This window comes from Rhinoraja longicauda, chromosome 40 (assembly GCF_053455715.1).
Source record: "Rhinoraja longicauda isolate Sanriku21f chromosome 40, sRhiLon1.1, whole genome shotgun sequence".
Taxonomy (NCBI): domain Eukaryota; kingdom Metazoa; phylum Chordata; class Chondrichthyes; order Rajiformes; family Arhynchobatidae; genus Rhinoraja; species Rhinoraja longicauda.
In genome coordinates, this window is record NC_135992.1 from 408805 (window position 1) to 697162 (window position 288358).

Consider the following 288358-nt stretch of genomic DNA (forward strand, 5'->3'; position numbering starts at 1 on the left):
AACACGACGAATGCTGAACATTTGAAATGAAAATCAAACATTGTGATGCAAGCTGAAAAACATAAATTTTCAGAGAAAGAGTTCAGCAGTAATTGTTAACCTTTCTCCACTTCTGAACAATGTGGTGTGGTGCCCAAAAGTGGAAAAGTACTCAATTTATGACCAATCCTTTGTGTTATAAAGGTTCATCATGATTTCTTTGCTCATGCACTCTTTATATCTTTTTTTAACTCCGGATATGATATGTCTTTTAAACCATTTGAACCGTGATGTCAGGCAGTTTTGGTAACAACACATACCTCTGCTACGAGCTTGATGCTTGCTCTGAACAAAAGGTTGCTGGATTGACACCAACCCTCCCTGACAGCATTGGGTGCACCTGTGCCCACAGTCACCCTCACAGATTGGCATTCCTGTGAGTGATCTCACAGAAGCAACTGCCCTGGATGGAGTACCTGCTTAAATCCTCAAAACCTGTGCAGACCAACTGGCAGGAGTACTCGCAGACATCTTTAACCTCTCCCTACTCCATGACCACTATTACCCTAGAGCCAAAGAGAAGCAACATCGTATGCCTTAATGACTACTGTCCAGTGTCATTGAAATCCATTACCATAAAGTGCTTTGAGAGACTGGTAATAGCACACATTAACTCCAGCCTCCCAGACAGCCTTGATCCACTGCATCACGGTTCATGCAAATGTACTATCTCTGGCCCTGCACAACCCAGGAACCTAGATGACAAGGGCACCTATGTCCGACTTCATTCATTGACAATAGCTCTACCTTCAATGTCTTAATCTCAACCAAACTCATCTCCAAACTCCTGGTCCACAGACTCAGCACCCCCTCTGCAACTGGATCTGATCCACAGACCACAATCAGGAACGATATGTGATAAAACTTCCTCCATGATGATTCTCAACACCAGTGCCCCACAAGGATTCTCAGCCCCTTACTTTACTCTCTGTACAATCACAACTACGTGGCTATATTCTACTCAAACTCCATTTAGAAGTTTGCACCATAGAGGGTTGGATCACAAACAATGATGAAACAAAGTACATGAAGGAGACCTCTGGAGGCGAACTCAGCAACATATCGAAACAACAACCTCTCCCTTAATGTCACCAAAATAATGAAGCTGGTCATTGACTTCAAGAAACAGGGTGGTGGACATGGGGTTAATTTGCAGGTCAAGAATGCAGTCAGATTAATCTTGGTACTGACTCGTATCAGTAAAAGAGAAGATGGTAAGAAAAGAAAGGTTGATGAAAGCTGAGCTGGGACAGGTTTTACCGAAATATATGAAAAATAAGGAGAACTATGCCTTCAAACTAATTGTACATCTTCAATTATCTTTATAATTTGGTCATGTCTTGCTCTCAACAAAAATCATGCCCTCCACATTAGCAGGGCCAAGGAACTTCAAGAACGGAAAGCTGTGTATCTATTAACCTGTCTTCATCTCCAGGATGGAGGTGAAGGGAGTCAATAGCTTTGCATTTCTGAGCATGCATATCTCTGAAGATCTAATGCGTAGGAAGGAAATGCAGATGCTGGTGTAAACCAAAGATAGACACACAAGGTTGGAGTAACTTAGTGGGTCAGACATCAGAGAAAAGAAGTAGGTGATGTTTCGGGCCTGAAGATGGGTCTTGACCGGAAACGTCACCTATTCATTTTCTCCAGAGATGCTGTCTGCCTTGCTGAGTTACTCCATCTTTTTGTGTCTATCTCTGAAGATCTATCCTAGGACCAGCACATTAATGCATTCACAAAGATTGCTCATCAGTGCCTTATTTCCTCAGCAGGTTGAAGAGATTTGGCATGTCTATCAAACCTCTGCAGTGAAGAGCACACTGACTTGTTGCACCACAATCTGGTTCAGTAACTCGAACACTCAGGAATGAAGAAGGCTAGAGATTCATTGACTCTGCCCAGTCCATCCCAGGTACTGACCTCCCCACCATCGAAGGGATGTATAGGAGGCACTGCCTCAAAAAGGCAGCTGAATATCATCAAAGACCCAGTCCACCATTCTGGCTGCGCTCTCATCTTGCTGGCACAATTGGGAAGAAGCTACAGGAGTCTGAGAACCATGACAATTTCTGGGAATAATCCGGAAGAAGGAACTGAAAGAAATTTGTATTAGGTGAGAAATAGTATTGGGTAGACTGATGGAACTGAAGGTTGATAAATCCCCAAGGCCTGATGGTCTGCATCCCAGGGTACTCAGGGAGGTGGCTCTAGAAATAGTGGACGTATTGGTGATTATTTTCCAATGTTCAATAGATTCGGGATCAGTTCCTGTTGATTTGGAGGATAGCTAATGTTATCCCACTTTTCAAGAAAGGAGTGAGAGGGAAAACGGGGAATTACAGACCAGTTAGCCTGACATCGGTGGTGGGGAAGATGCTAGAGTCAATTATTAAAGAGGTGATAACAGTGCATTTGGATAGCAGTAAAAGGATAAGTCCAAGTCAGCATGGATTTATGAAAGGGGAATCATGCTTGACTAATCTGGAATTTTTTGAGGATGTGACAAGTAAAATGGATGAAGGGGAGCTAGTGGATGTCGTGTATCTAAACTTTCAGAAAGCCTTTGATAAGGTCCCACATGGGAGATTGGTGAGCAAAATTAGAGCACATGGTATTGGAGGTATTGTTAGAGAATTGGTTGGCAGACAGGAAGCAAAGAGTAGGAGTAAACGGGTTATTTTCAGAATGGCAGGCAGTGGCGAGTGGAGTGCCGCAAGGCTCGGTGCTGGTTCCACAACTATTTACCATATATATTAATGATTTGGGTGAAGGAATTAGAAGTAACAAGTTTGCAGATGACACAAAGCTGGATGGCAGTGTGAACTGCGAAGAGGATGTTAGGTCGCAGGGTGACCTGGACAGGTTGAGTGAGTGAGTGGGTAGATGCAGTATAATGTAGATAAATGTGAGGTTATCCACTTTGGCGGCAAAAACAAGGAGGCAGATTATTATCTCAATGGTCTTAGGTTAGGTAAGGGGAAGTGCAGCGAGACCTGAGTGTCCTTGTACACCAGTCACTGAAAGTTGGCGTGCAGGTACAACAGGCAGTGAAGAAAGCTAAGTTGGCCTTCATAACGAGAGGATTTGAGTATAGGAGTAAAGAGGTGAGGTTCTTCTGCAGTTATATAGGGTCCTGGTAAGACCACATCTGGAGTATTGTGTACAGTTTTAGTCTCCTAATTTGAGGAAGGACATCCTTGTAATTGAGGCAGTGGAGCGTAGGTTCACGAGATTGATGATCCCAGGGGGGATGGTGGGACTGTCATACGAGGAAAGATTGAAAAGGCTAGACTTGTATTCACTGGAGTTTAGAAGGATGAGAGGGATTTATAGAGACATATAAAATTATAAAAGGACTGGATAAGCTAGATGCAGGAAAAATGTTCCCAATGTTGGGGGAGTCCAGAACCAGGGACCAGTCTTAGAATAAAGGGGAGGCCATTTAAGACTGAGGTGAGAAGGAACTTTTTCACCCAGAATTTTTGCAATTCTCTGCCACAGAGGGCAGTGGAGCCCAAATCACTGGAATGAATTTAAGAAAGAGTTGGATAGAGCTCTGGGGGTTAGTGAAATCAAGAGATATGGGGAGAAGTTGGGCACAGGTTACTGATTGTGGATGATCAGGCATAATCACAATGAATGGTGGTGCTGGCCTCCTCCTGCACCTATTTTCTATGTTTCTATGACTCCAGGTTCATGAAGCTTCGTCCCATCAGCCATCTGGTTCTTGAACCAGCGCTCAAACCCAAACGTAACTTTATTTCAACACTGAACGACTATCGACTTTGCACTGCTAAAGTTGCTCTATTTTCTTCGGCTTGACTTGTATGGCCGGGTTTATCTGGAATAAATGATAATTTATTATGTTTATTTGCTGTGCTGTTGTATTAATGGGCCTATAAAGCCGCAGCAAGTAAGGATTTCATTGTCCGGTCCTGTGCATGTGACATTTAAGCACGCTTGGCTCTAATGTCTCCTGTACAGATGGAGTAACATATTTTCCATTTTATAAACACTCAAAATTCTTCCCCCAGTGAAATGACACACAATGGATCAGTGACGAGTGGCAGGTAGAACACCGTCTACGTTTTTTTGTGATAATCAAACAAAAACTGAAAATGCTTAAAATTGAAAATAAAATGTAAACAAAATGCTAGAAAAACTCAGCAGGTCAAGCAGTATCTACAGTAAAAGAGCAGCCAACGTGTCGGGCCTGGCAGCCAGCCGTATTGAGGAGGCAGCGCTGGCTGCGAGTCTCGCTGTCTGCGGCAGCGTCTGATGTTGATCCCACTGTGTGTACGCATGTTGCCAAGAGACCAGCTATCTCCTCTGTCACGTCAGGCGGCTGGACCATGAGGGGGAGATGAGCAGAACGGGACAGGCCAGAGCCTCAGTGGCTGATTCTGGAACCCGCGGCGTGCATCATTCAAACTCTCGGAATAAACAAGCCCAGAGCTGAAGGGAACAAACTCTGGTGTGGCTCCGCCGCTGCACAAGCAATGATGCTCCATCTGGCTGTACTGTTCTGCCTGCCTTTCGTCGTCACAGCCGCTCCCGCCGCCTTGGTAAGTGAGGGGGGAGCGGGAAACAGAGCATTTTCTGTTGGACATGGACAAAACTGCGGGGCAGAAGGTTAAAGTAGAGGTTTCAATCAAACTACCGTGATGGAGAACTAAATCTGTTACTGAATATGTAGATAGTGTGGCCTCAGTCAGGCCGCAGGTGTCAGTATGAACTAAGAACCAGCTTGATTACTGTCAACCCAAAAGCCACAAAAATTGGCCCAGAAGTGATAGTATTAATACAACGTAATTCAAAACCTTCAGTGTACAACAGAGTGACCAGGGTGGTGTTTGAGACTTACTCGTTCTGAGGCTTGATGAAGATATTCAACATTTACAAGAGTTCATATATTTAACATTTCAAAGAACTTACAACACCCAATGAACTGGCAATCTGTAGGTATCAATTTACTCCCAAACGATTGTTGTTGGTATAAAGCTCTCCTTTTATTGTTATTTTATTTGAACTGTAATCTAACTGGAGGACTGGTGACATCCACTTGACTTTGTTTTACAGGTGGAGGGAAGGAGGGCACCATTCCGACTGAGAAAGGCCTTCTTGTAGTTGGGTTGTCGGAATTCTACCTTACCTTGTCCCACCATATCCCTTCATTAGTCTCTGAGATCACTTTCAGTTAATCCAAACTGTCGACACAAAGTCCACTTTATGACCTCGCAAGAGCTGCCCAATGGCAGAATCGCTCTTGGCCACATCACAATGGAGCAGGGCCATCTGACCACAGCACCTCTACTGTCACAGCCATCGTTTTACACAAACTATTTCAGAAATCGGAATAACATTAACACAAACCATACATTGTGTCCACTCATTTATAATTCTTACCATCACGAACTAAAGGATACTTGAGAGGTAGCAAGTGAAATGGGCAATACAAGGGTTAAAGTATAGTGATGAATGTAGGAGCCAACAGCAAACTAGCTGAAGAACTGAAAATTGATGGCACTGACAGGGTGTCAGATTGGTAAAAAGTTGAGGGAAGTTTTAAGATAGATTTCAATGATCTGGAAATAGATGATTTTAATGTTTTTGCGTGCCACAATAAATGGAATATAGCCAGCAACAAATTGCAGGGATGTGGGACTTCAGTTCTGTTGAGGAAAGCAGGTGATTGGGATTCTTTCCATTGAGGCGAGATTGTGGAGATCCAATCGAGGTGTTCAGATTTCTGAAAGATTATTGCAGTGTAAATAAGGAGTAACAGATTTCTGATTGTGGATGATCAGCCATGATCACAATGAATGGCAGTGCTGGCTCGAAGGTCCGAATGGCCTCCTCCTGCACCTATTTTCTATGTTTCTATGTTTTAATGGCAGTGGGGCAATGACCAGATTTAAGACAATTGGTGTTAGATTTTATTGTGCAGTGAATTGTAATCTGGAAAGTGCTGTTATCTGGAAACAAATTCAACACTGAGATTCAAAAGGGAACTGCATGCATTGCATTTGAAAAGTTTGCAAAGAATGAGGGACAACCACTGAGCTTTCTGTGGTGCTGTGAGATTTCATGAAGTTACAACTGTTTTAATTTTCTAGTTATCTGAAACTATAGTCTCATCAAGAAACCATGTAAAACTATATTTTAGCATTTTGTGGCAAAAAGATCCATCCTGAAACATTGGTTTTATTAGGTGGTACAATGCTGTCAACTGAATTGAAACCATAAACCTCTAAATTAAAAGACCAATGACAAATGAAAGCTATGTAAAGAGTGTTTAAGGTTTAAGTGGAAACATTTACTGATGGGCCATGGAATAAAATCATAAAACATTTCTTCAGCAGCAGAGAAAACTGTCCTTTCTCTAAGCAAAGCTAAATAAAGTGTTGGCCACTTGGAACTCTGGCATAACTTTTAAATTTGAAGTCACAGCATGAAGTGACTCCCAGCCTGAAAGGCTTGATTGTTGACTTAACAGATGTGTGTTCAATATCTTATTGCACATAGAATTCCTCATGTTTCACTTTACAAAAGCATAACACTATGTTACAATTGAAATGGTACAAAATTGTAAATATTACAAACCCAAAATGTTCATCAAAGCAGCAGATGGTTTTTCACTTCCCTGTGTGAAAATTATATTTATAGGACAAGGTTTGTGGGGTAGGATAGTGTAGCAAAGATGTTCCGTGCCAGTCAAAGAAGTTGTTGAGGTTGTGGAGTGGTGTTGGATAGGGGATACTCGGTAGAAATGCCCTTAAAGGAGGAAACATAACTGGGATTCTATGCTTTGAATGTAAGTTTGTATCGTGAGTGATCATCAGTGTGATTCAATGACAGTCTGAAGCAACTGGGGACACAGAATATTTGCACATTAAATGTAATGCATTTTATGTTTACAAATCTTCAATACTTTTCTTGGGCAAATAAACTCTGCATTGAGTTTCAGCTTTTAAGGCTTCACTAAATAATCTATATTGATTAATAATGTTACTGTATTGGTGATATCACAAGCTATAAATATTATTCTGTTAATTGTGTGAATATTGTGTCACGTTTCAGGAGGCTAAAAGTGAGTCAGATGGTTTTGTGAAGGTGGTTGACTTTGACAGCCTTCCCTTGAATTATCATGATGAGGAGAATGAAGAAGAGTTGGTTGGAGACAAAATTTTCCACAAATATGAAAAAATTGATAAGGTAATCAAAGATCATATTGATGTGATTGGTGTCAAGTAAACAGCACAAGTAAAATCAGCACTGTTGTTTTCATCTAATTTCCTGGTACTGTACAGCCAAAACGTGATCAGGATAATATAGGAGACTTTGAAAGTTCTTTTACTTGTGATTATATTTACTAATATTGGTAAAAATGTTTGGTGAAAAAGTTGCCCTTCAGGTTCCTATTAAATCTTTCCCCTCTCATCATAAACCCATGTCCTCTAGTTCTTGATTCCCTTACTATGGGTAAAAGGTTGATTCATCCTATCTATTTCCCTCATGATTTCTACACCTCTATAAGATCTCCCCTCAGCCTCCTGCGTTTTTGGCCTCCCGGAATAAAGTCCTAACCTGCTCAACCTCTCCCTATTGCTCAGGCTCCAAATCCTAGCACCAGAATCAAGAATCCGAGAACATAGGTTTAAGGTGGGTGGGGAAAGATTTAATAGGAACCTGAGGGGCAACATTTTGATACAGAAGATGGTGGCTATATGGAATGAGTTGCCAGAGGAGTTAGTTAGGGCAGGTACAATAACAACTTGAAAATAATTGGACAGGGACATTTGCTAGGAAGGTTTATAGGGATATGAGCCAAACTATCAAATATGGGCATCTTGCTTGACATGGATGAGTTGGACCGAAGGGGCTATTTCTGTGCAACAACCATCAGACTATTGAACACAACACAACAAGCTTCAACTAAACAATGAACTGCACTGGAAACTTTGGGTGTTTTCGTTTGGTTTTGCACTATATTGGGTTTTTTACCTTTATTGAATGTTTTGTTATCATATCATCTATGAGTACTGTGTTTCCAAACCTGTTGTGCTGCTGCTGCAAGTGAGAATGCCATTGTTCCATTTCAGTACAAATGACAACAAAGCTTGCAGTTGTACAAGGTCCTGGTGAGACCACATCTGGAGTATTGTGTGCAGTTTTGGTCTCCTAATTTGAGGAAGGACATCCTTGCTATTGAGGCAGTGCAGCGTAGGTTCTCGAGGTTAATCCCTGGGATGGAGGGACTGTCATATGAGGAAAGATTGGAAAGACTACGCTGGAGTTTAGAAGGATGAGAGGGGATCTTATAAAGACGTATAAAATCATAAAAGGACTAGACAAGCTAGTTGGGGGAGTCCAAAACCAGGAGACACAGTCTGAGAATAAAGGGGAGGCCATTTAAAATTGAGATGAGAATAAACTTTTTCACCCAGAGAGTTGTGAATTTGTGGAATTCTCTGCCACAGAAGGCAGTAGAGGCCAATTCACTGGATGAATTTAAAGGAGAGTTAGATGCATCACTAGGGGCTAGCGGAATCAAAGGATATGGGGAGAAGGCAGGCACAGGTTACTATTGTGGATGATCAGCCATGATCATTTTGAATAGCGGTGCTGGCTCGAAGGGCCGAATGGCCTACTCCTGCACCTATTTTCTATGTTTCTATGTTTCTAATGCACAAACTAGCACCTGAAGCATCGTCTTTTTGCTACCAAATGTGCCATGAACATTCACTTTGGAGAATTGCTGATGCTCAGGGGTGCTTTGTAGCCATATGTAAATCCCTAATGCATTTTTTGCAGACAGACATTAAAGTCATAGAAACTGACAACCTTTAAATCTATGCTCTCCACCGGCAAGAAGAATCAGTTTTTCCCAGCATGGTCAAACTCTCCTGAAATATGAACATCTCTGCTTGGCATTTGCTTGGTAAACTTCTCTGTTATAAAGCTAACAAGAGAACATTTTCATTTTCTCCACATTAATAAAACCCATCATCACTGATATTATTTTATTACAGTCCTTACTTCCACTGTATGGTGTCCAGAATTGTACACAGAATTCCATGTATTCTGTGGAGAGACTTGTAAATATTTAGCATCACTTCCTTGCTTTTGTATTCAATAGAGTCAAGCAGTCATACAGCACAGAAACAGGCCTTTTGGTCCAACTCATCAAACAAAAGAAATAAGGTTATTTAGTTAAAGTTAAGGTTAATCTTATAGCTCAGGCCCGAGTCCTGGCAACATCCTTGTAATTCTTTTCAGATTTACTATACAGTATCATATTTACAATTTTACATATTTAGAAGAGATTAGCATTTCCATTATAACATTCACATCACTTCTAGAATGGGCAAAGCATTTTACAAACAAAGAGTTATAGTTGAAGTGTAAGCACTGTTATAATGTTTAGAGATGCAGTGCGGAAACAAGCCCTTCGGCCCACCTGGTCCACAGCAACACATTAACACTATCCTACGCCCACAAAGGATCATTTTTACATTTACCAAGCCAATTAACCTACAAACCTGTACGTCTTTGGAGTGTGGGAGGAAACCGAAGATTTCAGAGAAAACCCATGCAGGTCACGGGGAGAACATACAAACTCCATACAGACAGCACCCTTAGTCGGGATCGAACCCAGGTCTCCGGCGCTGCATTTGCCATAAGGCAGCAACTCTACCGATGCGCCACTGTGACAGCCCTAGCATCGGCTCCCTCAAAACTTCAAAATGACACTGGCTAAGACACTAATATGTCTTTAAAACTATTGGCTTAAGGATAAGGTCTTGGATATTGTGAATAATTTCCCTGTTTATTCCTATCCATATAAATTTACATCCAAGCTATTTACATATATATCACACACATCAGCGGTCCCAGCACAGATCCCTGCAATACTTAAGTGGTCGCAGACCTGCAGCCTAATTATTGTCTTTCAACCTCAATCTTTTATCTTCTATCAGTAAGCCAGTTCCAAATCCATACGATCAAGTCACCATTAATCCCGTGCATCTTAATCTTCTGGACTACCATGCATCTTAATCTTCTTAAGGGCCTGTCCCACTTAGGCGATTTTTTAGGCGACTGCTGGCGACTGTCAAAGTCGGAGCAGATCGCCAACTTTTTCTTTTACCCTACCACAATGACCACGACAATGCCGAGTCAGGTCGAGATTACACCGTCTTCGGAAACATCGCGAAATTCCCACGCTGTCAATGCTTCTCCGGCGACCTAATTTTCGCTGAAATCACTGATAAGCCGGTAATTACTTGAGAGTTTTGAAATATAACATCTTGCCCGGGTTACTTGAAAACCAAGCTTCACGGTAACAAGGCAAATACTGCTGTTTTGTTTTTATTTGGATATGATGTTAATACTAATTATATCGGACAATTAATCTGGTAACATTAATCACTCTTTAACATCAAAATCAGTTACCTGGTATTGAGGTATCTGGTACTGATATTTCTCATTCTGTCAGTAATCTTGTCAGCTTCATGTATTTTCTTGTAGGAAACTGATGATATCACCGGAGACACAATCCTTTCAGAGAGAGAGGTTATTGAGGAAGATGATGACGATTTTCCTGAAAAAAGGGTGTGTAAACCAACATTATTTACGATAAGCAGTAACCGATATTTAATGTTCCATGAATAATTTGCAACGTGTTTGCTCCAAGCTAGTGATTGCCTTGTTTAATGTGTTTATTAAGTTCTTTGGCATTGAGTTACCAATTTAATATAATGGAATGCCTATTTAAAGTGATGCACCATCTATTCCAGACCAGTGACAAAGGATAAAGCCTTCTTTACATTAATCATTGTTTTGTGAGAATAATTTAGGAATTCAAGGTTTATTTAAGATAAATATTAACAATTAATGTGAGATGCTGATATCAACCAGTTTTGCCTGTTAAATAATAATAGATCTGAACTTTTTTATGATTCAATCACCTCAGTGCTCAATGACCTACTGACACCTTGTGCACAGCATATTGACTTAAAACATTTTCTCATTTATTTTCAAATGTTTCATGGTCACATCCTTTCTTTTAATATCCCCAAAGACCATTGTGATCTTCTGTTTCTGGCCATGTGCAATCTCTAACTGCCATTGCAAGAATCACAAAGTTGTGGAACAGCACAGAAACAGGCCACTGTGGCACAACTCATCCATACCAACTGTGATGCCCATCTACGTTAACCCCATTAGCCCACAATAGTCCTGTATCTCTTTACGCCTTTACTGTCCAAGTTCTTACCTAACTACCTTTTAACAGTTGTTATTGTATTTGCCGCCACCATCTCCACTGGCAGTTCATTCCAGATAAAACTTTAGGCCTCAGTTCTCCTTTAACCTCACTTTTCATCTTAAACCTGTACCCTCTAGTTCTAGACTCCTCTGCTATGAGAAAAAGACCAACATCTATCCTATTCATTCTTCGCTTAATTTGATAAACTTGTAAAAGGTAATCTCAGCCTTCTACATTCCAGTGAGAATAAAACCAGCTTATGCAATTCTTATAACTATATGCCTCCATTCCCGGCAATATCCTGATGAATCTCTTCTGCACTCTATTGCTCCCACATCCTTCCTGCAGGTGGCAATCAGACTGTACCAATAGTTTGTACAGCTTGTTGTTTCCTTAGCATCCTGAACTGTTGGTTCCGAAGCTAAGTCTTTCTGCCTCTATCATTCTTTAGGATACTTCTTAAAACCAATCTCTTTTCTCCTTTTGTCATTTGCTTATATATGTCGAGGAGAGAGTTGGGGAACAGCCATTTTGAGGGGAGAGAAAGCCTTCTTGATAAATCGGTAGGAGAGTGGAGAGAAAGCTGTTTTTGATTGAAAAGAGGGATTTTTTCAAATGAAGGTGGGAAATGCAGGGTAGGTTTAGTGGAGCAGCCTATTGGGAGCGGCCATGTTGGGAGAGTGCTGTGTTGAGGGAAATTGCAGCACTGAGGCTTTAGCTAAAGAGGCTTCGGGGAGAGAGTTGAGGAAAGGGTACGAGCAGGTTAAGCTACGGTCTGTTTTTCTGGGTAATTCTTCCTAGATATTTGGTGTTGTAAAGATGGCAGGTGGGATAGTGGAATGCTCCGCCTGCAGGATGTTGGAAGTCAGGGACGTTTCCAGTGCCCCTGACGACTACACCTGGTTCGGCTGCAGCTCCTTAAGGACCATGTTAAGGAACTGGAGCTGCAGCTGGATGACCTCAAGATTATCCGGAGGTTGGGAGTGTCATAGATAAGAGTTACGGTGAGGCAGGGTGTAGAAAGAAGAAAGGTGCAAGCACTCTAATGGGATTGTACTATAGGCCCACCACTAGTAAGTATAAGATAGAGGAACAGATACGTAGAGATTACTGAAAGATGCCAAAGCAACAGGGTTGTCTTAGTAGGATATTTTAACTTTCCCAATATTGACTAGGACTTGCTTAGTGCCAAAGACCTCGACAGGGCAGAATTTGTGAGGTGTATCCAAGAGGGTTTCTTGAATTGCTAAATTGAAGTATGGCAAACAACAAGTTTCACCTCCAACGGGATCCCACTACTGGCCACATCTTCCCATGTCCTCCCCTTTCTGCGTTCCGCAGAGACCGTAACTCCCTGGTCCACTCGTCCCTTCCTACCAAACCACCCCCTCCGCAGGCACTTTCCCCAGCAACCGCAGGAGATGCAACTCGGCATATGCTTAGCCTCCCCCCTCGACTCCATCCAAGGACCCAAACAGTCTTTCCAGGTGAGACAGGTACACCTGCACCTCCTCCAACCTCATCTATTGTATCCGCTGTTCCAGATGTCAACTTCTCTACATCGGCGAGACCAATCGCAGGCTCGGCGATCGTTTCGCTCAACACCTTCGCTCAGTCCTCCTTAACCAGCCTGATCTCCCGGTGGCTGAGCACTTCAACTCCTCCTCCCACTCCCAGTCTGACCTTTCTGACATGGGCCTCCTCCAATGTCATAGTGAGGCCCACCGGAAATTGGAGGAACAGCACTTCATATTTCACTTGGCAGCTTACAGCCCAGCGGTATGAACATTGACTTCTCTAACTTTAGATAGTACCTCTGTCCCTCTCTTCCCATCCCCTTCCCAGTTCTCCCACTGTCTTCCTGTCTCCACCTATATCCTTTCTTTGTCCCGCCCCCCCTGACATCAGTCTGAAGAAGTGTCTCAACTGTATCTCTAAATCTAAATCTAAAAAATCTAAACCCGAAACGTCACCCATTCCTTCTCTCCTAGATGCTGCCTGACCTGCTGAGTTACTCCAGCATTTTGTGATACCTGTGGCAAACAACAATGTTATTAGGCTTGAGAGGGTACACTGGGAGCAAATGTTATTGGATAAGTCCACATCCGACATGTCAGAGTTCTTTAAAGGAAAGGTTAATTGATATTCAGAACTAGCATAGAACAGTACGGCATTGGAACAAGGCTAAGCATATGCCAAGTTAAACTGATCTCGTCTGCCTGTACATAGTCCATATCCCTCTATTCCCTGCACCTTCATGTGCCTGTCTGAAAGCCTCTAAAATGCCACTATCATAACTGACCCTTGGCAATGCATTTCAGGCCCCCATTAATCTCAATGTAAAAAAGACTTGCCCTGCACATCACCCATTAAACTTTCCCCCTCTCACCTTATAGCTATGCCCTGTTAGACATTTGTCCATGTTGGACATTTCCACCCTGGGAAAAAGGTTCTGGCTACCCTATCTGTGCCTCTCATAACTTTATATACTTGTATTAGGTCTCCCTTCAACCTTCGGCATTCCAGAGAAAATAGTCCAAGTCTATCCAACGCTCCCTGTAGCTGAAACCCCTTCCATGCAGGCAGCATTCTGGTAAACGTCATCTACACCCTCTCCAAAACCTCAACCTTTCCTGTAATGGGGCAACCAGAATTGTACACAATTCTCCAAATGTGGCCTAACTAAAGTTCTGGAGCCACTATCAGTGAAGGCAAGCATTCCATTCGCCTTCTTTACCACCCTATCTAATTGTGCTGCCATCTTTCGTGAGCTATCAACTTGGGCTTCAAGATTCCTCTGCACATCAATGCAGTTAAGGATCTTGCTGTATATTCTCTCTTTACATTCAATCATTGGATCATAATGTGCAACACCTCACACTTGCTTTGTTAAACTCCATCCAAATGGGAGTAAATCATGCTAATAATTGTATATTTTTCCTTTAAATTTGTCCACCTAATGTTCAACATGTCACACTTGCTTGGATTAAACTCTATCTGCCATTTCTCCACCTATTTCTGCAGCTGATCTATAATAATAATAATAATAATAATAATAATAATAATATATTCCTTTATTCATCCCACACCGGGGAAATTTACAGTGTTACAGCAGCAAAGTGGATAGCAAGAGATCATTCATTGTAAATAAAAGATACATAAATTGTCATCAGTTTCCGTGTGCCCTTAGCTGTTATTGTTGACTCGTCTACTGGAAGCAGTGCTGGTTGTGCAGTCTCACAGCAGCGGGAAGGAAGGACCTCCTATATCTCTCCTTCATGCACTTGGGGTGAAGGAGTCTGTAACTGAAGGAGCTACTCAGTGCAGTGACAGTGTCCTGCATGGGATGGGCGTCGTTGTCCAGCAGCGATGTTAACTTTGCCATCATCCTCCTCTCCCCAACCACCTGCACTGAGTCGAGGGGGCAACCCAGGACAGAGCTGGCCTTCCTGACCAGCTTGTCGAGTCTCTTCCCTTCCGCCGCTGAGATGCTGCTGCTCCAGCAGACCACTCCATTGAAAATGGCTGGATTCCTCGTTGACTGCAACATCTCCAATTTTGATCTAATCAGCAAACTTACTCATCAACCCATCTACATTTAAGTTTAGGTCATGTATATATATCTCAAGCAGCAGAGGTCTCAGCACAGATCTCTCGGAAACTCCACTGGTCACAGACCTCCAGCAGAATATCTTAGACAATATTCAGCCCGCAGGTCTGTGACCAGTGAAGTTCCGCAGGGATCTGTGCTAGTATCACTGCTATTTGTAATATGTATAAATGACTGAAGCTAATGTAGGTGGGTTAGTTAGTATGTTTGTAGATAACACCAAGATTGCTGGGGTCGTGGACTGTGAGGAAGGCTGTCAAGGGATGTACTTCATCTACAAAAATGGGCGGAGAAATGTCAGATGGACTTTAATCCGAATAAGTGTGAGGTGTTGCACTTTGGAGAGTCAAATGTAATGGGAAACTATACAATAAGCGAGTTCGGTATTTCGACTGAGCATGCGCAGGTCATAGGTCGCAGGGGCATAACATTCTCGCCGGCTGATCTGCGTGTAAACAAGCCTTTGTTTAATCCGTATTTTCCCGTTTTGCTTCATAGAGGTAAGAAAATACTGCTTTCAAAACTGTTCATTATAGGTGTATGAATGATTAATTTGTACAAAACTACGATGATTTTGTAGGTTTTATTGCTTTATGCTTCAGTGAGTGAGCAAGAGAATGACTGAATAACAAGCATTTCTTATTGTTCTTTGTTTTGGATGGGGGTGGAGAATGAAATGAAATGTATGATTTCTATAACTATCAAGAGACTTCTCAATGAGTCACGGTTCATCTCTGAGGCTAGAATATTTGTCATGGTTAAAGTTTGATGTAAGTTAAGGGCAGCGTTTTCAATTTCAACCTGTTTCAGTGTTCTCGTACCCGATCGCAGACATGCTCGCTGCTTTTTGTCTGAAATATTGACATTAATGAAAAAGTTGCCGTTAATTTGAATTTCAGAATTGAGTTGGGGAGCGGGGCAATCCCGTGATGTGGATATGTTTTCATTCTTCGCCGGGGCAGGCGGCTCAGAATGATGTCACTGAGTTTGTGGGTCCGAACACTTTGCTGGATTTCCTTGCCCCTCCGGCGAAAAATGAAAACATATCCGCGTCATCCGTCAAGAAGAAGAGGAAGACTATCTTCCTCACTCACTGAAGCAATAAAACCTACAAAACCATCGTAGTTTTGTTCAAATTAACCATATATACACTAATTAACAGTTTTGAAAGCAGTATTTTCTTACCTATACGAAGCAAAACTGGAAAATACGGATTATAGACAATAGACAATAGGTGCAGGAGTAGGCCATTTGGCCCTTCAAGCCAGCACCGCCATTCACCGTGATCATGGCTGATCATCCACAATCAGTACCCTGTTCATGCCTTCTCCCCATATCCCTTGACTCTGCTATCATTAAGAGCTCTATCTAACTCTCTCCTGAAAGCATCCAGAGAATTGGCCTCCACTGCCTTCAGAGGCAGAGAGTTCCACAGCTTCACAACTCTCCGAGTGAAAAAGATTTTCCTCATCTCCATTCTAAATGGCCTACCCCTTATTCTTAAACTGTGGCCCCTGGTTCGGGACTCCCCCAACATCGGGAACATGTTTCCTGCATCTAGCGTGTTCAATCCCTTAATAACCTTATATGTTTCAATAAGATCCCCTCTCATCCTTCTAAATTCCAGAGTATACAAGCCCAATCGCTCCAGTCTTTCAACGTACGACAGTTCTGGGAATTAGCCTCTTGAACCTAAGCTGTATTCCCTCAATTGTAAGAATGTCCTTCCTCAAATTTGGAGACCAAAACTGCACACAATACTCCAGGTGTGGTCTCACTAGGGCCCTGTAGAACTGCAAAAGGACCTTTTTGCTCCTATACTCAACTCCTCTTGTTATGAAGGCTAACATTCCATTAACTTTCTTCACTGCCTGCTGTACCTGCATGCTTACTTTCAGTGACTGATGAACTAGGACACCCAGATCTCGTTGTACTTCCCTTTTTCCTAACTTGACACCATTCAGATAATAATCTGCCTTCCTGTTCTTACCACTAAAGTGGATAACCTCACATTTATCCACATTAAACTGCATCTGCCATGCATCCTCCCACTCACAACCTGTCCAAGTCACCCTGCATCCTCATAGCATCCTCATCACACTTCACACTGCCACCCAGCTTTGTATCATCTGCAAATTTGCTAATGTTACTTTTAAAAACGGTTTGTTTACATGCAGCAGATCAGCCGGCGAGAAAGTTATGCCCCTGCGCATGCTCAGTCGAAATACCGAACTCGCTTATTAATGTAATGACCCTTAACAGCATTCATAAGTTCATAACTCCCTAAAAGTAGCAACATGAGGAGATAGAACAGTAAAGAAGGCAAATGTAAGATATGTAGGGCACAGGCATTGTTAGGGCATTGAGCACAGTCAGGAAGTCATGATGCAGCTTTATAGGCCACATTTGGAAGGCTGTGCGCAGTTCTAGTTGGACCCTTTACAAGAAGGATATAGAGACTTTGGAATGGATGCAGAGGAGGTTTACCAGAAGGATGCCTGGATAAGGGGGTATTAGCTACAGCAAGAGGTTAGACAGACTTGAATAGTTTTCTCTGGAACCCTAGAGGTTGCGGGAAGAACTGATAGAAGTATATAAAATTATGATGGGCATAGGTTGGGTAGACAGTCAGAATCTCATCCCTAGGATGGAAAAATCAAATACTAGCGGGCATAGCATTAAGCTGAGAGGTGCAAAGTTCAAAGGAGATATATGGGGCAAGTTTTTTACACAGAGGATGGAGAGTGCCTGGAACGAGCTGCTGGGGATGGTAATTGATACAGATACATTAGTGGCATTTAAAAGAGTTTTGGATAGGCATACGGATATGCAGGGAATGGATAATTGATGGTCTTTGCATCATGAAACATTGTGGGCTAAAGGGCTTGTTCATGCAGTGTACTGTTTGTTTGGTCTATGTTCTCTGTTTTATGACACCTAAATTATTGGTATAATGTACAGTGAAGAAGGTTATCTAAGATTACAACAGGTTCTAGATGAACTGGGAAAGTGGGCCAATGAATGGCGCATGGAACTTAACTTGGGTAAGTATGAAGTATTGCATTTTAGTAAGTTAAACCGTTGTAGAATTCATACAGTAAATCATAGGGTCCTGGAGTCTATTGTAGAACAGAGTGATCTAGGGATACAGGTATCTAGTTCCCTGAAAGTGGTGACAGAGCTAGTTAGTGGTGAAGAAGGCAAGCATGCCAAATGCCTTCTTTGGGCAGGGCATTGAGTAAAGAACATCTTTAAAGGTTGTTGGTAAGGCCATATTTGGATACTGTGTACTGGTTCCTCTGCTATAGAAAGATCTCATTCGGATGGGCGAAAAAAGGATTCCAGAGGATATTATCAGAACTGGCTTGAGTGATAAGGAGAAACTGGATAGGCAGGGGCATTTTTCTTTGGCGCATGGGAGGCTGAGGGGTGATCTTACTGAGATATACAAAATGAGGGGCATTGATAAAGTGAACGCTCACAGTCTTTTACACAAACTGGAAGCTTCAGATAAGAGGAGAGGGGTTTAAGAATGAATCCAGGGGCAACTTCATTCAGATGATAATCCATGTCTGGAATGAGCTGCCAGAGGAAGCAGGAGATACTTTTACGGTCATGAATTTTGAAAGACATTTGGACAGATGCAAGATAGGAAAGTTTAGGGGTTCTGGGGCCAAATGCAGTAAAGTAGGTTCAGATGAGCATGCCAACTTGGTCAGCATGGACAAGATGGGTCGAAGGGTCTGTTTCTGAGCTCTCTTGGCCTTTGATTCTATGACTCTCTGACTCTTTAAGACCACACATTCTTCTAAGCTTCCACGAATGCGAATCCAACGTGCAATAACCCTCATCCCTGGAATTACGAGGATCCCGTCTCAACTGTCCTCTGTCCATTCCCTCCACAGCTGCTGCCTGATTTGCTGACTTTCTCTAGCACTTTGCTTTTTGCTCATCCTTGGAATAAGCTCACTGAATGTTTTTTTGACTGCCTCCAACACCTTCTTAAATAAAGGGATGAATACTGTGCTCAGCATTCCGTGTACCTGTATAATTGTAACAATATTTCTCTATCTAAATTGTAACCATTTTGCAACAAGAGCCAATATGCCAACATTCCAAACTCTTTGTCACACCTGTCTGCTAACCTTTTGTAATTCATTTTAAGGAACACCAAGATCCCTCTCATTAGTAATTTATCTTCTTTTAGATATTAGTCTGCCCTTTGTTCCCTCTTTCCAAAATGCATGACCTCACATTAAACTCCATCCAACAAGTTTTCTTCTACTCAGTATTCCAGGATCCAAATATCTTCTTCACAACAGGCTTTCCCATCTATTTTGCGTTACAGGCAACCTTAGATACCTTAAACCCAGCTTCCTTCGCCAGGTCACTAGTATAAATACTGTAGTAAATAATTGAAGGTTAAGAACTGATCCTTGGGCCCTCCTTCCAGCATGAATGTCAGAAAAACTGAACTGGTTCACTCACAATTGTTTAGGGAAGGAAGACTGCGAGCCATATCTGAGCTAGTCCATGACTCCAGCCCACATAAATAATTGATTTTAACTGCCTCGCCCATAGACATGGGCAACAATAAATGCTGGTATTGCCATCAACATTCACATCCATAAATGATGGATGTGGATGTAGAAATGGTGGATGGTAATCCAAACAAGTATGAAGTGTTGCACTTTGGGAGGTTGAATGTAAGGGGAAAATATATAATGAATGGCAAGACTCTTAACACCATTGATGTGCCCAGAGATCTTGGGGTCCAAGCCCATAACTGCTGAAAGTGGCAAAAAAAAGTAGATAAAAGTTGTAAAGAAGTAATAGACAGACACAGAAAGTTGGAGTAACTCAGCAGGACAGGCAGCATCTCTGGAGAGAAGGAATGGATAATGTTTCGGGTCGAGACCCTTCTTCAGACTTAAAAAGACAATGATGATATACATGCCTTGAGCGGTTGGGACAATGAGTACAAGAATCGGGAAGTCATACAAAGCTGCGTGGTAGTGTGAACTGTAAGGAAGGTGCTATGAGTTTGCAGGGTAACTTGGACAGGTTGGGTGAGTAGGCAGATGCAGTTTAATGTGGATAAGTGTGAGATAACACTTTGGTGGTAAGAATAGGAAGGCAGAGTATTATCTGAATGGTGTCAAGTTAGGAAAAGGGGACGTACAAGGAAATCTGGGTGTCCTAGTGCATCAGTCACTGAGAGGAAGCAGGTCTGAAGAAGGGTCTCGACCCAAAATGTCACCCATTCCTTCTCTCCTGAGATGCTGCCTGACCTGCTGAGTTCCTCCAGCATTTTGTGAATAAATACCTTCGATTTGTACCAGCATCTGCAGGTATTTTGTTATACTACTGAAAGGAAGCATGCAGGTACAGCAGAGGAGTTGAGTATAGGAGCAAAGAGGTCCTTCTGCAGTTGTACAGGGCCCTAGTGAGACCACTCCTGGAGTACTGTGTTCAGTTTTGGTCTCCAAATTTGAGGAAGGATATTCTTGCTATTGAGGGCGTGCAGCGTAGGTTTACTAGGTTAATTCCCGGAATGGCGGGACTGTCATATGTTGGAAGACTGGAGCGACTAGAAGGATGAGAGGGGATCTTATCTAAACGAATAAGATTATTAAGGGGTTGGACACGTTAGAGGCAGGAAACATGTTCCCTATGTTGGGGAAGTCCAGAACAAGGGGCCACAGTTTAAGAATAAGGGGTAGGCCATTTAGAACGGAGATGAGGAAAACCTTTTTCAGTCAGAGTTGTGAATCTGTGGAATTCTGTGCCTCAGAAGGCAGTGGAGGCCAATTCTCTGAATGCATTCAAGAGAGAGCTAGATAGAGCTCTTAAGGATAGCGGAGTCAGGGGGTATGGGGAGAAGGCAGGAACAGGGTACTGATTGAGAATGATCAGCCATGATCACATTGAATGGTGGTGCTGGCTCGAAGGGCCGAATGGTCTACTCCTGCACCTATTGTCTATTGTCATGATGCAGCGTTATAGACTGTATTTTGAGAACTGCATGCAGTTCTGGTCGCCCCATTACAGGAAGGATTATAGACAATAGACAATAGGTGCAGGAGGAGGCCATTCGGCCCTTTGAGCCAGCACCGCCATTCAATGTGATCATGGCTGAACATTCTCAATCAGTACCTCGTTCCTGCCTTCTCCCCATACCCCCTGACTCCGCTATCTTTAAGAGCTCTATCCAGCTATGAGGCTATGGAAAGGGTGCAGAGGAGGTTTACCAGAATGATGCCAGGAATAGTGGGTATTAGCTATAGGGAGAGTGGACAGACTTAAGGGCCTGTCCCAGTTAGACGATTTTAAGGCGACTGCCGGCGACTAGTGTCCCAGTTAGACGATTTTAAGGCGACTGCCGGCGACTAGGCCGTCACCGAACGTTCGCCGGGGTGTCGTGGGCATGATCGTGAGGAGTCTTCAATGAATTGTAGCGGATCTCGGCGCGTCGTGGAAAAATTTACCCGCTAGAAATTTCTCGGCGACAGCTGGCTTGTCGCTAGGTGTCGTAGCTTATTGCGGGCGCTGTCGCATGCTGTCCCCAGGTTTGTTAGGTTGTTGCAGATGCATTTAGAAGCATGTAATATTAAATTAAGAAAAGGCATTTGAAAATACCAGAAGATAGTTTTGTTTAACCAATTTATTTACCGTCAGGACATTTGACAGGTAGATTGGAGGCGACAGTTTGACGGCCAGGTAAGCGTGGGAATTTTGCGATGTTTCCGAAGACGGTGTAATCTCTTAGCCAGGTGCTAGTTTCACCAAAAAAAATAACTTGTATCGACCTGACTCAGCATTGTCATGGTCATTGTCGTCGGGTAAAAGAAAATTTCGGTGATCTGCTACGACTTGGACAGTCGCAGGCAGTCGCCTTAAAAATCGCGTAACTGGGACAGGCCCTTTAGATTGCTTTCTCTGGAACTCCAAAGGGTGAGGTGGAGAACTGATAGAAGTATATAAAATTATGAGAGACATAAATAGAGTAGACAGTCAGAAACCTTTTCAAGGATGGAAGTACCAAATACTAGAGGGCATAGCTTTAAGGTGAAAGGGGTAGCGTTTAAAAGAGATGTGCAGGGCAAGTTCTTTTACACAGAGGGTGATGAGTGCCTAGAAGGAGCTGCCGGTAGTGGTGGAGGCAGATTCGATAGTGATGTTTAAGAGACTTTTGGATAGGCAGGGAATGGGGGGATTTAGATTCTATGCAGGCAGACAAGGGTTGGTCTTGGCATGTTCTGCACAGACGTTGTGGCTGAAGGCCCTATTCGTGTGCTGTATGTTCCATGTTGTATGGCATGGTATACTGTATAAATCATTTTACATTCCAGCATGCATTGAATTTCACATTATATAATTTGCACATCAAATTTCAGTTAAAAAGACATTACATTAAAAAAATAGAATTATGAAAAACAATATTTGACATAATTGTAGATGTTGGATAAAGAGAATCATTTTACACTGGTAACATTTTTAATTTTTAATCTTTTTCTTCCAGGTGGGAATGTAAAAATCGAGCAAACAGTAAGTTTTGCCTAATATCCTTTCAGATCAAATCAACTTACTTATGTAAAATGTTAGCTTCAAAATTTTGAAATTGTTAACTTTGCCAAGTATTCAACAGCAAAAAGCTATTACTACAGTCTCTTGATAATTCAATTAGAACATAGAACAGTATAGCACAGGAACAGACCATTCGGCCCACTTTGTCTGCGCCAAACGTGATGCCCAATCTTCTCTGCCTACATGTGATCCATATCCCTCCATTCCATAAATCTGCATGTGCCCATCTAAAACCCTCCTAAATGCAACTATTTTGTATCTGCTTCCATCACCATCCCCTGAAGGCATGTTCTTGGCACACATCACTGTGCAAAAACTTTTCCTGCACATCTCTTTTAACTTTCTCCCTCTCACTTTACAGCTATGCTCTCGATATTTCCACCAAGGAACACAGTTCTGTCTACTCTCTATGCCTTTCATACAAGAGAAAACAATCCAAGTTTGTCCAAACTCTCCTTGCAACAAATAATTTTGTTGCCCATCTCAGAGAGCTATGGACTTGGACCCCAAGATCCCTTTTAAATAAATACTGTTTTGGGGTAAATAAATACTGTATGTACTTTCCCTTACATACGACATCCCAAAGTGCAGCACCTGTTTGGATTAAACTCCACCTGCCATGACCTGCTGCAGATAAAGCCATGATGACTGTTCCTAATTATCCCATTCTCTTCCAAATATGAATAAATCCTATCCAGAAGTATCCTCCCCAGTAGCTTCCCTCCCATTGACATGAGGCTCTACAATTTCCTGGATTATCTCTATTTCACTTCCAAGGCAAAGGAACAACATTAGTTACTCTCATTGGTTTTAGATACATTGCCTACTAGATTGTACAGGTGCTCCTCAGCTTCCGATGGGGTTACGTTCCGAGAAACCCATCGTAAACCGAAAGTGTTGTAAGCCAAAATGCATTGTAATACACGCGATCAGGTGGCCGGAAGCGAGTGGCGGCTCGCTACCGTTTGCACCATCGCAAAGTCGAACTATCGCAAGTCGAAACATCATTATCCGGAAAGCACCTGTATATGCCAAGTTTATTTGTTCATATAATCTAACACTTAATATTTATCATTTCCATTTTAGGTACTTTGTGAAATCTAAAGTTCTGACAGAAAATGATTAATATTACAATTTTATTACATAAACCACATTGCTATCGTGAACATTCTCCAACACAGTATTATACAGCACGGGAACTCATCAAAGCCAACCAGATGCACCATCTAAGCTAGTCCCATATGCCTTTAAACCTTTCCTATACATGTACAAGCGTATTTTAAATGCTGTTATAGTATCTGCCTCAACTACTTCCTCTGGCAGCTTGTCCCATATACCCACCACCTGTGAGTGAAAAAGTTGACTCTCAAGGTTTTATTAAATCACATCCGCCTCATCAAGCATTTGTCCTCTTGTTTTTGATTTCCAAACGCTGGGTAAAAGACTCTGTAATTTAGTTTAGTTTAGTTGAAAGATACAGCGCGGAAACAGGCCTTTCAGCCCACCCAGTCCTTGCAGACCAGCGATCCCCGCACATTAACACTACCCTACACATCAGGGACAATTTACACTTCAAATAAGCCAATTAACCTACATACCTGTACGTCTTTGGAGTGTGGGAGGAAACCAAAGATCTTGGAGAAAACCCACGCAGGTCACGGGGAGAATGTACAAACTCTGTACAGACGGCACCCGTAGTCGGGATTGAACCCGGGTCTCCGGCGCTGCAAGTGCTGTAGGGCAGCAACTCTACCCACTGCGCCGCCTACATTCACTCTATTCCCCTCTTGATTTTATACACCTCTATAAGATCAGCCCTCAGCTTCTTATGCGCCAAGGAATAAAATCCTGACCTCCCCAATCTCTCCCTATGGCTCAGTCCTTCAAGTCCTGGCAACATCCTCGTAAATTCTCTCTGCACTCTTTCCAGCTTTAAGACTTCCTTCCTATATCAGGGTGATCAAAACTGAACGCAGTGCTCCAAATGTGGTCTCACTAATGTCTTGTACAACTGTAACATAACATCCCAACTTTTATACTCAGTATCCTGACCAATTAAGGTCAAAGAACTGAAAGCCTCTTGACCACCCTATCTACCTGCGACACCAATAACAGGGAACTATGTACCCGTACTTCTAGATCCCTCTGTTCTACAAGACTCCTCAGGGTCCTGTCATTCACTGTGAAAGTTGTGTCCTGCTTTGACTTCCCAAAATGTAATACCCCACTTTGCTCCATTAGCCATTCATCAGCCCACTTGCCCAGCTGATCGAGAGCCTTTTATAATTTTTGATACCTATCTTCACTATCTACAATATCACCTACATTATTAGTATTATCTGAAAACTTACTTATCATGCTTCTACATTCTCATCCAAAATCATTGATATAAACCACAAACTGCAATGCCCCAGAGCTACACCACTTGTCACAGGCCCCCAGTCTGAAAAAAACCCTTCCGCCATCACCCTCTGCTTCCTGCATGAAGCCAACTCTATCCATTCCCCTTACCTACTCTAACCTCACCTCCTCTGAACGTACAGCCCTCCGCACACACTGCAGCAACCCCAACATCAAATCTGCCGACAAGGGAGGTGCCGTGGTAGTTTGGTGTACTCACCTTTATTGGGCTAAGGCCAGGCGATAACTCTCAGACACCTCCTCTCACTTATTCATGGACCATGATCCCACAGACAAGCACCAGGCCTTAATCTCACACACCATTTCTTCTTTCATCACTTCTGGCTGTCTGCCTTCCACAGTCTTCAACCTTATCGTTTCCCAACCCTGCACAGCCCGGTTTTACCTTCTCCCCAAAATCCATAAACACAACTGACCCTAGCAGACCCATCGTTTCTGCCTGCTCCTGTTCCACTGAAATGATTTCCACGTACCTCGACTCCAATACTATGCCCCCAGGTCCAATCTCTCCAGACCTATGTCCAAGATACCTCACATGGCCTTTGTCTCTTTAATAACTTCTACTTTCCGAGCCCCCACTCCCTCATCTTTACTATGGATGTTCAGACACTCTACACCAACCCTCACCAGGAAGATCTTAAAGCCCTCCGTTCCTCGACCATAGAACCATCCAATTTCCCTCTACTGACACTCTACTCCACCTGGCGGAGTTGGTCCTCACCCTTAACAACTTATCCTTCGATTCCTCCCACTTCCTCCTAGTCCACGGCGTAGCTATGGGCCCCCACATGGACCCCAGTTATGCCTGCCTCTTTGTAGGGTACGTTGAACAATCCCTGTTCCAGGCGTATGCTGGCCCTATCCCTGAACTCTATCTCCATTACAATGACGACTGCATTTCAGTGCTACCCCCTGCACCTATGCAGAATTCATAGACTTCATCAACTTCACAACAATTTCCATCCTGCATTCAAATTTACTTGGACCATCTCCCCTCACCTTTCTTGATCTCACAGCCTCCATCACAGGAAATAGAGTATCGACTGACATCTATTATAAACCCACTGACTCCCACAATTATCTCGACTACACTTCTTCTCACCCTGCATCCCAATTCCTCTGTCTACACTGCATCTGCGCTCAAGATGGTGTTCCATACCAGGACATCCTTTAGGGAACAGGGGTTCCCTTCTCCCATCATAGATGAGGCTCTCACTCGTGTTTCTTCGGTACCCCGCAGCTCCGCCCTTGCTCCCCCTCCCAGAGTCCCCCTTGTCCTTCCCTTCCACCCCATCAGCCATCGCATACAACACATAATCCTCCGACAGTCCTTTCGGGTTAGGCAGAGGTTCACTTGCACCTCCTCCAACCTCATCTACTGTATCCGTTGTTCAAGATGTGGACTCTTTTTAATCGGCGAGACCAAACGCAGACTGGGTGATCGTTTCCTGAACACCTTCGCTGAGTTCTCCTGAACCTACCTGATATGTCGGTTGCTACACATTTTCATTCACCTTCCCATTCCCACACAGACCTTTCTGTCCTAGGTCCCCTCCATTGTCAGTGAGGCTAAACTCAAATTGGACGAACAGCATCTCATATTTCACTTGGGTAGCTTACAGCCCAGTGGTATGAATATTGATTTCTCTAATTTCAGGTCGCCCCGGCATTCCCTCTCCCTCTATCTCTCCCCCATCCATATCATATCATATCATATATATACAGCCGGAAACAGGCCTTTTCGGCCCACCAAGTCCGTGCCGCCCAGTGATCCCCGTACATTAACACTATCCTACACCCACTAGGGACAATTTTTACATTTTTACCCAGCCAATTAACCTACATACCTGTACGTCTTTGGAGTGTGGGAGGAAACCGAAGATCTCGGAGAAAACCCACGCAGGTCACGGGGAGAACGTACAAACTCCTTACAGTGCAGCACCCGTAGTCAGGATCGAACCTGAGTCTCCGGCGCTGCATTCGCTGTAAAGCAGCAACTCTACCGCTGCGCTACCGTGCCGCCCATGTTTCACTAGTTTCTCCTTTTTACTCATCAAACAATTAACAATGGCCTGTTTCCTTTATCATCGTTACTTTTTTAGATATCTTTCATTCATTGTTCTTCATCTCTCTACATCATCGTCTATATCTCTCGTTTCCCTTATCCCTAACCAGTCTGAAGAAGGGTCTTCACCCGAAACGTTATCCATTCCTTCTCTCCAGAAATCCAGCTTTTTGTTTCTATCTTTGTGTATCCAACTTGCTAGCTCTTCCTGGATCCTACATCTAATCATCCAGAGCAGCCTACCATGAAGAACATTATCAAAGGCCATGAAGTCCATAGAGACAACACCTCTACAGCCTTTCCCTCGTCAACCTTTTTCGCGACCTATTTAAAAAATTCAATAAAATTCGTAAGTCACACAATCTCCCATGTACAAAACCATACTGACTTTCCCCAATCGCCCCTGTCTATCCAAATGCACATTTTTTCTTTCCCTCAGCATCCTCTCCCATGAGTTTAACTTCCACAGATGTTAGGCTTACAGGTCTATTGTTCCCAGGTTTTTCCTTACGGCCTTTCTTAAATGCATAAGCCATCCTCCAATCATCCAGCATCTCACCCATGTCTAACAATGTCACAGCCAGGGCTCCCACAATTTCTCTAGCCTCCCAACGCGTCCTCGCATATATTTGATTGCGCCCGGGATATTGAGGCTTAGGTTTATTATTGTCATAAGTACCAGGGTACAGTGGAAAGCTTTGTTTTGCATGCTACCTAAACTGATCAGATATATCATGCATAGTTGGTGGTGCGTGCTTTCAAGCTGGTATTTTCTGCCAGATGCGAGCAGGAAGAAGCAACATCCAGGGTGGGACAATTCTTTGATTGTGTTTGCTACTTTTCCAAGGGAGCATGAAGTGTAGATGGAGGCAATGGTGATGGTCTGGTCTGTGCGATGGACTCAGCTATATCCACAACTCTGCAATTTCTTGCAGTCTTGGGCAGAACTATTCCCAAACCAAACTGTGGTTTCATGTAGCCTCCATGTTTTTCTCCACAGTAAAATAATTTGTGGGAAATGCATTTGCATGCGCAAATAACTTATTCTGAGTTCAAACAGATGCAATTATTAGAATGAAGCATGACCTTTGACAAGGTTGCACATGGCAGGCTTGTGTGGAAGGTTATATTTCATAAAATCCAAGATGAACCCGCTATTTCGGTTCAAAATTGGTTTGGAGGAATGTCAAAGGGTAGTTGTGAGGGTTGCTTTTCTGATTGGAGGTCTGTGACCAGTGGTCAGCACAGGGTTTAGTGCTGGGTCCCTTGCAGTATGTTATATACATTGATGGTTTGGAGGACAATGAGTTTGGTGGTAGACAGTGAGGAACGATATCTAAGTTTACAATAATCAGTTGGGAAGGTGGGCCAAGTAATGGCAAACGGAACTTAATTCTGATCAGGGATGAAGCATGGAATTTATCCTTGGAATCCGAGAGCGTAGGCAAGATACTAAACAGGCACTTTGCACCTGCATTTATAAAGGACCCTGGACATTGAGTTCAGTTTGGAGAATATTAATGTGCAAGAACAGTTTGAGATTAAGAAGGATGAGGTTGTGAGGCACTTGAATAGCATTAAGGTAGATAAATCCAAGTTATTGATGGAGGCAAGAGAGGAGATTGCAAGATCCTTGACAAAGATCTTTGCATCTTCTTGATACAGGAAAGAAGAGTAGCTAATATTGTTCCTTTGTTTAAGCAGGAAAGTAGAGTGAATACAGAGAATTATAAGCCGGTAAGCCTCACATCAGTGGTAAGTAAGCTATTGGAGAGCATTCAGGATGAGATTTACTCCCGTTTGAAAGGGAATAGACGACTTAGCCAACATGGCTTTGTACACGGCATGTGCTGGGACCTCTTGTTTGTGATATATATATATGTGAGTGACTTGGACGTAAATGTTTTTGGGTTGGTTGTTTGCAACAAGATTTCTGAAGTTGCAGACTGTGAGGAAATTGTCAAGGTATACAGCATGCTATAGATCAGCTATAGAAATGGGTGGAGAAATGATTGATGGAGTTTAATCCAAGCAAGTCTTTTACCCAGAGTAGGGAAATCAAAAACAAATGAACATATTCAGCATAGGTATTGTGGACCAAAGACCCTCTTGCTGTACAGTTTTATATTCTGTGATGTGGCGAGCGAGGTATGCCAAACCAGGGCATGACTTACACTGTGAAATAGTAACACCCTGGAGATTATTGAAGAATTGAGATCTGGAGTAATGGTTCCCTGAAAGTGGCGAATTAGGTGGTCAAAGGTGGTGATGAAGGTATTTGGCATGCTTGCCTTCATTGGGATGGGTATTGAGTACAAAAGATGGGACATCATGATGCATCTCTACAAATCGTGAAGTGCAAGTTCATGAGGAGCATGGATAAAGTAAACACAGTCTTTTTCCCAGGGTAAAGGATTCTAAACCTACAGGGTATAGACTTAAGGAAATAAGAGATAAATTTAGGAGGGACATCAGGAGCACATTTTTCACTTAAGAGGGCAGTCCGTATCTGAAATGAGCTGCCAGAGAAATAGATACAGTTATGACTTTAAAACACATTTGGACAGATTTCTGGATAGAGTGTGAGCCATACAAACTGTCCTCGAGACCTCCCCATTAAATGCCCCAAGCTCCCTAACCTTCATGTCTTTCTCCATTGTAAAAAAAAGAGTAGAAATACTGAGTTCCTTACCCATCTCTACACAGCTTTGGTTTCCGAGGAGCTGTAACCTCTCTCTCTCTCTCTCTCTCTAGTTATCGCCATTACCTTAATGTACTTAATTTCACTGCCAGAGCCATTACCTGCCCCATTACTTTGATAAGCAGAGTTAAGAAGGAAAGCAGAAGGTCAACCTCCTAAACTCCTCCTAGGACACATTTGATAGCAGCTGCCTATACCTGGGCCCTACTCCTACCTGACCAATTTCTCTCATGATCCCAGTTTCCTTACTCCTATGTGGTTTGCTCTTCGCTCTAACATGAACATGCATGCTTTGAACTCGCATCATCCATCAACTTTAGCAGGTTCCTGTCTAATATCATCAAAGTTAGCCTTGCCCAAATTAAGAACTTGTGAGATCACCCTGTCCTTTTCCATAACTCTTTTGAAGCTAATGGGACTAATGCTAGTCCCAAAAGGCTCGCCCACCGACACTTCAGTTACTTGCCCTACCCAATTTCCTAAAACATATAACATATAACAACTGCAGCATGGAAACAGGCCTGTCCGGCCCTACCAGTCCACGCCGACCATTCTCCCTGACCTAGTCTCATCTACCTGCACTCAGACCATAACCCTCCAATCCCCTCCTATCCATATACCTATCCAATTTACTCTTAAATAATAAAATCGAGCCAGCCTCCACCACTTCCACCGGAAGCCCATTCCATACAGCCACCACCCTCTGAGTAAAGAAGTTCCCCCTCATGTTACCCCTAAACCTTTGTCCCTCAATTCTGAAGCTATGTCCCCTTGTTGGAATCTTCCCCACTCTCAAGGGAAAAGCCTACCCACGTCAACTCTGTCCGTCCCTCTCAAAATTTTAAAAACCTCTATCAAGTCCCCCCTCAACCTTCTACGCTCCAAAGAATAAAGACCCAACCTGTTCAACCTCTCTCTGTAGCCTAAGTGCTGAAACCCAGGCAACATTCTAGTAAATCTCCTCTGTACCCTCTCCATTTTGTCAACATCCTTCCTATAATTTGGCGACCAGAACTGCACACCATACTCCAGATTCGGCCTCACCAATGCCCTGTACAATTTTAACATTACATCCCAACTTCTATACTCGATGCTCTGATTTATAAAGGCAAGCATACCAAACGCCTTCTTCACCACCCTATCCACATGAGATTCCACCTTCAGGGAACAATGCACAGTTATTCCCAGATCCCTCTGTTCCACTGCATTCCTCAATTCCCTACCATTTACCCTGTACGTCCTATTTTGATTTGTCCTACCAAAATGCAGCACCTCACACTTATCAGCATTAAACTCCATCTGCCATCTTTCAGCCCACCCTTCCAAAAGGCCCAAGTCTCTCTGTAGACTTTGAAAATCTACCTCACTATCAACTACTCCACCTATCTTAGTATCATCTGCATATTTACTAATCCAATTTGCCATACCATCATCCAGATCATTAATGTAAATGACAAACAACAGTGGACCCAACACAGATCCCTGGGGTACTCCACTAGACACTGGCCTCCAACCTGACATACAATTGTCAACCGTTACCCTCTGGTATCTCCCATTCAGCCATTGTTGAATCCATCTTGCAACCTCACTATTAATACCCAACGATTTAACCTTCTTAATCAACCTTCCATGTGGAACCTTGTCAAATGCCTTACTGAAGTCCATATAGACAATATCCACAGCCTTGCCCTTATCAATTTCCCTGGTAACCTCTTCAAAAAATTCAAGAAGATTAGTCAAACATGACCTTCCAGGCACAAATCCATGTTGACTGTTTCTAATCAGGCCTTGATTATCCAAATAATTATATATATTGTCCCTAAGTATCTTTTCCATTAATTTTCCCACCACAGACGTCAAACTAATAGGTCTATAATTGCTAGGTTTACTTTTAGAACCTTTTTTAAACAAGGGCACAACATGCGCAATGCGCCAATCTTCCGGCACCATCCCCGTTTCTAATGACGTTTGAAATATTTCCGTCATAGCCCCTGCTATTTCTGCACTAACTTCCCTCAATGTCCTAGGGAATATCCTATCAGGACCTGGAGACTTATCCACTTTTATATTTTTCAAAAGTGTCCGTACCTCCTCTTCTTTAATCCTCCTAATTTCCATCACTACTCTACTTGTTTCGTTTACCTCACATAATTCAATATCCTTCTCCTCGGTAAATACCGAAGAAAAGAAATTGTTTAATATCTCCCCCATTTCTTCCGGCTCAGCACATAGCTGACCACTCTGACTCTCTAATGGACCAATTTTATCCCTCACTATCCTTTTGCTATTGACATATCTGTAGAACCCCTTGGGGTTTACTTTTACATTACTTGCCAAAACAGCCTCATATCTCTTTTTCGCTTTTCTAATTTCCTTCTTAAGATTCCTTTTACATTCTTTATATTCCTCAAGAACCTCATTTACTCCCTGCCGCTTATATTTATTGTATATCTCCCTCTTTTTCCGAACCAAGTGTCCAATTTCCCTGGAAAACCACGGCTCTTTCAAATTATTATTCTTTCCTTTCCACCGAACAGGGACATAAAGACTCTGTACACTCAAAATTTCACCTTTAAATATCCTCCATTTCTCTATTATATCCTTTTCATAAAACAAAATGCCCCATTTCACTCCTTTTAAATCCTTTCTCATCTCCTCAAAATTAGCCTTTCTCCAATCCAAAATCTCAACCCTTGGTCCAGATTTGACCTTCTCCATAATGATATTAAAACTAATGGCATTGTGATCACTAGACCCAAAGTGCTCCTCAACACATACCTCCGTCACCTGACCCATCTCATTTCCTAACAGGAGGTCCAACACTGCCCCTTCTCTGGTAGGCACCTCTACGTATTGCTGCAAAAAACTATCCTGCACACATTTTACAAACTCCAAACCATCCAGCCCTTTAACAGAATGCGATTCCCAGTCTATATACGGAAAATTGAAATCACCCTCAATCACCACTCTGTGCTTACTACTAATATCTGCTATCTCCTTACATATTTGCTCTTCCAATTCTCGTTCCCTATTTGGCGGTCTATAATACACCCCTATAAGTGTTGCTAAACCTTTCTCATTTCTGAGTTCCACCCAAACAGCCTCCCTAATCGAGCCTTCTAGTCTGTCCTGCAAAGCACTGCTGTGATATCCTCCCTGACAAGCAATGCAACACCCCCACCTCTTGCCCCTCCGATTCTATCACATCTGAAACAATGAAATCCTGGAATATTTAATTGCCAATCGCAACCCTCCTGCAACCATGTTTCACTGATCGCCACAACATCATACTTCCAGATGTCAATCCAGGCTCTAAGCTCATCCACCTTTCTTACAAAGTAGGTCAATTTTTTCTCACTCCCTTGTAGTGCCCCCCACGTATTGCCAAAGGAATCTTTCCTGAAGACATTTGACAAATTCCACCCCATATACACCGATCAGCCAAAACATTATGACCACTGACAGGCAAAGTGAATAACATTGATTATCTTGTTACAATGGCACCTGTCAAGGGGAGGGGTATATTAGGCAGCAAGTGAACAGTCAGATCTTGAAGTTGATGTGTTGGATGCAGGAGAAATGGGCAGGAGTAAAGACCTGAGCGACTTTGACAAGGGCCAAATTGTTATGGCTAGATGACTGGGTCAGAGCATCTCTGAAACGGCAAGGCTTGTGGGATGCTCCCGGTCAGCAGTGGTGAGTACCTACCGACAGTGGTCCGAGGAGGGACAAACCACAAACCGGCGACAGGGTGTTGGGCGCCCAAGGCTCATCGATGTGCAAGGGCAACGAAGGCTATCCCGTGTGGTCCGCACTGACAGAAGGCACAGAAAATTGTGGCACAAGGCACAGAAAATTTTAATGGTGATCACGGGAGAAATGTGTCACAATATACAGTGCATCGCACCCTGCTGCGTATGGGGCAGCACATGGAGGACCAACAGCATATTAGGCAGGTTGTCATAATGTTTTGGCTGATCGGTGTATGCCCTTAGTACTATAGAGGTCCCAGTCTACATTGGGAAAGTTAAAATCCCTTATTATAACAATCCTATTAGTCTTGCAGCTGCCTGAAATCTCCTGGCATATTTGCTCTTCTAATTCACAACTCTATATTGCTCGGAAACCTGAAAGGTGGAACATTAAACTACCAGTCCTGTCCCTCCCTTAGCTAGGTTTCATTAAAGGTGGTAACATCCCAGTCGCATGTATCTGTCCATGCCCTAAGTTCATTCACTTTACCTGTTGAGCCTCTGGCATTGAAATAAATGCAATTTAATTTAATCCTAAAGTCCACATTCCCATCCACACTCTGTCTATCCTGTCTACTGAACTTGCTTTCATCGCTTTCCATATTGACTTCTAGCCTCTCGCAAGTCTAGTTTAAACCCTCCGGAGAAGCACTGGGAAACCTACCGGCCAGGATATTGGTTCCCCTCCAGTTTAGATCCAATCCATCCCTCTTGTGCAGGTCACCTCTGCCACAGAAGAGATACCAATGGTCCAAAAATCTGAACCCCTACCCCATCTCCTCAGCCATGCGTGCACTTGCCCTATCTTCCTAGATGGGTTCAGAGGGCTATGGGCCAAAAGCAGGCAAATGTAACTCGCCCAATATGCCAACATGGTCGCATGGACAAGGTGGACCGAAGGGCCTGGTTCCATGCAGTAGCTCCATGACTATATTGACACAACTAATAGGTACAGAAGGGAAAGTCAACTTGTATTGCAGCACAAGAAATGTAAATACCAATGGTAAAATAAAATAAAAGAGAAAATTATCTCAGTCACTGAATGAATGTTTAAATGTGTTCATCGCACTTCCATTTGTGATTAGTTGCATGGGAAGCATATGTCAAATTGGAAAATGTACGCACAAATAAATTGAATTTTCTCTCTTTCCAAAAATGCTAATCGAACACACACAGAATCTGGCCTGTTGAATAGAGGTCTGTACTCATCAAGGTTTTATGAAAAGCTCAATAAACCACCAGGGCAGTTTTACAGAATGCAACTGATCAAACTTTGGAAAGTCAGAGGAGGGCAAATACAGTGCAAGATTGGAATAAGAATAATTAAATCTCAGAACAGAAAATATGTAAAAGTATAATTATCTTTATTGGCAATTGATTCAGATTAAGATGAGAAATATATTTAAATTGTTTTTCCCACAGGTAATCGAACCTCTTCCTTGGCAGCAGTGAACAATAACATTAATAACGGCAGCTTCAAACAACAGCATAAGGACTGGTGAATTGACTAGTGCGAGTGATTTTTATACTTCCATTTATATTCAATATACTCAGGGTGAAAGATCCATCCATTGTTATTTTATAATAGGCAACATTTGAAATAAATAAATTTTACTCTGTAAAAATATATGGCATGTGAAAACATTTTAATGTCTGGGTCCCACAGGACCCAACTCCCAGACCCCAAAAAATGAAAAGAAAAGTCAAAGTTTGTTGGAGATGCTAAGGATCAAAATAGCACTGATACCAATAAAGATATATACAATAACACTTTCCCAGTGTAAGAGTACCTTATCTTCAATTTTATTATTTGATTTAAATTTTTAAATTTTATTTGATTTATTTTAATGTTGTGCATACTCCAGGGAAGGGTAGCTGTAGATTGTGCTACAATTTATTTACTGATAAATCGTATCAGTGCACAAAGAACTGGATGAGGTATTTTTCTTTAGTTCGTTTATAGCTGCATTTATGGATATGCGAGGGTGACGGAAATATTTCAGCTGCTGGCAAATGTTTTGATCTGCAGACATTAAGGAATAAAAACCTGAAACCATCTCACTGACAAACCATGTTTGTTTTTCTATTTTCTCCTGACACTCTCAAACATTACCACTTTGGTCATATGAAAATAACTCTATGGATTAATTGGTTTTATTATGATTAATATATTTTCTTTGGGAAACAGATTGTTTGAATGCAAAACTGACTTACCTTTAAATGTGTAACAAGGAACTGCAAATGCTGGTTTAGACCCATTCCTTCTCTCCAGAGATGCTGCCTGTTCTGCTGTGTTACTCCAGCTTTTGGTGTCTATCTTTGACTTACCTTTAAATATGTGTTCATGACATCCCAACTCCTGTACTCAATACAATGACCCAAGAAGGCAAGTGTGCCAAATGCCTTCTGCACCACTTAATAGTACTGATGCTGGAGTAACAGCGTCAGTATGGGAATGGGCAGGGGAGTTAAAGTTGTTAGCAAACCGGGAGATCCAGTCGGCCTTAGTGGACCGAGCGCAGGTGTTCAGCGAAACAGTCGCCGAGTCTATGTTTGGTCTCGCCAATGTACAGGAGCCCACATTGGGAACATCGGATGTATTAGATGACATTGGCAGGAGGTGCACGTGAACCTCTGTCTTACCGAGGAGGACTGCTGGGGTTCCTGAATGGAAGTGTGGGATGAGGCATAAGGGCAGGTGTTACATCTTCTGTGGTTGCAAAGAAAGGTACCTGGAGGAGGGGGAGGTTTGAGTGGAAAGGGATGAGTGAAGGGATGTGTTCCTGATGGGGATGGAGGTGTAGAGGAACTGGACGTCCATGGTAAAGATGTGAATGGGGGTCTAGAAACTAAAAGTTACGGAAGAGTTGAAGGGCATGTGAGGTGTCTTGGACAAAGGTGGGAGGGATTGGACAAGGGGGTATAGGATAGAATCTTTGTATGTGGAGATGAATTCAGTGGGACAAGACCTTCCTTGTCAGCAAGTTTAATGACATGTTGCAGTTGTACAATGTTGTAGTTGTATAAATCATGTTTATAGTTGTTTAAGACGTTGATGAAACCGCAAATCGAGTATTGTGTTCAGCTCTGGGCACCATGTTATAGGAAAGATATTGTCAAGCTTGAAAGGGGTCAGGGAAGATTTATGAGGATGTTGCCAGGTCACTATTGTTTGGAACGCAGGAGGCTGAGGGGTGATCTTATAGAGGTGTATAAAATCATGAGAGAACTAGATCGGGTAGATGCGCAATCTCTTGCCCAGAGCAGGGGAATTGAGGACCAGAGGACATAGGTTCAAGGTAAAGGGGAAAAGATTTAATAAGAATTTACCCGATCTATTCCTCTCATGATTTTATACATATTTATTTGAATTAAACTCCACCTGCCATTTCTTGACCCATTGGCCCAGTTGATCAAGATCCCACAGTAATCTTAGATAACCTTCATTGCCCACCATACCACCTATGTTCATGTCCAAATCATTAAGAACATATAACAGTACAGCATAGAAACAGTCTGGGCCCTAGCTCTGCCTGCCTCTTTGGGCAATCGCATGGGCCCTAGCTGTAAATGTGGCATCACGAACATCTGATACAACTGCAACATGACCTCCCCAATTCTATACTAAATATTCGGACTGATGAAGGCTAATGTGCCAAAAGCCTTTTTGACCGCCCTATCTGCAACTCCACCTTCAAGGAACCATGCACCTGCACTCCTAGATCCCTCTGCTCTACAACACACCCCAGTGCCCTACCATTCACCTTGTAGGTCCTGCCTATGTTATACTTCCCAAAATGCAACACATCACATTTCTCTGGGTTAAGTTCTATCAACCATTCCACAGCCCACCTGGCCAATCGATCAAGATCCTGCTGCAATTTTTCACATCCATCTTCACCTTCTGCAAAACCACCCACTTTTGTATCAGCAAACTTGCTAATCTTGCCATGTATGTTCTCATCCAAATCATTGATATAGATGATATTTGGCACATTTTTGCGGGCCGTTGGTAAAAATAAAAGTGTTGAGTTTTATAAATTTAATGAACACAAAAAAGTTTAGACTAGGTTACGTTAGAATAGATTAGGAAATATTAAACTAGGTTAGGTTAAATTAGGTTAGTTTACATTAGGTTTATATGGCAACAAATAAATAATATTCAATTTTTTAAAAGTGTTTGAAGTATTGGAATATATATATACCAGAGGTATACAATTATTTATAAAACAGAAAAAATATAGTGACCACCACTGGGGGAGAGGAGAGAGAGAGAGTGGGGAGAGAGTGGGGGGGGGGAGATAGAGTTGGAGGAGGGGAGATAGAATGGAGGGGAGAGAGAGTGGGGGGGAGAGAGAGTGGGGGGGAGAAGAGAGTGGGGGGGAGAAGAGAGTGGGGGGGAGAAGAGAGTGGGGGGGGGGAGGAGAGTGGGGGGGAGGAGAGAGTGGGGGGGAGGAGAGAGTGGGGGGAGGAGAGAGTGGGGGGAGGAGAGAGTGGGGGGGAGGAGAGAGTGGGGGGGAGGAGAGAGTGGGGGGGAGGAGAGAGTGGGGGGGAGGAGAGAGTGGGGGGGAGGAGAGAGTGGGGGGGAGGAGAGAGTGGGGGGGAGGAGAGAGTGGGGGGGGAGGAGAGAGTGGGGGGGAGGAGAGAGTGGGGGGGAGGAGAGTGGGGGGGGAGGAGAGACTGGGGGGGAGAGAGAGTGGGGGGGAGAGAGAGTGGGGGGGAGAGAGAGGAGGGAGAGAGAGGGGGGAGAGAGAGAGGGGGGGAGAGAGAGTGGGGGGGAGAGAGAGTGGGGGGGAGAGAGAGTGGGGGGGAGAGAGAGTGGGGGGGAGAGAGAGTGGGGGGGAGAGAGAGTGGGGGGGAGAGAGAGTGGGGGGGAGAGAGAGTGGGGGGGAGAGAGTGGGGGGAGAGAGAGTGGGGGGAGAGAGAGTGGGGGGAGAGAGAGTGGGGGGAGAGAGAGTGGGGGGAGAGAGAGTGGGGGGAGAGAGAGTGGGGGGAGAGAGAGTGGGGGGAGAGAGAGTGGGGGGAGAGAGAGTGGGGGGAGAGAGAGTGGGGGGAGAGAGTGGGGGGAGAGAGAGTGGGGGGAGAGAGAGTGGGGGGAGAGAGAGTGGGGGGAGAGAGAGTGGGGGGAGAGAGAGTGGGGGGAGAGAGAGTGGGGGGAGAGAGAGTGGGGGGAGAGAGAGTGGGGGGAGAGAGAGTGGGGGGAGAGAGTGGGGGGAGAGAGAGTGGGGGGAGAGAGAGTGGGGGGAGGGAGACTGGGGGGGAGAGAGATTGTGGGGGAGAGAGATTGTGGGGGAGAGAGTGGGGGGGTGAGAGAGTGGGGGGGTGAGAGAGTGGGGGGGGTGAGAGAGTGGGGGGGTGAGAGAGAGTGGGGGGGAGAGTCGGGGTAGAGGGAGCAGCGGGTGAGAGCGGGAGGCGGGGAGGGGGAGGGTGTCAGAGGGTCTGGTGAAGGAGTGCTGCTCCCTCCCTCTCTCTCCCTCCCAGCGCCAGCGAGATATGCGCCATTCCTCCACTTTCTTCCCCAGCCGCGTCTCCCTCTAACGCAGCAAAATAAGAACAAACACAAGTGTAGTTGTTGTTCAGAAGCCCTGCATCTCCGGGGTGATTGCGGCGGCGAGAAGGGAAGTTTCACTTGTGTTTGTTCTTATTTCGCTGCGTTAGAGGGAAACGGGGCAGGGGAAGAGAGTGGAGCAGCGGCGCAGATCTCGCTGGTGCTGGGAGAGAGAGGTAGAGAAAGGAGAGGGAGAGGGGAGGGAGCAGCATCTGCAAGTAGCGGCGCTCCTTCATCGGACCGTCTGACACCCTCCCCCTCCCCACGCTCCCGTTCTCACCCGCTGCTCCCTCTACCCGACTCTACCCCCTCCCGGATGAGCAGCGGCGGCGACGAGGAGGGAAGTTTCCTTGGGTTTGTTGTTTGCGAGGGGGCCCTGCAATCTCTCGCCTTGTCCCAGCTCTGGGTCGGTGGCGATCCGCTCTCCGGGAACCTTCGCCGGCAGCTTCTGCCTCCAGTCCCCGCCCCCTAAGAGCTTGCGGCGGGACGGAAAAAATTGCGTGGCGGGCCGGATGTGGCCCGCCGGCCATAGTTTGGAGATCCCTGCTCTAGAGATGATAAACAGTAATGGCCCCAGCACCGAACCCTGAGGCACACCACTTGTCACAGGCCTCCAGTCCAAGAAGTTACCTTCCACCATCACCCTCTGCTTCCTTCCATGAAGCCAATTTTCTATCTATCCCTTAGCTAGGTTTCATTAAAAGTGGTAACATCCCAGTCACATGTATCTGTCCATGCCCTAAGTTCATTCACTTTACCTGTTGAGCCTCTGGCATTGAAATAAATGCAATTTAATTTAATCCTAAAGTCCACATTCCCATCCACACTCTGTCTATCCTGTCTACTGAACTTGCTTTCATCGCTTTCCATATTGACTTCTAGCCTCTCGCAAGTCTAGTTTAAACCCTCCGGAGAAGCACTGGGAAACCTAGCGGCCAGGATATTGGTTCCCCTCCAGTTTAGATCCAATCCATCCCTCTTGTGCAGGTCACCTCTGCCACAGAAGAGATACCAATGGTCCAAAAATCTGAACCCCTACCCCATCTCCTCAGCCATGCGTGCACTTGCCCTATCTTCCTAGATGGGTTCAGAGGGCTATGGGCCAAAAGCAGGCAAATGTGACTCGCCCAATATGCCAACTTGGTCGCATGGACAAGGTGGACCGAAGGGCCTGGTTCCATGCAGTAGCTCCATGACTATATTGACACAACTACTAGGTACAGAAGGGAAAGTCAACTTGTATTGCAGCACAAGAAATGTAAATACCAATGGTAAAATAAAATAAAAGAGAAAATTATCTCGGTCACTGAATGAATGTTTAAATGTGTTCATCGCACTTCCATTTGTGACTAGTTGCATGGGAAGCATATGTCAAATTGGAAAATGTACGCACAAATAAATTGAATTTTCTCTCTCTTTCCAAAAATGCTAATCGAACACACACAGAATCTGGCCTGTTGAATAGAGGTCTATATGAATTGTACTCATAAAGGTTTTATGAAAAGCTCAATAAACCACCAGGGCAGTTTTACAGAATGCAACTGATCAAACTTTGGAAAGTCAGAGGAGGGCAAATACAGAGCAAGATTGGAATAAGAATAATTAAATCTCAGAACAGAAAATATGTAAAAGTATAATTATCTTTATTGGCAATTGATTCAGATTAAGATGAGAAATATATTTAAATTGTTTTTCCCACAGGTAATCGAACCTCTTCCTTGGCGGCAGTGAACAATAACATTAATAACGGCAGCTTCAAAATGACCCTCTGACACCCTCCCCCTCCCCACGCTCCCGCTCTCACCCGCTGCTCCCTCTACCCGACTCTTCCCCCCCCTGGATGAGCAGCGGCGGCGACGAGGAGGGAAGTTTCCTTGGGTTTGTTGTTTGCGAGGGGGCGCTGCAATCTCTCGCCTTGTCCCGGCTCTGGGTCGGTGGCGATCCGCTCTCCGGGAACCTTCGCCGGCAGCTTCTGCCTCCAGTCCCCGCCCCCTAAGAGCTTGCGGCGGGATGGATAAAATCGCGTGGCGGGCCGGATGTGGCCCGCGGGCCATAGTTTGGAGATCCCTGCTCTAGAGATGATAAACAGTAATGGCCCCAGCACCGAACCCTGAGGCACACCACTTGTCACAGGCCTCCAGTCCAAGAAGTTACCTTCCACCATCACCCTCTGCTTCCTTCCATGAAGCCAATTTTCTATCTATTCACCTACCTCTCCTTGGATCCAAGTGGAAGCTTGTCCAATGCTTTGCTGAAGTCCATATATACAACATCTACAGCTCTGCACTCATCGACTTTTGGTCACGTTTACAAAATACTCAATCAGATTTGTGAGACACCACCTCCCAGGTACAAAACTATGTTGACTATCCCTAATTAGCCCTTGAATATCTAAATGCCTGTGTATCCTATCCCTCAGGATACTCTAGTAAGTTTCCAACTACACTGGCCTATAGTTCTCAGCATTTCCCCTGCAGCCCTTAAATAGTAACGCAATGTTTGCCACCGTCCAGTCTTCTGGCACCTCTTGTGTATTTAAGGACGACCTGTAAATTTCAACCAGGGCTTCCGCAATTACCCATGTAATTTGTGCTAACCTGCATAACAACTTCTGGTGGCACCCCTTCCACCTTAAGAATGTTCTGCAAAGATATCCTGGATCCTGGCATCAGGGAGGCAACACATTATCCTGGAGTCTCGTTTGCTGCCACAGAATTTCCTGTCTCTGCCCCCAACTAATGAGACTCCTCTCACTATCGGTCTGACCTCGCCCTTCCCCGGTGCTCAAAGCCAGGCTCGATGCCACCAATCTAACGGCTGCTGCCAGACTTTCCCTCAACTGTAAGCAACTCCAAAACCCCTCTGCTCTAAACTACAGAACTGTTCTTAAATTATTGTGATCCAATGGCATTGAGCTGGAGGTAAATTTAAATCTGTTTCCATCTGCCCATGGATTCTGCTAGAAAAATGTATAGCTTCTGAGAGACTTTGAATTAATTCTGGCAAACCACCTGTAGCCCATAATTTTACCCACAGTGCCAGCCCTGAAGATCCATTTAGATTCATTTTAGATTTGTCGGTGGCAAAGATAATAGAGCAGAGCAAGATAGACCACTCGACCCTAAAAACTGTAGTATGTCATGGCGCCATTTTAGTAGGCAGAAACTTGCAGAAACATTTTAAAAGAAAAATAACAAAAAGCTGTGAATTGATAGATGAGATATTTGCTGCATTTTTATACTGTTCCCCCAAAACACTGATTACACCGTGAGAGGCATAGCGAATGGTGGGTTTTGCCTAATAAAATGGCGGACGTTATGCTCCTTTGCGTGCTACACTTCTTTGCGTGCTACACTTCAGTATAGGCGATTTCGACGGAGTGGTTCATCTTGCTCCTCTAATATCTTTGGTTGGCGGTTACTTGCCTGAAAGCAGATCGGTCGATGGGACTGGGAAGCTGCGCAAAGGCTTGTCGGTGAACTGGACTGAGAACGTGCCCAAGTCTTGTCGATCAACTGGACTTGGACCCTGACTGAAGGCTCATCGGTCAACGGGACCAGGAACCCACCCGAAGACTCGGTCAACAGAATCGGGAACTGGCTGAAGGCTCGTCGGGGCCTGCCGGAAGGCTCATCGGTCAGTGGGACTAGAATGGCGCCGGCGAGCCTTCGGCCAGTTCCCCCGATTCTGTTGACCGAGTCTTCGGGTGGGTTCCTGGTCCCGCTGACCGACAAGCCTTCAGTCAGGGTCCAAGTCCAGTTGATCGACAGGAGTTGGCTGGGGTAATGCTTCCTGCGCCTTCAAGGTTGGCTGCAGCAGGTGCCCCTGGGACACAAAGATGGTAGGCGAGGAGAGGGACGTCGGTTTGCAGGAACTGTTACAATACCTCGAGCGTGCAGGTCGACTGCACTTTGAACAATGGTGCCAAAAATGGTGGCGTCAGCATGTGTCAATAAATACAAAAAGAATTTCACTGTGCAGTTGGATATGTGATAAATAAAACACCCTTGAACCAGATAAACAGATTATGTGGCTCGTGGAGGGGACAATCAACATATCCATCCTTACCAGTTTTGAAATGGATGGTCCATGTTAGCTACTAGTTTATGAACCTTCCCCACAGCTACTAAAACAAATAATTCTGCATCTAGTTGCCTGTTTTGAATCTTTGCATGAAATTCACTTCATCGACAGTGTCGCTATTTACGACTTAATTCAGTTTAGAGATACAACTGACTATTGATCACCTGTTCACACTAAGGTAGACACATAATGCTGGAGTAACTCAGCGGGACAGGCAGCATCTCTGGAGAGAAGGAATGGGTGACTTTTCAGTCTGAAGAAGGGTCTCAACTCGATGCTGCCTGTCCCACTGAGTTACTCCAGCATTTTGTGTCTACCTTTGATTTAAACCAGCATCTGCAGTTCTTTCCTACAAATTTTACCCGTTCACACTAGTTCTATATCATCCAATTTTCACATCCACTCCCTACACGTTGGTGCCAATCTTTTTGGTGCATGGGCCAATTAACCTACAAACCCACACGTGTTTAGGATGTTGGAAGGAACCAGAGCACCTGGAGGGAACCTATATGGGCACAGGGAAAATGTGCAAACTCTATACTGACAGCACCCCAAGGTCAGGAGCTAACCCAGTTCTTTGGCACTGTGATGCACTTGCTGAATAAAGAACAAAAGCAGAAACCATAAACACAGAAACAGTAGGTGGATGAGAATTTAAATTATCACAATTTAAGATCACCTACCAATGCTGAAAGGTGGGATGAGATTGGACTGCACCCTTTTTCAAAGGGAACTATGTGATGGCCTTAAGTATGGTACCTTCTTTCTGAATGCTGTTGAAGGGCTGTTAAGTGGAGACCAATTTTCAATATCATCACTATAGATACCAAAGGAATATCATTGATTTACCAAGTTTAGAGGGGCAAATGGAAAAACATGAGACAAACCCAGAATGGCAACCCGATCAGTGTGGGGCATGGGGCCAGTATCCCATGGTCTCGACCCGAAACGTCACCCATTCCTTCTCTCCCGAGATGCTGCCTGACCTGCTGAGTTACTCCAGCATTTTGTGAATAAATCGGCCAGTATCCCATGTTGTACAACTCTGACTCTAAAGCTGACAAAGTTTGCCGAGAGTACCTTAACCACCAGAATCTCCTAATCATCTGGAGCCTTGGGTGGGCGGGCCATTCTCTGACCCCATTCCCTCTGAGCAGCCATGACCAGCGATCCCAGGAGGGAGGTGTAGATGCTTCATGAAGCCGCCCACACCCTGTCCTCACCACCTGCCAATGCATTGGGTGGCGGAGGCCTGCTTGTGCTCCGCGATAGAGATGCTCAATGGCCGGATCTCTACTAGTGCGTCCGCCACCCGCCAATGCATTTCCCTCCGGGTACCCGGTACCCACCCGGAACTTACCCCCCCCCCCCCCCCCCCCCCGTACTCGGTACCCACCCACCCAGTACCGCCCCGTACACACCCACCTGCACCCTGTAGCTACCCACCCCGCACCCGGTAGCTACACACCCCGCACCCGGTATCTACCCGCCTGGTACCCATCAGGGAGTGCCTACCTAGTGCTCAGCGGCGCATTGCCCACCTACCCAGTTCCCGGTCCCCACCTACCCAATTCCCACCTACCCAAAACCCAGTACCCACCAGCGCGGTGCCAATGTACCCGGTCCACATCAGTGCGGTGCCCACCTACCCGGTACACACCAGCGCAGTGCCCACCTACCCGGTACACACCAGTGCACCCGGTACACATCAGTGCAGTGCCCACCTACCTGGTAGTGCAGTCCCCACATACTCGGTACACACCAGCATGGTGCCCACCCAACAGGTACACACCAGTGCACCAGTACACATCAGTGCGGTGCCCACCTACCCGGTAGTGCAAGCCCACCTACCCTGTACACACCAGCGCGGTGCACACCTACCCATTACACACCAGCGCAGTGTCCACCTACCTGGTAGTGCAGTACCCACCTAGTTCAGTGCCTACCCACCAGGTACACACCGGCACATTAGTGCAGTGCCCATCCATCAGGTACACACAAGCAAGGTGCCCACGTGCCCATTAGTGCAGTGCCCACCTACCTGGTACACCCCAGCACGGTGCCCACCCACCATGAACACCCCAGCACGGTGTCCACCCAGAGCAGCATGGTGCCCACCCACCAGGTACAGAGCAGTAGGTGTCCACCCACCAGGTACAGAGCAGTAGGTGCCCACCCATCAGGTACAGAGCAGCACGGTGTCCACCCACGAGGTACAGAGCAGCATGGTGCCCACCCACCAGGTACAGAGCAGCACGGTGCCCACCCACCAGGTATAGAGCAGCATGGTGCCCACCCACCAGGTACAGAGCAGCATGGTGCCCACCCACCAGGTACACACCAGTAGGTGCCCACCCACCAGGTACACACCGGCACGGTGCCTGCCCACCAGGTACACACCAGTAGGAGGTGCCCACCCACCAGGTACACACCAGTAGGAGGTGCCCACCCACCAGGTACACACCAGCTCGTCGTCTGCGCCTCACAACCGAGTGCCGTCACGTGGCGCCACGTGCCACTTCCCGCCCGGTCGCGGCGCCGCTGATTGGTCGTCATTCAGGGCGCGGGGCGGGGCCGGGCGGGGAAGCTTCTGGAAAGGCGGCGCGCGGGCGGCGGCGACGGTTGGCGGCGGTGAGTTGTCCAATCGCCCGCAGATCGGACCGGACCGGACCGGCCTCAGCCCGGCTCTGGTGGTGGCGGCCCGGGGAGGGTGCAGGTCTGCCTTACATCGGCTTGCGGTAGGCGGGCGGGGCCGGGTGGCGGTGCGGTGTTGGCGTCCGTCGCGGGGGGGGGGTATGGTGTCACCCTGCGGTGTGGATGGTGGTGGTGGTGGGGTGGTATGTTATGGTGTCACCCTGCGGTGTGGATGGTGGTGTGGTGGGGGTGGGTGGCCCAGTGATGGGAGGGGTGATGCGTCCAGGCATGGAGTGGGGGAGAGAGGAGGGAGATGTTTCCTACAACTAACATATCTCAGCTTGTGTACGCAATGGACCCCTTACACGGCAGGCGAGATCAGGACCCCTGACCCGTACTGTTGTCCTCCTTCTGGAGGACAAGAGGTGCACTGGAGGCAAGCATTTACTATGGCTGCCAGTGCGGTCTTCGGTCCCAGCAGCTGTTGAATTGTCGCAGTTTTTTGCCAGAAATCTGCCAGAGACTCTGAAGCCAAAATCGCCACTAAACTTGCAACACCTCAGTCCCAACCAAAAATCTTTATGAATGGCACCACATAATTACAGTGCTGCTTCTCAGGCTGCTTCTCTTCATCCAAATAAACTTATAACAGCTGCAAACCTCATGCTACATACCACAACTTGCACACACTGCCTGTTGAACCATGTCAATCTCACCACCCCAGTATAATCCACAACGCTTCCTCATTCTTGTAGAAGACAAGTTTCTGCAATTAGAGGTAGTTAGAACTAATGAAAATGGGAGAGACTTTCCTGCCTGACCCCCATGGAGGATATAATGTTGGTCATTGTCAGAGAGACATTAGACAGTGCTGGATGAACATTTGAATTGCCAAGGGATAAAAGACTATAAATGAAGTACTGTAGATGAGATTAATATAACTAGGTTGTTGATGTTATCAGTCTGAAGAAGGGTCTCGACCCGAAACGTCGCCCATTCCTTCTCTCCTGAGATGCTGCTTGACTTGCTGAGTTACTCCAGCAGTTTGTGAATAAATACCTTTGACTAGGTTGTTGATGATTGGCACGACATGATGGGTTTGGTGCTATATTCCTCTACGATTCTATAAAATGCTACTTGACTGCTGAGTGTTCTCACTATTCTTTATTTTTTGTTTCAAATTCTGTTTTTCTTTTTCCTTTTGGAAATAAAGGCCAAAACACTGACAATACTGCATTTTAATTTTCAATGTTTTATACATCAGCACTCTTGTAACTCTTTACAGTGATATTTAGCAGAATGTTAACATTTTTCTAAATAAATCTGTTTTTGTTTTAATTTTTCGTATCAAAGTAAATAATTCATCTCATAGCTGAAAATAGACAGGATATATTCCTCAATATTTCTTTCCTTGTGAAGCAGACCTTTTTTTATTCAATTTTTCTATTTTATTTCCACCTTTCTGGAATATGGTTCTCTGCGCTCTGGTTCTGAGCTCTGGCTTTAGCTCTGAGCTCTGGTATTTTCTCCATAACCCCCAGCAACCTTTTTTCTACATTCTCCCTACCCTTACTCATTGATTGGGTGGACTAATTTGTCCTTGTGTTATTTTGTGCCATTTGTCGTAGCGTTCTTTGGGACCTCTTTCTATGGTGAAGATGATATTTAAGTTTAAGATGCTCTTTTGATGACGTTTGATAAGCCAGATACCAGCTGCAGTACTTACAAATCACTGTTCCTTGGGGCTTGTAATAACAAGGAACTGCAGCTGCTGGTTTATACCAGAGAAAGACATGTATGCCAGAATAATTCAGCAGGCCAGGTAGCATCCCTAAAGAACGTGGATAGACTACGTTTCGGGTTGGAACCCTTCTTCAGACTAATCTGAAGAAGGGTCCTGGCTCAAAACATCACCTGTCCATGTTGCTGCCTGACCTGCTGAGTTACTCCAGCGCTTTGTGTCTTTCCTTGGGACTTAATTTAAAAAAGCTTACTAATGTTTTACAGTTCATTTTTCTTGCTTTGGTGCACAGGAGACCAATTGCAGTGGCTCTGGTTAGATTTCAAAAGATATTCCTGCAAAGCCTTTAATGTTATGGATACCAGTGGTGGAGGGATTTAAATCAGCTCGCTTAAATGCTGGAATTGGAAGACAATGGAGACAGGGAAAAAAAGATGGCCAAGGGTTTGGCCTGACAAAATAACATAGCGGAATCACAGAGGGGGAGCAGTGAGAGAGGATGTTGCTGAACTCTCGTCGGAGAGAGGAGGAGAACTTCTTCAAAGTAGACATACCTTGAGGAGATTTTGCAGTGGAACGGCCAAAATGTGTAGGATAGAAACATAGAAGAAAATGCAGGAGGGGGCCATTTGGCCCTTCGAGCCAGCACCGCCATACATTGTGATCATGGCTGACCATCTACAATCAGTAACCTGTGCCTGCCTTCTCCCCATATCCCTTGATTCCACTAGCCCCTAGAGCTTTATCCAACTCTATCCACTAGTCTCCACTGCCTTCTGTGGCAGAAAATACCACAAATTCACAACTCTGGGTGAAAAAGTTTCTTCTCACCTCAGTTTTAAATGGCATCCCCTTTATTCTTAGAATGTGTCCCCTGGTTCTGGACTCCCCAATATTGGGAACATCTTTCCTGCATCTAGCTTGTCTAGTCCTTTTATGATTTTATAGGTCTCTATAAGATCCCCTCTCATCCTTCTAAACTCCAGCGTAGTCTTTCCAATCTTTCCTCATATGACAGTCCCTCCATCCCAGGGATTAACCTCGTGAACCTACGCTGCACTGCCTCAATAGCAAGGACGTCCCTCAAATTAGGAGACCAAAACTATACACAATACTCCAGATGTGGTCTCACCAAGGCCCTCTACAACTGCAGAAGGACTTCTTTGCTCCTGTACTCAAATTCTCCCGTTATGAAGGCTTTCTTCACTGCCTGCTGTACCTGCACGCTTACTTTCAGTGACTGGTGTACAAGGACACCAAGGTCTCGTTGCACTTCCCCTTTACCTAATCTGACACCATTGAGATAATAATCTGCCTCTTTATTTTTGCCGCCAAAGTGGATAACCTCACATTTATCTACATTATACTGCATCTGCCATGCATCTGCCCACTCACTCAACTCCAAGTCACCCTGCAACCTCCTAACATCCTCTTCGCAGTTCACACTGCCACCCAGCTTTGTGTCATCTGCAAACTTGCTGGTGTTACTCCTAATTCCATCATCCAAATCGTTAATACATATTGTAAATAGTTACAGCACCGAGCTTTGCAGCACTCCACTCTCCACTGCCTGCCATTCCGAAAAGGACCCGTTTATTCCTACTCTTTGCTTCCTGTCTGCCAAGCAATTCTCTATCCATATCAATACCCTACCCCCAATACCATGTGCTCTAATTTTGCTCACCAACCTCCCGTGTGGTACCTTATCAAAGGCTTGCTGAAAGTCTAGATACATTATATCCACTGGCTCTCCTTCATCCATTTTACTTGTCACATCCTCAAAAAATTCCAGATGATTCATCAAGCAGGATTTCCCCTTCATAAATCCATGCTGACTTGGACCAATCCTTTTACTGCTAACCAAATGCGCCGTTATTACCTCTTTAATAATTGACTCCAGCATCTTCCCCACTGATAGGCTAACTGGTCTATAATTCCCTGTTTTCTGTCTCACTCCTTTATTGAAAAGTGGGATAACATTAGCTACCCTCCAATCCACAGGAACTGATGCTGAATCTATTGAACATTGGAAAATCAAAGGTATCACACAATGCTGGAGTAACTTAGCAGGTCAGGCAGCATCTAGGAAGAAGGAATGGGTGACGTTTCGGGTCGAGAGCCTTCTTCAGACTTCAAAAAAATCCCACTTCCTCCAAACCAGAGGCGTAGCTATGGGCACTTGCATGGGCCCTACCTATCCCTGCCTCTTTGTTGGGTACGTCGAACAATCCCTGTTCCAGACGTACACTGGCCCTATCCCCGAACTCTACCTCTGCTACATTGACGACTGTATTGGTGCTACATGCAGAACTCACTGCTTCATACATTTCACCACCAATTTCCATCCTGCTCTTAAAAATTTCTCGGAACATTGGGAAATGATCACCAATGTATCAACGATTTCTTGAGCCACCTCCTTGAGTACCCTGGGGATTTATCAGCCTTCAGTCCCATCAGTCTATCCAATATTATTTCTCGCCTAATGCAAAATTGTTTGGGTTTTCCTGGGTTGTTACAATGACATGTGTTTATCGGTGTATAAAAATTATTTGCTATCTTTAACCGGGATAACTTCCGTACTCTAGTTTCACCTTCCACCCTGGTTCAAATGGGGGTGTGCACCATCCTTTAAACTTATCATACTTTGGTCCCCCTTATCTATAGGTCCCATTTACCCACGGCTTGATCATTCGGCAACTACTAGACGCTATAGTGTTATGAAAACAGAGTAGGGCCAGCCTTTCAGTTAGATTTAGGGGTATTGGTACTAGTGTTACGCCTCCCCTGCTGTTGTGGGGAATCTGAGTGCACACCCAACAGTTACTACCATCCCCCCTGCTAGCGAACTCATAACTCATAGACAAAAAGGTATTAGTCCTGGTCATCTGGGCCATTCCCAGGACCAACAACAGGATTGGCAGTGTTTGTGCCATGTCTTTTTTGTTTAAGTCCAATTTTCTTGCATTTGGTGAGACGTATCCAGCGAGGGTTGCTTTCGACTTTAACGTCGTTCGGTGTGGTGAGTAGTACTTGGTATGGCCCTTTCCAGCGTTCGAAACCATCTTTATTCCCAACTGCCCTGCCCTTCTTTCTAACAGGAACATGCATGCCTTCAACTCTCACCATCATTCTTTTAAAAGCATCCAATGTTCCAGATGCCCTTTTGCCTGCAAACATTCTACTCCAGTCAACTTTAGCAAGTTCCTTTCTAATACCATCAAATATGGTTGTGCCCCAATTCAGAATTTTAACGTGGGCCCACTGTATTCTTATCCATAACTATTTTAAAGCTAATAGAATTGTGGCCGCTTGCCCACTGACACTTCAGTCATTTGCCCGTCCCAATTTCCTAAGAGTAGATCAAGCTTTGTCGTGTAGCTTGTAGGGCCATCTGCATATTGACTAAGGAAACTCTCCTGAACATATTTGACAAATTCCACCCCATTTAAGCCCTTTGGCACTATGGCAGCCCAGTCTATATATTGGGAAATTTAAAATCCCTTATGATGATAACACAATTAATCTTGCCTCCATTCTCCTGGCATTCTCCCGAGATATCTTGAATCCTGGCTCCAGGGAGGCAACAACCATTCTGGAGACTCTTTTGTTGGCACAGAATCTCCTGTCTGTCCCCCTAATTAACATATCTCCTATCACTATGGCTCTGCCTGTCTTCACCTTTCCCTGATGTGCCTCAGAACCAGCCGATACCAGAGACTTGACAACTCTGCTGTACCCTGACCAGTCTCCCCCCAACAGTTGAAGAGGGGAATAGCTAATTTAAAACCAGTGGTTTGCATCTTGCAGTGTAGCCTCTGCATTTCTGTTCATGAAGTCTTCTGCGGACAGTGGTCATTGACAAATCCACACCTGACTCATGAAGAATGTTTCTGATCTGTCGGACAGGTGTTTGGGGTTTTTCTTTTGTATAGAGAGAATTCTTTTGTCATCAGCTGTGGAGGTCTTCCTTGGACTGCCAATCCCTTTGTGATTAGTAAGCTCACCAGTGCTCTCTTTCTTCTTAACAATGTTCCAATCAGTTGATTTTGGTTAGCCTAAGGTTTGGCTGATGTCTTTAACAGTTTTATTCTTGTTTATCAGTATCATAATGGCTTCTTTGACTTTCAATGGCACAACTTTGGTCCTCGTGTTGATAAACAGCAATAAAAGTTTCCAAAGGTGATGGAAAGACTGGAGGAAAGACTGGGTGCTGAGAGCTCTTATACCCGCATTAAGGAGGCAATTAAACACACCGGAGCAAATACAAACGCCTGTGAAGCCATGTGTCCCAAACATTATGGTGCCCTGAAATGGGGGGACTATGTATGAACACTGCTGTAATTTCTACATGGTGAAACCAAAATGTATAAAAATGGCCTTTATTAAAATCTGACAATGTGCACTTTAACCACAGGTGATTTTTTTCCATTACAAATCTCAAATTGTGGTGTACAGAGGCAAATAAATAAATGATGGGTCTTTGTCCCAAACATTATGTAGGGCACTGTATATCTGTAGCTTAAATCTGACTTTATGTAATTTAAATAAAAAATCTGCAGGTCCATAAATATAAATATTATTCATAGAAATTGATTTTTTTCCTATACTAAAGACAACAAAGTGAGCCATTTGGAATGTGCAAGAGTAGCAAACAGTTTCAGAATATCTTGTGCAGTGTTTGATGCTTATGAAGAATGCAGCATGCTGTGCCCCTGTGTTACTGTGACTTTAAAAAAAAACAAGATCCATTTTCTAAGGCCATATAATTACAGAACTCGCTAAAAACATTCAACAGGCCTGACAACAACTGTGTTTAGAAACAGTTTATGCTTAAGGCGAATGACCAATGAAATGGTAATTGTTTTCACCACAGAATTTGCAGCATTTTCAGTTTTATTTTAAGATTTTGAGTATCTAAAGTATTTTCCATTTGCTCCATTTTCCACATTACACTCCATTTTATCTCGGACACATGCGGAACTAAACATTTTAAATACAATACGCGTCAATGGAAGGTATTTTAAAAGTTGGGGTAAATGTTATGCTTTGGATATGCAGTAACATCCTTCACTGCCAGGTTTGGTGGTATTACTTGCATTTCCCACTAAGTTCTATTCCCCAGTCAATTACTTCACCTCTTTCTCCTTTGTGCAGAATTACTTCAGAGAAAAAATGAGGAAACAAACCATATTTTCAGATAGAAATTTTATTCATTTCTTAGCTTTCCTTTGTTCTCTTCCTTATATCTAACTTTATTCAGCTTTAAATCATAATCATAATAATACTTTATTAGCCAAGTATGTTTTGCAACATACGAAGAATTTGATTTGCCATACAATCATACCAATAAAGAACAACAAGGCACCCAAATAATTTTTTTACGTGATCATGAACATGAACACCCACGTGTGACTCCCCCACATTCCTCACTGTGATGGAAGGCAAAAAAAGTTCAATCTTCTTCCCTTCTTTGTTCTCCCGCGGTCGGAGCACTCGAACCTTCCGTTGACGGGGCGACCTTGGCTCCTGCGACCGGCGGTCGAGCCCTCCGCATCAGGGCGATCAAGCTCCCGCATCGGGAGGATCTCAGCTCCCCGCACCGGGCAATCGGACCTTGGGTCGGGGCTGATCGAACCTCCTGCGACTGTGGAGCTTCCCGACATCAGTCTACCCGAGACTGCGAGCTCCTCGATATTGGAATCCGCAGGTTGGAGCATCGATCCCAGGCAAGGGATCGCAGGCTCTGATGATAAGTCCACGGTCCCGCGGTGGGGCTCAAAGTCAGTCTCGAGCAAGGCCGCCAGATCCATGATGTTAGGCCGCAGAGAAAACTGAGGTACGATGCGGAAAACAATCACATCGCCGGCAAGGTAAGAGATTGAAAAAAGTTCCCCCCGACCCCCTCCCCAACCCCCACATAAAACAAACCAAAGAACATGAACACATACTTTTAAAACACGCTAAAAATAACAAAAAAGACAGACAGACTGTTGGCGAGGCTGCCATCGTTGACGGCGCCACCTGGTGTAATAAGGTTGTTGATGGAGCCAGGAAAAGAGAAACACAGTCATCTTAAGAGTTCTTTTGACGACTTTTTTCATTGCAGATGGACACAAGTCAAACAATGTAGTGGGTCAAAAGGGGAATGGTGTTGACATGTGCGACAGAGAGCAACATGCTGCAGTAAAGAGGACTTTACCATTCTCACCAAAGAGTAAGTTTTTGTAAGCAAGTAATTATATTATGAAATGCCATATGTATCAGCAGCCATCCTCATATTTGGCATTAATACAAAAAAATGTTGCAAACTCAGCCAGTGGGGAAATAAATAGACTAGGAGTTTCTGGCTAAGGACAGCACAGTGGCAGGCTCACAGCCCCCTAGACCCTGACCTCCACTGCTGTGTGGATTTGCACATTCTCTTGGAATTGTCAGGTTTCCACTGGCTGCTCTGGTTTCCTCTCCTTGATAGAATCTGGGGGGAATTGATGGGAATGTGTGGAGAATAAAATGGGATCAATGTAGGTTTCATATTGTATTACTATGATCCTTCCTGAAACGTCAACTCTTGTTTCTTACACTACTAATATTTTTGCCCTGTACATTGCTTATGGCTTTTTGTTTGAGGATTTTCAGCTTTTTTACCCCATTCTTAATCATTCTTAAATGCAACATAGAGAGCAGTATGTTACCACCTTTTTGGAGATAGCCAGTAGCTGCTCAATATGAAGATTGACAGACTGATGGTTCAAAACCCGGAAGCTTTTTTTCAGAGCTATTAGATGGTACTGTAGTGTGCCAAGTAGGCCGAAATAACGACAAGTAGTCAGGATTAACGAAAGTGTGTTTACTGTATCTCTGGAACTCCAAAAGGGAATGAGAGTCATGCGGTCCTTGACCTTTATACTCCCGGCCGAAGTCCGCCTCCTTGGATCGACCCATTCCCGTGCCGAGGGGTCGTGAGTGGTATGGCCCGACCCTCGGGAGCCGCCACAGGACCCCCCCCCCCAGAACCAGAGGCACGAAATGCACCGGTCGCACTAGTCGACCGAACCGTGTACGGTACCCGTCTGACGGGGGGTCTGGCGGGGGCACAGCTGGAGGGACGACCGGGGGGGCTGGCGGGGGCACAGCTGGAGGGACAAACGGGGGCGGAGAAGGGGGTACAAATACCGGTCGAGATGAGGGGATCGGCCCCGGTATCCACAAGAAAACGATTTCCCGAAACCCGATCCCAAGCAAAAAGGCGGTGAATCTGGCCGGCCGCCGCGGGGTCTACTGGCAGCCGGCCACAGCGTTTCCCGGATACGCGCACGGCAGGCGGCATCGTCGGGCTGCAGCACCCCAGCGCTGGTGGTAATAACACCAGTTCTTAACCCAGGTGTTGTCTGAAGCCTGCTGTCGTTGAAAAGCAGGTGCAGTACCTGCGGCTGCCGCCGGGGGAGCTCGTGCAGGCCTCCGGGGCGCAGGTTTGACTCCTTCCACAAACGCCCCTCCCGACCAGTCCAGCCCATGACACACGCCATCCATCAGGCGCTGAAATGCCTGCGCCGCGTTTTTGAGGCCGAATGGCATACGCACGAACTCATACAGGCCAAACGGTGTGATGATCGCCGTCTTTGGTACGTCGTCCGGATTGACGGGGATCTGGTTGTAACCCCGCACCAGATCCACTTTGGAGAATATAGTAGCCCCGGCGAGGTGGGCGTTGAAATCTTGAATGTGGGGTACGGGATATCGGTCCGCCGCAGTAGCGGCGTTCAGTCGCCGATAATCCCCGCAAGGCCGCCAGCCACCGTTTGCCTTGGGGACCATGTGAAGTGGGGACGCCCATGGACTGTTCGATGGTCGAACGATCCCCAAGGATTCCATGTCGCGGAATTCCTGCCGCGCCAGACGCAATTTATCCAGCGGAAGTCGGCGCGCTCGTGCGTGGCGGGGTGGGCCGGTCGTGACGATGAAATGCACCACCCCATGCTTGGGGTTTGACGTACGAAATTGTGGCGCCGTGATGTCCGGGAATTCCGCCAGGATTCGAGCATAGGTGGATTCGACCGATGACAGCGGCCGAGCAACAGGACAGACCAACCCTAATGTAATAGGCTGCATTGTTGCACTGTGGACCAATTGCTGCCTCCTGACATCCACCAGGAGGGAATGCGCCCGCAAAAAGTCCGCCCCGAGCAACGGTTGGGAGACGTCGGCCACGGTGAACTGCCAAGTAAAGTGGCAAGAGCCGAAGGTGATCTTCACCGTGCGCACACCATAGGTGCGAATGCTGGTTCCATTCGCAGCGGTGAGGGCGGAACCGCGCTTCCCAGAATGAATGTCCTGCATCGAAGGAGGCAGCACGCTCAACTCTGCCCCGGTATCCACAAGAAAACGATTTCCCGAAACCCGATCCCAAGCAAAAAGGCGGTGAATCTGGCCGGCCGCCGCGGGGTCTACTGGCAGCCGGCCACAGCGTTTCCCGGATACGCGCACGGCAGGCGGCATCGTCGGGCTGCAGCACCCCAGCGCTGGTGGTAATCACACCAGTTCTTAACCCAGGTGTTGTCTGAAGCCTGCTGTCGTTGAAAAGCAGGTGCAGTACCTGCGGCTGCCGCCGGGGGAGCTCGTGCAGGCCTCCGGGGCGCAGGTTTGACTCCTTCCACAAACGCCCCTCCCGACCAGGCTATTTCGGGCGCTGCCGGAGTGACGCGCAGCGTCATGACGTCATCACTGCGCGCCGCCCGAAGGGCGTCTGCACGCCTGCCGAGGGCCAGGAGATCATCAAAAGGCCCTTCACTGAGCTGCATGCGAATGTCGGACGGCAGTAAGTGGAGAAATACATAGTCAAAAAGGAGGCAAGGTTTGTGACCGTCCAGCAACGCGAGCATGTCATCCAGCAGCGCGGATGGGCGCCGGTCGCCCAGGGGAGGCATGTGGAGGATTCTTTTGGCCCGCTCCATTCTCGGGAGCCGGTAAGTTTCCAGCAATAGAACTTTTAGCGCATCGTATTTACCTTGGGTCGGTAGGTTGGCAAGGAACTCGGTTACCCGCTGGACCGTGTCCTGGTCCAGGGCTCCAACCAGGTAGAAAAACCGTGTATCATCCGACCGGATGGACTTAAGCTGGAAATATACCTCAGCTTGCTGGAACCAGACGTGGGGTCGGTGGGTCCAAAAGGTAGGGAGGGCTACGGAAATTGCCTCGATAGCCGGTGTAGCGCCCTCGGACAGCGAGGCGAAGGCTGAGCTCCATGACTTGTCCATTTTTCTATAATGGACCGTTCGGGGTCACCAATGTAGTGTGCCAAGTAGGCCGAAATAACGACAAGTAGTCAGGATTAACGAAAGTGTGTTTACTGTATCTCTGGAACTCCAAAAGGGAATGAGAGTCATGCGGTCCTTGACCTTTATACTCCCGGCCGAAGTCCGCCTCCTTGGATCGACCCATTCCCGTGCCGAGGGGTCGTGAGTGGTGTGGCCCGACCCTCGGGAGCCGCCACAGTACAATTATTGAATGAAAAGCTGAATATTGCTAGAAATCTGACATTAAAAATGGAAAGTTCAGTCATAAAAGGAAGACACAAAATTATCTAGAATTTCATAGGGAAAATATTTTTATTGCTAGAAATCTGAAATAAAGACAAAAATAGTGGCTTGTGTGTAATCTGTGTTGACCCTATTAACACCATAGGGTATCAACTGAAATGTTGACTGAAGACTCTAAACCAAGGTTTTATACAACTTAATTGTTATTAGCATTCAAAGTCTTGAGTATGCATGCAAACCATTGACTTTTAATAACTTCCTATTTACTTTACTATTTCAGCTTATCACTTCTTACGCTAAATCACAAGACTCATAACTTGGACTCATATATTACCCTTATGAATGAATTGGCCAAATTCACTCTGTTGATAGGGGTAGTCTTCATGAGATCATATGTGATAGGAGCAGAATTAGGCCATTCAGCCCATCAAGTCTATTCCGCCATTCAATCATGGCTGATCTATCTCTCCCTCCTAACCCCATTCTCCTGCCTTCTCCCCATAACCCAAGAATTTATCTACCTCTGCTTTAAAAATATTAATTGACTTGGCCTCCACAGCCTTCTGTGGCAAAGAATTCCACAGATTCACCACCCTCTGACTACAGAAATTAGACACTGCGAACACAAACCTACCGAATCCCACAGTTATCTTGACTACACTTCCTCCCACCCTGCATCTTGCAAAGACATTATTCCCTACTCTCAATCTCTCAATTTCTCCGACTCTACCGCCCCCTCTGCAACTCCTTGTTTTACTCATCCGTTCACCTGCAAACAAGCCCATTCCAGGTACTTTCCCCTGAAACTGCAGGAGATATAACATCTGTCCAGAGATCTCCTCCATTGACTCTATCTAAGGACCCCATCAGTCCTTCCATGTGTGACAATGGTTCACATGCACCTTCTCTAACCTCATCTATAGCATCTGGTGTTCCCGATGTGAGCCTCTGAGCATTGGAGAGACCAAGCGTAGACTCGGCAACCGTTTTGGTGAACACTTACTCTTGGTCTGCCAAGGCCTACTGGGTGTATAAGAAAATAACTGCAGATGCTGGTACAAATCGATTTATTCACAAAATGCTGGAGTAACTCAGCAGGTCAGGCAGCATCTCGGGAGAGAAGGAATGGGTGACGTTTCGGGTCGAGACCCTTCTTCAGACTGATGTCGGGGGTGGGACAAAGGAAGGATATAGGTGGAGACAGGAAGATAGAGGGAGATCTGGGAAGGAGGAGGGGAAGGGAGGGACAGAGGAGCTATCTGAAGTTGGAGAAGTCGACGTTCATACGTTCATACGTTCATACCACCGGGCCGCAGGTTGGAGGAGGTGCAGGTGAACCTCTGTCTCACCTCGTGCCCGGGCACTTTCCCTTGCAACCGCACGAGATGCAACACCTGTCCCTTTACCTCCCCCCTCAACTCCATCAAAGGACCCAAACATTCTTTCCAGGTGAGACAGAGGTTCACCTGCACCTCCTCCAACCTCATCTATTGCATCCGCTGCTCTAGATGTCAACTTATCTATATCGGCGAAACCAAGCGCAGGCTCGGCGATCGCTTCGCTGAACACCTGCGCTCGGTCCGCATTAATGCAACTGATCTCCCGGTGGCCCAGCACTTTAACTCCCCCTCCCATTCCCAGTCTGACCTCTCTGTCATGGGCCTCCTCCAGTGCCATAGTGAGGCCCGCCGGAAATTGGAGGAGCAGCACCTCATATTTCGCCTGGGCAGTTTGCGGCCCGGTGGTATGAACGTCGACTTCTCCAACTTCAGATAGCTCCTCTGTCCCTCCCTTCCCCTCCTCCTTCCCAGATCTCCCTCTATCTTCCTGTCTCCACCTATATCCTTCCTTTGTCCCACCCCCGACATCAGTCTGAAGAAGGGTCTCGACCCGAAACGTCACCCATTCCTTCTCTCCCGAGATGCTGCCTGACCTGCTGAGTTACTCCAGCATTTTGTGAATAAGGCCTACTGGGTGTCCTGGTTGCTTACCACTTTAACTCCCATTCCCATGGGGTCCCCAAAGATTCCCTTGACCTTTATGTCTTGGGTTTTGTCCATTGCCAGAGTGAGACCACACACAGACTGGAGGAACACCACCTCATATTTCGCTTGAACATTGAATTCTCCAATTTTAGATAACTTCTACAAACATCTGCCCCCCTCCTCCCCTCCCTCTTTCCTCTCACCCCTCCTCCCATACTCTTTCCTCTCACCCCCCTCCCCACCTTCTCCACTAAAAGTCCGTTAACCAGCAACTATGTAACCGTCTTGGGCTCACACCTGTCTCTACTCAACAATTAGCCTATAAGCACAAAAAAAAGGACAAATCAGGGCCTGCAACAGATGAGCTCAGGCAAGAAGATTCCCTTAAGCTCAAATGAAGAAATATTTTTTCATTCTTTTCAATTTTGTCAAGTTATCTGTGGAATGAAAAGCTTATCCTGAGTGGTTGCCTAAAGATTATTCTGACTAATTCATGGCATTTTGGTGTGACCTTGAAGGTTACTGGTGCATGTGGAGATCAATATCAGTGCTTCCAATGGTAAACATATCTGAGAGCATTTCAAAATTAAATGTAATAACATGCCCTGCCTTCTGACATGGTGGTTGACATTGGCCCACAAAGGCAATTGGGTTTGCCATGAGGAAGTTTTAAGTTTTCAAACTTGAGCCTCACCGCTTTCATTTCTATAAGAGGACCTTAATAAATAATTGATCAGTAAAATAGACTACCAACATATATTTCAATAAGGTCTGAAGGGCTGGATTGATAAAGTATGTTCCTTTATCTAAGTTTTTTGCTCCATTTCACCATACCAACGCTGTAATTTCTCAAGCTCCTGTCCCATCTGTAACTATTGTCTCTCGGGTATCCTTCATGACTGACACTTGCCTCCCTCAAAGATCCTGAGATTGCAGTTCTTTGCATCCCATCCTTAAAGAAACCTCTCGCTCTAATTGGATGATGTCCTGGTGGCTTTTCCACCTGTCAGGCAGCCCGATGTTATTTGGGCTCGCTGGCTGGCCACCCTGTATAAAAGCAAAATTAACTTTAGAATGTATTTAGTTAATGTAACATGATGGACAATTTAATCATCCTTCCTGTTCTTAAAATTTCCCTTCATAATTCCTCTCTCCTCAGCAACTAACTCGATGCTTGGTCTGTGAAATATCGGGGTTCACTTGTAATGGATATTATTTTGCTGATTGAGACAGCTTTATTTTGTTCACCCATTGATGTTGTCAGGACAGTTTCATTCTGATCAACCATATACCTTGTCCTTTCAGACTTGGACTGTGAGAACTTGACTGAAATGGCTATCTGCTCAGAGGAAGATGTCCTAAATTGTACATTTGAATCCTGTGATACAGAAGGGAAAGGTAACATTCTACTTGCATAAAATTTGGTGTACAGATGGATCTTGGTGACCAAGTCCATAGCTTTCTAAAAGCGGCAATGCAATTAGGTAAAGTGGTAAAGAAGGGTACGGTATGCTTGCCTTCATTGATTAGGGCAATGAGAATAAAAGTCAAGAAGGTAGACACAAAATGCTGGACCTCAAGAAAAAGAGTTTGTAGAGTGCCTCCAAGATGTAAGAAAATAACTGCAGATGCTGGTACAAATTGAAGGTATTCACAAAATGCTGGAGTAACTCAGCGGGTCAGACAGCATCTCAGGAGAGAAGGAATGGGTGACGTTTTGGTTCAAGACCCTTCTTCAGACTGATGTCAGGGGAGGGGGCGGAACAAAGATAGGATGTCGGAGAACTGGGAAGGGCGATAGAGAGGGGAAGCAGGAACAACCTGAAGTTAGAGAAGTCAATGTTCATACCGCTGGGGTGTAAACTGCCCAAGCGAAATATGAGGTGCTGTTCCTCCAATTTGCGCTGGGCCTCACTCTGACAATGGAGCTCTCACTAGGGTCTCCTCAATATCCCGCAGCTCCGCCCTTGCTCCCCCTCCCCCCATTCGTATCAAAGATTGAGTCCCCCTTCTCCTCACCTTCCACTCCATCAGCGTCGCATACAACAAATTATTCTCCAACATTTCCGGTGCCTCCAACGGGATCCCACTACTGTCCACATCTTGCCAGCTCAGCCCCTTTCTGCTTTCCGCAGAGACTGTTTTCTCTGGAACTCCCTGCTCCACTCGTCCATTCCCACCCAAATCACCCCCTCCCCAGGTACTTTCCTCTGCAGCCGCAGCAGATGCAACACCTGTCCCTTTACCTCCCCCCTTGACTCCATCCAAGGACCCAAACAGTCTTTCCAGATGAGGCAGAGGTTCACCTGCACCTCCTCCAACCTCATCTATTTTATCCGCTGTTCCAGATGTCAACCTCTCTACATCGGCGAGACCAAGTGCAGGCTTGACAATCGTTTCGCTGAACACCTCCGCTCAGTCCGTCTCAACCAACCTGATCTCCCGGTGGCTCAGCACTTCAACTCCCCCTCCCATTCCCAATCTGACCTATCTGTCCTGGGCCTCCTCCATTGTCAATAGACAATAGACAATAGACAATAGGTGCAGGAGTAGGCCATTCAGCCCTTCGAGCCAGCACCGCCATTCAATGCGATCATGGCTGATCACTCTCAATCAGTACCCCGTTCCTGCCTTCTCCCCATACCCCCTCACTCTGCTATCCTTAAGAGCTTTATCCAGCTTTCTCTTGAAAGCATCCAACGAACTGGCCTCCACTGCCTTCTGAGGCAGAGAATTCCACACCTTCACCACTCTCTGACTGAAAAAGTTCTTCCTCATCTCCGTTCTAAATGGCCTACCCCTTATTCTTAAACTGTGGCCCCTTGTTCTGGACTCCCCCAACATTGGGAACATGTTTCCTGCCTCTAATGTGTCCAATCCCCTAATTATCTTATATGCTTCAATAAGATCCCCCCTCATCCTTCTAAATTCCAGTGTATACAAGCCCAATCGCTCCAGCCTTTCAACATACGACTGTCCCGCCATTCCGGGAATCAACCTAGTGAACCTACGCTGCACGCCCTCAATAGCAAGAATATCCTTCCTCAAATTTGGAGACCAAAACTGCACACAGTACTCCAGGTGCGGTCTCACCAGGGCCCGGTACAACTGTAGAAGGACCTCTTTGCTCCTATACTCAACTCCTCTTGTTACGAAGGCCAACATTCCATTGGCTTTCTTCACTGCTTGCTGTACCTGCATGCTTCCTTTCAGTGGCTGATGCACTAGGACACCCAGATCTCGTTGACATCCCCTCTTCCTAACTTGACACCATTCAGATAAAAACCTGCCTATCTATTCTTACTTCCAAAGTGAATAACCTCACACTTATCTACATTAAACTGCATCTGCCATGTATCCGCCCACTCACACAACCTGTCCAACTCACCCTGCAGCCTTATTGCATCTTCCTCACAATTCACACTACCCCCCAGCTTAGTATCATCTGCAAATTTGCTAATGGTACTTTTAATCCCTTCATCTAAGTCATTAATGTATATCGTAAATAGCTGGGGTCCCAGCACCGAACCTTGTGGTACCCCACTGGTCACTGCCTGCCATTCCGAAAGGGACCCATTTATCCCCACTCTTTGCTTTCTGTCTGTCAACCAATTTTCTATCCATGTCAGTACCCTACCCCCAATACCATGTGCTCTAATTTTGCCCACTAATCTCCTATGTGGGACCTTGTCGAAGGCTTTCTGAAAGTCGAGGTACACCACATCCACTGACTCTCCCCTGTCAATTTTCCTAGTTACAACCTCAAAAAATTCCAGTAGATTTGTCAAGCATGATTTCTCCTTCGTAAATCCATGCTGACTCGGAATGATCCTGTTACTGCTATCCAAATGCTCAGCAATTTCGTCTTTTATAATTGACTCCAGCATCTTCCCCACCACTGATGTCAGACTAACTGGTCTATAATTACCTGTTTTCTCTCTCCCTCCTTTCTTAAAAAGTGGGATAACATTTGCTATCCTCCAATCCACAGGAACTGATCCTGAATCTATAGAACATTGAAAAATGATCTCCAATGCTTCCAGTATTCAGAGTGTCAGAGTGACGCCCAGCACAAATTGGAGGAACAGCACCTCATATTTCACTTGGGCAGTTTACACTACAGCAGTATGAACATTGACTTGTCCCCTACTCCCTCATCTTTACTATGGATGTCCAGTTACTCTACACCTCTATCTCCCCCCCCCCCCCCCCCCAGGAGGGTCTTAAAATCCTCAGTTTCTTCCTCAACCGCAGAACCAGCCAATTTCCATCTACCAATACTCTCCTCCGCCTAGCAGAGCTGGTCTTTACCCTCAACAACTTCTCCTTTGACTTCTCCCACTTCCTCCAAATCCAAGGAGTAGCTATGGGCACTTGGATGGGCCCTGGCTATGCCTGCCTCTTTATATGGTACGTCGAACAATCCCTGTTCCAGGCATATACTGGCCCTATCCCCGAACTCTACCTCCCCTACATTGACGACTGCATTGGTGCTACCTCTTGTACCCAAGCAGAACTCACTGACCATCAATTTCACCACTAATTTCCATCCTGCTCTTAAATATATTTGGACCATCTCCAACATCTCCCTACCTTTTTTGGATCTTACCATCTCCATCATAGGAGACAGACTAGTGACCGACATCTACTACAAACCCACTGACTCCCATAGCTACCCTGACTACCTTGACTACACTTCTTCCCACCCGGTTTCCTGTAAAAACTCTATCTCCTACTGCCAATTCCTCCGTCCACTCTGCATCTGCGCCCAGGTTGAGGTGTTCCATACTAGGGCATCGGAGATGTCCTCATTCTTTAGGAAATGGGGGTTCCCCTCATCCATTATAGGTGAGGCTCTCACTAGGGTTTCCTCAATATCATGCAGGGGGTGGTTTAGGTAGGAAGGGACGAGTCGTTCCCGGGGAGGGGGTGGTTTGGGTAGGTTTCCCGGGGAGGGGGTAGTTTGGGTAGGATTGACAACTAAACATAGCACAAAAAGTAAGGAAATTTGTGTTTGGTAGATTATTTCTTTGTTGTAACAATGCTTCTTGGCAATAAATCTTATACCGTTGGAAAGCCTGTTTATTTCCCTTTTAAATGGTGTCACATTTGTAAGGAACATGCATTTGTGGGATGAGCAGCAGAGCTGAGTATGTGGGTTGCGCCCATGAAAAATCTGCCAAATCTTCTCTGCCAATGCCAAATAGCTTATTCTGCCATTGACTCTTGTTCGGTGTTGTTTGGTGGATTGGATGATTGAAGTCTGAAGAAACAAGACATATTGGCAATTTAACAATTTATTCATTTAATAAACAGGAGCCACAGTAGCGTGTGGAAGAACCATACACAGCCATAACAGCCTGGCACCTCCTCCTCATGCTGGTCACCAGCCTGGTCACACACTGTTGTGGGATGGCATCCCATTCTTGTCAGCACCTGGGGGTACCAGAAGCTCAAAACAAGAGTCAATAGCAACAGCAGAATAAGCTGTTTGGCATTGGCAGAGAAGATTTGGCAGATTTTTCATGGGCGCAACCCACATACTCAGCTCTGCTGCTCATCCCACAAATGCATGTTCCTTACAAATGTGGCACCATTTAAAAGGGAAATAAACAGGCTTTCCAACGGTATAAGATTTATTGCCAAGAAGCATTGTTACAACAAAGAAATAATCTACCAAACACAAATTTCCTTACTTTTTGTGCTATGTTTACATTAACGACTGCATTGGTGCTACCTCTTGTACCGATGCAGAACTCACTGACCATACATTTCACCACCAATTTTCATCCTGCTCTTAAATATACTTGGACTATCTCCGACATCTCCCTAACATTTTGGATCTCACCATCTCCATCACAGGAGACAGACTAGTGACTGACATCTACTACAAACCCACTGACTCCCACAGCTCTCTGAAATCTATCCCCTACTCCCAATTCCTCCGTCTACGCCACAACTGGCCCGGGATGAGGTGTTTCACACTAGGGCATCAGAGAGGTCCTCATTCTTCAGGAAACGGGGCTTCCCCTCTTCCATTATAGATGAGGCTCTCACTAGGGCCTCCTCTATATCCCGCAGCTCCGCTCTTGCTCCCCCTCCCCCCCATTCGTAACAAGGACAGAATCCCCCTTGTCCTCACCTTCCACCCCATCAGCCAGTGTATCCAACAAATCATCCTCCAACATTTCCGTCACCTCCAACGGGACCCCACTGCTGGCCACATCTTCCCTTCTCCCCTTTCTGCGTTCTGCAGAGACCGTTCCCTCCGTAACTTCCTGGTCCACTCGTCCCTTCCGACCCAAACCACCCCCTCCCCGGGCACTTTCCCCTGCAACCGCTGGAGATGCAACACCTGTCCCTTTACCTTCCCCCTCAACTCCATCCAAGGACCCAAACAGTCTTTCCAGGTGAGACAGAGGTTCACCTGCACCTCCTCCAACCTCATCTATTGTATCCGTTGCTCTCGATGTCAACTTCTCTACATCGGCGAGACCAAACGCAGGCTCGGGCAATCGTTTCGCTCAACACCTTCGCTCCGCCTGCCTTAACCAACCTGATCTCCCGGTTGCTGAGCACTTCAGCTCCCCCTCCCACTCCCAGGCTGACCTTTCTGTTATGGGCCTCCTCCAGTGCCATAGTGAGGCCCACCGGAAATTGGAGGAACAGCACCTCATATTTCGCTTGGGCAGCTTGCAGCCCAGCGGTATGAGCATTGACCTCCAACTTTAGATAGTTCCTCTGTCCCTCTCTTTCCCTCCCCTTCCCAGTTCTCCCACTGTCTTCCTGTCTCCACCTATATCCTTCCTTTATCCCGCCCCCCTGACGGCCCCCTCAGTCTGAAGAAGGGTCACGACCCGAAATGTCACCCATTCCCTCTCTCCTGGATGCTGCCTGACCTGCTGAGTTACTCCAGCATTTTGTAATACCTTTGTTTTTGAGTATGTGTGTATATATATATATATACCTACACGTATATGTGTGTGTACTTGTGAGTATGTGTATATATACACATGGACCTTTTTTCTCTAGTTTATCATCTAGTTTACAGTGTACTATGTTTACATAGTACACTGTTGCAAGTAAGAATTTCATTGTTCTATCTGGGACATACGACAATAAAACACACTTATTTGACACAGATATTTTGGGCCGAACAATCTGTTCCCTGTGCTTCACTGGTTATGTTTGATGTTCTCAGTTGCAAACTATGCAAGGGTTTTAGATAATGTCAAAAGTTTGGTGTGAGTATTTGAACTAGAACTAATTATGGCTTTGTAATTTCATTAAATGAGATGCCCGAATCAAGGAAGAAATTGATGGGAGCAACATGAATTTCTTCATTTAAACGGATACTTCAACTGATAAGAAAGGTGTAGTCTGTTGGGATTATACTGTAAGAGAACAAAATGTAGCTTGGTTGGTTAGTAACTTTGCAGTCAGCATAAAACTTGGTGGAGTTAAAGCCAATGAAGACGGCTGTCAAAGGATACAGTAGGATACAGATTAGCTACAGAAATGGGAGGAAAATGGCAGATGGAATTTAATCTGAGCAACTGTGAGGTACTGCACTTTGGGAAGTCAAATGCAAGGGAAAGGGTGAGGAGGTGAGAAGGGGAAAGTTTAATGCAAAATGTGCAGGGCATTTTTTTTTTTAACAGAGTAGTGGGGGCCTGGAACGCATTGGTGGAGTCAGATACAATAGTGGTGGTTAAGAGATTTTTAGATAGGTCCATGGAAGTACAGGGAATAGAGGGATATGGATCATGTACAGGCAGATGAGATCAGTTTAACTTGGCATTTTGTTCGGTACAAACATTGTGGGCCAAAGACCCATTCCTGTGCTATACTGTTCTATATTTTATGAAAAGCATACAGTTAATGGCAGAAACCATAACAGCATGAAGTCCAGTGGGATCTTGTAGTCCAAGTCCACAGTTCACTGAAAGTAGCAACACAGGTACATAGAATGGTGTAGAAGGTGTACGGTATACCTGGCTTCATTGGTCAGGGCACTGAGTAGAACTTTGGTTGGCCACATTTGGAGTATTGAGTGACATGCTGGTCGCCCACCATTGAAAGGATGTGGAGATCTTGGGGAGGTTGTGAAAGAGGTTTACCTAGATTCTTCCTGGATTAGAGGGTATTAGCTATAAGGAGAGGTTGGACAAACTTAGATTGTTTTCTCTGAAGCGTTGGAGGCTGAGTGGAAAAGTTTATAAAATTGAGATACACAGATAGTGTAGACAGTCAGAATTTTGTTCCCAGGGTGGAAATGTCAAATACTAGAGGGCATGGCTTTGTTTAAGATGCGTGGGGGAACATTTAAAGTTTGTGGGGAAAGTTTATTTTACAGAGATTGGTAGGTGCCTGGAGCGCATTAGCAATGCTGAAAACATGACACTATAGCAGTGTTTTAAAGGCTTTGAGATAGGCATGTGGTCTTGCAGAGAATATGTGCAGGCAGAAGGGATTAGCTTAATTTGGCATCATGCTCTCCACAGATATCATGGGCCGAATGGTCTGAACCTGTACTGTACCATTCTATGCTCTATGATAACATACTGGAGGCAAAGATAAGCGGAGCCTTTAAAATGTTATTGGCTGAAGAGACGGAGTTCTGGTAAGTTGAGCGGTTGGAGAACGAGTAAATGGCCGTATTCTTTTATAGAGTTGGGATAGAGTAGGAGTAATCGGGTCCTTTTCAGAATGGCAGGCAGTGGCGAGTAGAGTGCCGCAAGGCTCGGTGTTGAGGCCGCAACTATTTACCATTTTGGTATTAATGATTTGGATGAAGGAATTAATGATTTGGATGAAGGAATTGGATGAAGCTGGGTGGCAGTGTGAACTGCGAAGAGGATGTTAGGAGGTTGCGGGGTGACCTGGACAGGTTGAGAGAGTGGGCAGATGCGTGGCAGATGCAGTATAATGTAGATAAATGTGAAGTTATCCACTTTGGCGTCAAAAACAAGGAGGCAGATTATTATCTCAATGGTGTCAGGTAAGGTAAGGGGGATGTGCAGCGAGACCATGGTGTACACCAGTCACTGAAAGTTAGCGTGCAGGTACAACAGGCAGTGAAGAAAGCTAATGGCATGTTGGCCTTCATAATGAAAGGATTTGAGTATAGGAGTAAAGAGGTTCTTCTGCAGTTGTATGGGGCCCTGGTAAGACTACATCTGGAGTATTGTGAACAGTTTTGGTCTCCTAATTTGAGGAAGGACATCCTTGTAATTGAGGCAGTGCAGTGAAGGTTCACGAGATTGATCCCTGGGATGGCGGGACTGTCATATGAGGAAAGATTGAAAAGACTAGGCTTGTATTCACTGGAGTATAGAAGGATGAGGGGGATCTTATAGAGACCTATACAATTATAAAAGGACTGGACAAGCTAGATGCAGGAAAAATGTTCCCAATGTTGGGGGAGTCCAGAACCAGGGGCCAGTCTTAGAATAAAGGGGAGGCCATTTAAAACTGAGGTGAGAAGGAACTTTTTCACCCAGAGTGTTGTGAATTTGTGGAACTCTCTGCCACAGAGGGCAGTGGAGGCCAAATCACTGGATGAGAGAGTTAGATAGAGCTTTGGGAGCTAGTGGAATCAAGGGATATGGGGAGAAGGCAGGCACAGGTTACTGATTGTGGATGATCAGCCATGATCACAATGAATGGCGGTGCTAGCTCGAAGGGCCGAATGGCCTCCTGCACCTATTTTCTATGTTCCTATGATACCTGAAGGAAGTGGGAAAATTAGGGCTAAGGAAAGGGCATTGGCAGATTTGTTGATGGTTGGGGCTATGATAAGCAGAGGGGCGGACGACTCAACGAGTGTTGGGATTCTTGTGGAAGGACATTCATAGGAGAGTTATATTGGAGGAAAATAGTTTGATGGACTTCAAGTAGAACACTTTTCTCCTTGTTGAACACCTGTGCACAATCTAAAGTAAGAATTAATTACATTTTAGACCTGGTTAATGAAATTTGCTCTTGATTATCCATTTTGTATTTGTAGGAGAAGTATATGTATCCAGAATCATTGCATATCTGGAAGATGTCACAGGTCAAAGCTGTGAGAAAGGACAATTAAGAATGCTGCACAAAATGCTAAATCCGGAAGAAAGGGATGTCGCAGTGAATTTAGGTACCTTTCACAATGTCATGAAGCAGTGGATAGCTGAATGCAGAGAGGAGGGGTAACTATCATAAGTTTGCTCAAAGGTTTGCACAATGTAAAAACAGGCATTAGAAGCCACAATAAATTTTTAAATAGAGTAATGACATTCAATATTTTTTATTTAGTGTGAATTAATTTCCTTAAATGAAAGAAGCATTTAATATATTTATAGACAAAAGGTACTGCAAATGCCGGTTTGCAAGAAAAGACACAAAGTGCTGGAGTAACTCACTGGGTCAAGCAGTATCTCTTAAATATATTTATTTTTGGCAGGCATATCTGGTTCTTTGATACGTGCAGTTTTTGTGAGATGCAATGTACTCATTAATTACCCATGAATATCATGTCATAGTCGTAGATGTACTGCAACGGGCCTTTGGCCCAACCTGTCCATGCCGACCAAGATGCCTGTCGAAGATAATCCTTTTTGCCCATATTTAACCTTTTCTATCTATGTACCTGTCCAATTTGTTCAGAATATAACATCTGGAAGATCTTGGGAATCATGTGACTGGGAAAGTAGACCCGATTTAATAATGGCAGATTATCAAGTATCATCTTTCAGTTGGAGTTCAAAAGATTGTGTGTTCAAGGAATGTCTCAAACATCAAGTAATATACCCCAGTGATCATTTTCTTTTTAGTTTTTAAGTAGATATAGAGAAAGATAGAATTGGTCCATCAGTTGAAATCCTCATATGGGGTATGGCCAATGTTGGAGATAAGCTGGAAAGAGTGCAAAGAAGATTTAGAGGATGTTGCCTGGAGTCGAGGGCCTGAGATAAAGGGAGAGATTGGGCAAGCTAGGACTTTATTCCTTGGAGTGCATGAGGCAAAGGGGTTATCTTATATATGTGTTTATGATCCTGAGGCTAATTGGTAGGGTGAATGCACGGTATCTTTTACGTGAGCTAGGAGAATCAAGAACCACAGTACATTGGTTTAAGGAGGGGCCTCCAAACTTTTCAGCATGAGGGCCACATTATATATTTGGCACATTTTTGTGGGCCGTAGGAAAAAAAAAAGAAATGTCAGTTTTATAAATTTAATGAGGTTTATATGGCAACAAATAATATTCAATTTTTAAAAAGAGCTTGAAATATTGGAATATATACCGTAGGTATACAATTATTTATAAAACAGAAAAAATACAGTGACCACCAGTGGGCAATGCAGACTGTATAGAAATATCATATATAATACCGGAGTGATCACATGTGTGTCATCATCACAGTGACTCACGGGTGGGCACTCCGCTAAGAAATCATTAAAATTATTATTAAGTCAGCAGCTGCATAAAAATCCTCAACTTGATAGCCTACCTGACGTGTAAGTTCAGAAACTTCCACCGAGATCGGCCCTGAAGACCGGAGAACCGAGGAGGAGGGAGCCGCTGGCGACGATGGACACGATGATTGGGCCAGCAGGAGAGGGGTAATGCCTCCAGTGCCTGCAAGGTCGGCTGCAGAAGGCGTTTTCTCCGGGACTCAGGCGGTCGGTCGGACGAGGAGAGGGACGTCGATCGACGGGCGATCCAGTCGAGGGCGACGGAGGAGGCCCTGCAGCAGCCTGGGGAACACCTGGATCGGGAACCGCTCCAGAACATCCAGCATGCGGACCCAACTTTGGACGTTTTGTAAACGGCTCCAAAATATGGTGGTGACTTGTGCACGTGTGATCTACGCTAAAATAATTCCACTGTGTAGTGCACACGTGACACAAAACCACCATTCATATAGGCCGCTAAATAAAGTTCCCACGCTACCACAGAACCCACAGAACGTGCTTGCTGCGGGCCGGATAAAATCTTGTGGCCCGCTGGCCACTTTTTGGAGACCACTGGTTTAAGGTAAGAGGGGAAATTTAATAGGAACCTGAGGGGCAACATTTTCATGCAGAGGGTGGTGGGTGTATGGAACAAGCTGCCAGAGCACATGAGACCAAAATACATAGGAGCAACATTAAGCCATTCAGCCCATGAAGTCTACTCCACTGGAAAAGATACTTAGGGACAATATATAAAATCACATGGATAAACAAGGCCTGATTAGAAACAGTCAACATGGATTTGTGCCTGGAAGGTCATGTTTGACTAATCTTCTTGAATTTTTTGAAGAGGTTACCAGGAAAATTGATAAGGGCAAGGCTGTGGATGTTGTCTATATGGACTACAGTAAGGCATTTGACAAGGTTCCACATGGAAGGTTGATTAAAAAGGTTAAATCGTTGGGTATTAATAGTGAGGTTGCAAGATGGATTCAACAATGGCCGAATGGGAGATACCAGAGGGTAATGGTTGACAACTGTATGTCAGGTTGGAGGCCAGTGTCTAGTGGAGTACCCCAAGGATCTGTGTTGGGTCCACTGTTGTTTGTCATTTACATTAATGATCTGGATGATGGTGTGGCAAATTGGATTAGTAAGTATGCAGATGATACTAAGATAGGTGGTGTAGTTAATAATGAAGTAGATTTTCAAAGTCTACAGAGAGACTTGGGCCTTTTGGAAGGGTGGGCTGAAAGATGGCAGATGGAGTTTAATGCTGATAAGTGTGAGGTGCTGCATTTTGGTAGGACAAATCAAAATAGGACGTACAGGGTAAATGGTAGGGAATTGAGGAATGCAGAGGGATCTGGGAATAACTGTGCATTGTTCCCTGAAGGTGGAATCTCATGTGGATAGGGTGGTGAAGAAGGCGTTTGGTATGCTTGCCTTTATAAATCAGAGCATCGAGTATAGAAGTTGGGATGTAATGTTAAAATTGTACAGGGCATTGGTGAGGCCGAATCTGGAGTATGGTGTGCAGTTCTGGTCGCCAAATTATAGGAAGGATGTTGACAAAATGGAGAGGGTACAGAGGAGATTTACTAGAATGTTGCCTGGGTTTCAGCACTTAAGCTACAGAGAGAGGTTGAACAGGTTGGGTCTTTATTCTTTGGAGCGTAGAAGGTTGAGGGGGGACTTGATAGAGGTTTTTAAATTTTTAAGAGGGACGGACAGAGTTGACGTGGGTAGGCTTTTCCCTTTGAGAGTGGGGAAGATTCCAACAAGGGGACATAACTTCAGAATTAAGGGACAAAAGTTTAGGGGTAACATGAGGGGTAAGTTCTTTACTCAGAGGGTGGTGGCTGTGTGGAATGAGCTTCCAGTGGAAGTGGTGGAGGCAGGCTCGATTTTATTATTTAAGAGTAAATTGGATAGGTATATGGATGGGAGGGGATTGGAGGGTTATGGTCTGAGAGTAGGTAGATGAGACTAGGTCAGAGAAAGTGGTCGGCGTGGACTGGTAGGGCCGAACGGGCCTGTTTCCGTGCTGTAATTGTTATATGGTTATTTACTCATGGCTAATCTAATTTTCCCACTCAACCCGATTGTCGTGCCTTCTAACTGTAACCTCTGACAGCCTTCCTAATCAAGAATCTATCAATCTCCACTTTAAAAATACCCAAAGCCTTGGCCTCCAGCAATGAATTCCACAGATTCACCACCTTCCGTTGAAAGAAATTCCTCCTGATCTCCATTCTAAATTGATGTCCTTTTATTGTCCTAAATTGATGTCCATTTCCAGTAATGGGAGAGTCTACACCCAGAGGACACAGCCTCAGGGCTGTGTCCTCTGTGTGTAGACTCTCCCATTACTGGAAACAACCTTTCCACATCCACTCTATCTAGGCCTTTCATTATCTGGTATTTCCCCTCTCATTCTTCAAAACTCCAGCGAGTATCGGCCCAAAGCTTTCAAAATTTCTTAAATACATTAACTCAATCATCCCTTGGATCATTTGTGTAAATTCTTCTGGTCCCTCTCCAAAACCAGCACATCCTTCCTCAGATATCGGGCCCAAAATAGCTCAGAATATTCCAAATATGTCCACACCAGCGCCTTATCAAGCCTCATCTTTACATTATTGCTTTTATACTTTAGTTCTATCAAAATGAATGCAAGCATTGCATTTGCTTTCCTTACAACTGACACAAACTGCAAATTAACCTTTTGAGAATCCTGACCAGCACTCCCAAGTCCCTTTGCGTCCCTTTGAATCCTCTCCCCATTCAGAATATGACTTTAGTCCTTCAACCAAAGTGCACAACCATACAATTTGTTTCACTGTATTCGATTTGCTACTTCCGTGCCACTGTCCTAACCTGTCAGCCTCCCCTCAATACTACCCGCCCCTCCACCTATCTTCATATAATCAGCAAACTTGGCAACAAAGCCATAAATTCCATCATCCAGATTATTAACATCGACCCCTGAGGAACACCACTGGCAGCCAACCACACTTTATTCCCACACTTTGCCTTCTGCCAGTCAATCAATCATACAGGAATACAGAGCTTTATTGTCATTCGATACCGAGATACCGAACAAAATTACATTTTCCAGCAGTCACAGAACACAAAAAAAAAAGAACACAAGACACACGACCCCAACACAAACATCCATCACTGTGACCCCAAACACCCTCTCACTGTGATGGAAGGCAACAAAACTTCCTCTCTCTTCCCCCATGCCCACGGACAGACAGCTCGACCCCTACCGAGGCGACCAACCCGCACAGCCCCCGCAAGTGGATGGAAGTCCCCGCGGCCGAGCCGCACCGAGCGCTGAAACGTCCCGTGGCCGTATCGGGCGATTGAAGGCCCCGCGGCCGAGCCGTAACGGGCGATGGAAGGCCACGCGGCTGAGCCGCATCGGCGATGTTAAGTCCCACGGCCAAGCCGCGCCAAGAGCTGTTAAGTCCCGCAGCCGAGCCGCACCGGGCGCTGTTAAGTCCCGCGGCCGAGCCGCGCCGGGCGATGGAAGGCCCCGCGGCCAAGCCGCACCGGGCGCTGTTAAGTCCCGCGGCCGAGCCGCGCCGGGCGATGGAAGGCCCCGCAGCCGAGCCGCACCGGGCGCTGTTAAGTCCTGCGGCCGAGCCGAGCCGCGCGCTGTTAAGTCCCGCGGCCGAGCCGCGCCGGTCGATGGAAGGCCCCGCGGCCGAGCCTCGGCCCGAGGAAGAGACCTAAAAAAAGAAAGGTTTCCACCACCCACCACCCCACCCCACACCCCCCACACATACACAGCCAAAAACAAAAACCACCCCAACACCAACACACAAACAAAAAGGGAAAAAAGACAAACAGATTGCCAGACTGCACTTGCATGTACAAATCCACAGAGGGGGAGCAACGAGAGAGCATGTTGTTAAACTCTCATCGAAGAGAGGAGGAGAACTTCTTCAAAGTAGACATACCTGAGGAGAAATCGCAGTGGAGCGACAAGTTGTGTTGGAAAATAACTGCAGATGCTGGTACAAATCCACAGAGGGGGAGCAGCGAGAGAGCATATGCCAGCATCTGCAGTGATTTTCCTACATGTAACCTTGCCTCTAATATTGTGGGCTTCTATCTTGTTTAGCAGCCTCACTGACTCTCCTTTGTCTATCGTGCTTGTTGTATCCTCAAAAACACCCAACAGATTTTTCAGACAAGACCTCCCCTTAACAAAACCATGCTGACTTTAACCTGTTTTTTCATGTGCTTCCAAGTACCCTGAAACCTCATCCTTAATAATAGACTTTAAATATGTACCACAATAGAAGTCAGACTAACTGACCTATAAATAAATGACCCAAATCCAAGGCGTAGCTATGGGCACTTGCGTGGGCTCCAGCTATGCATGCCTCTTTGTAGGGTATGTCGAACAATCACTGTTCCAGGCGTACACTGGCCCGATCCCCGAACTCTACATTGACGACTGCATCGGTGCTGCCTCCTGCACCCATGTAGAACTCACCAACTCTTCAACCTCACGACTAATTTCTATCCTGCACTCAAATTTACTTGGACCATCTCCGACATATCCCTACCGTTTCTGGATCTCACCGTCTCCATCACAGGAGACAGACCAACAAACCTACTGACTTCCATAGCTATTTAGACTACACTTCTTCCCACCCTGCTTCCTGTAAAGACTATATCCCCTACTCCCAATTCTTCCGTCTACGCTGCATCTGCACCCAGGATAAGGTTTTCCATACTATCTCATCGGAGATTACCTAATTCTTTAGGAAACGGGGGTTCCTCTCTTCCATTATAAATGAGGCGCTCACTAGGGTCTTCTCAATATCCCGCAGCTTCGCTCTTGCTCCCCCTCCCCCCATTCGCAACAAGGAGTAAGTCCTTGTCCTCACCTTCCACCCCATCAGCCGTCACATACTGCATTTAATCCTCCAACACTTTCGCCATCTCCAACAGGTTCCCACTACTGACCACATCTTCCCATCTCCACCCCTTTCTGCCTTCCGAAGAGACCGTTCCCTCCACAAATCCCTGGTCAACGCGTCTCTTCCCACCCAAATCACCCCCTCCCCAGGTACTCTCCCCTGCAACTGCAGGAGATGCAACACCTGTCCCTTTACCTCCCCCCTCGACTCCATCCAAGGACCCCAACAGTCTTTTCAGGTGAGGCAGAAGTTCACTTGCATCTCCAACCTCATCTACTGTTTCCGCTGTTCCAGGTGTCAAATTCTGTACATCGGCGAGACCAAGCGCAGGGTCGGCGATCGTTTCGCTGAACACCTCAGCTCAGCCTGCCTCCTGGTTGTTCAGTACTTTAACTCCTGCTCCCATTCCCAATCTGACCTTTCTGTCCTGGGCCTCCTCCATTGTCAGAGTGAGGTCCAGCACAAATTGGAGGAACAGCACCTCATATTTTGCTTGGGTAGTTTATACCCCAGCGGTATGAACATTGACTTCTCTAACTTCAAATAGCCCTTGCTTACCCTCTCCCTCCATCTCCTCCCTTCCCAGTTCTCCCACCAGTCTTACTGTCTCCTACATTCTATCTCTGTCCCGCCCACTCCCCTGACACCAGTCTGGACGCCGTGCAAAGATAGAGAATTAGACACAGGTGTGGTGCCTGAGAAATGGAAGTATAATAGCCTGGGAACTATAATAGCCTAACAATTAGTAGGCAAATTACTGGTGAGTATTGTGAAGGATAAGATATATATGCATTTGAATAGGCAGCGGCTCTTTGAGGATAGTCAGCATGGTTTTGTACATGGTAGATCATGCCTTACGAATCTGAGTTTTTTGAAGAAGTAACGAAAAAGGTTAACATGACATGGGCAAAGTTGTAGATCATAATCATAATAATAATAATCATACTTTATTAGCCAAGTATGTTTTGCAACATATGAGGAATACAAGAAGATGTTGTCTAATATGGACTCAGCAAGGCATTTTATTAGGTTCCTCATGGTAGGCTGCACTGGAAGGATCCATGGAAAGCTAGCTGACTGAATAGAGAATTAGCTTCATGAAAGGAAGCAGAAAGTGATGGTGGAAAGTAGTTTTTTAGATTGAAGGCCTGTGACTTGGGAGTGTGCCTCAGAGATCGGTGCTGGGCCCATTGCTATATGTGGTTTATATCAACGATTTGACTGAGAATGCACAAGGCATGATTAGTAAGTTTGCAGGTGACACTAAAGTGGTGTTATTGTAGATAGCAAAGATGGTAAAAATCACAACAGAATCCTGATCAGTTGGGCAAGTGGGCTGAGGAATGATTAATGAGGTTTAATGCAGTTAAATGTGAGGTGTTGCATTTTGGGAAGTCATACCTGGACAGGAACTACACAGTGAATGACAGGGCCCTAGGGAGTGTTGTAGAACAGAGGAATCAAGGATTGCAGGTAATAATTCCTTGAAAGTCGTGTGTCAGGTAGATAGGGCAGTCAAGAAGTCTTTCGGCACAATGGCCTTCATCTGTCAGGGTATTGAGTATAGAAGTTGGGATGTTATGTTACAGTTGTACAAGGCAATGGTGAGACCACATTTGGAGTATTGTGTTGAATTTTGGTTACTCAGCTATAGGAAGGCTGTTGTTAAGCTGGAAAGAGTACAGAGAAGATTTACAGGGATTTATCAGCATTTGAGGGGCTGAGCTATAAGGAAGGGGTTGGGCAAGCTAGGACTTTATTCCTTGGAGCACAGGAGGATATGGGGTGATCTTTTCAAAGTGTTTCAGATCATAAGGGGAATAGATAGATGCACATTTACCCAGAGAAGGGGAATCAAGAACTAGAGGACATAGGTTTAAGGTGAGAGGGGAATATTTTAATACAAACCTGAAGGGCAACTCTTTCACAAGGAGGGTGGTGAGTATGTGCAACAAGCTGCTAGAGAAGGTAGTTGAGGCAGATACTATAAACAATATTTAAAATACATTTGACAGGTACATGATAGGAAAAGTTTAGATGAATGTAGGCAAAACGGGCAGGTGGGACTATTGTAGAAGGGGCATCTTGGTTGGCACGGACAAGGTGGGCCAAAGTGCCTGTTTCCCTGCTGCACACCAATGGCTCTGGCTATGAAAGGGAACCCTCGGAAAACATCCAGTCCCAATGATGTTCCTGGCCACATTCTTAAAACCTGAGTATACCAATTGGTTGGAATTTTTGTGGACATCTGAAACCTCCCATTAGGTCCTCGCCTACTTTGGAAGAACTTAGAGTCATAGGCCCTTCGGCCCAACTCGCCCACACCGGCCACCAATGTCCCAGCTACCCTAGTCTCACTTACCTGTGCTTGGTCCATAACTCTTCAAACCTGTCCTATCCCTGCACTTGTCCAACTGTTTCTTAAACAATGAGATAGTCCCAGCCTCAACTACCTCCTCTGGCACCTTGTTCCACCTTGTGTGAAAAAGTTACCTCCTGGATTCCTATTAAATCTTTTCCCCTTCACCTTGAACTTGTGTCCTCTGGTCCTCGATTCCCCTACTCTGGGTAAAAGACTCTGTGCATCTACCCGATCTATTCCTTTCATGATTTTGTATACCTCGATAAGATCTCCCCTCATCCTCCAACGCTCCATGGAATAGAGACCCAGCCTACTCAACCTCCCCCTAAAGCTCACACCCTCTAGTCCTGGCAACATCCTCGTAAATCTTTTCTGAACCCTTTCAAGCATGACAATATCTTTCCTATAACATGATGCCCAGAATTGAACACAATATTCTAAATGCGGTCTCACCAACGTCTTATAGAACTGCAACATGACCTCCCAACTTCTATACTCAATACTCTGTCTGATGAAGGTCAAAGTGCCAAAAGCCTTTTTGACCACCTTCTCTACCTGCGACTCGACCTTCAAGGAACCATGCACTTGATCTACTCCTAGATCTCTCTGCCCTACAACATTACTCATAGGTCTACCATTTACTGTGTAGGTCCTGCCCTTGTTCGATGTCCCAAAATACAACATCTCACACTTTTCAGTATTAAATTCCATCAACCATTCCTCCGCCCACCAGGCCAATCGATCCAGATCCTGCTGCAATCGTTCACAACCATCTTCACTATCTGCAAAACCACTAACTTCTGTATCATCAGAAAACTTGCTAATCTTGCCCTCTATGTTCTCATCCAAATCATTGATGTCGATCAGTGGCCTCCAAACTTTTCAGCATTAGGGCCACATTATATATTTGGCACATTTTTGCGGACCGTAGGAAAAAATAAAGAAGTGTGAGTTTTATAAATTTAATGAACTCAAAAAAGTTTAGACTAGATTACGTTAAATTAGACTAGGAAAGGCTAAACTAGATTAGGTTAGATTAGGTTAGTTTACATATGGCAACAAATAAATAATATTCAATTTTTTAAAAGAGTTTGAAATATTGGGATATACATACACAATTATTTATAAAACAGAAAAAAATACAGTGACCACCACTGGGGGAGCGAGCGAGAGGGGAAGTGGGGGGGGGAGAGAGAGTGGGGGGGGGGGGGTGAGAGTTGGGGGGGTAGAGAGAGGGGGGAGAGAGTGAGAGGGGGAGAGAGTGAGGGGAGAGAGTTGGGGGTAGAGAGTGGGGGGGTAGAGAGGGAGTGAGAGTGGTGGGGTAGAGAGCGGGGGGGGAGAGAGTTGGGGTTAGAGAGAGAGTCGGGGTAGAGGGAGCAGTGCGTGAGAGCGGGATTGGGATGGTGTCAGAGGGTTCGGTGAAGGAGCGCCGGCACTTCCTCCCTCTCTCTCCCTCTCTCTCCCCCAGCACCAGCGAGATCTGCGCTGCTGCTCCACTCTCTTCCTCGGCCCCGTCTCCCTGCAGTGAGATAAGGACAAACACAAGTGTAGTTGTTGTTCAGAAGCCCCGCATCCCCGGGGTGAGCGGCGGTGGCGAGGAGGGAAGTTTCACTTGTGTTTGGTCTTATTTCGCTGCGTTAGAGGGAGACAAGGCCGGGAAGAGAGTGGAGCAGCGGCACAGATCTCGCTGGCGCTCGGAGAGAAGGAGAGAGAGAGGAGGGAGCAGCCCCCGCAAGTGGCGGCACTCCTTCACCAGACATTCTGACACCCTCCCCGCACTCCCGCTCTCACCCGCTGCTCCCTCTACCCGACTCTCTCTCTTCCCCCCCCCCCTCCTCTACCTCCCCCCCCACCCCCCCGCGTGATTGGCAGCGGCGGCAAGGAGGGAAGTTTCCTTGGGTTTGTTGTTTGCGAGGGGGCGCTACGATCTCTCGCCTTGTCCCGGCTCTGGGTCGGTGGCGATCCACTCTCCGGTGAACCTTCGCCGGCAGCTTCTGCCCCCAGTCCCCTCCGCCTAAGAGCTTGCTGCGGGCCGGATAAAATCTCGTGGCGGGCCCAATGTGGCCATAGTTTGGAGATCCCTGATGTAGATGACAAACAGTAACCAAACACTGGCACAGCACTAGTCACATGCCTCCATTCTGAGAAGCAACCTTCCACCATCACCCTCTGCTTCCTTCCATTGAGCCAATTTGCTATCCATTCAGCTATCTCTCCATGGATCCCATGAGATCTAACCTTCCAGAGCACCCTACCATGCGGCACCTTGTGCAAGGTCTTACTAAAGTCCATGTACACAACATCTACAGCTCTGCCCTCATCAACCTTTTTGTTCACGTCTTCAAAAAAATCAATCTCACGTACAAAACCATGCTGACTGTCCCTGATCAGCCCTTGCCCATCCAAATGCCTGTATATCCTATCCCTCAGAATACTCTCCAATAACTTACAAACTACAGATGTTAAGCTCACTGGCCTAAAGTTCCCAGCATTTTCCCTGCAGCCCTTGAAAAGAGTCATAACGTTTGCCACCCTCCAATCCTCTGGCACCTCTCCTGTATTTAAGGACAACTCATAAATTTCAACCAGGGCTCCTGCAATTTTCTCTCTAGTTTCCCACAATGTTCTTGGATATATCTGATCAGGCACCAGAGATTTGTCTACCTTCAAACATGACAGTATCTTCAGTACTTCCTCGACGGTAACCCTGACTGCTCCAATTTCCTCCGTCCTACTGTCTTTCTCCTCGGTAAATACAGAGGAGAAATACCCATTGAAGACCTTGCCCATCTCCTGTGGCTCCACACAGAGGTGACCGCTTTTGTTCCTGAGAGGTCCCACTCTCTCTCTAGTTACCCGTTTATCCCTTATATATATTTATAAAATCTTTTGGGATTGTTTTTATGCTACCTGCCAGAGCTATCCCTTGGCCCCTTTTTGCCCTACTGATCTTTTTTAGTTTGCTCCTTAGTTCCCGAAATTCCTCCAGGGATGCACTTTATCCCAGGTGAGGTGCCTATACCTCTCGTATGCATCCTTCTTGTTTTTGACTAATGTCTCAATTTTCCTCATCAACCAAGCTTCCTTACATTTGCCTGCTTTGCCTTTCACTCTAACGGGGATGTACACATCCTGAGCTTTCTTCAGTATACTTTTAAAAACATCCCACTTGGCCGATGTTCCTTTTTATCATTAATACCGATGCTCAAGAAGACTCAGATGACATGTCTCAATGACGACTGATGGCTAATGTCTGTGGTGATGAAATAGGAAAGAACTGCAGTTGCTAGTTTAAACCAAAAATAAACACAAAATGCTGGAGTAACTCTGGTCAGACACCATCTGTGGAGAAATTGGATAGGTGACGTTTTGATTCAGAACCCTTCTTCAGTCTGTGGGGGATGTGGAACCATGACAAATCAGGGCAGCAACAGATGACCTCAGGCAGGGTGGTTTCTTGAAAGGCCAATTGCTGGCTAGGGACGGTGTGATCTCAAATGGGATACATCGTTACGTACTGTGGAACAGGTTAACTGACTTTTTGTGAAGGAAGGGGAGGAAGAAAGCGAGGAGTGGAGTGTATGTAGAAGTTACTTAAAATTAGATAACTCACATTCAGGGTTGTAAGCTACCCAAGCAAAATATGAGGTGCTGTTTCTCCAATTTGCATACAGCCTCACTCAGGCAATGGAGGTGACCCAGGACGGAGAGGTCAGTATTGGAATGGACTGGGGAATTAAAATGGTTAGCAACTGGGAGATCCAGTAAGGCCTTGGCAGAAGGAGAGCAAGTGTTCAGCGAAACACTGAGTCTACGCTTGGTTTCACCGATGTACAGGAGCACACATCGGGAACATCAGCTGCAGTATGCGGATAGTTCAACTCGAGAAGGGAACTTGGGAAACGAGCCTGGCCAGGTGACTGGAGTTACTGTGGAAGAGTAATTTGGAGATAGCAATCACAGCTCTAAATTTTAAGATTGTTTTGAAGAGGGACAGATCTGGTGGGGGAAGATACTTAATTGGGGGCAAGACAGATTACAATGTCATTAAGCAGGAGCTAAGGATGGAGTTTGTGAGCAGTTATTGGGTAAGTTCACATTTTACATGTGGGAATCGTTTAAAGGCCAGCTGATCAAAGTGCAGGATCACCATGTTCCATTGAGGAGGAGGGAGAAGAATGGCAAGGTAAAGGAACCATAGATGACAAAGGAGGTTGTAAACTTGGTCAGGAAGAGAAATAAAGCGTATGTCACGTTTGAGACGGTGGCATCATGGAGGTCTTATGATGAATATAAAGCGATTAGGAAAGAAAAGGGTGATTAAAGGGGCCTTAAGCTTTAAAGCCAAAAGCTTTATAGGACTTTGGTTAGGCCTCAGTTGTAGTAGTCCGTGCAGTTCTGGTTTCCCCATTACAGGAAAGATGTGGAGGCTTTGGTGAGAGTGGAGGAGGTTTACTAGAATGCTGCCTGGATTAGAGGGTTTCACTTACAGGGTGACGTATTGATTGGATGGTTTCCTTTAGAACTTAAGAGGTTGAGGGGAGACTTGATAGTATAAAGTTACGAGAGGCAAGACAGGGTAGACCATTTGTCGAGGGTTGAAATGTCCATAACTAGAGGGCAAGTTCAGAGGGTGAAAGTTTAATGGAAATGTGCGGGCCAAGTTTTTTTTTACACAGAGAGCATTGCCAGGGGTGGTGGTAGAGCCAGATACGATGGTGGCGTTTAAGAGGCTATTAGATAGGCCGATAGACACAAAATGCTGGAGTAACTCAGCGGGACAGCAGCATCTCCGGAGAGAAGGAATAGGTGACGCTTCGGGTCGAGACCCTTCTTCAGACTGAAGGGTCTCGACCTGAAAAATCACCTATTCCTTCTCTCCAGCGATGCTGCCTGTTCCTCTGAGTTACTCCAGCATTTTGTGTCTACCTTTGATTTAAATCAGCATTTGCAGTTCTTTCCTACACTATTAGATAGGCACATGGAAGTCCAGGGAATTCTGGGATATGATTCATGTGCAGACAGATGAGGTCAGTTTAACTTGGTATTATGTTTGGCAGAAATATTGTGGGCCGAAGGGCCTAATCCTATGCTGTACAGTTCCTTGTTCTAAAATGGATGGTGCCTTACTGAGATTAAACACTGCTGGATATGAAGTAGCCCTATGGCAATGTTGCAACAGAAAAATGTATGAGATCAATGTGTTCTGATATTTTTGGAGTTAAGGCTTTCGACTTTCGACTTTGGAGATACAGTACTGAAACAGGACCTTTGGCCCACCGAGTCAGCACTGACCAGCAATCACCCTATACACTAGCACTATCCTGTACTCTTAAGGACAATTTTCAATTTTAACCAAAGCCAATTAACCTACAAACCCGTACGTCTTTTGAGTGTGGGAGGTAACCAGAGCACCCCGGGAAAACCCACGCGGTCACAGGGAGAATGTACAAAATCCATCCAGTGAGGATTGAACCTGGACCTGATGCTGTAAAGCAACAACTCTACCACTGTGTCATTGTGCTGCCCAGATATATTTTGTTTTTGTGTGATTCTTAGCCAACTAGCTATAGGAAGCGTCGGGATTTGAAATGTGGTCGGCGTTTAATGAAATGCTAAGCAAATACAATGTTCTGCAGACACTGATATAAATAATACACCACTGGAGTATTTCACCGGCGAGGCAGCATCTCTGGAGGACATTTAGAGGCAATGTTTTGGGTAGGAACACTTCAGTAAAAGGATCCCAACCCAAAACGTCACCAGTCCATGTCTTCCTGACCCTGGGGTGGCACGGTGGCGCAGCGGTAGAGTTGCTGCCTTAATGCGCCTGCAGCACCAGGGATTCGGGTTCGATCTCGTCTACGGGTGTTGCCTTTATGGAGTTTGTACGTTTTCCCCGTGACCATGTGGTTTTCTCTGAGGGATCATTAGTCGGTGCAGACTCGGTGGGCTGAAGGGCCTGTTTCTGTGCTGTATCTCTGAACTAAACTAAACTAGACCTGCTGAGTTAGTTTGAGTGAAATAATTAGGATAGTTTATATGATCTAGTGTTATGCTTTGAATGTAAATATAATTTTCCTAGGCTCTCCAGTGGAAAGAATGAAGAGGCCAAAGGCAAAGACAACATGTGTATTTTGCATACTGGTTAGTATGATGGTCAGTGAATCTTTACCTTATCTTTGGTGATTAACATTTAATTAAGCTGATGTTTTCCATTTTAGTAGTTTTTCTCCACTAGCCTGTGAAAACGACAACTTTTTATAATGTTGCAGCAAGGTGACAGATGCCTTTAATGATGTTTTTAATAACTAGATTTGTTGAATGTTCCGACATTAGTTCATAGCTAAAAAAAAATTTAGATTAAGAGATACAGCGCGGAAACAGGCCCTTCAGTCCACCGAGTCCGCGCCGCCCAGCGATCCCCGCACATTAAGACTATCCTACGCACACTAGGGACAGTTTTTTAAAAAACATTTTACCCAGTCAATTAACCTACATACCTGTACGTCTTTGGAGTGTGGGAGGAAACCGAAGATCTCGGAGAAAACCCATGCAGGTCACGGGGAGAACGTACAAACTCCATACAGACGGCAAATTTGCAATATATTCCAGCTCTGAAATGGAAAATCGGTGCCACCATTTTCCATTTCTTACCCATTGGCATGTGTGTGGTTTCACCAGTTAAATTGTGGATTTGCAGAATTGAAGATGTTTGGCATTTTTTTTAAACAATTTCTTTTCCAGATAAGAAATCTGATGCGTCATCAGGACAACTAGAAGGATATGGGGGTGATGTCAACAGAGGAAGCATGTGAGTATCTATTTAATTGTTGAGATGGTCTTTTGATCATTCCGGCATGTAATTGATTCACTATTAGCAGCCTTACCTTAAGATGATATTAGTATACTCTTCCTAATACTGTTTCCACATCTCTTTCCTTTAAAATACACCTCAAAACATACCTTTTGATTATCTGCCCCAATATCTTCACTGCTGACTTTATTCAAATTTAGTTTGATATTAAACCAGAGATCTGTGCTAACATGCAGATAGATTTGTTCAAATGAGTTGGGTGGGATTGCTCCCTTTTTTCCTCTGTATAATTACATATTTTGCGAATATAGAACACAGGATCAATTGGGAATTCTATGCTGCTCTCTCTGAATACACATATTCTATGGTGTATTTATTAATTAAAACAATTAACCTCAGAAAAGTGACCAAATTAGCACCGTATAAGTAGGCAAATATATTGCATTGACCATTGTCTTTAGAAATAGGCATGTTGAATAAATAATGAAAAAAATACTTTGTATTGACTAACAGTGGTATGGGAATTGGTATGGGAATGTAAGTCTTAAAGCATTTCCTTTGAATATGTCTCTTAAATGTAAACTTTTTTTAAAAAGGGAGGCAACTGAGCTGATCAATGACATTGAGTGTTTGGAGTACACCAACAGGAGGTTGATGGATCAAGGTGCTAAATTACAGAGAACGGTGGAAGGGTTTGAGGAAGCAAATGTACGGCTGACTGAGGAAATCTTTGAACTCAAAACCAAACTGAAAAGGTAGCTTGAAGTAGAGGTTTTTTTTAACAATCCTGTTTTGTGACAAGAGTTAAATACCCAACTATAAGAAGGTAAGTAATACAGCACATGAATAAACATCAGTATCACACTTTCTTGATTGTTTATCATACAGTGTATGTAGATGACCTGAACCAGTCTGAAGAAGGGTTTCGACTCAAAACTTCACCCATTCCTTCTCTCCAGAAATGCTGCCTGTCCTGCTGTGTTACTCCAGCTTTTTGTGTCTATCTTCTATATAGATTACCTTATTAATGATCTGAATGCAAGATTCAATTTTCCCACCCTCTCCAAAGGAAGTTCTGACTGTTCTAGACTTGACTTGAATAACAATAAGTGCAAAATAAGGCTAATTGAAATATAATCCATTGTAAAACAGAACTTGCATGTCACATGTATTCACTGCCCTATCAGATATCTTGCTATGTGCACGGCCACATCCAAAATCCAAAAAAAATCCAAAATCCAAAATAGCTTTATTTGTCATTCGTACAGAACGAGATTACTTTGCCAGCAGTACAAAAAAAACCACAAGACACAACCCCAACACAAACATCCATCACAGTGACTCCAAACACCCCCTCACTGTGATGGAGGCCAAAAACTTCCCCTCTCTCTTCCCCCATGCCCCTCCCACGTACAGACAACTCGACCCCTACCGAGGCGACCGACCCGCACAGCCCCCGCAAGGAGATGGAAAGTCCACGCGGCCGAGCCGCACCGGGCGCTGGAAAGTCCCGCGGTCTAGCCGCGCCGGGCGCTGTTCAGTCCCGTAGCCGCGCCGCACCAGGCGATGGAAGGCCCTACGGCCGAGTCGCACCGGGCGCTGTTCAGTCCCGCGGCCGAGCTGCGCCGGGCGATGGAAGGCCCCGCGGCCGCACCGGGCGCTGTTCAGTCCTGCGGCCGAGCCACGCCGGGCGATGGAAGGCCCCGCGGCCGCACCGGGCGCTGTTCAGTCCTGCGGCCGAGCCGCACCGGGCGATGGAAGGCCCTGCGGCCGAGCCGCACCGGGCGATGGAAGGCCCCGCGGCCGAGCCGCACCGGGCACTGTTCAGTCCCGTGGCCGAGCCGCACCGGGCGATGGAAGGCCCCGCGGCCAAGCCTCGCCCCGAGCATATAATGATGCACCAAACAAGGTGACCCTGGCTGGGAAGCATGGTAGATTTGGCATTGTACTAAAATAATCTTTAGCAGTTAATGTAAAATGCAGCCACAGATAGAACAGAAAGGCCAAAAGGACAAAAATGAGCAGATCGTGAACAAAAATGCTATCTCAGCACTGAAGTGCTGCTAGTAACAATAACCCTGAGAATTTGAAAATTAAAAACTCAATGATGGATAAAAGATCCAGATAGATGTTCTGCAAACTGTATTTTACCTGCAATGCATCACAATAAGTATCAGTAATATTTGATGAATTACTTCATAGTGTAAGATCCTCAAAAATAATCCAAAGAACGCAAAGTTGTCTGCTAGAAAAGGATGTTTACTCTGAATTTTAAAAATAATGCAGTGAGAAGGTGAGAAGGTTAGAGAGAATATTTGTGGCCCTCAGCTAACCATAATCTGTTCTACAGCACTGTACAGAAGAACAAGGATATCTCCTATCATATTGGATATCATCTTAATTAATGTAATCAATAGCAATATAAATTATATTACCTTTGAAGTAAATTAGTTGCTGGCTTTGCTTGAGTTTCAAATGTTAGTTCTCTTCAAAAGTATTTTGTCTAAGATATTCTGAGACAATAATGGTGCATTTGGATACCAGTAAAAGGATTGATCTAAATCAGCATGGATTTATGAAGGGGAAATCCTGCTTGACTAATCTTCTGGAATTTTTTGAGGATGTGACAAGTAAATTGGATGAGAAGAAAGCCAGTGGATGTAGTGTATTTAAACTTTCATAAAGCCTTTGATAAGGTCCCACATGGGAGGTTGATGAGCAAAATTAGAGTACATGGTATTGGGGGTAGGGTATTGACATGGATAGAGAATTGGTTGGCAGACATGAAGCACAGAGTAGGAATAACAGAGTAGGAATAAAAGGGTCCTTTTCAGAATGGCAGGCTGTGGCGAGTGGAGTGGGGCAGCAACTATTTACAATATATATTAATGATTTGGATGATGGAATTAGAAGTCACACTAGTAAGCGTGCAGATGACACAAAGCTGGGTGGCAGTGTGAACTGCGAAGAGGCTGTTAGGAGGTTGCAGGGTGACTTAGACAGGTTGAGTGAGAGGGCAGATGCAATATAATCCAGATAAATGTGAGATCCACTTTGGCGGCAAAAACAAAGAGGCAGATTATTATCTCAATGGTGTCAGATTAGATAAGGGGAAGTGCAACAAGACCTTGGTGTCCTTGTACACCAGTCACTGAAAGTAAACGAGCAGGTACAGCAGGCAGTGAAGAATGGCATGTTGGCCTTCATAATGAGAGGATTTGAGTATCGGAGCAAAGAGTTCCTTCTCCAGTTGTATAGGGTCCTGGAGTATTGTGTGCAGTTTAGGTCTCCTAATTTGAGGAAGGACATCCTTGCTATTGAGGCAGTGCGCCGTAGGTTCACGAGGTTAATCCCTGGGATGGCAGGACTGTCATATGAGGAAAGATTGGAAAGACTGGGCTTGTATTCACTGGAGTTTAGAAGGATGAGAGTGTATCTTATAGAGACGTATAAAATTATAAAGGGACTGGACAAGCTTGATGCAGGAAATTTTTTCCCAATGTTGGAGGAGTCCAGAACCAGGGGCCACAGTCTAAGAATAAAGGGGAGGCCATTTAAAACTGAGGTGAGAAGAAACTTGATCACACAGAGAGTTGTGAATTTGTGGAATTCTCTGCCACAGAGGGCAGTGGAGGCCAATTCACTGGATGAATTTGAAAGAGAGTTAGATAGAGCTCTAGGGGCTAGTGGAATCAAGGGATATGGGGAGAAGGCAGGCACAGGTTACTGATTGTAGATGATCAGCCATGATCACAATGAATGGTGGTGCTGGCTCGATGGGCCTAATAGCCTCCTCCTGCACCTATTTTCTAACTCTAACTCTAACTCTAAGGTTCTGAAAAATATACTGTGGTTGGGATTTTTAATCTTTTTCCATTCCAGTCTAATCCCCATTGGAATTTGATCAAAAACCCTTCTGGCTCAATATTTAGTCATGAATACCTTGGCCAATTATCTCTGACAGATCAGTAATCCAGAGTTGTGAATTTGGGTGTCTATTTTTCTTTCAAGCAACTGGCTAGAAGTTATCCTTTACATTTTTTTAAATGCACGTGCTTACTAAGCTGCTAACAGGTTATAGCGATGCAGGTAACTGAGGTGGTAAAGGTGGTTGCCTTTTTGATCAAAGAGGACTTAACTGCAGTACTGAGAAAGGATATTCTTGAGGATCTTCTGGTGAGGATATACATGTAGAACTTGGAAACAGGAAGGGAAAGGATTCATACAGCATGGAAATTGGCCCTCCAGCCCAACTTTCCCATGCTGACCAAGATGCTCCATCTATAATAGTCCCTCCTGCAGTGTTTGATGCATATTTTAAATTAACTGGCTCCACCAATCGACTGTCTAGCTTTTCAAATTTTCTACACCTGTCCAACTTTGAAATTAACTGGTTCCACCAATCCACAGATGAGCTTTTCAATTCTCCGGCTCCTGTGCTGACATTGAAATTAAATTTCAGTGTTACTTTGAGTGGGCCTCCTAGCACACTGGGTGAATTAGAGGAGCAGATGATAGGGAGATTGCAGATTGCTGTAAGAATAATATGGTAGTATTCTTGGGCGATTTCAACTTCCCTTATATTGACCCATAGCGTAAAGGGCTTGAATGCACTGGAAATTGTTAAACTTGGGAACACATTTCCATCTTTAGGGCGAGAAAGATTCTGACGGTCTACCATATCTATGCCTCATAATTTCATATACTTCTACCAGGTCTCTGCTCAACCTCCAGCGTTCCAGAGAAAACATTTGAAGTGGATCCAAACTCACCAGTAGCTAATACCCCCTAATCCAGGCATCATTCTGGTAAAGCTCCTCTGCACCCTTTCCAAAGCCTCTACATCCTTCCTGTAATAGGGCAAACAAAACTGCGTATAGTATTCCAGATGTGGCCTAACCAAAGTCATATAAACATGATTTAAAGTCAGATTCATGCAGCGTGGGAAACAGGCCCTTCACCCAACCAACATGTCCCATCTACACTAGTCCCACCAAGCTATCCCCTATCCATGTACCTGTCTAATTGTTTTTTAAACATTGCAATCATCCCTGCCTCAATTACCTCCTCTGGAAGCTCGTTCCATACACCCACCACCACTTGTGTGAAAAAGTTACCGCTCAGATTCCTATTAAATTTTTCCCCCTTCATTTTAAACCTGTGTCCTCAGGTTCTCGATTCCCTACTCTGGGCAAGAGTCAACGTGAGACTACCCAATTTATTCTTCTCATTATTTTATACACCTCTATATGATCACCCTTTATCCTCCTGTGCTACAAGGAATAGAGTCCCAGCATGCTCAACCTCTCTCTATAGCTAAGTTTCTCGATCTTCGCTGTACTCTTTCCAACTTGACAACATCTTTCCGATAGCATGGTGTCCAGAACTGAACACAATGCTCCCAATGCAGCCTCACTAATGTCTTATACAATTGCAATGTTACCACCCAACTTCTATACTTGATAGACACAAAAAGCTGGAGGAACTCAGCAGGACAAGCACATCTCTTGAGAGAAGGAATGGGTGACGTTTTGGGTTGAGACTCTTCTTCAGACTAGTTAGGAATAAGGGAAACGAGATGTAGACGATGAATGAAAGATATGCAAAAAAGTTACGATAATAAAGGAAACAGGCCATTGTTAACTGTTTGTTGGGTGAAAACGAGAAGCTGGTGTGACTTGAGTGGGGGAGAGATAGAAAGAGAGAGGGGGAGAATGCCGGGGTTACTCGAAGTTAAAGAAATCAATATTCATACCCCTGGGTTGTAAGCTGCCCAAGTGAAATATGAGATGCTGTTCCTCCAATTTGCTTTTAGCCTCACTCTGACAATAGAGGAGACCTAGGACAGAAAGGTCAGGTCTTATGATGAATATAAAGCGATTAGGAAAGAACTCAAGGGTAATTACAGCGGCCAAAAGCTTTGTAGGACTTTGTTTAGCCTCAGTTGTAGTAGTCCGTGTAGTTCTGGTTTCCCCATTACAGGAAAGATGTGGAGGCTTCGGTCAGAGCGTGGAGGTTTACCAGAATGCTGCCTGGATTAGAGGGTTTCACCTACAGGGTGACGTATAGATTGTATTGTTTCCTTTGGAACTTCAGAGGTTGAAGGGAGACTTGATAGGTATATGAATCTATGAGAGGCAAGATAGGGTAGACAGATCATTTGCCGAGGGTTGATGTCCATAACTAGAGCTATAAGTTGAGCGGGTGAAAGTTTAATGGAGATGTGCGGGCCAAGTTTTTTTTTACACAGAGCATTGCCAGGGGTGTTGGTGGAGCCAGATACGATGGTGGCGTTTGAGGCTATTAGATAGGCAGGTAGACACAAAATGTCGGAGTAACTCAGCGGGACAGCAGCATCTCTGGAGAGAAGGAATGGGTGACGTTTCGGGTCGAGACCCTTCTTCAGACCTGTGTGGGAATATGGGAATGGGAAGGAGAATTAAAGTGTTTAGCCACCGGGAGATCAGGTAGGTCCAGGCTCTCAATACTCTGACCAATTAAGGCCAATGTGCCAAAAGCCTTTTTAACCACTCTATCTAACTGTGACGCCACTCTCAAGGAACTATGTACCTGCACTCCTTGATCCCTTTGCTCTACGGCACTCCCCAGACCCCTATCATTCACTGTGTAGGTCCTGCCCATGTTAGACTTTCAAAAATGTAACACCACATTTCTCTGTATTAAATTCCATCAACTATCCCACCTGGCCAACCAATCAAGATTCTGCTGCTATTTTTGACATCTATCTTAACTATCTGTAACACTTTTGTATTATCGGCAAACTTGCTAATCTTGCTAATCTTGCCATGTACCTTCTCATCCAAATTGTTGATATGGTCACTGAATCCTGAGGCCCACCACTAGTCACAGGCTTCGTGTTAAAGAAACAATCTTACACCATTACCCACTGCTTCCTTCCATGAAGCCAATTCTCTATCCATTCAGCTATCTCTCTTTGGAACCCATGCGATCCAACCTTCCAGAGCAGCCTACCATGTGGAACCTTGTTGAATACTTTGCTGAAGTCAAAATATACAACATCTACAGTTTTGTCCTCATCAACCTTTTTGGTCACATCTTCAAAAAACTATAGGGAAGGGATATAGATTATGTATAAGCTGAAGTAATTAGTTTAAATTGGCATAGTGTTTGACATGGACATGCTGGGCCGAAGTGCCTGTTCCTGTGCTGTACTCTTTGTTGCCCCAGTTATGAAATTCATATGTTCTCAATCCCAACCTTCAATTGTCGATTGCTAAATAATTGTTATTTCCTGCAGCTCCCAACAAGCAACCCAACATGTAAAGTTACTAGAGAATGAAATGGAGGATTTGAAATCCATTATAAAAAATCTAGAGGACAAAAATTATACGCTGCAGACTCAAAACCGACAACTGGTATGTATATTTAGGTATAAATTGATCTAAAAAATTTAATGACTGAATGACAAATTTCTTCCGGGGTTGAATTTATTTTGATAGATTGAAAAGTCAGCATGGAAACAAGCCCTTTGGCCCACTGATTTAAGCCAATCACTGGTCACCCCTTCACACAAGTTCTGTGTTATCCCACTTTGGTATCCACGCCCTGCACACTGACGGCAATTTACAGAGACCAATTAACCTACAAACCCACATTTCTTTGGTATGTGGGACAAAACCCGAGCACCCAGAGAAACCAACACAGTCACAAGGGGAACATGAAAATTCCACACAGACAGCACCTGAGGTCAAGATCAAACTCAGATCTCTGGTGCTGTGAGGGAATAACTCTGCCGGCAGTGCCACTATGTCCATTTTTATAAACCACCTATCCCCACTGTTTCACATTTCCCTTTTGATTCAGGGTGATGAAGATACCATAGATAATAACTTTTTGTTTTTCATGAGCCTCAGTGGAGAATGTCAGCAAATTATTTGTAAGAAAGGTACAACTGAACTGATTCTGCCCTTCAACAGCACCTGTAGCTGTAGCTACTTGGTAATTATTGAATCAAATTCTTGCAAGCTCAAATGACGAAGGTCAATTTAGTTTAGAGCTACAGCGCGGAAACAGGCCCTTCGGCCCACCGAGTCTGCGCTGACCAGCTATTGCAGTATAATAGCACAATCCTTCACTCGCGGGATAATTTACCTAAGCCATTAACCTACAAACCTGTACATCTTTGGAGAGTGGGAGGAAACCATAGCATGCAGGGAAAATCTACGTAGTCACAGGGAGAATGTGCAAATTCCGTTCAGACAGCAGCTGTAGTCAGGATCATACTCGGGTCTCTGGCGCTGTAAGGCAGCAATTTTACCAACACGCCACCGTCAGTTGCAGATAAAGACAAAAGCCTCAAATAAGATAATGAACAAATTCCCCAAAGAAGATATAGGACCTTTGAACATTTGGGTACATTGTTATCTTGATCTTTAGTAGAAATATCGACCAAGATCGGTCCAGGCACTGCTGTCATCATACTGTAAGTGAATGTATCTTAACTCAGGTCTAAAGAAGGGTCTCGACCCAAAACGTCACCCATTCCTTCTCTCCAGAGATGCTGCCTGTCCCGCTGAGCCACTGCAGCATTTAGTGTCTTATCTTTGGTGTAAACTAGCATCTGCAGTTGCTTCCTACACATTAACTCAGAGCTTCTACATTGCATTGTATGTTTCCAAATACACAGGACAAGATGTTAGAAATCCAAAGTGCCAAATGTCAATTTGCTCCCGGAGGTAATGGGAGGCTTATGCACTCACCTATGCTCCTCTGATGTTGAGAAAGGCTAGGCAGACACGTCATTGGGGTTATCAAGTGGGCACCTACTTTCATCGACGTTTCGCTGATTGGACCCACGACGTCTCCAGTAGGCTCAGCAGTGCATTCTGGCATCCCAGAACCACCCCCCTCTGCATCTGCCTAGCCGGCTTATTTGGAGACCAGATGGGGTCTTTCCTTTTTCAGCCAGAGCCACTGGCTACTCTGCTCTGCCACCTGTGATGTTTCCTTGATAACCTGGCGTAGGGCTTGTCTGCTGATCCCCAGGTCCTTCATCAGTCTTACGATAGATGTTGCCACAAATCCTCGACATCCAACTTCTACCGGGCAGATCTTTGCTCTCCAGCCCCGCTGTTCTGCCTCCGCTGCAAGGTCTGTGTAGCGCAGTTTCTTTCTTTCAAAGGCTTCCTGCACAGCATCCTCCCAAGGGACTGTGAGCTCCACAAAATACACCATGCGCTGAGAGTTGGGCCAGAGGACAAGATCAGGCCTCAAGTTGGTGATGGCTATCTCTGGTGGAACTGTAAGCCGTTGGTCCACATCCACCAGCATCTGCCAGTCCCGGGCTGCCTCCAGCTGTCCAAACCTTGTCCTTGGTGGAATTTTCCGTTGCTTTTGTTCCCCCTCCCGAACAAAGGCAATTGGCATAACTGGGTTGGTTGTTCTGGGCGGCAGGGCATTGTTGGTTGTTCTCCTGCTTTCCAGAGTCGCTGCCAGGCATTTGAGCACTTGATTATGTCTCCAGGTGTACCGTCCTTGGGAGAGGCTTACTTTACACCCTGTGAGGATGTGCTTAAGCGTGGCTGGTGTTGAACACAGGGGGCATGATGGATCTTCGCCCAGCCATTGGTTGAGATTTTTTGGGCTAGGAAGGACATCATAGGTTGCCCGAATGAGGAAGCTTATCCTGCTCGCCTCCATCTCCCACATGTCCTTCCAGCTGATCTTCCGCTTTTCCACACTCTCCCATCTCATCCACTGGCCCTGTTTAGCATGCGACACAGCCTTGGCACACCTACTCGACTCCTCCTGTCGGCGGACTTTGGCCGTGACCAACTTCCGGCGCTCCAGTGAGGATGCCTTGTTCCAGCAAGGTCACTTTCCGCCAAGCCCCAAGCCACTTCGTCCGTGTTGGACTTGCCCAATCATGTCGCCTTGGTGGAGAGCAGATTTTGCCTGCTGTGTCGCATTCTTAGCCATCCACTTCCTTCCTGTTGCCAGGGTTGGGGCAGCAGCTCGGATGACAGTGTCCCTCGATTCTGCCAGGGTCATCTCTAGTCTGACTTTAGTGCACTTGAACTCCTCTGTGAGGCTAGAGAGAGGCAGCTGAAGTACCCCCTGACCGTACAGGCCTACGTTGCTCAGGCATCGAGGAACACCTAACCACTTTCTCACAAAAGAGCTGATTGTTCTTTCCATCTTCTCGACTCTTGTGAGGGTGATGTCATACATGGTTAGTGGCCACATAAGGCGAGGTAGTAACCCAAACTGCAGGCACCAGATTTTCAGCTTTCCAGGCAATATGGATCGGTCGATGTTCGCCAGACCTTTGATGATTTCTTGCCTAAGCTCGTTTGCCTGATCAGTGTCCTTCAGTTTAGTCATATCATCTCCCCAGACTTTTGATTGGCTTCTCTGACACAGTTGGGATTGGTTCTTGATCAATGAAAAACCTTTGATCCGTCAGTTTGCCTTTGATTATAGAAATGCTTCTTGATTTGGATGGCTTAAATTTCATTCTAACCCCAGTGATGTTCTCTTGAAGCTTCCCTAAAAGGCGCCTGGTGCAAGGTGCTGTTGTTGTTATGGTTGTCATGTCATCCATGTAGGCCCTGATGGGTGGTAGACGGACTCCAGACTTCAGCCGCTCGCCTCTCACCACCCACTTGGAGGCCCTTATGATGACTTCCATAGCCATTGTAAAAATCAATGGGGAGATGGTACACCTTGCCATTATGCCAATCTCCATGCAGTGCCTTGTGGCGGTAAAGTCTGGCGTGGTGAAACACAGCTGCAGATCCTGAAAATAAGTCTTGACAAGGCTTGCGATGGTCTCTGGTATCCTGAAGAAGTTAAAGGATGCCCACAGGAAACTGTGAGGGACAGTTCCGAACGCATTGGCAAGGTCAAGGAAAACGACATGCAGATCTCTGCATGTGCCAAATTATGCTGGTATGTTCGAGACATCCAGAGAACCCTGGGATGCCTGCTTTTTGGACTGTTGTATCCACAAGGTTGTTTCTCTCTAAATAGCTGGTCATCCTCTGAGCTATGATGCTGAAGAAGATTTTACCCTCTACATTGAGGAGACTGATAGGGCGGAATTGGCTGATATCTGTGGATTCCTTCTCTTTCGGAATCAGGACTCCACCTGCCCTGCGCCATGCTTTGGGTATAATTCTCTTCTCCCAAGCCACTCTCATTAGCCTCCACAGGAAGCGAAGAACATCAGGAGCACTCTTGTAGAGTCGATACGGAACCCCATTTGGCCCTGGGGCTGAAGATGCTCTTACCTGCTTTACTGTCTGTTCCACCTCCCTCCACTTTGGAGGACTAATGTCCATCTGGTGCTCTGGTTGTTCAATTGGTGGAATGTCCGATGGAATAGCTGTCTTCAGGTGTCTCTTGTCATCCGCATGTATTCTTTTCAGATGCTCGTCTAGCTCCTGCCTTGATGTTTTCAGGTTTCCTCCCTTTTCTCTGATGAAAAGTGATTTTACGAACTTATAGGGGTCCTTGAAGAAGCGTGATCTCGTTCGTTCTTTCTTTTTTCGTGACTTCCGCAGGTATTCTGCTCGTCTCAGGGTTGCTAAACGGCTTTTGATGTTTCCCTGGAGAATGTTGATGCCCTCCTTCTCACTATCAGAAGCCTTCCTCCACTGCTTCTTGAGCTGCCTTCTCTCCCGGATTAGGCATTCCATCTCCTTTTGCCGTCTGGACTTGCTTTCCAAAGCGGGTGCCCTTTCCTTTTCCTCCCTTACTCCATATCGCTCTGCTCCATAGCCATAGATAATGTCACCCATCTTATCAAGCTTTCTTTCGACTGTACCCCTTACACCCTGTAGGATATTGGTCAGGTCTGCATTTATGGTCTTCCATTCTTTCTTCTCCGAGGCTCCAGGCCATTTCACGCAGGGTTTTCTTCCGCTGATCTTTTTTTCCATTGCTGGTTTTCTTGGCTGGATGGGCTCCATATTTTCCTCTGCCTGCATAACTGTGCTTGAGTTTCCTTCATCAGGGGGGCTGATGTCCTGCGAACTTTGGTGAGACTCCAGTCGCTGGACTTCATTCGACTGACTTGATTGACTTCTCAGGAAGTACTTATCAATGCGAGGTCCCTGTTTTCCCTCCCTCAAGCACCCTTTCTTTCCTTGATGTATTTTCAAGCCCTTTAAAGATGTTATTTTCATCCAGCCGCAGGAGCAGACCTGAAGCCTCTTCTCGGATGCTGATTGTGCGCATGGTTCTTGGTGAGTGCATGTATTGCTCATGGTCTTTTCCGTTCCTAGGTCTATGGCCGTATTATCCTTCAATGAGTCTTAACTCTAGGGGTATTCTTTCTTTAATTCTGTTCGTAGCAATAGGCGGGTGAATCCAAAATACTGAATAGTATTGGATCCTGCTGACATGGGGAGCTAGCCCATGCCTGCCCCAGGTGGGGTTTATTTCCTCCTGTCAGCTGTCTTTCCAGCAGTCACAAGGTCTTTCCCTTGTCAGCCATTCTATTCACGGCAGTCACTGGATGATTCCAGGGTAAATGTTTCCAAATACACAGGACAAGATGTTAGAAATCCAAAGTGCCAAATGTCAATTTGCTCCCGGTGGTAATGGGAGGCTTATGCACTCACCTATGCTCCTCTAATGTTGAGAAAGAAGGGGGGTGAACTGAATTCATATGCAGATTTCAGCATCCTTTCTTACTTTAGACTTGGCTGAACTTCATCCATGCATGATGGGGGAAAGTGGGCAGGCCCTACCTCTTGGAAAAGCCACTATCCCCAACACTCAATTTCTCCTCTCCCCACTTCTGCTCTCAAGATGACACTTCCAAGAAGTCCTCTTTCTTACGTAAACGTGGCTTTTCCCCCTACTGTCTGTGGCATAGGGGTTGCCGCTGGGTTTGGCAGAGAACACACCAACAGTAGGAGGAACTTGTGTGATGTGTTTTATTTATAGTGGTAAGAAAGGGAATAGCTTGACAATTTTCAGGTGGCCAAACCAATATCAGGTAATTGGACCCAGTTGTTACCAATGATGCTAGGCATTGGCCTCTCCTGGCCTGTCGGATATTGATAGGGATTAGAGCAGCATCCAAGGGCAGGGGCAATGTCACATGTCATAGATGGATCCCTCACCTGCGTTGCCTCTGTGGCACATGGTTCGCTTCTTGCTTCCCCCGCACCCTCCCCCTGGATTGACCCTTGCCTTTCACCCCACCAGCCTCCGCACCTAACACATCATCCTCTGACATTTCCGCCACCTCCAATGTGATCCCATCAATACATCTTCCATCCCCACTCCTTTCTGCTTTCCGTAGAGCCCATTCCCTCTGCAACTCCTCAGTTCACTCATTCCTTCCCACCCAAACCGCCCCCTCTCCAGGTACTTTCCCTTGCAACTGCCAAAATGTAAACCCTCACACTTATTACATAGTTTGTAAGTTTGCAGATGACACTAAAATTGATAGTATAATAGAAAATGAAAAAAATCATCTGACATTATAACAACTGGTAATGTGGGTTTAGGATTAGCAGCTGGAATTTAGCCAAGATAAATGCAAAATATTGCATTTTGGTAAGTTAAACAAGGGCAGGAGCTACACTGCTAATGGCAGGGCCGCGGAGAGTGTGTGAACGGACAGAGAAACATAGAAAATAGGTGCAGGGAGTAGGCCATTTGGCCCTTCTAGCTAACACCGCCATTCATTATGATCATGGCTGATCATCCACAATCAGTAAATCCTTTGATCCCACTAAACCCGAGAGCTCAATCTAACTCTTTTAAATTCAACCTGTGAATTGGCCTCCACTGCCTTCTGTGGCAGAGAATTCCATAAATTCGCAACTCTCTGGGTGAAATTTTTTTTCTCACCCCAGTTTTAAATGGCCTCCCCCTTTATTCTTAGACTGTGGCCCCTGGTTCTGGACTCCTCCAACAATGGGAATATTTTTCCTGCATCTAGCTTGTCAAATCCTTTCATAATTTTATATGTCTCTATAAGATCCCCTCTCATCCTTCTAAACTCCAGATTAGTTTTAATCTGCAATTTCAGAGGGAGAAAGTTAAATCAGAAGTGTCAGTGTTGCAGTTGAACAAAAGGGACTATGAAGGCATGAGAGAGGAGCTGGCCAAGGTCGACTGGAAAAGGATCCTAGCAGGAATGACGGTGGAACAGCAATGGCAGGAATTTATGAACATAATCCAGAAGATGCAGGATCATTTCATTCCAAAGAGGAAGAAAGATTCTAAGAGGAGTAAGAGGCAACCATGGCTGACAATGGAAGATAGGGATGAAATTAAACTAAAAGAAAAGATATAACATAGCAAAGAGTAGAGGGAAGCCAGAGGATTGGGCAACTTTCAAAGGATAACAGAAGGTAACAAAACGGGCAATACGGGGTGAAGTATGAGGGAAAGCTGGCCAAGAATGTAAAGAAGGACAGTAAAAGCTTCTTTAGATATGTTAAGAGAAAAAGATTCGTAAAGAAAATGTGGGTCCCTTGAAAGCAGAAACGGGTGAAATTATTATGGGTAACAAGGAAATGGCAGAAGAGTTGAACAGGTACTTCGGATCTGTCTTCACTAAGGAAGACACAAACAACCTCTCAGATGTACAAGAGGATGGAGGATCTAGGGAGACAGAGGAACTGAAAGAAATCTGCATTAGGCGAGAAATAGTATTGGGTCGACTGAAGGCTGATAAATCCCAGGGCCTGATGGTCTGCATCCCAGGGTACTCAAGGAGGTGGCTCTGGAAATCGTGGATGCATTAGTGATCCTTTTCCAATGCTCAATAGATTCAGGTTCAGTTCCTGTGGATTGGAGGGTAGCTAATGTTATCCCACTTTTCAAGAAAGGAGCGAGAGGGAAAATGGGGAATTATAGACTAGTTAGCCTGACATTGGTGATGGGGAAGATCCTGGAGTCAATTATTAAAGAGGTAATAACGAAGCATTTGGATAGCAGTAAAAGGATTTGTCCAAGTCATCATGGATTTATGAAGGGGAAATCCTGCTTGATCAATCTTCTGGAATTTTTTGAGGATGTCACAAGTAAAATGGATGAAGGGGAGCCAGTGGATGTAGTTTATCTAGACTTTCAGAAAGTTTTTGATAAGGACCCACACGGGAGGTTGGTGAGCAAAATTAGAGCACATGGTATTGGGGGTAGGGTAGTGACATGGATAGAGAATTGGTTGCCAGACAGGAAGCAAAGAGAAGGAATAAACGGGTCCTTTTCAGAATGGCAGGCAGTAGTGAGTGGAGTGCCGCAAGGCTCGGTGCTGGGCATATGGTGGACGAGGTATATGAAAGGAAAAGGCTGAGATATTCCAACCTTGCAGTAGAGGCAGAGGAATGAGGTTGGAGTGTAAATGGAGGTGGGTTGTATGGGTTTTGTAGCCAGTTCCACCGCAAGGCTCTGAGGGTCGTAGGAGTCCGAGGGCAGGCCCAAAGGAGGGCAATCAAAGAACATGACAATGTCGCCGAACGGAGCAGTCACTGGCTGTGGATGAAAAGAAGAGATGCTGTCTGGGCTGCCACATGACCATCCAGAAGCTAACTTTAAGACACACACCCAGGTCTGATCACCCAGCGGTGGGCCTGCCCCGAATTAGAGTATCTTGTGAAAAAAGGCCAAAACACCCAGTGACGTTGAGGTACACAACTGATGATGTGCCTGAATGGTAGTACCTAGTGGTCATCCCCAAGAATAACACCAGTTAATTGTAGTGCAAACCCTAGGGATTGTAACATCCAGTCCTTCTAATCAATCAATGATTTGGATGAAGGAATTAGAAGTAACACTAGCAAGTTTGCAGATGACACAACACAAAGCTGTGTGGCAGTGTGAACTGCGAAGAGGATGTTAGGAGGTTGCAGGGTGACTTGGACAGGTTGAGTGAGTGGGCAGATGCATGGCAGATGCAGTATAATAATGTAGGTAAATGTGAGGGTATCCACTTTGACGGCAAGAATAAGAAGGCAGATTATTATCTCAATGGTGTCAGATTAGGTAAAGGGGAAGTGCAACGAGACCTTGGTGTCCTTGTACACCAGTCACTGAAAGTAAGCGTGCAGGTACAGCAGGCTGAAGAAAGCTAATAACGAGAGGATTGGAATATAGGAGTAAAGAGGTCCTTCAGTTGTATAGGGCCCTGGTGAGACACATCTGGAGTATTGTGTGCAGTTTTGGTCTCCTAATTTGAGGAAGGACATCCTTGCTATTGAGGCAGAGCAGCGTAGGTTCACGAGGTTACCTCCCGGGATGGCGGGATGGTCATATGAGGAAGGATTGGAAAGACTAGGCTTCTATTCACTGGAGATAGGGTATCGTTTTAAAGTGAAAGCGAAGAGTTTTAAAATGGATCCGAGGGGCAGCATTTTCACACAAGCATTGATGGTTATGTGAACGAGCTTCATGGGGAAGTGATGGAAGAGGCTACAATTAAAGTTTTAAGGACATTTGGATAAATACACAGATAGGAAAGGTTTAGAGGAATGTGGGCCAAACACAGGTAAATGGGACTAGCTTAGGTAGGCAACCTGGTCAGAATGGGCATTTTGGGTTAAAATTGGTTGCTTTGCTTGATTTACTCTATGCAAACATAGGCTTTCTCTAATCTGGTGTTTTCAAAAGGAAAAGGAGCATCAGAACCTGGGCACAAGCATCAGTCAGCTTCAGGAAGAGGTGAGTCTCTATAATAGAATGATGCATTTGCAGATGATGTGTTTATCAAATGTATTTCAAGAGTCAAGAGGGCTTTATTGTCATATCAATAAAACAGAGCAATGAAATTTCTTACTTGCAGAAGCGCAACAGATATGTAAACATAGTACTCTAGTGTCGTACACCTATGGTGATGGTGAGTTGAAGGATAGGATATTTATTAGTACTCTGGTTGGTAGGCCATGTAACAATATATTTTGATGCGAATTTAAACTGATTCATAAATCAAACTGGTAGTTTTGATTTTGTGGAAAACACAAATTAGAATGCAAGCATTTTAATGTAAAATGCCTATTTTAAGATTGCTTTAAATAGGGACCTTGTGGATAGGTACTAAAATAAAGTTATGCAAATTACAGTTATTAGGCAGCAGCTTGAGAGAGTACATTAGGTACAGTTGTTTTTGGGTAAGTCCACATATGACGTGGCTTTTTCATCCTACATTAAAAACAAGGGGTTAACCAGGGACAAGATAGGATCGATCAAGGATAAAGGGGGGAATTTGTGCTTGGAGTTGGGGCTTGTAGGTGAGGTAATAAACAGGCACTTTGCATCTGTATTCACCAAGAAGAAAGGCAAGAGGTAAAAAAGTATGGGAAATACTAATCTGCAAGGACAGTTTGAGATCTCTCCCAGTTTATTAAGCTACAGGCGAGGTATCCAAAGGCAGGAGAGTAGCTGATGTACAAGGGAGGTCTGGGAAGGACTAAAGTGGATGGTACATAGATAGCAAAGATGGTCATCAAAAATCACAGCAGGATTTTGATCAGTTGGGCAAGTGGGCTGAGGAATGGTTAATGAACTTTAATGCCAATACGTGCAAGATATTGCATTTTGGGAAGACAAATCACAGACCTTCACAGAATTTGTGGATCTGAGCTATAGGGAGAGATTGGGCAGCTTAGGACCTTATTTCTTGGATGATAGTGTATAGGATCATGAGGCGACTAGATAGGGTGAAAGCAGTGTCTTTCACACAGAGTAGGGGACTCAATAAGCAATAATCTTTTCACACAGAGGGGAGTGGGTATATGGAATGAGCTGTCAGAAGAGATAGTTGAGGCAGGTACTACAACAACACTTAAAGGACATTTGGGCAGGTTCATGGATGGAAAAGGTTTAGAGGGGGAAAGGCCAAACATGGACAGGTGAGACGAGTGTAGATGGGACATATTTGTCAGCATGAGCAAGTAAGGGCAAAAGGCCTATTTCCATGCTTTATGAATCTAATGTTATTCCTTTATTTAAGAAGGGTAGTAGATAAAATCCAGAAAATTATAGGTCGATGAGCCTCAAGTAAGTGGTAGGGAAGCTATTGGAGTGGATTATTCAGGATAGGATTTACTCCCATTTGGAAGAGAATGGGTTAACTAGGGACAGGGCTTTGTGCACGGCATGTCGTGTCTTACTAACATCCAGTTTTTTGAGGAGGTGGCGAAAGTGATTAATGTGGGTAGGGGGCTGGATGTTATCTACGTTCATTTTTGTACAGCATTTGATAAAGTTCAGATGTAGAAATAAGAAATTCCAGATGCTGCTTAAATATACAAACGGACATAAAGTGCTGGAGTAACTCAACCGGTCAGGCAGTATCTCTGGAGAAGGCTGAAGAAGTGTCTTGACCCGAAACATAACCTATCCATGTTTTCCAGAGATGCTGCCTGACCTGCTGAATTACTCCAGCACTTCGTGTCATATTCTCCTGCGTTCTTCCTATAAGATTTGACACCCTTACTTATCAAGAATCTGTCAATCTCCATTTTAAAAATTCCCATTGACGGCCTCCACATCATCTGTGGCAATGAATTCCACAGATTCACCACCCTCTGACTAAATAAATTCCTCCTCATCTCCTTTCTAAAGGTACGTCCTTTTATTCTGAGGATGTGTCCTCTGGTCCTAGACACTCCCAGTAGTGGAAACATTCTCTCCAAATCCACACTATCCAGGCTTTTCACAATTCGGTAGGTTTCAATGAGGTCCCCCATCATCCTTCTAAACTCCAGTGAGTACAGGCCCAGATCCGTCAAATGCTCATCATACGTTAACCCAATCATCCCCGTGATCATTCTCATGAACCTCCTCTGGACCCTCTCCAATGCCAGCACATCCCTCCTCAGACATGGGGCCCAAAACTGCGCACAGTACTCCAAATGTGGTCTGATCAGTACATTCTAAAGCCTCAGCATTACATCCCTGTTTTTATATTTGCCTTCTTCCGATTCGCCTTGCCCTTGCAAATTAACCTTTTGAGAATTTTGCACCAGCACTCCTGTCCCTTTGCACTCCCAGTTTCTCAAACATCTCCCTATTTAGAAAATAGTCTATGCTTTTATTCCAACTACCAAGGTGCATGACCACACATTTTGCTATGCTGTATTCCGTCTGCCACTTCTTTGTCCATGCTCCCAACCTGTCCAGGTCCAACTGCAGACTCCCTACTTCTTCTACACTAACTGCTCCTCCACCTACCTTCGTATTATCTGCAAACATGGCCACAAAGCCATCAATTGCCTCATCCGAATCATTAATATTCTCCGTGAAGAGTAGTGGATCAAACACCGACCCCTGTGGACCACCACTAGTCACTGGCAGCCAACCAGGAACTGACCCTTTTATTACCATTCTGTGCCTTCAGCCATTCAACCAACCTATCTCTGCTAGTATATTCCTTGGTTGCTCACTCCTTGATGTTTGCTTATTATGATAGGAGTGTTGTTATAGCAGAAGCAGCCTAACAGGTAAAATTAAAAGGGACCAATGTGAAATACATTAAAACTGATTTGCTGTCTGATTGTTCAGAAATCATGATGGTTTGGCGTATGGCTCACCAGGTGATGTTTGTACTTACCACGAGCCAGGGCTATGCTTCTTGCACTCCCAACCATTGATTGGTGCCATAGCTCCTGCAATCATTATAAACTCGCTGTGTTTACTGAAATAGTAGAGTAATCTCTTTTTTGATAAGTGAGTTAGAAATTGTGTTTGTATATTAATCAAATGACTGTATAATCTGGAATATCTGTTTGGCAAAATCCACAGTGATAGATTAATGAAGTTTTCCTGTAAAGATAATTAAAACAATATATATCTCTTGAACCTTAAGTTGAAATTTTGCACAAAGTGGACAAGTTAAAAATCCTAAGTTAACACTTTTCTTATATAATGCAGAATGGGAAACTGACAGTTGAGAAAGACAATATGTATTGCAGATACGATGAGCTGCTATTTGAGATGGCTGAGCTGAAGGTATGCCAAAATAATACAGAAAAAATGTTTCTTGTCACTTCTTGTATTATGCAATTTTGTGCTTTTAAATAAGTATTAGTTATGGTATAATGCTAACCAAGAAACTAATGATTGCATGTGGCTCACCAGTGTCCTTCAGAGGGTAAAGAATGCCCTTGTTCTGTCTGGTCTATAGATGATAACGACTGTGAGCTGCCCTCAGTAGGGTGGCCTATTATGTCACTCAGTTATATCAGTTGTAAATGCTATGCTAAATGGTGTTGGGAATGAAGTGGATTTAAATATTGCTGACAATTAGATGAAATCAAAGTAGAAGAAATTTTCTGATTATCATATATCATATCATATCATATATATACAGCCGGAAACAGGCCTTTTCGGCCCATCAAGTCCGTGCCGCCCAGCGATCCCCGCACATTAACGCTATCCTACACCCACTAGGGACAATTTTTACATTTACCCAGCCAATTAACCTACATACCTGTACGTCTTTGGATTGCATTTCAGATCTTTCTGAAGTAGTCTTTATTAAAGAAGGATGATTTTTCTAAAGTTCAGAATAAAATATAACATAGTGTAAGAACAGGCCCTTCTGTACACAATAAATATGTCAAACATGATCCAAAAACAAACACATATAGACCCAAACAATCCATATCCCTCCATTCCCTGCACGAGAACAGGCCATTCGGTCCACAATAACTGTGGAACATGATGCAAAGAGCAACTCGTATGCCAGCACTTAATCCATACCCCTTCATTTCCTGCTTATTCATAGGCATGTTCAAAAGTTTCTTAAATGCCACTGTCATATCTTCCTCAAACACCACCTCAGCTCAGTTTAGTTTCTTGTTACATGTACAGTGAAAAGCTTTTATTGCGTGTTAATCAGAGAGCGGAAAGACAATACATGATTTGAATCGAGCCATCCACAGTGTATAGGGAATGAGGAATAACATTTAGTGCAAGATAAAGTCAGTCAAATCTGATCAAAGATAGTCCGAGAGTCACCAATGAGGTAGATAATAGTTCAGGACTGCTCTTTAGTTGTGGGAGAATGGTTTAGTTGCCTGATAACAGCTGGGAAGGAACTGTCCCTGAATCTGGAGGTGTGCGTTTTCACACTTCTGTGCCTTTTACCTGATGGGAGAGGGGAAAAGAGGGAGCGGCCAGGGTGCAACACGTCCTTGAATATGCTGTTGGCCTTGCCGAGGCAGTGTGAGGTGTAGATGGAGTCAATGGAAGGGAGGTTGGTTTGTGTGGTGGTCTGGGCTGCGTCCACAATTCGCTGCAATTTCTTGCTGTGTTGGATGGAGCTGTTCCCAAACCAAGCTGTGATGCATCCTGATAAAATGTTTTCTACAGCACATCTGTAGAAGTTGTTGAGAGTTGTTGGGGATATGCTGAACTTCCTAGACCTTCGAAGGAAGTAGAGGTGTGCTCTCTTGGTCGTTGCTTCAATATGGGTGGCCCATTGGCGATATTTACTGCTAGGAATTTGAACATTCCAACCATCTCTACTTTGACGCCAACAATGCAAACAAGGGTATAGTTTTGCTTCCTGAATCACCATCTCCTTTGTCTTCCTGACATTGAGAGAATGGTTGTAGTCTCAACACCAGGACAAACTGTTCTCAATCTCCTTCCTGTACTCCGTCACATCATTAGAGTCAGAGAGTTATAGAGTAATGCAGTGTGGAAACAGGCCCTTCGGCCCAACTTCCCCACTCCGGCCAACAATGTCCCAGCTACACAAGTCCCACTTGCGCTTGGTCCATATCCCTTCAAACCTGTCCTATCCATGTATCTGTCTAACTGTTTCTTAAATGATGGGATAGTCCCAGCCTTAACTACCTCCTCTGACACCTTGTTCCATACACCCACCACCCTTTGTGAAAAAGTTACCCCTCGGATTCCTATTAAATCTTTTCCCCTTCACCTTGAACCTATGTCTTCTGGTCCTCGATTCCTCTACTCTGGGCAAGATACTCTGCATCTGCCCAATCTATTCCTCATGACTTTTTGCAACTCTATAAGATGAAGCTCTCATCAGAGACATGTTGTTCGCCGATGACGTAGCAGTTGTGTCCCACACCCAGCAGGAACTACAGTCATTGGGAGGGAGGGAGGGGGAGGGAGGAGGAAAGTGGATAAGGGGGGTTGAGGGGAAGTGGGGAGGGGAGGGGGGTAGGAGAGGGTGCTGCACCAATGCAGGAGAGGTTTGGGCCCAACGGGTCCACTTGGTCTAGTTTGTACATTAAAAACAAGAGGGTGACCAGGGAGAAGGTACCATCCCTGAAGGATAAAGGAGGAAATCTATGCTTGGAGTCAAAAGGTAGGTAGGTACTAAACAATTAGTTTGCATTTGTATTCAGCGAGGTAAAGACTTGGACGATAGGGAGATCAGTGTGGAGAATACAGATATGCTAGGGCAGTTTGAGATCAAGAAGGTTCTGAGGCTCTCGAAGAGCATTAAGATGGATAACTACAAAGGGCCTGATGGGATGCATCCCAGGTTGTTGAGGGAAGCAAGAGGGATTGTCGGGCTTTGATGAGGAGCTTCTCAAGAGGGTTAGATTTGGCTCTTAGGGCTAAAGGACTCAAGGTGATGTGGGGAAAAAATAGGAACGGGGTAGTGATTTTAGATGATCAGCCATGATCATATTGAATGGGGTGCTGGCTCGAAGGGCCGAATGGCCAACTCCTGCATCTATTTTTTTTCTAGCTGCAGGCGACGAATGGGAGGACAGGAGAGTGGCCAATTTTGTTACGAAGGGAAGTAGAGAGAATCCAGGGAATTATAGGCCGCTGAAACTCACATCAGTGGTTGGGAAACTATTGGAGTGAATTCTTTGAGATAGAATTTACTTCCATTTGGAAGAGAATGTGCTAAATAGGGATAGCCGGCATAGATTTGTACGCGATAGATCGTAACTTATTAACTGGATTTTATTTTTGAGGAGGTGACAAAGGAGAACGATGAAGGTAGGACAGGGGATGTTGTATGCCTGGATTTTAGTGAGGGTTTTGATGAGTCCCCTCATGATAAGGGGATCCAGAAGATTAAGATGTACGGGATTCATGATGACGTGGTTGTATGGATTCAGAACTGGCTTATTCATAGAACACAGTGTAATACTGGAAGGTAAATATTCTGGCTGGCGGTCTGTGACCAGTGGAGATCCGCAGAGATCTATGCTGGGATCTCTGCTGTTTGTGATATATATATATAAATGACCTAGATGCAAATGTGTTTGGGTTGATGAGTAAATCTGCTAATAACAACATTGGAGGAGTTGCAGACTGTGAGGAATGCTGTCAGAAAATATACCAGAATACAGAGACCGTTCCCTCCGAAACTCCCTGGTCCACTCGTCCCTTCCCACCCAAACCACCCCCTGCCCAGATACTTTCCCCTGCAACTGCAGGAGATGCAACACTGTCCCTTTACCTCCCCCCTCGACTCCATCCAAGGACCCAAACTTTATTTTCAGGTGAGGCAGAGGTTCACCTGCACCTCCTCCAACCTCATCTGTTGTATCTGCTGTTCCAGATGTCAACTTCTCTACATCGGCGAGACCAAGCGCAGGCTCGGCGATCATTTCGCTGAACTCCTCCGCTCAGTCCGTCTCAACCAACCTGATCTCCCAGTGGCTCAGCACTTCAACTCCCCCTCCCATTCCTAATCTGCTTTCTGTCCTGGGCCTCCTCCATTGTCAGAGTGAGGCCCAGCGCAAATTGGAGGAACAGCATCTCATATTTCGCTTGGGCAGTTTACACCCCAGCGGTATGAACATTGACTTCTCTAACTTCAGGTAGTCCCTGCCTCCACTCTCTATCCCCTCCCCCTTCCCAGTTCTCCCACTAGTCTTCCCGTCTCCACCTACATCCTATCTTTGTCCCGCCCCCACCCCTGACATCAGTCTGAAGATGAATCTCTTCCGAGATACTGCCTGACCCGCTGATTTACTCCAGCATTTTGTGTCTACGAGATCAGCAGCAGAAATGGGTGGAGAAATGACAGATAGAGATTAACCAGTGTGAGGTGTTGCACTTTGAGAGATTGAGTCTAAGGGGAAAGTATACAGTTAATGGCTTAACAGCATCGATGTGCAGAATGATCTTGGAATCCTAGTTCATTGCTCACTGAAGGTGGCAGCACAAGTGGACAGGGTGGTAAAGAAGGCATATAATATGCTTGCCTTCATTGCTAGCGGCATTGAATGTAAGAGTCGAGAAGTCATGATGCAGCTCTATAGGACTTTGTCTAGGCTGCATTTATAATATTGGGTGAAGTTCTGGTCATCCCATTACAGGAAAGATGTGCAGGAGAGGGTGCAGAGGCTTTCAGCTGCATGGAGAGGTTGGATAGAACTGGATTGTTTTCTCTGGAACTACGGAGGTTGAGGGGAGACTTGATAGAAGTATTTAAATTATTAGAGGCATAGATTGGTGGATGGTCAGAATGTTTCTCCCAGGGTGAAAATGTGCAGCACTAGATGGCATAGCTAAAAGGTGAGAGGGGGAAAGTTTAATGGAAATGTACAGCGCAAGTTTTTTGTACACATGGGGCTTGAACATTGCCAGGGGTTGTGATGGAAACAGATACGACAGTGGCGTTTAAGAGACTTGTAGATATGCACATGGAAGTGCATAGAATAAAGGGATACGGATCATGCAACTTGGCATCGTGTTTGACACAAACATTCCTGCTATTCTATGCTTTAATGGTTTGGTGATATCATTCCTGATCATGTTGGGCATGAAAGACATAACTGATAGATTAGACCTGTGGCATGTAATAGAAAGGGGAGGGGGAAGTAAGGTATTTGTAGAATTTGGAGAATTCAATGTTCATACCGTAATCGGAATATGAGGTGCTGCTCCTGCAGTTTGCATGCGGACTCACTCTAGCAATGGAGGAGGCCCAGGACAAAGAGGTATTGAAAGGGATGGAATGTTAAAGTGTTTAGCAAACAGGCGATCCAGTAGTCCTTCGCAGAACGAGCGCAAGTATTCAACGAAATGGGCATTGAATCTACGCTTTGCCTCACCAATGTAAAGGATACCGCATCAGGAACAGTAGGTAAGGTTAGAGAAGGTACATGTAAATCTCTGTCTCGCTTGGAAGGACTGCTGGGGTCCTTGGATGGAGTCGAGGGAGGAGGTATGACAGGTGTGATATCTCTTGCGGGGGAGGGGTGGTTTGTGTGGGAATGGATGAGGCATGGGATCCAGGGATAGCTACTTAACTGGATACAGAATTGGCTTTATGGAAGGTAGCGGAGACTGGAGGCAATAGACAATAGACAATAGACAATAGGTGCAGGAGTAGGCCATTCAGCCCTTCGAGCCAGCACCGCCATTCAATGCAATCATGGCTGATCACTCTCAATCAGTACCCCGTTCCTGCCTTCTCCCCATACCCCCTCACTCCGCTATCCTTAAGAGCTCTATCCAGCTCTCTCTTGAAAGCATCCAACGAACTGGCCTCCACTGCCTTCTGAGGCAGAGAATTCCACACCTTCACCACCTGAAAAAGTTCTTCCTCATCTCCGTTCTAAATGGCCTACCCCTTATTCTTAAACTGTGGCCCCTTGTTCTGGACTCCCCCAACATTGGGAACATGTTATCTGCCTCTAATGTGTCCAATCCTCTAATTATCTTATATGTTTCAATAAGATCCCCCCGCATCCTTCTAAATTCCAGTGTATACAAGCCCAATCGCTCCAGCCTTTCAACATACGACAGTCCCGCCATTCCGGGAATTAACCTAGTGAACCTACGCTGCACGCCCTCCATAGCAAGAATATCCTTCCTCAAATTTGGAGACCAAAACTGCACACAGTACTCCAAGTGCGGTCTCACCAGGGCCCGGTACAACTGTAGAAGGACCTCTTTGCTCCTATACTCAACTCCTCTTGTTACGAAGGCCAACATTCCATTGGCTTTCTTCACTGCCTGCTGTACCTGCATGCTTCCTTTCATTGACTGATGCACTAGGACACCCAGATCTCGTTGTACTCCCCCTCCTCCTAACTTGACACCATTCAGATAATAATCTGCCTTTCTATTCTTACTTCCAAAGTGAATAACCTCACACTTATCTACATTAAACTGCATCTGCCATGTATCCGCCCACTCACACAACCTGTCCAAGTCACCCTGCAGCCTTATTGCATCTTCCTCACAATTCACACTACCCCCCAACTTAGTATCATCTGCAAATTTGCTAATGGTACTTTTAATCCCTTCGTCTAAGTCATTAATGTATATCGTAAATAGCTGGGGTCCCAGCACCGAACCTTGCGGTACCCCACTGGTCACTGCCTGCCAGTGTCTCTCAGCCTTGGGGGCGTCCCCCTGAAGCTGGCAGAATTCCGAAACACTGGGCATAGCGGTATTTGCAGAAAACTGCTGTTGTTCACCTGAAGAAACTAAAATGGTAGGGGTCAGGGCCTCTGTGCGTGCCAATGTGTCAGCCAATGCATTCCTGAAAGAAATGGGATCCTTGACAGATGTATGCGAATTACATTTAATGACAGCCAAGGTTTTCGGGAGTGTTAAACTCGCTAGTAGACTTCGGACAAACAGGGCATTTTTAATAGGAGTGCCTGCTGCAGTCAAAAAGCCCCTGTGCTGCCACAGGTTACCAAAATCATGTGCAACCCCAAAGGCATATCGTGAGTCGGTGTAAATATTAGCACATTGGTCAACGCAAAGGTGGCAGGCCCGCGTGAGGGCAAATAATTCAGCTTGCTGGGCAGCATGAGGTGTACTGAAAAAGGCTAGGGTGGGCAGTATCCTCAATCTCTAGCGCCGATCGTGCGGATTCTTGTTCGTGGCGCAACTTAACCCTTTGTCTGGGACCTATCCATATTCCCTGATGCTGTCTCATTATCGGGGGGTAGTCCCCAATATTCTGGCGGGGAGGGTAGAACCGGGACTGGCACCACCGCAGCCGGTGGCTCTGCCTGTGGGGCTGTGGGGATCGGACGGGTTCCTCGTCACCCTCGGACTCCTGATTACCTAATAAAGCCGCTATAGACTCCAGTGGTTCGGATTCTGACTTTTGTTGTTGTTGGGCGAGATATATCCCTTTGGTACCGGTTTTAAATTCACCTCGAGCTCGGGTAGCACGGTCAAGTCTTAGATCATACACCTTACATTCCGCTTGCAAAATATCGCATGTTTTCGGTATTCCCAACCTATCACACACTGATATCCCTCTACTACTTGCATTTTCCCTCGAACTTCGCTCCCTTGACTCCTGATGGTGCTTCCCCCTCTTTCCATTTTTTTAATCCTCTTTTTCCATTTCTTCACTGCTTCTCGCTCCCACATTAATTATTACCAAACGATCAATTTACCCAGACCAAGACAATGTCAACAAGAGTGACCGCCCTTTACGTTAAAATACCGGGGCACCGCCATCACCTTATCCAAAGTCCGTCTCACATGTCTGACATCCAATTACCAAACGATCAATTTCTCTTATATCCATAGCCTGTCCCATTCCTGGCCTGACAACCAATCACTATATCACGTTATGAAATTACTCTTAAATTTACCCAGACCACAGACTCATGTGATAAAGACTCTTACCTCAATATCATCCTTATCCTTGCCCTTTGTCTGTGAATCTCAGTTGAACACAAAATCAACCCCAAACGAGGGACTTCAGTGTCTGAAAAACGTCAACGTCCGGGGTCTCGAACAACGGTCGAGAAGTGCACTCTGTCCCCTTCGGACGTGTTTCAGTCACTGCTGCCTCTTAGTCGTTCGTGGTTGACGGTGCCAAAGAGATCCTGCCGACTACGCCAAATGTAGTAGTCCGTGCCCTATGAACAGAATAGTCAGACAACCGAATTCGTATAACCTCTTTATTCTACTCACCCAGGTGGGAGAGAGTCTAGAAACCGGAGCGTTTAGAAACACTCAGGAAGCTAGTGTAGTCTCTCTCCCCGAATGCTAACAATTACACATATTTATACCCAAAATACATGTGCCAGTACATTTCCTGTTGCTACCTTATATGGCAAGTTTTACAATGTCCTATAAATCTTTATGTGCCATTCAGGACCCCTATGTCCTCCGTGTCCTGTGTGACCTACATGTCCTCGGTATTCCCAGGACCAAAGAACAGTCGATATGACCAAATGTTCCCCTTAACCATCAAAGGATGGTTAAGCATCAAAGCCTTAAAGCCAGTTGCCCATATCAAAGGATGGTCCACCATAAACCGTGCCTCCATGCTGAGCAACAGGATGTCCTGGCAACATAATCGAGCTGGAGCTTTTACACCTTTTTTACACCCCTGCAATAAAACCCATATGGCGAAATGTCGAATGTTTAACCCCTTACATTCCCCTCTTTGATTATATTATAATCACCGTTTGTGTTGTTTTCTTTTTAAATTGACCGATTAACAAGTAGTTGGCGTATACATGGACCGAAACAATAACAAATTAACAGGATCACTACAATTAACAGAAAGATACTGCCATAATGGAAAATCGGCCCCCACAAATATCCTAAACCAAACCAATCCCATCCTGAAGCATTAATTTGATTTTGGGCTAAATCTGCCCCTATTTTCCTAGTCAAGCCAAGTCAATTTTATTTGTATAGCACATTTAAAAACAACCCACATTGACCAAAGCGTTGTACATCAGTTCAGGTACTAAGAATATACATACAATGGCACACAAACATAACAGCATATACATAAACAGTTCACAGCGCCCCCTCAGAGGGTTCAAACACTAAATGCTCTTTCTATAACCTCCTTCACATGCCCCGCGATATTGGTGATATTAGAGGATACATCTGGTACAAATGTACAACATTCTTGCCCTATCATAGCACAGGTATCCCCTTTCTCGGCTAGCAGGAAATCTAGAGCCATACGATTCTGGAGAGCGACAAGACGCAGGGCCATCATTTCAGTTGTTAACTGGCCTATTTGTTCCTGAGTCTCGTACAGTCCATCAGCAGTACAATTTGCTAATTGTTCCAGGGCACTAGCTAAGTTTCAAATTTCAGTTCCTGCCCGAGCGGTTCCCCATCTCGGGAATATTATCCACCAAAACCTCTCAAACTCCGATACAACTCGTTTAGAGCGCCACTCTGGATGCTGTAGAGGATGATTTATGATTCGTAAATGTGGGATTACAAAAGCTAGATAACAGCACCCTGTCCAGGTCTCATAAGATCCCTGATCATACCGTGGCGAAAGTCCTGGTAACCAGACATATGCTCAGCTCCCACATATTAAGTAAGTCCCATTGAGAGGTCTTGGGGGAACTGTAGTACTGATATGGGTGCATGTGCTGAATCCCATTCTACAGAAACAGGTTGTATTTATTGGTGTTTCTGGAGAGTCATGAGGAGAATTAACTTGCATCCGGGGCCAATTCTCCCGTGTTTGATTAAGATAGGATCTCAAGAACCACCCATTAAAACATTGACATCCACAGTCATCTGATTGGTTGTCGTAATCCGTACACCAATTATTGGGGCCAGGGCTCTGTGAGTGATTCAAAAAGAACCGGGCAGACCTGACTTCACTCGGAGTGAAGGGGACCGGGTAAAGAGGCATCATGCTTTTTCCATGTGTTGAAACCTGGGGCGCACACCCAACCGGCAGACCGTTCCACCTGTGAAGCATATGTCTGACATAAACGATTGGTTCGCTTGGTTGGTTGGTCAAACGATTGGTTGAAGAAACGATTGGTTTGCCGGAGATCCGAGGTTCGTCCTTCTATCTGACTACCGAGGGTCAATATAATCCACAATCCCATCTCAGCCTCATGTTGTCCCGTGGTTTCTGGGCGTTTCGGACCTGAGAATGCTAGGCTGATAAAGATTGGGTTAATAATTTCATTTATTCAATTAAACGCTCATCCAGGTCGTACAGTTCATGGAGGTTGATGCACCCCTCTCCCTCCATCCCCCAAGGGGTTCGGAGTGGTTTCCCGTATAATACCTCAGCTGGGGCTAATCCTGTAGTAGAGTGGGGTTATACGCATAGAGGTTTTCTAAATGTGGTCCTCAGGCATTGAATAAATGAAAAGCAAAATACTTACTTTAAATATCTTATGTACCCACTGACCCAAGTAAATAGGCTTCAAAGGCTAATTTATCAACTAAGCTAGTACAAAAATGGGAAGGGTCCACAATTCCAGCACAATTGTAATCTTCAATTCATTCTCAAATATTCAATTCATCCAGTTAAAAAAAACAAATGTTGAAATGTGAAGCCAAAGATACAGATCCCAGTTCGTTTAGACCATCTACACTAGTCCAGCAGTCTTGTGCTCAAATTTCCTTCTTTGTTATATCCCTGTATGAAGGGGTACCCCAATGAGAAATGCTGAATTATTGCATGCACATCCTGAACACGTGGAACAGCCAGAATACTGGACGTGTGTAGAACAGCTGCTATCAACCGTTTTTGTTCCTGCAAAAACTGGCATTCATAATCCTTGGGTGACAACATCAGCTCTGTCACATGCTGACGTGGTGTTCTGAAACACCAGCTCACCCTCCGAGCAAATGGTTATCGCTCTCAATACTAGGCAATAAATAAGTCAATAGTAAAGCGTGCACGGAATAGGAGTAAGGAAAGGTGTTATCCATAAAATAGTTCACCATGAAGTTGCTATGCCTGATTAAAAGCTTTGTCAACTTGTAACATGAATTTAAAAATACCTGGACTGAAAGACAAAATTTAAATTCATCTGTCAGGCATTGGAAATTAAACTGGCACAAAGCATGTCCACAGGGTACAACCCAATAGGCTTGGTCTCTCAATTGTTTAGCTCTGGTCTTATTAAACCATCCTGAGCGGGGTCCTATTCTTTCTGCCTTCCAGGGTATTGTGCCATTGCCTCCTCTGCATATCATCTGAACGTCTTTACATAAATGTCATGGAGTAAATATAGATTAACCACAATCCCATATAGATCTTGAGTGCACTTCCCCTAATAGCAGGAGTAACAATAGCAAAATAGCAACATCAATAGCAAAATCAATCCATCAGCTAAACACATCAACAATAACTAAGCAATACTTATAACTATGTACACGTGGCAATTCAATAAAATCAATTTGTAAACCCCAATGTATTTTGGGGTGATACCATGTAGCATTTATTACATCCAACATTCCCCTCTTACCAGCATAGGTAAGAGAGTGCACATAATGCAACAAAACAGGTAAAAGCGCGTTAGGGACACAAACTTTGCCAGAGGCAGTAACCCAAAGCAAGTCAGATTCGCAAGGGGAACATCCATCCTGGCTCCACCGGTGTCTCTCAGCCTTGGGGGCGTCCCCCTGAAGCTGGCAGAATTCCGAAACACTGGGCATAGCGGTATTTGCAGAAAACTGCTGTTGTTCACCTGAAGAAACTAAAATGGTAGGGGTCAGGGCCTCTGTGCGTGCCAATGTGTCAGCCAATGCATTCCTGAAAGAAATGGGATCCTTGACAGATGTATGCGAATTACATTTAATGACAGCCAAGGTTTTCGGGAGTGTTAAACTCGCTAGTAGACTTCGGACAAACAGGGCATTTTTAATAGGAGTGCCTGCTGCAGTCAAAAAGCCCCTGTGCTGCCACAGGTTACCAAAATCATGTGCAACCCCAAAGGCATATCGTGAGTCGGTGTAAATATTAGCACATTGGTCAACGCAAAGGTGGCAGGCCCGCGTGAGGGCAAATAATTCAGCTTGCTGGGCAGCATGAGGTGTACTGAAAAAGGCTAGGGTAGGCAGTATCCTCAATCTCTAGCGCCGATCGTGCGGATTCTTGTTCGTGGCGCAACTTAACCCTTTGTCTGGGACCTATCCATATTCCCTGATGCTGTCTCATTATCGGGGGATAGTCCCCAATATTCTGGCGGGGAGGGTAGAACCGGGACTGGCACCACCGCAGCCGGTGGCTCTGCCTGTGGGGCTGTGGGGATCGGACGGGTTCCTCGTCACCCTCGGACTCCTGATTACCTAATAAAGCCGCTATGGACTCCAGTGGTTCGGATTCTGACTTTTGTTGTTGTTGGGCGAGATATATCCCTTTGGTACCGGTTTTAAATTCACCTCGAGCTCGGGTAGCACGGTCAAGTCTTAGATCATACACCTTACATTCCGCTTGCAAAATATCGCATGTTTTCGGTATTCCCAACCTATCACACACTGATATCCCTCTACTACTTGCATTTTCCCTCGAACTTCGCTCCCTTGACTCCTGATGGTGCTTCCCCCTCTTTCCATTTTTTTAATCCTCTTTTTCCATTTCTTCACTGCTTCTCGCTCCCACATTAATTATTACCAAACGATCAATTTACCCAGACCAAGACAATGTCAACAAGAGTGACCGCCCTTTACGTTAAAATACCGGGGCACCGCCATCACCTTATCCAAAGTCCGTCTCACATGTCTGACATCCAATTACCAAACGATCAATTTCTCTTATATCCATAGCCTGTCCCATTCCTGGCCTGACAACCAATCACTATATCACATTATGAAATTACTTTTAAATTTACCCAGACCACAGACTCATGCGATAAAGACTCTTACCTCAATATCATCCTTATCCTTGCCCTTTTCCTTATCGGTTCGTCTGTGAATCTCAGTTGAACACAAAATCAACCCCAAACGAGGGACTTCAGTGTCTGAAAAACGTCAACGTCCGGGGTCTCGAACAACGGTCGAGAAGTGCACTCTGTCCCCTTCGGACGTGTTTCAGTCACCGCTGCCTCTTAGTCGTTCGTGGTTGACAGTGCCAAAGAGATCCTGCCGACTACGCCAAATGTTGTAGTCCGTGCCCTATGAACAGAATAGTCAGACAACCGAATTCGTATAACCTCTTTATTCTACTCACCCAGGTGGGAGAGAGTCTAGAAACCGGAGCGTTTAGAAACACTCAGGAAGCTAGTGTAGTCTCTCTCCCCGAATGCTAACAATTACACATATTTATACCCAAAATACATGTGCCAGTACATTTCCTGTTGCTACCTTATATGGCAAGTTTTACAATGTCCTATAAATCTTTATGTGCCATTCAGGACCCCTATGTCCTCTGTGTCCTGTGTGACCTACATGTCCTCGGTATTCCCAGGACCAAAGAACAGTCGATATGACCAAATGTTCCCCTTAACCATCAAAGGATGGTTAAGCATCAAAGTCTTAAAGCCAGTTGCCCATATCAAAGGATGGTCAACCATAAACCGTGCCTCCATGCTGAGCAACAGGATGTCCTGGCAACATAATCGAGCTGGAGCTTTTACACCTTTTTTACACCCCTGCAATAAAACCCATATGGCGAAATGTCGAATGTTTAACCCCTTACAGCCCTCTCTTGAATGCATTCAGATGGGGCACATTGATCGGCTTGAGTGGGTTGGGCCAAAGTGCCTATTTCCATGCTGTATAACTCTATGACTATGACACAAACTAATGCTTTCCTTACAGCTCCAAGAGTAGGATCATGCAATATCAATGCTACAAAGTAGAAAATATAATTTTGCTCTTTATCCATTACAAATGGGGTGAACTTCCATTGATTTCTCCATCTCAACAACAATAGCTTCAGGAGAAAACCAGTGGAAATGTTGAAATAAAGCTAATAATTTCTTGTAGTTTTGCTCGATCATTTTTAAAGTAAAGATAGATGTGGCGAAATTCTATGGAAACTGAGCCTCATTGTTTTTAATCCCTTATCATAGAAAAAATAGAAAATTCAGAGGGCAAAAAAGGGACAGGAGATAGGTCTGGCAGTTGCCATTAAGCATACTCCCAAGAGTACATAATGGGAAAAGGGTAACGAGAGAGAGAATGGGACTCCTCGGGAATCAAAGTGGTCAACTCTGTGTGGAGCCACAGGAGATGGACAAGCTCCTCAACGAGTATTTCTCCTCTGTTTTTACCGTGGAGAAAGACATGAGGGCCGGGGAACTTGGGGAAGTCAATGGAAGTGTCTTGAGAGCAGTCAGTATTACGGCCAAGGAGGTGCTGAAGGTCCTGATGCATATGAAGGTAGACAAATTTCCCAGGCATGAGCAAATGTATTCAAGGACACAGTGGGAAGCTAGCGAGGAAATTGCAGGTGTCCTGGCTGAGATTTACAAGTCATCATTAAATATGGGTGAGGTGCCAGAAGACTGGAGGCTGGCAAATGTTGTGCCTCTATTTAAGAAGGGCTGCAGGGAAAATCTTGGGAAGGTTGTTTTTTGGATTGGAGGCCTGTGACTAGCAGTGTCCCTTAGTGTTCAGTGCTGGGTCCATTGCTGTTTGTCATCTACATCAATGGTTTGGATGAATCATGGCATGATTAGCAAGTTTGCAGATGACACATAAGTGGGTGGTATTGTAGTGAAGATGGTTGACAAATATTGCAGCAGGATCTTGATAGGTTGGGCATGTAGGCTGAGGAATGGTTGATGAAATTTAATACAGAGAAATGTGAGGTGTTGCATTTTGGAAAGATTAACAGGGACAGGACATACACAGTGAATGGTAGGACTCTGGGGCAGTGGTGAGGAGCAGAGGAATTTCACATTGGAGGTACATTGTTTCTTGAAAGTGGCGTCACGGTTATATAGGGTGGTCAAAAAGGCTATCAGCACATTGGCGTTCATCAGTCAGAATATTGAGGATAGAAGTTGGGAGGAAACGTTGCAGTTATATAAGATGCTATCAGGCAACTGAATCATCCCACCACAACTTGAGAGCAGTGATGAACTACTATCTACCTCTTTGGTGACCCTCGGACTATCCTTGACCGGACTTTACTGAGTTTACTTTGCACTAAACGTTATTCCCTTCTTGTGTATCGATCTATACACAGTAAATAGCTCGATTATAACATATAACATATAACAACTACAGCATGGAAACAGGCCTGTCCGGCCCTACCAGTCCACGCCGACCATTCTCCCTGACCTAGTCTCATCTACCTGCACTCAGACCATAACCCTCTAATCCCCTCCTATCCATATACCTATCCAATTTACTCTTAAATAATAAAATCGAGCCAGCTTCCACCGGAAGCTCATTCCATACAGCCACCACCCTCTGAGTAAAGAAGTTCCCCCTCATGTTACCCCTAAACCTTTGTCCCTCAATTCTGAAGCTATGTCCCCTTGTTGGAATCTTCCCCACTCTCAAAGGGAAAAGCCTACCCACGTCAACTCTGTCCGTCCCTCTCAAAATTTTAAAAACCTCTATCAAGTCCCCCCTCAACCTTCTACGCTCCAAAGAATAAAGACCCAACCTGTTCAACCTCTCTCTGTAGCCTAAGTGCTGAAACCCAGGCAACATTCTAGTAAATCTCCTCTGTACCCTCTCCATTTTGTCGACATCCTTCCTATAATTTGGCGACCAGAACTGCACACCATACTCCAGATTTGGCCTCACCAATGCCGTGTACAATTTTAACATTACATCCCAACTTCTATACTCGATGCTCTGATTTATAAAGGCAAGCATACCAAACGCCTTCTTCACCACCCTATCCACATGAGATTCCACCTTCAGGGAACAATGCACAGTTATTCCCAGATCCCTCTGTTCCACTGCATTCCTCAATTCCCTACCATTTACCCTGTATGTCCTATTTTGATTTGTCCTACCAAAATGCATTGTAATCATGCATTGTCTTTCTGCTTCTTCTTCTTTCGTGTCCATTATCCATGTTTCAAATGTTACATCACTGTCATCGTCCATCCTGAAAATGACGCAAGCTTCCGGCGACAATCAGTGGGAGCCATCACTTGTAGAATAGATGATGGTAGTAGCAGAATTAGTTCAGGACTCTTCCAGTTTCCAGCCTCGCGACGTGGATACTTCTGCTGACTGGATAGCACATGACAATAATCAGTACACATGACAATAATAAACTAAACTAAAATGGTGGTGAGGCCACATTTAGAGAATTGTGTGATAAGGAACTGCAGAAAGACACAAAATGCTGGGACAGGCAGCATCTCTGGAGAGAAGAAATGGGTGATGTTTTGGATCGAGGCCCTTCTTCAGAATTGTGTTATAGGAAAGATGTCAAGCTAGAAAGGGTGACTGAAAGGCCTATTTCCTTTCTGTCTAACGTATGACTCAAGTGGAAAATGTTGCAAGCTAATAACATGTTAATCCTATTGTTTTTCAGAATCAGATATATGAAGCCAAAGGATTGATTTCTGTTAAGGATGCATTACTTAGTGAGGTGGGTATAGAACATGAATTTCATGTGAATATCCCTTGCATGCTTGGCGCTAGTCTATCCTATTGGATTGTCTATAGAATATTCTCCCTGCCTTGCTTTGATTTGAGTTCGCCAATTTTCCATCCTTCCCAGAGGCGGGATGTCCATAATTTGCTAGAGGGATTTACATTGCCTAAGCAATAAACAAAGTGCTCAAGGAACTCAGCGGGTCATGCAGCATCTGTGGAGGGTAGGGACAGATGACATTTCTGGTCGCTGCATTGCCTTGCTTGAGTTGAATCTCAAGCTCCCATGCACCAGCACACAAAGTGATCCCTTTGCCAGCCAAACTTTGAAACCAGTTGAATTTCTCTCCCTTAGCAATACATTATTCGGGAATGGAAATGTATGGATGAATCTGTACTAATGAGTTTCAGACAAAGGTATGGTAAAATAATATTGTGTTCATTAGATTGCTATGATTGATGAAGAATGCAAGGATTGTAAGGAAAAGAATGAAAGATTTATTCTGGGGCAGGATTTGTACTTGGGAAGTTATCAGATGTTTTCATGTGGACATACTGTATTTAGATACATGTTCTTGGCATTAGTTTTAATAATTTCTGTTGCTGTTGTGTTTTATTTTGCAGAAAATAAATCAGTCAGAGGAAATGAAATCAACTGTGGAGGAATATAATGACATCATTCAGGTAAAATAGCCAAGACATAAAGTGACAATGCGCAGTCAGCACAAGTGAAATGAAAACATTTCTTTTACACAAACTATTTAAACATTTTTTGAGACATGTTCAAATGGATTAATATTTTTATTTAACCTGTGAATATTCCAAAACAATCTCCCTAGTCAGTGAAAATAATATAAACAAATATTGGAAATGCACAGCAGATCTCAACAAAAAGATTGAAATTGAGTCATTATAGAGAGAGTCTTTTGTTTACTGATAACCCTTTGGTGCTAGGAACCTTGCACAAACCCTATCCTTTCTGCTGCTGTGCATTATTAAAGCAGCCCTGATGGAACCCCTAACCCTCCCTCCCACTGCTATACAATTTTGTGCTGGGAACCTGATGTGGATTCCTGCCCTTTGCATTGCTAGGCTGGGAACATGGTACAAATGCCTTTGCACTTGTAAAGTTGTATTTAATGCAGATTGAAGTCATAGAGTGTGGAAAACAGGCCCTTCAGCCCAACTTGCCCAAACCGACTAATTCCATCTACACTAGTTCCACCTGCTTATATTTGGCCCATATCCCTCCAAACCAATCCTATCCATGTACTTCTTAAAGGTTTGGACAGGCTAAATGTTTCGTAAATGTTGCAATAATACCTGTCTCAACTACCTCCTCCGGCAGATCATTCAATACACCCACCATTGTGTAAAAAAACGTTATCCCTCAGGTCCTTATTAAATCATTCTCACTCCTATGTCCTCTGGTTCTCGATTCCCCTACTCGAAGGCACTTTGCCCAATCAAGATTTTGTACAGCTCAATAAGATCACCCCTCATCCTCCTGTACTTCAGGGAATAGTCCTAGCCTGCTCAACCTCTCCCTAGAGCTCAGGCCCTCGAGTCCTGGCAACATCCTCGTAGGTATTTTCTGCACTTTTTCCAGCTTGATACCTTTTTTACCATAACATGGTGTCCAAAACTGAACACAATACTCCAAATGTGGCCTCGCCAATGTCTTGTATAACTGCAACATAACCTCCTAACTGCTGTACTCAATACTCTGACTGGTGAAGGCCAATGTGCCAAAAGCCAATTTGACCACCTTATTTACCTGTGTCACCACTTTCAAAGTACTGTGTACCTGCACTCCTGGATCCTGCTACTCTACAACACTCCCCAGAGCCCTACCATTCACTGTGTAGGTCCTGCCCATGCTGGACTTCCCAAAATACAACACCCCACTTTTCTCTGTATTAAATTCCATCAACCATTCCCCACCCACCTGGCCAACCAAACAAGATCCTTCTGCAATATTTGACCACCATCTTCATTATCTACAAAACCACTTACTTTTGTGTCACCTGCAAACATGCTAATCATGCCACGTAGATTCTCATCCAAATCATTGATATAGAAAACTAACAGCAATGGGTCCAGTCCAAAAAACAACCTTCCACCGTCACCCTTTGCTTCCTTCCATAAAGCCAATTTTCCATCTATTCAGCTATCGCTCCTTGGATCCCATGCGATCTAACCTTCTAGAGCAACCTACCGTGCGGAACCTTGTTGAATGCCTTGCTGAAATCCATATCTAAATCCATGAGGGAGTGCAGCGAAGGTTCACCAGGTTAATTCCCGGGATGGCGGGACTGACATAGGATGAAAGAATGGATGGACTGGACTTATATTCACTGGAATTTAGGAGGATGAGAGGGAATCTTATAGAAACATGTAAAATTCTTAAAGGTTTGGACAGGCTAAATGCAGGAAAATGTTCCCCATGGGGGAGTCCAGAACCAGGGGTTACAATTTAAGAAATGGGGTATGGCCATTTAGGACTGAGATGAGGAAAATCGTTTTCAACCAGAGAGTTGTGAATCTGTGGAATTGTCTGCCACAGAAGGCAGTGGAGGCCAATTCACTCGTTGTATTCAAGAGAGAGTTAGATTTGGCTCTTAGGGCTAACGGAATCAAGATATATGCGGAGAAAGAAGGTACGGCGTACTGATTTTGGATGATCTGCCATGATCATATTGAAGATATCACGAAATGCTGGAGTAACTCAGCGGGTCAGGCAGCATCTCAAAAGAGAAGGAATGGGTGACGTTTCGGGTCGAGACCCTTCTTCAAACTGATGTCGGGAGGGGGCGTGACAAAGAAAGGATGTAGTTGGAGACAGGAAGACAGTGGGAGAACTGGGAAGGGGGAGGGGAAAGGGAGGGGCAGAGGAGCCAACTCAAGTTAGAGAAATCAATGTTTGTACTTGGAAGCTGTCGGGACAGAAGACGTTGCCACATTGAGCGGCAGACAGGTTTGCAAAGTAAAACGTGCTGTTGAACCAAAACCAAAGAGGCCGACGTCAGGCAGCGCCGTGGTAGTAGGAGACTCCATTGTGAGAGGTATGGACAGGGTTTCTGCGGCAACAGGCGGGATTCGAGGATGGTGTGCTGCCTCCCTGGTGCCAGGATCCAGGATGTCGTGGAGAGAGTGCAGAAAATCCTCAAGGGCGAAGGTGAACAGCCGGAAGTGGTAGTGCATGTCGGCACAAACGATGTCGGAAAGAAGGGGATAGATATTCTGCATCGTGACTTTAGAGAGCCCGGAAAAATGCTGAAACGCAGGACCTCCAGGGTGGTTATGTCCGGTTTGCTTCCAGTTCCTCGTGCTGGTGAGAGCAGGAACAGGGAGATACAGGACCTGAATGTGTGGCTGAGGAGCTGGTGCAGGGGGCAGGGATTTAGATTCTTAGACCACTGGGATCTGTTTTGGGGTAAGGGGGAATTGTACAAAAGGAACGGATTGCACCTTAACAGGTGGGGATAGTCAAAGATGGAGTTAAAGGGTGTCAAATGGGATAGTCAAAGATGGAGAGTAAAGGGATAGTTAAGGACCCCATCTCTCAGGAGGAGATGAGACAGCCTATAGGGATGAAATCCAAAGGCTGGCAGCATGGTGTTCAGTGAACAATCTGGTCCTGAACTCCTCCAAAACAAAGGAACTTATAATTGACTTTAGAAAAACCAGTGTAGAATACGACCCACTCTACATCAATGGGGTCTGTGTGGAAAGGGTACCCGCTTTCAGGTTCCTGGGTACGCACATCGCAGAGGATCTTACCTGGTCTACCAACACCATCACCACAGTAAAGAAGGCACAGCAGAGACTCCACTTCCTGAGGATCCTCAGGAAAACCAACCTGCAGGAGAAGCTCATGTTGTCCTTCTATCGCTGCTCCATCGAGAGTGTGCTGGCATACTGTATAACCACATGGTATGCCAGCTGCTCAGAAAAGGACAGGAAGGCCCTTCAGAGGGTCATCACGACGGCCCAGAAGATCATCGGCTGCTCACTGCCCTCCCTGGAGCACCTGTTCAGCCTACGCTGCCTCAGTAGAGCAGGCAAAATAATAAAAGATCCATCCCACCCTGGCCACCGTCTGTTTGTTCATCTGCCCTCTGGTCGACGTTTCAGGTCGATCAAATCCCGAACAAACAGACTTAAGAACAGTTTTTACCCCAGGGCCATACGAGAACTGAACACTACCTTTGCACTAGGCAACACCGTTAAAAAATCTTGTACTTAATATAATTGTATTTATGTATTTATTTGTTTTTGCATTTGTTGCATATATGTTTGTACGCACCGTCAGGATTGGCTATTTTTTAATTTCGTTGTACTCGTTGCAATGACAATAAATGAATATTATTATTATTATTATTATTATTATTAACGGGAAAGAAAGCTCACAAAGGGATAGGAGAGTATGGTCAAGTTTAATAGGGATCGGTGTGAAAGGTAAGATGAGTAAGGAATTTAAAGTATTTTATATGAATGCGCGAAGTATAAGAAGTAAAGTCGATGAGCTTGAGGCTCAGATGGGTGACGTTTCGGGTCAAGACCCTTCTTCAGACTGATGTCAGGGGAGGGACTGAAAGAAATTTTCATTAGCCGACAAATAGTTTTGGGTAGACTAATGGGACTGAAGGATGATAAATCCCCTGGGCCTGATGGTCTGCATCCCAGGGTCCTCAGGGAGGTGGCTCTAGAAATAGTGGACGCATTGGTGATCATTTTCCAATGTTCAATAGATTCAGGAGCAGTTACTGTGGATTGGAGGATAGCTAATGTTATCCCACTTTTCAAGAAAGGAGCGAGAGAGAAAACGGGGAATTACAGACCGGTTAGCCTGACATCGGTGGTGGGAAAGATACTGGAGTCAATTATTAAAGAGGTAATAACGGTGCGTTTGGATAACAGTAAAACGATACGTCCAATTCAGCATGGATTTATGAAAGGGGAATCATGCTTGAATAATCTTCTGGAATTTTTTGAGGATGTGATAAGTAAAATGGATGAAGGGGAGCCAGTGGATGTAGTGTATCTAGACTTTCAGAAAGCCTTTGATAAGGTCCCACACGGGAGATTGGTGAGCAAAATTAGAGCACATGGTATTGGGGGTAGGGTGTTGACATGGATGGAGAATTGGTTGGCAGACAGGAAGCAAAGAGTAGGAGTAAACGGGTCCTTTTCAGAATGCCAGGCAGTGGCGAGTGGAGTGCCACAAGGCTCGGTGTTGGGGCCGCAACTGTTTACCATATATATTAATGATTTGGATGAAGGAATGAGAAGTAGCACTAGCAAGTTTGCAGATGACACAAAGCTGTGTGGCAGCGTGAACTGTGAAGAGGATGTTCGGAGGTTGCAGGGTGACCTGGACAGGTTCAGTGAGTGGGCAGTTGCATGGCAGATGCAGTATAATATAGATAAATGTAGGTTATCCACTGGCTGCATAAACGAGGCAGATTATTATCTCAATGGAGTTAGATTAGGTAAGGGGGAGGTGCAGCGTGACCTGGGTGTCCTTGTACACCAGTCACTGAAAGTTGGCGTGCAGGTACAGCAGGCTGTGAGGAATCAAGGGATATGGGGAGAAGTATGGCACAGGTTACGGATTGTGGATGATCAGCAATGATCACAATGAATGGTGTTGCAGGCTCGAAGGACCGAATGACCTCCTCCTGCAACTATTTTCTATGTTTCTGTAAGGAAAAACTTTTTCACTCAGAGAATTGAAAATCTGTGGAATTCTCTGCCTCAGAAGGCAGTGGAGGCCGATTCTCTGGATGCTTTCAAGAGAGAGTTAGATAGAGCTCTGAATGATAGTGGAGTCAGGGGGTATGGGGAGTGGGCAGGAGCAAGTTACTGAGTGTGAATGATCAGCCATGTTCACATTGAATGGCAGTGCTGGCTCGAAGGCCCGAATGGCCTACCACCGAGCCCAAACGCAGATCATTTCGCTCAACACCTTCGCTCAATCCACCTTAACCAACCTGATCTCCCGGTGGCTAAGCACTTCAACTCCCACTCTCAGTCTGACCTTTCTGTCATGGGCCTCCTCCATTGTCATAGTGAGGCCCACCGCAAATTGGAGGACCAACATCTCATATTTCACTTGGGCAGCTTACACCCCAGCAGTATGAACATTGATTTCTCTAACTTTAGATTGCTCCTCTGTCCCTCTCTTTCCCCTCCCCGTCCCAGTTCTCCCACTGTCTTCCTTTCTCCAACAACATCCTTTCTCTGTCCCCTCCCCCCCCCTGACATCAGTCTGAAGAAGGATCTCGACCCGAAACGTCACCCATTCCTTCTCTCCTGAGATGCTGCCTGACCCGCTGAGTTACTCCAGCATTTTGTGACACCTTCGATTTGTACCAGCATTTGCAGTTATTTTCCTATGATCATATTGAATAGCGGTGGTGGCTCGAAGGGCCAAATGGCCTACTCCTGCACCTATTTTCTATGTTTCTATTTTTCCAAATCTACAGCTCTGCCCTCAATAACTTTTATGGTCACATCTTCAAAAAACCCAATCAGAACCATGTTGACTTTCCCTTGTCAGCCGTTGTTCATCTAAATGCATGTACAGTGCATTCAGAAAGTATGCAAACCCCTTCACGTTTTCCACATTTTGCTAAGTTACAGCCTTATTTTTAAATGGATTCAATTCTTTTTTTATCATCAATCTACACACAATATCCCATAATAAAAAAAGCAAAAACAGGTGTTTAGCAATTTTTGCAAAGTAATTAAAAAGAAATAACTGAAATATCACATTTTCATAAATATTCAGACCCTTTGCTATGACACTCACAATTGAGCTTATGTTCATCCTGTTTCCATTGATTATCCTTGAGATGTTTCTACAACTTGATTGGAGTCCATTAAGTTGATTGGACATGATTTGGAAAGGCACACACCTGTCTATATAAGGTCCCACAGTTGACAGTGCATGTCAGAACAAAAACCAAGCCATGAAGACGAAGGAATTGTCCGTAGATCTCTGAGACAGGATTGTGTTGAGACACAGATCTGGGGAAGGGTATAAAACAAATTCTGCAGCATTGCAGGTCCCGAAGAGCACAGTGGCCTCCGTCATTCTTAAATGGAAGAACTTTGGAACCACCAGGACTCTTCATAGAGCTGGCCACCCGGCCAAACTGAGCAATCGGGAGAAGGGCCTTGGTCAGGGAGGTGACCAAGAATCCGATGGTCATTCTGACAGAGCTCCAGTTCCTCTGTGAAGATGGGAGAACCTTCCAGAAGAACAACTATATCTGCAGCACTCCACCTTCATGGTAGAGTGGCCAGACGGAAGCCACTCACTCCTCAGTAAAAGGCACATGACAGCCCGCTTGGAGTTTGCCAAAAGGCACCTAAAGGACTCTCAGATCATGAGAAACATGATTCTCTGGTCTGATGAAACCAAGATTGAACTCTTTGGCCTGAATGCCAAGTGGCACCGCTCATCACCTGGCGAATACCGTACCTACGGTTAAGCATGGTGGTGGCAGCATCATGCTGTGGGGATGTTTTTCAGCGGCAGGAACTGGGAGATTAGTCAAGATCGAGGGAAAGATGAATGGAGCAAAGTACAGAGAGATCCTTGATGAAAACCTGCTCCAGAGCATTCTGGACCTCAGACTGGGGCAGAAGTTCACCTTCCAACAAGACAACGACCCTAAGCACGCAGCCAAGACAACGCAGGAGTGGCTTTGTGACATATCTGTGAATGTCCTTGAGTGGCCCAGCCCGAGGCCGGACTTGAACCCGATCGAGCATCTCTGGAGGGGCCTGAAAATAGCTGTGCATTGACGCTCTCCATCCAACCTGACAGAGCTTGAGAGGATCTGCAGAGAAGGATGGGAGAAATTACCCAAATACAGGTGTGGCAAGCTTGTAGCGTCATACCCAAGAAGACTTGAAGCTGTAATCGCTGCCAAAGGTGCCTCAACAAAGTACTAAAGGGTCTGAATACTTATGTAAATGTGATATTTCAGGTATGCCTTTTTAATTACTTTCCAAAAATTTCTAAACACCTGGTTTCACTTTTTTATTATGGGATATTGTGTATAGATTGATGATAAAAAAAGAATTTAATCCATTGTAACGTAGCAAAATGTGGAAAAAGTGAAGGGAAAAAGTGAATTGTTTCTGAATGCACTGTATATGTTATCCCTCAGAATACTCTCTAGTAATTTTCCGACCACAGACGTTAGGCTCACTGGCATGTAGTTCCAGGCTTTTCCCTGCACCCTCCAATCTTCCGGTAGCTGATTTAATGATGACTCGTAAATCCCTCCAAAGCACCTGCAATTTCCTCTCTGGCTTCCCAGTGTCTTCGGATAGATCTGATCAGGCCAGAGAGATTTGTCTACCTTCATACGCGTTAGAACCTTCAGCACCTCTTTGACTAATAGTGACTGTTCTCAAGACGGTAAAAGCAGATGGTTGAAATACTCGTTGAGGATCTTGCCCATATCCTGTGGCCCTCCGCAGAGTTGACTACTTTGATTCCTGAGGATCCCATTCTTTCTCTGGTTACCCTTTTTCCCTTTATGTACTTATAAAATTATACTTAATACTATCTGCCAGATCTATCTCCTGTCGCCTTTTTGCAATGTGGTTCAGTTATTTTTGAAAACTTGTTTGCCATTCATACCAAGTAGGATTTTTCGAATGAAAGGAATTCAGCACATCTCCCTTTGTAATGCTTATGGTTGCCCACTGCTGAAATTGTAGTAACTTTCAATAGGACAATTAGAAACAGTACATTACATCATGACTGTAATCTTCCTCTTTCAATCCTTCTGCTATACAACTGTCATTGTAATTATTGATTAGAAATTAATAAGTGTACCAAATATTGAATGCTCTTGATTCCCATTTCCATCACAGGGATTGAAAGAAGAAATAAACAAGTTACAGTATCATCTCACATGTGAAGATTTATCAGTGTAAGTTGGAATACCAGCGATATGGAAAGCAAATATTTGCACATGCTGAAAGGGTATAAGGTTAATTAGTGTATTTACACTGCACTGGATTGCAGAATAGACCTACTGCTGGGTCCTTATGTTTGGGACCTTGGAAAATATAGATGGGCTGATTAGTAAATTTGCAGACGACACAGAAAGATTACCAAAGGATACAGCAGTCATCTATGGTTACAGCACGAAAACTGGCCCTTTAACTTAACTCATCCATGCTGACTAAGTTGCTTTTAGCCTCACTATGGCACTGGAGGAGGCCCATGACAGAAAGGTCAGACTGGGAGTGGGAGGGGGAGTTGAAGCGCTCAGCCACCGGGAGATCGGGTTGGTTAAGGCGGACTGAGCGAAGGTGTTGAGCGAAATGATCGCCGAGCCCGCATTTGGTTTCGCCGATGTAAAGAAGTTGACATCTAGAGCAGCGGATGCAATAGATGAGGTTGGAGGAGGTGCAGGTGAACCTCTGTCTCACCTGGAAAGACTGTTTGGGTCCTTGGATGGAGTTGAGGGGGGAGGTAAAGGGACAGGTGTTGCATCTCCTGCGGTTGCAGGGGAAAGTTCCCGGGGATGGGGTGGTTTGGGTAGGAAGGGACGAGTGGACCAGGGAGTTATGGAGGGAGCGGTCTCTGCGGAATGCAGAAAGGGGAGGGGATGGGAAGATTTGGCCAGTGGTGGGGTACCGTTGTAGGTGACGGAAATGTTGACGGATGATTTGTTGGATACGCTGGCTGGTGGGGTGGAAGGTGAGAACGAGGGGGATTCTGTCCTTGAACGAGGGGGAGCAAGAGCGGAGCTGCGGGATGTAGAAGAGACCCTAGTGAGAGCCTCATCTATAATGGAAGAGGGGATGCCCCATTTCCTGAAGAATGAGGACATCTCTGATGCCCTAGTGTGAAACACCTCATCCCGGGCACAGTTTTTTTGGGAGTAGGGGATGGACTTTTTGCAGGAGACAGGGTGGGAAGAAGTGTAGTCCAGATAGCTGTGCGAGTCAGTGGGTTTATAGTAGATGTCAGTCACTAGTCTGTCTCCTGTGATGGTGATGGTGAGGTCCAGAAACGGGAGGGAGATGTCGGAGATAGTCCAAGTATATTTAAGGGCAGGATGGAAATTGGAAGTGGTGTATGAAGTCAGTGAGTTCTGCATGGGTACAAGAGGTAGCACCAATGCAGTCGTCGATGTAGCGGAGGTAGAGTTCGGGGATGGGGCCGGTGTACGTCCGGAACAGGGATTGTTCGACGTACCCGACAAAGAGGCAGGCATAGCTAGGGCCCATGCGAGTGCCTATAGATACGCCTCTGGTTTGGAGGAAGTGGGAGGAGTCAAAGGAGAAGTTGTTAAGGGTAAGAACCAGGTCAGCTTGGCGGAGGAGGGTGTCAGTAGATGGGGATTGGTTGGTTCTACGGTCGAGGAAGAAACGGAGGGCTTCGAGACCATCCTTGTGGGGGATGGAAATGTAGAGTGACTGGACATCCATGGTAAAGATACGGGAGTGGGGGCCTGGAAACCGGAAGTTATTGAGGAGATGGAGAGCATGTGAGGTGTCTTGGATGTAGGTGGGGAGGGATTTGACCAGGGGGGATAGGATGGAGTCGAGGTAGGTGGAAATAGGTTCGGTGGGACATGAGCAGGCAGAGACAATGGGTCTGCCGGGACAGTTCTGTTTATGAATTTTAGGTTGGAGGTAAAATCGGGCCGTGCGGGGCTGGGGAACTATAAGTTTGGAGGCATTAGAGGGTATTAAGGTGGATAAAACCCCAGGAACTGATGGAATTTATCCCAGGTTATTGAGAGGCAAAAGAGATAGTGAGAGGCAAAAGAGGAGATAACGGGAGCCTTGATGAAGCTCTTTACATCTCTAGCCATAGGCAAAGTCCTAAGGGACTGAAGAGTAGCTAATGTTGTTCACATATTTAAGAAGGGAAGTAGCGAGAATCCAGGAAATTATAGGCTAGTGAGCCTCACATCAGTGGTAGGGAAACTAGAGGATTCTTCAGGATAGGATTTACTCCCAATTGATAGAGAATGGGTTAATTAGGGACGTCCACCATGGCTTTATACACTGCAGGTTGTATCTTACTAACTTGAACAAGTTTTTTGAGGAGGTGACAAAGGTGATTGATGAGGGTAGGATGGTGGATGTTGTCATAGTCATAGAGAGATAGAGAAATACAGCATGGAAACAGGCCCTTCGGCCCAACTTGCCCACACCGACATGTCCCAGCTACACTAATACCACTTGCCTGCGTTTGGCCCATATCCCTCCAAACCAGTCCTATCCATGTACCTATCTAACAGTTTCTTAAATGTTGGGATAGTCCCTGACTCAACTACCTCCTCTGGCAACTAGTTCCATATTCCCACCCTTTGTGTCTGATTAAATATTTTCCCCTTCATCTTAAACCTATGTCCTCTGGTCCTCGATCCACCTACTCTGGGCAAGAGACTATGTGCATCTACCTGATCTATTCCTCTCATGATTTTATACACTTCTATAACATCACCCCTCATCCTCCTGCGCTCCAAGGAATAGAGTCCCAGCCTACTCAACCTCTCACTATAGTTCAGACCCTCTAGCTGGCAACATCCTCGTAAATCTTTTCTGCACCCTTTCCAGCTTGACAACATCTTTCCTATAACATAGTGCCCAGAACTGATCACAATACTCTAAATCCACCAACGTCTTATACAACTGCAACATGACCTCCCAACTTCTATACTCAATACTCTGACTGATGAAGGCCAATGTGTGAAAAAGCCTTTTTGCCCACCATGTCAACCTGCAACTCCACCATGTTGTCTGCATGGATTTTCGGAAGGTATTTGATAAAGTCCCCCGTGGTAGAGGTTAGAAGTTGTGGGGAGACCTAATTCCAGGGATGGAAAATTCAAATGCTAAAGGCCATGGCTTTAAGGTGAGAGGGATAAAGTTTAAAGATGTACAGGGCAATTTTTTCACACAGAGGGTGATGAGTGCGTGGAGTGCACTACAGTGGAAGGTGGCTAAAGCAGATATGTTAGCGGCATATAAGGAACTTTTGGATAGGCGATATGGCGATGCAGGGAATGTAGGAATATGGATTATATGCAGATGAATAAGTGATTGTCTTGGCATCATGTTCAGCATAGGCATTTGGGGCCGAAGGGCCTGTCCTTGTGCTGTACTGTTCTATGTTCTCAACTTTATATTGCCAGCAGATGATAAAGGAACAGCTATGTATACAGATTAAGGAAAGATGTAAAAGCAATAGGGTTGTCTTAATGGGAGATTTTAACTTCTCAAGTATTGATCAGGACCTTTGGTGTCTCCAAAAGGGTTTCATAAAATGGTATGTGAATAGTTCATCTGTAGGAGAGGCCATACTGGACCTTGCATTGTGATGCGAGCTTAACCAGATGACATGAAGGTGTGATCATTGTTCCCAAAATATCCTACCAATGAAACACCCAAATTTTAAGATAGTTATGAATATGGATAAGTCTGTACTTTGGGGGAATGTACTATATTGGAATTACAACTTTATTTGGCAGAAGCTGGGGAGAGTAAATTAGGGACACAAGGAACTGCAGATGCTGATTTACCAAAAAAGATACAAAGTGCTGAAGTAACTCAGCAGTAGGTCAGACAGTCTGATGAAGAGTCCCGACCCAAAACGTCGGATACCCAGGATCTCCAGAGATACTGCATTACCTTCTGATTTACTCCAGCCCTTTGCTTTTTTTAGAGTAAACTGGGACAGCTGTTATTGGGCAAGTCCACATCAGGCATGCGGGAGTCATTTAAATCCTGCTAAGAGATTTGTGATTAGTAATTAATAAATCAGTCAAGTGTCACTGATCACTATTCAAATCTTATGGTTCTTAGTTCAGTTTGAAAAACAACTTTTCCATACCAACAGACCCGATGGCATCCAAGATGTAGAATTGCAAACTCCCATTCCTCCTGTAAGAGTTACAGAATATTCTCTACAGTTGGAGATAGAAGAGATTCAACAGGTAAGAATGATCCATAGACCTTGATTAGAGTAATTCACCCAAAGAAGTATATTGGAAAATTCCAGAATACAAGGATGATTACCATACCCAAGCTGATCTGGAAGTGTAGGAACATAACTGCAGATGCTGGTACAAATCGAAGGACTGAAGGGTCTGAAGAAGAGTCTCGACCCAAAACGTCACCCATTCCCTCTCTCCTAGGTGCTGCCTGACCTGCTGAGTTACTCCAGCATTTTGTGATACCTTCAAGCTGTTCTGGAGCTTTAAATAAATTGTGTTGCATGTACTCTCTGATTAAGAAAGGGAGCATATGGTAATGCCAAGAAAATAATTCGGATCAGGTTAAAGTACTTAGTTTGGCTGCTCTGATATGTCAGTGCCTGTCTGGCCAGAAGCTGAGACCAAACATTTTACAAGAATAAACACCTGAGCCAATCTGATACTGGGACCCTGATGGACTGGGTTTTATAGCCAAGTTCTGCAAAGAGAAGTTAAAAGTAAAATGATTGATGTTGAAACAGGTAATTTTGCTTCAATACATAGTTGATCTATATATCATAAAGTTTATTGTTCATTTTGATGGTTAGATGCTTGAAAATACTTATGTGCCAAGTACTGATATTCAGTACAATACCGCCCATGGTCAATTACAATGGTGGTAAGTCAAATTAATGGAAATTCAAGGAAATTCATAAATTATAACATTCTTACATTCAATTTAAATAACCAGCACTACAGTTTTACACATGTTAGTCCAACTCAAGGAAGGACCATTCTGGACCTGGGATTGGGAAACGAGCCTGGCCAGGGACTGGTGATGAATTTGAGAATAGTGATCACAACTCCATAATTTTAAGATTGTTTTGAATAACCACATATCTGGATGTTGGGGAGGGATGTACTTAATTGGGGCAAGGCAGATTACAATGTCATTAGGCAGGAGCTAAGGAGGGTAGATTGGGAGCTGTTTTATTGGGTAAATCCACAGATAACATGTGGGAGCCATTTAAAGGCCAGCATATCAAAGTGCAGGTGAGGGGAACGTATGTATAATTCTTATATGTACGTTAAAATAAGAACGTGACCAGGGCTAAGGTAGGACCACTCAAAGATAGAGGGAATCTATGCCTGGAGTCGGAGGATGTAGGTGAAGTATTAAACATTTTTTTGCATCTGTATTCACCGAGAAGGACTTGGAGGGCTGCTAGATTAGTGTAGAGAATACAAATATGCTAGGGGAGTTTTGAGATGTAGAAGGAGGTGGTGCTGAGGCTGTTGATGCAGATTAAAGTGGAAATGTCCTCAGGGCCTGATGAGATCTATCCCAGGTTAATGTGGAAGGCAAGAGCGCGATTGTAGGGGCCTTGACGAGGATCTTTCTTATTTCTCTAGCCACAGACGAGGTCCCAGTGAACTGGAGTGGCCAATGGTGTTCCTTTGTTTAAGAAAGGAGGTAGAGAGAATCCAGGGAACTATGAGGCTCACATCAGTGGTAGGGAAAGTATTGAATTTGTGAGACACAACCTCCCACTCCCTTGTTTAAGAAGGGAGTAGAGAGAATCCAAGGAACTATAGACCAGTGAGCCTCACGTCAGTGGTAGAGAAACTATTGAAAATTCTTTGGGATAGGATTTACTCCCATTTGGAACAGAACGGGTTAATTAGGAATAGCCAGTACGCTTTGTACACGGCAGGTCATATCTCACTAATTTGATTGAGTTTTTGAGGAGGTGACAAAGGAGATTGTAGGGTGGAGGTTGTATACATGGATTTTAGTGTGGCCTTTGATTAGATCCCTTGTGGTAGGTAGACTGATCCAGAAGATTAAGAAATACAAGATTCACGATGACTTGGTCACATGGATTGAGAACTAGTTTATTCATAGAAGACAGAGGCTTGTGGTGGAAGGTAGATATTCTGGCTGGAGGTCTGTGACAGGGATCTGTGCTGGAATCTCTGCTTTTTGTGATATATATATAAATGACCTAGACGTAAATGTAGATGGGTGAGTACATTTGCTGATGACACCAAAATTGGAGGAGTTGCAGACAAGCGAGTAAGGATGTCAGAGGATACATGGGGATATAGATCAGCTACAGAAATGGACGAAGAAATGACAGATGGAATTTAACCCAAGCAAGTGCTAGGTGTTGCACTTTGGAGATTGAATATAAGGAGAGAGTATACAGTTAACCTGTTCAGTGCTACCCTCAAGTATACTCGGCTCATGGCCATTAGTGAAAAAACAAACTTGGCAGTGAACAGGTTAATGGCAAAACCCTTAACAGCATTGATGTGCAGAGGGATCTTAGAGTCTAAATTTATAGCTCATTTAAGTTGGCAGCACAAGTTCAAGGTTTCAAGGTCAGTTTATTGTCACGTGTACCAATTAAGGTGCAGTGAAATTTGAGTTGCCATAGAGCCATACTAAGTGAAAAGCGACAAGACACACAACCACATAGAAGTTAACATAAACATCCATCATGGTGGATTCCACATTCCTCACTGTGATGGAAGGCAATAAAGTTCAATCTTCTTCCTCGTTGTTCTATCGTAGCCCCAGTCTGGGTGATCGAAACTCCCGCGTTGGGGCATGGAGCTCCCGAGTTCCTTCCCTGAAACCGCGGGCTTCACAATGTTAAAGTTCACAGGCCCGGCAAAGGGGATCGCAAGCTCCGCGATGTTAAAGTCCCGGAGACTCCCATGGCTTGGAGCACCAGGTCAGTCTTCAGGAAAGCCGGCCAACTCCACGGTGTTAGGCTGCAGTGGGGACGGAGATATGATACGGGGAAAAAAATCATATCTCCGTCGAGGTAAGAGATTGAAAAAAAAGCAGATAGGTTGGTAAAGAAGGTGTATGGTATGCTTGCCTTCATTGCTAAGAGCATTGAATATAAGAGTCAGGAAGTCATGATGCAACTCTATATCATTTGGTTAGGCCGCATTTGGAGTATTGCATACAGTTTTGGTCTCCCATTACGGGAAAGATGTGGAAACTGGAAAGGTGCAAAGGAGATTTACCAGAATGCTGCCTGGATTAGAGGATTTCAGATACAGGGAGTAGTTGTATAGACTTTGATTATTTTCTCTGGAATGTCGGAGGTTGAGGGGACACGATAGAAGTATATGAAATTATGAGGTGTAGATAGGGTAGACAGAACCTTTTTCCCAGGGTGGAAATGTCCAACACCAGAGGGCATAACTATAAAGTGAGAGGGGGAATGTGGGAATGTTAAATGGAGATGTGCAGGGCAAGCATTTTACACAGAGTGTGGTGGAGGCCTGTGATGTACTGTCAGGGATGGTGGTGGAGGCCTGTGATGTACTGTCAGGGATGGTGGTGGAGGCCTGTGATGTACTGTCGGGGATGGTGGTGGAGGCCTGTGATGTACTGTCAGGGATGGTGGTGGAGGCCTGTGATGTACTGTCAGGGATGGTGGTGGAGGCCTGTGATGTACTGTCAGGGATGGTGGTGGAGGCCTGTGATGTACTGTCAGGGATGGTGGTGGAGGCCTGTGATGTACTGTCAGGGATGGTGGTGGAGGCCTGTGATGTACTGTCGGGGATGGTGGTGGAGGCCTGTGATGTACTGTCCGGGATGGTGGTGGAGGCCTGTGATGTACTGTCAGGGATGGTGGTGGAGGCCTGTGATGTACTGTCAGGGATGGTGGTGGAGGCCTGTGATGTACTGTCAGGGATGGTGGTGGAGGCCTGTGATGTACTGTCGGGGATGGTGGTGGAGGCCTGTGATGTACTGTCAGGGATGGTGGTGGAGGCCTGTGATGTACTGTCAGGGATGGTGGTGGAGGCCTGTGATGCACTGTCGGGGATGGTGGTGGAGGCGGAAACGATAGTGACATTTGTGAGGCTTTTAGATAAGCGTGTGGATAAGCACGTTTAGATAAGCAAGTGCAGGGCATAGAAGGATATGGATTATGTAATTGCAGATTAAATCAATTCGGCTAGGCCTCATGTTCAGCACGAACATTGGGCCAAAGGGCCTGTTCTGTGCTATACGGTTCTGTGTTGGAGTCATAATATCATACAACACAGAAACAGGATATTAGTCTTCGGGCTTATTAGTCTTCTAAGAACATAAGAAATAATAGCAGGAATCAAACATATGATCTTCGTACTCCCAACATTCAATAAAATCGCAGATATCATTCTTGGGCTTCAAGTCATTGTACATCTGATCACCAGATTTGTCGTACTGCAGGTCACACTTATTGATTTCCTCTTTAACTATAATGAGAATTTCTATCCGCATCTCCCTTTCTGGTGAGTTCCAGATTCCTACACTCTGAGTCGGGAGGAAATCCTCATCTCTCATATACCCATAATTTCATGCTCCTGATTTTGCCCTCGCTTGTAAGATAATCAGGTTCTTCCTATTTATCCAATCTTAGGCTGCAGTTATGTGCACCTCAAATCTTCTCTCAAACTTGTCTGCTCTAGGGAAGACAAACGACAAAATCAGTTCCTCACTGTTAAAATGTTACAGCTTGGACCCCTTGTTAAACCTCCTTGCACTTGTTCCAGTGTAATCAGATTTTGCCTGTAAGCAGATGACATTGGATTGTTGAGCTTCAAAATCACAGTTTTTAGACAGACTGGTCGTGGCATACAGGTTCTATATGACATCCTTGCTTTTGTATTCTCTGCCTGAACTAATAAAGAAAAACACACCACTGCCTTTTACAGACTTTTTGGATCTTTGACTTCACCAGTCTAAAGCTTTCCATGTCAGGGTGAAACCCATGGTCTGTTTTTGGTATCATTTGCAAACTTTCTTTTCATGTTACCAATTCTAAAACATTAAAGAGAAGAGATCAGTGCCGAGTCATGTGAAAACTGCTGGTAACAATCTTCCAGTGAAAGATTGGGTCTTTTCTGTGGTGCATAGGAAGTCATGGGGTGACCTGATTGAAATTTCAAAATTGTGAGGAGCATGGATAAGTGACTAGCCTTAGTATTTTTTCCACGTAGGACAATCAAAAACTAAAGAGCATAAGTTTAAGGTGAGTGGGAAAGATTTAAAAGAGACCTAAGGGACAACTTTTTCCACGCACGGTGGTGCATAAGTGGAATGAGCCACCAAAGGAAGTGGTAGAGACATAAAATCGCGACATTTAAAAGGCACCTGGACAGGTACATAGATTTGAGAGAGATGGGCCTGGTGCAGGCACGTGGGACTAACCCAGTTAAGCAACTTGGTAGCTGTGAGCAAATTGGGTTAAAGGGCTGGTTTCTGTGCTGTACAGCTCTATAACTCTGTAACTGCAGTGAATAGATCTGGCCAAAGATAGACACAAAAATTTGGAGTATCTCAGTGGGTCAGACAGCTTCTCTGGAGAAAAGGAATAGGTGACGTTTCGGGTCGACACCCTTCTTCATCTGGCCTCCTAAATTTAAAGATACAGGGGCTCACTTTTATCATGTGCATTTTCTAACTATTGCTTCTTCTCCTGCATTCACTGTAATATTCAGTGTAGTATATTAATCTAATTGTGAATTTTTCTGTTGTCTAACAATATAAGAAAATCACTTCATTGGTAGATGATTGGAGGTTTTCCGCGATTACTGGTTAGACAATATCACATCGAGGCCACAACTATTATTATGTTTTTTATTTCCTGGCAGAGATCAGACGTTGCTTCAAATAATTTACCCACACCCCTTTGTGGCACATTACCACTTCACAATTCTGCAAGACTAATCAAAGACATTATGTATAACAGCTGTTCTCAACTAAACTGGGTGGCTTTCCGGACAATCGCTGAGGAACTGGTAAGAAGTACTGTTGCCATTTCTTTTCACTGCGTAATAACTTCTGGATATTTTGTGCTCTAATTCACAAGCTGAAAGCTATTCATTCTCACTGCATGGATCTTCATTTGAGGCCAAAAGCCTGGATGAACTAGTATAGAGCTAATCGCATGTGTCACGTTGAGTGAGTCATCAAGTTGTCATCAAACGTTTTAGAACAATGACACAGCACATTGATGCAGCAGTAGAGTTGCTACCTTACAGCACCTGAGACCTGGGTTTGAACCTGACTACGGGTGCTGTCTGAACGGAGTTAGTACATTCTCCCTGTGACCATGTGAGTTTTTCCCGGGTTTTCCGCTCTCCTCTCACATCCCAAAGATGTACAGGTTTGTAGATGAATTGGCTTTGGTAAAGTTGTAACTTGTCCCTAGTGTGTAGGATAGTGCTGGTGTACGGGGTGATCACTGGTCAGCGTGGACGATGGGCCAAAGGATCAGCTTCCACACTGTATCTTAGAGCACATGGTATTGGGGGTAGAGACTTGACATGGATAGAGAATTGGTTGGCAGACAGGAAGCAAAGAGTAGGAGTAAACGGGTTCTTTTCAGAATGGCAGGCAGTGAGGAGTGGAGTGCCGCAAGGCTTCGGTGTTGGGGCAGCAACTATTCACCATATATATTAATGATTTGGAGGAAGGAATTAGAAGTAACACCAGCAAGTTTGCAGATGACACAAAGCCGGGTGGCAGTGTGAACTGTGAGGAGGATGCTGTGATGATGCAGGGTGACTTGGACAGGTTGTGTGAGTGGGCAGATGCAGTTTAATGTGGATAAATGTGAGGTTATCCACTTTGGTGGAAAGAACAGGAAGGCAGATTATTATCTGAATGATGTCAAGTTAGGAAATGGGGAAGTACAAAGCGATCTGGGTGTCTTTGTTCATCAGTCACTTAAAGTTAGCATGCAGGTACAGCAGGCAGTGAAGAAAGCTAATGGCATGTTGGCCTTTATGACAAGAGGAGTTGAGTATAGGAGCAAAGAGATCCTTCTGCAGTTGCGCAGGGCCCTAGTGATACCGCACCCGGAGTACTGTGTGCAGTTTTGGTCTCCAAATTTGAGGAAGGACATTCTTGCTATTGAGGGTGTGCAGCGTAGGTTCACTATGTTAATTCCTGGAATGGCGGGACTGTTGTATGTTGAAAGACTGGAGTGACTAGGCTTGTATACACTGGAATTTAGAAGGATGAGAGGGGATCTTATTGAAACGTATAAGATTATTAAGGGATTGGACACATTAGAGGCCGTAAACATGTTCCCAATGTTGGGGAGGTACAGAACCAGGGGTCACAGTTTAAGAATAAGGGGTAGGCCATTTGGAACGGAGATGAGGAAAAACATTTTCAGTCAGAGAGTTGTAAATCTGTGGAATTCTCTGCCTCAGAAGGCAGTGGAGGCCAATTCTCTGGATGCTTTCAAGAGAGAGCTAGATAGAGCTTTTAAAGATAGTGGTGTCAGGGGGTATGGGGAGAAGGCAGGAACGGGGTACTGATTGAGAATGATCAGCCATGATCACATTGAATGGTGGTGCTGATCGAAGGGCCGAATGGCCTATTCCTGCACCTATTGTCGTTTGTCTATAAAGTAAATAAAGCAGGGCTTTGATGGATTGATAAAGGTAAGGCTGTGGACGTTATCTACATGGACTTTAAGGGACAGGGACCCCGGCCCCTTTGATAAGGTCCCACATGGTAGGCTTGACTGGAAGGTTAAATTGCATGGAATCTGAGGCGAGCTAGCCAATTGGATTCAAAATTGGCTTGGAGGAAGGAGTCAGAGGGTAGTCATGGAAGGTTGTTTTTCTGAAGGGAAACCTGTGACCAGAGGTGTGTGGCAGGGGCCGGTGTGGCTGGGGCCGGTGTGGCAGGGGCCGGGGCTGGTGTGGCAGGGACCGGGGCCGGTGTGGCTGGGGCCGGGGCCGGTGTGGCAGGGGCCGGGGCCGGTGTGGCAGGGACCGGGGCCGGTGTGGCAGGGGCTGGGGCCGGTGTGGCAGGGACCGGGGCCGGTGTGGCTGGGGCCGGGGGCTGGGGTCGGAGTGGCAGGGGCTGGTGCCGGTTAAGTGATATGGAGAGTTTGGATAGGCTACAACTTTGGACGCAGCTCTTATTGAGGGGCATGGATAAAGATGCTCAGTCTTTTTTCAAGAGTAGAGGATTCTATAACTAGAGGAATACAAGCCCAGCAGACCCATTCTTTCATCATATGTCAGTCCCGCCATCCCGGGAATTAACCTGGTGAACCTCCGCTGCACTTCCTCAATAGTAAGAATGTCCTTCATCAAATTAGGAGACCAAAACTGCACACAATACTCCAGATGTGGTCTCACCAGGGCCCTATACAACTGCAGAAGAACCTCTTTGCTCCTATACTCAAATCCTCTCGTTATGAAGGCCAACATGCCATTAGCTTTCTTCACTGCCTGCTGTACCTGCATGTTTATTTTCAATGGCTGATGTGCAAGCACACACAGGTCTCGTTGCAACGCCCCTTCTCCTAATCTGACACCATTCAGATCATAATCTGCCTTCCTGTTCTTACCACCAAACTGGATAATCTCACATTGATCTACATTATACTGCATCTGCCATGCTTCTGCCCACTCACCCAACCTATCCAAGTCACCCTGCAGCCTCATAGCATCTTCCTCACAGCTCACACTGCCACCCAGCTTTGTGTCATCCGCAAACTTAGAGATGTTATATTTAATTTCCTCATCTAAGTCATTAATGTATATTGTAAACAACTGGGGTCCCAGCACCGAACCTTGCGGCACCCCACTAGTCACTGCCTGCCATTCTGAAACCTGCAACCGCCTAACATCCTCTTCACAGTTCACACTGCCACCCAGATTTGTGTCATCTGCAAACTTGCTAGTGTTGCTTCTAATTCCCTCTTCCAAATCATTAATATATATGGTAAACAATTGCGGCCCCAACACCGAGCCTTGTGGCACTCCACTCACCCCTGCCTGCCATTCTGAAAAGGACCCGTTAATTCCTACTCTTTGCTTCCTGTCTGCCAACAAGTTCTCTATCCATGTCAATACCCTACCCCCAAAACCATGTGCTCTAATTTTGCACACTAATCTTTTGTGTGGGACCTTGTCAAAGGCTTTTTGAAAGTCCAGATACAACACATCCACTGACTCTCCCTTATCCATTCTACTTGTTACATCCTCAAAAATTTCCAAAAGATTAGTCAAGCATGATTTCCCCTTCATAAATCCATGCTGACTTTGACTGATCCCATGATTGCTTTCCAAATGTGCTGCTGTAACATCTTTAATAATCGTCTCCAGCATCTTCCCCACTACCGATGTAAGGCTAACAGGTCTATAATTCCCTCCTTACCTCTCCCTCCTTTCTTAAAAAGTGGAATTATATTGGCTATCCTCCAGTCCACAAGAACTGATCCAGAGTCGAGAGAACATTGGAAATTGACCACCAATGCATCCACAATTTCTAGGGCCAACTCTGGGATGCAGACCATTTGGCCCTGGGGATTAATCTGCCTTCAGTCCCCACAGTTTACCTAACACCATTTTCAGACTAATGTGGATTCCCTTCATTTCCTCCCTCCCACTAGATCCTCGGTCCCCTAGTATTTCCAGGAGATTGTTTGTGGCTTCCTTAGTGAAGACAGAGCCAAAGTACTCGTTTAACTATTCTACCATTTCCATGTTTTCCATTATAAATTCACCTGTCTCTGACTGTAAGGGACCTACATCCGTCTTCACTAATCTATTCCTTTTTACATACCTACAAAAACTTTTACAGTCAGTTTTTATATTTCCCGCAAGCTTTCTTTCAAGCTTATTTTTCCCCCTCTCAATTAACCCCTTTGGTCTTGTATAGTACTCGACGGTACAGGACTGAGTCTATCGGCACACACTGTTTGTGCCGAACCTAATGCCAAGTGAGACTGATCTCATCTACTTGTACATAATCCATATCCCTCTATTCCCTGCACTTCCAGGTGCCTGTCTGAAAGTCTCTCAAACACCACTATCCTATCTGCCTCCACTATCTGGCAGTGTGTTCCAGGCCCCCACTATGCTCTGTGTTAAAAAAAACGCCCTGCACATCTCCGTTAAACTTTCCCCCTCATCTTATCACTATGCCCTCTAGTATTGGACATCTCCACCCTGGGTGAAAGGTTCTGACTGTCCACCCTATCTACGCCTTTCATCATTTTATATACTTCTATTCTTCTTTCGTATGTCAACTACAACAATCGAAAGTGGCAATTCTCCACTCAACCTCCGACATTCCAGAGAAAACAATCTAAGTCTAACCCTGTTGCTGAAACCTCTAATTCAGGCAGCATACTGGGTCACCTCTGCACCCTTTCCAAAGCCTCCACATCTTTCCTACAATGGGGCAACCAGAACTGCACGTGATACTCCAAATGCAGCCGAACCAAAGTCCTCTCGAACTGCATCACGACTTCCTGACTCTTATATTCACTGCCCCTAGAAATGAAGGCAAGCATATCATATGTTTTCTTTTCCACCCTATCTACTTGTGCTGCCACCTGCAGTGAACTATGAACTTGGACTCCAAGGTCCCTCTGCACAGAAGAAGCTACAAAAGTGCATACAATTAAGACCTCTTTAAAATACATTCAGACAGATATACGGATAGGAAGGGTTTTGTGGATTAGCCCAACATGCCATCTCAGTCAGCATGGACAAGGTGGGCTGAATGTTTCTTTGATGTACTGCCCAATGACACCATGATTCTTGTTGTTGTATCAGGTTATATTATATTATATTCCTTTATTCGTCCTACACCGGGGAAATTTACAGGTTAAGGTACTAGACTGCCATAAGGGATCTGTTTTTAAGCTGGAAGCATGATTTACATTTGAATTGGGGCATGAGAGTTCAGAAATTGAGTACAATAGTTACAACGTCATATTACAACTGTATAGGTTTAAGGAAGAAGGGAAAGATTCAATAGGAATTTGAGGCACAACTTGTTCACGCAGAGGATGGTGGATAAATGGAACAAGCTGCCAGACTAAGTGCTTGAGGCAGATGCATTTAAAAGACATTTGGACAGGTTCATGAATCGGAAATGCTTAGAGGTATAGGCGTGTGTAAATGGGACTTTACCTATCCATGTTATTGAAGGATGCTGTCTGACCCGATGAGTTACTCCAGCACTTTGTGTCTTTATTGTACACCAGCATCTGCAGGTCCTTATTTCTAGTAGCTACTGTACGTGAGTATTAGTAATGGATGATAGTAAATTTAAATAATTTTAAGAAGAAGTGAGCATGCTTGTAGCTGTGTCTAATCCTAATGTAGGTGCTGGCTGGTGCATCCAGACCTCATTGTACCAATTGTATTTAATTTACTGGGCCAACAAATGTACCCAGGAGCCAGATGTCTGCTGTGCACTTTGGTAACATCTTTGGCTGAGGCTAAATCCTTTAGCAGAGCTTTGCTGTGAACTATGCTGTTAATGTTGTATTCTCTATCAATACGAGAGTCAAGTGTATTTAATTGTCATAGATAGAAACATAGAAAATAGGTACAGGAGGAGGCCATTCAGCCCTTCAAGCCAGCATCGCCAGTCATTGTGATCATGGCTGATCGTCCACAATCAATAACCCGTACCTGCCTTCTCCCCATATCCCTTGATTCCACTAGCCCCTAGAGCTCTATCTAACTCTCTCTTAAATCTATCCATTGCTTTGGCTTCCACTGCCCTCTGTGGCAGAGAATTCCACAAATTCATAACTCTCTGGGTGATAAAGGTTTTTTCTCGCCTGTTTTAAATGGCCTCCCCTTTAATCTAAGACTGAGGCCACTGGTTCTGGACTCGCCCAACATTGGAACATTTTTCCTGCATCTAGCTTGTCCAGTCCTTTTATAATTTTATATGTTTCAATAAGATCCCCTCTCATCCTTCTAAACTCCAGTGAATACAAGCCTAGTCTTTTCAATCTTTCCTCATTTGACAGTCCCACCATCCCAAGGATCAATCTCGTGAACCTACACTGCACTGCCTCAATTACAAGGATGTTCTTCCTCAAATTAGGAAACCAAAACTGTACACAATACTCCAGATGTGGTCTTACCGGGGCCCTATACAACTGCAGAAGAACCTCTTTACTCCTATACTGAAATCCTCTTGTTATGAAGGCCAACATGCCATTAGCTTTCTTCACTGCCTGCTGTACCTGCACGCCAACTTTCAGTGACTGGTGTACAAGGACACCGAGGTCTCGCTGCACCTCCCCCCTTACCTAATCTAACTCCATTGTGATAATAATCTGCCTCCTTGTTTTTGCCGCCAAAGTGGATAACCTCACATTTATCTATATTATACTGCATCTGCCATGCATCTGCCCACTCACTCAACCTGTCCACTCACTCAACCTGCAACCGCCTAACATCCTCTTCACATTTCACACTGCCACCCAGCTTTGTGTCATCCGCAAACTTGCTAGTGTTGCTTCTAATTCCCTCTTCCAAATCATTAATATATATAGTAAAACAGTTGTGGCCCCAACACCGAGCCTTGCGGCACTCCACTCGTCACTGCCTGCCATTCTGAAAAGGACCCGTTTACTCCTACTCTTTGCTTCCTGTCTGCCAACCAATTTTCTATCCATGTCAACACCCTACCCCCAATACCATGTGCTCTAATTTTGCTCACCAATCTCCCGTGCGGGACCTTATCAAAGGCTTTCTGAAAGTCTAGATACACTACATCCACTGGCTCCCCTTCATCCATTTTACTTGTCATACCCTCAAAAAATTCCAGAAGATTAGTCAAGCATGATTTCTCTTTCATAAATCCATGCTGACTTGGACTTATCCTTTTACTGCTATCCAAATGCACCGTTATTACCTCTTTAATAATTGACTCCAGCATCTTTCCCACCACCAAAGTCAGGCTAACTGGACTGTAATTCCCCGTTTTCTCTCTCGCTCCTCTCTTGAAAAGTGGGATAACATTAGCTATCCTCCAATCCACTATCAACCGCCAGCAGAACCAATAAATTCTTGCTGAAGCTTTAAAGGTCCATCAGTGCAATAACACACAAATAAATAAACAATAATCAATAATACAATAAATTACTGATCAGTAATACGAGGTAACCAGACCATAACGGTGCAAAACCAAAGTCCGTAGTGCAACCAAAACAAAGCAAATTATAGTGGCTGAGGTAGGAACAACAAACTGCTGATGCTGGTTTACAAAAAAAAGATATGAAGTGCTGGAGTAACTCATCGAGTCGGAGTGCTTCCCTAGAGAACATGGATTTGAAGAAGGTCCAGTCTGAAGAAAGGTCCTAACTTGAAATGTTACCTATCCATGTTCTCCAAGGTTACTGTCTGACCCGCTGAATTACTCCGGCATTTTGTGACGTTTTTTTTGCTGAGGTAGGGTGTGGCTAGTGTGCAATGTTCAAGGGCCTGATATTTGCTGAGAAGACGCTATACTTGAATCTGGTCATGGTTTTCAGGCTCTTGTACTTTCTTCCTGTTGGTAATAGTGAGAGGAAAATGTGGCCAGGGTGGTGTAGGTCTTTGATGATATTAGCTGCCTTTTGAGGCACTGGTCCCTTCAGTGGAGGGAAGTTCAATATCTGTGATGAACTGGGCACTGTTTATCACTTTCTGCACCCTGCATTGCTAGTGTTTGAATCATTGAAGCAGGCTGGGCTGCAGACTCTCTGTCCTGCTGTTGTGTTGATGATGCTGGATCCCGGGCTTCCCTACCTGCCGTCTGTCTTTGTTCTGTAATTAGGGACCAATTGATTCTGTGCTATTTTTCTCAATATCAAGTTTTATGATGCACAAATACTATTGTGTTTCATGTTATCTTACAACATAGATAGCTCTGTTGTAACGCTGGAATTGTATTCTTAAGAAACATTTTGTAACAGAAAATAGCATTAGAAAAACAATAAGAACAACATAGATTTCAGATTCACAAAACTTTTTGGGGGGGATAGGAATGGGAAGGGAAGTTAAAATAACTAACAACTTGAAGATCCAAAAATCAAGTTATTTTCAAAAATTAAGGTCTATTTAATATCTTTGTTACTGCGAGCTAAAGAATACTGGCTATATATTGCATTGTTCAATAAAATATCATTGCACAAGTGAAAATAGAAGCAACCGTTATCAATTTCAATGGGCTGCCTTAGTGAAACTGACAGACGTAAGAGACAATGATGTCTGATTACTTAGGGAGGTTATAGTGGAACACATTTTTCCCCCTGAAATTGTTTCTTTTTTCAAGACATTATTTCTGCTTGCCAATTTCCCAGGTAGCTTTCAAGTATTTTCCGGTTCACAATCTAAATTGTATTATAACCTCGTCTATTGTATTTAGTGTTCCTGATGTGCTTTCTCTACATCGGCGTGATCAAGCATAGATTAGAGAACCATTTTGCCCCACATTTGCATTCTGTTGCCAAGGCCTGCTGGATCTTCAAGTTGTTAGCTATTTAACTATCCTTCCCATTCCTATCCCAACTTTTATGTCCTTGGCCTCCTCCACTGCCAAAGTGAGGCCACTTGCAAACTGAAAGAACAACACCTTGTATTCCGTTTGGATAGCTGACAACCCAACTGTATCATATCATATCATATATATATATACAGCCGGAAACAGGCCTTTTCGGCCCACCAAGTCCGTGCCGCCCAGCGATCCCCGCACATTAACACTATCCTACACCCACTAGGGACAATTTTTACATTTACCCAGCCAATTAACCTACATACCTGTACGTCTTTGGAGTGTGGGAGGAAACCGAAGATCTCGGAGAAAACCCACGCAGGTCACGGGGAGAACGTACAAACTCCTTACAGTGCAGCACCCGTAGTCAGGATCGAACCTGAGTCTCCGGCGCTGCATTCGCTGTAAAGCAGCAACTCTACCAATTAAACTAATACCCTCGACAAATCACTTCTTTTCCTCCACCATTTCTCCGCCCCTGTTTACCGTGTTTCCCCTCCTTGTTCCAATCAGCTCTATTTCCCTTTTATCCCCCTCTTCCCCCTTCCCTTTCCTTATCCCTTTTGTTTCTTTTTCACCTCAAGTCTGTTGCCTCACATTGCACTCATCTGTCAATCATCACCCCCCCCTCCTGCACTCATCTATCACTTGCTAGGCTTTGCCTCACTCCTTACTCCCTTTTCCATCTCTCTCCACTCTACTCTATCAATCTCAAGTAGAGTAGTCCGGACCTGGAACATTGTCTGAAGATAGACACAAAATGCTGTCAGCGGGACAGGCTGACGTTTGGGTGGGTTGGGTGACGTTTCGGGTCGAGACCCTTCTTCAGACTGAGAATCAGGGAAGAGGGAGACACAGAAATAAGGAAGGGTAAGTTGTGAAAACAAGACAACAAAGGAGATATGGATTAAGGAAAATGTTGAATTAGCTCGGAGAAGGTGACAACGAAGCATACAGATCAAATTTAATCGGGACAGTCAGACTGGTCGGAGAAGTAGGAAGGGGGAGGGATGGAGAGAGAGAGAAAGCAGGGGTTACTTTTCGTTAGAGAAGTCAATATTCATACCACTGCCCAAATGAAATATGAGGTGCTGTTCCTCCAATTTTCACTGGGCCTTACTCTGACAGTGGAGGAGGCCCAGGACAGAAAGGTCAGTATGGGAATGAGAGGGGGACTTAAAGTGGTTAGCAACCAGGAGATCAGGTAGATTTAGGTGGACTGAGCGTAGGTATTCAGCGAAAAGATCGCCGAGCCGGCACTTGGTCTCACCAATATTTAGGAGTCCATGCCTGGAATAGCGGATACAGTAGATGAGGTTGGAGGAAGTGAACCTCTGCCTAACCTGAAAAGACTGCTGGGATTCTTGGATGGAGTTGAAGGAGGAGATATAGGGACAGGTTTAGTTTAGTTTAGAGATACAGCACAGAAACAGGCGCTTCGGCCCACCGAGTCCACATTGACCAGCGATCCCCGAACATTAACACCATCCTACACACACTAAGGACAATTTATACCAAGCCAATTAACCTACAAAGCTGTACATCTCTGGAGTGTGGGAGGAAACCGAAGATCGCGGATAAAACCCACGCGGTCACGGAAAGAACGTACTAACCACGTACAGCCAGCACCCATAGTCAGGATCAAACCCTGGTCTCTGGTGCTGTAAGGCAGCAACTCTACCGCTGCGCCACCGTGCCGCCCTGTTGCACGTGCAGGTTGCAGGTGTTGCATCTCCTGCCGTTGCAAACATTGTCTGTCCATTCCCTCCACAGATGCTACCTGACCTGCTGAATTCCTCCAGCGCTTTGTATTTTACACACGGTTTTAGTTATAGAACGTAGAACAGTACTGCACAAGAACAGTGCCTTCAGCCCATAATGACTGTGCCAAACATGATGCCAAGACCAATTCTTATCTGCATGCACATAATCCAAATCCCTCCATTTCCTGAATATCCATACGCCATATTATCCAAAAGTTTCTTAAATATCGCAATCGTATCTGTCTCAACCACCAGCCCCAGCAGCACACCCGAGCCACTCACCATTCTTTGTGCAAAAAAAAACTTGCCTGCACTCCTTTAAACTTTGCCCCTCTCACCTTGAAGCTACCGTATGCCGTCCAATATTTGCTTTTTCCATCCTAGTAAAAGGTTTTGATTGTCTATCCTATCTGTGCCTCTCATAATTTTATATACTTCAATCCCGTCTCCATCGTTCTAAGGCAAGCAATCCAAGTCTGTCCAACCTCTCCCTGTAGCTAATACCTCCTAATCCAGATATCATTCTGGTGAACCTTTTCTGCACTCTTCAGCTAGCCTCCGCATCCCTCCTGTGATGGGGCAACCAGAAGTTGTCTTACCTTGAGGTGAAAAGATTCAGCAAGTTCTCCCTGATCTGTAAGCTGTACAGATCAATATCTTTAACATTTGTATCCACAATCCACATTTGCTTTCACAATCCACCAACTTATTTATTTGTTGTTATTTTAGAGCTATGTTATTTTATTGGATAATATTAGTTCATTGTCACATGTAGTAGGATACAGAGAGGAAACTTTTTTTGCCTGCTATCCAGGTAAACAAAAAACATACATACAACATTGCAATTTGCCAACTTTTTTTTGATTATCCATTCCTTTCTGTAACTCATTCTTTTTTTAATATCTGATTTGTTTTTTGCTTCATAATCGGTCTGCTTACTGATTTGCTTCTCTTTTACTTTCAGCTGATGCAGCAAGGTATTGAAGAGGAAACTAAAGAATTTCTGCAGAAATTCAGTCACCTGTTTTACGCTAAGGTTGTCTGGGACATGTGCAAGGGAAGTCTGGCTCCACAATTGACAGAAGTCATGCAGCGATACCAACCAGTGAGGCATTCATGCGCTAGGTACCAGGATTAGCAACTTGAGCTACAAACAAGAGCTATAACTCTTATTTGTTATAGGACATTATTCTTATTCCTTCAGTTAGCTAATCAGATCTCTGCTTTCTTTTGAAAGTATACTTTTGATGGTTGTTTTAAAGTATGAGGCTTTTCATCATTTCAGTTCCTCATATTGTGGGAACACAGTGGAGAATTAAATCAAATGTCTCAATATAACTTCAACATTTTTACTTCACTGACATTAGTGCTGCTTCCTGTGCACAAATGTGATAGTTGCACTTCTATGACTGAAACATGAATGTAGAGTTGGCTAAAGGAATGTTGGGCCTTGTAAATGTATAGAATATGTGAGAGTGATTGTTGCTCTTAAACTGTCACCATTAGGATTGTCATGTGGCAAAGTGCTCTCTGTGTTGAGACAATAATTGTATTTCCAGGAGAAAGTCTGAAGAGCCCTCGAATATGCTATACACGAGTTTCACATAGTTCGATACATTCGGGAGTGAAAATGGAGATTAAGAACAATGGGTAGCAAAACAATGTTTACACGCTCCTCACAAATTCTGTCCCTTTGGCCCTGAGCATATCCCCGTCAATATTGAGAAGGTTCAAGTCACCCACGAAGACAACCCTGTTGCTTTGTAGTGAACTCGCCAGAAACTAGAACTGAGAAACATGGCTGGGAAAAATCTAGAAAACCTGCAGGAAAGACCGCACCTGGAGTACTGCGTGCAGTTTTGGTCTCCAAATTTGAGGAAGGACATTTTTGCTGTTGAGGGCATGCAGCGTAGGTTCACTAGGTTAATTCCTGGAATGGCGGGACTGTCGTATGTTGAAAGACTGGAGCGACTAGGCTTGTGTACACTGGAATTTAGAAGGATGAGAGGGGATCTTATTGAAACATATAAGATTATTAAGGGATTGGACACGCTAAAGGCAGGAAACATGTTGGGGGAGTCCAGAACCAGGGGCCACAGGTTAAGAATAAGGGGTAAGCCATTTTGAACAGAGATGAGGAAAAACTTTTTCAGTCAGAGTTGTAAATCTGTGGAATTCTCTGCCTCAGAAGGCAGTGGAGGCCAATTCTCTGGATGCTTTCAAGAGAGAGCTAGATAGAGCTCTTAATGATAGCGGAGTCAGGGGGTATGGGGAGAGGGCAAGAACGGGGTACTGATTGTGAATGATCAGCCATGATCACATTGAATGGCTGGCTCGAAGGGCCGAATGGCGAACTCTTGCACCTATTGTCTATTATAAAGGAAAACAAAGGTATGAGCAAGGGGTAGCAAAGAATCACAGCCATTAAGGAAGAAGAAGTCAAAGGAGAAACTGACAACATGTTTGCTTTGGCAGATGTGACTATGAAGCTCATGATTAATTTTGGTCAATCTGAGGTTCAGACTTGACCGTGATGAAAATAAATTATAAAGATAGTGCATGCAAAATTGAACGCAGATCAAAAGAAATTAGCAACGTCATTTGTAAAATGTTGAAAATATCAGTGGTTATATAAAGTTTAATACCTCTTCATTTCATACATTGAAAGGACGGAAATGATTCTTCTTTGGGCAGTTAAGATTGAAATAGAGGGGAGAGTGATTTTTTTGTGATAAAGATCATATTGAATGCAAGAAGATGATTTTACTGAAGTTCTGTTAGATACATGAGGCTTCTGATTTGTATTCAGTTTTGCATGCACTGCCTTTATTATTTATTTTCTTCATGTTTACATTTACACCTCATGTTTGCACTGATGTACAGAGGGATATTAATGTCAAAGTCCATAGATTCCTGAGAGTGGCAAAATATGTGGATAGACTGGTTTAAAAAAAGCATGTGGTGAAGAAGGGTCTTGACCAGAAACATCAGCTAGTCCTTTTCCCCGAGATGCAGCCTGACCAGCTGAGTTACTCTAGCTTTTTGTGTCTATATGTGGTATGTTAGGCGACTAGTCAAGTCAAGTCAAGTCAATTTGTATAGCACATTTAAAAACAACCCACGTTGACCAAAGTGCTGTACATCTGATTAGGTACTAAGGAAAAAAATGAAACATACAGTAGCACGCAAACAGTTCACAGCGCCTCCTCAATGAACCTCAAACGCTAGGGAGTAGAAATAGGTTTTGAGCCTGGACTTAAAGGAGTCGATGGAGGGGGCAGTTCTGATGGGGAGAGGGATGCTGTTCCACAGTCTAGGAGCTGCAACCGTAAAAGCGCGGTCACCCCTGAGCTTGAGCCTAGACCGCGGGATAGTGAGTAGCCCGAGGGACCTGAGGGACCTGGAGTTAGAGAGGTGGGTTAGAAGATTTTTGATATAGGGGGGGGGAAATGTCCATTTAGGAGGGCTTTATACGTGAATAGGAGGAGCTTGAAGTTGATTCTGTACCGTACAGGGAGCCAGTGGAGAGAGGCCAGAATCGGGGTGATGTGGTCCCTTTTACGGGTACCCGTCAGGAGTCTCGCTGCAGCGTTTTGGACCAGTTGCAGGCGGGACAGGGAAGATTGGCTGATCCCAGTGTATAGGGAGTTGCAGTAGTCTAGGCGGGAGGAAATGAGCGTGAATGATTTTTTCTGTGTCGTCGAATTGGAGGAAAGGTTTGATTTTAGCTATGGTACGAAGTTGGAAGAAGCTGGCTTTTACCACAGCGTTGACTTGCTTATCAAATTTTAATGCAGAGTCAAATATCATGCCGAGGTTTTTGACATGCGGTTTGACTAGGCAGGATAGGCTTCCAAGACTGCCTGTTATCGATTTGATGGAGTCGGGGGGGGGGGGGGGGGGGGCGAATAGGATGACCTCAGACTTGCTCTCATTTAATTGGAGGAAGTTCTGTGCCAACATTTGACTAGGCTTGTATACACTGGAATTTAGAAGGAGGAGAGGAGATCTTATCGAAACGCATAAGATTATTAAGGGGTTGGACACGTTAGAGGCAGGAAACATGTTCCCAATGTTGGGGGAGTCCAGAACAAGGGGCCACAGTTTAAGAATAAGGGGTAGGCCATTTAGAACTGAGATGAGGAAAAACATTTTCAGTCAGAGAGTTGTGAATCTGTGGAATTCTCTGCCTCAGAAGGCATTGGAGGCCAATTCTCTGAATGCATTCAAGAGAGAGCTGGATAGAGCTCTTAAGGATAGCGGAGTCAGGCGGTATGGGGAGAAGGCAGGAACGGGGTACTGATTGAGAATGATCAGCCATGATCACATTGAATGGCGGTGCTGGCTCAAAGGGCCGAATGGCCTCCTCCTGCACCTATTGTCTATTGTTAGCCTTCATCAGTCTGGGCATTGAGTATAAGAATCAGGAGGTCATTTGGCAGCTATATAAAACTTTGGTTAGACTACATTTGGATTATTGTATGTATTTGTCCCATTACAGGAAGGATGTGGAGGCTTTGGGACGTAGTGCAGAAGAGATCTACCAGAATGCTGCCTGGTTCAGAGGATATTAGCTATAAGAAAAGACTGGACAAACTTTTATTGTCTCTTGTGGAACATTGAAGTCTGAGGGGAAACCCAATAGAAGTATATAAAATAATGAGGGGTCATAGAAAGAGTATAACCATATAACAATTACAGCACGGAAACAGGCCCGTTCGGCCCTACCAGTCCACGCCGACCACTTTCTCTGACCTAGTCTCATCTACCTGCTCTCAGACCTTAACCCTCCAATCCCCTCCCATCCATATACCTATCCAATTTACTCTTAAATAATAAAATCGAGCCTGCCTCCACCACTTCCACCGGAAGCTCATTCCACACAGCCACCACCCTCTGAGTAAAGAAGTTACCCCTCATGTTACCCCTAAACTTTTGTCCCTTAATTCTGAAGTTATGTCCCCTTGTTGGAATCTTCCCCACTCTCAAAGGGAAAAGCCTACCCACGTCAACTCTGTCCGTCCCTCTTAAAAATTTAAAAACCTCTATCAAGTCCCCCCTCAACCTTCTACGCTCCAAAGAATAAAGACCCAACCTGTTCAACCTCTCTCTGTAGCTTAAGTGCTGAAACCCAGGCAACATTCTAGTAAATCTCCTCTGTACCCTCTCCATTTTGTCGACATCCTTCCTATAATTTGGCGACCAGAACTGCACACCATACTCCAGATTCGGCCTCACCAATGCCCTGTACAATTTTAACATTACAACCCAGGATGGATATGTCAAAGACCTGAGGACATTGCTTTGAGGGGCGAGGAAAGTTGAATTCTCTGCCGCAGAGGGCAGTTTAGCCCAAATCACTGGATGGATTTAAGAGAGAGTTAGATAGAGCTCTAGGGGCTAGTGGAATCAAGGGATATGGGGAGAAGGCAGGCACGGGTTATTGATTGTGGATGATCAGCCATGACCACAATCAATGGCGGTGCTGGCTCGAAGGGCCGAATGGCCTCCTCCTGCACCTATTTCCTCCCATCTTACCTAATTTGTTTTTCACTGTCACTTTCAGACTCTTTAACACCTTTATCAAATCTATATTAACTGTTTCCCATTCCTTCCTTTCTCTTGCCATAGCCCATTTTGGTTTCTCTAGGTTTCAGCCCACTGCTCTTCTCCCTGACTGGCAGATTAACGTCACTGCCACCTACATCCCCCTCTACAATGCGTGTTCCCTCCTCCTTAGTGACAGGAGTAATGATATCCCACAAACGTACTGCTCAAGACGTACTGCTCAATGTGATTTCCCTGCACTCCCTCTAACAAGCACTTCCTTCCCTGATGTATTCTAAGGCCCTTTGCTGTTGTTACTTTCTGCCAACCACAAGAACAGACCTGGCGCTTCTTTCCCTTTACCAATGAGCCGCAGTCCTTCATTGATGCGTTAATCGTACTCATAATCTTTTCCATTCCGTAATCCACCTGTGAGTCTTCTTCTGCCCCAGCTCTCACAGACTAGGGGTATTTTTCTATTATTTGTCGTAGCTTTTTAGAGGTGCAGCAAAACAATGAAGTCAAACTCAAGAAAACAGAAAGAGCAAAGAGAAAGATATAAACTACAGAATATAATTTGCAGTATTGTAGTGCATCTGTTCCACAGACAAAGTCTAATGTCTGCAATGGGGTTTATGTGAATCGGACAGCACCCTAGCTTATGGAAGGACCATTCAGAAGCCTGATAACAGTGGGGCAGAAGCCATTCCTAAGACTGATGGTGCTTTCAAGCTTCTGTATCTTCTGCCAGACGGGAACAGGAAGAAAAAGAAGGATTTTTCTGATTATAGAGTTATTCAGTGTGGAAACAAGCTTGCCCAATTTGCCCACACCGATCAACATATCTCATTTACCCACCTGCCGGCATTTGGCCCATATCCCTCTAAACCTGTCCTATCCATATACCTGTTCAAAAGTTCCTTAAACGTTGCGATAGTATCTGCCTCAACTATCTCCTTCGGCAGCTCGTTTCATACACCCATCCCTTTTGTGTGAAAAAGGTACCCCTCAGATTCCAATTAAATCTTTCCCCCCCCTCACCTTAAACCTATGACCAAAAAGCAACCTTCCATCTCACTCTCTGCTTCCTTCCATGAAGCCAATTTTCTATCCATTCAGCTCACTCCTTGGATTCAATGGGATCTATCCTTCCAGAGCAACCTACTATGAAGAACATTGGCAAATGCCTTGCAGAAATCCATATATACATCTACAATCTTCATCAACCTTTTTAGTCATGTCATCAATAAACTCGATCAGAGTTAAGGGTTTTGGGTTAAGGGTTTTGCCATTAACTGTGTACTCTTCTCTTGTATTCAACCTCCCAAAGTGCAACACCTCATAATTGCTCCGATTAAACCCATCTGCATTTCTCCATCCATTTCAACAGCTGATCTATATCCTGCTTCTTTGACACTCTCCTTATCGTTGGGTATCATCCTAACAGTTTAGGAAACATCTGCAAATTTACTAAAGAACCCATCTACATTTCTGTCCATATCATTTACACAACATATATCACAACAGAGGCCCCAGCAATGATCCCTGTGGGACTCCACTGGTCACAGACAGACCTCCAGCCAGAATAATACCCATTTATATATATCACAGCACAGATCCTGCACAATCAGAATAATACCCTTCCATGAGTAAACTGGTTCTGAATCCAAATGACCAAGACAACTTGGATTGCATGCATTTTAATCTTCTGTATAGGCCTACCATGATGGATTTGATCAAATGCCTTACTAAATTTCAAATTTAATGTAGATTACATCCACTACCCTATACCCATCAATCATCATCGCGACCTTCTCAAAATCACTCAATCAAGTTCAAAAGATCAGACCTGCTGCGACATCAGCCAATTCAGTTCACGTAATATCAAGATGAGAGCATTGGATGCAGCCAATGAAACCATGTTCTCCAAAAATAATTGCCTCTACCAAGCTGATGCAATACAGTTACAATACTGACCTGTGGCAATTGCTTAGGTATGTCATGCTCACGGGGTCAGGCCAAATCCAGTCTGGCTAATTATTATCAAGCTAGATTACTCTAATCACAGAATTATATAGCACAGAAATGATCCCTTCAGCCTAACTTAGCCATGTCAACTGTGATGCCTATGCATACCACTACAATATGACTGCATAAAACCAATATACCTCTATTCTTTTCTTATCCATATACCTGTCCAATGTCTCTTAAATGTGATAATTGTATCTGTCTCCACCATCTCCTCTCACAACTTGTGTTCCACCACCCTCAGTTTGAAAAAAACTTTTCTATCTATGCTCATATAACTATGAGAGGAATAGATAAGGTAGGCAGTCGAAATGTCTAATGCTAGAGGCCATAGCTATAAGGTGAGAGGGGAAAGTTGTAATGGAGATGAGCAGGGCAAGTTATTTTACACGCATAGTAGTGATTGCTTGGAACATATTGCCAGGGGTAGTGGCGGAGGCAGATACAAGAGTGGTGTTCAAGAGGCTTTTGGATAGGCAGGGCAGAGAGGAATATTGATCATGTGCAGGCAGATGAGATTAGTTTAACATTGTTGGGCGAGGGGCTTGTTCCTGTGCTGTTCAGTTCTATTGATTTATCCAACTTTTCAACTGATCTATGTCTCTCTATATCTTTTCAAAACCTTCTTCACTGTATACTATGCTGCCATTTTCAGTGCTGTCAGCAAACTTGCTTATCAGTAATTATTGTAAATATATATACATATATCTCTATATATAAATAATCTCTGCAGTACACCGGTGAATCAGAACAACAACCCTTTGCCCACTACCTTCTGCCTCTTATCACCAAGCCTATTTTGCATCCAGTCTTTGAAGACATGTTGGATCCCATGTGCCTGTCAAACCGTCAGCAAACCAATGGATGATGTCAATAATAGTGCTATCATATCATATCATATCATATCATATATATACAGCCGGAAACAGGCCTTTTTTCGGCCCTCCAAGTCCGTGCCGCCCAGCGATCCCCGTACATTAACACTATCCTACACCCACTAGGGACAATTTTTACATTTACCCAGCCAATTAACCTACATCAGTTGGCACTTACTCAACATTAACCTGTTTGGCAAAGCCCAGGACCACTTTGGTCCAGACATTATCACAACCTTCGTCCAAACATGGAATATCAATGTCTGCGCCAATCAGTGATCACCCATTCGCACTAGCTCTATGTTATTCTGCTTTTTCAACCACTCCTTACACACTACAGTAATTGCCAGCGGCCAACCTATCCTACAAACCCGCACATCTTTGGGATGTGGGAAAAAACCCATGCAGTCACAGCGAGACATTCCAACTCCACATTGTCAGCACCCGAGACCAGGATCGAGCGCAGGTCCCTGGTGCTATAATGCTGCAGCTCTACCAGCTGTGTCACTGCCATCCTTAAAAGTCCATAAAATCAAATATAGATTATGGTTGCAGACACCCTATGCGCTGAAAATTCTGTGACAGATGTATCAGTCCATGACAGTATTGGCAGCAGTTAATACCTTACAGTTCTTGTTCAGACAGTCCTGGCTACACACTTCAGATCTTTTCATTTTTCTGTGTGGCAGTATGATCACGCTAAATGAGTTAAACTTGCAACAGATTGGGCCACATAGCTAGATATCCATAAGACACTGCGGATCTGCAGCAGCAGAAATACCACTGCAATTTGTAACTTTGTGGTCTGGCAAAGAAACCACTCTATTACAATCAATCCTAGTACACACGGAGACCAGTGAAATGGGGTGCCAATTTTATGAAGTTGCGCCCCTGGTGCACATGTGTGCTAAAGAACAAAAGCATCGTTGAGTAGATAGAATTATCTGATCTCATAACCAACGTTTCATTTCAAATAGTTATTGCAGTTCTGCAGTGTCTAATACTGAATGGTGATGGTCTGGTTGAAGTGGGGGAGAATATTTTACTGAGAATATTTTAGCCCTCGATGATAGCTGAGCCCAAGGCTGAAGGATTTGCAACAATGTTTGGAAGCCCCAAGTGCCATCTAAACATTCTCCTTAATCACCACCATCATAGATGCTGTCTTCACCCAAGGTGATTCATTACAAGATATCAAAACATGACTCAGAGCAATAGATACAGCTGATACGATCAGACAGCGCCACAGCACATTGTAGTCTCAGTCCAAGCATCTCCAAAAGAGCCATGGTCCTTGATAATCAATGCAGCATTTGACTGGCATCGCAAAGACCTGGTAAAATAACTCAGTGGGCAGCAAGATAAAAGCATTCCAATGGTTCTTGGAAGTTAGTTATTGTCCTAGGATATTGTTGCAGGAGTTCCTCAGGGAAGCATCAAATTCAGTTGCTTCTTTGCTGGTTCTCCTTCCATCCAAAAGTCTAAATAGGGTTGTTCCGTGTGATTGCACATTATTCAATTCTGTTCACTGAGCAGTTCTTGCCAGCCTTCAGCACTCGCTTAGCAGCGTTAAATTATTAACAAATAAGACTTGTGCTCCAAAAGTATCAGGGAATAGTTTTTACCAACAGAAGAGAGTTGCCACCCACTTTTGGCATTTACCTGCATTAGCATTCTCACATCAAAATTGTGGGAGGCACTCAAAAACTCGACTGGGATCAGTCATATAAATACAGAGACTCCAAGAGCAGGTCAAAGGCTGTGTTGAAGACTCACCTATACTTCATCTATAAGACATAAATTAGAATACCGGCCTCTTGCCAGGATGACAGTAGTTCCAACAGCAGGCTTGGCACCATTTGGGATTAAGCAGCCCAATTAATTGCTATCCCATCCACATTTCCATAAATTCCTTTCCTCATCCACCAGCACACACTGGCTGCAGGGTGTTCCATCTAAAACAATGCAGTAGTTATTCACCTTGGCTACTCGGACAACACCTCAAACCTGTAACCTTTACCATAAAAAGGACAAGGCAACAGATGCATGGCACACAACCACATACGGTACATGTTTCCCTCTGTTGCATACTATTCTTATTTGGAAATGTGTTTCCTTCATCGTCACTGGTTTCAAATTTTGAAAATCCCTATCTCATGACTTTGTTGGATCATCTCCAGAATGACCAAAGCAGTTCAAAAGATAACCCACCATCACCTTTTCAGGAACCTTTAGGCATAGGCAAGAAATGTTGGCCCAGCTAGCAGTGCACAGCTACCAAAATATGAAAAAATAAATAAAAGTGAAGATTGAACAGGAGATGCCATGCCTCAGACATTAGAGAAAGTCAGTTTGTTATAAAAAGCACAGATAAATACAGTACAGCAATATGCAATTCAGCTCATCATGCCAAGCATGATGCAAAGCTAAACTAATCTCATCTGCCTACACATGATCCATATTCCTCCATTCCCTGCAGATCCATGTGCCCATATAAAAGCCTCTTAAACGCTACTATTGTATCTGCCTCCATCACCCACCCCTGGCAATGAGTCCCAGGCACCCACCACACTCTGTAAAAAAAAAACATGTCTCCCCCCCCCCCCCCCATGTTTAAACTTTGCCTCTCTCACCCTTTCAGCTATGCACGCCAGCCTGACATTTCCACACTGGGTGGGATAGGTTGACTGGTTACCTATCCATGCCTCTCATCATTTTATGTACTTCTACTATAAGATCGGCCCTCAGCCTCCTATGCTGCAGAAAATTTGTCCAAACTCTTCTGACAGCTAATTCCCTCTAATCCAGGCAACAATCTGGTAAACCTCTTCTGCACTCTTTCCAAAGCCTCCACATCCTTCCTGCAATGGGGTGATCAGAACTGTATGCAATACACCTAAGCTTGCTGATAATAAACTGAAAAAAAAATTGTTCTTTTATATTATATTTTCTGTTTGACTTTCAGACGTTGTAGTATAAAAGATAATGAAGATTCCATGGCTGAGTGTGTGAAACCTAAACCACATCTTAGACATATTGGGGAAGAACTGATGGTTGTACCAGGGGCAACACACAGGGTGAGAAAATAATGTTTATATTTCCTTGTGTATCTGGAACTTCTATGTTTTGCATCTCCAGTTTGAACCATACCATTCCAGCATTGTTTTTACATTTTCCTTCCCCATCTTTGTCCTTTATTTATATCTCCTGTAGGTCGATCACCTTCTTTCCCACCGTTTCACCCAGCCTTGCAACCACTTCTGTCCTTCAATCTCCTTTGGTGTCCATAGGAACACCCTGATTTCCATTGGTCTCTCCACCCTTCCCTCTTCGCTGCAATTTAAAATGTGTTTGATCACCTTCTTTGTTCAGTCTGAGAAGAGGTTATAGCCCCAGAACATTGACACTACTCTGTCCACAGATACTACATGTCATGCTGAATATTTGCAGATGTTTTCAGTTTTTTTTCTTCTAAATCACCCCTCCCATTATTCAGCTGGGTGGGACTCAAGGTTCCATTTCCACAATCTGGTGATAACCAGATAATAGACACAAAATGCTGGAGTAGCTCCATGGGACAGGCAGCATCTTTGGAAAAAAGGAATGGGTAACGTTTTTATTCTTCAGTCTCATGGAAACATAGAAACATAGAAAATAGTTGCAGGAGGAGGCCATTCGGCCCTTCGGACCAGCACCGCCATTCATTGTGATCATGGCTGAGCATCCACAATCAGTAACCTGTGTCCAACTTCTCCCCATATCCCTTCATTCCACTAGCCCCCAGGGCTCTATCACACTCTCTCTTAAATTCCTCCAGTGATTTGGCCTCCACTGCCCTTTGGCAGAGAATTCACAAATTCCACAAAGTGGATAACCTCACATTTATCTACATTATACCGCATCTGCCGACTCACTCAACCTGTCCAGGTCACCCTGCAACTCCTAACATTCTTTTCGCAGTTCACACTGCCACACAGCTTTGTGTCATCTGCAAACTTGCTAGTGTTACTTCTAATTCCTTCATCCAAATCATTAATATATATGGTAAACAGTTGCGAGCCTTGCGGCACTCCACTCGCCACTGCCTGCCATTCTGAAAAGGACCCGTTTACTCCTACTCTTTGCTTCCTGTCTGCCAACCAATTCTCTGTCCATGTCAACACCCTACCCCCAATACCATGTGCTCTAATTTTGCTCATCAATCTCCTGTGCGGGACCTTATCAAAGGCTTTCTGAAAGTCTAGATACACTCCATCCACTGCTCCCCTTCATCCATTTTACTTGTCACATCCTCAAAAAATTCCAGAAGATTAGTCAAGCATGATTTCCCTTTCATAAATCCGCGCTGATTTGGACTTATCCTTTTACTGCTATCCAAATGCACCGTTATTACCTCTTTAATAATTGACTCCAGCATCTTCCCCACCACTGATGTCAGGCTAACTGGTCTGTAATTCCCCGTTTTCTCTCTCGCTCCTTTCTTGAAAAGTGGGATAACATTAGCTATCCTCCAATCCACAGGAACTGATCCTGAATCTCGACCCGAAACGTCACCCATTCCCTCTCTCCGGTGGTGTGACCAGTGATGTGCCTCATGGTTTGGTACTGGGCCCATTCTTATTTGTCATCTATATCAATGATTTGGATGAGAACGTACACGGAATGATTAGCAAGTTTGCAGACGACATAAAAGTGGGTGGTATTGTAGATAGTGAAGATAGTTGTCAAAAAATGCAGCTGGATCTTGATCGGTTGGGCAGGTGGGCTGAGGAATGGTTGATGGAATTAATATGGAGAAATGTGAGGCATGCATTTTGGGAAGTCTAACCAACATAGTGAATGATAGGGCTCTGGGGAGTGTTGTGGAGATGAGTCATCTTAGAGTGGAGGTAAATAGTTCCTTGAGAGTGGAATCACTGGTAGATCGGGTGGTCAAAAAAGCTTTTGGCACATTAACCTTCATCAATTAGAATATTAAGTATAAAAGTTGGGAGGTCATGTTGCAGTTATTATATAAGACGTTGGTGAGGCCACATTTACAGGCCAGTATTGTGATCAGTTTTGGGCACCATGTTATAGGAAAGATGTTGTCAAGTGGAAAGGGTACAGAAAAGATTTACGAGGATGTTGCCAGGACCTGAAAACCTGAGCTCTTGGGAGAGTTGAGCAGGCTAGGGCTCTATTCCTTGGAGCGCAGGAGGTGTACAAAATCATGAGAGGAATAGATCTGGTAGTGGAATCGACAACCAGAGGACATAGGATTAAAGTGAGGAGGGAAAAATTGAATAGGAACCTGAGGAGTAACTTTTTTACACAAATGGTGGTGGCTGTATGCAGAGCAGTCTGAGGAGGTAGTTGAGGCAAGTACTGTCGAAACATTTAGGAAACATTTAGATAGGTACATGGATAGGATAGGTTTAGTGGAATATGGGCCAAATGCAGGCAGGTGGGATTAATGTAGATAAATCGTGTTGGTTGGTATGGGCAACTCGTTCCAAGTCAGCATGGATTTACGAAGGGGAAATCGTGCTTGACTAATCCACTGGAATTTTTTGAGGATGTAACTAGGAAAATTGACAGGAGAGAGCCGGTGGATGTGGTGTACCTTGACTTTCAGAAAGCCTTCGACAAGGTCCCACATAGAAGATTGGTGGGCAAAATTAGAGCACATGGTATTGGAGGTAGGGTACTGACATAAAGTTGGTTGACAGACGGAAAGCAAAGAGTGGGGATAAAAGGGTCCCTTTCAGAATGGCAGGCAGTGACTAGTGGGGTACCGCAAGGCTCGGTGTTGGGACCGCAGTTATTTACAATATACATCAATGGCTTGAATGAAGGGATTAAAAGTACCATTAGCAAATTTGCAGATGATACAAAGCTGGGTGGCAGTGTGAACTGTGAGGAAGATGTTATGAGGTTGCAGGGTGACTTGAACAGGTTGTGTGAGTGGGCGGATGCTTGGCAAATGCAGTTTAATGTGGATAAGTGTGAGGTTATCCACTTTGGTGGTAAGAATAGGAAGGCAGATTATTATCTGAATGGTGTCAAGTTAGGAAAAGGGGACGTACAACGTGATCTGGGTGTCCTAGTGCATCAGTCACTGAAAGGAAGCATGCAGGTACAGCAGGCAGTGAAGAAAGCCAATGGAATGTTGGCCTTCATAACAAGAGGAGTTGAGTATAGGAGCAAAGAGGTCCTTCTGCAGTTGTACAGGGCCCTAGTGAGACCGCACCTGGAGTACTGTGCAGTTTTGGTCTCCAAATTTGAGGAAGGATATTCTTGCTATTGAGGGCGTGCAGCGTAGGTTTACTACGTTAATTCCTGGAATGGCGGGACTGTCATATGTTGAAAGACTGGAGCGACTAGGCTTGTATACACTGGAATTTAGAAGGACGAGAGGGGATCTTATCGAAACGTATAAGATTATTAAGGGGTTGGACACGTTAGAGGCAGGAAACATGTTCCCAATGTTGAGGGAGTCCAGAACCAGGGGCCACAGTTTAAGAGTAAGGGGTAAGCCATTTAGAACAGAGATGAGGAAAAACTTTTTCAGTCAGAGAGTTGTGAATCTGTGGAATTTTCTGTCTCAGAAGGCAGTGGAGGCCAATTCTCTGAATACATTCAAGAGAGAGCTAGATAGAGCTCTTAAGGATAGTGGAGTCAGGGGGTATGGGGAGAAAGCAGGAACGGGGTACTGATTGAGAATGATCAGCCATGATCACATTGAATGGCGTTGCTGGCTCGAAGGGCCGAATGGCCTACTCCTGCACCTATTGTCTATTGGCAGGTTGGGCCGAAGGCCCTTTTTCCTCGCTGCATGACAATGTTTGGTGTGAACAGGTCCGTTTGGACTCCATGGGGGTGCCTGTTTCCATGCGGTATCTTTCAATCAACTCAATCAATCATTCCAGTAATATGAATCTTTTGTCTGCCGCTGCTTTCAATAAGATTGATAAGATATCTTTCTCATCAATACGCTTCTTATCTCTTAACTGATCTCTTAACCTTTTGGTGATCTCTTAACCTCTATTTTTTTTCTCAAAAGTTCTTCTGCCTGAAGCCTAATTGAGCAAGTCATCTTTACCCATCATTCTGCTTGCACTACCTACATTTTAAAAAATTTAGTTTTTAACCAAAAGTAATTTAATCAATTATTAACAATATAACATAACAGTATAACAGAGCTTTATTTGTCGTTCGGTACCGAAGTACCGAACGAAACTACATAGCAGTCATAGAAAAAAAAGAACACAAGACACACAGCCCCAACACAAACGTCCATCACAGTGACTCCAAACACCCCCTCACTGTGATGGAGGCAACAAAACTTCCACTCTCTTCCCTACGCCCACGGACAGACAGCTCGTCCCCGACCGAATCGCACAGTCCCCGTAAGGGGATGGAAGTCCCCCCGGCCGAATCGCACCGGGCGCTGAAACGTCTTGCGGCCGAGCCGGGCGATGAAAGGCCCCGCGACCAAGCCTTGTGCAGCTAAGTCCCGTGGTCGAGCCGCACCAGCGATGTTAAGTCCCGCAGCCGAGCCGCACCGGGTGATGTTAAGTCCCGCAGCCGAGCCGCACCGGGCGATGTAAAGTCCCGTGGTCGAGCCGCACCGGGCGATGTAAAGTCCCGCAGCCGAGCCGCACCGGGCGATGTTAAGTCCTGCAGCCGAGCCGCACCAGCGATGAAAAGTCCCGTGGTCGAGCCGCACCAGCGATGTAAAGTCCCGCAGCCGAGCCGCATCGAGCGATGTTAAGTCCCGCGGCCGAGCTGCACCGGGCACTGTTAAGTCCAGCGGCCAAGCCGCACCGGGCGATGTAAAGTCCAGCGGCCAAGCCGCACCGGGCGATGTAAAGTCCAGCGGCCAAGCCGCACCGGGCGATGTAAAGTCCAGCGGCCGAGCCGCACCGGGCAATGTTAGGCCCCGCAGCCGAGCCGCACCCCGCGCCGTGAGGAAGAGAAAAGTTTCCCCCACCCCCCCCCCCCGCCACCCCCCACCCACACCACCACCCACACCACCACCCCCCACACATACACAACCAAAAAAAATACAAAAACCATCCCAACACCGACACAACAAACAAAAAAAAGGAAAAAAGACGAACAGACTGCTAGCGAGCCGCTGCCGTTAGGCGCCGCCACGCCGCCACTTCCTACTGTAAATAATATTTACAGTACAAAATAAAACAAAACAAAACCCACCACCATAATACAAGTCAAATAAATATACTAAATACCATCCTATACAATGATATCACCATCCTTATTGAGGATGACATACTACCTATATTAGCTGCTGGTCTAGTAATAGCTCAGCACCATAGTCTCAGAAAGCTATACAATATAAGCCCTTTGGCACACCTGGAAGTGCCTCAAGACATATTATTGTCCAAATTGTAGTCTAAAAATATTAATAATTATGAAAATCCAGTCGGAGCATCATTTGTAATCATTTTGTTGTTTGCTAGCACTAATTTACTAGTTTACTTTATGTTTGTTCGTGATGCAGCTTGAGTTTGGGATGTCTCCAGAGCTTTACAGTCAAAGAGAAGATAATACAAGATATGCAACTAGCGCAGAGACTCTGCAAGTTCTGAGAACTTGTCAGGGTTTGAATGACAACATAGGTCAGCAACAAAGTACGTAATCTGACATGCAGTGAAAATAGCTCATTAAGAATAATTGATATAGTTATTACGAAATCTCTGAAACTGAAGGGTTAACAAGGACCCCAACGTGATAATAACTTGTGCCTCCTTCAGCTGGAAAGTGACTTTCTGTACAGTTCTAACATTTTTTTACATTGGCACGTCTGAGACATAAATGGATGATGTGAATTTCCAAATCAGACCTTTTAATGTATTTTCTGGAGATGAGATGTTGTTAGAGGTCATGCTCCTGCCACTGAATCAGAAGGTTATGGGAAACATGCCATGCTCCTACTCAGTCCTATGATTTAAGCTAACAATATTTAGGGAAGGGTCCTGACCCAAAAGGTCACCTATTTATGTTCTCCAGACTTGCTGCTGAGTTACTCTAGCACTTGGTGTCTTTTGGTAAACCAGCACCTGCATTTCCTTGCATCCCAATATTTAGCTGTGTTGCCTTTGATGAAATATCAAACTTAACATAGAACGGGCCACTGGCCCCGCAATGTCTGTGCTACACATGATGCCAAATTAAACTGGTCTCATCTGCCAGCACATGATCCATATCCTTCTATTCGTTGCACTTCCATGTACCTATCCAAAAGCCTCTGAAACACCACTATCGTATTTGTCTCTACCACCATCTTTGGCAATGCGATCCAGGCCCCTACTACTCTTGTGTAAAAAAAAAAACTTACCCTGCACATCTCCATTAAATTTCCCCATCTAATATGGGGAGAAGGGACATACGGGGTACTGATTAGAAACATAGAAAATAGGTGCAGGAGGAGTCCATTCGGTCCTTCGAGCCAGCACCGCCATTCATTGTGATCATGGCTGATCATCCACAATCAATAACCCGTGCCTGCCTTCTCCCCATATCCCTTGATTCCTCTAGCCCCCAGAGCTCTATCAAACTCTCTCTTAAATTCATCCAGTGATTTGGCCTCCACTGCCCTCTGTGGCAGAGAATTCCACAAATTCACAAATCTGGGTGAAAAAGTTCCTTCTCACCTCAGTTTAAAATGGCCTCCCCTTTATTCTAAGATTGTGGCCCCTGGTTCTGGACCTCCCCAACATCGGGAACATTTTTTCTGCATCTAGCTTGTCCAGTCCTTTTATAATTTTATTTGTCTCTATAAGGTCCCCTCTCATCCTTCTAAACTCCAGTGAATACAAAGCTAGTTTTTTCGATCTTTCCTCACAATGACAGTCCCTCCATCCCAGGGATTAACCTTGTGAACCTACGCTGCACTGCCTCAACAGCAAGGATGTCCTTCCTCAAATTAGGAGACTAAATCTGCACAGAATACTCCAGATGTGGTCTCACCAGGGCCCAATGGTTGCAGGGTGACCTAGACAGGTTGAGTGAGTGAGCAGATGCATGGCAGATGCAGTATAATGTAGATAAATGTGAGGTTATCCACTTCGGCGGCAAAAACAAGGAGGCAGATTATTATCTCAATGGTATCAGGTTAGGTAAGGGGGAAGTGCAGCGAGACCTTTAGATTTATTTAGATTTTTTTAGATTTAGAGATACAGCGGGGAAACAGGCCCTTCAGCCCACCGGGTCCGCGCCGCCCAGCGATCACCGCACATTAACACTATCCTACACACACTAGGGACAATTTTTACATTTGCCCAGCCAATTAACCTACATACCTGTATGTCTTTGGAGTACGTACCTAGGTGTCCTTGTACACCAGTCACTGAAATTTGGCATGCAGGTACAGCAGGCAGTGAAGAAAGTTAATGGCATGTTGGCCTTCATAATGAGAGGATTTCAGTATAGGAGTAAAGAGGTTCTTCTGCAGTTGTATTGGGGCCTGGTAAGACCACATCTGGAGTATTGTGTACAGTTTTGGTCTCCTAATTTGAGGAAGGACATCCTTGTAATTGAGCAGTGCAGCGTAGGTTCACGAGGTTAATCCCTGGGATGGAGAGGCTGTCATACGAGGAATGATTGAAAAGTCTGGGCTTATATTCACTGGAGTTTAGAAGGATGAGAGGACCGGACAAGCTAGATGCAGGAAAAATGTTCCCAATGTTGGGGGAGTTCAGAACCAGGGGCCACAGTCTAAGAATAAAGGGGAGGCCATTTAAAACAGGTGAGAAAACACTTTTTCACCCAGTGAGTTCTGAATTTGTGGAATTCTCTGCCACAGAAGGCAGTGGAGGCCACTTCACTGGATGAATTTAAAAGAGAGGTAGATAGTGCTCTAGGGGCTAGTGGAATCACGGGATACGGGGAGAAGGCAGGCACAGGTTACTGATTGTGGATGATCAGCCATGATCACAATGAATGACGGTGCTGGCTCGAAGGACCGAATGGACTCCTCCTGCACCTATTTTCTATGTTTCTAATCAGTACCCCGTATGTCCCTTCTCCCCATATCCCTTGATTCCGCTATCTTCCAAGAGCTCTATCTAACTCTCTGTTGAAAGCATCCAGAGAATAAGCCTCCACTGCCTTCTGTGGCAGATAATTCCACAGATTCACAACTCTCTGGGTGAAAAGGTTTGTCCTCATCGTTCTAAATGGCCTACCCCTTATTCTTAAACTGTGGCCCCTGTTTCTAGACTCCCCCAACATCAGGGACATGTTTCCTGCCTCTAGCGTGCCAATACCTTAATAATCTTTTATGTTTCAATAAGATCCCCTCTCATCCTTCTAAATTCCAGAGTATAAAAGCCCAGTTGCTCCATTCTTTCAACATATGACAGTCTCGTCATCCCAGGAATTAACCTCATGAGCCTACGCTGCACGCCCTCAATAGCAAGAATGCCCTTCCTCAAATTTGGAGACCAAAACTGCACACAGTACTCTAGGTGTGGTCTCACCAGGGCCCTACACAACTGCAAAAGGTCCTCTTTGCACCTATACTCAACTCCTCTTGTTATGAAGACCAACATACCATTAGCTTTCTTCACTGCCTGCTGAACCTGCATGCTTATTTTCAGCGACTGATGTGCATGGACACCCAGATCTCATTGTACTTTCCCTTTTCCGAACTTTACACCATTCGCCTTCTTGTTCTTGCCACCAAAGTGGATAACCTCACATTGATCTACATTAAACTGCATCTGCCTTGCATCTGCCCACTCACCCAACCTGTCCAAGTCACCCTGCATCCTCATAGTATCCTCCTCACAGTTCACACTGCCACCCAGCTTTGTGTCACCTGCAAATTTGCTGTTACTTTTTATCCCTTCATCTAAATCATTAATACATATTGTAAATATGGTCCCAGTACCAAGCCTTGCGGTACCCCACAGGTCATGCCTGCCATTCTGAAAGGGACCCGTTATTCCCTACTCTGTGTTTCCTGTCTGCCAACCAATTTTCTATCCATGTCAGTACCCTACCCCCAATACCATGTGCTCTAATTTTGCCCACTAATCTCCTATGTGAGACCTTATCAAAGGCTTTCTGAAAGTCCAGGTACACTCTATCCACTGGCTCTCCCTTGTCCATTTTCCTAGTTACATCCTCAAAAATTCCAGAAGATTAGTCAAGCATGATTTCCCCTTCGTAAATCCATGCTGACTCGGACCAATCCTGTTACTGCCATCCAAATGTGCCACAATTTCATCTTTTATAATTGACTCCAGCATTTTCCCCACTACCGATGTCAGGCTAATTGGTCTATAATTCCGTTTTCTCTCTCCCTCCTTTCTTAAAAAGTGGTACAACATTAGCTACCCTCCAGTCCACAGGAACTGATCCTAAATCTATAGAACATTGGAAAATGACCACCAATGCATCCACGATTTCTAGCGCCACCTCCTTAAGTACTCTGGGATGCAGACCATCAGGCCCTGGGAATTTATCACCCTTCAGTCGCATCAGTCTACCCAACACCATTTCCTGCCAAATGTGAATTTCCTTCAGTTCCTCCGTCACCGTAGGTCCTCTGGCCACTAGTACTTTTGGAAAATTGTTTGTGCCTTCCTTAGTGAAGACAGATCCAATGTACCTGTTCAACCTGTCTGTCATTTCCTTGTTCCCCATAATAAATTCACCTGCTTCTTTCTTCAAGGGACCCACTTAACTAACTTTTTTTCTCTTCACATACCTAAAGAAGCTTTTACTATCCTCCTTTATGTTCTTGGCTAGCTTTTCTCATATATTGTTACCTCAACTTTTCTCCCCATCTTGTCTTTTTGGTTATCTTCTGTTGCTCTTTAAAGGTTTCCCAATCCTTTTGCTTCCCGCTCTTCTTTGCTATGTATACTTCTTCTCTTTTATTTTTATGCTGTCCTTAACTTCCCTTATCAGCCACGGTTGCCTCTTACTCTCCTTAGAATCTATCTTCCTCTTTGGAATGAACTGATCCTGAACCTTCCCAGAAATACCTGCCTTGTTGTTCCACTGTCATCCCTGCTCGGGTTTCTTTCCAGTCAACGTTGGCCAGCTCCTCCCTCATGCCTCCATAGTCCCCTTTGCTCAACTATGATACTGACACTTCCGATTTTCCCTTCTCCCTCTCAAATTGTAGATTAAATCGTATCATATTATGGTCACTACCTCCTAATGGCTCCTTTACCTTGAGTTCCCTTATCAAATCCAGTTCATTACACAGCACTAAATCCAGAATTGCCTTCTCCTTGGTAGACAATAAGCTGCTCTAAGAATCCATCTCGGAGGTACTCCACAAATTCCCTTTCTTGGGGTCCAGTACCAAACTGATTTTCTCAGTCTACCTGCATGTTGAAATCTCGCATAACCACTGTAGCATTACCTTGCTACATGCCAATTTTAACTCTTGATTCAACCTGCACACTATATCCAGGCTACTGCAGTTGGGGGCCTGTAGATAACTCCCATTGTGGTCTTTTTACCCTTACAATTCCTCAGTTCTATCTATACTGACTCGACATCTCCTGATTCTATGCCACTCCCTGCAAGGGACTGAATTTCATCCCTTACCAACAGAGCTACCCCACCCCCTCTGTCCACCTGTCTGTCTTTTCGATCGGACGTATACCCCTGAATTCCCTGTCTTGCAGTCCCGACAGTTCCAAAGAGGGTGTACCTGTTTTCATTAGGTACAGCCACTGGGGTCGCCTGCTCTCCACGTTTACTCCCCTTTCTCACAGTCATCCACCTTCGCTCTTCCTGTAACCTTGGCGCGATAACCTCATTGTAGGTCTTCTCCAGGAAACACTCGTTTTCCCATATGGCCCTGAGGTCATCCAGCTGCTTCTCCTATTCCTCAACACTTTCATTCAGGAGCTGCACCTGGACACAATTTCTGCAGGTGCAGTTTCCAGAAGCTCCAGCGATCCTCTTGCAGCCATATCTCTAATTCCCACAACATATTTGTGTCTCAATTTCTAACTGAGCCTCAAGCTCATCCACTTTATTTCTTTTACTTGGCGCATTCAAATACAACACTTTAACTTCAGTATTCACCTCCCCTGACTTTACTCTCTATTCCTTTCTCGAACATTCCTTCCCAATAATTCGGGAGTCTTTTGTAACTTTTTCTGTACTCACTTCCCTTTTATACTCCCAATTTGTCAACACCTCCCCCCCGCTATTTAGTTTAAACCCACACGTGTAGCACTAGCAAACCTGCCCGCCAGAACGTTGGTCCAGTTAAGGTGTAACCCGTCCCTTTTGTACAGGTCATTCCTACCCCAGAAGAGATCCCAGTGGTCTATAAATCTAAATCCCTGCTCCCTGCTCCCTGCACCAGGCCCCCAGCCACACATTCAGATCCCCTATTTCCCTGTTCCTGCCTTCTTGATTTTGCCTCTACTGCCTTCTACGGCAGAGAATTCCACAAATTCACAACTTTCTGGGTGGAAAAGGTTTTTTTCATCTCAGTTTTAAATGGCCTCCCCATTATTCTTAGACTGTGGCCCCTGGTTCTGGACTCCCCCAACATTGGGAACATTTTTCCTGCATCTAGTTTGTCCAGTCCTTTTATAATTTTATACGTTTCTATAAGATCCCCTTCTAAATTCCAGTGAATACAAGCCCAGTCTTTCCAATCTTTCTTCATATGACAGTCCCGTCATCCCGGGAATTAACTACTGCCTCAATAGCAAGGATGTCCTTCTTCAAATTAGGAGACCAAAACTGCACACAATACTCCAGATGTGGTCTCACCAGGGCCCTGTACAACTGCAGAAGGACCTCTTTACTCCTCTCGTTATGAAGGCCAACATGCCATTAGCTTTCTTCACTGCCTGCTGCACCTGCATGTTTACTTTCAGTGACTGATGTACAAGGACACCCAGGTCTCTTTGACCTTCCCTTTTTCCTAATCTGGCACCATTAAGTGTTAATTTCCTGTAATGAGGTGACCAGACTGCACACAATGCTCCAAATGTGGCCTAACCTAAATCCTGTAATAACTACCCTATCATAACTTCCTCATTCTTACATTCAAAGCCCCTAGCAATATAGGCAAACATACCATACTTCTTTACCACCCTATCTACCTGTGCTGCCACCTTTAGTGAGCTACGAACTTGGACTCCAAGATCCCTCTGTACATCATTGTTGTTAAGGGTCATGCTATTAATGTATACTCTCTCCTAACATTCAACCTCCCAAAGTGCAGCACATCATGCTTGCTCAGGTTAAACCCAATCTGCCATTTCTCTGTCCATTTCTGCAGCTGATCTGTATCATCTGACAGCATTCCTCACTATCTGCCACTCCTGTGTTAGTGTCATCAGCAAACCTACTCACCCAACCAGCTACATTTATGTCCATTTATATATATCAAAAACAGCAAAGGTCCCAGCAGAGAAACCCGTGGAACTCTACAGGTCACATACCTTCAGCCAGAATATCTACCTTCCACCACAAGCCTCTCTATCTTCTATGAATAAGTCAGTACTGAATCCATATACCCAAGTCATAGTGAATCCCGTACATCTTAATCTTCTGGATCAGCCGACCATAAAGGACCTTATCAAAAGCCTTGCTAAAATCCACGTATACAACATCCACACCCAACATTCATCAATTTCCTTCATAACCTTTGTTAAGGGCGGCAAGGTGGCGCAGCGGTAGAGTTGCTGCTTTACGGCGCTTACCGCGCCAGAGACCCGGGTTCGATCTCGACTACGGGTGCTGTCTGCACGAAGTTTGTATGTTCTCCCCGTGACTGCATGGGTTTTCTCCGAGATCTTCGGTTTCCTCCCACACTCCAAAGACGTATAGGTTTGTAGGTTAATTGGCTTGGTATAAATGTAAAATTACCCCTAATGTGCATAGGATAGTGTTAATGTGGGGATCGCTGGTCGGTGCGGACTCAGTGGACTGAAGGGCCTGTTTCCATACTGCGTCTTTAATCTAAACGCAGTGGAGGCCAGTTCGTTGGATGCTTTCAAGAGAGAGCTGGATAGAGCTCTTAAGGATAGCGGAGTGAGGGGGTATGGGGAAAAGGCAGGAACGGGGTACTGATTGAGAGTGATCAGCCATGATCGCATTGAATGGCGGTGCTGGCTCGAAGGGCTGAATGGCCTACTCCTGCACCTATTGTCTATTGTCTATTGTCTAAACGTCCTCAAAAAAATTCAGTCAAGTTAGTAAGGTACGACCTGCCATGAACAAAGCTGAGCAAGCTATCCCTAATTTGCCCATTCTCTTCCAAATGGAAGTAAATCTCGAAGAATTCTCTCCCGCAATATCCCAACTAGCCTATAGTTCCCTGGATTCTCTCCACTTCTCTGTGGCTGGAGAAGAAACAAAGATCTGGAGAAGAAACAAAGATCCTGCAATCTTCTCCTTGCTCAATAGGATAGATCCTATGAGACCCAGGGGACTTATCTACTTTAAATAGTCGATAGTCTCAGCACCACCACCTTCCCGATTTCATGTAGCGTAACCTTTTTAAGAAGGGAGGGAGTGGGAACCTTTTTAAGAAAGGTTAAAAAATATATTTTTAAGAAAATGGGGAATTATAGACCAGTCAGCCTTATGTCAGCAGTTGGGAAGAAGCTTGAGTCGATAATTAAAGGTGTAATAGCAGCGTATTTAGAAAGCAGTGACATGATCGATCAAAGTCAGCATGGATTTATGACGGGAAAATCATACTTGACTCATCTGGAATTTTTTGAGGAGGTAACAAGTAGAATGGAGAAGGGAGAGCCAGTGGATGTGGTGTATCTGGACTTTCAAAAAGCCTTTGACAAGTCAAGTCAATTTTATTTGTATAGCACATTTAAAAACAACCCACGTTGACCAAAGTGCTGTACATCTGTTTAGGTACTAAGGAAAAAAATGAAACATACAGTAGCACACAAACATAACAGCACATACAAAACAGTTCACAGCGCCTCCTCAATGGGCCTCAAACGCTAGGGAGTAGAAATAGGTTTTGAGCCTGGACTTAAAGGAGTCGATGGAGGGGGCAGTTCTGATGGGGAGAGGGATGCTGTTCCACAGTCTAGGAGCTGCAACCGCAAAAGCGCGGTCACCCCTGAGCTTAAGCCTAGACCGCGGGATAGTGAGTAGCCCCAAGTCGGCCGACCTGAGGGACCTGGAGTTAGAGAGGTGGGTTAGAAGATTTTTGATGTGGGGGGGGGGAATGTCCATTTAGGGCTTTATATGTGAATAGGAGGAGCTTGAAGTTGATTCTGTACCGTACAGGGAGCCAGTGGAGAGAGGCCAGAATCGGCGTGATGTGGTCCCTTTTACGGGTACCCGTCAGGAGTCTCGCTGCGGCGTTTTGGACCAGTTGCAGGCGGGACAGGGATGATTGGCTGATCCCAGTGTATAGGAAAGCTAAAATCAAACCTTTCCTCCAATTCGACGACACTGAAAATATCATTCACGCTTTCATTTCCTCTAGGCGGGAGGAAATGAAAGCGTGAATGATATTTTCAGTATCGTCGAATTGGAGGAAAGGTTTGATTTTAGCTATGGTATGAAGTTGGAAGAAGCTGGCTTTTACCACAGCGTTGACTTGCTTGTCAAACTTTAATGCAGAGTCAAATATCACGCCGAGGTTTTTGACGTGCGGTTTGACTAGGCAGGATAGGCTTCCAAGACTGCCTGTTATCGATTTGATGGAGTCGGGGGGGGGGGCGAATAGGATGACCTCAGACTTGCTCTCGTTTAATTGGACAAGGTCCCACACAAGAGATTAGTGTGCAAAATTAGAGCACATGGTATTGGGAGTAGGGTATTTACATGGATAGAGGACTGGTTGGCAGACAGGAAGCAAAGAGTAGGAATTAATGGATCCTTTTCAGAAGGGCAGGCAGTGACTAGTGGGGCACCGTAAGGCTCAGTGCTGGGACCTCAGTTATTTACAATATGGATTAACGATTTAGATGAGGGAATTAAATGTAACCATCTCCAAGTTAACGGATGATGCAAAGCTGGGTGGCAGTGTGAGCTGCGAGGAGGATGCTATGAGGCTGCAGGATGATTTGGATAGGTTGGGTGAGTGAGCAGATGCATGGCAGATGCAGTATGTGGATAAATGTGAGGTGGCAAGAACAAAAAGGCAGATTATTACGTGAATGGTGTCAGATTAGGAGAAGGGGAGGGGAACAAGTCCTTGTATAGTCACTGAAAGTAAGCATGCAGGTACAGCAAGCAGTGACGGAAGCAAATGGCATGTTGGCCTTAATAGCGAGAGGATTTGAGTATCGGAGCAAGGAGATCCTACTGCAGTTGTACAGGGAGAGACAGTTTTGGTCTCCTAATTTGAGGAAGGACATTCTTGGTATTGAGTGAGTGCAGCGTAAGTTTACCAGGTTAATCCCTGGGACTAACATGATGAACGAATGGGTCGACTGGGCTTGTATTCACTGGAATTTAGAAGGACAAGAGGGGATCTTATGGAAACATAAAATTCTCAAGGGATCAGAAAGGCTAGATGCAGGAAAAATGTTCACGATGTTGGGGGAGTCCAGAACTAGAGGTCACAGTTTAAGAATAAGCAGTAGGCCATTTAGGACTGAGATGAGGAAAAACGTTATCACCCAGAGAGTTGTGAATCTGTGGAATTCTCTGCCACAGAAGGCAGTGGAGGCCAATTCACTGGATGTTTTCAAGAGAGAGTTAGATATAGCTCTTCGGGCTAACGGAATCAAGGAATATGGGGAAAAAGCAGGAATGGGGTATTGATTTTGGATGATCAGCCATGATCATATCAAAGGGCCAAACGGTGTACTCCTGCAACTATTTTCTATGCCTATGTTTCAACTGCCCGAGCATATTTGTATTCTCCACACTGATCTCGCTATCCTCCATGTCCTACTCTTTGGTGGATACAGGTGCAAAGTACTTGTTTTGTACCACACCTACATCCCCCAACTCCAAGCATAGATTCCCTCCTTTAACCTTGAGCAATCCTAGCATTTACTATGGTCCCAAGGAACTGCAGATGCTGGTTTCCAAAATAAATAACACAAAGTGCTGGAGTAACTCAGCGGGTCATACAGCATCTCTGGAGGGTGAAGTTTCAAACAGAGAAGGGTCCCAACATGAAACGTCGTCTATCCATTGTCCTCCAGAGATACTGCCTGATCTCCAGCACTTTGTGTCTATCACTTATTGTATTTTTCCTGCCCCTATTTTCCTTCCCAAAATAAATTACTTTGCATTTGTCAGGATTAAATTTCAATTGATAACATTTCGCCCAACTTTCTATCGATCCATCCCCTTGACTGGGACACCTCCCACGTGTACTTTGGTAACGTAACTAAAATTAATCCCCCTTACTAAAGAATGTATTTATTATCTTCTGACCCATCTCTTTTAAAACCCAAGAAACTTGCTAATATGGTCTGAACTAATACAATTTCAGGAAATTCATAATTCTTCAAAGTCAGTAAATTACTGCTATTTCAAACCGAGCTGACATTTTTACATTGGATATCATGACAACTAAGGTGACATAGTGCACAAGTTGTGCAGATCTCTCAGAGCTTCATGTTTAGTTTAGAGATACAGCATGGAAACAGACCCTTTGGCCCACCGTCCATCCTGACCATCGAACACCCGTTCATACTAGTTTTATGATATCTCACTTTCTCATCCCCTACATATAAAAGGCAATTTTTTACAAAGGACAATACAAACCCGCAACTCTTTGCATTTTTATTGGACAAACCAGGCAAAACTAACACAGTAAATGTTGTAGATCAGGGAACTAGGGTCCCAAGTGCATAGTTTCAGGAAAATAACGACGTAGGTAGAAAGGGTGGTAAAGATGCCATTCAGCATGCCTACCTTTATTGGTACAGGATGTAGAAACAAAGAACTGCAAATGCTGCTTTAAACCAAAGATAGATAAGAAATGCTGGGCCTCACATGTGTCACCTCTATGTCCCGTAGATCAGCTCTCGCTTCCCCCTCCACCTAAAGGCAACAAGAACAGAGTTCCCCTAGTCCTCACCTTTCACCCCACCAGCCTCCGCATCCAACCCATTATCCTCCAACATTTCCGTCATCTACTACATGATCCCACCACTAATCACATCTCATCTCCACCCCTCTCTGCCTTCTGCAGAGACCGCTCCCTCCGCAACTCGTTGGTTCACTCATCTCTTCCCACCCAATGCACCGCCTCCTGGGTACTTTCCCTATGTAACACCTGCCCTTGTACCTCGACTCCATCCAGTGACCCTGATAGCTCTTGCAGGTTAGACGGAGGTTCACATGTACCTCCGCTAGCCTCAGGTATTGCCCCCGGTGTTCCTGATGCGGGCTTCTGTACATCATTGAGACCAAGCGTAGACTCGGCGATCGTTTCACTAAACACTTCGCTCGGTCTGGTAAGGCCTACGAGATCTCCCAGTTGCCAACCATTTCAATTCTCATTCCCATACTGACCATTCTGTCCTTTGCCAGAGTGAGGCCACACGGAGATTGAAGGAACAGCACCTCATATTTCGCTTGGGTAGCTTCTTAATTTTAAGTCACATTTCTAAAACTCCCTACCCACCCCACTTGAATGAATGAATGAATGAGTATATTGGCCAAGTATGTGCATAGACAAGGAATGTGCCTTGGTGCTTAGCTCACAAATGACAACACAAACATACAGTTAACAATTCAGAATAAAGCATAACCACATCAAAACAATAAGGATACAACATTACGGTCTAAATATGTGGGTGAAAATAAACCAGAGCAAAAAAAGAGACTACAGACTTTGGTTATTGAGTAGAACTATCACTCGTGGGGAAAAAAAGCTATTTTTATGTCTGGCTGTGGCTGCTTTGACAGTCCGGAGTCGCCTTCCAGAGGGAAGTGCTTCAAAGAGTTTGTGGCCAGGGTGAGAGGGATCAGAGATGATCTTGCCCGCTCGCTTCCTGGCCCTTGCAGTGTACAATTCGTCAATGGGGGACGGTTGCAGCCAACAACCTTCTCAGCTGATTCTCATTTCCATACTGACCATTCTGTCCATTGTTCCCTTCCTCCACCCTTGTCGTTTAACCAGTTCTACTGTTCACCACTTTGTATCCCTTTTGAGATCACATCGTCCCTAGCCAACAATTGGCCCATAAGGGCACCACCCCTTCTGAGGTTATTTGTTGTGGCCCTGATTTGTCCTGCACTTTTCCTCACCTCCAGCTCTCCCTCCCACCCACCCCTTTTAATCTGAAGAAGGGTCCTAACATAGAAACCCACCCACCCCTTTTAATCTGAAGAAGGGTCCTAACATAGAAAATAGGTGAAGGAGGAGGCCATTTGAGCCAGCACCTACATTCATTGTGATCATGGCTGATCATCCACACTCAGTAACTCGTGCCTGCCTTCTCCCCATATCCCTGATTCCGCTGGCCCCTCGAGCTCTATCTAACTCTCTTTTAAATTCATCCAGTGAATTTGCCTCCACTGCCTTATGTGGCAGAGAATTCCACAAATTCACAACTCTCTGGGTGAAAAAGTTCGGACCCGATATGTCACCTATCCTTTTTCCAGAGATCTGCTGAGTTACTCCAGCACTTTGTGCCTATCTTTGGTATTAAGTAGAGAAGTTGAAGCTTCATGCCATAGGTTTGAGATGAGAGGGGAAAGATTGGAAAGGGACCTGAGGGACAACTGTTTTGCACAGAGGGTGGTGGATATATGGAACAAGCTTCCAAATGAAATGGGAGAGGCAAGTACAATTACATTTAAAAGACACTTGAACAGGTACGTGGATAACTAATGTTTGGAGTGACATGAACCAGGAGCAGAGAAGTGGAACTGGCAATTTGGCCACCATGGAACAATTCTGCCATAGGCCCCACATTTCTGTGCTATCTAGCTGTATGATTCCTTGAGTCTGGAGGTCGGTGCTACTTCTATAGGGTGAGATTGGTGAGCTTTTTGCTGGGTGCTCTGAAATCCTTGGGTAGGAGGATCCACTCGGCACAGAACCTCATTCCCAGGTGACATGAATGGCATCTTTCCACACATGGATTGCTTTTTGAGCAGTGTTCATCCAATGGAGTGAGATGGTTTGATCTCTTTTATGGCATAAATGTTGCCAGATTTGTGCACTGTATTTTGTACTGTAAATATTCTGACTAAATGGCATAAAGTATTCACAACAAATGCAAATGACAATGAGTCTGACAGTTTTAGCATTGGTGAATTTAGGCAGATGTATCAACAATATGTGCACAGCAAGAAAGATTCTAAGACAGTAATGAAATGAACTACTTAATTTGTTTTAGTAGTATTAGTTCATAAAATCTACATTAAAAATGAAAATCTGATTAGAATGCCCATGAAGTTAATCAGATACTCATAAACCGATCTGTTCTTAGGGGAAGGAAACTACTCTGCATCTGCTTTGGACTGTGTGTGACTTCAGACATATACCAAAATGGGTGCCTTACAAATTATGATCTTGAGAATGAATTAACAAATGAATGGAATCTGCTATTTCACATAAAATATTTAACAGAACAATGCTTTCATTCAAATGAATAAAAGTTCAATTGTTGATATCAGTTGGCATTTACTGATAATGCAATAGTGTAAGTTTATTAAAAATGAAAGCTTTTCTTTAAGATTTTTCACTGAATGGTATATTGTGAGCAAAAAGTAGAAATATCTTATTTTGCTTATGCTTGATTTTCTGTCTTGCAGGCAATTTAGAACTACTTTATGATGAGCTAATTTCGAGTGAGCAGAAGCATGAAGGAAACATTGTAAGTAAATTCATGGATCATAGGGGTTTAAATCTCATTTAATTTCCTCTGCGGGTTACTTATCTTAATTCAGGACAGTGATATCACATTTGGATGTATTGCCTGCTGTAACATGAAAAATGATGATTCTTAAATAGGTACTAAAAGAAAATGAGCACGAAGCAGAAAGGAGGGATTAGAATGAGCATAATCGAAAGGGTCGCAGGGAGGTTCTCATATATAGACGAAGAGAGGTTTGTCGGATGTTTCTAAGAGTAAAACCAGGGGAATTTAATACAGTAAACCCTCGTTTTAACAGACCTCTTTATAACACATTTTGGTTATAGCGGACTGACCTACCATGCCACCCCCTGGCGCGCGCCAGCTCCCCTGCCACTTGCACTCCTTGCTGCCCCCAGCTCGCGCCACTTCCCCAGCTGCCCCCTACACCGCCCATGGCTCGCACCATTTCCAAGCCGGACTTTCTGCCGCGACCTTAGATCCACACAGCTTCCTTGGCCGCTTCCAGGCTGCTCCTGCACTGCCACAGCTACCACCAACCGTCACCTGCAGTCCAGCCGCCCAAGGGTCATGACCATTGACTTTGCTGATCTTTGCCTCTCCCCACCTGCCAGCAGGCCGGGGCTGTCGACAGCTGAATTCCAGGCCCAGTTCCGGACCGAGAGTCTGAAGAAGGGTCTCAACCTTATTTAGTGATTAGAGGGACAGAGTGTTAGAATAGGCGTAGTGGGAAGTTGAAGAGCTATTGTGGAGCAATATTTGAATATGAATTATGAGATTCACGAGGATGTTGCTGGGACTGGGGGAGGGGAGAATGACTAGGGGGCTGAACAGGCTGGGACTTGGGGGGGGGCGAGAATGACATGGGGGCTGAACGCTGGGGCTGGGGGGGGCGAGAATGACTAGGGTGCTGAACAGACTGGGGATGGGACTGGGGGGGGCAAGAATGACTAGGGGGCTGAACACACAGGCTGGGGCTGGGGGGGGGGCGAGAATGACTAGGGGGCTGAACACACGGGCTGGGGGGGGCGAGAATGACTAGGGGGCTGAACACACGGGCTGGGGCTGGGGGGGGGCGAGAATGACTAGGAGGCTGAACACATGGGCTGGGGCTGGGGGGGGGGGGCGAGAATGACTAGGGCTGAACACAAGGGCTGGGGCTGGGGGGGGCGAGAATGACTAGGGGGCTGAACAGACTAGGACTGGGGGGGGGCGAGAAGGACTAGGGGACTGAACAGACTGGGGCTGGGACTGGGGGTGGGGTGAGAATGACTAGGGGGCTGAACGGGCTGGGACTGGGTGAGAATGACTAGGGGGCTGAACAGACGGACTGGGGGGTGGGGTGAGAATGACTAGGGGGCTGAACGGACGGGCTGGGACTGGGGGGGGCGAGAATGACTAGGGGGCTGAACAGACAGGCTGGGGGGGGGGTGGCGAGAATGACTAGGGGCTGAACAGACTGGGGCTGTTTTTTCTGGAGTGCAGGAGGCTGATGGGTGAGAATATAGAGATTTATAATATCGTTGGGGTCATGGATAAAATGGATTATCTCAGTCTTTTTCACAGGGTCAGGTAGTCTAAAAGTAGAAGTCATAGTTTTAAGATAGGAAAGAAAAGATAGGAACCCAAGAGACATGTTTTCACATCTAAATGAAGGGTCTCAACCCCAAACATCGACTGTCCATTTGCTTCTACAGATGCTGAATTCTTCTCCTGGCGAGGAGCTGCTCTTCTCAGTATAGCAGGTTCAATACCCCTCCCCCAGCATGTTGGTGGTGTGGGATCCAGCTAGTTACCGCTGCTGAATGTCCAGGGAAAATAAATAGATTCTCATATGGACAATGGTCGTCACTTAGCACTGTTAATTGATACTTATCAACCCATACCTGATGTAATTCAGATTATGTTGCACTTGCTTAACTATCTGTGAAGTTGAGGATAGAATTCAATTATTATAGAAGTAAGGTAGTTAATGAAGCAATTGAAATAGTTTAGCCTAGTACACTGCTATGTAGAAATACTGAAGTAATATCCTGAGGCTGAAGAGATTCATTTCAACAACGGGCGGCACGGTGGGGCAGCGGTAGAGTTGCTGCCTTACAGCACCAGAGACCTGGGTACGATCCTGGCTATGGGTGCTGTCTGTGCAGACTTTGTACATTCTCCCTGTGACCACGTGGGTTTACTCTGGGTGCTCCAGTTTCCTCCTACATTCCAAAGATGTGCAGGCTTGTAGGTTAATTAGCTTCCTGAAATTGCCCCTTGTGTATAGGATACAAATGTGGGATAACTTATAAGTAGTGTACAGATGATCAATGGTTAGCTGAAGGGCCTCTTTCCATGATGTATCTCTGAGCTAAACTAACCAAAACTATCTTCTCATTGCTTTGCTTCATTCTCACACCAACCTGTCTGTCCTCAACCTCTCCCACTGCCAGGGTGAGGCCAGATGCAAACGAGAGAAATTCCACCTATGGCCACGGCAGTAACACAGCCGTCCTTTTCCCTCTCCTCATCGACCCAGTCCGCTCATACAGCCCCTTCTTTCCACAATGCCCCCAGCCAACTCCCTCTCTTGTTCCCAACTTCCACCTTCAGTCTTTTGACTCCTTCCTCTTTATCCAAATCAAAGGTGTAGCCATGGGCACTCATGGGCCCAAGCTATACCTGCCTTTTTGTCGGGTACATCAAACAGTCCTTATTCCAGAGGTACACTGCTCCTATCCCTCAACTCTTTCTCCGCAACATTGATAACTGCATTCATCCAGAACTCAAGGATTTTATTAATTTCACCCCTAACTTTCACACCCTGCCTTCAAATTCACCAAGACTATCTCAGACACCTCGCTCCCCTTTCACAATCTGTCTCCATCACAGGAAACAGACTATTGACGGACACCTATTACAAACCTACTGACTCCCACAGCTATCTGGACTAGACCTTTTCCCACCCTGACTCTTGCAAAGATGCTCTTCCCTACTCACAGTTCCTCCGTCTCCGCTGCATCTGCTCCCAAGATGAGGTGTTCCATACCAGGACATCCGAGATGTCCCCCCTTCGTTCATAGATGAGGCCCGCACACGTCTCTCCGCTGTGTCCCATAGTTCTACTCTCGCTCCACCTCCCTGCAGATGCAACATGGAGAGTTCCCCTGGTTGTCACCTTTCACACCACCAGCCTCCACATCCAACACATTATCCTCCCACATTCCTCACGTCCTAAGGAATCCCACCACCAATCACTTCTTCCCATCTCCATCCCTTGCCACCTTCCACAGGGACTGCTCCCTCGGTAATTCCTTAGTTCACTCGTCCCTTCCCAACCAAACCACTACATCCCTAGGTACTTTCCCCTGCAACCGTAGGAGATGCAACTCATGTTCTTACACTTCCTCCCTCGACTCCATCTAGGGACCCCGATAGCCTTCCAGGTTAGACAGAGGTTCACATGTACCTCCTCTAACCTCAGCTTGGACAGGTTGGGTGAGTGGGCAGATGCATGGCAGATGCAGTATAATGTGGACAAATGTGAGGTTATCCACCTTTGTGGCAAGAACAAGAAGGCAGATTATTATCTGAATGGTGTCAGATTAGGAAAAGGGGAGGTGCAACGACATCTGGGTGTCCTTGTACATCAGTCACTGAAAGTAAGCATTCAGGCAGTGAAGAAAACTAATGGCATGTTGGCCTTCATTGCAAGAGGATTTGAGTTTAGGAGCAAAGATGTCCTACTGCACTTGTACAGGACCCTGGTGAGACCACACCTGGAGTATTGTGTGCAGGTTTGGTCTCCTAAGGACATTATTGCTATTAAGGGAGTGCAGCATAGAAAGTTCACCAGGTTAATTCCCGGATGGTGGAGCTGACTGGGCTTGTATTGACTGGAATTTAGAAGGATGAGAGGGGATCTTATTGAAACATAACAGGTATAACAGAGCTTTATTTGTCGTTCGGTACCGAAGTACCGAACGAAACTACATAGCAGTCATAGAAAAAAAAAAGAACACAAGACACATAACCCCAACACAAACGTCCATCACAGTGACTCCAAACACCCCCTCACTGTGATGGAGGCAACAAAACTTCCACTCTCTTCCCCACGCCCACGGACAGACAGCTCGTCCCCGACCGACCCGCACAGTCCCCGTACCGGGCGCTGAAACGTCTCGCGGCCGAACCGGGCGATGAAAGGCACGTGACCAAACCTTGCGCAGCTAAGTCCCGTGGTCGAGCCGCACCGGGCGATGTCAAGTCCGCAGCCGAGCCGCACCAGCGATGAAAAGCCCCGCAGCCGAGTTGCACCGGGCGATGTTAAGCCCCGCGGCCGAGCCGCACCGGGCGATGTTAAGTCCCGCAGCCGAGCCGCACCAGCGGTGAAAAGTTCCGCAGCCGAGCTGCACCGGGCGATGTTAAGCACTGCAGCCGAGCTGCACCGGGTGTCTGTTAAGTCCAGCGGCCAAGCCGCACCGGGATGTAAAGTCCAGCGGCCAAGCCGCACCGGGATGTAAAGTCCAGCGGCCAAGCCGCACCGGGTGATGTAAAATCCAGCGGCCGAGCCGCAGCGGGCGATGTTAGGCCCCGCAGCCGAGCCGCACCCCGCGCCGTGAGGAAGAGAAAAGTTTCCCCCCCCCCCCCCCACCCACACCACCACCCCCTCCCACACATACACAACCAAAAAAAATATATATATAAAAACCATCCCAACACCGACACACAACAAAAAAAGGGAAAAAAAAAAGACGGACAGACTGCTAGTTTATTAAAGGATTGGACGGGCTAGATGCAGGAAAAATGTTCCTGATGTTGGAGGAGTCCAGAACCAGGGATCACAGTTTAAGAATAAGGGGTAGGCCATTTAGGACTGAGATGATGAAAAACTTTTTCACCCAGAGAGTTGTGAATTTGTGGAATTCTCTGCCACAGAAGGCAGTGGAGGCCAATTCTGTTTTCAAGAGAGTGTTAGATATAGCTCTTACAGTAAACAGAATCAAGGAACTTGGGGGAAAAGCAGGTATGGGGTAATGATTTTGGATGATGAGCCATGATCATATTAAATGGCGGTGCTGGTTTGAAGGGCCGAATGACCTACTACCTATTTTCTACGTTTCTATCCAATGTTCCCGATGTGGGCACTTGTACCCAAAACAAAACAAGTTGCTAAATGAAGTAGTTGTGGCAGGCACAATAACAACATTTAAAATATATTTAGGCAATTACATGGATAGGAAAGGTTTAGAGGGATAAAGGCTAGGAAATTAGGACTGGCTTAGATGAGGCATTTTGTCGACATGGACAAGTTCGGCCGAAGGATCTGTTTCCATGCAGTATGACCCCCGACTTTTATTTCTTAACAAATTCCAGATCCCTTCTGTCTTCTCTACTTATCACTTCCCAGCCTCTGTTGCTCCCTCTATTTTTCCCTCGCCTATCTGGTCGTTACATGCCAATTACCCCTTTCTGTGCTCCATCTATCTATTGTATGGATGGGTGACGTTTTGGGTCGGGACCCTTCTTCGGGGTCTGAAACGGCATCAATCCATTTCCTCCAGAGATGCTTTCAGATCCACTGAGTTACTCCATGACTTTGTGTGTTTTTTTGTGTAAACCACCATTCCTTGTGTCTCTACCTATTGCCTCTTAGCTCTTGTCTTACCACTTTATACTGGCTACTTCGCCTCATTCTTTTAGTTCAGCTGAAGGGTCTCTACCTGAAAAGTAACTGTCCATTTTCCTCCTATCCCAAGATGGCGCGGCCGAGCCCAGTCGCCGTCATGGTAGCTCCGCGGAGACTGCGTTCTTTTAACTTGTATGTTCATTTAAAATTTATTTTTAAGTACTAACACATTAGCACTAATAACATACGACTGGAAAACTCTCGTAAAGCTAAACTTTAGCGTAACCGAAGACTTATTAGACACTGTACTTACCGATCCAGCGTGGCCGACAGAGATCAAAAGAGCGCAACAAAAGAGCGGCAACAACAATGGGAGCGTGGCTCCGAGAAAAAGTCGGAGAAAACATCGAGGAAAGCGGGGGGGGGATTCGGAATAGGCTGAGAGCCCAAGCCTTCCGTCCACCTCTGCCCAGCATCCTTCTGGCCAACGTCCAGTCCCTGGAGTACAAGCTGGATGACCTCAGGGCGAGGATTGGATTCCAGCGGGACATAAAAGACTGCAACATCTTCTGTCTGACCGAGACATGGCTGACCCCGCTGGTGCCAGACCAGGTGATCTGCCCAACCGAGTCCTTCACTGTTTTCCGTGCGGACAGAACGGAAGAATCCGGGAAATCCAAGGGCGGAGGAGTCTGCTTCTTGACCAACAATAACTGGTGCAACCCTAGGAATATTAAGACGCTTTCTTGTTCCTGCTCACCGGACCTGGAGCATCTGATTATCTCATGCCATCCATTCTACCTTCCCTGGGAGTTCAGCTGGGTGATCATCACAGCCGTCTATATTCCACCGCATGCGGACACCGACATGGCACTGTCGGCCCTGCACGATGTGTTGTGTCGACACCAAAACAAGACCCTGATGCGGATGTGGTGGTGGCTGGAGATTTCAATAGGGGAAATCTCAAAAAGGTAATGCCTAACTTCTGCCAACACATCACGTGTGTCACCAGGGGGGATAGAACTTTGGACCACTGCTACACGCCGTTCAGGAAAGGCTACAAGGCCGTTTCTCTCCCTCCTTTTAGAAAATCTGACCACGCAGCCATTTTCCTGCTGCCGGAGTATAAACAACGGATAGTACGGGAAACGGCAGTGACGAGGGACGTAAAGCGGTGGTCTGACCATTCAGAGGCCATGCTGCAAGATGCACTGAACGATGTCGACTGGAACATGTTCCAAGCAAGTTCCAGAGACGTCAGTGAGTTTGCGGAAGCGGTTACGGACTTCATTGCCACAATAGCCGATAACATCGTCCCCACGGTAAGGGTCAGTATCTTTCCTAATCAAAAACCCTGGGTGGACAGATCTATTCACTCTGCCTTGAATGCTCGCACCGCTGCTTACAACTCTGGCCTGGCATCCGGCAATATGGACGACTACAAGGGAGAGTCCTACCGACTGCGAAGGGTGGCGAAGGACGCAAAAAGGAGGTACTGGGACAGGATGGAGTCGTAGATGGAGCAGCAGGACACCGGAAGCCTTTGGCAGGGGCTACAAACTATAACTAACTACCGGTGCAGCCCCCTTCAACCGGAAGTGCCGGCACCTCCCAAGCTGATGACTTGAACTCCTACGCACGATTCGAGACGGGCAACATTACCCCTAGCTTGCCGTCTAAGAACAACACCGCCAGCGCGCTGGCTAGCGAGGCTGGAGGGAGATCCATAGCTGGGGATGTGCACACATTCTCGGTGTCCGAGCACGACGTGAGGAAGGCTCTGACGCGTGTGAACACGAGGAAAGCTGGAGGCCCAGATGGTATAGCTGGGCGAGTACTAAAGTCTTGTGCTACTCAGCTTGCTCCAGTGCTCACCACAATATTCAACCTCTCCTTGGCCAAGTCCGTGGTCCCTGCATGCTTCAAAAGATCCATCATCGTACCAGTGCCAAAGAATGCCTCTCCAGCGTGTTTAAATGACTACCGACCGGTGGCCCTCACCTCGGTCATGAAATGCTTCGAGAGGCTGAAACCACATCTGTGCCTTCCTCCCTCGCAATATGGACCCACTGCAGTTCGCATACCGTCCGAACAGATCCACGGATGATGCGGTCTCCCAGGTTCTGTCATCTTGACAGCCAGAAGGGGGGCTATGTGAGGATGCTGTTCATTGATTTTAGTTCAGCTTTCAACACAATAGTCCCCACCAGACTTGCTGAGAAGCTGCTGAAACTGGGGCTTAACACTCCCCTGGGTCCTGGACTTTCTCACCGCCAGGCCCCAAGTGGTCAAGATGGGGAGACATACATCTAACCCCCTCACCCTGAACACAGGATCCCCCCAGGGTTGCGTCCTTAGCCCCCTACTGTACTCCCTGTGCACACATGACTGTGTGGCCAGGTTCAGCTCCAACTCCATCATCAAGTTTGCTGATGACACTGTGGTGGTGGGCCAGATCTCCGATAACGATGAGAAGGCCTACTGGGAGGAGGTGGCTGATCTAGCACTCTGGTGTCAGGACAACAGCCTCCTCTTGAATGTCACAAAAACTAAGGAGCTGATTGTGGACTTTAGAAGGGCTCAACATCCGAGGACGTACACAGCACTGGAGTTAAATGGGAATACTGTGGATAGGGTGAGCAGCTTTAAATACCTGGGAGTCCACATCACAGAGGATCTGACATGGACAACACACATTGCTGCACTGGTGAGTAAGACAAGGCAGCGTCTTTACCACCTCAGACAGTTGAGGAAATTCAGAGTCTCTGAGGATCCTTCAGTGCTTCTATTCTGGGGCTGTAGAAAGCATCTTGTCTGGCAACATCTCAATCTGGTTTGGGAACAGCTCTGCCCAGGACAGGAAGGCTCTGCGGAGAGTAGTGCTTTCGGCTGAACGCACTATGAGAACAACACTCACCCCCTGCAGGACCTATACATCAGGAGGTGCAGATCCAGAGCCAGCAACATTATGGGGGACCCCTTCCACCCCAGCAACAGACTGTTCCAGCTGCTACGGTCAGGCAAACGCCTCCGCTGTCACGCTGTGAAAACGGAGAGGATGAGACGGAGTTTCTTCCCACAGGCCATCAGGACTGTTAACTCTTATATCACCAAGGACTAATTTACTGTATTAATTTATTTTTTGTGTTGTGTCTTTTTTTTAAATTCTATTCTGTTTTGTATTTTTCGCACAATCCGCAGGCATTGCCACTTTTATTTCACTGCACGTCTTGTATGTGTATGTGACAAATAAAGTAGACTTGACTTGAGCATCTCTCCTTTTTCTGCTCCATTCTCCTTTGGGCGCGTGCACAGAACCAGGCCCACCAGCACCTCCTGTGGCAGCACATTAAGAGAAATCAAGCACAGCATAAGAGAACATATCTCTTTTAAAACTCCTCTCCCTCACTTTGAACCTATATCCTCTTATTTTGATACTCCTACTATGGGGAGAAAATAATTTTGACTAACTACCCTATTTATGTCTCATAATCCTACATGCTTCTATCAGGCCACCCCTCATTTTGCACCATGGAAAACAAGCCCAGCCTATCTAATCTGTCCCCATATTTAAAGTTCCCTAGTCCAGGAAACTTCTTGATGTATCTTCTTTATACTCTCTCCCACACAATCACATTCAGATAGAGTTGAATAACATGGAAACAGGCCTTTTGGCCCAAGTTGGCTATGCCGACCAAGGTGCCCTCTCAACGCTAGCCCCACCTGCCTGCGTTTGACCCTTATCCCTGTAAATCTATTCTGCACACAATACTGCAGCCAGAGGAAAGGTTCTTTCTTTTGTTTCTCATTTACTTTATTTTGACTGCAGTATTTTCTGTTTTAATTCACTGGAGAACATTTGGTCACAAATGTGGATACGGGCGGCATGGTGGCGCAGTGGTAGTGTTGCTGCCTTACAGCACTGGAAACCCGGGTGTGATCCTGACAAGGGGTGTTTGTCTGTACATTCTCCCTGTGACCTGCGTGGATTTTTTCCAGGAAGCTCTGGTTTCCTCCTACACTCCAATGACATACAGGTTTGTAGGCAAATTGGGTTGATATAAATGTAAATTGTGTGTGTGCGTAGGATAGTGTTAGTCAGTGTGCAGGGTTCGCTGGTCAGCATGGACTCAGTGAGCCGAAGGGCCTGTTTCTGCACTGTATCTCTAAACTAAACTAAAGCTGAGTCCCTGTTCTGTCACCTAGATTCTAAATCTAAGGCAGCCAGTGAATGCCTACAAACAATAAAACTTTGATTCCCATGTTTAAATTTGATATTGTGTTGTGTTACAAGACAAAAACTTTTAGGTGCAGATGCATGGATTGTGTAATAAATTGTGACGTACAGTGCAAGTGTGATGCTTTTTGTTCGCTGCAGTCATAATTACTCACACCCTGACTTTTAGTAGAAAATGATTGGATATGGATATTGAAAGTTGGCAGTATTATTAGCCTGGGTGTTTTTTGGAAACCTACCTGAAATGATCACTATCTCAAAGCAGATTAGTTTGTTGTCACATAGATCATGCAATGAGATTCCTTGTTCACGTGAAGCTCAGAGCAATCACTATATGCTGATGATAGGTACAATTATAAATTTAACAATGAATGTAAAACAGCAGAGTTTTGTAAAGATTATAGAAGTAGTGCAAAAACTAATTTAGACTGCCGAATAGTTTTCTTGATGAGCTGCTAAACGTATACTGAATAACGCTGAGGTTATGTCATGAAATTTAATTGACTGAAATGCTATTAGGTTTGAAATCTAGTAATTTTGTTAACTGTTGAAGTGGAGATTGTAAAATAATCTTCACTCTTCAATAAGAGCACTGTCCTGTAACTACTTGGACAGAATAATCTATTGTTAAAAGTTTCAAGGGCTATCTGATAATTTAATTCTTTCATTTTGATTTAACAGTGCATTGGATGGAATATAACACAGTCAGAGTTGGCAGCACCAGCAGCTGATGAGCAGTAAGTGTCATGCCCTTTTTAATTTAAACTTGTTTCTTCTTCTATGCCCATCTGTCAGATATAGTGGCAAATTTTAATTGATTGGTAGAGTTGTGGTAAGGAAACATTTTTTATTTCAACTATATAGATTTTGTGATAAATGTTGTGACGATTCAATATGCAATTGATTTGGCTCGAATCAATTCAGTTCAATGTATGAATGTGCCCAAAAAGCATACTTGCTCTTAATTTGATTGTTACAGGAACAGGCCCTTGAGTCCATGATTTCTGTACTGAACATAATGCTAAATTAAATTAGTGCCTCTGCCTGCATGTCATCCATATCTCACTATTCCCTATATATCCATTGCTTTGTCTAAAAGCCTATGTAAATACCACTATTGTATCTGCTTCCATCACCATCCCTGGCAACGTGTTTTATAGGTTGCAACATTACAAGCCCAAGCTTAGAAATGAAATTAGAACACAGAATAGTACAGCACAAGATCAGGCCCATCAGTCCACAATGTCTGCCAAACATGATGCCAAAACCATCCCTTATTTATCTGAACATAATCCATATCCCTCCACTCCCTGCATATCCATATGCTTATCCAAAAGTCTCTGAAATGCCACTATCGTATCTGCTTCAATTGTCAACCCCAGTGTGTTCCAGTCACTTACCACCCTCTGCATAAAAAAAGTTGCCCACACATCTCATTTAAATTTTGCTTCTTAAACCTATGCCCTCTAGTATTTGATTTTTTCATCCTAGGAGAAAGGATCTGACTGTCTATGCCTCACATAATTTAATATATTTCTATCAGGTCTCCCCACAACCTCTGGCGTTCCAGAGAAAGTAATCCAAGTGTGTCCAACCTCTCCCTGCAGCTAATCCCCCTATTCCAGGTGAACCTTCCCTGAACCCTTTTCAAAGCTTCTACATTCTTTCTTTAATGGGATAACCAGAACCAGGCTCCAAATATAGCCATATCAAAGTCCTACAAAGCTGCATCATGACTTCCTGACTCTGATACTCAATGCCCCGACCTATGAAACCAGAGAACCCAGCACAGATCCCTGCGGAACTCCACTGCAAACCTCCATCCTGAATATCATCCTTCCACCCCAATGCTCCGTCTTCAATCAGTTAGCCAGTTCTGGAATCTGGTATTCTGAATCCAAGTACTCCAAAGACGTACAGGTATGTAGGTTAATTGGCTGGGTAAATGTAAAAATTGTCCCTAGTGGGTGTAGGATAGTGTTAATGTACGGGGATCGCTGGGCGGCACGGACTTGGTGGGCCGAAAAGGCCTGTTTCCGGCTGTATATATATGATATGATATGATATGACCAAGTCACTGTACATCTTAATCATCCGGATCAGCCTAGCAAATGCCTAACTAAAATCCATGTAGACAGCATCCATATAATATAACCATATAACCATATAACAACTACAGCACGGAAACAGGCCCGTTCGGCCTTACCAGTCCACGCCGACCACTCTCCCTGACCTAGTCTCATCTACCTGCACTCAGACCATAACCCTCTAATCCCCTCTTATCCATATACCTATCCAATTTACTCTTAAATAATAAAATCGAGCCTGCCTCCACCACTTCCACCGGAAGCCCATTCCATACAGCCACCACCCTCTGAGTAAAGAAGTTACCCCTCATGTTACCCCTAAACTTTTGTCCCTCAATTCTGAAGCTATGTCCCCTTGTTGGAATCTTCCCCTCTCAAAGGGAAAAGCCTACCCACGTCAACTCTGTCCGTCCCTCTCAAAATTTAAAAAACCTCTATCAAGTCCCCCCTCAACCTTCTACGCTCCAAAGAATAAAGACCCAACCTGCTCAACCTCTCTCTGTAGCTTAAGTGCTGAAACCCAGGCAACATTCTAGTAAATCTCCTCTGTACCCTCTCCATTTTGTCGACATCCTTCCTATAATTTGGCGACCAGAACTGCACACCATACTCCAGATTCGGCCTCACCAATGCCCTGTACAATTTTAACATTACATCCCAACTTCTATACTCGATGCTCTGATTTATAAAGGCAAGCATACCAAACGCCTTCAAACCACCCTACCCTCATCGATCACCTACACCACTTCCTCACAAAACTCGATAAAGTTAGTAAGATATGACCTGCCGTATACAAAGCCATGCTGAATGTCCCTAATTAACCCATTCTCATCCAAATGGGAGTAAATCCTATTCTGAAAAATCCTCTCGAATAGCTTCCCTACCACTGATGTGAGGCTCACTGGCCTATATTTCCTTGGATTTTCTCTAGTTCCCTTCTTAAATAAAAGAACAACATTAGCTACTCTCCAGACCTCCAGGACCTCGCTCATACCTTGAGAAAGCCGCAAAGATCTTTATCAAGGCTCCCGCAATCTCTCTTGCCTCTCTCAATAATGTGATATATAAATCTCATCAGGTCCCTGGGGATTTACCCACGTTAATGCTCTTCAAGAGCTCAAGCACAATCACATTCTTAATCGCAAACTGCCCTTGCACTTTAGTATTCTCCACACTAATCTCACTGGCTTCCATGTCCTCCTTGGTGAAGACTGATGCAATTTACTCGTTGAGTATCACAACTATTTCCCCAGACTCCAAGCTTTATTCTGAAGTGGTCCTTGGTTACTCTCCTGTTTTTAATGTAGGTATAAATAGCTTTGGGGTTTTCCATAATCCAACATAATCCATAAAGCCATCTTGAAGCCCCTTTTGGCCCTTCTAATCACCTGCTTCTTTCCTCCTTCTCCATATTCCTCAAAGGTCCTGTCTGATTCCATCCTCAGAAATCTTACATGTGCTTCCTTTTTCTTTGTGACCAAGTTTACGTCTTTGGTATCCAAGGTTCCCTTACTTTGCATCTTTACATGCTGGTTCTTAACTTCGATCAGCTAGCTTTTAAACGACTCCCACATGTCACATGTGGATTTAGCCATTAACAACTACTTCAAGAATGCCAGCAAGAATGCCAAGACAATACCGGGACAATCCTGAGTCCCAGTATAATCATTCAGCCACACGCAGAATGTAGTGTGAATACTGTAACTAGCTGCAAAGCAAAGTCAGGCAATATCACTGGTGATTCTGAAGCTCTACCTGATGAACTTAATAGATTCTATGCTCGCTTTGAGCAGAAGGCCAACGTCCCATCAGACTCGAGTGTATCTCTTCCCAGGGTCACTATTGCAGAGGTTAGATCAGCCTTCCTGTGGGTGAACCCATGGAAAGCAACTGGCCCAGACAGAGTCCCTGGCCGCATCATTAGGAACTGCACAGACCAACTAGCGGCAGTATTCACAGACATCTTTAATCTCCCTACGCCGTTCTGAAGAACCCACCTGCTTCATGAAGACCACCATCATGGTGCCAAAGAAAAACAAGATCTCATTTCTCAACGACTACCATCCACCATCATGAAGCGCTTTGGGATGCTGTTTGTGGAACAAATTAAATCCAGTTCACCAAGCAACATTGACCCACTGCAATTCGCCTACCGCCACAGCAGTTCCATGGCTGATGCCATGTCTCTGGTCCTACACTTGTCACTGCAACACCTGAATAAGTGAGACGCCTACATCAGACTTATTTTCATAGACTAGCTCTGCTTGAAGCACCATTATGCCATCCAAACTCCACCAAACTCCTGCAACTCGGAGTCAGCACTCATCTCTGCAATTGAATCCTCGACTTCCTGACCAACACACCACAATCAGTGAGGAAACATAGAAACATAGAAAATAGGTGCAGGAGGAGGCCATTTGGCCCTTTGAGCCAGCACCGCCATTCATTTGTGATCATGGCTGATCATCTACAATCAGTAACCTGTGCCTGCCTTCTCCCATATCTCTTGATTCCACTAGCCCCTAGAGCTCTATCTAACTCTCTTTTAAATTCATCCAGTGCATTGGCCTCCACTGCCCTCTATGGCAGAGAATTCCACAAACTCACAACTCTCTGGGTGAAAAAGTTTCTTCTCACCTCAGTTTTAAATGGCCTCCCCTTTATTCTTAGACTGTGTCCCCTGGTTCTGGACTCCCCCAACATTGGGAACATTTTTCCTGCATCTAGCTTGTCTAGTCCTTTTATAATTTTATACGTCTCTATAAGATCCCCTCTCATCCCTTCTAAGCTCCAGTGAATACAAGCCTAATCTTTCCAATCTTTCCTCATATGACAGTCCCTCCATCCCAGGGATTAACCTTGTGAACCTACACTGCACTGCCTCAATAGCAAAGACATTCTTCTTCAAATTAGGAGACCAAAATTGCACACAATACTCCAGATGTGGTCTCACCAGGGCCCTATACAACTGCAGACTTTTTTGCTCCTGTACTCAAATCCTCTCGATATGAAGGCCAACGTGCCATTTGCTTTCTTCACTGCCTGCTGCACCTGCGCGTTTACTTTCAGTGACTGGTGTACAAGGACACCAAGGGGTCGTTGCACTTCCCCTTTACCTAATCTGACACCATTGAGATAATAATCTGCCTCCTTATTTTTGCGACAAAGTGGATAACCTCACATTTATCTACATTATACTGCATCTGCCCACTCACTCAACCTGTCCAGGTCACCCTGCAACCTCCTAACATCCTCTTCGCAGTTCACACTGCCACCCAGTTTTGCGTCATCCGCAAACTTGTTAGTGTTACTTCTAATACCATCAGCCAAATCATTTATATATATATATATTGTAAATAGTTGCGGCCCCAGCACCGAGCCTTGCAGCACTCCACTCTCCACTGTGCCATTCTGAAAATAACCCGTTTATTCCTACTCTTTGCTTCCTGTCTGCCAAGCAATTCTTTATCCATGTGAATACCCTACCACCAATACCATGTGCTCTAATTTTGCTCACCAACCTCCCGCGTGGTACCTTATCAAAAGCTTTCTTAAAGTCTAGATACACTGCATCCTCTGGCTCTCCGTTATCCATTTTACTTGTCACATCCTATTCCAGAAGATTAGTCAAGCAGGATTTCCTCTTCATAAATCCATGCTGACGTGGACCAATTCTTTTATCGCTATCCAAATGCACCATTATTACCTCTTTAATAATTGACTCCAGCATCTATTGAACATTGGAAAATGATCACCAATGCGTCCACGATTTCTTGAGCCACCTCCTTGAGTACCCTGGGATGCAGACCATCAGGCCCATCAGCCTTCAGTCCCATCGGTCTACCCAATACTATTTCTCGCCTAACGCTAATTTCTTTCAGTTCCTCTGTCACCCTGGAGTTTAGAAGTCTTCCTTAGTGAAGAAAGATCTGAAGTACCTGTTCAACTCTTCCGCCATTTCCTTGTTACCCATAATAATTTCACCCATTTCTGCCTTCAAGGGACCCACATTTATCTTTACTAATCTTTTTCTCTTAACATACCTAAAGAGGCTTTTACTGTCCTTCTTTATATTCTTAGCCAGCTTACCTCTTCTTACCTCTTCTTTTCAGCCCGTATTGCTCTTTTTGCTCTCTTCTGTTGTTCTTTGAAAGTTTCCCAATCCTCTGGCTTCCTGCTACTCTTTGCTATCTTATCCATCTTTTCTTTTAGTTTTATTCCATCTCTAACTTCCCTTGTCAGCCATGGTTGCCTCTTACTCCCCTTAGAATCTTTCTTCCTCTTTGGAATTATATGATCCTGCATCTTCTGGATTATGCCCAGAAATTCCTGCCATTGCTGTTCCACCGTCATTCCTGCTCGGATCCTTTTCCATTCGACCTTGGCCAGCTCCTCTCTCATGCCTTCATAGTTCCTTTTGTTCAACTGCAACACTGACATTCCTGGTTTAACCTTCTCCTTCTCAAATTGCAGATTAAAACTAATCATATTATGGTCACTACCTACAAGCGGTTCCTTTACCTTGAGTTCCCTTTTTAAATCTGGTTCATTGGACAACACTAAATCCAGAATTTCCTTCTCTCTGGTAGGCTCCAGTACAAGCTGCTCTAAGATTCCATCTCGGAGGCACTCTACAAACTCCCTTTCTTGGGGTCCAGAACCAACCTGATTTTCCCAGTCTACCTGCATATTGAAACCCCCCATAACCACAGTGGCTTTGTTGCATGCCAATTTTAACTCCTGCTGTAACTTACACCAGGCTACTGTTTGGGGGTCAGTAGATGACTCCCATTAGTGTCTTCTTACCTTTACAATTCCTCAACTCTATCCACAGTGACTCCACATCGTCAGTCCCAATGTCACCCCTCGCAAGGGACTGAATTCCATCCCTCTCCAACAGAGCTTGCCCACCTGCCTGTCCTTTCTCTCGGACGTATAACCCTGAATATTCAGTTCCCAGTCCTGATCCTTCTGCAGCCACGTCTCTAATCCCCACAATGTCATATCCACCAATCTCTTACTGAGCCTCAAGCTCATCCACTTTACTTCTTATACTTTGCACATTCATATATAGTACTTTTAATCCTTTGCTCATCTCAGCTTCCACATCTATTCCTATTACACTTGGCCATTCTCTCCTATTGAGGGAGGGGACAAATCATCTTCTATGAAAATCCTCAACACTGGTGCTCCACTGGACGAGATGGAGTAGAGAGGAGATTAAGAAACTCATAACCTGACGTCAAGACAACAGCCTTTCTCAATGTCAGCAAAACATAGAAGACAGTGATCGACTTCAGGAAGCAAAGCGGTACACATACCCCGGTATATATAGACAGCGCTGAAGTAGAGATGGTTGAAAGCTTTAAGTTCCGAGGAGTACATATCATCAGCAACTTGTCCTGGACTAGCTAGATTGAAGCAATGGCCAAGAAAGCATACCAATGCCTCTACTTCCTTAGAAGGCTGAGGAAGTTTGGCATGTCCCCAACAACTCTCACCAACTTCTACAGAGGTGCTGTAGAAAGCATTTTAACGGGATGCATCACAGCAGGGTTTGGGAACAGCTCCATCCAAGAACGTAAGAAATTGTAGCCCAGACAATCACGTAAACCAACCACCCTTCCTGTGACTCCATCTACACCATGCTGCCTCGGCAAGGCCACCCGCCTTGGTCTCACCCATCAGGCAGGTGGTGCAGAAGTGTGAAAACACAAACCTCCAGATTCAGGGACCATTTCTTCCCAGCTGTTAACAGGCAACTAAATCATCTACCAGAGAGCAGACCTGAGCTATCATCTAGTGTAAGAAAATAACTGCAGGTGCTGGTATAAATCAAAGGTATTTATTTCATAAAATGCTGGAGTAACTCAGGTCAGGCAGCATCGCAGAAGAGAAGGAATGGGTAATGTTTCGGGTCGAGAAGATGGGTTTCAGTCTGAAGAAGGGTTTCGACCCGAAACATCACCCATTCCTTCTCTTCTGAGATGCTACCTGACTTGCTGAGTTACTCCAGCATTTTGTGAAATGAGCTATCATCTACCTCATTGGAGATCATCGGTCCATCTTTAATTGGATTTACAGGACTTTATCTTGCACCAAATAATATTCCCTTTATCCTGTACCTGTACACTGGATGACTTGATTGTAATCACATAATCTGTCCTCTGACTGGATAGCACACAACAAAAAGCTTCTCACTGTACACGTGACAACAAACCAGACTAAACTACATCCAGTGCACCCTCCCGAGCTCAGCCTAATAAAGTAGATTGCCTTGCGCCAATTTAGTACTTTCCCGCAAGGTCCACGTATATCCCTATTCAGAACAATTTTGAAGCTTACAGAGTTGTGATTAATATACCCTTCTACTGAAACACCAGTTACCTGGCTAGGCTCATTTCTCAAGACAAGGATCAGTATGTTCCCTTCTTGGGTTGGACTATCCACATACTGTTCCATGAAACCCTGTTGAGAGACACCTCACAAATTCTGCACTGTCTAAACCTTTAGCAATGAGCAAGTCCTAGTCAATATTGGTAAAGTCGCCCATTAAGACAATCCTGTTGCTTTGGCATAATCTTGGTAATCTGTCTACATATCTGATCCTCTATTTCCCGCTTGCTATTGGAGGACCTATCTCATTAGTGCTTGCATCGTTCTTATTTTCAAGCTCCACCCATATTGCCTGTGTGAACGAACCCTCCAGTATGTCCTCTCTGGGAACCACCATGACAGTCTTCCTGATGGGTAGAGTAACTCCTCAACCTCTTATGTCTCCTCGATCAGGTCTGAAACATAGAAATCCTGGAACAATAGACAATAGACAGTAGGTGCAGGAGTAGGCCATTCAGCCCTTTGAGCCAGCACCGCCATTCAATGCGATCATGGCTGATCACTCTCAATCAGTACCCTGTTCCTGCCTTCTCCCCATACCCCCTCACTCCGCTATCCTTAAGAGCTCTATCCAGCTCTCTCTTGAAAGCATCCAACGAACTGGCCTCCACTGCCTTCTGAGGCAGAGAATTCCACACCTTCACCACTCTCTGACTGAAAAAGTTCTTCCTCATCTCCGTTCTAAATGGCCTTTAGCTGGCAGCCGTGTCCGTCTCACAACCATGTTTCACAATGGCAACATTATAGTCACAAGCATGATCCAGAGTTCACCTGCTTTCTCTGGCAGTGCTGGCTCGAAGGGCCAAATGGCCTCCTCCTGCACCTATTTTCTATGTTTAATTGGAATAATCACACTCAAGCCCATCAACGTCACCATATTCCTTCATCTGTTCCACCTATCTTACCTTTGAGACTTACTGGTCCTAACCTTTACCTTCCAACTTCTGTCCTACTACTCTGGTCCCCCCCCCACTCCCACTTTAGTTTAAACTCCAGAGTTTATTCGAATATCGAATGTATAGCCAAATGAAATTTAAACAATAGTTGTATAGATCTCTTCGGAAATATGCATTATGAATTGCGATCTTAATTTGGATTAATTATTTGAAAGGTTGCAAGTGACATCGACCAGTGACAGCACTGACCAAGTGACAGCATGTGATATTATTTCTTATGCTAATGAAAATGTCCCAATCTTAAGACATCTACAGTGATTAATGGAAGAAATGTGTGTATTTCTTATTTAGACAATGCCAGATCCTGTATCGTAAATTGTGATATTTTTCTCCCTTTCTCCAGACATGGAAACCATTCGGACCCATTCATTTGGTTTTATTCTCAGATTAAGAACGTATGTCTTCTGGGTTTTCTGCTCGTCTTTACAATGATGCTTGTGGCATTTTCCAGCTTTTTCTCTCTTTTCCCCTGGTCGTGTCAGAAATACTCTTTTGCAGAATGCACAGACAGCAGCCTCTGGTCATTGTTGAAAGCTTTCCTCTGCCCTCAAATCAGACTAAGGCATGCGGCTCCTCCACCTGTTTGACACACTCATCATTGTAATTTTCAAAATAAACAGCTCTTTTAAATTTTAAACACTTGTAACCAAATTTATTGATTGTAAATTGCTGTGAACTTATATTTCTCAGTTCTTCATTAACATTGCAATAATAGACTCCTGGATCTATTAACAATCCGCCCACCTCTAAAGATAAGCAATCAACATCAGCATTAATTTGTCTTTCTAGTTCTTCATCCCATTAACTTTGACTGTGCTTAGGAAGCGAGAATACCATTTCTTCCTTTGGACAATTATTAATTTCATCAGTTGGTGAATTTTCCGATTTTAACCACTGATGGAAGAGGAGAATTTGTAATATCTCTTCACTTAGGGAAAGTACTTTGTGTTCCTGAGTTTTCTGTTTTTTCTTTTGAAGACAGCTTGAAATGTTTCTGACTCAGTTAATGAAATACAAACACATATTTTCCTTGATTAATTGTAATAAAAATGTAAATTAAAAAACACAGGAAGAGCTCGGCTTGAGCAGCATCTGTAGAGTCACAGAGTATAGCAGCATTGAGACCGTACACCAAGACTGAGAGGGAAGGGTAAATATTAGTGAAGAGCTTGGCCTGAGCAGCATCTGTAGAGTCACAGAGTATAGCAGCATTGAGACCGTACACCAAGACTGAGAAGGAAGGGTAAATATTACAATGCAACATTACCTAAGGCTGCTAGGTAATGTGTAACCAGAATAGAGCAGACACGATGGGCAATGACACCACCTTACCATCATCATCCAGGGACCTAAACAACCCATCGAGGTGAGACAGAGGTCCACTGCACCTCTTCCAGCCTGCTCTACTGCATTCCATGCCCACAGTGTAATCTCTTCTCCTGTGGTCAAACCAAGCATAGTCTAAATAAGGGAAAAAATGGATAAGTGGATTGGGGAGCTTTGTAAAGTAGTGGTTGTGTTCAAGCATCTAAGTGGATCAAAGAGAAAGGGACAGAGGCCACCTGAAATTGGAAAATTCAATGTTCATGCTATTGAGCTGTAAACCATCCAGACAAAATACAAGCGGTTGACCTCACCCCGGCAATGGAGGTGGCTGAGGAGAGACAGGTCAGTGTCCTGCCTTCTCCCCATAACCCTCGACACCTGCACTAATCAAGAATCTATCTATCTCTGCCTTAAAAATGTCCATTGATGGTCTCCACAGCCTTCTGTGACAAAGAATTCCAGATCCTCTGACTAAAGAAATTCCTCATCTCCTTCCGAATAATTCTGAGGCTATGACCTCTAGTCCTGCTAGTGGAAACATCCTCTCCACATTCACTGTCGAAGCCTTTCATTATTCGCTAAGTTTCAATGAGGTCCCCCCTCATCCTGCTAAACTCCAGCGAGTACAGGCTGAGTGCCGTCAAACACTCATCATACGTTAACCCAATCATCCCTACCGATTTGCCTTGCAAATTAACTTTTAGACAATAGACAATAGGTGCAGGAGTAGGCCATTCAGCCCTTCGAGCCAGCACCGCCATTCAATGCGATCATGGCTGATCACTCTCAATCAGTACCCCGTTCCTGCCTTCTCCCCATACCCCCTCACTCCGCTATCCTTAAGAGCTCTATCCATCTCTCTCTTGAAAGCATCCAACGAACTGGCCTCCACTGCCTTCTGAGGCAGAGAATTCCACACCTTCACCACTCTCTGACTGAAAAAGTTCTTCCTCATCTCCGTTCTAAATGGCCTACCAATTATTCTTAAACTGTGGCCCCTTGTTCTGGACTCCCCCAACATTGGGAACATGTTTCCTGCCTCTAATGTGTCCAATCCCCTAATTATCTTATATGTTTCAATAAGATCCCCCCTCATCCTTCTTACCACAAATTAAATTAACACCAGCACTTCCAAGTCCTTTTGCACCTCCCGTTGGACAAAGGTCAGAGATGAAAAGGCCAGTGAGACAAAAGCACTGTGATAAGGTTATAACAGGTGCATATGAATCTGTCTCACATGGAAACCAGAAAAGGGGGAGGAGGGGATAATGTGACTGGTGGTGGGATCATGTTGTAGTTGGTAGAAACATCAAATAATTATCTGCTGGATGCAGAGGTGAGGTTAAAAGTAAGGACCAAGGGAACTCCATTCCATTTCTCTTTGTGGGGTGGTGAGATGAGATCAACAGGGTGAGAAATGGGAGTCCCTTAACCACAGTCTAGGGAAAGTCACCTTCCCAGAAAAGCAGGCATTTCTAATGCCCAGGACTGGTAAGCCTCAACTTGAGAACAAAATACCATGGAGGCAGAAAACAAAGGGATGGTGTCCATACAAGAACTAGGTTTAGAGTAGTCGAGATAACTGGGTTTATAGTAAAACTCCAGTGGATAGTTTTTCTCCTGAGTGGAGATGTTTCGAAGGATATGGACATGACCAAGTGGGATTACTGTTATGGTAATCATGGCCCACTTCTGTGCTGTACATGATCATGACATTTGGTGGCATATCTGAACTTTGTGATGGGAATTAATAGAAGCTTTCATTAGGACTCACCATTTTGAAAATACCGAAAACTCTTGAAAAGACTTGTAGAAGGAGAGAAATTAATGAGAGACTTCACCTTCAGACGTAATGATAAACTATGCAACTCAAAATGTGATACTAAGAATAACAATAGAATCACTTCCCATCTTATATTATGAAATATTAGCGAAAAAGACAGTATAGTGAGAGATGGTTTGTACTCGAGGTCTCCGAAAATTTGGCCATCTGAATATATCCAATATCTCTCGGTTTCCCCAAAAGCAAAATCCAGAATCTTTGTTTCGTTTTGTCTTACTAACCATCTGTACCATGCCTAATTACCAAATTTGAATCAGTTTTTGCCTGGAAATGGAAGAAACATAATGAGCTTTGAACAAAATGAACACAAAAAAACAAGAATTACAGGCTACACTTTATTCAAAATATAACAATGAATTAAAACAGCAGTGAATTACATTTTTAGAAAAAGTCACAAATTTGTCAATTTCCTGTCCAACTGTTGTTTGTACAGAGTCCAGCACAGAATGAATGTTGGCAGGCTTTCACACCCATGGTATCCCTCTAAATTACCAAATGCATTAAATATTACAACATTGACTGCAGAAGTCATTCATCTGAACAGTCAATGGTGACTTGCACCTGGTCAGGACTGCAGCCAGTGACAGAGCTGCCCATTTTGCAGTACTGCATTTGGAGGTACCACCTTTAAATGTAGTTGTAAGCAGACATCCTGTTCTAGCTATTCAGTTCGCTGAATACAGGATATCTTGTATTCAGACAGTTTCACAGGTCTGCAAACTACATTGCTGAAGCACACACGTCATCAGCTGGGCAAATTGGCAACTGAAGTGCCGCAAGAATAACTCTCATTCAAAATTAATTAATTAGCTATGAACTCTTTAAAATCTGATATAAAGCACGTTTGTTCTTGGCAAATTTGGGGAGCCAATTATACTACCGTGAAGGCAATTTAACTGCTGAGCTCCCGCTTAAGCAGTTTACTGAAGGAAGTGTGAACTAATGGTAGATAAATTCACAATTTCAAAATCGTCTGTTGGCACTTGTAATCTACTTGTTCAAGTGCAAAACAAAATAAGTCATTCAAACTAACATTAATGTCGCATTAAGTCCAAGCGATCCCTGGGTTCCTGAGAACTATTGGTAATCCAAACCTTTTGTAAGTCAAACACTGAGTGTGTGAGAGGATCACAGACAGCCGAGATGGAGGAGCAAGCAGCTGCAGGAAGAGCTACAAGCCAGCCTCACCGACTCAATGATTGAATGGGTCTATTCAGCGTTCCCAGCTCTGCTCCACCCAGCCTTCAATTGTTGGGACTTAGGGTGGGAAGGGAAGTGGCCCGTTCACAACCAGCCAAGAATGGTGGTGGAGGCAGATACAAGTGGCATTGAAAAGGCTTTTAGATAAAAAGCCATGGATATGCAGTGAAAGGGGGAGAGAGAGAAAAACCATGTTTTATCAGGTTGAAAATTCATAAGTCAGGGCTTTTGCAATCCAAGGACTGTCAGTATATCAAATATGAATAAATTAGCCAAACTGCTTTGTACCTGCCAAGTTATTGAAAGGTCTTGCAGAGTTATTACAGTCCATCTTTACCCATGTTCTCAGAGATTTAACATCATGCCTTCTAAATAACTTTGTATCAGTCATGATCAACATTGGCCTTCAAAGTGCTGCTACATCCAGTAACTTTAAGTTCAGCTATACTTTACTTTATGTCTAAACCTAAATCTGATTTTGAAACAAAGGCTGTACTGGAGGAAAGGAAATGTTAAGTGACAGAATAAATCCACGTTCACAGCTCACTGAAGGTGGCAGCACAAGTAAATAGGGTGGTAAAGAAGGCATACGGTATGCTTGACTTCATTGCTGGGGGCATTAAGTATAAGAGTCAGGAAGTCGTGATGCAGCTCAAAAGGACTTTGGTAAGGCTGCATTGGGACTATTGTGTGCAGTTCTGGTCACCCCATTATAGGAAAGATGGAGGCTTTGGAGAGGGTGCAGAGGAAGTTTACCAGAATGATGCCTGGATTAGAGGGGTTCAGCTACACAGAGAAGTTGAATAGACTTGGATTGTTTTTTTCTGGTGGTTGAGGGGAAAATTATGGGGCAGAGATAGGGTAGACAGAACCTTTTTCCCAGGGTGGAAATGTCCAATACTAGAGGGCACAGCTATACGGTGAGATGGGAAGTTTAATGCAAATGTGCAGGGCATGTTTTGACCGAGGTTAGTGGGGGCCTGGAACACATTGCCAGGAGGGGTAGTGGAGGCAGATAAGATAGTGGCATTTAAGAGGCTTTTAGATAGGCAAATGTTAGTGCAGGGAATAGAGGGATGTGGATCATGTACAGGCAGATGAGATCTGGCATCATGTTCAGCAAAACATTGTGGTCTATGGTCCAATACATTTAGTGACTGGCACAGGTCGTCTGCTGTCAAATAAATGGTGATTCTGCTATCATATTTGTATCACATAGATCAGTAAATTAGTTGAGTAACACATTTACTTTGTTGAAACAACTTCATACATCCTGAATCATACACGATATTGTGATTTCCACAGAGTAGCGCAGTACTTACGCAGTACACAACAGCAGTTCTCCAAAATTAACACCTTTCACAGTCGTCTGATGGAGTGTCAACTATGGAACCATTAGCCACCAATAACTGCATTTGCACAGGATGCAAATTAAATGTTTTAAAAGTCAAAGATAAACATTTGGGTTCAGCAAACTAGTGAATCCCCCCCCCCAATACTTTATTTTAGAAACAGAATACCAAATGATTTTTAAAGATTTCGTCACGATAGTTTCACAATACCACAGAACAAACCATTACTCTGCATTTGTCATGATAATGTATTCTTGGACTATTTGTAGAATGTTTTTATAACAAAGGATTTTATTCAAGTTGAGCCTTTCACCTTTTTTGTTTCAGTTTTAGAGGTGGAAACAGGTTCTTCCACCCACCAGCCAGCTATTGCTAGTTGCACACTAGTTCTATGTTCTCCCACTTTCTCACCCACCCTCTGCACACCAGGGGCAACTTCCAGAGACCAATTAGCCTAGAAACCTGCACATCTTTGGATGTGGGAGGAATTTCACATGGTAACAGGGAGAACGTGCAAACTCCTTATAGACAGCACCCGAGGTCAGGTTTGAAGTCTCAAGTCTCTGGCGCTATAGAGTATTGAACACAAAACTGCACAGCACGTCCCGCTGCGTCGATGGTAAACATGATGCCAATTTAAAGTAAGGGCTGTGAAACAGTAATTGGAAGTTGTTTTCCAGTTATTAAAAGGTCGATAGGTACTTTTATTTGAAGATGGCAATTACACTTGCATTTATTTTTCCATGTTTGCGGGGTAAGTGAATAATTTAGACCAAAGACTTAACAATAGTTACTATTATCAGCATTCAGGACAGTTTCCAGGGTCTATGGTTCCACATCATGAAGTGTGGGGAAATGGAATAGCCCCTGCGATGGATCTGTGGACATTGGAGCCCTGCGTGTAACACCGACCGATCGGTCCAAGGAGAAGTTTGATTCAACAGTTGCTTGATGACCATCTTTCAGACTGAGTGGGTTCAAAATGTAAACTAAGGCACAGCCTCAGATTTTATGTCTGCATCCAAACTACACTTGCTTTTGTTATTTCTTTCATAAATACTCAGCATCTTAGCTGTACTTATGAAAACAGGGTTCATGTTCAAATCTTCACCTTTTAGTCATTGCAAGAAGTATCACACCAGATAAGTCCTGTAACGTTAGGTGTTTCGCAGGGAGCAGGCTTTTAAAGGCTTATCAGTGTAGGAAGGTAAGTGAATGGCTGCGTAACCTTCTGCCATTAATGTTTTCTGCCATTAATGTTTTTTGCCATTACCTGATGGCAAGAAACATCCACTCCAACAATACAAATCTCTCTCTCTCCCCCTTCCTTCCTTCCTCATTTCCCTTTATTGATCTGCAGACCAATTAGGAAGTCATCTGGTATTTACTTGCATGGTGGAGAAAGTTTAAAAACCTGCATTCGAACAAGGGAAAACATTTTCTGTACATATGTTCAACTTTTCAAGAGCTTTGGAATCCAGTTAACTGCTGATATCTTCACGGATGTTCATCGATGCCTGACATCCCCACTAAACCCAACACTGTCTAGTCTATAAATTCTTTCGATCACATTTCAAAAGCTGTATGACTGTACATGGTCTGTACTGGGAAACTGCAGTTTTAATGCATTGCTGAGACCCTGAATGTTTGAAGCTGTGAAAACTGCAATTTTGCTTCCTCTGGTTGATTGGTTTCAGGTGTAAAGAGCTCGGTGGAGGTTGGAAGTCGAGGGCAGGGTTAGACAATGACGATTGTTAAGGAGAGATATCTTTCCATTTTTTGTTCACTTATGATAAACAATCCTTGCAGTTTGGGATCACAGGTCCAAGTTATTTTAAAGAATTATGCACCTTTTCTTCGAGTTCTTTTTCTTCCTTTTACCATTTTTGCTGATCTTCTCTTTGTATTTACGAATTTCACGCACTAGTGTGTAGAATGCATCTTCCACGCCCTGAAATTAGAAGAAAGAATTAAAACGACGAAAAGTACAGCATGTGAACAGCCCTTTGGCCCACAATGTCTGTGCTGAACATAATGCCAAGATCAACTAATCTCATCCAGCTACAAATTGTCTAAAAGTGTTTAAGAGGCTTTTCGATAGACACACCTAGCCCAACTTGCCCACACAGACCAACTAGTCCCACCTGCCCACGTTTGGTTCATCTCTCCAAACCTGTCCTATCCATGTACCTATCTAACTGTCCATATGCCTGGTCAGCACTTGTACCCTGATTGTGGGGTACAGTTGCTGGCCAAATGTTGCTTCAATCCAATTTTGAATTGGGAAAATAATGGGAAATTGTAATTTCTGTCATTCTGCCACAGTTCATCACATGGGCAAAGTTGTAAATGGTGGAATACAAATAAAATGTGGTTATAGCTCTGGCTCAGCCCCACTGATCCAGGTTCAATCCTGACTTCCTATCCTTTTTGGTTGGAGTTTGCAAGTTCTCCCCTGACTGGGGGGGTTTTGGCCCGTCTCTCCAGCTTCCTCCAGCATCCCAAAAACACTAGTTGGCAACATTGTTAGCAACCTCTGTGTGGATGTGAGAAAAGTCAGGGTGGAGCTAATAGGCACAAGAGAAGAGTTTAATTTAAGGAAATTGGGGAATAGGATTGTCCCAAAAACCAGCACCACCAACATCTGACCTCCTTCTCAGTAGCAAGGAAATACAAGGCATTGGTGCAATCATTTGGATATATGGATAGAGAAATGGCAGATGGTGTAATAATCCAGACAAGTGTGAGGTGGTGTGCTTTTGGACATAAAACACAAGAGTAAAATGTGCAGTAAACAGAAGAACACTGATGCCCAGCAGGATCGTTCATGCAAGTCCATTGTTCTCTAAAAGTAGCAAGTAGTAAAGGTGGCATACACCATGCTTGCCTTCAATTAGTCAAGATGCAGAGTACAAAAGTTCACTTGATTAGAACGGGTGTCAGGGGTTATGGGGAGAAGCAGGAGATTGGGGTTGAGAGGGAAAGATAGATCATCCATGATCGAATGGCGAGTGGACTCGTTGGGTTGAATGTGTAGGAAGGAACTGTAAATGCTGGTTTACACCCAAGATAGACACAAAATGCTGGGGTAACTCAGTGGGACAGGCAGCATCTCTGGAGGGAAGGAATGGGTGACGTTTTGGGTCTGAAGAAGGGACTCGACCCGAAACGTTGCCCATTCCCTCTATCCAGAGATGTTGCCTGTCCCGCTGAGTTACTCCAGCATTTTGTGTCTCTTTGTTGCTGTGAATGGTCTACTTCTGCTCCTATGACTTATGACAAGTTATGTTGCAGCTGTGTAGAACTTTGGTTAGGCTGCAATCAGTTGTGTGTACAGTTCTGCCATTACAGGAAGATATTGGAGAAGGTTTAGAAGAGGTTTACCAGAATGCTGCCTGCATTAGAGGGTGAGGTTGGACAAACTTGCCCATCCAGAACTACTCTTTCAACTGACTCTCAAAAAAACAAACATCAATTTACTTAAAATCAAAGCCCATACACAATGAAGAGTAAAAAAAACCCTGCCACTTCTAACAGTAAGAGCACAGTAAACATCTCCAGTTATGATGAGTGGAGGTCAGGTTTCGCATCTACAATTATGCCATTTCCCATCACCTAGTCCACTGCCTATATGCCAAGGTAATTCAAACAAAGCTTATTCAGATACTTTCCATGTTCTGAGAGTTCCTGCTGCATCACCTTTGCAGGTAATGTTACAGATTGCAATCACCTCAGTATAAAGGAGAAACAGCTCCTCAGCTGCCTGGCCACTTAGTTTAGTTTAGAGATATAGTGGAACAGGCCTTTGGTCCCACCGAGTCCTCGTCGACCACCGATCCCTGTACACTAGCAATTTTTACCAAAGCCAATTAACCGACAAATCTGCGTGCTTTAAGTGTGCGAGGAAACGAGCAACCGGGAAAAACCCATGCGGTCAAGGGGAAAACGTACAGGCTCCATACAGACAGCAACCATAGTCAGAATTGAACCCGGGTGTCTGCACTGCAAGGCAGCAACTTTACTGCTGCCTCTATTAACCTCTATTCCTCACCTTCAACCTGTGACCTTGGGTCCTTGCACCTCCAATGGTGGGGGACAGGTTTCTCATGACCCACACTATCAAGGGCCCAAAATGTACACCACCATCAGATTTTTACATTTCTCCCCTCACCTTAAACATGTGCTCTCTAGTTCTAATCTCCTGCCTTGGGAAAAGGATTCTATCATATTTTTCATGATTTTTCAAATCTCTAAAGGATATTCCTCAGCCTCTGACACACTGGTGAGAATAAAACCCAGGCTATCCTTGTATTCACCGCCCTCCATTGCAGGCAATGGTCTCGACTCGAAACGTCAACCAATCCTTTTCTCCAGAGATGCTGCCTGTCCCGCTGAGTTACTCCAGCTTTTTGTGTCTATCTGTCTAACATCCTGATGAATCTCTTCACTACCCTCTCTGACACTACCACATCCTTCATGTAGTGTGGCAACCGAAACTCTACACAATACTCCAAAGAGTTATAGTGCGGAAACAGGCCCCATGGCCCAACTTGCCCACATGGACCATCCACCCACATATTACTAAAACTCTTGGTTTGTTTGTGTGTATGTTTATGTGTGTACCATCCCTCTACACAGCCAAAACGGCACAGGACAGCACGACAATTATAGGCACACCCTACTCACCATTCCCCTGTGCTGTGAATGAACCCACTTTTGCTACTTTTTAAAAACAAATTACCTAATAAACTTTAATAAATCCACCCCCCCCCCCACGGGAGGACCAGCGGGAGGACCGGCGCCCATCCCAGCATACCCTGCGCCTGACCTTTCTCCCATGGCGACGCAGTGGCGACGGCAGATGGTCCAACAAGTTGGCCGTCCCCGCCACTCTGCCGATCGCAGCGGCAGAAATGGGGCCGAGGTCAATGCTTTCACCCTGTCCACTCTCACCCACCCATGGCCCCGGGTGACGATCCCTGACCGCCAACGGGTCCCTGCCTTCACCACCGTTCCCCACCGCAGATCGCATCCGAGCTGCAGGAGACACTTCCCCGGGCACTCCCTGTCGGCAATGGCTCTACGGTTGGGCAGACGGGGGAGGGGGGGGTGGTGAGGGATGGGAGTAAGGAGGGGGGATGGTGGGGGTGAAGGGGATATGGGAGGATGTGGGGGAGGGATGAGGGATGGGGTAAGGGGAGGATGGGGGAGGGGGTCAGGGGATGAGGGAGGGGCAAGGGCTTGGGGAGGGATGAGGGAGAGGGGGTGCTGCACCAATGCAGGAGAGGTTTGGACACAACGGGTCCACTTGTATCGCTCTAAACCTGTAAATATATTCCAAATACAGGTGAAGTTTTATACAGTAGCAACATGATGTTCTGGCTCCACCCACTGTGCCCCCCATTTTCAGGGAGGCACAGAACAACTACATAGTATTTGCATACTGCATAAAGTCACTAACTTTATCTGGGATTATAAGAGCCATAGAATAAAAAAAGAACACTTATGTAAACCAAAAATAAATGGAGGTCTAGCTCTACCAAACTTTACGTTTTATTATTGGGCAGTCAATATTAAAAATATTAACTTTTGGTTAGTAGAGACAGATAAACAACCAACCTGGTTAAAAATGGAAAAAGAAGATTGTTTGCCCTTTGAAATTAGTTCGATTTTATTCGCCAATAATAAAATAAGTAAGAAAACCTATAGTGAAAACCTTATAATAGATAGTGGAATACGTATTTGGAAACAAATAAAGAAAACATTAAAATTGGAATGTATACCACTAGCTCTTACTATTGTAAATAACATCACATTTAAACCTTCAATGATAGATAAAGGTTTTTTACAATGGAAAAACTGTGGAATTAATAAGATGGGAGATCTCTATAGGGAAATTTTTTTCCTTTCATTTCAAGAATTACAACAAATTTATGGATTACATTCAAAAGATTACTTTAGATATTTACAAATTAGAGATTATGTAAAAGCAAATACACATGAAATTAGAAATAGAAAGACAGAGATTTTAGATGAATGTCTGAATAAACACCCAAATACAGAAAAATTGATATCATATATTTATAATATTTTACTGGAAAACGACGCTCCAAGGACAGAAATATATAGACAATCATGGGAAAATGAATTAGGTCAAATTATTAGACCTGATATATGGGATGAAAGTTTACAACACATACATCACTGTTCGCTAAATGCTAGACACTCTCTTATACAATTTAAAATATTACATAGACTACATTATTCAAAAGCTAAATTACATAGTATTTTTCCAAATATATCTGCCATTTGTGACAAATGTCAGCAATTGGAAGCTAACTTAACGCACATATTCACAAACTGTGAAAAAATCACTAAATTCTGGACAGAAATATTTAAAATAATTTCGAATGTTGTTAATATGAAGCTGATCCCTGACTCAAACTTAATAATACTGGGAATAGTAGAAACAGATCAATTAATAACAATGAATCAAAGAATTTTTATTGATTATAGTTTAATAATTGGGAAAAAATTAATATTGAAATTCTGGAAAGGTCCTACATCCCCCACAATTAAAATGTGGATTACAGGAATGTCGGAGACACTTCATCTGGAAAGATTGAGACTTGTACTAATGGACAGGTTGAATCTTTTCAGAGGAATATGGTCTCCATTTATTGCATATTTAAAGGGTCAAAATGGCTTGGTGCGAGGACCTGACCGTGGCCTGAATAATGGAATGGAGGAAGAATTATGTATAATAAATCATGGATATATCTCCAATGATAGATAACTTTTTTAATACTCCATTCATCTCTCCAATTTGGATTTCTTATTTTTATTTTATTTTTCTCTATCTTTCCCTCTCTGGAAAAAAAGAAAAAAAGTATAGAAATATGTAAGACATAATTGTTAATATTAATAATATTACGAATGTATGTGATAAGTATATTTTATTAATATGTACTTATGTTTAATAAAAATATTTATCAAAAAAAAGAATTTGCATACTGGTGTGGAGAAGGAACTGTACCCTCCCATAGGTTCGCTGGCTTCAGCATAACCATGGTAGGAGCACTCTGAAATGGCAGCTGTTCAGCTCAACTACGAGTCTGGCTGGTGCTGCCCACACTACACCCCTCCAGTGAAGGCCGTCAATAACACAGGTTGTACAGGCCGCAGGACAAGGGGGGGGGGGGGGGGGGGGTGAAACGTCGGTGAAATTACAGCCACTGTGGTTTGGGTCTCACTATTCATTCTGAAATCAGCTGGCTAATGATAACCAGATAGGATCCCAAGCTCCCCGATACAAGATTCCCTAAATCATAGATTCCCTAAATCATAGATCATAAATCAAGAACCTCCTCCCTTGACTCCGTCAAAGGACCCCGACAGTCATTTCAGGTGAGGCAGAGGTTCACTTGCACCTCCTCCAACCTCATCTACTGTATCCGCTGTTCCAGATGTGGACTCAATATATATCGGTGAGACCAAGCACAGGCTCGGCGATCGTTGTGCTGAACACCTCCGCACAGTCCACATAAACATACCTGATCTCCCACTTTCCAAACACTAACTCCCCCTCCCATTCCTAAACTGACCTTTCTGTCCTGGGCCTCCTCCACTGTCAGAGTGAGGACCAATGCAAATTGGAGGAACAGCACCTCATGTTTCGCTTGGGCAGCGTGCAACCCAGCAATATATTGAGTTCTCTAACTTCAAGTAACCCTTGCTTTCCCTCTCTCCATCCCTCCCCCATTCTAGTTCTCCGACCAGTCTGACAATCCTGATTAAATTTTATCTTTACATGCCTCATTGCCCTTCCCCTCGGAAATAATGATCTATTCTACATTTTCCTTGAACTTTGTCTCCTTTTGATCTCAGGTTTTCACACCTTACCCTTCCTTATCTCAGTGTCTCCCTCTCCCCTGACTCAGTCTGAAGAAGGGGCTTGACCAGAAACATCATCCATTCCTTCTCTCCAGAGATGCTTCTTGTCCCACTGAGTTACTCCAGCATTTTGTGTCGATCCCAAGCTGAATAGGGTTGCGTGGTGGCGCAGCGGTAGAGTTGTTGCCTTACAGCGAATGCAGCACCGGAGACCCGGGTTCGATCCTGACTACGGGTGCTGTCTGTACGGAGTTTGTACATTCTCCCCGTGACCTGCGTGGTTTTCTCAGAGATCTTCGGTTTCCTCCCATATTCCAAAGATGTACAGGTTTGTAGGTTAATTGGCTTGGTGAATGTAAAAAAACATTGTCCTTAGTGTGTGTAGGATAGTGTTAGTGTGCGGGGATCACTGGTCGGTGTGGACTCGGTGGGTCGAAGGGCCTGTTTCCATGCTATATCTCTACACTAAAATTTACATCATAGGAATATTAGCACATTACCAAGTAAATTCAGGAACCAAAGCACAGGATGAGACAGTAACATTTTCCTTCCCTCACTACAAACACTAATTCCTTCACTCTGCCTTCCTATCGATCCTCTGCTCAAGCCACAAATGGTTGCTTCATTACCTGTCTTGTTTTGGCGGAGGTTTCTATGAAAGGGATTCCATAACTCTTTGCCAGTTCCTGTGCTTGCTTCGTGTCCACAGTACGTGATGGAAGGTCACACTTATTTCCAACTAAAACCATGGGAACGTCATCAGAGTCTTTCACGCGATTAATCTGTTCTCTGAAAAGAAACAATAAACGTATTAAATTATCTTTTGGGTACAAGAGTCAGAAAGACAATGCAAGTCCTACAGTGAGATTGTTACACCAAAGGTACTGGAAGAGAGGTGGGTGATGGTGAGAAAGGGAAGGAAACTTGGAGTGCAAAGGTGTTGTGCCTCTTGAGAACAGGTTCACCCACTTGGAAGCTGTCGGGACAGAAGACGTTACCACATTGAGCGGCAGACTGGCCTGCAAAGCAAAACGTGCTGTTGAGCCAAAACCAAAGAGGCCGACGTCAGGCAGCGCCGTGGTAGTAGGAGACTCCATTGTGAGAGGTACGGACAGGGGTTTCTGCGGCAACAGGCGGGATTCGAGGATGGTGTACTGCCTCCCTGGTGCCAGGATCCAGGATGTCACGGACAGAGTGCAGGAAATCCTCATAAGACGATGGCCGGAGCTACAGGGAGTGGTTGGACAGGCAAGGACTTTATTCCTTGGAGCACAGAAGACTGAGGGTTGATTTCATAGAGGTGTTTCAAATCATGAGGGGAAATAATATTTTGCAGGGGTCAGCATTAGTCCGCTACATTTCACATTAATGATCTGGATGTGTAGGTGGAACTGCAGATGCTGGTTTAAACCAAAGATAGACACAAAATGCTGGAGTAACTCAATGGGACAGGCAGCATCTCTGGCGGCACGGTAGCGCAGCGGTAGAGTTGCTGCTTTACAGCGAATGCAGCGCCGGAGACTCAGGTTCGATCCTGACTACGGGTGCTGCACTGTAAGGAGTTTGTACGTTCTCCCCGTGACCTGCGTGGGTTTACTCCGAGATCTTCGGTTTCCTCCCACACTCCAAAGACGTACAGGTATGTAGGTTAATTGGCTGGGTAAATGTAAAAATTGTCCCTAGTGGGTGTAGGATAATGTTAATGTACGGGGATCACTGGGCGGCACGGACTTGGAGGGCCGAAAAGGCCTGTTTCCGGCTGTATGTATATGATATGATATATGATATGATATGATATGAAGGAATGGGTGATGTTTCTGATTACTCCAGCATTTTGTCTATTGATGATCTGGATGATGGAATTGATGAGTTTGTGGTCACGTTTGTGGATAATACGAAGAAAGCTGGAGGGGCATGAGGAAGCAGGGAGACTGCACAAGGACTCGGAAGAGTGGGCAAAGAAGTGGCAAATTGAATAGGGTGCAAAGTATACGGTGATGCACTATGATAGTAGGAATAAAGGCCTGGACTATCTTCTAAATGGTGAGACGATTCAGAAATCAGAAGTACCAAGGGACTTGGTAGTGCTGGTTCAGGATTCCGAAAATGTTAATTAGCAGCCTGAGTTTGTAGCACGTTTGTAGCAAGTAAGGCAAACGCAATGTTAGCAAACATTTAGAGGGGACTAGAAATTAAAAACAGGGATGTAATGCTGAGGCTTTATAAGGCTCACCATATATCAGACCACATTTGGAGTATTGTGAGCAGTTTCGGGCACATCTGAGGAAGGTCTGAAGAAGGGTTTCAACCAGAATTGTCACCCATTCCTTCTCTCCAGAGATGCTGCCTGTCCTGCTGAGTTACTCCAGCAATTTACTCCCACTTTTTAAGAAAGGAGGGAGAGAGAAAACGGGTAATTATAGACCAGTTAGTCTGACATCAGTGGTGGGGAAGATGCTGGAGTCAATTATAAAAGACGAAATTGCTGAGCATTTGGATAGCAGTAACAGGATCATTCCGAGTCAGCATGGATTTACGAAGGGGAAATCATGCTTGATAAATCTACTGGAATTTTTTGAGGATGTAACTAGGAAAATTGACAGGGGAGAGTCAGTGGATGTGGTGTACCTCGACTTTCAGAAAGCCTTTGACAAGGTCCCACATAGGAGATTAGTGGGCAAAATTAGAGCACATGGTATTGGGGGTAGGGTACTGACATGGATAGAAAAAAATTGGTTGACAGACAGAAAGCAAAGAGTGGGGATAAATGGGTCCCTTTCGGAATGGCAGGCAGTGACCAGTGGGGTACCGCAAGGTTCGGTGCTGGGATCCCAGCTATTTACGATATACATTAATGACTTAGATGAAGGGATTAAAAGTATCATTAGCAAATTTGCAGATGATACTAAGCTGGGGGTAGTGTGAATTGTGAGGAAGATGCAATAAGGCTGCAGGGTGACTTGGACAGATTGTGGGAGTGGGTGGATACATGGCAGATGCAGTTTAATGTAGATAAGTGTGAGGTTATTCACTTTGGAAGTAAGAATAGAAAGGCAGATTAATATCTGAATGGTGTCAAGTTAGGAAGAGTGGATGTTCAACGAGATCTGGGTGTCCTAGTGCATCAGTCACTGAAAGGAAGCATGCAGGTACAGCAGGCAGTGAAGAAAGCCAATGGAATGTTGGCCTTCATAACAAGAGGAGTTGAGTATAGGAGCAAAGAGGTCCTCCTACAGTTGTACCGGGCCCTGGTGAGCCCGCACCTGGAGTACTGTGTGCAGTTTTGGTCTCCAAATTTGAGGAAGGATATTCTTGCTATTGAGGGCGTGCAGCGTAGGTTCACTAGGTTAATTCCCGGAATGGCGGGACTGTCGTATGTTGAAAGGCTGGAGCAATTAGGCTTGTATACACTGGAATTTAGAAGGATGAGGGGGGATCTTATTGAAACATATAAGATAATTAAGGGATTGGACACATTAGAGGCAGGAAACGTGTTCCCAATGTTGGGGGAGTTCAGAACAAGGGGCCACAGTTTAAGAATAAGGGGTAGGCCATTTAGAACGGAGATGAGGAAGAACTTTTTCAGTCAGAGAGTGGTGAAGGTGTGGAATTCTCTGCCTCAGAAGGCAGTGGAGGCCAGTTCATTGGATGCTTTCAAGAGAGAGCTGGATAGAGCTCTTAAGGATAGCGGAGTGAGGGGGTATGGGGAGAAGGCAGGAACGGGGTACTGATTGAGAGTGATCAGCCATGATCGCATTGAATGGCGGTGCTGGCTCAAAGGGCTGAATGGCCTACTCCTGCACCTATTGTCTATTGTGTCTATCTGAGGAAGGACATGCTGGTGTTGGGGAGGGTCTAGAGGAGGTTTACGAGAATTATCCTGGGGATGGTCAGATTAACGTACGAGGAGCATTTGATGGCTCTGGACCTGTACTCGCTGGAGTTTAGAAGGACGAGAGAGCATCTCATTGAAACTTATCTTCCACTGGAAGACCTGGATTGAGTGCATGTGGAGAGGTTGTTTCTACTTGTGGGAGATTCTATGACCAGAGGACGTAGCCTCAGAATAAAGGATGTACCTTTAGAAAGGAAATGAGGAGGAATTTCATTTGCCAAAGGGTGGTGGATATGTGGAATTCATTGCCATGGACAGCCATGGAGATTGGGCATTTTTAAAGCTAAAATTAATAAGTTCTTGATTAGCAAGGGCGTCAAAGGTTATGGGGAGATGGCAGGAGAATGGGGTTGAGAGAGGTAAATAGGTCAGTTATGATCGCAAAGGGAAGGGCCACGGTATCACAGGGCAGATATTAGCATGGAGAGCAGGTTGGCTAGATGGCAGGAGGCCAAGAGTGGCAATAAAGGGGGCTTTTTCAGGTTGGCTGCCAGTGACTAGTGGGGCTCCGCAGGGCTCGGTGCTGGGACCGCTGCTCCTCACGTTGTATATTAATGATTTGGGTAAGGGGATAGAAGGCTTTGTGGCCAAGTTTGCAGATGATACAAAGATAGGAGATGGGGCAGGTAATGTAGAGAAAGCAGGGACTGCAGAATAACTTGGACAGGTTAGGAGAGTGAGCAGGGAAGAGGCAGATGGAATCCAGAGCGGCAAAGAGTGGAGTCAGGTATTTTGGCAGTAGGAATAAAGGCATAGAGTATTTTCCAAATGGAAAAAGAATACTGAAGATAGACACAAAAAGCTGGAGTAACTCAGCAGGACAGGCAGCATCTCCAGAGAGAAGGAATGGGTGGCGTTTTGGGTCGAGACCCTTCTTCAGAGAGAATACCGAATTCGGAGGTGTAAATGGACTTGCAGGATTCCCAAATAGTTAATTTGCAAATCGGTAGGAAGGAAGGCAAACGTAATTTATTTAGAGCAGACTAGAATACAAAAGCAAGGATGTAATCCTGAGGCTTTATAAGACACTGGTCAGACTGCATTTGGCGTATTGAGAGCAATATTGGGCCCCATATCTGAGGAAGGATGTGCTGGCACTGGAGAGGGTCAGAAGGTTTACGAGAATGATCCTAGGAATGTTTGGGTTAACATATGATTGTTTAATGGCACTGGGCCTCTACTTACTGGAGTTTAGGATGAGGGGAACTCGTTGAAACTTATTGAATAGCGAAAGGCCTGGATAGAGTGAATGTGGAGAGGATATTTCCACAAGTGCAAGGGTCTAGGACTAGAGGTCATAGCCTAAGAATAAAAGGATGTTCCTTTAGAAAGCACATGAAGGAATTTCTTTAGTCAGAGGGTGGTGAACCTGTGGAATTCGTTGCCACAGGAGGTTGTGGAGGCCGTCAATGGGTATTTTTGAGGCAGAGATAGATAGATTCTTGATTAGTACGGGTGGCAGGGATTATGGGGAGAAGACAGGAGAATGGGGTTAGGAGGGAGAGATAGATCAGCCAAGATGGATGGCAGAGCAGACTTGAAGGGCCAAATGGCCTAATTCTGCTCCTGTGTTTTATGGTTGAGAATGTGAACGTGTTCTGAACCTTGTGATGAGACAAGCCAGTGCAGGGGAACATTCTGATTTGTGCAGATACCAACCTGTACAGGTGAACATCCTCGAAGGACTTGATGTTGTTGATTGCAAAGACGCAGAGGAAGCCCTCCCCAGTGCGCATGTACTGGTCTCTCATCGCACTGTACTCCTCCTGACCCGCTGTGTCCAGAATATCCAGCAAACACGTCTCCCCATCAATCACCACTTGCTTCCTGTAGGAATCCTACGCAAGGGAAGAGAAATCCGTGATCAAATCAGGATTACATTCTCACCATCTTTTGCCTCGTGGTCATTTATAGGTCCCATATTGCTAATACGTTTAACCTGATCAGTGCCACCCAGAGTGTACTCAGGTCATGACCAATAGTGAAAAAACATGGCACTGAACAGGTTAATGAAAATAACTGCCAGATTAACACGGTGGCGCAGCGGTAGAGTTGCTGCCTCACAGCGCCAGAGACCCGGGCTCCATCCAGACTACAGGTGCCGTCTGAACGGAGTTTGTACGTTCTCCCCGTGACCGTTTTCTCCGGTTTCCCCCCACATTCCAAAGAAGTGCAGGTTTGTTAGTTAATTGCCTTTGGTAAAATTGTAAATGATTCCTAGTGTGTAGGATAGTGTTGTAAATGATTCCTAGTGTGTAGGATAGTGCTGGTGTACGGGGTGATCACTGGTTGGCACGTACTCGGAGGGCCGAAGGGCCCGTTTCCAAGCTCTAAAGTATCTCTATAGTCTAAAAAGCAAAGTCTAAAGAAATGGATCAAATCATTCGTCACGGGTGTAAGAAGCGGTCCAAATGCCACCGAACATGTGCCGATTTCACAAACTTTCCTCCTGGTTTATCAAGCCCAGGAATAACAGAGGGAGTATTGTGGAACAGGAGCATGCTTAGTGTGCTGGTCCAACCATCCTTGGAGCTACCACTGCAGGTAGATAATGTCAATAGACAATAGGTGCAGGAGTAAGCCATTTGGCCTTTCGAGCCAGTTCATTGGGAAATGTCATTGGGAAAGCATGTGGGATATGGCAATCAGTCGTCCTGCACGAATTCCAAGAACTGAGAGGTTACGCAGCAACTTTATAAAACATTGGTCAGATCTGTCACAATGCTGCGTGCCTCTGGTCACCTCACGACAGGAAGGATGTGGTGGCGTTGAAGAGGGTGCAGAGATTCACCAGCTTGTGCCTGGGACAGAGAGCTTCAGTTACCAGGAAAGACTGGAGCGGCTCTGTTTTACCTGGAATAGAGGTGGTTACCAGGGGACTGTGGTGTGTAGAATTATGAGAGCAATATAAATCGGGCAGTCCTTACCCCCATGGCAACGGTGAACAAAACTAGGGCATGGGGTAAAAGATTCAAAGGAGATCCAAGGGTGACCCAGCGAGGAGCAAGTACCAGGGACACAGCGCTGGAGAGCAGTGGAGCAGTCACTGACAAGTGGACCGGCATCTGAATCACCCAGGTGGTCAGGGCTGCAGCCAAAGTGCTGGGAGATTGGATTAACCTGGATGGGTGCCCATGTGACAACATGGAAGCGATGGGCCAAATGGCCTGCTTGCACGTATGTGACTATCTGTGAGAAAGCAGTTAGAAAGGCAAACAGTGCGCAGAGCAGCAGGGCCACAGTGCCTGGGTACAGGAGCAAGTATTCCCCACTCTGTTACAGGGTCCCATCTCATCCTGATCCCAGCAAGGATGCCCTGCTGATGGAGAGCGCAGCGATCACTTGCCTCACATTCATGGAATGACAGCACTGCTTCACAAGTTCCAGGAGCAGAATTAGGCCATTCTGCCCATCAAGTCTACCCCGCCATGCAATCATGGCTGATCTATCTTTCCCCCTCAACCCCATTCTCCTGCCTTCGCCCCGTAACCCCTCTAGATTTAAAATTGGGGGCAGGGGGGATAGATTTACATTCACTGGAATTCAGGGAAATGAAAGATCTCAGAAGCCGATGAAATTGCAGCAGGTCAAGGTAAAGCAGGTAAAGGGAAGTCCCCCAAGGCCAGGGGCACGCGGGGCACCGTGCAGAACCAAGGCAAGATGAGGCAAACATCACAGAAACAGGCCCTTCAGCCCAACTCATCTTGTTGACAGAATGTTGACAGCAACAGAAGATGACTAAGAAGGCAATGCGGGGAGAAAAGATGAGGTACTAGGGTAAACTAGCCAATAATATAAAGGAGGATAGTAAAAGCTTTTTTAGGTATGTAAAGAGGAAAAAAATAGTCAAGGCAAATGTGGGTCCCTTGAAGACAGAAGTGGGGGAATTTATTATGGGGAACAAGGAAATGGCAGACGAGTTGAACCGGTACTTTGGATCTGTCTTCACTAAGCAAGATACAAGCAATCTCCCAGATGTTCTAGTGGCCAGAGATCTTAGGGTGACGGAGGAACTGAAGGAAATCCACATTAGGCAGGAAATGGTGTTGGGTAGACTGATGGAACTGAAGGCTGATAAATCCCCAGAGCCTGATGGTCTGCATCCCAGAGTACTTAAGGAGGTGGCCCTAGAAATTGTGGACGCATTGGTGATCATTTTCCAATGTTCTATAGATTCAGGATCAGTTCCTGTGGATTGGAGGGCAGCTAATGTAGTCCCACTTTTTAAGAAAGGAGGGAGAGAGAAAACGGGAAATTATAGACCAGTTAGTCTGACATCAGTGGTGGGGAAGATGCTGGAATCAATTATAAAAGACAAAATTGCAGGGCATTTGGATAGACAATAATAGACAATAGACAATAGGTGCAGGAGTAGGCCATTCGGCCCTTCGAGCCAGCACCGCCATTCAATGTGATCATGGCTGATCATTCTCAATCAGTACCCCGGTCCTGCTTTCTCCCCATACCCCCTGACTCCGCTATCCTTAAGAGCTCTATCTAGCTCTCTCTTGAATGTATTCAGAGAATTGGCCTCCACTACCCTCTGAGGCAGAGAATTCCACAGATTCACAACTCTCTGACTAAAAAAGTTTTTCCTCATCTCAGTTCTAAATGGCCTACCCCTTATTCTTAAACTGTGGCCCCTGGTTCTGGACTCCCCCATCATTGGGAACACGTTTCCTGCCTCCAACATGTCCAACCCCTTAATAATCTTATACGTTTCGATAAGATCCCCTCTCATCCTTCTAAATTCCAGTATATACAAACCTAGTCACTCCAGTCTTTCAACATATGACAGTCCCGCCATTCCGGGAATTAACCTAGTAAACCTACGCTGCACGCCCTCAATAGCAAGAATATCCTTCCTCAAATTTGGAGAACAAAACTGCACACAGTACTCCAGGTGCGGTCTCACTAGGGCCCTGTACAACTGCAGAAGGACCTCTTTGCTCCTATACTCAACTCCTCTTGTTATGAATGCCAACATTCCATTGGTTTTCTTCACTGCCTGCTGTATCTGCATGCTTCCTTTCAGTAGTATAAGAAAATAACTGCAGATGCTGGTACAAATCGATTTATTCACAAAATGCTGGAGTAACTCAGCAGGTCAGGCAGCATCTCGGGAGAGAAGGAATGGGTGACGTTTCGGGTCGAGACCCTTCTTCAGACTGATGCACTAAGACACCCAGATCACGTTGTGCGTCCCCTTTTCCTAACTTGACACCATTCAAATAATAATCTGCCTTCCTATTCTTACCACCAAAGTGGATAACCTCACACTTATCCACATTAAACTGCATCTGCCATGCATCCACCCACTCACACAACCTGTCCAAGTCACCCTGCAACCTCATAGCATCTTCCTCACAGTTCACACTGCCACCTAGCTTTGTATCATCGGCAAATTTGCTAATGGTACTTTTAATCCCTTCATCCAAGTCATTGATGTATATTGTAAATAGCTGCGGTCCCAACACCGAGCCTTGCGGTACCCCACTCGTCACTGCCTGCCATTCTGAAAGGGACCCATTTATCCCCACTCTTTGCTTTCTGTCTGTCAACCAACTTCCTATCCATGTCAGTACCCTACCTCCAATACCATGTGCTCTAATTTTGCCCACCAATCTCCTATGTGGGATCTTGTCGAAGGCTTTCTGAAAGTCGAGGTACACCACATCCACCGGTTCTCCCCTGTCAATTTTCCTAGTTACATCCTCAAAAAATTCCAGTAGATTAGTCAAGCACGATTTCCCCTTCGTAAATCCATGCTGACTTGGAACGATCCTGTTACTGTTTAGGACCGAGATGAGAAAACATTTCTTCACACAGAGAGTGGTGAGTCTGTGGTATTCTCTGCCACAGAAGGTGGTTGAGGCCAGTTCATTGGCTATATTTAAGCGGGAGTTAGATGTGGCCCTTTTTGCTAGAGGGATCAGGGGGTATGGAGAGAAGGCAGGTACAGGCTACTGAGCTGAATGATCAGCCATGATCATATTGAATGGCGGTGCAGGCTCGAAGGGCCGAATGGCCTACTCCTGCACCTATTTTCTATGTTTCTATAAATGCTCCGCAATTTCGTCTTTTATAATTGACTCCAGCATCTTCCCCACCACTGATGTCAGACTAACTGGTCTATAATTTCCCGTTTTCTCTCTCCCTCCTTTCTTGAAAAGTGGGATAACATTAGCTCCCCTCCAATCCACAGGAACTGACCCGGAATCTATAGAACATTGGAAAATCATTACTAATGCGTCCACAATTTCTAGAGCCACCTCCTTAAGCACCCTGGAATGCAGACCATCAGGCCCAGGGGATTTATCAGCCTTGAGTCCCATTAGTCTACCCAAAACTTTTTCCTGCCTAATGTGGATTTCCTCCAGTTCCTCTGTCACCCTAGGATCTCTGGCCACTAGAACATCTGGGAGATTGTTTGTATCCTCCTCAGTGAAGACAGATCTAAAGTACCGGTTCAACTCTTCTGCCATTTCCTTGTTCCCCATAATAAATTCCCCTGCTTCTGTCTTCAAGGGACCCACATTTGCCTTGACTATTTTTTTCCTCGTCACATACCTAAAAAAGCTTTTACTATCCTCCTTTATATTATTGGCTAGTTTACCCTCGTACCTCATCTTTTCTCCCCGTATTGCCTTTTTAGTTATCTTCTGTTGCTCTTCAAAAGAGTCCCAATCCTCTGGCTTCCCACTCTTCTTTGCTATGTTATACTTCTTCCCTTTTATTTTTATGTTGTCCTTGACTTCCCTTGTCAGCTACGGGTGCCTCTTACTCCCCTTAGAATCTTTCCTCCTCTTTGGGATAAATTGATCCTGCAACTTCTGCATTATTCCCAGGAATACCTGCCATTGCTGTTCCAGTCTTCCCTGCTAGGGCCTCCCAGTCAATTTTGGCCAGCTCCTGCCTCATGCCTCCGTAATCCCCTTTGCTATACTGTAATACTGACACCTTCGATTTTCCCTTCTCCCTCTCCATTTGTAGAGTAAAACTTATCATATTGTGGTCACTGCCTCCTAATGGCTCATTTACCTCGAGTCCCCTTATAGGTCAGGTTCATTACATAACACTAAATCCAGAATTGCCTTCTCCCTGGTAGGCTCCAGTACAAGCTGTTCTAAGAATCCATCTCGGAGGCACTCCGCAAACTCTCTTTCCTGGGGTCCATTACCAACCTGATTTTCCCAGTCTACCTGCATGTTGAAATCTCCCATGACCACCGTAGCATTACATTTGTGACATGCCAATTTTAGCTCCTGATTCAACTTGCACCCTATGTCGAGGCTACTGTTTGGGGGGCCTGTAGATTACTCCCATTAGGGTCTTTTTACCCTTACAATTCCTCATCTCTATCCATACTGATTCTACATCTCCTGATTCTATGTCACTCCTTGCAAGGGAGTGAATATCATTCCTTACCAACAGAGCTACCCCGCCCCCTTTCCCCACCTGCCTGTTTTTTCTGTACGTTGTGTACCCCTGAATATTCAGCTCCCAGCCCTGGTCCTCTTGTAGCCATGTCTCAGTGATTCCCACAACATCATACTTGCCAATGTCTAACTGAGCCTCAAGCTCATCCACTTTATTTTTTATACTTCGCGCATTTAAATACAACACTTTAACTTCGGTATTTACCTCCCCTCTCACACCGGTCACAATTGGCCCTGACCTTACTCTCATATCCCTTCTAGAACTTCCCTTCCCATTCATACGAGAGTCCTTTACAGTTTCTCCTGTATTCGCTTCCCCTTTAACTCCATCTCCATATTCCCAATTAGTAGTAACACGATTGTTCCGAGTCAGCATGGATTTACGAAGAGGAAATCATGCTTGACTAATCTTCTGGAATTCTTTGAAGATATAACTACGAAAATTGACAGGGGAGAGCCGGTGGATGTGGTGTACCTTGACGTTCAGAAAGCCTTTGACAAGGTTCCACATAGGAGATTAGTGGGCAAAATTAGAGCACATGGTATTGGAGGTAGGGTACTGACATGGATAGAAAATTGGTTGACAGACAGAAAGCAAAGAGTGGGGATAAATGGGTCCCTTTCAGAATGGCAGGCAGTAACTAGTGGGGTACCGCAAGGCTCGGTGCTGGGACCGCAGCTATTTACAATATACATTAATGACTTGGATGAAGGGATTAAAAATACCATTAGCAAATTTGCAGATAATACAAAGCTGGGTGATAGTGTGAACTGTGAGGAAGATGCTATGAGGTTGCAGGGTGACTTGGACACGTTGTGTGAGTGGGCGGATGCATGGCAGATGCAGTTTAATGTGGATAAGTGTGAGGTTATCCACTTTGGTGGTAAGAATAGGAAGGCAGAGTATTATCTGAATGGTGTCAAGTTAGGAACAGGGGACGTACAACGAGATCTGGGTGTCCTAGTGCATCAGTCACTGAAAGGAAGCATGCAGGTACAGCAGGCAGTGAAGAAAGCCAATGGAATGTTGGCCTTCATAACAAGAGGAGTTAAATATAGGAGCAAAGAGGTCCTTCTGCAGTTGTACAGGGCCCTAGTGAGACCGCACCTGGAGGGCTCTGTGCAGTTTTGTTCTCCAAATTTGAGGAAGGATATTCTTGCTATTGAGGGCGTGCAGCATAGGTTTATTAGGTTAATTCCCGGAATGGCGGGACTGTCATATGTTGGATGACTGGAGCGACTAGGTTTGTATACACTGGAATTTAGAAGGATGAGAGGGGATCTTATCGAAACGTATAAGATTATTAAGGGGTTGGACACATTAGAGGCAGGAAACATGTTCCCAATGTTGGGGGAGTCCAGAACCAGGGGCCACAGTTTAAGAATAAGGGGTAGGCCATTTAGAACTGAGATGAGGAAAAACTTTTTCAGTCAGAGAGTTGTGAATCTGTGGAATTCTCTGCCTCAGAAGGCAGTGGAGGCCAATTCTCTGAATGCATGCAAGAGAGAGCTAGATAGAGCTCTTAAGGATAGCGGAGTCAGGGGGTATGGGGAGAAGGCAGGATTGATACTGATCAGCCATGATCACATTGAATGGCGGTGCTGGCTCAAAGGGCCGAATGGCCTCCTCCTGCACCTATTGTGTATTGTCTATTGCCTATTGACCAAGATGCCCATCAACGCCAGTCCCATTTGCCTGCACTTGTGTCAGTTCAATTGTCCTCTAACTGTTGCCTTGAACAATTGAAAGATACAGCATGGAAACAGGCCATTCAGCCCACCAAGTTCACGCCGACCATAGATTACTTGTTCACATTAGTTCTATGTTACCTCATTTTCTCATCCACTCCCTACACACTAGGGCCAATTAACCTACAAACATCGACATCTTTGGGATGTGGGAGGAAACCCATACTGTCACAGGGAGAACATGCAAACTCCACACCGACAGCACGGAAGGTCAGGATCAGACCTGGGTCTCTGGTGCTGCAAGGCAGCAGCTCTACCCACGGTGCCACCCGCTTGCTGCCTTGACCACCTCCTACACTGAATCTGTGGACTGTCCATCACACAGAAGGGAGTGATGAGGAACAGTGGAGGAGGGGGTGGATATGCGATGCTGTGGAGTTTAGGTCTCGGGTACGAGATGTGGAGCCAGAAACGTGTGGAATGGGGTAGCAGGTCTGGTGTGTGGCCTCCTCACCTTCATCACCTGCACCTCCTTCCAATTCCATTTTATCTTTTAGATTCTAGTTTCCAAAGCAGCATCTTATTTTGCTAAAGATGACACAAAATGCTGGAGTAACCCCATGGGCAGCACGGTGGCGCAGGGGTGGAGTTGCTGCCTTACAGCACCATAAACCCAGGTTCCATCCTGACTAAGGGCACTGGCATTACAGAGTTTGTACGTTCTCCCCATGACCTGCATGGGTTTTCTCCGGGATGCTCCGGTTTTCTCCCACACTCCAAAGGCACACAGGTTTGTTAGCTAATTGGCTTGTTATAAATGTAAATGGTCCTAAATGTGTGTAGGATAGTGTATGTCTACGGGGATCACTGATTGGCTTGGACTCAGTGGGATGAAGGGCCTGTTTACACACTGTATCTCTAAACTAAACGGACCCTGAAGGGTCTTGACCCAAAATGTCACCTATTCCTTCTCTCCAGAGATGCTGCCTGACCCTCTGAGTTCCTCCAGCATTTGTGTCGACCTTCGGTGTAAACCAGCATCTGCAGTTCCTTCTTACACACGTTATTCTCCTGCCCCGGTCTGGCTCTGACTTACCTCGATAGTCGGGTCGTACTCGTCCACAAAGTGGTTCTGGATAAGTTGGATGGTGAGGGCACTCTTGCCCACGCCACCAGCGCCCACCACCACCAACTTGTACTCAGTCATCCTTCACTGCCGTAGACCCTGGAACAGCAGGCAGCAGCAGCATCAGTAAACCACCACAAACACACACCTCCACGTTCACGCACAGCCTCTCCCCAGCTGTTATCAGGCAACTGAATCATCCCACCACAACCCGAGAGCAGTGCTGAACTACTATCTACCTCATCGGGGACCCTCACAGTATCCTTGATCAGACTTTACTGGCTTTACCTTGCATTAAACGTTATTCCCTTATCATGTAAATGGCTCGATTGTAATCATGTATTGTCTTTCCGCTGACTGGTTAACACTAACAAAAGCTTTTCACTGCACACATGACAAACCCACTGACTCGCACAGCTATCTGGACTACGTCTATCCCCTACTCCCAATTCCTCCGTCTACGCCGCATCTGCGCCCGGGATGAGGTGTTTCACACTAGGGCTTCCGAGATGTCCTCGTTCTTTAGAAAACGGGGCTTCCCCTCCGCCATTATAGATGAGGCTCTCACTAGGGTCTCTTCTACATCCCGCAGCTCCGCTCTTGCTCCCCCTCCCCTCACTCGCAACAAGGACAGAATCCCCCTCGTTCTCACCTTCCACCCCACCAGCCAGCGGATCCAACATATCATCCACCAACATTTCCGTCACCTACAACGGGACCCCACCACTGGCCACATCTTCCCATCCCCTCCCCTCTCTGCGTTCCGCAGAGACCGTTCCCTCCGTAACTCCCTGGTCCACTCGTCCCTTCCTACCCAAACCACCCCAACCCCGGGCACTTTCCCCTGCAACCGCACGAGATGCAACACCTGTCCCTTTACCTCCCCCCTCAACTCCATCCAAGAACCCAAACAGTCTTTCCAGGTGAGACAAAGGTTCACCTGCACCTCCTCCAACCTCATCTATTGCATCCGCTGCTCTAGATGTCAACTTATTTACATCGGCGAAACCAAGCGCAGGCTCGGCGATCGCTTCGCTGAACATCTGCGCTCGGTCTGCATTAACAAAACTGATCTCCCGGTGGCCGAGCACTTTAATTCCCCCTCCCATTCCCAGTCTGACCTCTCTGTCATGGGCCTCCTCCAGTGCCATAGTGAGGCCCGCCGGAAGTTGGAGGAGCAGCACCTCATATTTCGCCTGGGCAGTTTGCAGCCCGGTGGTATGAACGTCGACTTCTCCAACTTTGGATAGCTCCTCTGTCCCTCCCTTCCCCTCCTCCTTCCCAGATCTCCCTCTATCTTCCTGTCTCCACCTATATCCTTCCTTTGTCCCGCCCCCCTGACATCAGTCTGAAGAAGGGCCTCGACCCGAAACGTTACCCATTCCTTCTCTCCCGAGATGCTGCCTGACCTGCTGAGTTACTCCAGCATTTTGTGAATAAATGAATAAACCCTCACCAGCTTTCATCTAAAACCTCCATCTACACTAGTCTTTAGGTCTCATGTTGAACAGGCCACTGATATGGGAGCCCATGCAACATGCACTGTGATGCTCGACAGCCATGGGGTGGGAGAAACAGACCCAACTAATCTGATCAAAGTGGAGAAACAATAGACATGGAACAGAACAGCACAGGATCAGGCCCTTCAGCCCACATTGGCTGTGCTGCACATGACGTCAAGTTAAACAAATCCTTCTCCTGCACATGATCCAGATCCTTCCATTCCCTGTATATTCATGTGGCTATCTAAAAGTCTCTTAAATGGCCAAGTCATAGAGTGATACAGTGTGGAAACAGGCCCTTCGGCCCAACTTGCCCACAACGGCCAACATATCCCAGCTGCATTAGTCCCACTTGCCTGCATTTGGTCCATATCCCTCCAAACCTGTCCTATCCATGTACGGAAGGGCCATGTATCCAGTTCCTATGGGATCTCTCGGTCGCTAACCATTTTAACTCCATTTGCTACACTGACCTTTCTGTCCTGGGCCTCCGCCACTGTCAGAGTGAGACCATATGCACACAGGAGGAACAGCCCCTCATATTCAGTGTGGGGGAGGAGGAGGGGGGGGGGGGGAGGTGACAACTTAGCGGCATGAACATGGAATTCTCCAGGTAACTAAAATACGAACAACACCTTGCCCCCACGCTTCCCTCTGCCCTACCTGAATTCGCACCCATTTCTCCTCAACCCCCTCCCCGTTCCTTCCCACCTATATTCCTTCCTCTGGCTTCATAATTCATACCTCTTCTATCCTTATCTCAGAGTTAGAATCATTGAGTGACACGGTGTGGAAACTGACCCTTCAGCCCAACTTGCCCAGACTGGCCAACATGTCCCAGCTACACTAGTCCCACCTGCCGTCCTTTGTTCCATATCACTACAAACGTGCCCTATCCATGTACCTGTCTAACTGTTTCTTAAACGTTGGGATAGTCCCAGCCTTAACTACCTCCTCTGGCAGCTTGTTCCATACACCTATCACCCTTTTTGTGTGAAAATGTTACCCCTCAGATTTAGACAGACAATAGGTGCAGGAGTAGGCCCTTCGGGCCAGCACCGCCATTCAATGTGATCATGGCTGATCATTCTCAATCAGTACCCCATTCCTGCTTTCTCCCCATACTCCGATTCCACTATCTTTAGAGCTCTTTCTAGCTTTCTCTTGAAAGCATCCAGAGAATTGGCTTCCACTGCCTTCTGAGGCAGAGGATTCCACAGATTTACAACTCTCTGACTGAAAAAGTTTCTATTTCTATTAAATCTTTTTCCCTTCGCTTTAAATCTATGTCCTTTGGTCCTCGATTCACCTACTCTGGGCAAGAGACTGTGCAACTACCCGATCAATTCCTCTCTTGATTTTATCCACCTCACATAATTGTTGTCTCTTGATCACTGGCCACGAGCATTGATCCTCGCCTCTCCACCTGCCAGCAGGCCGGCCCCATCAACTCACCTCGATTCCAGGCTCAGTTCCAGACTGAGTACGAAGAAGGACCTTGACCTAAAAGGTCACCTATCCATGTTCTCCAAAGATGCTGCCTGACCTGCTGAGTTGCTTCAGCACCTCATGCCTTTTTTCGTAAACCAGCATCTACACTTCCTTGTCTCCTCTCTCTTAAATGCCATGATTGTATCTGCTTCCACCACCAACCAGGCAACACATTCCAGCACCCACACACTGTACATCTGTACACTGCCCTGCCCATCTCCATTAAACTTTACCCCACTCACACAGGCAGCAGCAGTAGAGTTGCTGCTTAGATTAACATAACATGGAAAATAGGTGCAGGAGGAGGCCATTCGGCCCTTCGAACCAGCACCGCCTTTCATTGTGATCATGGCTGATCGTCCACAATCAGTAACCCGTGCCTGCCTTCTCCCCATATCCCTTGATTCCACTAGCCCCTAGAGCTCCATCCAACTCTCTCTTATATCCAGCCAGTGATGTGGCCTCCACTGCCCTCTGTGGCAGAGAATTCCACAAATTCATAACTCTCTGGGTGAAAAAGTTCCTTCTCACCTCAGTTTTAAATGGCCTCCCCTTTATTCTAAGACTGTGGCCCCTGGTTCTGGACTCCCCCAACATTGGGAATATTTTTCCTGCATCTAGCTTGTCCAGTCCTTTTATAATTTTATATGTTTCTATAAGATCCCCTCTCATCCTTCTAAACTCCAGTGAATACAAGCCTAGTCTTTTCAATCTTTCCTCATATGACAGTCCCACCATCCCAGGGATCAATCTCGTGAACCAACGCTGCACTGCCTCAATTTCAAGGATGTCCTTCCTCAAATTAGGAGACCAAAACTGTACACAATACTCCAGATGTGGTCTTACCAGGGCCCTATACAACTGCAGAAGAAGCTCTTTACTCCTATACTGAAATCCTCTCGTTATGAAGGCCAACATGCCATTAGCTTTCTTCACTGCCTGCTGTACCTGCACGCCAACTTACAGTGACAGGTGTACAAGGACACCCAGGTCTCGCTGCACCTCCCCCTTACCGAACCTAACACCATTGAGATAATAATCTGCCTCCTTGTTTTTGCCGCCAAAGTGGATAACCTCACATTTATCTATATTATACTGCAACTGTCACACATCAGCCCACTCACTCAACCTGTCCAGGTCACCCTGCAACCTCCTAACACCCTCTTGTTCACACTGCCACACAGCTTTGTGTCATCTGCAAACTTTCTAGTGTTGTTTTTAATTTCCTCTTCCAAATCATTAATATATAAGGTAAACAGTTACGGCCCCAACACCGAGCCTTGCGGCACTCCACTCGCCACTGCCTGCCATTCTGAAAAGGACCCGTTTGCTTCCTGTCTGCCAACCAATTTTCTATCCATGTCAACACCCTACCCCCAATACCATGTGCTCTAATTTTGCTCACCAATCTCCCGTGTGGGACCTTATCAAAGGCTTTCTGAAAGTCTAGATACACTACATCCACTGGCCCACTTCATCCAGTTTACTTGTCAAAAAATTCCAGAAGATTAGTCAAGCATGATTTCCCTTTCATAAATCCATGCTGACTTGGACTTATCCTTTTACTGCTATCCAAATGCACCGTTATTACCTCTTTAATAATTGATTCCAGCATCTTTCCCACCACCGATGTCAGGCTAACTGGTCAATAGTTCCCCGTTTTCTCTCTCGCTCCTTTCTTGAAAAGTGGGATAACATTAGCTATTCTCCAATCCACAGGAACTGATCCTGAATCTATAGAACATTGGAAAATGATCACCAATGCGTCCACTATTTCTAGAGCCACCTCCCTGAGGACCCTGGGATGCAGACCTTAAGGCCAGAGACCAGAGTTTAGTTTAAAGATACAGCACTGAAACAGGCCCTTCGGCCCACAGTCTGCTCCGACCAGCGATCCACATACACTAACACTATCCTACACACACTAGTAAGCTTTGCCCATACACCTTAAGGCTATAGTCATAGAGTGATACAGTGTGGAAACAGGCCCAACTAGCTCACACAGCCCAACATGTCCCATCTACACTAATCCCACCTGCGTGCATTATCCATGTTTCTGTCTAATTGCTTTTTGTGAAAACGATACCCTTCAGATTCCTATTAAATCTTTTCCACTTCACCTTAAACCTATGTCCTCTGGTCCTCTGGTCCTCGATTCACCTCTGTGCATCTACGCGATCTATTCCTCCCATAATTTTATACATCTCTGTAAGATTACCCCTCATCCTCCAGCGCTCCAAGGAATAGTCCTAGCTTGCTCAACCTCAGCCTATAGCTCAAGCCTTTGAGTTCTGGCAACATCCTCATAAATCGTCAATGCACCCATTCCAGCTGGAATCTTCTGTTTAACCATCTATCTTCAGTATAAACCAGCATCTGCAGTTCCTTTCCACACAATGAAGAAATGGGAGACCGACGACGGAGCAGAATCTGGGAGCTACGTCAGGTTCCCAAGAAACTGTCTTCAGTCTGCGCACGAGTTAGTCTGCACGAGGAAGCCTGGCTTCTTTTCACCATCCTTGCCTTAGGACCAACCCAGACACTGTGCCAGGCATCTGTGCCAGGCATTCCCGATCGCACCTTTGCCCGACCACAGATGTCACCAGGTACCTCCCTGACCAAGGACAAGCTGGGCCTGGTTCCTGGCATCACCATAAATCCACTAAATCAGCGCCTGAGACAGGGGTTCAATCCCGACCACGGGTGCTGTCTGGATGGAGTTTGTATTTGCTCCACATGACTGTGTGGGTTTTCTCCAAGATCTTCCTCCCACACTCCAAAAACGGACAGGTTTGTGGGTTAATTGGCTCGCTACAAGTGTAAATATTGGCCCCAGTGTGTGTTGTGTTAATGTGCGGGGATCGCTAGTCGATGCGGCACAGTGAGCTGAAGGGCCTGTTTCTGTGCTGTCTCATGAAACTAAACCACTCAAACCACGTTTACAGGCATCACAGAACCCAGCCCGACCCACCAACTAACATGCTATCATTCCCCAAACCCAACCCGACCCACCAACTCACCTCCCATTCCCCAAACCCAACCCGACCCACCAAACCCATCCCCAAACCCAGCCCGACCCACCAAACCCATCCCCAAACCCAACCCGACCCACCAAACCCATCCCCAAACCCAGCCCGACCCACCAAACCCATCCCTAAACCCAGCCCGACCCACCAAACCCATCCCCAAACCCAACCCGACCCACCAACTCACCTCCCATTCCCCAAACCCAACCCGACCCACCAACTCACCGCCCATTCCCCAAACTCTCAGAAGCAATTGGTGAATTTAGTTGCCACACACCAAGCACTGAAACCTCACCTCACACACGCACAATCTCACTGTTGAACCAATCCCACCGCAGTGTGTTCAACAAAACCCTCCACGGGTCAGGCAGCATCTACAGAGACAGAGACAAGTACATTCAATGTTCCAAACTAACAACTTCTCAACACATGGGAAATGTAACAGGGTTTAAACTATAGACCCCTGGCTGGGGAGACAGTTGCTGGGTGGGTGGGTGGGTGGGTGTTGGAGGTGAACAGTGTGGTGGGAGATGGGGGGGGGCACCACCCCCCCCCCCCCACCCTGACCCTCCCCCCCACCCTGACCCTCCCCCCCCCCATCAACCCACGGCCCCCTCCATCTCCCCCGACCCCGCCCGCTCCACCCCCCCCCCCCCACCCTGACCCTCTCCCACACCCTGACCCCCCCCCCCCATCAACCCACGGCCCCCTCCATCTCCCCCGACCCCGCCCGCTCCACCCCCCCCCCCCCACTCCACCCCCCCCCCCACCCTGACCCTCCCCCCCACCCTGACCCTCCCCCACACCCTGACCACCCCCCCCCCATCAACCCACGGCCCCCTCCATCTCCCCCGACCCCGCCCGCTCCACCCCCCCCCCCCCCCCCACACCTCCCCACACACCCTCCACACCACCCCCCCCCCCCCCCCGCCGCAGGCGCGGCCCAGTCCGCCAGCGGCCTCGGTTACCAGGACGCCCCAACCCCGAAGGCAAAGCCCGGCTCCGTCGCGGCGGCCTCCGCCCGCTCCCTCCCTCCCTCCCTCCCCGGACAGGGCGGGGCCGCCGGGCCGGGCTCCCGGTCATTGCCGCGGGGAGGGGGCGTCGGGCATCACCCCCTGATGCCGCAGGGCCGGGCCGGGCCGGAGCGCGGACAGCGGACACACCCGGGCCTCTCCCCGGGAGGGAGGGAGGCGGGCGGTGGCCAGGACCCACCGCAGTGAGGCCGGGGCCGAGGCCGCTGTAGTGAGGCCGGGCCGGGCCGGGCCGGGCTGCGACAGGTGGGTTTGTGCCGGGGACTCACCGCAGGGAGGACTGGCCGTGCCGGGGTGGGTGGGTGCTGCAGTGAGGCCGGGCCGTTGGGTCGGCGGCGCCGCCTTTCGCGGGAATACGGTAGTGGGCTGTACTTCGCAGCAGCAGTCCCCGGAGCCAATAGCAGGCGGCCCCGCCCTGACGGACAGTCCCCGCAGCCAATAGCGGGCGACCCCGCCCTAACGGACAGTCCCTGTAGCCAATAGCCGGCGGCCCCGCCCTGACGGACAGTCCGCGCGGCCAATAGTGGGCGGCCCCGCCCTGACGGACAGTCCCCGCAGCCAATAGCGGGCGGCCCCGCCCTGACGGACAGTCCCCACAGCCAATAGCGGGCGGCCCCGCCCTGACGGACAGTCCTTGTAGCCAATAGCGGGCGGCCCCGCCCTGAAGGACATTCCCTGTAGCCAATAGCGGGCGGCCCCGTCCTGACGGACAGTCCCCGCGGCCAATGGCTGGGCGGCAGCGGCAATGTGGGCGGTGGCGGTGGGGCAACATGGTTGATCTTCCACCGCTCATCATGGGGGGGGGGGCACAGACTGGACACTGCGGGGCCGCCCACCACAGGCACAGTCTAGGGTCCTTCCGCTGCTGGACATGGGGGGCAGGGTGTGGTGGAGAGAGACGCCCCTCCAAATAAGGGATTCTGTGTAAAATTGGAAATGAATATCTGCATTGAATGTATAACCTCCGGAAATGTCGGTTGGGGTTGTTGAAAAGAAGATGTTTTGTAAATATTTATTACTTGAATAAAGTATTTTTTGATATAAAAAAAAAGGCATCTGGAGTCAGGACTCCGAGGTGCGGCTGTTAGTGCAGCGACCGGGCATCGGGCAATTAGCAGGGGTCACCGCCTCTGACCTCCCCACCATCAAAGGGATTTACCGGAGTCACTGCCTCATAAAGGCAGCCAGCATCATCAGAGACCCACACCACACTCTCACTGACCCACACCACCCTGGCCACACACCCACTGACCCACACCACCCTGGCCACACACTCACTGACCCACACCACCCTGGCCACACTCACTGACCCACACACTCACTGACCCACACACTCACTGACCCACACACTCACTGACCCACACCACCCTGGCCACACACTCACTGACCCACACCACCCTGGCCACACTCTCACTGACCCACACCACCCTGGCCACACACTCACTGACCCACACCACCCTGGCCACACACTCACTGACCCACACCACCCTGGCCACACACTCACTGACCCACACCACCCTGGCCACACTCACTGACCCACACCACCCTGGCCACACACTCACTGACCCACACCACCCTGGCCACACACTCACTGACCCACACCACCCTGGCCACACACTCACTGACCCACACCACCCTGGCCACACACTCACTGACCCACACCACCCTGGCCACACACTCACTGACCCACACCACCCTGGCCGCACTCACTGACCCACACACTCACTGACCCACACCACCCTGGCCACACACTCATCTCACCCCTGCCATCGGGAAGAAGGTACAGGAGCCTGAAAACTGTAACGTCCACGTTCAGGACCAGCCTCTTACCTACAGCCACCGGGCTATTAAACACTACAACCTCAAATGAGCTCTGAACTAAATAAACTATTATTATTTTTCACACTGTACTATGTTTACATATTCTGTTGTGCTGCAGCAAGTAAGAATTTCATTGTTCTATCTGGGATATCTATATACTAAAACTCTTGTTTGTTTGTTCCTGAACTACAGCCAAAACGGTACACAATAGCGTGACAATTTTAGGCCCACCTTACTCATCGTTGTCCCTTTGGTGCTAATGGAAGAAGTTTCATTGAAATCTGTGTTATATTTAAAAAGTTATTCACATTTTAAAGTTTAAATCTATCTCCTAAGGAAGGCGGAGGGAAGAAGGAAGGGGGGGGGGAGGAGGGAGGATAAGGGGGGGTTGAGGGGGTTGGAGTGGGGAGGAGGGAGGATAAGGGGGGTTGGAGTGGGGGGGGAGGGGAAGGGAGTAGGGGGCGAAGGGGGGGGAGGAGAGGGTGCTGCACCAATGCAGGAGCGGTTTGGGCCCAATGGGTCCACTTGATCTCGTATGACAATAGACAATAGGTGCAGGTGTAGGCCATTATATATAATATGACAGGCATAGGTCAGATAGACAATCAGAACCTTTATCCCAGGGTGGAAATGTCCAACACTGGAGGGTACAGCTTGAAGGTGAGAGGGGGAATGAGGGATATGAATCATGTACAGGCAGATGAGATCAGTTTAATTTGACATCATGTTCGGCACAAACACTGCCCGTTCCTTTGCTGTACTGTTCCATAAGATAGACACAAAAAGCTGGAGAAGAAGGGTCTCGACCCAAAATGTCACCCATTCCTTCTTTCCAGAGATGCTGCCTGTCCTGCTGTTACTCCAGCTTTTTGTATCTATCTTCAGTTGAAACCAGCATCTGCAGTTCTTTCTTGAACTACTGTTCCATGCTCCTTCATGCAGCAACAAGCAGCACACTGCGTCACAGAGACTTCCATGTGTCTATCTCAAAGTCTGTTACACGCCACTCTCTGCCTCCACCAACCCAGAGTCATAATCTGACAGCACGGATACAGCCCCATCAGCCCAACTTGTCCCTGCCGACCAACTCATCCCACCTGACCGCCTTTGACCCATCTCCCTCTAAATCTTTCCTACCCATGTACCTGTACAAACGTCTTTTAAATGTTGTTGTGTTAGCTGCCTCAACTACCTCCTGTCAGCTTGTCCCATATACCCACCACCCACATCTCTACAGTCCCATATACCCACCACCCACATCTCTACAGTCCCATCTACCCACCACCCTCATCTCTACATGAGGGCAGGGTTGTGTTCACCTCCCACAATCTCAGGTCAACAACCAACTCTAGCTTTGAAGGGAAGATAGACACAAAGTGCTGGAGTAACTCAGCGGGACAGGCAGCAACTCTGGAGAGAAAGAATAGGTGACGTTTCGGGTCGAGATCCTTCTTCAGACTGAGAGTCGGGAACGGGAAACAAGAGATATAGACTGTGATGCAGAGAGATATAGTGTTAGTGTGCGGGGATCGCTGGGCGGCGCGGACTTGGTGGGCCGAAAAGGCCTGTTTCCGCGCTGTATATATATGATATGATATGATGATATGATATGAAATGAATGAGAGATATGTAAAAAAGTAACGATGATAAAGGAAACAGGCCATTGTTAGCTGTTTGCTAGGTGAAGCTGGTGCAACTTGAGTGGGGGAGGGATGGAGAGAGGGAATGCTGGGGTTACTTCAACTTAGAGAAATCAATATTCGTACCACTGGGTGGTAAGCTGCCCAAGAGAAATATGAGATGCTGTTCCTCCAATTTGCATTTAGCCTCACTCTGACAACAGTGGAGGCCGAGGATAGAAAGGAGAGTATGGGAAGGGGAACCAAAGTGTTTGGCAACCATCAGGAACTCCTGCCGCTCCATCCCTCGCCTGCACTGAGGACAATCTGACCACGTGGGACAGGAGTTTAAATTGTTAGCAACAGGGAGACCCAGCTGGACCCAGCGGACTGAGCATGTGTTCAACTAAATGGTCGCCTAGTCTGCACTTGGTCTCATCAAGGACAAGGAAGCCACATTCGGAGCGCTGAATACAGTGGATGAGGTTAGAGGAGGTGCATGTGAACCTCTGTCACATCTGGAAGGGCTGCTGGGGTCCCTGGATGGAGGTGAGAGAGGTGTTATATCTGTGTTGTAAGGGAAAGTACCTGGGTTGTGGGGAGCTCCACTCTGCCCTGAACCATCTGGATACCGGGGATGGATACGCCAGGCAATAGCTGCTGTTCATCAACAACAGCTCTGACGTTTAACACTCTCACCCCCTCCAAACATCACCAAGCTCCAAGACCTGGGCCTCTACCTCCCTTGGCAACTGGATCCTGGACTTGTCCATGGGCAGCCCTCAGTCAGAGCGAATCGGTAACATCTCCTCCACCCTGACCATCCACACAGCTGTAACTCAGCACCGGGTGTTCAAGCCGTTCTCTTCCCACCATCACCATTGCCAAGCACGCATCCATGGAAACATAGAAAATAGGTGCAGGAAGAGGCACCTATTAGAGCCAGCACTGCCATTCATTGTGATCCTGGCTGATCATCCACAATCAGTAACCCGTGCCTGCCTTCTCCCCATATCCCTTGATTCCACTAGCCCCTAGAGCTCATCTAACTCTCTCTTAAATCCTTCCAGTGATTTGGCCTCCACTGCCCTCTGTGGCAGAGAATTCCACAAATTCACAACTTTCTGGGTGAAAAAGTTCCTTCTCACCTCAGTTTTAAATGGCCTCCCCTTTATTTTAAGACTGTTGCCCCTGGTTCTGGACTCTCCCAACATTGGGAACATTTTTCCTGCATTTAGCTTGTCCAGTCCTTTTATAATTTTTAATGTCTCCACAAGATCCACTCTCATCCTTCTAAACTCCAGTGAATACAAGCCTAGTCTTTTCACTCTTTCCTCATATGACAGTCCCGCCTTCCCAGGGATCAATCTTGTGAACCAACGCGGCACTGCCTCAATTATAAGGATGTCCTTCCTCAAATTAGGGGACCAAAACTGCACACAATACTCCCGATGTGGTCTTACCAGGGCCCTATACAACTGCAGAAGAAGCTCTATACTGAAATCCTCTCGTTATGAAGGCCAACTTTCTGAAGATAGACACAAAAAGCTGGAGTAACTCAGCGGGACAGGCAGCATCTCTGCAGAGAAGGAATGGGTGGCGTTTCGGGTTGAGACCCATCTTCAGACTGGTTAGGGAGAAGGGAAAAGAGAGATATAGACGGTGATGTGGAGAGATAAAGAACAATAAATGAAAGATATGCAAAAATGTACCTTCTTCCCGATGGTAGTAGTGAGATGAGAGCGTGGCCAGGATGATGTGAGTCTTTGATATTAGCTGCCTATCTGTCAGCTGTAGATCAACGTAAACTTATGACAGCTATCTATTATAAGGAGTCTTTTGCTGTCCATATAAAATTGTATTTGGAACTCAGTCCTTCGGGCAGAGCGGCAGTAATTTACCACCACCACAAGAGGGCAGTAATTCTTCACACTTTGCCTCGCTCCTGTAGAGTCCCATTGAGTTTATTGTGACAGACACAAGTGCCTGGAGGTACAGGTACAATGAAAATCATGCTTGCTGTAGCATCCCAGGCACAAGGACTCAGACAATGCAAAAACATAAATTATTCAAAAATTACACAAGTTCTGCAAGACAGTGAAAAGAAAGAAGACCATGCAAAAAAACAAGACTAGTGTAGAGCACAATTATAAACCAACCATGGGAGTGGGTGTGGTGTGTGATGCTCCTTTGCTGAGGTAGGATTAGGATTGTGTGGGTCAATTCAAGAGGAGAGGAAAGGCCAGATATCCCATGAGCGTCGTGTCAGTCTGTACATCCCTACAGAGGTACACAGCACAGAACGCGACCCGTCAACCTACAAACCAACAAATTGTGAATATATCCCAGTCATACAGGCATGGAATCAGGCTTTCGTACCAACTTGTCCATGCTGACAAGGTGCCCATCTAGTTTAGTATAGAGATACAGCACAGAAACAATCCTTTCAGCCCACCGAGTCTGCGACCACAGCAACATTAATGCCATCCTACACACACGAGGGACAATATTTACATTCATACCAAGCCGATCAACCAATGTTTCCGGAGAAAACCCAAGCAGGTCACGGGGAGAACGTACAAACTCTGTACAGACAGCACGCGTAGCCAGGATCGAACCCGGGTCTCTGGCGCTGTAAGCGCTGTAAGGCAGCAACTCTACCGCTGCAACACCTCTATTCCCATTTCCACCATGTTTGATCCTCTGAACCTTTCCTATCCATGCACCCACCAGTCTTGTGTGAAAAATCTGCCGCTTAGATTCCTATTGAACCATTCGCCTCTCACCTTAACCGTTCCCCTCTCACTCACGTTGGGAAGTTAAAGACGCCTTACTAATGTTGGGGAACTTAAAATCATCTGTCTACATTCCTTGATCTCCCGGGTAGACACAAAATGCTGGAGTAACTCAGCAGGTCAGGCAGCATCTTGGGAGAGAAGGAATGGGGGACGTGACCCTTCTTCATATAACATATAACATATAACAACTACAGCATGGAAACAGGCCTGTCCGGCCCTACCAGTCCACGCCGACCATTCTCCCTGACCTAGTCTCATCTACCTGCACTCAGACCATAACCCTCCAATCCCCTCCTATCCATATACCTATCCAATTTACTCTTAAATAATAAAATCGAGCCAGCCTCCACCACTTCCACCGGAAGCCCATTCCATACAGCCACAACCCTCTGAGTAAAGAAGTTCCCCCTCATGTTACCCCTAAACCTTTGTCCCTCAATTCTGAAGCTATGTCCCCTTGTTGGAATCTTCCCCACTCTCAAAGGGAAAAGCCTACCCACGTCAACTCTGTCCGTCCCTCTCAAAATTTTTAAAACCTCTATCAAGTCCCCCCTCAACCTTCTACGCTCCAAAGAATAAAGACCCAACCTATTCAACCTCTCTCTGTAGCCTAAGTGCTGAAACCCAGGCAACATTCTAGTAAATCTCCTCTGTACCCTCTCCATTTTGTCGACATCCTTCCTATAATCTTCAGACTTGATCTCTCACTGGCTGTTTGAGTACCTATAACAATCCCATCAGAGTGATTGCACCTCTCTTATTTTGCAGCGGACGAGCCCTGCAGGGTGCTGTTTCTGAGAGTCACTGTGACATTCTCCCTGGTCAGTAGATCAACTCCTCCATCTCAATTATGTCTGAAACTTAGAAACCCTGGACGTTGAGCTGCCAGTCCTGCCCCGATTCTGCTGTTGCTTTAAACCGAAGATAGACACTAAAAGCTGGAGTAACTCAGCGGGACAGGCAGCATCTCTGGGCAGAGGGAATGGGTGACGTTTTGGGTCGAGCCCCGTCTTCAGACTGTTTAGGGATAAGGGAAACGAGATAAGCACTCTCAACAGCCCACTCACTCTCAACAGCCCCCCCCTCACTATCAACAGCCCCCCTCACTATCAACAGCCCCCCCCTCACTCTCAACAGCCCACTCACTCTCAACAGCCCCCCCCTCACTATCAACAGCCCCCCTCACTATCAACAGCCCCCCCTCACTCTCAACACCCCCCCCCTCACTCTCAACAGCCCCCCCCTCACTATCAACAGCCCCCCTCACTATCAACAGCCCCCCCTCACTCTCAACAGCCCCCCCCTCACTATCAACAGCCCCCCTCACTATCAACAGCCCCCCTCACTATCAACAGCCCCCCCTCACTATCAACAGCCCCCCCTCACTCTCAACAGCCCCCCTCACTATCAACAGCCCCCCTTACTGTCAACAGCCCACTCTCACTCTCAACAGCCCACTCTCACTCTCAACAGCCCCCCTCACTCTCAACAGCCCCCCCCTCACTATCAACAGCCCCCCTCACTATCAACAGCCCCCCCCTCACTATCAACAGCCCCCCTCACTATCAACAGCCCACTCTCACTCTCAACAGCCCACTCTCACTCTCAACAGCCCCCCCTCACTCTCAACAGCCCCCCTCACTATCAACACCCCCCCTCACTATCAATAACCCCCCTCACTCTCAACAGCCCCCCCACTCTCGATGCCCCCCTCACTCTCAACAGCCCCCCACACTCTCGATGCCCCCCCTCACTCTCAACAGCCCCCGTCACTCTCAACAGTCGCCCCCTCACTCTCAACAGCCCCCCTCACTCTCAACAGCCCCCCTCACTCTCAACAGCCCCCCCCTCACTCTCAACAGCCCCCCCCACACTCTCGATGCCCCCCCCTCACTCTCAACAGCCCCCCCATCACTCTCAACAGCCCCCCTCACTCTCAACAGCCCCCCTCACTTTCAACAGCCCCCCCTCACTCTCAACACCCACCCCCTCACTCTCGACCATCCTCCTATTTTTTTAACCAAAAATAAATTTAATCAATTATTTAAAATATGTACAATACTAAAACAACACAAACGAGCCCACCACCGTAATACAAGTTTAAAAATATTCTTAAATAACTCTCCCCATCCAGGATGCACCCACCCCCCGCGGTGCCCAGCGGTCCCGTAAACCCCCCAGGGTGCCCGTGGACAGCGCGCGGTCCCTCTCCAACACCCCCCGGGCGCGGACAGACGTAACGCCGGAAAAGGGGCAGGCAGCCGGCTCGGGCAGAGCCCTCTTCCACCTGGCGCCGTGACCCGTGGATGGCCAGCTTGGCCAGGCCCAGGAGCAACCCAACCAGGACATCCTCGGCCCCACCCTCTCCCCTACCCACGCACAGGGGGTCCACAGATGAGGATGGTGGGTGTGAAGTGAAGCCATAAGGCAAGAAGCAGCCCCTTTAGATATTGGAGCAGGGGCTGCAACCTCACACAGCATGTACACGTGGTACACAGACTCACACACTCCATGCACACGTGGTACACAGACTCACACACTCCATGCACACGTGGTACACAGAGTCTTCCAGCCCAGTGGTCCCCCTACCCTCCACCTCGCTCTCAGTCCATCCTCGCTCTCGATGTCATGGGGCCCGTCCACATTGGTGGCCCGGGGCCGTGTTTGGAGCCCATGGGGGGGGGGGGGGCGAGCTGGGCCTACTGGAGTTGGTCCTGCCGGTGAGCCTGGCTGCAACTTTCTGAGACATTCATACCCAAGGTATGCAAAGAGTTGCCACATAAAGGGCGCCAACAAAGTTACAAAGTATTCAATTTTACACAGACCATTTTGAACACATTCCATTTGTGGTCCTCCTTTGTTCGTGGTGGTTCCCCGTTCCCTGTGCCGGGCCCTTTGTTCATGGGAGTTCCCCGTGCCAGGCCCTTTGTTCCCTGTTCCCCGTGCCGGGCCCTTCGTTCGTGGTGGTTCCCCGTGCCGGGCCCTTTGTTCGTGGCGGTTCCCCGTGCCGGGCCCTTTGTTCCCCGTTCCCCGTGCCGGGCCCTTTGTTCGTGGCGGTTCCACGTGTCGGGCCCTTTGTTCGTGGTGGTTCCCCGTGCCGGGCCCTTTGTTCGTGGCGGTTCCCCGTGCCGGGCCCTTTGTTCCCCGTTCCCCGTGCCGGGCCCTTTGTTCGTGGCGGTTCCACGTGTCGGGCCCTTTGTTCTAGGTGGTTCCTCGTGCTGGGCCCTTCGTTCGTGGCGGTTCCCCGTGCCGGGCCCTTTGTTCCCCGTTCCCCGTGCCGGGCCCTTTGTTCGTGGCGGTTCCACGTGTCGGGCCCTTTGTTCGTGGTGGTTCCCCGTGCCGGGCCCTTTGTTCGTGGCGGTTCCCTGTGCCGGGTCCTTTGTTCTAGGCGGTCCCCCATGCTGGGTCCTCCTTTGTTGCTCTGGCTCCCACGTAGCCCGTCCTCGACCACGGTCGCCCTCATTGACTGCTGGCCCAACCACCTTGACGATGGGCTCCACGATGCCGTCCCAGAGTCTGGACACATGGATCCGCCTCCCAGCTTCTTCCCGGCCTCTTGGGAGGCATCTGCCGCTCATCCTGAGATCACAGACCTGGAGTTGCTGCTTCACAATTTACTGCCCAACTCCCTAAATTGTCTTTACAGGACGTCATCTCCCTGCGGATCCGTGACTGTGATGGATGTGGACCACGATCTCTGGCTGCTCACCCTCCTCTCTCAGCGGGTCCTGTGCCCAATCTGAAAGTCCTACAGTGAGATTGTTACACCGAAGGTACTGGAAGAGAGAAGGTGGGTGATGGTGAGAAAGGGAAGGAAACTTGGAGTGCAAAGGTGTTGTGCCTCTTGAGAACAGGTTCACCCACTTGGAAGCTGTCGGGGAAGAAGACGTTACCACATTGAGCGGCAGACTGGCTTGCGAAGCAAAACGTGCTGTTGAGCCAAAACCAAAGAGGCCGACGTCAGGCAACACCGTGGTAGTAGGGGACTCCATTGTGAGAGGTACGGACAGGGGTTTCTGCGGCAACAGGCGGGATTCGAGGATGGTGTGCTGCCTCCCTGGTGCCAGGATCCAGGATGTCACAGACAGAGTGCAGGAAATCCTCAAGGGCGAAGGTGAACAGCCGGAAGTGGTAGTGCATGTCGGCACAAACGACGTCGGAAAGAAGAGGATGAACATTCTGCAGCGTGACTTTAGAGAGCTCGGAAAAATGCTGAAACGCAGGACCTCCAGGGCAGTTATCTCCGGTTTGCTTCCAGTTCCTCGTGCTGGTGAGAGCAGGAACAGGGAGATACAGGACAAGAATGTGTGGCTGAGGAGCTGGTGCAGGGGGCAGGGATTTAGATTCTTAGACCACTGGGATCTGTTTTGGGGTAAGGGGGAATTGTACAAAAGGGATGGATTGCACCTTAACAGGTGGGGGACCAGCATTCTGGCAGGCAGGTTTGCCACTGCTACATGGGTGGGTTTAAATTAAAATGGGGGGGAGGTCAAATGGGATAGTCAAGGATGGAGTTAAAGGGAAAGAGAGTAAAGGGATAGTTAATGACCCCAAAATTAACGGGAAAGAAAGCTCACAAAGGGATAGGAGAGAATGGCCAAGTGTAATAGGGATCGATGGTAGGGGTCGAGCTGTCTGTCCGTGGGTGCAGGGGGAGGAGAGGGGAAGTTTTGTTGCCTCCATCACAGTGAGGGGGTGTTTGGAGTCACTGTGATGGATGTTTGTGTTGGGGTCGTGTGTCCTGTGTTCTTTTCTTTTTTGCTGTGTATTGTGTTATACTGTTATGTTATGTGAAGGGTGAGACGAGTAAGGATTAAAAGTATTGTATATGAATGCGCGAAGTATAAGAAGTAAAGTAGATGAGCTTGAGGCTCAGTTAGAAGTTGGTAGGTATGACATTGTGGGGATTACAGAGACGTGGCTGCAGGAGGATCGGTCCTGGGAACTTAATATTCAGGGTTATACGTCCTATAGAAAGGACAGGCAGGTGGGCAGAGGTGGTGGGGTAGCTCTGCTGGTGAGGGATGAAATTCAGTCCCTTGTGAGGGGTGACATAGGGACTGACGAGGTAGAGTCACTGTGGATTGAGTTGAGGAATTGTAAAGGCAAGAAGACACTAATTGGTGTTATCTACAGACCCCCAAATAGTAGCCCGGATGTAGGGTGTAAGATGTTGCAGGAGTTAAAACTGGCATGTGAGACAGGTAATGCCACTGTGGTGATGGGGGATTTCAATATGCAGGTAGACTGGGAGGGAGAGGGAGGAGGGGTGGGTGTGTGGGAGGGAGGGAGGTATGAGCCAGGGTGTTTGGAGGATTCACACGGAGCTGCTACATGAATTCTTTAGTCATTAGTTTATTGTCACGTGTACCGAGGTACAGTGAAAAGCTTTTGTTGCGTGCTAACCAGTCAGCAGAAAGACTACATGATTAAAATGGAGTGGTCCACAGTGTAGAGATACATGAGAAGGTATCTGTACACTGTGGATGTTTCAACTCTCGTCCTGTGTTGTACAATGATGCAGATAGTGAGTGATTTAGATTTTTAGAGATACAGCGCTGAAACAGGCCCTTCGGCCCACCGGGTCCGCGCCGCCCAGCAGGGGCCGATGTTGCTGTGTCCCAGACCCCCCCACTCCTGCTCTCCATCCCTGCGCCACCAGTCTGCCCACCAGGGAGGCCGTATGTGCCATTTTGGGAGAGTTTAACAGTAAATCCTGAGAAAGGGCGGCGGGTAGTGCTGCTGTCTCACAACTCTCGCCACCGAGATTCAATCCTGATGTCGGGTGCTGTACGTGTGGAGTTTGCACGTTCTCCCTGTGACCTCGTGGGTTTCTTCCGGGTGCTCCGGTTTCCTCCCACGTCTGCAAGGTGTGGGAGTCAGTGGGTGACTTGGCCACTGTGGGCAAGTGTGCAGGCATCAATGGGGAGCCGAGGTTACAGATAGGGGAATCATATGGACTCTGAGGGCCAGCACAGACTCGTCGGGCCAAATGGCCTTCTTCAATTTCATTAGGAAATATGAGAATTAGCATGAATTAGCTAATCAGTCACAGAATAAATCTCCAAACTGCTAATTCTCTGTATTTCTGGATTGGAAAAGGTAGTACATTATTGATGCCACATTAAGAACAAAAGTCAGAATTTGTTGATATCTTAAAATGTGTGAAGGTAGATAAATCTCCCGGGCCTGATCAGATATACCTGAGGACATAACGGAACAAACGATATTGCGAGAGTAATGTTACTGGAGGGGATTCTGAGGGATGAGATCTAAATGCATTTGGAAAAACAGGGGCTGATTAGTGAGAGTCAGCATGGATTTGTACGCGGGAGATCGTGCCTCACTGGCTTGACTGTCTTTTATGAAGAAGTAACCCAGAATGTTGCAGAGGGCCGGCGTTGATCTCAGCAAGTCCTTTGACAAGGTTCTGCATGGTCCGCTGCTCTGGAAGGTCAGATCGTATGGGATTCAAGGAGAACCAGCCGACTGGATTCAGAATTGGCGATGGTGGAAGGTTGTTTTTGAGACTGGAGTCCTGTGACCAGTGGTGTGCCCATTGCTGTTTGTCGTTTACATTAGTGATTTGGATGAGAATGTAGAAGGCATGATTTGTAAGTTTGCAGATACACCAAAGTAGGTGGTATCCTAGACAGTGGAAATGGTTCTTCAGAATTACAGCGGCATCTTGATCAGTTGGGTAAGTGGGCTGAGAATGGCAAATGGAGTTTAATGCAGATAAGTGCAAGGTGCTGCACTTGGGAAGTCCAAACTTCACAGTGAATGGCAGAGCCCTGGGGAGTGTTGTGAAGCAGAGAAATCTAGGAGTGCAGGTGCATAGTTACCTGAAAGTGGTGCCACAGGTAGATAGGTGGTAAAGAAAACTTTTGGTACACTGGGCTTCAACAGTCAGGATATTGTGTAGAAATTGGGATGTTATGTTGCAGTTGCAAAACATGTTTGGGGTATTGTGTTCAGTTTTGGCCATCTTGTTATAGGAGCGATGTCATTAAGGTGAGAGGGGAAAGATTAAATAGGAACCTGAGGGGCAAACTTTTACATATAGACAGTGGGCGCAGGTTTAAGGTGAGAGGGGAAAGATTAAATAGGAACCTGAGGGGCAACCTATTACATATAGACACAAATAAGGAACTGGGTGGGTTTCTCTCTGCTCAGGTCTGCTCTGGCGATCTGCTGCCTGACCTATTCTGTGTCGACAAGCCTATCGACCTGAAGAAGGGTCCCAACCCAGGCTTATACACGCTGGAATTTAGAAGACTGAGGGGGGATCTTATTGAAACAAATAAAGTTCTTAAGGGGTTGGAGAGGCTAGATGCGGGAAGATTGTTCCCGATGTTGGGGAAGTCCAGAACCAGGGGTCACAGCTTAAGGATAAGGGGGAAGTCTTTTAGGACCGAGATGAGAAAACATTTCTTCACACAGAGAGTGGTGAGTCTGTGGAATTCTCTGCCACAGAAGGTAGTTGAGGCCAGTTCATTGGCTATATTTAAGAGGGAGTTAGATGTGGCCCTTGTGGCGAAAGGGATCAGGGGGTGTGGAGAGAAGGCAGGTACAGGTTATTGAGCTGGATGATCAGCCATGATCATATTGAATGGCGGTGCAGGCTCGAAGGGCCGAATGGCCTACTCCTGCACCTATTTTCTATGTTTCTATGTTTCTATGAAACGTTCGCCTGCCCATTTGCCTCTACAGATGCTGCCCGACAGGGCTGAGTTCCTCTAGCAGTTCACAATCCCCCCGTCACCCTCAGCCGGTAATGAGACCAGTCCCGGCTACCAGGAGAACCCAAACACTTACAGTTCCTGGAGAAGCAGACGGGCTGCCTCTCTGGGCAGAATCACCACTCCCTGGCTCTGGACACATCAATCAGAGGAAACCCCTCTCACCAACCCTCCGTCCCTCCAGCAGCCTAATTTGTTTCACTCACCCCCCCCCCCCCCCCCATGCTCCAAACCAACCACGTCTCAGCTTCCCACCTCCATCTCAATCTCAGATTATATCTTTCATTCATTGTTCTTTATCTCTCTACATCATTGCCTGTATCTCTCGTTTCCCTTATCCCTACCTAGTCTGAAGAAGAGTCTCGACCCGAACATCACCCATTCCTTCTCTCCAAAGATGCTGCCTACATTTCCTTCTCATCGTCTGTTTTGATCTGTGTTTTCACACCTTACACTTCCATATCTCTCTGTCTCCCTCTCCCCTGATTCTTAGTCTGAAGAAGGGTCTCAACACGAGATGTCACCCATTCTTTCCAGAGATCTTGTCTATCCCGTTGAGTTATTCCAGGTGTGTGTGTGTATGTCATATAACATATATATAATAATTATATATATATATATATATATAAAATATATATATGTAGGAAGGAACTACAGATGATGGCCTACACTGAAGATAAACTCCAGTATTTTGTGTCTACTTTAATAAAAAATACAACAGTTTCATTGGGGAAAGGTTAGAACTGAAATATCGCAACCCTTCAATTCAGGAGTGATGATCTCAAACATAATTAAAGGACATTTTGAAAGATTTAATTGAAACTAGTTTGTGAACATGGGGATAGGAAAGGGGAAGTGGACAACGTTCTGGGCTGTTGTTGCTCCAAGGGGTGTGATATATGAGTCAGGATAACATTGCTGAATGATAATGAATCCCTAAATCAAAGGGCTCCCTGATTCACGTCTGATGGAGTTGATTCATTCTACATGGAACATGCAGATCTATTCCAATACCACCCTCCTTTCCTCACTCCCTATTATCCTCCCTCCTTTCTTCTTTTCCTCCCTCACTAGCTTAGTTTAGTTTAGTTAAGCTAAAACAGCGCGAAAACAGGCCCTTCAGCCCACCGAGTCCACGCCGACCTTCGGCTCACCATGTCTGTGCTGAACACAATAGAAGCTCTGAAGAAGGGTCACCCAATTCCTATTGTCCAGAGATGCTGCTTGACCCACTGAGTTACTCCAGCACCGTATCCCCCCGTCCCTGCCTGTTCACCTGGCTGTCCAAATGGGGATCGCTGGTCGGCTCGGACCCGGTGGGCTGAAGTCAGGGCTGTTTTTACAGCATTATGGGCCCCCGGGCAAAGCAGTGTACTGGGGCCCCTACCGTTACTCTCCCCCACCCCCCTTTCCCTACCAGCCCCCCCCCTGTCGTGCCGGCGAAAAGCACTTACCGAAAAGCACTTAGCGATGGACTTAGGGTGCTACATTGTTGCGAAAAGCACTTACAGATCGCTGTGAGAAGCACTTAGGGATGGAAAATGTTGCGAAAAAAGCATTTATTGAACCTACATTTTTAAAGTAGTATTTATTTATTGCAAGTCACTTAACATACACAGATCAGCATGGGGCCCCTATGCTCGTGGGGCCCTGGGCAAGTGCCCATCAGGCCCATGCGTTAAGACGGCCCTGGCCGAAGTGCCTGTTTCCGCTCTGTATCTCTAAACTAAACTAAACACAGAAGCACAGGAACAGGCCCTTCAACCCACAATGTCCGTGCCAAACATGATGCCATCTCTTCAGCCTTCGTGTGATCCGTATCCTTCCAATCCCTGCATATCTATGTGCCTCTGTAAATGTCCCTTCAAACCAGTATTGCATCTGCCTCCACCACTGCCCCTGGCCCACCCACACTGCGTAAACAAACCTACCCCTCACATCTCCTTTAACCGATATCCCTCTCAGCTTGAAGCTCTGCCCTCTCGTCTTTGACATTCCCACTCCGGGAAAACTGTTCTGACCGTGAACTCTGTGTGTCTCTCATACTTTATATATTTCTACCTCCCCTCAACCTCTGATGTTCCAGAGAAAATAATCCAAGTTTGCTCAACCCCTTATCTTTTCCTGAACTCCAGACCCGCTGAGTTACTCCAGCTTTTTGTGTCTCTCTTACGTTTAAACCAATATCTGCAGTTCCTTCTTACACTCTCAGTCTGAAGAAGGATCTCGACCCGAAACGTCATCCATTCCTTAGAAACATAGAGACATAGAAACATAGAAAATAGGTGCAGGAGTAGGCCATTCGGCCCTTCGAGCCTGCACTGCCATTCAATATGATCATGGCTGATCATCCAACTTAGTATCCCGTACCTGCCTTCTCTCCATACCCCCTGATCCCTTTAGCAAAAAGGGCCACATCTAACTCCCTCTAAAATATAGCCAATGAACTGGCCTCAACTACCTTCTGTGGCAGAGAATTCCACAGATTCACCACTCTGTGGGAAGAAAAACTTTCTCATCTCGGTCCTAAAAGACTTCCCCCTTATCCTTAAACTGTGACCCCTTGTTCTGGACTTCCCCAACATCGGGAACAATCTTCCAACCCCTTAAGAATTTTGTAAGTTTCTATAAGATCCCCCCTCAATCATCTAAATCCCAGCGAGTACAAGCCGAGTCTATCCAGTCTTTCTTCATATGAAAGTCCTGCCATCCCAGGAATCAATCTGGTGAACCTTCTCTGTACTCCGAGAAGGTTCCTCCGGAGATGCTGTCTGACCCAGAGTTACTCCAGCTTTTTGTGTCTAGCTCCTTGGAGCTAATACCCTCCAATCCAGGCATCATTCTGGTAAACCTCCACTGCACCCTCTCCACAACCTCCAAATTCTTGGCCACGATCAGTTCTGCCCAATATTCCAGTCCCTGCTGTCTCTGTGTCTCCTCAATCGAAACGCCATCGGACGGAATAGAAAGGGTTACCGTTTCTGAGTCACGGAACCAGTGAGGTGAAAACGGGGGATAAATATCCTCACATCTGACATGATGCAAAAGATCCCTTCAATCAATCTCCACACACGCCCACGGGGCTGTGAAGGACTGGGACAGCATCACAGGCCGGTAATCACTGACAGCAGCGTGTGTGTAGTATGAGTCTCTCCTCGGAGGCAGACTGGGAGATGAGTATCTTGTGCACACCGCACTGATCCCTGGTTGAACGAGGGTGAGCGAGGGTCAGCACCAACACAGCACCGGGCCTCATTAAGCTGCTGCATCAGACGCTGAGGCAGCGCGCTGATAAACCCAATTAAATCATCAATCTCCAGTGGCTTATTCACCTCCGCGATTCAGTCTGAGCTCAGCCGCAATGTTTCCCTCTCAACTGTTAGCGTGGACCAGAGAGAGTCAGGCAGCATGTGTGCAGAAGATAGGCACAGTGCTGGAGGAACTCAGCAGATCTGGCAGCATGTGTGTGTGTACAATGGAAACTGGGGAAACTGCAGGTGCTGGGATCCTGAGTAAAAAACACAAAGTGCTGGAGTAACTCAGTGGGTAAAGCAATGTCTTTATCTGTGTACAATGGGGATCCTGGGAACTGCAGGTGTTGGAATCTTGAGTAAAATACAAAGTGCTGGAGTAACTCAGCAGATCTGGCAGCATGTGTGTGTACAATGGAAACAGGGGCAACTGCAGGTGCTGGTATCTTGAGTAAAATACAAAGTAACTCGAAGATGGACACAAAAAGCTGGAGTAACTCCCACCCTTCTTCAGACTGGACTAACTCAGTCAGTCAGGCAGCATCTGAGGAGAACATGAATGGGCAACATTTTGGGTTGGGTTCTTCTTCAGATTGATTGTAGCGGGGGTGGGGGGAGAAAGCTGGAAGAGAGGTGGGGATGGGACAGAGCATGGCAAGTGATAGGTGGGTAGATACAAAATGCTTCTTCAGTCTGAAGAAGGGTTTCGACCCGAAACGTCACCCATTCCTTCTCTCCAGAGATGCTGCCTGCCCCGCTGAGTTACTTCAGCATTTTGTGTCTATCTTCAGTTTAAACCAGCATCTGCAGTTCCTTCCTACACCAGTGATAGGTGGATACAGGTGAGGGGAAGGGGGTTGATTGGCAGATGGGTGGAGTAAGTGACAAAAGCTACAGTAGAGGTGAGACAGGGACAAGATGTTACGTTTATTATTGTCATGTGCACCAAGGTACAGCAAAAACATTGTTATGAATGCTATGCAATCAGATCAAAAAATACCGTGCATAAATACCGTCAAGCCAAGCTCAAGTACAATAGGTACAAAGTGCAGCAGATAGTTCTCAGCGCCAGTTCTGGATGGTGCCAGGTAAGGAGAGAAGAGGAGTAAAATACGGCCAGACAGAGACGTGGGTTTCATTTAAAGTTTAGTTTAGAGATACAGCGCAGAAACAGGCCCTTCAGCCCGCCAAGCCCATGTCGACCCACGATCCCCACACATTAACACTACCCTACACACACTCGGGACACCTTATACTTACAACTTACACTTACGCTGCTCTAGATGTCAACTTATTTACATCGGCGAAACTAAGCGCAGGCTCGGCGATCGCTTCGCTGAACACCTGCGCTCGGTCCGCATTAACTTTTTTTTTTTATCAAAAAATACTTTATTCAAGTTATAAATATCATTTACAAACCATCATTTTTAAAACAAACCCATCCGACATTCCTGGAGGTTACATATTCAATACAGGCATTTACTTAGACCTTTACATACATTTACATACATATCCCTTATTTGGAGGGGCGTCTCTCTCCACCACACCCTGCCCCCCATGTCCAGCAGCTGGAAGGACCCTAGACTGTGGTCCTCCCCCACAGGGCCTTGGCGTTGGCTGCACCGAGCTTCAGAGCGCCCCTCAGCACGTACTCCTGCAGTCTGCAGTGGGCCAGTCGGCAACATTCCTTGACGGACAGCTCGCTCCGCTGGGAGGTCAACAAGGATCGGGCAGACCAAAGGGCGTCTTTCACCGAGTTGATGACCTTCCAGCAGCACTCGATGTCAGTCTCGGAATGCGTCCCTGGGAACAGTCCGTAGAGCACAGAGTCCTCTGTGACGGAGCTGCTCGGAATGAATCGTGACAGGGACCCCTGCAGACCTCTCCAGACTCTCCTGGCAAATCCACACTCTTTGAAGAGGTGGGCCACCGTTTCCTCTCCGTAGCAGCCGTCCCGAGGGCAGCGTGCGCTGGTAGTGAGGTTCCGGCGGTGCAGGAAGGATCTGACTGGGAGGGCTCCCCTCACCGCCAGCCAAGCCAGGTCTTGGTGCTTGTTGGTGAGTACTGGCGATGAGGCATTTTGCCAGACAAGCTGGGCTGTCTGTTCTGGGAACCACGCCACAGGATCCATGGAGTCATTCCCCTGCAGTGCCTGCAGGACGTTCCGTGCTGACCACTGCCCGATGGACTTGTGGTCAAAGGTGTTGGTCCGGAAGAACCTGTCCACAAACGACAGATGGTTCGGCAATGTCCAGCTGACTGGCACATTGCGTGGCATCTGCGCCAGGCCCATCCTTCGCAACACCGGGGACAGGTAGAACCTCAGCAGGTAGTGGCATTTGGTGCCCACGTGCCTTGGCTCTATGCTCCGCCTGATGCAGCCACACACGAAAGTGGCCATCAGAATGAGGGCGACGTTGGGCACGTCTTTACCCCCGTTGTCTGCCGACTTGTGCATTGTGGCTCGTCGCACCCGGTCCATCGCCGACCCCCAGATGAAACGAAAGACGGCCCGGGTGATCCCCGTGGCGTAGGAGGGAGGGACGGGCCACACTTGCGCCAAGTACAGCAGCCCCGAGAGCACCTCACACCTGATGACCAGGTTTTTCCCCGTGATGGAGAGGGAGCGCTGCTTCCACAGCTCCAGCTTCTTCCCCACCTTGGCTATCCACTCCAGCCAATTTTTGTTACATGCCCCAGCCTTCCCGAACCAGATCCCCAGCACCTTCAGGAAGTCAGGCTTGATGGTGAAGGGGATGGAAGATCGGTCGGGCCAGTTGCCAAAGAGCATGGCCTCGCTCTTCCTGCGGTTTACCCTGGCCCCCGTGGCCAACTCAAACTGGTCGCAGACGCTGATCAGTCTGCGGACCGACCCTGGATCCGAGCAGAAGACGGCGACATCGTCCATGTACAGGGAGGCCTTGACCTGAGTGCCCCCACTGCCTGGCAATGTCACTCCTCTTATGCTCGCATCCTTCCTGATGGATTCGGCAAAGGGTTCAATGCAACAGACGAACAAGACAGGGGAAAGAGGGCAACCCTGCCTGACTCCAGACCTGACGGGGAAGCTGTCTGATTCCCACCCATTAATTTGGACTGCACTACAGATATCAGAGTAGAGCAGTTGTATCCACTTCCTGATTCCCTCCCCAAAGCCCATTTTGGAGAGCACGTCCCTCATGTACGTGTGCGATATCCTGTCGAAGGCCTTCTCCTGGTCCAAGCTGACCAGGCAGGCATCCACCCGTCTGTCCTGCACGTAGGCAATGGTATCTCTCAGCAGCACCAGGCTGTCTGAGATTTTCCTGCCAGGTACAGCACAGGTTTGGTCCGGGCCGATCACCTGTCCCAGAGCAAACTTGACCCGGTTGGCGATGGCCTTAGACAGGATCTTGTAGTCTACATTCAACAATGTGATGGGTCTCCAATTCCTTAAGTCATTCATCTCCCCCTTCTGCTTGTAGATCAGGGTGATGTTGCCCTTCCTCATAGAGTCTGACATGCTGCCTGCTAGGAGTATATCGTTGTACACTTCCAGCAGGTCCGGGCCCACCCAGTCCCACAGAGCCGAGTACAACTCTGCCGGTAAGCCATCGCCTCCGGGAGTTTTACTCGAGTCAAAGGAACGGATGGAGCCAGTCAGCTCCTCCAGGGTCAGTGGTTGGTCCAGACTCTCCCGCTTGCTGTCGTCCAAGACTTCCGTGATGGAGGACAGGAAGTTCTGGGAGGCGGTGCTGTCTGTGGTCTTTACATCGTACAGATCCTTATAAAAGGATCTGCAGATCTTGAGCATGTCTGTCTGCGAGGATGTTACCGAGCCGTCCTCCTCCCTAAGGCTTTTGATCACAGAGCTCCCCCTGTGAACCTTATGGAAGAAGTAACGTGAGCACGTCTCATCCTGCTCAACATGGCGGACCCTGGACCGGAAGATGATCTTGGAGGATTCAGAGGTAAAGAGCCGAGCTTGCCGGCCCTTCAACTCTCTCAGTTCCTCCCTCACATCCACCCCTCTCCTCTGCAGAAGGAGTAGCTGCTGCAAATCTGTCTGGAGTTGACACAGTTCCCTCTTACCCTGTCTTGCTCTCTGAACACCTTTGGAGACGAAGAACTTCTTGATGTTCTCCTTTGTTGCCTCCCACCAGAGTGTCTGGGAGTCAAAGAGGGGCCTCACAGTTCTCCAACATGCGTAGTCCCTCTTTAGCTCCTTAACGTTCTCCGGGGTCAACAGCTCCACGTTTAGCTTCCACGTCCCTCTGCCCGCCTTCCGGTCCTCCTGTAGGTGACAGGTGGCCTGAAGGAGGCAGTGGTCAGAGAAGAACACCGGCGCGAGGTCGGTGTGTCTGACCGTGACGGCCCTCGATGTGAAGAGGAAGTCTATCCGGGACTGGGCTGAACCGTTTGGTCCTGACCAGGTGAACCGTGGCTGGACTCCGCCTGCAGGGTCACTGAAGGCGTCGCGCAGCTTTGCATCTTTGACCGTTTCCACCAGGAGTTTGGAGGTGCCGTCCAGTCTGTGGTTGGCACTGCCGGATCGTCCAGCCGCATCGATGATGCAGTTGAAGTCACCGGCCAGAACGAGCGGTCTAGACGTGGCCAGCAGCGGTGGGAGCTGCTGGAGGACGGCCACCCGCTCGCTCCACCTGGGTGAGGCATACACATTTATCAGCCGGAGCGGAGAACCACGGTACATTACATCCACCACCAAGAGACGACCCCCCACCACCTCCCTTACCTCAGTGATGGTGAAGCCCCCTCCCCGCAGCAAGATCCCCAGACCGGACGCACGACAATCATTTCCCCCCGACCATACCGACAGTCCGTGGGGCCACCATCGCGACCACCTCCGATAGCAGCGAAGGTGTGGCAGCCCGCACTCCTGTAAAAAAGTCACATCCGCCTTTACCTTGGCCAGGTACTGCAAGGCGGATACACATCGCACAGTGCTCTTCACACTGCGCACGTTTAAGGATGCCAGTTTCAGCTCCATTGTCCTTTATTGTCCCAGGCGATCCTCCCGCATGCCAATCATCTGGCTCAGTTCCTGCACATTTTTGTCGCACAGGTAGTGGTACAGGTTGGTGGCTTCCTCAGCACAGGGTGTATTTTCTGGCGAAGCCACTGCGCTGCTCCCAGTGTCCTGGAGCTGGGGCCCATTGGCCACTGCACTGCTCCCGGTCTCCCGGAGCTGGGGCCCATTGGCCACTGCACTGCTCCCAGTCTCCCGGAGCAGGGGCCCATTGGCCGTTGTGCCGCTCACGGTCTCCTGGGGCTGGGGCCCATTGGCACTGCTCCCAGTCTCCTGGGGCTGGGGGGCAACAGACACGTTCTTTCTCTTACCTTCCTCCTCCCCCGTTTTCTTCCTCTGCCTCTGCCTCCGTTGTCGGCTCCTCCCGGTCGTCTCATCCTCCGATGCGGAGAGGCTGCTGGCCTCGTCCTGGGAGAGGACTCTTTTTTGGGACTTGCTTGCCCCCTCCGCCTTTTTCTCCGTGCGCACAGCCTTCAATGTTTTCCTCGACTGTACCACCTTCCATTCCTCCTCTTCCTGTTCCCCCTCTTCCATCGACTCACCCTCGTGGGGAGGGGCCTGGGGGGCTCTGTCCTGCGGTTGGGGGCTCCTGGTGGTCGCGTTGTCCTCGCCCCTGCTCTCCTTTCCTTTTTGGGCTTTTTCTGTGGTAGGAGGCGTCTCGTCCACCCTGGGGGTGCTGGCAGCGGCCCCTCTTATCGCCTGTGCATAAGTGCTTGCTCTTTTAGGGCAGGCCCTGTAAAGGTGGCCTGCCTCCCCACACAGGTTGCAGCTCTTACTCTCTTTACAATCCCTTGTCTCGTGGCCTTCTAACTTGCAGTTTCTGCAGACGACTGTCCTGCATTCTGCCGCCACGTGCCCAGGTTTGTTGCATTTCCTGCACACCCTGGGCTGCCCCGCGTATGTCGTGTAACCCCGGTTCCCTCCGATAGCGAACACCGAGGGAGGGTGGATGATGAATCCCTTCCCGTCCACCCTCAGCTTCACCTTTACCTGCCTCTTGCTCGTCCAGATCCCGAACAAGTCCTTGATGTCCACGCAGTTCCCGGCCCCTTCGACGTAGCGCGCAAGGAAGGTGAGGACATCCACGACGGGCACATGTGGGTTAAACATGTGCACCGTGATCATCCGTTCCCTCTGGGTGGGGAGGGTGAAGAGCGGCTGCACCTTCAGGAGCGACAGCGGGGCTTCATCCCCCTTCTCCCGGAAGTCCTGCAGCAACTTCTGCCATCCCGCCGGGTTCTGGAAGGTAACGTCGAAGTATCCGTTACCTGGGAAGTCCTGGAGGCAGAAGATGTCCCCGGCCTTGAATCCACAAGCCTCCAGCAGCACCTTCTTGATGAAGAGATCCCTTGAGAAAGGGTTCCCCTCCTTGAGGTCCTTCACCGATACTCGCAGGGTATTCCGGATACCCTGCCCTCCAGCTCCACTTGCTGCTGCCATCCCACCTGGATAAGGGTGTTAGGTTGGTTACCCAACCAGCATGGATCCACCCCTAAACCAGACACGTGCTCCTGACCTCCGCTCCTCGTCGATGATCTAATGCAAATACTGCTCTTATACTTACCCTGTTCTTATAAGAACATTAGATTGTGCCAGACCGTGACGATCAAGGTGTCTCCCCTGTCTTGATCTTACGAAACTGATCTCCCGGTGGCCAAGCACTTTACCTCCTCCTCCCATTCCCAGTCTGACCTTTCTGTCATGGGCCTCCTCCAGTGCCATAATGAGGCCCGCCGGAAATTGGAGGAACAGCACCTCATATTTCGCCTGGGCAGTTTGCAGCCCAGTGGTATGAACGTCGACTTCTCCAACTTCAGATAGTTCCTGTGTCCCTCCCTTCCCCTCCCACTTCCCAGATCTCCCCCTATCTTCCTGTCTCCACCTATATCCTTCCTTTGTCCCACCCCCCTGACATCAGTCTGAAGAAGGGTCTCGACCCGAAACGTTACCCATTCCTTCTCTCCCGAGATGCTGCCTGACCTGCTGAGTTACTCCAGCATTTTGTGAATAAATCGATTTGTACCAGCATCTGCAGTTATTTTCTTATATTACACTGACACCAAGTCAATTACCCAACATCTTTGGAAGTCTTTGGGGTGTGGAAGGAAGCCAAAGCTCCCGGAGAAAACCCACGCAGGTCACGGGGAGAACGTACAATCTCCGTACAGACAGCACCCGTAGTCGGGATCGAACCCGGGTCCCTGGCATTGTGAGGCAACAACTCTACCGCTGTGCCACCGTGCTGCCCCTTGGTGGAACAGGAGCGGGAAGGGGGGGGAGGGGGCAGGGCTGTGGGAGGATGGGTGCAACCAGAGTGGGGCTCAGGTCAGAGATGGGGGCAGCGGAGGCGTTATCTCCAATTGGACAATTTAATGTTCACACTGTTGGGTTGGAGTGTTCCTCCTCCGTGCGTGCGTGCGTGCGTGTGTGTGGCCTCACTCTGGCAACAGAGGAGCACCGTGACAGAAGGGTCAGCATTGGGATGGGGATGGGAAGGGCAGTTGACATGTTTTGCCACCAGGAGATCCAGCAGACCTCGGCAGACCGAGCGCGAGTGTGTGGCGTAACAGTGGTGTGTGTGTGTGTGTGTGTGTGTGTGTGTGTGTGTGTGTGTGTGTATGTGAGTCAACATGGTGGAGAGGCACCGACACTGACTCGGTCATCCATGGTCCCACTGCCAGCGCCTGTGGTCAATGTATCTCACAGCCCCTCCACAGTAACCCCCGCTGCCTGACACACCCTTCACCACCGCCTGACACACCCGTCACCACCACCACCTGACACACCCGTCACCACCACCGCCTGACACAGCTGTCACCACTGCCTGACACACCCGTCAGCCCCGCCCGACACACCCATCACCACCACCTGATCACCCGTCACCACCACCACCTGACACACCCGTCACCACCACCGCCTGACACAGCTGTCACCACTGCCTGACACACCCGTCAGCCCCGCCCGACACACCCATCACCACCACCTGACACACCCGTCACCACCACCGCCTGACACAGTTGTCACCACTGCCTGACACACCCGTCAGCCCCACCCGACACACTCACCACCACCGCCTAACACACCCATCACCACCGCCTGCCACATTCGTCACCACCGCCTGCCACACTCGTCACCACCGCCTGACACACCCATCACCACCACTGCCTGACACACCCATCACCACCACCACCGCCTGACACACTCGTCACCACCGCCTGACACACCCATCACCACCGCCTGACACACCCATCACCACCACTGCCTGACACACCCATCACCACCACTGCTTGACACCCCCGTCACCACCACTGCCTGTCCCACCTGTCACCACCGCCTGACACAACCGTCACCACCACTGGCTGTCCCACCCGTCACCACTGCCTGACACACCTGTCACCACCGCCTGACACAACCGTCACCACCTCCTGATACACCCACCACCACCACTGCCTCACACACCCATCACTGCCGTTTGACACACCCGTCACCACCACCGCCTGACACACCATCGGCAACCACGGAAAGCAACCGGCCTAGACGGAGTCCGTGACCACGTCCGTAGAAACTGCACGGACCAAGCGCTGGAATGTTCATGAACATCTTGAAGAAGATGCCTCAAGGCGACCACTGTCACCCCGGTGCCGAAGAAAAGCAAGATCCCATGCCTTAACGATTACCATCCGGTGGCCTTGACATCTACCTTCATGAAGTGCTTTGAGAGGCTGGTTATGCAACACTAAATCCAGCGTACCAAGCAACCTTGACCCACTGCAGTTCACCTACTACCACAACAGGCCCATGGCTGATGCCATCTCCCTGGCCCTAACTCATCCCTGGAGCACCTGAATAAGAGAGGCACCTCTGTCAGCGTCCCTCTGGGATTTTTAATACCATTATCCCACCCAAGCTCATCACCAAACTCGAGGAACTTAGGGTCAGCACTCATCTCTGCAACTGGATCCTGGACTTCCTGACCAATAGACCACAATCAATGAGGATTGTGGGAAAATCATCCTCTCGGATAATTTTCCCCGGGTGTTCCACAAGGATGCGTTCTCAGCCCTCTTCTTTACTCCTTATACACCCACAAAAGCACAGCCAAATACCAATCCAACTCAATTTACAAACGCACAGATGATACCACCGTATTTGGCTGGATATGAAATAATGACCAGGAAGGAGATTCAGAACCCTGTAACTTGGTCACAAGACAGCAACCTCTACCTCAGTGTTTCGGAAAGAACTGCAGATGCTGGTTTAAATCAAAGGTAGACACGAAATGCTGCGGGACAAGCAGCATCTCTGGAAAGAAGGAAAGGGTGACGTTTCGGGTCAAGACCATTCTTCAGACTGATGTCAGGGGAGTGGGCGGGACAGAGATAGAAAGTAGTCGGAGACAGTAAGACTGGTGGGAGAACTGGGAAGGGGGAGGGGATGGAGCAAGAGGGAATGCAAGGGCTATTTGAAGTTAATGCCAGCAAGACAAAGAGGTAGTGATCGACTTCAGGAAGTAGAGCAGTACACATTCCCCTGTATGCATTAATGGCCCCAAAGTAGAGATGTTGAAAGCTTCAAGTTCTTAGGACTGAATATCACCAGCAACTTGTCCTGGACCAGCCCATTGAAGCAAAGACCAAGAAAGCACACCATCGCCTCTACTTCCTTAGTAAGGCTGAGGACTTTCGGCATATCCCCAACAATCTTCAACAACTTCTCCAGATGCGCCACAGAAAGCATTTTATCAGGATGCATCACAGCTTGGTTTGGGAACAGTTCCATCCGACCACAGGTAATTGCAGCAAATTGTGGACACAGCCCAGACCATCACCCAAACCAACCTCCCTTCCATTGAGTATTTACACCTCGCACTGCCTTGGCAAGGCCAGCAACATAATCAAAGACGAGTCACACCCTCGCCTTTCCCTCTTCTCCCCTCTCCCATCGGGCAAAAGGTATAGAAGTGTGTAAACGCACACCTGCAGATTTAGGGGCAGTTTCTGCCCTGCTGTTATCAGGCAACTGAACCATCCTCTCAACAACCAGAACCAGGGGCCACAGTTTAAGAATAAGGGGTAGGCCATTTAGAACAGAGATGAGGAAAAACTTTTTCAGTCAGAGAGTTGTGAATCTGTGGGATTCTCTGCCTCAGAAGGCAGTGGAGGCCAATTCTCTGAATGCATTCAAGAGAGAGCTAGATATGGGGAGAAGGCAGGAACGGGGTGCTGATTGAGAATGATCAGCCATGATCATATTGAATGGCGGTGATGGCTTGAAGGGCCGAATGGCCTCCTCCTGCACCTATTGTCTATTGTCTATAACTAGGGAGTGGTCCTGACCTCCCATCTGCCTCATTGGAGCTCTTCGGACGACCTTGACTAGACTTTACCTTGCACTAATCGTTATTCCCTTTATCCTGTATCTGCATGCTGTGGATGGCTTGATTGTTTCCATGTACTGTCTTGCTGCTGACTGGATGTGACAATAAACTAAACCAGTCAACACATAGAATTATTTCATTGATCATAGAATAATACGGCACAGTACAGCCCTTCAGCCCAGAGTCTGTACAGAACATGATGCCGTTAACCTAATCTCTGCCTGCACGTGATCCATTACCATCTATTTCCACCATATCCATGTGCCAGTGTAAATGGCTGTGGAATGCCACTATTGTATCTACCTCCACTACCACCCCTGGCAGTATGTTCCAGTCACCCTCCACCCATTGTGTAAAAAAATCTTTAAACACCATTGCTTCACAAAAATATGATTGGCATGATTATTACAGACAACAATACACAATTGACGTGCCAGAAAGAGAAGTATCTGGAAGGTTAGATCGCATGGATCCAGGGAAAGCTGGCCGAATGGATGGACAGAGGATTGGTTTCATGGAAGGAAGCAGAGGGTGATGGTGGAAGGTTGCTTTACAGACTGGAGGCCTGTGACTAGGTTCAATGCTGGGCCCATTGGTGTTTGTGATTTATATCAACGATTTGGATGAGAATGTACGAGGCCTGATTAGTATGTTTGCAGATGGCACTAAAGTGGGTGGTCTCGTAGATAGCAAAGATGGTTATCAAGAATTACAGCAAGATCTTGATCAGGTGGGTGGAGAAATGGTTAATGGGGTTTGCTGTCGACAAGTGTGAGGTGGTGCATGTTAGGAAGTGAAACCCGGGCAGGACCTTCACAGTGAATGGCAGGGCCCTAGACAGCAGAGGGATCGAAGAGTGCAGGTACATAGTTCATTGAAAGTTGCACACAGCAGATATGGTGGTCAAGAAGGCTTTCAGTACATTGGCCTTCATCAGTCAGTGTATAGAGTATTTTGCTTTCATATTTCGCATGGGCAGCTTACATTATAAATACTGATTTCTCTAACTTCAAGTAACCCCTGCATTCCCTCTCTTCCATCCCTCCCATGCTAGTTGGCATACTGGTGACTTTTGCAGGTATCCTGTTGAGTTCCACTGTCTGTATAACTCGTTATAACCCAGCCCAGCCCTATTGTGCCCCCCGCATTTCCTTGATTCCCATTGCTTTTTGCGTATCTTTCGTTCATTTCTCCTAAGTACGGGCGGTATCTTTCGTTACCCTTTCCCCTGACTCAGTCTAAAGAAGTCTCGACCCGAAACATCAACTATTCCTTTTCTCCAGTGATGCTGCCTGACCAGCTGAGTTACTCCAGTATTTTGTGTAGGAAAATAACTGCAGATGCTGGAACAAGTCGAAGGTATCACAAAATACTGGAGTAACTCAGCAGGTCAGGCAGCATCTAGGAGAGAGGGAATGGGTGATATTTCGGGTCGAGACCTTTCTTCAGATTTTGTGTCTATCTAAGAGAACAGTAGTCGGGGACGTTATGTTACAGTTGTACAAGGCACTGGAGAAGGTTATGTGGAGACCTCACTGCATGCGATGGTGTTACCCTGTGACGTAAACTGCGCATTTGCTGCTGCATGTTTTATGGAGTCTGGAACGTGACAGAATTTTAATGGCACAGTGCCACAGCGGTAGAATTTCTGTCTCACAGCGCCAGAGACCCGGGTTCGATCCTGGCCACGGGTGCCGTCTGTACGGAGTTTGAACGTTCTCCCCGTGACCTGCGTGGATTTTCACCGAGATCTTCGGTTTCCTCCCACACTCCAAAGACATACAGGTTTGTAGGTTAATTGGCTTGGTATGACTTAAAGAATTGTCCCCTGTGTGTATAGGATAGTGTTAGTGTGCGGGGATCGCTGGTTGGTGCCAGCTCAATGGGCTGAAGGGCCTGTTTCCGTGCTGTATCTCTAAACTAAACTAAACTAAGTTGAAGTAACAGCATCTCATATTTTGCTTGGGCACCTTCAGCCCAGTGGTATGAATATTGATTTCTCTAACTTCAAGTAACCCTGGCATTCCCTCTCTCTCTAACCCTCACCCACCAAAGTCACACTAGCTTCTCGTTTTCACCCAAGAAACAGGTAACAACGGCCTGTTTCGTTTATCATCGTTACTTTTTTGCGTATCTTTCATTCATTGTTCTTTATCTCTCTACATCATTGTCCATATCTCATTTCCCTTATTCTTAACCAGTCTGAAGAAGGGTCTCGACCTGAAACGTCACCCATTCCTTCTCTCCAGAGATGCTGCCTGTCCCGTTGAGTTACTCCAGCTTTTTGTGTCTATCTTTGATTTAAACCGGCATCTACAGTTCCTTCCTAAACTAAGTGCCAGTTCCCTTTTAGTTAAAAAAATCAAATTCTTGAACACTGAGGTTTGTTATGGGGGATAAAGTGCATTCCTAGTTGTGAAGTTACAAAATCACGAGAGGATTAGATTGGATAGATGCACAGAGTCTCTTGCCCAGAGTTGGGGAATCAAGGAGCAGAGGACATAGGTTTAAGGTGAGGGGGAAAAGATTTAATAGGAATCTGAGTGGTAACTTTTTCAAACAAAGGGTGGTGGGTGTATGGAACAAGCTGCCGGAGGAGGTAATTGAGGCTGGGACTATCCCATCATTTAAGAAACAGTTAAACAGGTACATGGATAGGACAGGTTTGGAGAGATATGGACCAAGCGCAGGCAAGTGGGACTAGTGTAGCTGGGACATGTTGGTCGGTGTGGGCAAGTTGGGCCGAAGGGCCTGTTTCCGCACTGTATCACTCTAGGACTCTGTGACTCTATGAGATTGGTGAGTGATAAAGCCGGGAGCCGACACTCTGCCAGCGACGGTGTGCCGGAGCAGGGGGTGAGCACAGGACAGAGAGACATCGGCGCAGAAGAGGGGCTTCGAAGAAGGGTCTTTACCCGGAACATCACTCATTCCTTCTCTCCAGAGATGCTGCCTGTCCCGCTGAGTTACTCCAGCATTTTGTGTCTATCTTCGGTTTAAACCAGCATCTGCAGTTCCTTCCTGCACATGGAGAGGAGAGGATCGGTGATGCTGGATAATACTGCCTGCCCACAATGTCACACACTGACCTGAGCACCAATACTCATTAGAATAATTACCTTAATTATGGATGCTTCATGTGCACTGAGGATAGATCCGTTGTTGCTCTAAGTGCTGTGCAGCCAATTTAGATGTTGATCAGTTTAATAGTCACGACACAAATGAATTCATCACCTAATTCAGTTAGGCTGCGACTCGTTCAAATGTTTACATGATGCACAAAGGTCACACTGTCTCATTCCCGTTATTCTGACTAATGTAACTGGCCGATTGATGTGACAGAGGGGACCACTTGTTAAAAATGCTTTTCTCCATCTGCACCAGGTAACAGTGTGTGAGATCTGTGGAGATAATGAGATCTTGTCAGCAAACAAGAAGTGGAGAGAGGGACACAAAGGTTCAGGCCAGGAAAAGCAAGGAGCTTCTTTGAAAAAACACACACAAGGGGGTGGTTCTGTGAGATTCAAAAAACTTATTTGAATCATAATTATGAGGATTGGGTGGGGGATATTTGAGCTGCTTTAAGTACGAGTTCATAAGTTACAGGAGCAGAATTAGGCCATTCGGCCCATCAAGTCAACTCCACCATTCAATCGATCTATTTTTCCCTCTCAACCCATTCTCCTGCCTTACACACGACACCCTTACTCATCAAGAATCTGTCAATCTCCGCCTTAAAAACATCCATTGGCTTGGCCTCCACAGCCGCCTGTGGCAATGAATTCTACAGGTTCACTACCCCCTGACGAAAGAGATTCCGCCACATCTCTCTTTTAAACGAACTAAATACAAATGAACCATCTGAAGAGTGATCTTACGGAGGTGTATAAAATCATGAGGGGAATAAACTGAGTGAATACACAGTCTTTTGCCCAGACCAGGGGAATCAAGAACTCTCAGACATAGGTTTCAGTTTATTTTAGTTTAGAGATACAACGCGGAAACAGGATCTTCGGCCCACCGAGTCTGTGCTGACCAGTGATCCCCGCACATTAACACTATCCTACATGCACAAAGAACAATTTACATTTATACCAAGCCAATACATACCTCTACGTCTTTGGAGTGTGGGGGAAAACTGAATATCTCGGGGAAAAACCCACGCAGGTCATGGAGAGAATGTACAAACTCTGTACAGACAGCACCTGTAGTCAGGATCGAACCCAGGTCTCCGGCACTGTAAGGCAACAACTCTTCCACTGCGCCATCATGCCACCCTGAGAAGGTGAGGGGGGAAGATTTAATAGGAACCCGAGAGACAACTTGTTCACACAGAGGGTGCTGGGTTTATTGAATGAGCTACCAGAGGTGCTGGCTGAAGAAGGGTCTCGACCTGAAACGTCACCCATTCCGTCTCTCCTGAGATGCTGCCTGACCTGCTGAGTTACTCCAGCATTTTGTGAAATAAATGCCTTCGATTTGTACCAGCACCTGCAGTTATTTTCTTACATTGAGGAGGTGCTTGAGGCAGGTAGAATAAAAACATTTAAAAGTCATTTACACAGGTACAGGGATAGAAAAGGTTTAGAGAGATTATGGCGCAAACGGGACTAGCTTAGATGGGCATCTTGGTTGACATCAATGAGTTGGGCCGAAGGGCCTGTTGCCGTGTTGTGTGACTCTACAACTCCACTGTCTGACCCTCAGACCCCTTGCCCAGCCTTTGAAGAAACCAAAGTAGTGTGAGACTGTATGTGTGCGAATGTGTGAACACTATATGTGTGCTATTCTGTGTGTGTGCAATTCTGTGTGCGTGAATGCATGTGTGACTGTATGGTGTGACTGTGTATGTGTGTGAGGGCGTGTGTATGTGACTGTATGTGCGACAATATGCGTTGGTATGATTGTGTGTGCAATTCTGTGTGAGTGAATGTGTGTTTGTGTGTTTATGTGTGTGTGTGACTCTGTGTGTCTCTGTGTGTGACTGTGTGAGTGTGTGTGTGATTCTGTGAGTGTGATTCTGTGAGTGTGACTGTGTGTGTGACTCTGTGTGTGTGATTCTGTGAGTGTGATTCTGTGTGTGTGACTGCGTGTGTGACTCTGTATATGTCTGTGTGTGACTGTGTGAGTGTGACTGTGAATGTGTGTGTGTGTGAGTGTGACTGTGTGTGTGTGTGTGACTGTGTGTGTGTGAGTGACTGTGTGTGTGTGTGTGTGTGTGTGAGTGACTGTGTGTGTGTGTGACTGTGTGTGTGTGTGTGTGTGAGTGACTGTGTGTGTGTGTGTGTGTGTGTGTGTGTGTGAGTGACTGTGTGTGTGTGTGTGTGTGTGTGTGTGTGTGTGTGTGTGTGTGTGTGTGTGTGTGTGTGTGTGTGTGTGTGTGTGTGTGTGTGAGTGACTGTGTGAGTGACTGTGTGTGTGTGTGTGTGTGTGTGTGTGTGTGTGCGTGTGTGATTCCAGGTCTGGGATGCAGGGATCTGTAACACTGGCCCAGAGTGGACAGGTGTGAGCTGTAACACTGGACAGGTATGAGCTGTAACACTGGACAGGTGTGAGCTGCATCACTGGACAGGTGTGAGCTGCAACACTGGACAGGTGTGAGCTGTAACACTGGGCAGGTGTGAGCTGTAACACTGGGCAGGTGTGAGCTGTAGTTTAGTTTAGAGATACAGTGTGGAAACAGGCCCTTTGACCCACAGAGTCCACACCAACCAGCGATCTCCGCACATTAACACTATCCTACTGTTCCCTGTGGAACCCCAGTGCTGCAGACCACCCTGTCCGAGACCAGGTCCTTTGTCCTCACACACTGTGGTCGGTTGGTGAGGTGTCCAGAATCCAGGATGTGAGGTGGTGATCCACTCCTGTGCGCTCCAGCTTGCCCCCCAGAAACCCCGGCTGGATGGTGTTGAAAGCACTGAAATCAAAGAACATGATTGTCACAGAGCTATCCGGCTTCTCCAGGTGTGAGAGAGCTCTGTTCTGCAGGTAGATGATGGTGTCCTCCACCCCGATGCGAGTCTGGTAGGCGAACTGCAGCGGATCCATTGATGGTCTCACCAGGGGGCGGAGATGGGCGAGGACCAGATGCTCCAGTGTCTACATCAGGTGTGATGTCAGTGCCACCGGCCTGTGGCTGTTGAGTTCCTTCGGCTGCTGCGTCTTTGGTACCGGTACCACGCAGGATGTTTTCCACAGCTGTGGAACTCTCCCCAGTTTCAGGCTCAGATTGAAGACATGCTCCACTATCCCGCACACCTGGTCTGCACAGGACTTGAGGAGACTCGAGCTGATGCCGTCTGGACCAGCCGCCTTCCTCACATTGATCTTCATGAGCTCATTCCTCACCTGGTCTGTGGAGAAAGACAGATTGGATCACAGGGGCTGGGTGCTCAAGGGTGTGAGAGGACGAGGGGGTGTGGGGGAGGGGGGGTGGTGTGGGGGGAGATGGTGGGGGTGGTGGGGTTGGGGCAGGAGAAGCAGCAGTGGGTGGTGACTGTGACCCCAGTGCTGTGGGAGGGCAGGTGGGGCAGTGTACTGGACGTGCAGACAAGGGGGACTGCAGCAGGGGTGACTGGACCAGGGGAGGGGTAGGTGACTGATTGAACCTGTTGAAGAAAAGCTTCAGATCGTTCACCCATTCCTGGTCCCCCACGGCCCGGTGATTCTGGTTCCTTGTACCCAGAGATGGTTTTGAAGCCTCTCCAGACTCCACTGATGTTGTTCCTCTGCAGCTGGTCCTCCACCTTCTTCCTGTAGTTGTTCTTCCCCTCTCTGATCTTCCACCTCAGCTCTTTTTGCACAGCCTTCAGCTCCTCCTTATTTCCCGACTTAAAGGCCCTCTTTTTCTCCTTAAGGAGATCCTTTATGTTAGGGTTATAGACAATAGACAATAGGTGCAGGAGGAGGCCATTCGGCCCTTCGAGCCAGCACCACCATTCAATGTGATCATGGCTGAAGTCACCCCTGCTGCAGTCCCCCTTGTCTGCACGTCCAATCAGTACCCCGTTCCTGCCTTCTCCCCATACCCCCTGACTCCGCTATCCTTAAGAGCTCTATCTAGCTCTCTCTTGAATGCATTCAGAGAATTGGCCTCCACTGCCTTCCGAGGCAGAGAATTCCACAGATTCACAACTCTCTGACTGAAAATGTTTTTCCTCATCTCCATTCTAAATGGCCTACCATATCATATCATCATATCATATCATATCATATCATATACATACAGCCGGAAACAGGCCTTTTCGGCCCTCCAAGTCCGTGCCGCCCAGTGATCCCCGTACATTAACACTATCCTACACCCACTAGGGACAATTTTTACATTTACCCAGCCAATTAACCTACATACCTGTACGTCTTTGGAGTGTGGGAGGAAACCGAAGATCTCGGAGTAAACCCACGCAGGTCACGGGGAGAACGTACAAACTCCTTACAGTGCAGCACCCGTAGTCAGGATCGAACCTGAGTCTCCGGCGCTGCATTCGCTGTAAAGCAGCAACTCTACCGCTGCGCTACCGTGCCGTACCGTACCCCTTATTCTTAAACTGTGGCCCCTGGTTCTGGACTCCCCCAACATTGGGAACATGTTTCCTGCCTCTCACGTGTCCAACCCCTTAATAATCTTATACGTTTCGATAAGATCCCGTCTCATCCTTCTAAATTCCAGTGTATACAAGCCTAGTCGCTCCAGTCTTTCAACATATGACAGTCCCGCCATTCCGGGAATTAACCTAGTAAACCTACGTTGCACGCCCTCAATAGCAAGAATATCCTTCCTCAAATTTGGAGACCAAAACTGCACACAGTACTCCAGGTGCTGTCTCACTAGGGCCCTGTACAACTGTAGAAGGACCTCTTTGCTCCTATACTCGACTCCCCTTGTTATGAAGGCCCAGGGTTTGTTGTTGGGGGCAAACACCATATAGTCCTGGTGGGTACAGTGTTCTCCACACAGAAGTTAATATAGTCCGTGATGCACTGGGTTAGACCGTCAATGTCCTCCCAATGGGGATCACAGAGTTCCTCCCACACAGCTGTTTCGAAACAGTCTCTCAGAAACTCCTCCGTCTTCTCGGACCATCCTCTAACTGTGCGGGTCACCGCTGGTTGCCTGTGCACAAGAGGTTTGTACACAGGCTGGAGATGGGTCATGTTGTGGTCAGATCTCCCCGGGGGGGGAGGGGTGCTGAGTTATATGCCTCCTTGGTGTTGGCATAAGTCAAGTCCAGTATCTTGCTGTCTCTGGTGTGGCAGGTGACGTACTGGGTGAACGTGGGCAGAGTGGATGATGGGGGTGCGTGGTTGAAGTCCCCGGAGATTAGAAAGAGGGCGTGTGGGTGCTGTGTTTGTAACCTGCTCACAGCTGAGTGCAGGACATCACAGGCCGTGTCACCATTAGCAGAGGGGGGAATATATGTTGCTGTCACAACAACATGTGAGAATTCCCTCGGTAGATAGTAAGGCCTCATGCTAACAGCTAACAGCCCAATGTCCCTGCAGCAGAGCTGCTCTTTGACAGAACGCTTCCTGGCTTAGAGGAGAGGTTGGACAAACTAGGATTGCTTTCTCTGAATCACTCGTGGTTGAGGGGAGACTTGATAGGTGGATATTAACTAATGAGAGGCACAGATAGGGTAGACAGTCAGAACCTTTTCCCAGGGTAGAGATGTCAAAGACAAGTGGGCATACAGTAGCTTTAAGTTTAAAGTGGCAAAGTTTATAGGAGATATTTGGGGCAGGTTTGTGTACCAGGTGGTGGGTGCCAGGAAAAAAACTCCCAGGTTCACGTTCACAAGTTATAGGAATAGAATTAGGCCATTTGGCCCATCGAGTCTACTCCGCCATTCAATCATGGCTGCTCTCTGCCACCTAATCCCATTTTCCTGCCTTCTCCCCATAACCCTTGATACCCGTTCTAATCAAGAATTTGTCTATCTCTACCTTAAAAATATCCACTGACTTGGCCTCCACAACCCTCTGTGGCAATGAGTTTCACAGATTAACTACCCTCTGACTAAAGTTCCTACTTACCTCCTTTCTAAAAGAGCGGCCTTTAATTCTGATGCTATGACCTCTGGTCCTAGATTCTCCCACCAGTGGAAATCCTTTCCACATCCACTCTATCTATGCCTTGCATTATTCTGTACGTTTCAATGAGGTCCCCCCTCAACCTTCTAAACTCCAGTGAGTAGCGGCCCAGAGCTGTCAAACGCTCATCATATGCTAACCCACTCATTCATGCTATCATTCTTGTAAACCTCGTCTGTACCCTCTCCAGAGGCAGCATATCCTTCCTCACAGTACGTTTGCTCACAGTATACAAATGCGGCCTGACCAGCGCCTTATACAAACTCAGCATTATATCTCTGTTTTTGTATTCCAGTCCGTTTGATATAAATTGAATTTAACTTCCTTACTACCAACTTGATTTGCAAATAAACCTTTAGGGAGTCCTGCACCAGCACTCCCAAGTCCCTTTTTAACAGCCTCTTACACTGCCTTGAGGACATAAAATGTTGGATGGCACAGAACTTCCTCCAATTAAACGAGAGCAAGTCTGAGGTCATCCTATTCGGCCCCCCCGACTCCATCAAATCGATAACAGGCAGTCTTGGAAGCCTGTTCCGCCTGCAACTGGTCCAAAACGCCGCAGCGAGACTCCTGACGGGTACCCGTAAAAGGGACCACATCACGCCGATTCTGGCCTCTCTCCACTGGCTCCCTGTACGGTACAGAATCAACTTCAAGCTCCTCCTATTCACATATAAAGCCCTAAATGGACATTCCCCCCCCCACATCAAAAATCTTCTAACCCACCTCTCTAACTCCAGGTCCCTCAGGTCGGCCGACTTGGGACTACTCACTATCCCGCGGTCTAGGCTTAAGCTCAGGGGTGACCGCGCTTTTGCGGTTGCAGCTCCTAGACTGTGGAACAGCATCCCTCTCCCCATCAGAACTGCCCCCTCCATCGACTCCTTTAAGTCCAGGCTCAAAACCTATTTCTACTCCCTAGCGTTTGAGGCTCATTGAGGAGGCGCTGTGAACTGTTTTGTATGTGCTGTTATGTTTGTGTGCTACTGTATGTTTCATTTTTTTCCTTAGTACCTAAACAGATGTACAGCACTTTGGTCAACGTGGGTTGTTTTTAAATGTGCTATACAAATAAAATTGACTTGACTTGACTTGACTTTGAACCTCCGATATCTGATTCTCTCTCCATTTAGAAAATAATCTACGCCTTTATTCTTATCACCAAAATGCATGACTGTTGTGGTGTGTTGTGGTGGTGGGGGTAGATCCACTAGTGGCATTTCAGAGGCTTTCAGCCAGGCACATGGATATGGAGGGATATGGATCACTGGTACGCACACAGCAGAAGCTTCTCACTGTACCTTGGTGCACGTGACAATAAACTGAAACTGAAACTGAACTAAACAGTGCAGGCAGAGGAGATTAATTCAGTTTCATCATGCCCAGCACAGACATTGCATGGCATATACTGCATGTCATTCAGCTGGAGAGTGTGCAGAGATTTACAAGGATATCGCCAGGACAACATTAGTTTAGTTTAGCGATACAGCGTGGAAACAGGTCCTTCGGCCCACCAGGTCCGCGCCGACCAGCGATCCTAGCATATTAACACAATCCTACACACACTAGGGACTATTTTTACATTTACCAAACCAATTTACCTACTTACCTGTACGTCTTTGGAGTGTGGAAGGAAACCGAAGATCCCTGAGGAAACCCACGCGGTCACAGGGAAAACGGAGAATGTGGATTGTCTCCGAGAAGTTTGGTTTCCTTCCACACTCCAAAGACTTACAGGTTTGTAGGTTAATTGGCTTGGTATAAAAATTTTAAAAAATGGTTGCTACTGTAGGATAGGGTTAATGTGCAGGGATCGCTGGTCGGCACGGACTCGGTGGGCCAAAGGGCCTGTTTCCACGCTGTATCTCTAAAAACATTGGACGATCGCTCAAGAACATCCTCCCTTCATGTCACTGAATGGTCATATCCTCCCTTATCAAAATCGCAACTCCCTTTACTTTTATTTTTTTAGATTTTAGAGATACAGAGATACAGGCCCTTCGGCCCACCGAGTCTACACCAACCAGCGATCCACCGAGTCTACACCAACCAGCGATCCACCGAGTCTACACCAACCAGCGATCCACCGAGTCTACACCAACCAGCGATCCACCGAGTCAACACCAACCAGCGATCCACCGAGTCTACACCAACCAGCGATCCACCGAGTCTACACCAACCAGCGATCCACCGAGTCTACACCAACCAGCGATCCACCGAGTCTACACCAACCAGCGATCCCTGTACACTATCCTATTCACGAGGGACAATTTACAATTTACCAAAGCCAATTAACCTACAAACAATACAATACAATACAATACAATATATCTTTATTGTCATTGTACCCAGGGGTACAACGAGATTGGGAATGCGCCTCCCATACGATGCAATAATTTAGGTAATTTAGACAGCAGCAACCCAACGAAACGAAACAGTTTTAATAGTTTTGGACAGGGTAAAGTGCAAGTTGATCTATGCGTTGTGGCCATCCGGCTCAGCAGGACCGGTTCATAGCAGCTATGGCCCTGGGGATGAAGCTGTTCCTGAGTCTGGAGGTGCGGGCATAGAAGGCCTTGTATCGTCTGCCCGATGGAAGGAGTTCGAACAGACTGTTGCAGGGGTGTGAAGAGTCTTTGTGGATGCTGGTGGCTTTTCTGAGGCATCGTGTGTTGTAGATGCCCTCCAAGTCTGGTAGCTGTGTTCCGATGGCCCTCTGAGCTCTATGGACTACCCGCTGTAGAGCTTTCCTTTCTGCCTCCGTGCAGCTGAGGTACCACACAGGGATGCCATGCGTTAGGATGCTCTCTATGGTGCAGCGGTAGAAGGTCGTCAGCAGCTGTTGGGGTAGACCAGACTTTTTCAGTGTTCTTAAGTAGAACAGTCTTTGTTGTGCCTTCTTGACCAGTGCAGCAGTGTTATTGGACCATGTTAGGTCCTCCGAAATGTGAGTGCCCAGAAACTTGAAGCTGGACACTCTCTCCACACTGTCTCCGTTGATAGAGATCGGGGCATATTCCCCGTTATGTGACCCACGGAAGTTGATGATCAGCTCCTTGGTCTTGGTGGTATTTAGAGACAGGTTGTTATCCGAGCACCAGTCCGCCAGGTTCTGCACCTCCGCTCTATAGTTTATTTCATCCCCGTTGGTGATAAGCCCGATCACCGTTGTGTCGTCTGCAAACTTGACAATGGTGTTGGTGTCGAATGCAGGAACACAGTCGTGTGTGAAGAGGGAGTAGAGCATGGGGCTCAGAACACAGCCCTGTGGTGTGCCGGTACTCAGGGTGATAGTGGAGGACAGGTGCGGGCCCATTCTCACTGCCTGCGGTCGTTCCAGCAGGAAGTCCAGGATCCAGTCACATAATGACGAGCTGAGGCCTAGCTGGTGGAGTTTGGTGATGAGCTTGGTGGGGATGACCGTGTTGAAGGCGGAGCTAAAGTCTATGAATAGCATCCTCACGTACGTGCCCTGTCTCTCTAGGTGAGTCAGGACAGTGTGAAGAGCCAGAGAGATGGCGTCCTCTGTGGATCTATTTGCCCTGTATGCAAATTGATGTGGGTCCAGTGAGTCAGGGATGCTGGATTTGATGTGTGAGAGGACCAGCCTCTCAAAGCACTTCAAAACCTGCACGTCTTTGGAGTGTGGGAGGAAACCGGAACACCTGGAGGAAACCCAAGCTGTCACAGGGAGAACGTACAAACTCCGAACAGACAGCACCCGTAGTCAGGATTGAACCTGGGTCTCTGCGCCCAATCTCTGGCGTCCATCTCTTTCACATCTGTGGCATCTGTTCCCCAGAACATTGAGCTGAGAGTCCACCCCCTCTCACAACTAGGTTTCAGCTTTGGCTCCAATATCCCAGGCTAAAGTGCCAATCAGTGGTCGGAGTTCCTGCAATAGTGGAATGGTGCATGGAAACATAGAAAATAGGTGCAGGAGGAGGTCATTCAGCCCTTCCAGCCAGCACCAGTGGCATATCGATCATTCAATATCATCATGGCTGATCATCCAAAATCAGTACCCCGTTCCTGCTTTCTCCCCATATCCCTTGATTCCGTTAGCCCTAAGAGCAATTTCGAACTCTCTCTTGCTGCTGACCTCTGCAGCAACCTTGCAAATGGTTCGTCAAACCAGGGCAGGACTCACACAGTGAAGACCAGGGTCCTGGGGAGTTCTGCTGAACCCAGAGGTCTGGGCGTACAGGTGCAGATGGACACAAAATGCTGGAGTAACTCAGCGGGACAGGCAGCAACTCTGGAGAGAAAGAATGGGTGACATCTGAAGAAGGGTCTCGACCTGAAATGTTTCCCAAACCTTCTCTCCAGAGATGCTGCCTGTCCCGCTGAGTTATTCCTGCATTTTGTGTCTATCTTTGATTTAAACCAGCATCTGCAGTTCCTACACAGTACAGGTGTAGGTACTCTGAAGCGGGGAGTCAGGTGTACAATATGTTGAAGAAGCCAGTTAGCACGCTTGCCTTCACTGGAAAGATATTAAGCACAAAAATTGGGATATTAAGATAGAGCTGCATCATTGGTGAGACCACGTCTGGAAAACCGCTACAGTCCTGGTCCCACATCTGCAGGAAAGATGTCACGGAGCTAGAAAAGGTGCAGAAGAGATTCACCAGGTTGTTACCTGGGCTTGCTAGCTTGAGTTGTAAGGGCAGGTTACATAGGCTGGGACTTTTATTTTTGGAGAATATGATCATGGGGAGAAGTTGGGAACAGGTTACTGATTGTGGATGATCAGCCATGATCACAATGAATGGCGGTGCTGGCTCGAAGGGCCGAATGGCCTCCTCCTGCACCTATTTTCTATGTTTCTATGTTTCTATGTTTCTATGTTTCTATGATCATGAGGGGCATGGGTAAAGTGAACATTCAGTCCATTTGCCAGGGTAGACGATTCAATGACTAGAGGGCACAGGTTAAGGAGAGAGGGGAGAGATTTAAGGGTGACCTCAGGAGCAACTCTGACACTCTGAGGGTAGTTTGTACCTGGAACGAGCTGCCAGAGGAAGCGATAGAAGCAAATATAATTACAGCGTTTAAAGACATTCAGACAGATATGTGGATAACAAAGGTTTAGAGGGATATGGGATGCAGTCATTTTGACAGCTTAGACACAAAAGGTTGTGGTAACTCAGCAAGACAGGCAGCATCTCTGGAGAGAAGGGATGGGTGACGTTTTGAGTCTGAAGATGGGTCTTGACCTGAAATCTCCAGAGATGCTGCCTGACCCGCTGAGTTACTCCAGCGTTTTGTGTCTATAGAGTCATAGAGTCCTACAGCACAGAAAGAGGCCCTTCGGCCCATCGTGTCCGTGCCGCCCGTTACCAAACAGTCTAATTTTAATCCCATTTTCCCGCATTTGGACCGTAGCCCTGAATGTTGTAGCATTTCAAGTGCCCATCCAAATGCCTCTTAAACGTTGTGAGTGTTCCCGCCTCCACCACCACCCCAGGCAGTGAGTTCCAGACTCCAACCACCCTCTGGGTGAAAAAGTTCTTTCTCACATCCCCCCGAAACCTCCCTCCCCTTACCCTGTATCTATGTCCCCTCGTTGTTGAACCTTCCACCAGTGGAAGAAGTTCCCCGCCATCTACCTTATCTATGCCCCTCGATCTTGTACACCTCGATCATGTCCCCTCTCAGCCTTCTCTGCTCCAGGGAAAACAACCCCAGTCTGCTCAGTCTCTCCTCATAGCCGAGGCCCTTCATCCCTGGCAGCATCCTGGTGAATCTCCTCTGCACCCTCTCCAAAGCTATCACATCCTTTCTATAATGTGGTGACCAGAACTGTACACAATACTCCAGCTGTGGCCTCACCAGTGTTCTGTACAATTCCATCATTACCCCCCTACTTTTATATTCGATGCCCCGGCTAATGAAGGCCAGTACCCCATATGCCTTTTTGACCACCCTGTCCACCTGTCCTGCTGCCTTCAAGGACTTGTGTACCTGCACTCCAAGGTCCCTCTGTACCCCTGTCTTCCCTAGGGTCCTTCCATTCATGGTGTACTCCCTCTCCAAGTTATTCCTGCCAAAGTGCATCACCTCGCACTTTTCAGGATTAAATTCCATCTGCCACTGCTCCGCCCATCTGACCATCTCATCTATATCTTCCTGCAGCTTGCAGATCCCTTCCTCGCTATTCACCACCACCCCTAACTTTGTGTCATCTGCAAACTTGCTGATCATGCCCTGTACGTTGACATCCAGATCATTAATGTAGATTACAAACAGTAAGGGACCCAACACCGATCCCTATGGCACCCCACTGGACACCGGCCTCCAGTCACAGAAGCACCCTTCTACCATCACCCTCTGCCTTCTGTCACTAAGCCAGTTTTTTATCCATTTTGTCAAGGTGCCCTGGATCCCATGGGCTCTTACCTTCTTGACTAGTCTCCTGTGTGGGACCTTGTCAAAAGCCTTACTGAAATCCATGTATACCACATCCACTGCACTACCCCCATCTACCTCCTTGGTCACCCCTTCAAAAAATTCAATCAAGTTAGTCAGACACGACCTTCCATTAACAAAGCCATGTTGACTATCCTTAATTAACCCTCGATCCTCCAAGTGAAGACTGATTCTGTCCCTCAGAATCTTTTCTAGCAGCTTCCCCACCACCGATGTCAGACTCACCGGCCTGTAGTTCCCAGGTTTATCCCTACTGCCCTTTTTAAATAATGGCACCACATTAGCTATCCTCCAGTCCTCCGGTACATCCCCTGTTGCAAGAGAGGCTCTGAAAATTTGTGCCAGAGCCCCCGCAATCTCCTCCCTTGCCTCTCTCAGCATCCTGGGATACATCTCGTCAGGGCCCGGAGACTTATCCACTTTTAAGCCTGCCAGAGCCTCCAGCACCGCCTCCCTGTCAATAGCAATATGCTCAAGAACATCACAACCCTCCTGCTCCATTTCTAAGTCCGCATCGCCCTCCTCCCTCGTAAAAACAGATGCAAAAAAATCATTTAAAACATCTCCTACATCCTCTGGCTCCACACACAGCTTTCCACTATGGTCCCTGATGGGCCCCACTCTTTCCCTCGTTATCCTCTTACCCTTGATATACTTATGGGGTTTTCTTTTATTTTGCCCGCTAGTGCTATCTCATGGCCCCTTTTTGCTCTCCTAATTTCTTTTTTAAGAACCGCCCTACACCTTCTGTATTCCTCTAATGATGTCTGTGCCTTAAGTTCTTTATGCCTTCCAAAAGCCCCCCTTTTTTTCGAATCAATCCTACTATATCGTTCGACATCCATTAAGTCTATCTTCGGCTTAAACCAGCATCTGCAGCTCCTTCCTACATATTGACAGCTTGGTTGTGGAGGGCTGTTTCTGGGCGGATGTGCATGTTTCTGTGCTGTATGACTGTGAGATGTACAGTGATGGAGAGAGGGGGAGGGCGGTGAGGACACGGAGTCTGTACTCCCAGCTGTCTGCCTCTTCTCCCCGCTCTGATCTCCCACTGTCTGACACCAGGCTTCAGGTCTAAACACAGGCTGTTCACTGTGTGGAAACGTGAGATCCGTGAGCCAATCCCTGGGGAAACAGCTTCAGAAACATCCATTTATCACAGATATTTGCCATCTCCCTTCAACCACCTCCGTCTCTTTCAATATTCTGCTCCTCACGTCCAATCCACCCGAGCAAGTTCTAACCGAGAACATCATCAACTGTTTCCTGGGAATTGATTCACACTCTGTCAACGTGAGCCCTGATCTGTAGGTTTTGTTTAAACGTCCTCTCGTGGTCACCCCTCTCACTGACACAGGACCACTAGATCAGAGCGATCTGCCATCACTCACATATTCATTTACTCTAGCTCTAGGGACAGTTCCATGATGTTTTATGTCTGTCGAGCACCGCCTGCATTTGCCTTTTTCCCATAACGATTCCGTTGTCTAACGCAGTAAATATGGCAGTTTGGGCATTGATGTGCTCCTCCTGCTGGATGTGGGTGACCAGGGAGACTTCTAGTGCCCGTGAGGGCTACACCCTTGTGAAGTGCATCCAGCTGCAGCTCCTCTTGGACCTGGTAGGGAACTGGAGTAGCAACTGGATGACTTCAGGATCATCGGGAAGATTGAGGAGAGAGGAGACAAGAGTTACAGTGATCTGGTCATGCCTAAGGTACGGGCAGAATGTAGATGTGTGATCACCAGGAGAGGGAGCAGGCAGGGCGTACTGGGGGGGCCTTGTGGTCATTCCCCTCGACAACAGGGATGCCCCTCCCAGGACTGTGCGATGGGGGTGTCCAGTCAGGGGAGGGCAGCAGCCACCAGGTCTGTGGCACAGCCCGGCTCTGAGACCCAGAGGGGTGGGTGAAGACATGCACAGTGACAGTAGTGGAGACTCTTTATACAGGAGATTCTGTGGCAGTAAACAGGAATCCAGGATAATGTGGATAGACGCAAACAGCTGGAGTAACTGAGCGAGACAGGCAGCATCACTGGATAGAAGGAATGCGTGATGTTTCGGGTCGAGACCCTTCTTCAGACTCCTTCTCCAGGATGGTGTGTTGCCTCCCTGGTGCCAGGGTCCAGGACATCTCGGAGCGGCTGCACAACATTTACAGTGGGGAGGGGGAGCTGCCAGAAGTCTGTGTTGTCCGTCAGAACAAATGACACGGGTGGGAAAAGGGATGCGGTCTTACGGAGTGAATATAGGGAGTTGGGCAGAAAATGAAACAGCAGGAGCCCCAGGGTAGTGATCACTGGATTACTGCCAGTGCCACACGCCAGTGAGGGGAAAGAGGTAGAAGGGACAGATGAAGGTGTGGCTGACGAGATGGTGCAGGGGGCAGGGACTCAGGGTTTTGCACCAATGGGATCTCTCTGGGGCAGGGGTGACCTGAGATTGCATCTGCTCTGGAAGGGCAGGCAGGTTTGCTCGTGCTTCTCGCGAGGATTAAAACTAGTTTTAGTTTCTTTGTTTGGTTTACGGATGCCCTTTGGCCCAGCAAGTCCACACCAACAACCAATACCTCTGTCCCAGTCTCCAGTCTGCATCCCAGTCTCGCAGTCTGCACACCCACAGCAACTCACAGGAGCCAATTCAATTCAATGATACTTCAATGATTCGATGATACTTCATTGTCACATGTACCTAGGTACGGTGAGATGCTTTATTCTGCACGCAACCCGGTAAAATCATGTAGCAGTCAGAACAACGATCTTGACCCGAAACGTCACCCATTCCTTGTCTCCAGAGATGTTGCCTGTCCCACTGAGTTACTCCAACATTTTGTGCCTATCTTCAGTGTAAACCAGCATCTGCAGTTCCTTGCTTCACATATCATGTATGAGAATCACACCTAGGCAGTGTTCTGTGTCACCATGGTTTGGCACCGACAACGTTACAAACGATCACCGAGCAGTCCCGTCTACTCCCCCCCCCCCCCCCCACGAGTCCCTCTTCATTCTCAGCCACCCCCCCTCCCACGAGTCCCTCTTCATTCTCAGCCCCCCCCCCCCTCCCCACAGGAGGGAGAAGGATGGCAATGTAAGGGAACCTTGGATGATTAAAGCAGTTATAAATTTGGTCCAAAAGGAAAGGGAAGCACATGCAAGGTTTTAACAGGATAGAATCAGACAGGGCCTTTGAAGATTCTTGATTAGTACGGGTGTCAGACAGAGGTTATGGTGTGAAGGCAGGAGAATGGGGTTAGGAGGGAGATATCGATCTGCCACGATTGGATAGCGGAGTAGACTTGATGGGCCGAATGGCCTAATTCTAGTCCTATCACTTATGACCTTAATGTAAAGAAAGGATGAAAGAATTCAAATGAGAGGTTAGAAATGGCATTTAAAGACCTTTAGATAGGCATGTGGATATGCAGGGAATAGAGTGATATGGGTTATGTTCAGGTAGATAGGTGGTGATCTTGGCATCATCTTTGCCACAGCCATTGTGGGCCGAAGGGCCCATTCTTGTGTTGTAATGATCTATGTTGACCCATTGTGGGCCGAAGGGCCCATTCTTGTGTTGTAATGATCTATGTTGACCCATTGTGGGCCAAAGGGCCCATTCTTGTGTTGTAATGATCTATGTTGACCCATTGTGGGCCAAAGGGCCTATTCTTGTGTTGTAATGATCTATGTTGACCCATTGTGGGCCAAAGGGCCTATTCTTGTGTTGTAATGATCTATGTTGACCCATTGTGGGCCAAAGGGCATATTCTTGTGTTGTAATGATCTATGTTGACCCATTGTGGGCCAAAGGGCCTATTCTTGTGTTGTAATGATCTATGTTGACCCATTGTGGGCCAAAGGGCCTATTCTTGTGTTGTAATGATCTATGTTGACCCATTGTGGGCCAAAGGGCCTATTCTTGTGTTGTAATGATCTATGTTGACCCATTGTGGGCCAAAGGGCCTATTCTTGTGTTGTAATGATCTATGTTGACCCATTGTGGGCCAAAGGGCCTATGCTTGTGTTGTAATGATCTATGTTGACCCATTGTGGGCCAAAGGGCCTATTCTTGTGTTGTAATGATCTATGTTGACCCATTGTGGGCCAAAGGGCCTATTCTTGTGTTGTAATGATCTATGTTGACCCATTGTGGGCCAAAGGGCCTATTCTTGTGTCCCCTGGTCCACTAACCCTGCCCTCTCCTTGTTGTGCCTGACCATCAAGGCTGACCAGGTGAGGAAGGAATGAGCAGATATGGCCCAGGCAAAGCCATGGGTCCCGATGTTTTCAAGAGAGTTAGATTTAGCTCTTAACGTTAAAGGAATCAAGGAATATGGGGAGAAAGCAGGAATGGGGTTCTGATTTCTGATGATCAGCCATGATCGTATTGAATGGCGGTGCTGGCTCGAAGGGCCGAATGGCCTCCTCCTGCACCTTTTTTTAATATGTTTCTACGATGGTGTCAGCTCGAAGCTACTCAAGTTGTGTGGACCTCTACAGCATATCATCTGAGCCTGAGCTTGGAGAGAGTTCCTGTGGTTCCTGTGGCAAAGAGGACACGCCCCTGCTCCTCCAATGACTACAGACCATTGGCGCTGACTTCACTCATCATGAAGTCCCTGGAGAGGCTGGTGCTTACCCACCTGAGACCCCTGCTTAAACCCTATCTGGACCCCCCTGTAGTTCGCTTATCAAACAAAGAAGGGGGTTGAGGGGGCCATCATTCATCCACCTGCTCCATCGTTCCTTTGCTCACCTGGATAGGCCGGGATGCATTGTGAGAGTCATGTTCTTTTTATTTCTCCAGTTCTTTTAACACCATCGGCCTGCACTGCTCGGCAGCAAGCTGATGAAGATGCGGGTGGATGCTCTGGATCACCAACTACCTGACTGGACGACCACAATATGTCAGGCCACAGAACTGTGTCTCAGACATGGTGGTGAGCAACACAGGGGCCCCACAGGGGACGGTCCTGTCTTCCTTCCTGTTCACCATCTGCACCTCCGACTTCAGATACAACTCCATCTCCTGCCACCTGCAGAAGTTCTCGGATGACTCTGCAATTGTGGACTTTAGGACAGTAAACTGGACTGGTCCAGGAACGCTGAGGCCCTGTACAAGAAGGGACAGTACTTTCTCAGAAGGCACTTGTACTCCTAGATCTCTCTGCCCTACAACATTACCCAGAGGTCTACCATTTACTGTGTAGATCCTGCCCTTGTGCGACGTCCCAAAATACAACACCTCACACTTTTCTGTATTAAATTCCATCAACCATTCCTCCGCCCACCTGGTCAATCGATCTAGATCCTGCTGCAATCGTTCACAACCATCTTCACTATCTGCAAAACCACTAACTTTTGTATCATCAGCAAACTTCCTAATCTTGCCCTGTATGTTCTCATCCAAATCATTGATGTAGATGACAAACAGTAACGGGCCCAGCACAGAACACTGAGGCACTAGTTTCCCGCAATGTTCTTGGATATATCTGATCAGGCCCCGGAGATTTGTCTACCTTCAAACACGATGGTACCTTCAGTACTTCCTCGACGGTAACCCTGACTGCTCCCATGACACCTCGATGACTGCTCCAATTTCCTCCGTCCTACTGTCTTTCTCCTCGGTAAATACAGCAGAAAATACTCATTGAAGGCCTTGCCCATCTCCTGGGGCTCCACACAGAGGTGATCGCTTTGATTCCTGAGAGGTCCCACTCTCTCTCTAGTTACCCTTTTCCCCCTTATGTATTTATAAAATCTTTTGGGATTGTCCTTACTGCTACCCGCCAGAGCTATCACCTGGCCCCTTTTTGCCCTTCTGATCTCCTTTTTTAGTTTGCTCCTTAGTTCCCGAAACTCCTCCAGGGATGCACTTGATCCCAGCTGCCTATAGCTGTCCCATGCATCCTTCATGTTTTTGACTAACGTCTCCATTTCCCTCGTCAAATAGGGGCAAAGTTTAAAGAGGATGTGCAGGGCCATTTTTTAACATAGGCAGCTGGGATCAAGTGCCTGGAATGGGGGAGGTAGTTGAAGTTGATAGGTTAGTGGCATTTAAAAGACTTTTGGATAGGCAAATGGATATGCAGGGAATGGAGGGATGTGTGTGATGTGCAGGTGGATAAGTGATGGTCTTGGCATCATGTTCAGCACGGACATTGTGGGCTGAAGGGCCTGTTCCTAAACTGTGCTCTTGTATGTTCTATGCAATTCCTGGTGTCTCCCTTGCAACCAGCACAGCCATGATGGGCAGAACAGCCTCCTCCCCTGGTATAAACTCTCTGATGCTATGATCCTCCCCCAGATAAATTATTTGTTTTTCAAAAAGGCGTTTGAACAACTCTCAGCAATTAACCACTCGCAGAGGTGACAATTATCAATAATTACCTCAATTTTCCTGACTCAAATTAGAGCTGGAAACAGCACACGTTCACAGCTTATGTACTTCTTAAAATCTGAGTGCACTTACGTAAAGTGAAATCAAAACTAACGTGGGGGTAAGTTTTTTCTCCGTTATATATAGTCCCCCCGCACTCCTCTCACACATCCACGATCACCGCTCACTCTGCATGCAACTGATCGCCGCTCACTGCATGCAACCATTTCCTCCCATCCTCTTGTACCTCGGTTCAACCAGCAGCAAACCCTCTCCTCTTCATCCATATCAAGGTAAAACGACTTCATTTTGTTGCACTTTTCTGTCAGAATGTGGAAAGTGTTCTTGGAACCAGCTCACCGTCACCTCGAGAGCAAACCAGAACTGACAATGACTTTTTTAAATGCATGATGAGGGAGAAATGCTGGTGTTCTCAGGGGCTCTGAGTGACTGTCACAAGTCAAACAAAACGTGCGTTTATTTCCAGTGGGCAACAAGGAAGATTACGACCTTGTTGGACTACATTGTAAGAGTGCACGAGTAGCAATTTTATTTTGTATGGGGCCGTATTAGGACCATACCTAATGTACTCAATGGAATTCATTGCCACAGACAGCTGTGGAGGCCACGTCAGTGGATATTTTTAAGTCTGAGATTGATAGGTTCTTGATTAGTATGGGTGTAAGGGGTTACATTGGGAAGACAGAAGAATGGGGTTGAGATAGATCAGCTATGATTGAATGATGGAGTAGACTTGATGGGTCGAATTGTCTAATTCTGCTCCTATAACTTATGAATATGAGCTTGCATGAACTAGCCAACTGGATGCAAACTCCAGATAGTAAAAACAGCAGTATAAACGATATGCAAAGACCAAGGGTCCAGACCCAGAACGTCAGAGTCTGAGGAAGGGTCTTGACCCAAAACATCACCTATCTATGTTCTCCAGAGATGCTGCCTGACCCACTGAGTTACTCCAGCACTTTGTGATTTTTTTGGATACAAACTTGGCTTGGTGGAAAGAGCCAGAGGATGGTAATGGAGGGTTGTTGGTCAAACTGGACGTCTGAGATCAGCGGTGTGCTGCAGGAAAGACACAAAATGCTGGAGTAACTCAGCCGGTCAGGCAGCATCTCTGGAGAGAAGGAATAGGTGATGTTTCGGGGTCGACACCCTTCATCAGACTGAGAGCCAGGAAGGGGGACACTTAGAGTTATGGGAAGGTACAGAACAAAGTGAAGCCTGCATCGATGACTCGGGAAAGGTGGAGCCCACAATGGTCCATTGTTGGCTTGGATGATATGATAATGAAGGAATACAAATGATGAAATTAACAAGAGGACTAGGGTGGAGGAGGGATGGTGAGAGAGTGGATGCAAGTTCTGTTTGTCATATGCATTAACAATTTGCATGAGGAGTTATGTAGGATGTTTAGTGAGCTGTCGTGCATTGAGCAGTGAAGAATGTGTCCAAGGTTACAACTGGATCTAGGGCAACTTTGAAAATGGGCAAAGGAATGACGTTGGTATTTTATTCCGACAAGTGCAAACTGTTGCATTTTGCCACGCTAAACCAGGCCAGGACATGCACAGTGAATGGCGGGTGTCGACCCAAAACGTCACTAATTGGTGAGACCATGCCCGGAGTACTGAGGGCACTCATCGCCAGAATAGAGGGAGGATGGAAACATAGAAAAGAAACATAGAAAAATAGTTGCTGGAGTAGGCTATTCGGCCCTTCGAGCCAGCACCGCCATTCAATATGACCATGGCTGATCATCTAAAATCAGGACCCCATTCCCTGCTTTTTCTCCATATCCCTTGATTCCGTTAGTCCTAAGAGCTAAATCGAACTCTCCCTTGAAAACATCCAGTGAATTGGCCTCCACTGCCTTCTGTGGCAGGGAATTCCACAGATTCACAACTCTTTGAGTGAAGAAGTTTTTCTTAAACTGTGACCCCTGGTTCTGGACTCCCCCAAACATCGGGAGCATTTTCCTGCATCTAGCCTGTCCAATCCGTTAAGAATTTTATATGTTTCTAGAAAATCCCCTCTCATCCATCTAAATTCCAGCGAATACAAGCCCAGTCGGCCCATTCTTTCATCGTATGTCAGTCCTGCCATCCCAGGAATTAACCTGGTGAACCTACGCTGCACTTCCTGTGATGAAGCGATAGCTGGTGCCCAGTATCATGGCAAAGATGTTGTGGGGCTGCAGGGGTTGAGGTTCAGAGGGATCGGATTGGCCGGGACTGGTTTCCCTGGAGTGAAGGAGGCTGGGTGACCATCGAGTGCTTCATCGTATCATTAGGGGTCGTGGATACGGAACGTTCACAGTCCTTTTCCCAGGCAGTGCGACTAAAACCATAGGCCGGAGGTGAAGGTGAGAAGGGAAGTGTTTAAGGGGAACCCTAGGAATATGTTTTTCACACAGAATGCGGCGGGTATATAGAAGGGGTACTTTCTACTTTTATTTCAGATTTTCAACATCTGCAGTGTTCTTGATTTTCTGCAGTGTTTGTAATTCATCGATGTAGTTGAGGGAGGTACAACAACATCATATAATAAACATTTGGACAGGTACCTGGATAGGAAAAGTCCGGAGCTATATAGACCAAACGCAGGCAAATGGGACTAGCTCAGGTAGGCAACATGGCTGGCAAATGGGACTAGCTCAGGTAGGAAACATGGCTGGCAAATGGGACTAGCTCAGGTAGGCAACATGGCTGGCAAATGGGACTAGCTCAGGTAGGCAACATGGCTGGCAAATGGGACTAGCTCAGGTAGGCAACAAGGCTGGCAAATGGGACTAGCTCAGGTAGGCAACATGGCTGGCAAATGGGACTAGCTCAGGTAGGCAGCATGGCTTTTATGGACAGGATGGGCCCAGTACCCAAACCTCCCAACATTTGATTTTACAAATTCAGAATTTTGATGTCTGAAATCCTGAATTTAACATCAAAATTCATAATATGGCGCGTAATGCAACTTTTCAGCAAAATAAAGTATGCACGCCAAATGCGCATACGCATTGCGCTACATTCATGTGTGAAAAACAACTATTATTTCCAACAGTCTGTAGTTCTTGAACTACATGTACAATGTCAGGCCTATCATAAGTATATTCTGCTATTTATAGAAAGGTTATTGAACAGAATTACTTTTTACAACACAAAGAAAATTTTGTTTTGTTTTGTTTTTTTCTATTTTGCTTTTTCCTTACACATCCCAATTCTCTTGGTATTGAATAAAAGAACAATGGTCATAAAATGTATGACTAAGTTATGAAGTTTCATTTAAAACTGCACATACCTAATTTAATTGAAAACATACTTGCTCCAGTGGTCTTCAACAGCAAATCACAACTGTCCATGTCCCCTCCCCATCCCTACTCCCCCCAACCCTACTCCCCCCCACCTCTCCTCTCCCCCCCTACTTCCCCCAACCCCCTCTCCCCCGTACTCCCCCCCACCCCTCCTCTCCCCCCTACTTCCCCCACCCCCTTTACCCCCTAAATCCACTCCCCACCCCTCCCCCACTCTCCCCCTCCCTTCCTCCACCACCCCAAACCTCACTCCTTCCTCCCACTCCCCAGCCCCACCTCCCCCCTCTCCCGCACCCTAACCCCCTCCCCCCCATCCTCTCTTGGACCCCAGGAAAGTGGGAATGTCGAGACCAGTTGAGTGGATAGGGTAGCCAGAGACAAGCCGATCGCTGGGAACCC

General features: G+C 46.2%; 4 protein-coding genes and 1 long non-coding RNA gene across 8 annotated transcripts in view; 4 read left to right on the plus strand and 1 right to left on the minus strand.

The window, feature by feature from the left end:
- The first annotated feature begins 4264 nt into the window (after positions 1–4264).
- On the plus strand, positions 4265–35427 carry LOC144611510 (uncharacterized). 2 transcript variants are annotated; one of them, XR_013549533.1, is made up of 5 exons: positions 4265–4607; positions 7123–7257; positions 10573–10656; positions 22444–22469; positions 34870–35427. It is a non-coding gene; the product is annotated as an uncharacterized LOC144611510 (long non-coding RNA). The 2 variants fall into 2 exon arrangements; XR_013549534.1 differs by lacking the exons at positions 22444–22469; positions 34870–35427 and adding an exon at positions 17883–17933.
- A 10385-nt stretch (positions 35428–45812) lies between these two features.
- On the plus strand, positions 45813–70784 carry LOC144611363 (uncharacterized). Its single transcript, XM_078430434.1, has 5 exons — positions 45813–45816; positions 53560–53667; positions 60280–60372; positions 68984–69112; positions 70636–70784. The coding sequence occupies exons 2-5, from the start codon at positions 53610–53612 to the stop codon at positions 70782–70784; spliced, it is 429 nt and encodes a 142-aa protein (XP_078286560.1). The 5' UTR covers positions 45813–45816; positions 53560–53609.
- Positions 70785–85096: 14312 nt separating this feature from the next.
- Positions 85097–200873, plus strand: LOC144611364 (protein KASH5-like). Its single transcript, XM_078430435.1, has 12 exons — positions 85097–85287; positions 91812–91929; positions 101150–101200; positions 104411–104488; positions 120651–120707; positions 121337–121396; positions 139345–139491; positions 150740–150900; positions 161191–161302; positions 180939–181000; positions 191533–191588; positions 200634–200873. The coding sequence occupies exons 1-10, from the start codon at positions 85097–85099 to the stop codon at positions 180945–180947; spliced, it is 984 nt and encodes a 327-aa protein (XP_078286561.1). The 3' UTR covers positions 180948–181000; positions 191533–191588; positions 200634–200873.
- Positions 200874–203780: 2907 nt separating this feature from the next.
- Positions 203781–235459, minus strand: LOC144611503 (GTPase KRas-like). Of its 2 annotated transcripts, none has more exons than XM_078430635.1 (6): positions 235373–235459; positions 234368–234446; positions 228024–228152; positions 219459–219637; positions 214534–214693; positions 203781–207962 (listed from the first exon to the last, which is right to left on the minus strand). In XM_078430635.1, exons 3-6 carry the CDS (start codon positions 228132–228134, stop codon positions 207846–207848), a joined length of 567 nt encoding a protein of 188 aa, XP_078286761.1. In that variant the 5' UTR covers positions 228135–228152; positions 234368–234446; positions 235373–235459; the 3' UTR covers positions 203781–207845. The 2 variants fall into 2 exon arrangements, with proteins under 2 accessions (XP_078286761.1, XP_078286762.1); XM_078430636.1 differs by lacking the exon at positions 235373–235459 and adding an exon at positions 235041–235238.
- A 49352-nt stretch (positions 235460–284811) lies between these two features.
- Positions 284812–288358, plus strand: part of LOC144611559 (galanin peptides-like) — a 13241-nt gene continuing 9694 nt past the window's right edge. For both annotated transcript variants that reach the window (XM_078430711.1, XM_078430712.1), the window contains exon 1: positions 284812–284927. The gene's annotated coding sequence lies outside the window, so the exon portion shown is untranslated. The remainder of the gene's footprint in view (positions 284928–288358) is intronic.

Excerpts from the sequence above, each read along its gene's own strand:
- LOC144611363 (XM_078430434.1), top strand. The coding sequence starts at position 53,610 with ATGTGCGACAGAGAGCAACATGCTGCAGTAAAGAGGACTTTACCATTC. Across the intron at positions 53,668-60,279 it reads TTTACCATTCTCACCAAAGA|ACTTGGACTGTGAGAACTTG; the intron begins GTAAGTTTTTGT and ends TTGTCCTTTCAG. Across the intron at positions 60,373-68,983 it reads CTGTGATACAGAAGGGAAAG|GAGAAGTATATGTATCCAGA; the intron begins GTAACATTCTAC and ends TTGTATTTGTAG.
- LOC144611503 (XM_078430635.1), bottom strand. The coding sequence starts at position 228,134 with ATGACTGAGTACAAGTTGGTGGTGGTGGGCGCTGGTGGCGTGGGCAAG. Across the intron at positions 214,694-219,458 it reads GAGGATGTTCACCTGTACAG|AGAACAGATTAATCGCGTGA; the intron begins GTTGGTATCTGC and ends GTTTCTTTTCAG. Across the intron at positions 207,963-214,533 it reads CCTCCGCCAAAACAAGACAG|GGCGTGGAAGATGCATTCTA; the intron begins GTAATGAAGCAA and ends TTCTAATTTCAG.
- LOC144611364 (XM_078430435.1), top strand. The coding sequence starts at position 85,097 with ATGTCTCTTAAATGTAAACTTTTTTTAAAAAGGGAGGCAACTGAGCTG. Across the intron at positions 91,930-101,149 it reads AGACTCAAAACCGACAACTG|GAAAAGGAGCATCAGAACCT; the intron begins GTATGTATATTT and ends TGTTTTCAAAAG. Across the intron at positions 120,708-121,336 it reads AGGATGCATTACTTAGTGAG|AAAATAAATCAGTCAGAGGA; the intron begins GTGGGTATAGAA and ends TTTATTTTGCAG.